Source organism: Martes martes (assembly GCF_963455335.1).
Source record: "Martes martes genome assembly, chromosome: 5".
Classification (NCBI taxonomy): Eukaryota; Metazoa; Chordata; class Mammalia; order Carnivora; family Mustelidae; genus Martes; species Martes martes.
In genome coordinates this window covers 87,856,984-88,080,417 of record NC_137892.1, presented here as the reverse complement: position 1 = coordinate 88,080,417, position 223,434 = coordinate 87,856,984, and the positions used below count along the sequence as shown (strand labels likewise).

Below are 223,434 nucleotides of genomic sequence, written 5' to 3'. Positions count from 1 at the left end.
AGAGGTCACAAAGTTATTCTTTTTTATTGCTTATCCAGTCATGTACTCAACTGTCCTTACAAAGAGCTCTGGTTTCTTTCCATTGAATAAAGGTGTTAGAGGACAAAATCTTGGGGTCCTGAAAAGTTGGAAGATTGAGTATAAGGAGCTCTGAGTTAGAGGCATGTTGATGGACATATAGGAGTGAAGATAAAGTGTGAAAATCTATATGTGCTAAATTAATGATCACCAAAGGGCATCCCTTTAATTTCAATTAAACATTGAAATAGACAAAATTACATATCTGTTTAACTTTAGACAGCCTCTTTCATTAGCCAGGACACTGCTAGCATGATGAGCATAGGAACAAAGAGGCCACAGTGGCAAAGATTGAAGTGTCTCTGCCTCACTTACCAAGGCTCATCCAGCTGCTTCCATAGCCAAATGTCTAACCTGCCAGTAACTGAGATAACACTAAACAATTTATATGGCAGGAATGGCTTCAGTTACCATTGCTTTCAACAACCCACTTGGGGAATTTGTGCTTCCCCTTTTCTGAAATCTGGGCTCTGCAGAGTTAGCAGCCTTTATCCCTAAAGGGAAAACATTCCTCCAGGGAACATAGCAAGATCCCCAATATAATATAGGCTAAAGCAGTAAGCTCAGTCTTCTGGGTTCCAGCAGACAAGAGAAGTGATCTAGCTTGACTCTGATCATCAGGAGGAAATAGGGCTGCTATTATACCCTGGGGGCAAGGAAAATGTGTTTGGTACCCAGAGGACCTACTTGAGTGCTTCCTGGTACACATTTGCCTAATTACTTCAGGAATTGGGTATATGCAACAATCCCAGATGGAGAAGAGCATGATGACCAGGCTCAGATCTCTCAGGGAAAAAAGTCTGGTTTACACCACCAGGTAAGTTGGTGACACAAGCAGACGTTCTAGTGGAGGGTTAGAAGAAACCTAAAGTGGGCAGTGTGGGAGGGAGATAATTACCAGTTTTAGCCCTGAGACCAGTTTCACTAGTAGGGGCTGTAGGTCATCCTATTAAACTTTCTCTTCCAAGTTTTCCCTCAGGAAGAGGCCCAGAAGAACCTCCTAAATATATATGAAGAGGATCTGAGTGGCACAGCAGGTGGGTTGTAGGGACATGGGGATGCACCACCCAGGTTCTCTTCCAATGAAGGACTTGTTTCTGGGCATGCCAGAAGAGTGATCAGTGGCCATCCTGCAGCTGTCACACCAGTAACAGGGTGAGCCATGTCCAATTACTGATCAAGGTGGAAATATATAGACCTGGCTATTTCAATCTAACACAGCACACCTCTAAAGGGTCATTTTATCTCCAGACCTCCCCACTTCTCTGTCTGCTGAATCCTGCTTCCATCACCTCATTTCCACAGCTGTTAATCCCAAAGAACTCCTTAGGAAACACCCTACACTCTTAAGTCTCAATGTCTCCTTCCTAGAGATCCCAACTTAGTAACACAGCTCCCAGCTTGCTATTGGACCATGGTAGAGACTGAAGCCTGACTGTGGAATACCAAATGAACATGTGATCTGAGATACCTATAACTTACTAGATATTAGCTCATTCATCAAACCATAAAATTGGTATCATGTGTAGCAGTTCTCCATCTTCAGATGGAAGTAATAATACAAGATCATACATGACAAGGTCTAGAGAATATAAATACATTTCATGAGTGGATGGTTTAGACTGGCAGGGGTCCTGCTGTTCCTGCATTTATAACCTCTCTTTTAACCCTCATCTATGGCCTCAGTGGGAGTTCCCTGGGATCAAATTACTGAAGATGGGAAATTTGAGCCTAACCTAGCAATATTTCCACACAGAAATCTGGCACAAGTCAGAAGAAGACTCCTAGAGAATTGCATCCTTCAGGACTGGCCTAGGAAGGAAGGGAACTCCTGATGAGAAAGAACTTCAAATGGTACACCTGATTGTTCATTTTCATGGAAAGAAGGATGGCCAGAGGTATAGATTTGCATTTGTTTTAGTTTTCTAGGGGCTGCTATGCTGAAAGTACCGTAAACAGGTTAACAGGTTGGCTTAAATAATGGAAATTTATCATCTCACAGTTTTGGAAGTTAGAGGTCTAAAATCAAGCTGTTAGCAGAGTTGGTTCCTTGTGAAGGCTGGGGGGGAAGAATCTGTTCCAGGTCTCTTTCCTGGGATTGTAGGTATCATTCTTCTCCCTGTGTCTCTTCACATAGTCTTCACTCCAGTGTGTGCCTGTGTCCAAATTTCACCTTTTCAGGAGGACATCAGCCATACTGGATTAGGGCCCATCCTAACGACCTCAGTTTAACTTGATTACCTTTGTATTCTGAGGTACTGCATGAAGCAGGGGAAGAAAAGGTGAGGTGATTTGGGGAAGAAAGTACACCAGCAAATTCCGCACTTCCTCTTCCCCAGACCCACCAGAGAAGCAAGAGAAATCAATCCAGTGGGGACACTCCTCTAGCCTTCCTCTTTTTGCGTGTGAGCACAGACTCATGAAGGCATGTAAGCCAGGCCTTCCTGCTTTATTTATTTATTTTAGAGAGATAGAGAGATTGAGAATGTGGGAGTGGGGAGACAGAGGGAGAGAGAGAATCCTGAAGCAGACTTCCTGCTGAGCTCAGAGCCCAATATAGGGCTAAACCTCAGGATCCCAAGATCATGAGCTGAACCAAAATCAAGAGTCTGCTGCTCAACCGATGGGGCCCCCCAGGCACACCAATTAGAACACTTTGTATTGGCATTTTGTGCCTCACTGGGTGCAAGAGGACTATGTCCAGATTCAGCCCATCTCTCAACTGCCCCAATGTTTATTTATTTCATGGACTTAGGTGACTCCCTTCCATTGGGGTGGTAGCCTTCCAAACAGGATATGGTCCATTCACCTCATCCATAAACCAAGCAGCTCTTTTTTAGTCAGTTAAGAGCTCTTTATAGGGCACTGCCCATGTGACAATAGAATCCAGCAAGACCTTATGCAATTCCAAAGTCAGTCCTATGGGAAAAGAGGATCCTCCTTGTATTTCCTTGCACTCCCCAGGCGGCAGGATCCCAAGTAAACCATTTCCATTTCCATCCTCATTAGAGTATTTCACCAATATCGCTCTAGACGTTATGGGTATTTCGGCTTTCAGCATCATTTTATGTCCTTCAATCACCAGGATAGCTTCAATTAACATCTAATAACAAAGTATAAAATTTTACCATAATTCATCAACTCATATGTTCCTAACTATAGTCTCTATTAGGATTTAACCACAGGTTTTGATTTTACAATACGAGGTAGGGAAGTGTTCCCCACCCATACAGAATGTCAATTCACATGTAAAACATTCAGTCAGGTTGACAGAACTTCTTTACATAATACCCGCTTAAACATTCTATCTTTCATAATCCTATCAGCCATTACAGTTTTAGGTAATCTCAACCTAATTGTAGCCCAAATCAGGGCTTCACCCGTGGTCTTTGGTATCACATTATGTGGGACTCCCATATTGAGGAATCCTGGAAACTTCTCTTCCCCAACCCCTGGCCATTTTAACTACTCTTGTGCAAAAGGCTTTGAGCCCCCAGCAAGAGGTCAAGCCATGGGACCCTGGCCCTTTGGCCAATTTTTGTCTCAATTAATCTAACCACAGTTCCCAAGCTATTGCTGGTTAGGCTTCTCATGTAATCTTTATCTTCTGACTTTTTACGTTTTTTCAAATAGGGTTAAAATAGAGCAGGACTTGTTTGGGGATCCTTTAATGTTTGGGGGCCAGTGAGGGGGTCCCTTTGGACTCCCCAACCTTAGGTAGTACTGTATTAAAACCTTTGTTTAACCCCATTAATATCTGTCTTATTAATCCCATTTTTAAGTAACCATGTAAAGATTTCCACCCTGTTGAGACAAATCCTTTCCCTCTCCCTTTCCCCCTCTTTATTTTGTTCCTATCAATATCCATTCTATTAACTTTATCCCCTAAAAACCATTTAAAAATGTCTACTTTTTGCAAAGAATACTTTGTCTCTCCCTTTCGCCTCTCCCCAATCTCCTGTTAATTAACTTTATGCTTTTATTAGCATCTGCAAGACTCATGGGGAAAGTTGAGAGAGAAAATTAGAGGAGGCTTCCCAAACTGTTTTTTGCTTTTGCAACAATTTAAGGTTATATGGAAGGCCCATGTGAAAGCGCACGCCCTAAACACAGTATTTACTGTGACCTAGGTGATGGGCATATTCAGTGGGTGAATCTTATGGTCATCATAAAGCCAGTCCTACACAACTTGCATATGAAGCATATCAGCGGCCTCACCTTGGGTGTTCCACTTGACATATCTAAAGGGAAATGGATAATCCGTCTTTCTAGGGTAAACAGACCTTATAGTGGCTTTTACCCAGTCCACCAGGCTAACTGTTCCCTCAAGAGTAATCCCCAGTACATCTCGATCATTTGCCATCTGTAATTGTTCCATAGTGAGCTGTAGGTCCTGTATCAACCCAAACGTGCTCTTCCAGTCTGCAGCATTCAAAATGAAAAATGTAGCCCCTAGAGGAGTTATTCTCACAATCCATTCAAGTAAAAGGTTTTTAAGGAAGCTGATGATACCAATCTACAAGATTAAACAGTTCCTTCACACTATGTCCCCTGGTTCCAATGGTTTCCTGGTTTTTCTGACACCAACTTTGACTATTTTGTTGATGATTAGAGGTCCTAAAGGGACTTTTCTTTTGTTCCTTAACAATTTTTTTGTCCTGGGGTAGGTGTAGTTGGGCAGCTCTGAAGCTGGTGGCCCAAACTCAGACTCAATGAAATGACTTTGGTCTAGCATCAAGGTCTGACCCAGAATTGCTATCTTCTCTTTTCAGTTTAGCAGTTACAAATAACAATAACCAAGTGTTAAAAAACAAAATTCAACTGAGTAAATTTTAGGATCTAATTGGCTTTATGCAATGATTCATTATCTAGCAGCATCCTATCTAGCAAATAGAAAGGAGCTCTGAAAAGCTGTATAAAATGGAAGGATTTTATAGGAAGAAATGGGGAGGGCCAATCAGCAAAAAAAAAAAAAAAAAAAAAAAAAAAAAAGGCTTGTTTCAGGCAAAGTCACCTTCTCTTAGGGGAAAGAGCAAGAGATCTTTTTATTTTTTTCCCAAAACTTGCTGATACTGTTCTCTTGCCCCTCTGCCTGCTTCTTACTCTTATTCACTACTCATAACATTTTCTTTGGTTGTTATTTTTAAAAGATTTTATTTATTTATTTGAGAGAGAGAGAACAAGCAGAGGCAGAGGGAGAAGCAGACTCCCCACTGAGCAGGGAGCCAGATATGGAACTCCATCCCAGGACTCTGGGATCATGACTCTAGCCAAAGGCAGACACTTAACCAACTGAGACACCCAAGCAACTCAGAGTAGGGGATCTTAATAGGTAGATTACCTCATCTTCCTTTGGAGGATGGAGAGGCCTGTGTGATAGATTACCTCATTGGTACTGACCAAAAAATTCTGACTGACTGTTAAGGCTACATATCAGGGAGAGGTTGAAACTGTAATTAGGTTAGGTATTAAACCCCGTTCGTTTGGTGACTTGACTTAGCATAAGTGACTCTATTTTGGGTCTCTGGTTTTCCTTTAATCCAAGGGATTGAATATTTTGCCTTTTTCTTTATCAGTTTGCATTTCGTTGTGCATTCAGTGAACCAGCTCCTCAGAAGTTGGATCCATCACTAAATTCCATTGACATCTTGTACCTTTAGCAGCTGACTATAGCGCAACTGCTGCTCTAGACCATAGGTGACTGTGTGGCCACACAGAAATCAAAGGTTCTTCATCCCTCACCTTTTCATCCTTTCTCTTCTAAAACCACATGTTTCTGCGAGCCAGGACCAATCTAGCAAATCCCACTTCACTGACACCAGCTCTTTTAAGGTTCTGAATAACCAGTTTCAACATGGGGAGAAAGATAAGTTAATTAAGCTGATTCATCAAGATTAGAAAAAACTGGAGAGTATGTTAACTATTAAATAAGTTGAATATTTCAGCATCAGCTGGCCATGAGTACTACCAAAAATTCAAGGAAAAAATAATTACAGTCTTAAACAACACTTCTAAAGACTAGAAAGGAAAGAACACTCCATTAAAATGTCATATGTTTAGCATGACTCCGATATCAAGAAAGGAAAATTAAAAGGCAATATCACTCATTGATGTAAATTAGAGGGAGAAAAATCTCACCATTGTCTTTATAGATACAGAAAAAAACATGTTAAATTTTTTTTATTATGGAGTAAAAATCTCCTTAAACTAGGAATAAAAGGAAATTTTCTTAATCTTTAAATGATATAGGGCGGCTGGGTAGCTCAGTCTGTTAAGCCTCTGACTCCTGATTTTGGCTCAAGTCATAATCTCAGGTTGGGGAGATCAAGCCCCATATTAGGCTCTGTGCTGGGCATGGAGCCTGCTTACGATTCTCTCTCTCCCTCTCCCCCTTCCCCACCTCCCCAGCCCTGCTCACATGTGCAAGTGCATGTGCACACACCCACGCACACATGTTCTCTCTCAGTAAATAAACAAAAATAATAAAAAGCTTTAAATGATATGAAAACATTTACAACAAAACACTTACTTGTAAGATGTTAAAATCTTTCCTCTAAGATTAGAAACAAGACAAATGCCCACTATAGTATCTACTTAATATTGTACTGTAGGTTTTGGCTAGCATTATAAGTCAAAGAAATACAAGTCATGTGGATAGCAGAGGAAGAAGCAAAGTTGTTATTATTTGCATATGATATTAAGGAGTACACAGAGAATCCAAAGTACCTGCAGATAAAATGTTATAGTTAAAAATAGTTTAGTAGGGTTGCAGAATTTGAAAAATCAGTATCAAATTAGTGTATTTTACAAATGGAACAAAAAGAAATTGACATTTTAAATCGAGATGTGATTTACAATCATAAAAAAATCAAGTAGCTAGAAATAAGTATAACTGATGAAGTGTAAGACCTATGTTGGGGAAATTACATGATTTTATAAAGAGATATTAAGATGACTTACATAAATGGAAAAATATATAATATTTGTGATCTCCCCCAAGGCATTACTTTATTTATTTATTTTTAAAATTAATTTATTTATTTGACAGAGATCACAAGTAGGCAGAGAGGCAGGCAGAAAGAGAGGGGGAAGCAGGCTCCCTGCTGAGCAGAGAGCCGGATGTGGGGCTCGATCCCAAGACCCCGAGATCATGACCTGAACCGAAGGCAGAGGCTTTAACCCACTGAGCCACCCAGGTGCCCCCAAGGCATTACTTTAAACATTATAACATTACTGTGACATTACTTAGAAATTTGTATGAAAGAATAAAAATCAATAATAGCTAGGAAGCTATTAAAAAGAAAAAAGAACAGGAAGAAGAAACCTGCCCTGGGGAGTTGCATTTTTGGTTTAGGCTCTTGTATTGATCTCAGGGTTGTGAGATCAAGCCCTACATTGGGCTCTAAGCTCAGAGTGGAGTCTGCTTAAGACTCTCTCTGCCCCTATGCTAGTGAGCTCTCTCTCTCTAATAAATAAATAAAGCTTAAAAAAAGAAAAAGGGGGGTACCTGGGTGGCTCAATCTGTTTAGTGTCTGCCTTTGGCTCAGGTCATGATCTCGGGGTCCTGGGATTGAGCCCTGTCTCAGGCTCCCGGCTCAGTGGGGAGTCTGTTTCTCCCTCTCCCTCTGCTGCTCCCCCTGCTCATGCGCTCCCTCTCTTTCTCTAATAAATAAATAAAATCTTTATTTATTTATTTTTTTAAAAGATTTTATTTATTTATTTGACAGAAAGAGAGATCACAAGTAGGCGGAGAGGCAGGCACAGAGAGAGGGGAGAAAGCAGGCCCCCCGCTGAGCAGAGAGCTGGATGCAGGGCTCCATCCCAGGACCCTGGGATCAAAACCCGAGCCAAAGGCAGAGGCTTTAACCCACTGGGCCACCCAGGCACCCCAAATAAAATCTTTTTTAAAAAAACAGGAAAAGAAAAAATTTGTCCTACTAATAATTATTAAGACTTGTTATAAAGGTATATTAAACAAGGTAATCTGGTACTAATGCACAGACAGAAAATTTGACGAATACAGTATAATATTTCAAAAATAGACATACATATATGGAACATTGGAATATTAAAGAGATGGCAAGTCCAATTGTCCTGGTCTGCTACTCTAACAAAATTCCATAGACCGCTGTCTTAAACAACAGTCATTTATTTCTCACAATTCTTGAGCCTGAGAAGCCCAAGATCAAGAGGCCAGCAGATTAGGTTCTTGGTAAGGGCCTTCTTCCTGGCTTGCAGACAGGAAGGTTCTCAGTGTATCCTCACCTGGCAGAGATAAGATACCCTCAACTCTCCTCTTCTTCTTATAAAGGCACTAATCCCATCATGGGAGCCCCACCCTTATGACCTCTTCTAAACCTGATTACTGGCAAAGGCTCCATCTCCTAACACCATCACACTGGGAGTCAGGGCTTCAGTGTCTAAGCCCTTCAGTGTATAAGGGCACAAACATTCAGTTCATAACACAGATCAATGGAGAAAAGATGAAATGTTCAAGTTAAAATGGTTATCCACGCAGAAAATATTAAATTGGGTCTTAATTTAAAGACTCCAAATTGATCTATGATTTAACTGTCCAAAATAAGCATAACAAACAACTTAAAAGCTTCTAATGAAAAATGTAAGTAAATATATTGTAGGCCTCAGGGATAGAAATAGAAATAATTTCTTTAAAAAGATACTGACCATAGAATAAAAGATTAAAAAGGGACGCCTGGGTGGCTCAGTTGGTTAAGCGGCTGCCTTCGGCTCAGGTCATGATCCCAGCGTCCTGGGATCAGTCCCGCATCGGGCTCCTTGCTCCGCAGGGAGCCTGCTTCTCCCTCTGCCACTGTGTCTGCCTGTGCTCTCTCTCTCTCTCTCTGACAAATAAATAAATAAAATCTTTAAAAAATAATAAAAGATTAAAAAAATTTGACTGTATTAAAATCAAGGACTCTGACTCATCAATAGACATCTTAAAGATGTAAAAAGGACAAGTCCTGAGAATGTAATGTACAGCATGGTGACTATAGTTAATAATTCTGTATGGTATATTTAAATGTTGCTAAGAGAGTAGATCTTAAACTTTCTTTTTTTTTTATTAAGATTTTTAAAATTTATTTGACAGACAGAGAGAGAGAGAGAGAGAGAGAGAGCACAAGTAGGCAGAGAGGCAGGCAGAGAGAGAGGAGGAAGCGGGTTCCCCGCTGAGCAGAGAGCCCGATGAGGGGCTCCATCCCAGGACCCTGAGATCGTGACTTGAGCTGAATGAAGGCAGAAGCTTAACCCACTGAGCCACCCAGGAGCCCCAATCTTAAAATTTCTTATCACAAGAAAAAATTTATAACTATGTGTGATGGTGGATAATAACTAGACTTACGGTGGTGATCATTTCATTATATATACAAATTTTGAATCATTATGTTGTATACCTGAAACTAAAATGTTATATATCACTTAAATCTTAATAAAAATAAAAGATATGAAAAGGTACAAACCAGGAGAAGATATTCACAATACACATGGTGAAAAAGAATTAATCAGGAATATATAAAAAACTTCTACAAATGAATATAACAAAAATGATAATAGAAAAATGGTAAAAAAAAAAACACAACAACATGAAAAGACATTTCATAGGAAAAAAACGCATATGACCAGAAGATATAGGAAGAGATATTCCTTTGCTATAATCAGAGAAATGTAGATTAAAACCAGGATAAGACAGATTTCTTTTTTTTACACACAATTGTTTAAAATTTTAAAAGCCTGGGGCGCCTGGGTGGCTCAGTGGATTAAAACCTCTGCCTTCAGCTCAGGTCATGATCTCAGGGTCCTGGGATGGAGCCCTGCATCCACCTCTCTGCTCAGCGGGGGGCCTGCTTCCCCCCTCTCTCTTTGCCTGCCTCTCTGCCTACTTGTGATCTATCTGTCAAATAAATAAATAAATAAATAAAATCTTTAAAATATTGAAAGCCTGACAATACCAAATGTTGGAAAGGAAGTGAACACAAGAGATCCATTGGGGTTTATATATTGCAAGTGTGTATGAAAATCAGTGCAACTACTTTGCAAAATAGTCAAGCACTCATAATTACTCCTAGATAAATATTTGAGTTCCAGAATTTCTACACAGACTTGGATGAGAGTTAAAACACCGAAATAATTAACTTTCTTTTTTTAAAAGATTTTGCTTATTTATTTGACAGACAGAGATCACAAGTAGGCAGACAGGCAGGCAGAGAGAGAGGAGGAAGCAGGCTCCCTGCTGAGCAGAGAGCCCGATGCAGGGCTCCATCCCAGCACCCTGGGACCATGACCTGAGCTGAAGGCAGAGGTTTAACCCACTGAGCCACCCAAGCGCTACAAAACACTGAAATAATTAACTTTCTTTCTTTTTTTTTTTTTAAAGATTTTATTTATTTATTTGACAGGCAGAGAAGCAGGCAGAGTGAGAGGGGGGAAGCAGGCTCGCCGCCAAGCAGAGAGCCCAATGTGGGGCTCGATCCCAGGACCCTGAGATCATGACCAGAACCAAAGGCAGAGGCCCAACCCACTGAGCCACCCAGGTGCCCTCTTTCTTTTTAAGATTTTATTTATTTATTTGACAGAGAGCGAGAGAGGGAACACAAGCAGGGGGAGTGGGAGAGAGAGAAGCAGGCTTCCCACAGAGCAGGGAGCCAGCCCTATGTGGGGCTCGATCCCAGGACCCTGGGATCATGACCTGAGCCAAAGGCAAATGTTAACAACTCAGCCACCAGGCTCCCCCAAATATGTTTCTTCTGAGGTATCACATATACTTACAACTATTACAGCTTGGTATCCCGTGAAAGCTAGACAAAGAATGACTTTCTGGCTACAATATCCCTGTAGCATTGCAAGATACAGACCATCTGGCCCTGAAAGGAGACCAAAAGGTATATTAAATATCAGAAAGGATTCTTCAAAGTTGAGGATTAAATTATGCTGAGTGAAAGTGAAGTTTAAAATAAGGCTAGGTATCAGAAAAATGGGTTTGACCAATTTATATATTAGAGTTAAATAACCATCTCCTCTCTCACACACAAATAAATGGTAACTCTGTGAAATGATAGATGTGTTAACTAACCTAGTCATGGTGATCATTTTACAAGATACACAAATGTCAAATCATCACATTGTATGTCTTAACTTACACAGTGTTATTTGTCAATTACACCTCCGTAAAAGTAGGGGAAAAAGAAAGAAACACCATGGAGCAATTAAAAGAATACAAAAAAACCCACAGTACAAAAACAAAACACAATTAAGGAAAAAGAGGCAGTTCTTTAAATTCAAAGATCCCATCATTGATTTTACACACACGTACAATTTGGATTTCATTTAAAACTTTATTCTAGAATATACCTCTTCTCACTGTATAGATTCTTTGCCTCTTTGGTTAAATTTATTCCTAGGTATCTTATGGTTTTGGGTGCGATTGTAAACAGGACTGACTCCTCAATTTCTCTTTCTTCTGTCTTGTTGTTAGTGTAAAGAAATGCGACTGATTTCTGTGCATTGACTTTATATCCTGACACTTTACTGAATTCCTGTACAAGTTCTAGCAGTTTTGGAGTGGAGCCTTTTGGGTTTTCCACATATAGTATCATATCATCTGCAAAGAGTGATAGTTTGACTTCTTCTTTTCCAATTTGGATGCCTTTAATTTCTTTTTGTTGTCTGATTGCTGAGGCTAGGACTTTTAGTACTATGTTGAACAGCAGAGTAACGGACATCCTTGCCGTGTTCCTGACCTTAGCGGAAAAGCTTTCAGTTTTTCTCCATTGAGAATGATATTTGCGGTGGGTTTTTCATAGATGGCTTTGATAATATTGAGGTATGTGCCCTCTATCCCTACACTTTGAAGAGTTTTAATCAGGAAGGAATGCTGCACTTTGTCAAATGCTTTTTCAGCATCTATTGAGAGTATCATATGGTTCTTATTCTTTCTTTTATTAATGTATTGTATCACACTGATGGATTTGCGGATGTTGAACCAACCTTGCAGCCCTGGAATAAATCCCACTTGGTCGTGGTGAATAATCCTTTTAATGTACTGTTGGATCCTATTGGACAGTATTTTGGTGAGAATTTTCACATCTGTGTTCATCAAGGATATTGGTCTGTAATTCTCTTTTTTGGTGGGATCCTTGTCTGGTTTTGGGATCAAGGTGATGCTGGCCTCATAAAATGAGTTTGGAAGTTTTCCTTCCATTTCTATTTTTTGGAACAGTTTCAGGAGAATAGGAATTAATTCTTCTTTAAATGTTTGGTAGAATTCCCCTGGGAAGCTGTCTGGTCCTGGACTTTTGTTTGTTTGGAGATTTTTGATGACTGTTTCAATCTCCTTACTGGTTATGGGTCTGTTCGGGTTACCTCTTCTCACTGTAAAACAAACATCTAAACCATGAGATCCTTGAGGACAGAAGCCAGATGTCATTGTCTGAATACCCATTTACATTGTAAGTAGTGTGGATTAAATATTTTTATTTAGGTAAATAATTTAATGATATAAAACTCAAATTTATTTAATATAAAACTCAAATTTCTTTAAACACATTATTTCAATTTACTGTATATATTTTTAAGATTTTATTTATCTGACACAGAGAGAGATCACAAGTAGGCAGAGAGGCAGGCAGAGAGAGAGGGAGAAGCAGGCTCCCTGCCGAGCAGAGAGCCAGATGTGGTGCTTGATCCCAGGACCCTGGGATCATGACCTGAGGCTAAGGCAGAGGCTTTAACACACTGAGCCACCCAGGCACCCCCAATTTATTATATTTTTGTCTGGAGTACAGGTCTGAAATGATACAAATTGTACCCAGATAGCAAACCGTAAGTTAAGCAAATTGAGTGGAAAAAAATTCTCCTGACTTAGATTTCCCTCTCTCTTATCTGCCGCAAACTATTTCTATTGAAGATATTTAGTTAAACCTTTGATGGATAACATGTAGAAAGGTCTGCCCACAACAGGACTGAGGCAAGCTCACCAGCGCTGGGCAGGGGGCCTGTGGACTCTGAAGAGGTCCATTTCCTGCTGGAACCCAGTTCTGTTCTCTATTCTGCCTTAATCCAAGTCTGCTTGGATGAAGACCCACTACGTAGCTATTGATTATTTAAGTATTAAATTTATAGAACAGAGGTGCCTGGGTAGTTCAGTTGGCTGGGCGGCCAGCTCTTGATTTTGGCTTGGGTCATGATCTCAGTGTCCTGGGATCGAGCCCTGTGTCAGGCTCCTTGCTCAATGAAGTGTCTGCTTGAGGATTCTCTATTCTCTCTCCCCTCTACCTCTCCCCCTACTTGTGCACCTGCATGCTCTTTCTAAATTTTACAAAAAGAACATAAATGTGTAAATAACTTAAAAGTAAAGTCAAAAAATGATTTTCTTTTAAAGAAAAAGCAAATGGAAGACCAGCAATTGCTCTTGAGCACACAAAGCGCAACACTGAGCCTCCTTTCCCCAGATGTCAGCCACAATCCCCATTTGTCAACATCTCATTTCTCTAACCCTCTTGTTTCTGGCACTATGTCTAGAGTTAGCACATAAGCTTCATGGATAAAAAAAAGCTAAAGGAAACTGGAGATTCCACACAAGATTTCCAATGGAGATGGACACACATGATATAGACTGTTATTAAGACTCGTAGCCTGGTTGCTTTCAGCTTTATAGGATTCTAAAGAACAACATTTTATTGAGAGAAATTCTGCCAGTCTTGGAGCAACAAGGAATAATGAGGCTTACTTTAGTTGTAACCAGAATGACCCTCTATTCCAGATGGCTGAAGAATAGGTATTCAACTCCAAGTGTGTGGGGATCAGATAAACTATGTTTTTTTGTTTGTTTGTTTTTGTTTTCTGGGTTTTTTCTTCAGTGCTTAACATATACACATGATATGGTTTAATAAAATTTCTTTTCTTATGTTTCATTGCTTTATACAGTCACACCTCATACACAGTCATCAATAAAATTCCCTGATGACCAATACCAAATTTAGAAGTTTCAAACATTGTAAAAGACTGACAAGGAGTTATAGACCCTGAGGTAAATTTCAGGATGGGTCATCCCTATTCACTGTGGAGTGCAAGTACTAAGTTCTGTTGAATTCAGCCTGAGAGGAGAGCACTTTATGTCTGAGTACTGTCATTAACCACCAAACAATGAACAAAAGTTCTCTTGGCTTTGGCACTTTCTGTTGCCCTGAAAGGGTTTCTGACTGGTGGGTGGCAGAGAAGACATGAATAATCCAAAATGCATCAACAGCCCCATCCCATTCATCCATTCCTCAATCTAAAACCCAGTAGATGGCATACCTGGGTGGCTCAGTCTGTTGAGCATCTGCCTTTGGCTCAGGTCACGACCCTTGCATCCTGAGATCGAGTCCCCATGTCAGGTTCCCTGCTCTGTGAGGAGTCTGCTTCTCCCTCTCCCAATGACCCTCACCCCTGCTTCTGTCCTCACTCTTGCTCTCTCTCTCTCTTAAATGAATAAATAAAATCTTAAAAAAAATAAAGCCCAGTAGAGGGGAAGCTCTTTGGGAGGGAAGAAGAAGATGAAGGCTGTGCTACTTCCCAAAGGCCTGATGCTTTAGGCCACACCTAACAGTGCAGAATATGGTCCCACTTTGAAAATGAATTCCAGAAAGAGTAGAGCATCTTGAACTGATGAATCTATCCTGAAATTAATAATACACAATATGTCAGCTGAGTTTAAATAAAACCCAAAAAGATGCTTTCTAAATATATCTAAAGATATATATGAACATATATATAGCTATCAGAAAGGATGAATACAATTTGCATCAACATAGATGGAACTGGAGGGGATTATGCTGAAATAAGTCAAGCAGAGAAAGACAATTATCATACAGTTTCACTCATATATGGAACATAAGGAACAGCACGGACCACAAGGGAAGGGAGAGAAAACTGAATGGGAAGGAATCAGAGAGGGAGATAAACCATGAGAGATTCTGGACTCTGGGAAACAAACAGGGTTACAGAAGGGAGAGGAGTGGGGGGGACAGGGTAACCGGGTGACGGGTATTAAGGAGGGTATGTGTTGTGATGAGCACTGGGAGCTGTACACAGCCAATGAATCACTGAACACTACATTAAAAACTAATGATGTACTATATGTTGGCTAACTGAACATAAAAAATAAAAACACAATTCTAAAAAAAACCAAAGACATATGTATAAATGTATAATACATAAGTATGTATATATATATGTGTGTGTGTGTGTATATATATATATATATATATAGAGAGAGAGAGAGAGAGAGGCGGGGGAGGGAAAACATCTTGGGAATGCAGGATGCTTATTCTGAAATTTTAACTCAAGAATGTGGAAGCCACACCAGTACGCAGGTATAGTGTCCTCTTAAAAATCTAGATGGGTATTTCAGGTTTCAAGTACCACACGAAACCTTTTTAAAAACTTTAATTGCCTAGTATAGTGAACATGTTAAGCAGAGTTTTAGAGACCCTACATCTCAAATGGGTTAAGCCATCATTTATGACCATCTTCATGAAACATGGTTAACTCCGTCTTTCTGGTGATACGGATTAAACATGAAAGCAAACTGTTTTACTCACAACAGATAACCGACTAAACTGCATGTACCTGTACAGGTTTATACAAGAACCATGATGGAACTATATTTGTCATTTCAGATCAGGATCATTGGCCACCTGCTCACTATGTCTATCCCACCAAACACAAGAGCAGCCATCTTTCTTTTTAATACAATTATGGGTGGAAATCATATGATGTAAAATAGTTCTTCTGTAAAGTTTAGAAGAAGGGAAGACAAAAAATTCCCATGAAGTAAAAAATAATTCCACACTGGTCCAGGGCTCCATGAAACCCGAGATAAACTAGTCCTCTAAGGCATTTATGTGGATCCAGTTCACCAAGACCCTTCAGTATGCTTCAAACTGGCTCATCATCATTCTCCTGCTATATTCATAAGCCAGAAATAGTGACCCATTGGCAGGGAGCGCTCGAATCATAGTAGCGGTCAGTCCAGAATATAATGCTGATATTCCTTCATTTTTCACAATACTTATAAGAGTTCCCAGAAATCCAGCCTGCTTTCCAGACATGGAAAGAACCTGAATTCTGGATTTGATACAATCCACTGGGTAGATGACAAGCCAAAGACAAATGCCAGCAATTCCACCACTTAACATCAAGGGGACAGGGCCTAGCTCATCTTTTGATCTGCCTGAGGCAAAAAACGATCTACTCAGTTCATAGCCCCCGAAGAAGAAGAAATAGCCTGGAACTTCTTGAAGGAGAGTGCTGGAGAGTCCTTGGTAGAAGCCCAAGGGGCCTTCCTTTCTGAGGATACCTTTCACGACGGAGCAGATTGTATTGTGGCTTTTTGCTATTTTCCCCGACCTCTCCATTTCGTACATGGTCTGTAGTCGGCACTTTACAAGCTCAGTGGGGCACAGGGCCAGCGCAGCAAAGGCGGAGGCGAAGGACCCCGCAGTGGCCGTCTGCAGATCACTCAGCTTCGCCTGCCTGTCCAGTCCAACCACTTTCCTCACGAGCTCTTGGCAGAAGCCGTAGCACATGAAGAGGACAGAGTTCTCGGCGACGTAGGCCATCAGCGCAGGGCCGGTTCCCTTGTAGAAGCCCCGCAGGCCCACCTGGGAGTACGTTTGCAGGCAGCAGTCGGCGAGACCCTTGTATAGGCCGGGGAACGTCTGCATCTTCACTTTCACTGTGTCGAAAGGCTGCCCGGTCAGGACACAGGCCGTGCCCCCTACTGCGCCCGCTGTCAGGTCGATGGCGGCCTGGATGGCAGGACTGGACTTCATGTTCCCTCACACTCTCCAGCCGGTCTCTGGGGGAGGCAGCTCTCTGGAGCCCCGGGCAGGTGTCTCACCCCAGCCGCCCGTTCTCGACTCTCCCTCCTCGGCGGGAGAAGCCGCTTAACCCCACGCTAGGTCTCGGGCCGCTCTCCCCGCGCACTGAAATAACCTCCAGCTGGCGGGCTCACGCGGGGCTTCCAGCGCGCCCTGCCGCCCGCCGCCGCTGCCGCTACCGCCACCCGGCCCTCCCGGCCCGGGGCACCCGCTGAATACACACTTTTTTTTTTTTCTTTCTTTCTTTTTGTTTAAAATTAAGTTGACTCCACGCTGGAGCCCAACGCCGGTTTGAACCCTTGAACTCACGACAGTGAGATGGAGATCAGAGCTGAGCTCCACAAGTCAATTGCTGAACCGACTGAGCCACCCAGGCGCCACGTAAGTACACACTTTTAATGAATTATAATACAGCTGTTCGCTAAATTCTTGCAATTACAGCCAGAGATTCGAGACGCCCTGTTAACAGGCCGGGACAGAAACGAGTTCTTTTTCGGCTAGCCCCGCCCTCTCCCCAGGTTTCTCACTCGGCAAAACAAAAGGGGATAAGCAGCTAGTGGAGCCAGCCTGGGGTCAAAGGTCAAATATACAGAAACAGATTTAAGACGAAAAACAGATTTCAGAAGAAAAACTACTGGGCGGGGGGGTGATATTTACATAACAATTGGGGATGCTTTTGATCAGAAAACGCTTAAAGTCTCTAGGACTGGAATGTCAGCTCTGCCTCGGCTCTCTCGCCCAGCGACGCTGCGGGGTTGGGGGAGGTGAGGGAGAAGGGTGGAGCCCGAGACCCTCAGATCCGCTCCGCTCTCCCTGTGGTGCTGGGAGAATGGCTACTTTCGCGGCCACATCGCCAAGGATCTGGGGTTGGAGCCCTGGGAGCTGATGGCTCCGAGCTCTCATCATTTCTAGAGTTAGGACACGGCGTTTTACAATTGGCATGGAAAACAGGTTATTTTTTCAGTCTCTAAGAAAAGAGCTGTGTGGCTCCAGCGCCCTCTACTGGCGGAAGTTTTGAGGTTCTTGAGGAGTCATAGAGCCTGAGGCAGCAGCGGAAGATGGGGATATAAATGACAGGCCCAGCTTCCAAGGCAAGTTGGGGTTTTGGATATTAGCTTGAGGATACCCCTGTCAGGACACGCTTTTCCCTTCCAGATATATGCTCATAATCCCAGCGTTAGAACGAATTCTCTTAAGGTTTTCCATTCTAAAGCTGCGTCGGTGTTTTACTTTGAGGGTAAAAATAAAACGGAGGGGGCAGGAGGTAAGCTGAATTGATTCTCCCTTAGGAAAGCTTTCCTTGTTTGATTATCTTTGGCTGTCAATTGATATATAAAAGTGAGGCACTGAAAAGCAGATGGTGCGTGGATAATTTGCCAACAGGTAGACTTCATTGTAGTAGACAGTTACCTGGCCTTTTCCTTGAAGAATGCCCAAATGTCAGTATTTGATTTCTTTTCTCTGCAACACATGGTTTCTTCATAGAATAATCCTGAAATCTTAACTCTTTGTGTGTGATGTAAGGCCTAGATACTAATTTAATGAGATCGAGAATGGGGGAAGAGGGGTGAGATTACTACAGTAAAGTGTATAGATTTTCACATAATTTTCTTGTTTGATGCCATACATTCCTTTATCTGTGCCTGCTTTCTCTTAGTTTGAGCCTTTGGTTTAATTTACCTAGAAAATAAACATCTGTGGAATGGGGAAGGCAGAGTCATCCCTTGGAGGGCTAGGGATCCTGGACATCCAACAGCTCTGCATGTACTTCAATGAACCCCATATGTCCAGCCAGGTACCTTTCTCCCTTCCTTGGAAACTTCTGCATGCAAACATTGAGTTTTTCACAGGTTCTATATCAAGTGGGTTTTTCTTTCTTTGGTATACTGCTTTTCAGACATTTAGCACGTAACTTTCTCTGATCCCTGAGTTAATTTGTCAGTCATTCCTCTGCTTTGGCCTTCTGAAAATAGGATGACATTCTTCATTCACTGGGTCGTCTCTTATTCTTTTTAACCTTGGGATTTTTTGTTATCTTGGTAAACTTTTTGACAGAAAAAAAGAGCTGTGTGGGAACACTGCCATTTTACACTAGAAAATGATTTTAAAATTCTTCATGTTGAGGAATAGTTCATAGTTGAGGGATTTTAAAAAAATTTATTATACTTTTTTTAAGTAAACTTTACTTCCAACTGGGGTTAGACCTCACCAGCCCAAGATCAAGGGTTGCATGCTCTATGACTGAGCCAGCCAGGTTCCCTGAGGGATTTTGTTTTGATATTACCCTCAGGAAAGTCAAGAAGAAAAAAAAAGTATTTTAATATTTATTGTGGAGGCCCTATCAAGTTATCTAGAAGTGTTTTCAATAGTTCAACAACCACTGATTGTCAATTAGTTACATCTGGTTCATTGTTTATTTAAAAAAACACATACTGAGTTTTTACAAACACAAGACATATAGGAAACTACGATAAATCATAAACTGCTTTTGCATTAAGTTCACACATATGTTTTGGAGAAGCCAAATTAGTGATCCAGGCCAGGGATCACAAGGGCATTAATAGGGAAATGGTCTGTACCTTAAATTGCCAGACATAATTGCATAAATAGTAGAGACTAAGATCAAGTTCTATGATTTTAACTAAACTGCTGGACTTGGAGAGAACAAATTCCAGCATGTATTATATCACTGCCCTAGGTAATAGGTAAGCAACTGAAATCAATTTTTTTATTCTAACCAAAATGATAATGCTTCTTGTTTTAAATTGAAGCACTTCTTCTCAAGGCCAGAAAACAATGGCAAAGAATTTCCAGATTTTTAAAAATATTTTATTTATTTATTCGACAGAGAGAGACACAGTGAGAGAGGGAACACAAGCAGGGGGAATGGGAGAGAGAGAAGCAGGGTTCCTGCTGAGCAGGGAGCCTGATGTGGGGCTCGATGAGGGGGGATCCATTGTGGGGGCACCATGCGGTGGGGGGGGGCTCTACGCGGGTCTTGATCCCAGGACCCTGGAATCATGACCTCAGCAGAAGGCAGAGGCTTAATGACTGAGCCACCCAAGCCCCTGGAATTTCCAGCTTTTCATTGAAGACAACTACCCTTGACAAGATGAATGCCCAAATCACATGCTCCCTAGCTGTTAGACTGAACCGCCAGATAGGATTACCAGAGAAGTAGGGTGTGAGCTAAGGCCTGAATGACAAAAAAGACAAACAGGAGAATATCTGGAGAGTGTTCCAGAAAAAGGGAACTGTACATGCGAAATAAAGCTCTGAGTTGAGAAAGATCGGCATTTGAGGTACAGAAAAAAAGTCCAGTATGACTGCTGTGTAGTGAGAAGTCTTCCTAGTCTATATTTTCACATAGAATTCTTACTGGGTAATAAAAGATAACCAGAGTTTAAGACACAGTCCTTCAAAGACATGAATTGTCACAATTTGTCCAAATTTTCATCTCAAATAAAAATTTTATCTGCAAATTAAAAACGTCAGGCCTTGTGACACTTAGAACTGAACATAAAGATCCCATTTACCTAATCTGTAGATATAACAAATATTGGATGTTGATAGGGATGTTATTGCAATATTTGCTATAATAAAATTTTAAAGGGAACAACCTGAGTGATCAGCAATAGGGGAGTGGATAAAATGTTTTTTATATCATGGGGGTGCCTGGGTGGCTCAGTGGGTTAAGCCTCTGCCTTAGGCTCAGGTCATGATCTCAGGGTCCTGGGATCGAGTCCCACATCAGCCTCTCTGCTCAGCAGGGAGCCTGCTTCCCCCCCCCCCCCTCTGCCTGCTGCTCTGCCTAGTTTTGATCTCTCTCTCTTTGTGTGTCAAATAAATAAATAAAATCTAAAAAAAAATCTGTATCATGGGATGCCTGGGTGGCTCAGTCAGTTAAGTGTCTGCCTTTGCCTCAGGTCATGATCCAGGGTCCTGGGATGGAGTCCCAGCGTCTGGCTTCTTGCTCAGCAGGGAGCCAGCTTCTCCCTTTGCTTGCCGCTCTCCAGCTGCTTGTGCTCTCTGACAAATAAAGAAATAAAACCTAAAAAGAATAAAAATAAAAAAATTAAAATCTGTATCTTGAACAGAAGCAGTAAATCTATATATCCTAATAGGGAAGGATCCTTACATTTTTGAGTCATAAAATTTTTTATTTGTGGGCGCTTGGGTGGCTCAGTGGGTTAAGCCTCTGCCTTCGGCTCAGGTCATGATCCCAGAGTCCTGGGATCAAGTCCCGCATCAGGCTCTTTGCTCGTCAGGGAGCCTGCTTCCACCCCCCCCCACCTCCTTGTGATCTCTGTCAGATGAGTAAATAAAATCTTAAAAAAAATTTTATTTGTGCCTACAACAAAATCATATATATTTTTTGCTTTTCAAAACTGCATAAACATATATAATTAAATGTATACCAAAGAAAGGCCTGGAATGATAGATCTCAAAATGTTAACAGATTACTTTAGGAAGTTGGTGTGAAAGGGACTTTACTTTTTGTCTTTTTAAGATCTCTGCACTGTTTAACATTAAAAACTAGCCCAACTACACACCGTACTCATTAGCCAAGGGACCCGTGAGAAAAATGAGTCCTTTTGTTAACACAGGACTTACTTTAAGGAAAATGGATCCCAATCTTCTTTTTCTCTTTTGAAGTTTACATAAGAGATTAATTACTCTTACGGAGTTCTTAGTATTAATACAAAGCCAAATTATTACTAAATCAAGTAAAAAAGTAGTTGTAGTTAACTGGGTCAGTTTGTTTATACTGTAGGTATATTTGAAGAAACTGTTTCAGTTATAATTAGATTCTTTCATTTGAAATCAGCCACTTAAAATGGCTTTATTTATACTTCTCTTTTTGATCACTTTTGAATTCAAGTAATTATTTCATCCCACTTATATTCAGACAGTAGTAGTTTGCTTTTATTGTTAATAACACAGGTGCCTGCTTTTATTAACTTACTAAATTTCAGGCATTGTTCTAAGTCCTTTCTTTGTACCAACTCAAGAGCCAAGAGCCAACAACTCAACAGTCCTCTGAGGTATGTAGTGTTATCACCTTCATTTTAGTGATGAGAACAGTAAGAAAAACAGATTAAGTTACTTGGGCACACAACCAAAGGTCACTAAGCTAGCATACAAACCCACGCACTGCACCTCTTGACCTTGAGATCTTCATCTCTTTACTATTCTTTAGTAAGTGACTAACAAGCCAAATTGCCTACTTTCGGTGAATTTGCAGCCTAGTGGGGGATGAGCTGTAGGTAGTTTATACTCTAGTATGATAAATGCATAAGACTATTTATCCCAGCAGGGGAACCTAGTGACTCAGTCGGTTAAGCACCTGCCTTCAGCTCAGGTCATGATCCCAGGATCCAGCCTGGCATCGGGTTCCCTGCTCACTGGGAATCCTGCTTCTCCCTCTGCCCCTGCTGTGTTCTCTAAGACATAAATAAAATCTAAAAAACAAAAAAACTATCCCTAGCACCACAAGAGTCCATGAGATTATAACAGACACTAAATGTTTAGTTCAGTACGTCATATCCAGTGTTTGGTACTGTATAGCACAGTAAGTATTTGTGGAATAAAAGGGAAACACAGAGTAGAGGTAAATCTGAAACTGAATTGCTCTAGATGGAGATCAAGAAAGCCTCGCTGGAGTTAGTGATATTTAGTTTGAGGTCTGAGGGTTAGTAGAATTTTGCCAAATAAAGAGGAAAGTCTTCTAGATGTGGATTGAAATTAAGCGAGAGGTTGTGGTGAGATGAGGCTGAAAAGGTTAACTGGAGCACTCCTAATCTTGTGTCTTTTTAAAATTATAAAGTTGGTCCTGAAAGCAATGGTGTACCATTCAAGGGTTTTAAGCATGGGAGTTACATGATCAAATATATCTTATGAAGATCACTTTGATGACCAAGTCAAAAAACTAAATTACATGGTAAGGAAAAAAATGTTTATACACACACACACACACACACACACAACCGGTTAGAAAGTTATTGCCATTTGCTAGGCAAGAGATAATAATGACTTGAACTAGGGCAGTGGCAAGAGGATGAAGTAGTGATTGAAGAGCTTTTTAGGAAGTAGACTCAGTAGTTCAAGGGTGAGCAGTCAAAGGTTATGGCTTAAGCTTCTAGCTTCATTAATGAGGATGGGTGGTAGGGCCATTTAGTTCACTTAGTTTTAAAAAGAGGAAGACCAGGTTTTCAAGGAAAAGGAGGAAGTGAGAGTTCCATTTTTAACATTTGGAGTTGCGTTGCTGAGGGATACTTACAAGGGTTTCCAGTACACAGGTGAATATACTAAATCTGAACTCTGAAAGGATCAGGCTTAGAAATAAGGATTTGAGCATCAGCATCCTGCTAGTAACTAAAACTGGTCACACAATCACTAGATCATTCTGTTACTGTATGCAGCATCTTTCCTTCCTATCATAGATGGAACTCAGCCATCACTGGTGTTGACACCTTTGTAAGAATAAAGTATTTTGTTAAATGACTCACTGTAAAAGGCAAATTTGTGGAGCTTTTCAGGTATCAAAGCTGTAAGTGTAGCAAAATACTGAATGTACTAAAACATAACTTATTATCTACCATACTAATGCACTAAGAAAACTTGCTTATTATTTGCAAACATCAAGAAATAATCCAAAGTTTGACACTGAGAGAAAACTTAAGCCTGTACTGTACTGAAATCTTAACAGTCTAACATTTTGGTAAAAATGATTAGATAATGTGAGAAAAATTAGTTTTGTGAGATGTCCAAACATTAGCATATATGATTTTAGACTTAAGAGGTCTGGACAATTTTAACATCTCACCACTGCTGTTTTCTGTGAAATACAAAATTAAGGTGGGCTTTAAATGTTTCATGAGGCCAATTTTCAAACCAACCTTTAATCCCAAACTGTCCAAAGTGAATTGCATGCAACTGCATTTTGTAAATTTTTTGTTTTCAAAAACAGCTCAAGTGTAAAGCCATTAGATTAGAATCCTAAGAACACACAAAAATTGTTTAAGAAAATTTGAAATATTCCACTCTAGTGATGACTTCCTTTTGAACAATTTTGACTCAATATGGACATATCAACTTGAGTTCTGAGAATAGTATTAAATAATTGCAGTAATTGAAGTTGAAAGTATTTAGAAATGCAGCTAATCCAAACCAATGGGTTGATCCAGTGAACAGTACTTGATATGATAGCCTTTGTTTCTACTGTATTAACCAGATGAGCATAGTGCTTAAAAAAAAAAAAGACCTTCATGTACAAAACTTAAGGATCGTTTAGGTAGGTTCTGTACCTAGTGCTTTTTAACCTGCAAATGGAACAGGTGGTTTGGAAACTTAATGTAAGGCACAAAGATGACATTTCCCAATTTCTTTGACCCTACTGTGTTTTCTTAAAACCCAACATAACTGCTTCTTTCCCTACAAAACAGGATCAAATCACTCAGTCATTAAACTCCACCAACAAACCACCTCGCAGGAGGACCTGATATCCCCACTACTCATAAAAAAGCAACAAGACACATAGTGAGGTGAAATTAGTTGCATTTATTGTGTTAAAACAGCTTTATGAAATGATTTCCAACCCTACATATGTTAAGAATGCTTTGAATAGCTGGGAAAATAGCTATCACTTCATGGGAAAACACACAAACTAGCTTCACTGCCCACAGACTAGACTCTGCTTACTGATCTCGCATGGCATCACACAGAAGCAACAGCCATTCATGGCAAATGGAGAAATAGCAGCGAAGTCCTGCCGTGAAGCTGTGATTACTAAGGTTGAACTGTTTATTCCACTAATCCTGCAATTTTCCTACAATCTTTATCTGTCTATACATTACTACTTCCTACAGGATAAACAGCAAAGTGGTTCTGACAGAAAATGAGATAGCAATTCACATGTGTATTTGTCTGTAAGACAAATTCAGTAGAAGACAGTGGAGAAAATGAGAACTACTGCACAGTTCTATCTAGTCCAGGTGATGAAGCCAAGATTCTTCTTTCAATGCTGAGCACTCTAAGGAATGAAACTAAGTATGAGAGCTCTTTTCACTTCTCTAGGAGTGATTCTAGCTCTTCTTGCAAAGAGCTGAGCTGCTCCTTTTCTCGGTCTTCCTTTTGTTTGAGTTCATCCAGCACAGCCTGAAATCTGTTCTTGAGAGCCAGGTTTTCCACTTTCATGATGAGATCCTCCTGTCGTTTTGCCCTATCCTGTGTCTCTTGGAGTTTGCCTTTCATATTATCAATCTGTTTCTGAATTCCCATAACCAGCTGGTTGGTTCCCTCATTTTCTTGGTGCTGTTCATCTGATTCATTCAGCTTGTCCTGTAGCTGTCTTTCCAGATCTTCCTCAGTGTCGATGATGTTTATATCCTCTTCATCTTGATGCTGCGTCTCATCTTCATCTTCACTGCTGCTGCTGAGGTCGTTGAATATCTCCCGAAGCTCATCATGTTCTAAAGAGTCGTGGCCCTGCCTGTGACCAGACATACCTGGGGAAGAGATATCAAGGCCCTGATTTTCTGTTTCTTTTGTTTCATCTTCAGCAATTATCTCCCAACGAGTACTCACAGCTTCAGCATCTGTACTTAGCAACCTCTTCACTTCCTTCTCCACATCTGGAGATTCAATATACTTCTTTTTTGCTGTCTTCCGGAACCTTCTCTTTCTCACATTTTTTAGAGGCAGAGTAATTCCATGGTTCCATATAAACTTTTTCTCTTTGTCCTTATCCTTTTTCTTGCTTGCTTTGGGATCAGTAGTAGCAACTGGTTCCTCCACAGGAGGATAGAGATCACCATCAACTGTGGAGACAAGCATCTGACATATATCAGCTGTCTTGTAAAAAGTTTTTTTATCAATGGTCTTCAAACTTTCCATAACACAGGGCAGATCTACCAATTTTGAGGCCAGTGGGACCCGGTCCACTCTGACGATTCCGTGACGTCCATCAGGGTGTAACTCAATTGTCAGTCTGTCCTTCAGGTTGACATGACCGGACTGTACCGCCCGCCTCACAGTAGAGGCGTATTCCGGAGGCAGCCGTAAGATAAACTGGCTCTCTAGCTCGTGAGGAGCATCATCTTTGCTCTTACTCATCTTTACTTCTTTGAGGCTCACTTTTCTAACAACCACTTGTTGCACTAAAAGTTGCAGCTACTGCAAGCAGTTAGAAAGACCAGTTTGTTACGATCTGAAATCCTTAATTATAAAAAGTTTTAAGCAGAATAGGGGCAAGGCGTCTATTTTGTCTTATTTTTGAATTAAGCTCCAAGTCTTTAGAAATATGTTGTGCCTGAATACCAGTCGTTAGAGACACGGATCAGTTCGGTCCACTTAAATCTACTGGCTGCAATGCAAGTTCCGACCTCTAGATGTCGCTGCCGGACAATGCAGACCGAGCTAGCTAGCAGGAAAGCAAATGGCGGCTTCCGCGGAATGATTTTCGACACAAAATGTAAGGCCCAGTAGACTCTCCCAATCCACAATCTCTCCCGGAACAAAGGTATTCAAAAAGCAGGACGCAGTGCGCTTTCTCCGCCTTAGGTACTTACAATCCGGTGACGATTATAAACCCAGCTTCTCCGAACAGGAGCAAGCGGAAAAGGAAACCAAGCAACGCGGCCGGGAGCCGAGCGTCTCCCTTACTCCTTTGTTCCGCCCGGATCTCAGGAAAGTGATCCGCTTATCAACGAAACGCCGAGGACGGGCAGTGCGAAATCTCGCCGAGATCCGCAGCTCGCAGCGCCCGACTCGGCAGCTCAGCAACACAGCCACTCTCACTCTGGAGCTGCAGACCCAGCAAAGAAAGCGCTACGTAACACCGCCGGGCGAGAGAAACGCTGTGACTGACAGCACGCCTAAAGCGGAAGTGCGGGCTGCTCCAGCGCGCGCAGGCGCAATTACGCTATCCGGGGATTTGTCCTCTCGCGAGAATTTGACTTAACGCGAGAAAAAGCTAATGTTTCTTAAAGAGCTATCGGTTTTGAAAATATTTAAAGGCAATGTTTGCAGGAAAAACACAGACCCTCAAGCTCACCTTTCCTGCTCTGTTAAGCCAGAACCTTTACCGGTCGCCGTGGGTCCGGATGGCTCCTAGGCTTCTGTGTGATTGCTGGAGATAGGGCATCCGTGCGGAAAGCGTCTTTGCCTTTGGAAACATCTCGGATGCTCCACACGGTATATCCAAATCTGGAGCAGATACAAAAAATTATACTTAACCATATAGTGGATTGTAAAGTACTCAAATCAGTGGAGTGAGAAGGACATGCTGACCACTATATAATTCTATGCTTTGTTGATGATGAAAATGCCCTGAGGGGACCCATGACTTAGGGACTGTTACTGTTTTGAAGGACCCCAAGGAAACGTGGTGATTCCTCTTTTTAATATGTTTGATGTAGATATAAATGTCAACAGGGAAGTAAGTGTTCTTCTGGAGGCACATATTCGTTTAGGACAGAGCTGTCTAACGAATGTTCTGATTGAAGTAGAATAAAATTGGAAGTATTACTCCCTATCATGATTTTGCCTGTAATTTTTAAGTTGGGAATTTTTTTTGTTCCACGTCTACTATTTTAAAACTGTTTATGCTTGTTTCTTCTATAGGTAATGAGGTATTCATTTGCATGTTTTGTAGTATTTAGGCCTAAATATGTAAGAGTTTCCACTTGCACCTATTCATTTCCATTCATTTTTTAGTAGGATCAGTTTGGTAAAGCATCAAGCTCATTAAAATCTTATTTCTATCTTCTTAAATACGAACTGCATATAAATTTGAGAGAGCTCACCTGAAACGTGATTAATACTTTAAAAATTCGCTTTATTTGTTTAGGCACTTACTATTTCTCTTGCCCCAAATTGGAAGCTCTGTGATAGTCAGGAGTTTGTGGTTTCCCGTGTTCATTATGTCCCAGTGCCTAGTACCAAAACATGGGAGACACACAAGAAATACTGCTAATTGAAGGAAATAATTGATCCATGACATAAGAGAAAATGGCATGAATATAGTCTAATTCCCATAATGATTTGTGAGAGAAAATACTTTTTATGTTACCTTAGAATGAGATAGATCCATTTTCTCTCTAGCCAAGAACAGTGCCAATTGTGAGTGGAGAGGTTTGGTAAAAGTGTGTGTGAATGTGTCTTCTTTGGTTTAGGTCGACTCTGATACTGTGTGTTATGGGAGGAAATTAAAATGGCCTGACACCAGTTTGTTTTGTTGTTGTTGTTAAGTTTGAAGGAGAAATTACATTCTTCCAGATAACTACATTAGTTCTTCTTGTTCTATAATGTGTTGAAGAATGTTAGCGAATTTAACAATAATTTCCAAGATCATCTATTTTCTATTTGAAGGTTTACTTTTTTCACTGTGCTGTCCCTTAATTATACCTGGTTTTACTTATTTTATACATATAACAGGATATCTGCTGGCCTCTGCATAGTACTTTATTTAACCATATAAGATGTAAGGATATGCCTATAAATGAAAATACTCCAAGTATTTCTTTGCATTTTAATTGCCAGAGTTTTATGATGCTCAAATATCCTTGTCACAGAAAATAGCTTAAGATAAATTCTATGTAATTCTGACCTGCCAAAATTATGATATATTTTGGTTACTAACCTTTAAATGGAATATTGTCAGAGATAATTAAAAGGATTAACTGAAGTTTCCTCTAAAGTAAATACCTCCTTCAATCCTGAAACATATTTTCTGCTCATGAGCTTAACATATTTTGCAAATGCTGTTTTTTTGAGGGAAAATTATACTGATCCTAAAACTAAGGGCTCTGCCACATCACCCATTACCTGGGTTTTTAATTTTTTAAATTCTTTTAAAGATTTTATTTATTTATTTGACAGACAGAGATCACAAGCAGGCAGAGAGTTGGGGGTGGAGCAGTCTCCCTGCTGAACAGAGAGCCTAATTCGGGACTTGATCCCAGGACCCTGAGATCATGACCTGAGCTGAAGGCAGAGGTTTAACCCACTGAGCCACCAAGGTGCCCCAATCCAGGTTTTTTTTTTAAATCAAGCCCATTAGGCCTACAGAAACACTATAAATTGATGAAGGAATTACACTTCTATGATTGTTCCATGAAATACCTGGGATACTAGCAAACCAAAGATTTGGGGAGAGGAAAAAATTCCCCAGTGAGGTAACAAGTCCTCCAAAGACTTCCTTCCTATAATAAAGGAGTAGCACAATCAGGCTTATGCTGTGTGTTTGGAAATTCCCTTTAATAAACTTTTAAGTTCCTTATATTGTGGAGATTAAAAAATTATGAGTTATGGGGGTGCCTGGGTGGCTCAGTGGGTTAAAGCCTCTGCCTTCGGCTCAGGTCATGATCCCGGGGTCCTCGGATCCAGCCCCGCATGGGGCTCAGTGCTCGGCGGTGAGCCTGCTTCCCCCTCCCTCTGTCTCTGCCTGCCTCTCTGCCTACTTGTGATCTCTGTCTGTCAAATTAAAAAAAAATCTAAAAAATCATGAGTGATGGAAGTATCCCTGCTTATATTTTAGAGATCAAAAATTATAGGGGTGAGGAAATTGCAGACACCCCAAAAAAGTACACTTATATATTGGTGTATCATTATATAAACAGTAAAAAAAAACAACAGGTTATCAGGGGTGCCTGCCTGGCTTAGTATGTAAAGCATGTGACTCTTGATCTTGGGGTTGTAAGTTTGAGTCCCACATTGTGTGGGGAGATTACTTAAATATGAAAATCTTAGAGGGGCTCCTGGCTGGTTCAGTTGGAGGAGCATCCAACTCTTGATCTTGGGGTCATGATTTTGAGCCCCACATTAGGTATAGAGAGATATTACTTAAATAAGTAAAACAAACAATAAAATGAAATCTTGGGAAAAAAACCAGGTTAACTAAAATGTAGCAGTCTCCTGTATCAAGTAGAATGTTTTTTAAAGATTTCATTTATTTGAGAGAGAGATAAGAGGGCAAGCTTAGGTAAAATATAGCAGTATCCTGTATCAAGTAGAATGTTATTTTAGGATCTTATTTATTTATTTGAGAGAGATAGAGAGAGAGCAAGCATGAGCTGGGGGAGGGTTTGGGAGCCTGATGTGGGGCTTGATTTCAGAGTCCCAGGATCATGACCTGAACCAGAAGCAGACGCTTAACCAACTGAGCCACCGGGGCACCCCAATTAGGATGTTTTCCATAGAAAAAAAGATCAACCTAAATTGATACTGACTTAAACAATTAGAAAATCTGTTATCTTAAAAACCAGATAGTCTAGAGCAGCTCTGTACAGTTAGAAATATACTCTGAGCTACAGATTAAAGCCACTGATGTGATCTTAAATTATCTAGTAAGCACATTAAAGTGGTAAAAAGAAACATAAAATTTAAAAAAAAGAAAGAAACATAAAATCGATTTCAATAATTTTATTTGCCTTAATCCAAACTATCATTTATTTCCACATGTAATCAATATAGTAATTATTAATGATATATTTTACATTCTTACTTTGTACTAAATCTTCAAAACCTTGTGCGTATTTTACACTTACAGCACATCTCAATTTGGACTAGCCATATTTCAAATGCTCAGGGGCCACATATAGCTGGTGGTTACTGTATTGAACAGTGCCATTCAAGTATGGCTCCCTCTGGGCATGACAGAATCATGACCTGGCACAAATTGTTTTCCTCTTCCTCATTTTGGAGAACAATTATTTATTTATACTTTTTCTGTTATTCTTTTAGCTTTGCCCTCATCTTGAGACTTCTAAAGTCTGTGGTCACAAGAAATCTGCCAGCAGTAACCAGGGGAGTTCCCTCCTTGTCTGTGGTAAGTTCAAAGAGTGGCTCCCCCAACCAAAGTTCATCTTTCAATCTGATTGGACCAATTTAGGTCATGTACCTATGCCTATAATAATAGGCATAGTAATAATAATAATCACCAGAATACCCTGAGCTATACCATTTTTAGTATGGTGGGGAGGTTACATTTGATAATATCTGGAGATTTTTTTTGGAGATATTTTGATAGTCACAACTATGGGAGTGGGTCTACTGGTATCTAGTGAGTAGAGGCCAGGAATGCCACTAAATATCAGAACAGCCTTCTTCCCCACAACAAAGAGTTATCTGGCTCAAAATAGTGCCATGGTTAGTCATCATATTAAGTCTATATTCCTAAGTAAACAATGACAAGAATAATGAGACTATCATTATTGGCTTAGATCTATCAGAACCTATTACAACTATGAATAGGTTTAGCTTCCTGTGTCAGAGGATGGGCCTCTAAACTAAAAAAGGAAATGTCAGAAGAGGGCAAAGGGCATGGATAACGTCTTCATCCATTTGAACTACTATAACAAAATACCATAAACTGAGTGGCTTGTAAACAACAGAAATTTATTTCTTAGTTCTGAGGCTTGAGAAGTTGGAGATAAAGGTGCCAGCAGATTTGGTGTCTGGGTGAGGGCAAGCTTCTGGCTCCATAAACAGCGGCCTTTTTACTGTAACCTCACATGGTGGAAGGGGTAAGGGAGTTCTCTGCAGCCTCTTTTACAAAGCACTAATGCCATTCATGAGACTGCACCCTCCTGAGCTAATCACCTCCCAAAGCCCTACCTCCAAATACCATCACACTGGGAATTGAGTTTCAACATAAGAATTTTGAGGGAACACAAATACCAGTCTATATAAGCTACCAGTAGTATCAGTGAAAGAGCTGATTATTTGGGGGTTATAATGGTATATGTGTCATTCCAAAAAAGATACAAGTGGACAGTAAGCCCGTGAAAAGATGCTCAGCATCACTAATGGTTAGGGAAATGCCAATCAAAACAATAAGATACCACCTTACACCCATTATGGTGGCAACTATAAAAAAACCAAAATACATAAATGTTAGCAAGCATTAAAATATTTGAATTAAATATTAATGCTTATAAATTAATATAATTATATTAATCAATACTAATTAATATTTAATATTATTAATTAATATATTAATTAATATATAATATAAATCTATTATAAATATTAATATTTATAATGTGCTTAATATATTATAATATATTATAATATACTTAATATACTTATTAAATACTTATTACTTATTAAATACATATTTATATAATATGTAATAAGTAATAAGTAATACATAAGTATTAAATACTTATTAAATATTAATATTTATAATATACTTATTTATATTTATATAAATATAATAAATATATATTTATAATATTTATTATATTTATAAAATATATATTTATATATTATATATTATAAATATATATTTATATATTTATAATATAATAAATAAATATTAAAATATTTGAAACCTTTGTGCATTGTTGGTGGGAATGTAAAATGACACAGCCACTGTGAAAAACTGTATAATTTCCTCAAAAAATTAAAAATAGAATTACCATGTGATCCAGCAATTCTACTTCTCGGTATATACCCAAGAGAACTGAAAGCAGAGACTCAAAGGGACGCTTGAGATTTTTTTTTATTTGACAGAGAGAGAGATCACAAGTATGCAGAGAGGCAAGCAGAGGCTGTGGGCGGGCTGGGGAGGGGGGAAGCAGGCTCCCTGCTGAGCATAGAGCCTGATGCGGGTGTCCATCCCAGGATCCTGAGATCATGATTCAAGCTGAAAGCAGAGGGCTAACCCACTGAGCCACCCAGATGCCCCTCAAAGGGACATTTGCACACCCATCCTCATAGCAATATTATTCACAGCAGCTGAAATTTGGAAGTAACGTAAGTGTCTATCAACAGATGAATGGATAAGCAAAATGTGGTCTGTACATACAGAGGAATATTGTTCAGCCTTAAAAAGGAAGGAAATTTTGACAGTTGCTACATCACAGATGAACTTCAAGGATATTATGCTATGGAAATATACTCATCATAAGACAATAAATACTGCTCGATCCCACTTGTATGAGGTATTTAGAGTAGCCAAAATCATGGAAAATAGATGGTGTTTGCCAGGGGCTGGAGAGAAGGGAGAATGAAGAGTTATTAGGTAATGGGTATGGGTTTCAGTTTTACAAGATGAAAAGTGTTCTGGAGATGGATGGTGGTAATGGTTGCACAACATTATGAATGTATTTTAATACCACTGAACTGTGTACTTAAAATTGTTTGAAAAATTGTTAAAATGTTAAGTTTTATATTATGTGTATATTACCACAAAACAAAGAAAAAGTATTATATACTTAATGAAGTATGAGTAGTCATCAAATATGATATAATAATTATATAATTACTGGTGATTTTAAGTTTTTATCAGTATTTTCTATTTTTGTATAGTAAAAATTTTTTATTGTGGAATTTACAGTGAGAATGTCTTTTTTAATGAAAAATTCTTTTTACAGTGGATAATTTCTTGAGCAAAAATTTTTTTAAGGAAAAGAAGCTTCAGTAGTGTATCGTCCTCATAAGGAAATACCAAGAGGGAAAATTCTATATGAATTATTTTAAGCTGATGAATTTTAATAAAAGTGCTTGGTTTAAGTTTTGTGAAAATTCCATTTTTTAATACTTTGTCAAAAATAAATAATGACTTACAGCCTTTGTCTAAAATAAGCCCTGGAAATAAAGCAAATACAGTCACCTGACTGAGAAATTACATGCGGTAGATATAGTACCAGGCCTCTGGGTGCCGCTGTCTCCTAATCCGTGGATAGAGTGAAACAAAGCAATCCATCGGCGTTCTGACCCAGTGATCCCCGGTGACTTGTGAAATGCGTCTGGAGTGGATTCCAAATGCCTTCTCTCCCACCATCTTTTCCAAATATCTGGATTAGAAATGCCAGGATGTTTAATGAACCAGAGTGAAGTGCTGCCTTTTCTCTCCAGCTCACCTTTGTAATCTGGAAGCCACCATGGCAAGGTGTATTAAGATCTGAGAAGGAGCATCAAGAAGAGATAAGAAGACCCCTGCAGGGAAGACGCTTGGCGGGCAGGAAGCGGTTTCCCTTACTGGCGTCTTTGTTCTGTCTAGTGAACTACACATCAGGTGCTCTGTGAGATTCCAGAAGAAAAGCCAGTGGTTTAAAAGTGGAGAATCTTGGCAAAGATATGCATCTTGGTGACTGGAACTGCCGGTGAGTGCTGGGAAGCCTCTTTTTACCGCCAGCACCAGCGAGGACAGCAGGGAAGAACTGGAGAATGACAGGCTAGATCTAGCAGATATGCTAAAGGAAGTCTTTGGGATCTTGAATCTGAAACCCTCCCCTGGAAACCCCATAAATGCTTTTCATATAAATATATTCTCCCTGGATATAAATAATTTGTGGCTTTCAATACATTTTGTTTTGAAAATTGTAGGAAACATCTTAATAGCATATTCACTCTTAAACCCTGGTATGTCTGGATCCTGCAAGTAATTCTCTATGAATTTATCACATTAATTTCAATACCCATCTCCGTAGTCCCCACAAGTAAAAGAGATGAGTAGGGCAGGAATGGACCAAAGGAGCGGAGCTGCCACCACTTCGTGGTGGGGAGCAGTAGAAGCAGCTCTTGGCAAGATATAAGAGATGGAGGCTAATGCCAGTCCTCCCATACTGAGCCACAAGAAGTACAGCAGAGTTCACCTGCCCTCTACCACATCCTCTGCATTCGTCAGGTGGTTCCCCACTGACCTAGGTGACACCCTTAAGGTAGAGTTCCCCTACACTTACTACATAGTCTCTCAGGGCATATAGCAAATATCTGTCATCCAGTAATAACAGTGCCATCTTTGATTTTGGAACATGACAGTTGCAACATTTAGTAGAAGAGAAAATTGGAGGCAGTTTAAGGGCCCATTTCAGAATCCTGATTGAAGTGGAGGTTGAGAACTATAATGCTGTGCAGATGACTTTCAGCTGGCTGTCTAGGCAAGGCAAGAACTCTGGTTGCCCAAGCCAAAACAGTGCAGAGATAAAAGATATTGTAGGAAGTAATAAACAAGCAATTCACCTATAAGTATTACTTTGTAATTCTTTTCAGATACAGGCAGAAGGAATTCTAAACTGGGAGCTGTACGTGAAGTACAGTGTCACCACCAGAGCCACCAAGGATAAGCTGTTCTCTCCTCCAGCACAAACATCACCCTGCAAATCACCCCCATCAACAAAAATGCTTTTGTTCTCCAGCAGGCCTCTTATATGGCCCAAGAGAATGGGAATGCCTGCTCAAAGCCTCCGTTGCACGCTTTAGCGCTTCTTACCCAGATGTGGGGCCCTATGTGCCTATTTCTTCCTGAACAGCAACCCAGTACCGTGTGCATCGTCATCCAATGTGTCCTAGTGTCCAATGATGTTCACTGCAGGCTCCTTGTGATGGTGGACCACCACAACGAAAATGCACAGGCAGCACTGTGCCAGGAGCTGCAGCCAGAAATCATGCCCTCTTGGATATGGCACCATGTACAGTGCAACTGGCTTACCTGCTCACCAAGGTGGACGTCAAATGAAGAGCTTTGCCTGGCTATCCTATTACATGCTTCAGACCAGCTAATATGATTCTTCAACCTGGGGAGGCACAAGAGTGAGATTAGCACTGTGGTCCTGTGAGCAGCAGATACGCTGCTCTACAGGGCTTGCTGGTCACTGCACACAATACCAAGAGTCATCATCCTATAGCTGGTCTTTGCTTACAGTTTAGAGGAATTGCTGCCAGAACCCAGCAATGGGATGGTACCTGCTGGCAGGCAGACAGAGCCACAGTTTTACCTGGTTGTGGCCTTGTCCTTTGTATCCATGCTCTTCTCCTCGCAGTGACTCTGGCTATCACCCTGGTCCTGTGAGGCTCCTCCAGCCCTACTTTCAGTCCGGTCTTTGCTCCAAGCCTAGATTTGAAGTGCTTTTACTTCAGCAAGTGAGATTTGCCCTATTTCTGCAGTCCTTTTGTGGCTTCGGATATTTTGCAAATTTTTAATTTTATTTCGTTGACTCAAGAAACATCTTTTAACTGGATGTTCTCTTTGGTGCCTGCACTGCAACCTTCAGTATTACGTTGGATTCAAATATTTACCTGTGAGTTCTAACACTTTTATTTTGTAAATATCCTATTCTAAATCAACTCTACTTGGTTTTTGCTGTTGTTGGAGGAAGAGAAGCTCTACAAATTCACTTTCTAGTTGCTGTGTGTTTTTAAATTTCTTTCATTTGTCCAGACAGTCCCATTGGTGAAAAGTTTGTGCCTATTAGTGCACATTCTAAAAACTTATATTTTCTGGTAAAAAGTCCTCTCCTTGCAATATTTAAAGAGGTTCACTGAATATTTAAGTTTCTGCCTTTGGACTCCATATGCTTGTTTTGAGAAGCTGAGAAACCATAGATTTGGTTATACAGGAATGGATATTCTCTTTCCAAGAACTATTCTTGTGACCTTTGTTTCCTTTATTGCTTTATTTTCTCTACTCTTCTCAGTCATATCCATAGGTTGACTGCCAGTATCTGGCCCAATTTATTCCTAAAATTTTAACCTCTGGAATGCAGAGAACATTCTTCCCTAACTTTTGGGTAAAGATAAATCACTCAAAGCCTCAAGGCATTTTACTTAGTAAACTTTTACTAATTTTGCAATGAGTAAAAGAAGGAAAGCAATCTAGTTTAAAAATTTTGCTATTAATAAAACCAGTTTCTCTTGGAGAAAATATTAAGTGTGATTTTAGGAGAACACATATTATTTTAAGGGCTTGTCTAGAAATAAAGATGTGGCCATTTCCTTCTCATGCAGAATAATATCACTACCTCTTGTGTCTCTTAAATTTGAAGTCTAAATTAGATACTCATATGACATTTTCCAGTGAAATTCCAAGAGCCCAGTGTTATTCTATTCAAAATATATTGCCTTTGAGTGAATTAAAGGTCTTTTAAAATCCACATAATACATAGACACTTCAGAAACGAGTTTTGAAAAAATAAGAAATGGTTAAAGCACATCCTTCAAAATTCAAAGGTTTCTGATAAATATTCAAAGCACAATGGAAAGAAAATGGACAATCCAATTTTTAAAAGTCTAGCTTACATTTTTAAAAGTTTATTCATCCTCTAGTTTTTATTTGATTCACCAGTCAAAGGGTAGTTGCTCTTCGGTGTGGCCTGAGAAACTGTCAAGTGGTCAAGATATACTAGAGAAGTGGAGGTATGATTTTTGTCTCTTGTGATGATATTACCTGAATAGCAAACAGAGAAAGCAGATAGCTTAGGTATACTGAGATTCTACTGTATATTGCAATTTAGTAACAGTTAGATATGATTAATTAAATAAACACAATAGTTTCTCATTTTCATGCATATATTATATTATATTATAGAATCAATAGCTTCTTTCTTGACAATAAACCAAGACTTAAGGAAAGATCGATGAGGTTAACAAAGGTAAGTTTCGGTATTATCTACGAGTGTAGTAACTAGTGAGGACTGTGGGCGCCGCTGTTCACCAGTCTGGAAGATACAGGCTGCGCGTGCGCACTCTCACCCCCAAAGAAAAAAGAAAAAAAATAGCTTCTTAGAACCTCCATCACCGCCAGATTGAAAACAGTCTCCCTGAAGCTTCCCAGACCCTACTTCAGGACCACATTCCGCTCTGAAATCTCCTGAAAATTCGGTTAATTTAGGCTTAGAAGAACAGAGAAACAATACTCTTCGTACCAGACTGGGAGTAAACTACAAAGCGAGAGAGCAATGGTGATTCGGAGGAAGCAGCCCAGCTGCAGCGAACTGTTCCTGCTATGCCTTTTTCTGGGGCTGTCGTGGGAAGCTTGGGCCGGGAAGATCCGATACATGGTGCCAGAAGAGACAGATAAAGCTTTCTTCGTGGGCAACATCGCTGAAGACCTGGGGCTGCAACCTCAGGAGCTCACGGAGCGCAGAGTTCGCATCATCTCTAGAGGTAGGACGCAGCTTTTTGCTCTGAACCCTCGAAGTGGCAGCTTGGTCACAGCGGGCAGGATAGACCGGGAGGAGCTCTGTGCTCAGAGTGTGCAGTGTCTGGTGAGCTTTAACATCTTGGTAGAGGATAAAATGAAGCTTTTCCCTGTTGAAGTGGAAATAATTGATATTAATGACAACACTCCCCAGTTTCAGTTAGAGGACGTGGAATTTAAAATGAATGAAATAACTACTCCAGGTACCAGGATCCCTCTACCTTTGGGGCAAGATCTTGATGTGGGTATGAATTCACTGCAGAGCTACCAGCTCAGCTCCAATCCTCATTTCTCCCTGGATGTGCAACAGGGAGCTGATGGATCCCAACTCCCAGAGATGGTGCTGCGGAGTCCCCTGGATAGGGAAGAAGAAGCTGTGCACCACCTCCTCCTCACGGCCTCTGATGGGGGCAACCCAGTCCTTTCAGGAACCCTCCGCATTCATGTTCAGGTGGTAGATGCAAATGACAACCCTCCAGCATTTACTCAAGCACAGTACCACACAAGTGTCCCAGAGAATGTGCGACTGGGCACTCGGCTGCTTACAGTAAAAGCTACTGACCCAGATGAAGGAGTCAATGGGGAAGTAACATACTCATTTCACAATATAGACCACAAAATAGCCCAGATATTTCAGCTGGATTCTTACACGGGAGAAATATCAAATAAGGAAGCGCTGGATTTCGAAGAATACAAAATTTATTCAATGGAAATTCAGGCTCAGGATGGGGCAGGCCTCATGGCCAGAGCTAAGGTGCTGGTCAAAGTTCTGGACATAAATGATAATGCCCCAGAGGTGACCATGACCTCTGTCACCACTTCAGTTCCAGAAAACTTTCCTCCTGGAGCTATAATTGCTCTTATCAGTGTGCATGACCAGGACTCTGGAGACAATGGTGATACTACCTGTTCCATTCCTGGAAATCTCCCCTTTAAATTAGAAAAGTTGGATGATAATTATTACCACTTAGTGACAGAAAGAACACTGGACAGAGAACTTACCTCTAGGTACAACATCACAGTAACAGCAACAGATCAGGGAACTCCAGCTCTATCTACTGAAACTCACATTTCACTGCAAGTGACAGATATCAATGACAACCCCCCTGTTTTTCCCCAGGACTCCTACTCTACCTTCATTCTGGAAAACAACCCCCGAGGTGCCTCCCTCTTTTCTGCAACAGCCCATGATGCCGACAGCAATGAGAATGCACTAATCACTTACTCCTTGGTGGAGGACACCATCCAGGGGGTGCCTCTGTCCTCGTATGTTTCCATCAACTCAGACACTGGAGTCTTATATGCCCTGAGATCCTTCGACTATGAACAGTTCCAGGACTTTCAGCTGAGAGTGGTAGCATGTGACAGTGGGGTCCCGCCGCTCAGCAGCAATGTGTCGCTGAGCCTGTTCGTGCTGGACCAGAATGACAACACGCCGGAAATCCTGTACCCCGCTCTCCCCACTGACAGTTCCACAGGCGTGGAGCTGGCGCCCCGCTCCGCAGAGCCCGGCTACCTGGTCACCAAGGTGGTGGCAGTGGACAGAGACTCTGGCCAGAACGCCTGGCTGTCCTACCGCCTGCTCAAGGCCAGCGAGCCAGGGCTCTTCGCGGTGGGGCTGCACACGGGCGAGGTGCGCACAGCGCGGGCCCTGCTGGACAGAGACGCGCTCAAGCAGAGCCTGGTGGTGGCGGTGCAGGATCACGGGCAGCCCCCTCTGTCGGCCACCGTCACGCTCACCGTGGCCGTGGCCGACAGCATCCCGGACGTCCTGGCGGACCTGGGCAGCATCGGGACCCCCGCCGACCCAGACGATGCGGACCTCACGCTCTATCTGGTGGTGGCGGTGGCGGCAGTCTCCTGCGTCTTCCTCGCCTTCGTCATCGTGCTGCTGGCGCTCAGGCTGAGGCGCTGGCACGCGTCGCGTCTGCTCCAGGCTTCAGGAGGCGGGCTGGTGGGCGTGCCGGCCTCGCACTTCGTGGGCGTGGACGGGGTGCGGACTTTCCTGCAGACCTATTCGCACGAGGTCTCCCTCACCGCGGACTCGCGCAAGAGTCACCTCATCTTCCCCCAGCCCAACTATGCGGACACGCTCATCAGTCAGGAAAGCTGTGGGAAAAGCGAGCCTCTTCTGATATCTCAGGATTTACTTGAAGACAAAAAGGAAATATTTTCTCAGGTAAACTTTTACTAAATTTATCTATGTAAAAATAATTACTGAGTTTATTTACTGTCACTCTTTACTATTAACAGTTCTATTTCCCACATATTTTTGTAGATTTCTATTTACAGATTCTGGGAAATTATTATTAAATATTTATATCCAGGGGCACCTGAGTGGGTTAAGTGGGTTAAGCCTCTGCCTTTGGCTCAGGTCATGATCCCAGCGTCCTGGGATCGAGCCCCACCTCGGGTTCTCCACTTAGCGGGAGGCCTGCTTCCCCCCTCTCTCTCTGCCTACTTGTGATCTCTCTTTCAAATACATAAATAAAATATTTTAAAAATGAAGAGCTTTGCATCAGAAACAAGAAAATATGACTTCTAATATTTTCTTGCATTCCTCTGGTCAAATAATTTTATTTTTCTTGTTCTACCATTCTCTTATCTGGCAAGGATAGGGTTTGACTAGAAAAGACCCACCAATATTTATGTGACTAACAATGTTTTAAATTTCTCTCAGTTAAAAATACTAATTTATCCCTAAACTTAAAATAAATGTCATCTGGCAAGGCCTCTTTTACTTGGGGACATTTGAAGAGGTAAAGGTTGTCTAAAATATTATTTTTAGTTGTGTTAGGATTAAATTATAGGAATGAATATATATATATATATATATAGTCAATTTTTGTGGAATATCTTAGCCCTTTGTTTCATCTTTTATTTTGAGATAATTCATGCATTCTGAGGAATACATTAGATGTTTAAGAACTTATGAGATGAGGTAATAAAGTGAATGACAGGAAATTTACTATGCAACTTGAGAAGTTGTTTTGAAGCCTCCTGACTTGTATATTATACCTATAATGGAAGCGACTAACAAAAACCAAGTATATATTCTATCTTAATGTGTGTTAACTCTTCTCAAGAAATGTATCATGGGGGGCGCCTGGGTGTCTCGGTGGGTCAAGCCTCTGCCTTTGGCTCAGGTCATGGTCCCAGGGTCCTGGGATTGAGCCCTGGGTCCGGCTCTCTGCTCGGCGGGGAGCCTGCTTCCTCCCTCTCCCTCTGCCTGCCTCTCTGCCTACTTGTGATCTCTGTCTGTCAAATAAATAAATAAATAAATCTTAAAAATAAATAAATAAATAAATCTTTTTAAAATCTAAAAAAAAAAAAATGTATCATAGGGGAGTAAGTCCATGCTTTTTTTACTCTGCTCCAATAAATTAAAGAGCTATACAAACTATAAAAATAAGAAATCAAAAGCTTGGTAAGGCATAAATAAAAGATAAATATATATATGGGTCAGAGATGGAACAGAAAGTGGTGAGCCACATTAAAGCTATGGGAATTCTCGTCTTGGCATAGATACAGGCATAAGATCAGGAGGTCGTTCCAGCACTGTGACAGGGACAGAGTGCTTCAGGCTAAACAAGGAACCCGAGCCAGACTTACTACAGACTTACTACTAGAATCCAAAATAAGCACTTCGGCCCCTCAACTACCTAAAACAGGGAGAAATTGCATGAAAATGCTGCCTACCAATTCCTGTGGTCATGACTTTTTGCAACCTGCAGACCAAAGGCGAAAAGTGGATACAGGTGCTAGCTTCAGAAAATGAACACCAAGTTTCTTAGACATGAGCTGTAATATTCACACTACTACTGCTGCACACCATTAAAAGACCTACTTATGGCCTGGGACCTGGAATAAAAACAATTTCAAAACTATAAGAGACAAAACCCTGAACCCAGGAGGGAGGGAGAGTGGGAGAGAAAATAGAAGAGAGAGAGCAATTAAGAAACTCTTCCACTTAAATCTGCAAACCAAAATGCTGAAACATTGTCTTCTGGAGTTATTGTTGCTAGTGAGATACTTTCAACAAATTGTCATTATCTTTAAGGTATCTCTGTTTTCTGTATGATGGCTTTTTAAAAAATTCTCTCATCCTTCTATATGTCTAAGTGTTGATTTTTATTTTTATTTTCTGTTTGGAGTACACTCTCAATAACGTAAGTTATTTCATGGGGCAGCTAGGTGGCTCAATTGGTTAAGCATCTTATTCTTGGTTTCAGCTCAGGTCATGACCTCAGGGTCCTGGGATGGATCCCTCCAGTGGGCTCCATGCTCAGCGGGGAGTCGGCTTGACTCTGCTCCTCTGGCCCTCCCCATGTGCATGCACTTTTTTTTCTCTCTCTTTCTCATATAAATAAATCTTTTTTTAAAGTGACATTTAAAAAAAGTTACATTAGTTATTTCAATTCTAGATTTTCTCAGCTCCTGTTAATTTAAAATTTTTGATTTTATGTGTATATAAATTAGCTAAGTTTACCTATTAAAATACAGAGATTACCAAGCCAGATGATTTTTAAAACCCATCTATATTCTGCCAACAAGATACATGCTTAAAACAAATTCTACTAAAATAGTGAAAATAAAAATATATATGTGGACACACAAAAGAAAGCAGTCATGTCAGTTTTAATATAACAGCAAGTAGTGTTTAAGACAACAAACATTAATGGTGATTTTTTAAAAGATTTTATTTATTTATTTGACAGAGAGAGACACAGCAAGAAAGGGAACACAAGCAGGTGGAGTGGGAGAGGGAGAAACAGGCTTCCCGCTGAGAAGGAAATCCGATGTGGGGCTTGATCCTAGGACCCTGGAATCATGACTGGAGGCGAAGGCAGACGCTTAAGAACCGAGCCACCCAGGTGCCCCAGTGGTGATTTTTTTTTTAATGAACTGCTCATAATTATGAAAAACCAGACAAACAGAAAGATATAAAAAATATAAGCCCCCATCACTGAACAATATAGCTTTGAAAAGAATACCAGTAGATTTAAACTCGGTGTCATAAGAAATAATATACCCCACAGGGACAAAATTACTAAGCATACAGAAAATTTGAACAATAGAATCTATAAACTTGATCTAATAAATCTGTATAGAATCCTATGTACAACAAGTACAGAATAGCCATTCTTTACATGAACATATGGAATCTACAGCAATTTACTACATAGTCATAAAAAGGAGTAAATTTCAAAGTATCAATAATATATGTGCCTTATAACATGTACTTAATCCATAAAGCTGGGGTGGGGAAAATAGAGACAGATAGGTAACAGGGTACAAACGTAGTTTTTTTAAAAATTTTTTTAAAGATTTTATTTATTTATTTGACAGACAGATCACAAGCAGGCAGAGAGGCAGGCAGAGAGAGAAGGGAGGAAGCAGGGTCCCCGCCGAGCAGAGAGCCCGACGTGGGGCTGGATCCCAGGACGCCTGGACCACGACCGGAGCCGAAGGCAGCGGCCCCATCCCACTGAGCCACCCAGGCGCCCCACAAACTTACAGTTTTAAGATGAATAAGGCCTGGGACTCCTGGGTGGCTCAGTCCTTAAGCGTCTGCCTTCGGCTCAGGTCATGATCCCATGGTGCTGGGATGGAGTCCTGCTTTGGTCTTCCTGCTTGGTGAGCCTGCTTCTTCCTCTCCTTTGCCTGCCGCTCCCCCTGCTTGTGCTCGCATACTCGGCTCTCGCGCTCTCTCTCTCTGTCAAATAGACAAATAAAATCTTTAAAAGAAAAGAATAGGGCGCCTGGGTGGCTCAGTGGGTTAAGCCGCTGCCTTCGGCTCGGGTCATGATCTCAGGGTCCTGGGATCGAGTCCCGCATCGGGCTCTCTGCTCGGCAGGGAGCCTGCTTCCCTCTCTCTCCGCCTGCCTCTCTGTCTACTTGTGATCTCTGTCTGTCAAATAAATAAATAAAATCTTTAAAAAAAAAAAAAAAAGAAAAGAATAAGGCCTGAGTATCTATTGTATAACATGGAGACTACAATTGATAATATTAAATTGTGTTGTATAATAGAAATTTCTTCAGAGAGAACTTAAATGTTCTTACACATATAAGGAAGTAAATATTTGAGGTGATGGATGTGTTAATTAAATCAATAAGGGGAATCCTTTCATGATGTATACATAAATGATATCATTACGTTGCACAGTTTAAATATCTTACAATTTTATGGGGCACCTCGGTGGCTCAGTGGGTTAAAGCCGCTGCCTTCGGCTCAGGTCATGATTCCAGGGTCCTGGCATCGAGCCCCGCATCGGGCTCTCTGCTTGGCAGGGAGCCTGCTTCCTCCTCTCTCGATGCCTGCCTCTCTGCCTACTTGTGATCTCTGTCTGTCAAATAAATAAATAAAATCTTTAAAAAAATATTATACTTTTATTTATTAATTATACCTCAATAAAACTGGAAAATTACAAAGCAAATATTTAACAATAATATAAGGAAACAAAAAAAGTTTGGACACTTAAATCTATACCCCTAAATTACTCTTGGATTTAAAAAAATCACAATGGAAATAAGAACTATTTAGAAAGGAACAAAAATTAGGGGCGCCTGGGTGGTTCAGATGGTTAAGCGTCTGCCTCCAGCTTAGGTCATCATCCCAGGGTCCTGGTATGAGCCCCGCATGGGGCTTCCCACTCAGCAGGGTGCCTGCTCCCCGCCCCCACCCCCGCCTCTCTGCCTACTTGTGATCCCTGTCTGTAAATAAATAAATAAAATCTTTTAAAAAAAGGAACAAAAATTAAAATATTATTTAAAACTGTGGAATACAGGGACACCTGGTTGGCTCAATCAGTTGAACATGCAACTCTTGATCTCAGGGTCATGAGTTTGCGCCCCATGTTGGATGTGGAGCCTATTTAAAATTAAATTAAATTGTGGAATACAGCTGAAAGAGTACCTAGGGGTAAATTTATAGACAAAATAACTAAAAGCAAAACAAATTATTTTACTTTATTTTTTTAAAGATTTTATTTATTTATTTGACAGAGAAAGAGATCACAAGGAGGCAGAGAGGCAGGCAGAGAGAGAGGAGGAAGCAGGCTCCCTGCTGAGCAGAGAGCCCGATGCAGGGCTCGATCCCAGGACTCGATCCCAGGACTCTGGGATCATGGCTTGATCCGAAGGCAGAGGCTTTAACCCACTGAGCCACCCAGGCGCCCCCAAAACAAATTATTTTTAAATAAGTGAGTTTAGCAAGACACTCAAGAAACAAGGCAAACCAGAAACATCGTATCAGCATGAACTTTAAGAAAATAATAGGGAAAAAACAAAGCTTGGAGTATAACTTATTAATATACAAACAAGGAAGAATTCTGATGATGAAGCAATAGAAGCAGACAATAAAAGTCATACTGAGACCAGTGGGGAGAAATTAAAATTCTGTGAAGTCCAGTGCTGGGACTAATATAGAGTAGGCAGGTGGCCAACTAAAAAAATTCTTTTTAAGGATTCTAAAAGAAAACCCCAAATTCTGATTAAAAACAAAGACTTGGAAAAGGAGAAAGAAAAGCAAGAGAGACTGGGAGAAAATAAAACAATTTGATTCAAAGCAAGAAGCATGCGTGGGAAATAATATCAGAGTAAAACCAGCTATTGCCAAAGACAAAGAACAGATAATTCTTTTTTTTAAGATTGTTAAAAATTTATTTATCTGAGAGAGAGAGAGTGAGAGAGGAGAGGGTCAGAGGGAGAAGCAGACTCCCTGTAGAGCAGGGAGCCTGGTGTGGGACTCCATCCAAGGACTCCAGGATCATGACCTGAGCCGAAGGCAGTTGATTAACCAACTGAGCCACCAAGGCACCAAATAACAGTAATTCTTTAGAGAGCTGCAGTAAGGGATGTTGAACAGTTATTCAATGAGTATTGAAAACATCAAAACGATGTTGATGAAAAGATTTTAAAAATCTAAAAAAGTAGAGGCCCTACTACAAAACCAGGTGAGTCAATATCACTGGTTTCCATTTTTTTCCATTCTTAGAGGAATAGATAAAAATAAAAATGAAAAAAGCTCAACAAAGAAGAAACCAAAAGATAGAGACTGACGTGAGATCAGAAGTGGGCAGTCTCATTTAAGAAGTTGATTCAAAATTTTAATTAAGATATTATCAAACCCAATCTATATATTAAAAAATTTATAATTATGACTAAGTAGAGTTTATTTTAAGGATGCAAGGATATCATAATATAAGAAAATCTAATAATGCAAAACTCCGTATTAAGAGATTAAAGATAAAAAGCAACATATTCATTTAAATAGAGGCATAATAAAGCTCTTGAGAATACTCAACACATGATTAAAATTGTTTAGCAAAATAGTAATTGAAGGAAACATCCTTAACCTGATAGAGTACTTATCAAAAACTTAGAGGACTACCCAAAGCAATCTACAGATTCAGTGTAATCCCTATCAAAATCCCAATGATTTTTTTTTTGCAGAAATAGAAAAAAAATTCTAAAATTCATATGAAGTAGCAAGGAACCTCAAATAGCCAAAACAATCTTGAAAAAGAAGAACAGGGGCACCTGGGTGGCTCAGTGAGTTAAGCGTCTCCCTTCGGCTCAGGTTGTGTTCTCAGGGTCCTAGGATCCCCAGGCCAGGCTCTCTGCTCAGTGGGGAGTCTAATTGCCTTCTCCCTCTGACTTTCCCCTTTATTTGTGCTCTCTCAAAGAAATAAACAAAATCTTTAAAAAGAAAAAGGAGAACATAGAAAAATCCCCTTCACTTTCCTTAACATTCCATGTGGCCTTCCACCTCCAAGCATTTGTACTGAGGGTCTAGAACACTATTCCAGCCTCTTCATCCATTCCTACCCTTTGTTCCTACCCTTTATGACATCTTTAGTAATGCCTTGGAAAATTTTTGACCCCCAGATCTAGGTTGGATACCCTTCTTATGTACCCCTTTCCATTGCTCAGTGTTTCCCACCTTTGTAGCAGTTAACATATTCTATTAAAATATTCTATTTAGTTTTCTCTGTCCTCCCCTATACTGTAAGCTTTCTGAGAGCAAGGACTGTGTTCATCAGGTTCATCATTTCTTATGAACAAATAGGCAACAAACAGGCAAATTGCCGGGTATACAATAGTCACCCAATTAAGTGTTGGATAATTCACTTTTTAAAATACAGATGTTGCAGTTTAATTCTAAGGCATCAAGCACAGAAATCCAAAATATATGACCTTAGAAGATAATGTAGCTAATGTTCTAAAGTTGATCTTACTGTCTTTGAATATAAAATAAGAAGTTAGAGATGTTTGGAGCAAGGGCAGAAGCAGCCTTGATGGATGCCTTGAGTGTTCAGTAGTAACACTTCCCTAGCAACTACTATCAAGGTCACATTTGTTTACACATTCTTATTAATTCTGAGAAAAAGACTCCTGACTTGAAAGAGCTACTTCTAAGGTATCTTAAAACTAAGATTCTTCAAAGCAACTTGAAAGTCACAAAGCTAACAAGCAAGAAGTAACTTTGGGTTTGCCTTAGAGGGTGCAGAAATTACTTAGGCCTCTGAGCGTCGCTGTTGACCACCTTAGAAGTAAAATCCTGCAAGACACCCAGTCCAACATTACCGCTCCCACAACAAAAAGGGCTGGGCGCTTGGCCCCCAAGCTTCCGGACGGGGGAAAAAAATCAGTCCAGCAGCTGAAAGTTCTCTCTACGGTGACCTGGGTCCTGTGAATCCTGGTCCCCTCAGACCCTGAGGAATAAAGACTTTCAGAATCTCACACTGGGTGCTGGAAGTTTCATGGGAGAAAAGATTGCAGCAGAAGAAATGGCGGCTCTGCGAAAATTGCCGCAACGTGGAAGACTTACCCTGCTCTGCTTTCTTTTGGCCATCTTGTGGGAAGTCGGAGCTGGGCAGATGCACTATTCTGTGCCAGAAGAGACCGCCAAAGGCTCCTTTGTGGGTGACATCGCCAAGGACCTGGGGCTGGAGCCCTTGGCACTGGCAGAGCGTGGAGTCCGCATCATCTCCAGAGGTAGGACGCAGCTTTTTGCTCTGAACCCGCGAAGTGGCAGTTTGGTCACCAAGGACAGGATAGACCGAGAGGAGCTCTGTGCTCAGAGCGTGCAGTGCCTGGTGAATTTTAACATACTCCTGGAAGACAAATTAAACATTTATTCAGTAGAAGTGGAAATAACAGATATTAATGATAATGCCCCTCGCTTTGGAGTAGAGGAACTAGAGCTAAAAATAAGTGAAACGACTGCGCCGGGATTCCGAATTCCCCTAAAGAGTGCGCATGATGCAGACGTAGGAGAAAACACACTTCAGAAGTACGAACTGAACCCAAATGACCACTTCTCCCTGGATGTGCGAAGCGGAGTGGATGGGAACAAGCACCCTGAGTTGGTGCTGGAGCTTGCCCTGGACCGCGAAGAAAAGGCCGTTCACCACCTCGTCCTTGTGGCTTTGGATGGGGGCAGCCCGGTCAGATCGGGCACCTCCCGCATCCGCGTTACCGTCCTGGATGTGAATGACAACGCGCCCGTATTTACACAGCCCGAGTACCGTGTAAGTGTTCCTGAGAATATGCCCATAGGCACCCGGATACTCACAGTGACTGCCACTGACACAGATGAGGGATACAATGCCCAAGTGGCATATTTTCAAGAGAAAAACCCAGGAGAAACCTCAGAGGTATTTGAGCTTGAGTCAATGTCTGGAGAGATAACAATCACAAAGAGTCTAGATTTTGAGGATGCCAAAGTCCATGAAATTGATATTGAAGCTCAGGATGGTCCCGGCCTTCTGACCAGGACAAAGGTTATTGTGACAGTTCTGGATGTGAATGACAATGCCCCAGAATTTTATATGACATCTGCTACTAGCTCAATTCCTGAAGACTCTCCCCCAGGAACCATAATTGCACTTTTCAATGTACATGACAGAGACTCTGGGCTGAATGCATATATCACATGTTCACTCCCTGAGAACCTTCCTTTCAAGTTAGAAAGATCAGTGGACAATTACCACCGACTGGTTACAACCAGAGTCCTTGACAGGGAACAGTTTTCCTTTTACAACATCACTGTGACTGCTAAAGATGGAGGGAAACCATTTCTGTCCACAGATGCTTACATTTTGCTGCAGGTGGCAGACATCAATGACAACCCACCCACCTTCCCTCACGGGTCCTACTCTGCCTACATTCCTGAAAACAATCCCAGAGGTGCCTCTATCATTTCTCTGTCGGCCCATGACCCTGACAGTGACGACAATGCCCATGTAACTTATTCTTTGACCGAAGACACTCTTCAGGGTGCACCCCTGTCCTCTTACATCTCCATCAACTCTGACACCGGCATCGTGTATGCGTTGCGCTCCTTTGACTATGAGCAGTTCCAGGATTTGCAACTGTGGTTGACTGCGTCGGACAATGGGAACCCACCCCTCAGCAGCAATGTGTCATTGAGCATATTCGTGCTGGACCAGAATGACAACACGCCGGAAATCCTGTACCCCGCTCTCCCCACTGACGGTTCCACAGGCGTGGAGCTGGCGCCCCGCTCCGCAGAGCCCGGCTACCTGGTCACCAAGGTGGTGGCAGTGGACAGAGACTCTGGCCAGAACGCCTGGCTGTCCTACCGCCTGCTCAAGGCCAGCGAGCCAGGGCTCTTCGCGGTGGGGCTGCACACGGGCGAGGTGCGCACAGCGCGGGCCCTGCTGGACAGAGACGCGCTCAAGCAGAGCCTGGTGGTGGCGGTGCAGGATCACGGGCAGCCCCCTCTGTCGGCCACCGTCACGCTCACCGTGGCCGTGGCCGACAGCATCCCGGACGTCCTGGCGGACCTGGGCAGCATCGGGACCCCCGCCGACCCAGACGATGCGGACCTCACGCTCTATCTGGTGGTGGCGGTGGCGGCAGTCTCCTGCGTCTTCCTCGCCTTCGTCATCGTGCTGCTGGCGCTCAGGCTGAGGCGCTGGCACGCGTCGCGTCTGCTCCAGGCTTCAGGAGGCGGGCTGGTGGGCGTGCCGGCCTCGCACTTCGTGGGCGTGGACGGGGTGCGGGCTTTCCTGCAGACCTATTCGCACGAGGTCTCCCTCACCGCGGACTCGCGCAAGAGTCACCTCATCTTCCCCCAGCCCAACTACGCGGACACGCTCATTAGTCAGGAGAGCTGTGAGAAAAAGGATTTTCTATCAGCACCTCAGGCTTTACTTGAAGATAAAGGAGAAGAAACAGTTCCCCAGGTAAATTCCCTTCACAACATACTTACAAGCTATTGCTAAAATAAACATGTATTTATTTACTTAGCTGCCTCCTTTGTTTACCACATCTTTTCTATTTTTCATATTTCCTTGTGAATATATCAGTTCTTATGAAATTAGTCTTGGCGAATTATTTCTCAGAATTTCTAAGTGTTTACACCCTGTAAGGGGAAGGGGGGCTAGAATCATTTATCATGAATATAAATCAGGAGTTAGTATCAGGTGAATATTATATTTAGGTTATCAAAGAGCATTCCATTAAGAACTGGTATATCTGCTTTCTCATACTTTCTTTCCCATCCCTGGACAAATCATCTCATCTGCCTGGGTCAATAATTCTTTCTCTCTTAGAAATATGAAGGTTGAAATGCCCCTGGCTGGCTCAGTTGGTGAACCATGTGAGTCTTGACCTGGTGGTGGTTAGTTTGAGCCCTATGTTGGGGGTAGAGTTTACTTTTTAAAAAATAAAATAAAAAGAAAATTTTTAAAAATGAAAGTTGAATTTTATGTTTATGCAAGTGCATTAAAAGTCATGGTTTTTGTTTTATATTTTGATCTATGAGTAATGAAATGCTGTAGTTTCTTCTCACGGAATTTTATTTCATTTTTTTAAAGATTTTATTTATTTATTTGACAGAGATCACAAGCAGGCAGAGAGGCAGGCAGAGAGAGAGAGGGAAATAGGCTCCCTGCTGAGCAGAGAGCCAGATGCAAGGCTTGATCCCAGGACCCTGGGATCATGACCCGAGCCGAAAGCAGAGGCTTCAACCCACTGAGCCACCCAGGTGCCCCTCTTCTCACGGAATTTTAATAATTTTCCTTCAGTTTGGCAGTGAGGTTCTTCATTTTATTTGATTTGTATGACCTTCCCTTTTTAAAAAATGGAAATTTAGAAATATATATGCTTCACTGTATTTTAGGAAGGTATGTCATGGTATCTCAGCTTAGTTAAAAATCCTACTGATTTCTAAAGTAGTTGTTGGGGGCGCCTGGGTGGCTCAGTCATTAAGCATCTGTGTTTGGCTCAGATCGTGATCCTGGAATCCTGGGATTGAGCCCCACATTGGGGCTCTGTGCTCTGTGGGGCACCTGCATCTCCCTCTCCTACTCCCCCTGCTTGTAATCCCTCTCAAATAAATAAATAAATAAAATCTTTTTAAAGATAAAGTAATTGTTGCTTAACAAAATGATTGAATTATTGTTTGCTCTATAATAAATGGGTAGTGTAAGAGTAAATGTGTTTCTCTTCGATGTTTTTATTTTCTCATATCTGGAAACCACATTTAATTTCTATCATTAAAAATGATATATATCCTCAAGGGATTCAAAGGCCAGATAAAATAATTGCCCCTAAAAAATCCTCCTTATACATTTCTCCTCTCAAAGATTCCTACTCACAGCAGTGTTAAAAATATTTCCAGTCCCTCACCTAACCTTAGTCTCCCTCACAACCACTGTCTTTCTTCCTCATTCTTCTTTCCATGTTGGCGTTTAGTATGTTCGTTTTGCTTTTAATAATGGAGAACAAAGACCACAGTAATATTCTCTGTAACTGAGATCATTTTAAATTTTGATTTGGAAGTAATCATGTACTAACCGAATCTTGTGTTTAATGGTATCATCATCTTTCAAGGTACTGTGATTTTTAATTATACTTAAATGCATTTGAGGAGAGCTGATCTAAGCCAATGTGCCTCTTGTGTTTTATTACTATTATGTAATTCTCTAGGAGATAAAACTGAAACTTATTGTGGAATAATACATCATAACACCTTTACTTCTAGGTAATAAATAAAGTATAAACTGAGAAAAATTAAAGACAGTTCCTTATAGTGTTTATATTATCTCTTCACAAGAATAAATGCCTTATGGATAAATTTATAACAGTACATGCTTGAAATGACAAATGGATTTCTATTTCTGTGCTTGGAGAGGAAAACAAATACAGAGAGAGCATTTCTGGAACATAACACAAAAGTTTATTTCTACTAGTTTTAGTTTGGGTCTTTAAAAAACACCCTCACTCTAGATTTAGACAAAGTGAATTACTTCCGGTACCCTGAAGTTCTTTGATTTCTCTCTCACATCTAGACATTGCCATACTGTTCTCTCTCACATCCAGACCTTTTCCCTGATCCATTCCTGTTATGTTTTGTTTTGTTTTGTTTGTTTGTTTTTGGCAGAGAGTTAGCACAAGTAGGCAGAGCAGGAGGCAGAGGGAGAGGGAGAAGCAGGCTGTCCGCTGAGCAGGGCGCCCGATGCGGGTCTTGATCCCAGGACCCAAGGATCATGACCTGATCTGAAGGCAGTCGCTTATCTGACAGAGCCACCTGGGCACCCCTCCTATTATGTTTCTTGAGAGAGTCTTTGCTCATCTCCATGCCAGGTTGGAGGCCCTCCCATCATCTTTGGCTTCTTCCATTTTGGTAGTTTTCTCAATGCACTGGAATTCCTTGTTTGATTTTATCTTCATAGCTTTTCAGGGAAGGGAAGTGGTTATGTTCATATCATTTACCTTAAATCCCCACATATCATCTAACATCCAATTTTATGTTTGTTTAATGAATTTGTTAAATTACAAATATTGAAACTAAGATGTCATGCTATCAAGGACAAACTTCAGTAAGTATAATTATAAATATGGCTTATTTTTCTTGTGGTTTTTAAACTTTGAACATTTCAAAATAGTAACTCCAGCGTGTTTGAAGCAATATTGGTGGTGTTAAGGTTAGAGCATGGCTTCCCAAGGAACTTGAAGTTACATACTTTAATTTATAGCAATTCAAGTGTGTGAAATAGACACCAATCCCATGACCTCTGATAAAGACGAATGCAGGTGTTGGGAAACTTAAAAATCACTTACTTGGGGGGCGCCTGGGTGGCTCAGTGGGTTAAGCCTCTGCCTTCGGCTCAGGTCATGATCTCAGGGTCCTGGGATCGAGCCCCGCATCGGGCTCTCTGCTCAGCAGGGAGCCTGCTTCCCTTCCTCTCTCTCTCTGCCTGCCTCTCTGCCTACTTGCGATCTCTGTCAAATGGATAAAATCTTAAAAAAAAAAACAAAACAAAACTTACTTGGGTTTGTCTGAGAGGGTGCAGTAAACCAATAGGCCTCTGAGTGTCGCTGTTGACCACTCAAGAAGGAAAACGGAGCTGGAGAGCTAGTCCACCATTTCCTTGTTCCTAAAAAGCAAAGAACGAGTCAATCAGACTGCAGAAGATCGGAGGCTGCTACAAAGCTCACCTTGTCAGTCAACCAGCTCTGTGACTCCTAAATTAGGACCATAAAAGGCTTAGTTCCTTGAGAAAAAATGATATTTGAGTCCGTCGTGGGCAGCTGGAACCTATTTCACAGAAAATAATTCACCAAAGAGAAAATGACCAAATACCTGACATTCAAGCACTGCAAAGGACTGACCCTGCTGAGCGTGCTTCTGGGGACGCTGTGCAAGACTGGATCCGGGCAGATCCACTACTCAGTGCAGGAGGAGCTGGACAAAGGCTCCTTTGTGGGCAACATCTCCGAGAACCTCGGACTCGAGCCCTGGGAGCTGGCGGAGCATGGAGTCCGCATCATCTCCAGAGGTAGGACGCAGCTCTTTGCTCTGAACCTGCGAAACGGCAGCTTGGTCACAGCAGGTAGGATAGACCGGGAGGAGCTCTGCGCTCAGAGCACGTTGTGTCTGGTGAAATTTAACATCCTGGTTGAAGACAAATTGAAAATTTTTGAAGTAGAAATAGAAATTAAAGACATTAATGATAATGCTCCTGATTTTCTAACAGAGGAATTGGAAATAAAAATTGGTGAACTAACAGTTTCTGGAACTCGATTTCCACTTAAGACTGCATTTGACCCAGATGTGGGCATGAACTCCCTTCAGAACTACCACCTCAGCCCCAGTGACTACTTCTCCCTGGCTATGAAGCATGTCTCTGATGGGGCCAAGTACCCAGAGCTGGTACTAGAGAGGGCTCTGGACCGTGAGCAAAAGAAAGTTCACCAGCTTGTCCTCACTGCTTCTGATGGTGGAAACCCTGTCCGCTCTGGCACCTTGTACATCCAAGTGGTAGTTCTGGATGCAAATGACAACCCACCAGTATTTACTCAATCTGAGTATCAAGTAAGTGTTCCAGAGAACTTGCCATTGGGTACCACGCTGCTCACAGTGAATGCCACTGACCCTGATGAAGGATTCAATGCTCAAGTGTCCTATATTCTAGATAAAATGCCTGGGAAAGTCGCTCAGATGTTTGATCTCAATTCAGTGACTGGAGATATATCAATTTTAAAAAGTCTAGATTATGAGGATGCTACATTCTATGAAATTAAAATTGAAGCACAAGATGGACCTGGTCTCCTTTCAAGAGCTAAGATTTTAGTCACAGTTCTGGATGTGAATGACAATGCCCCAGAAGTTGCAATCACTTCTCTTACTGGATCAGTCCCAGAAGAGGCTCCTGCTGGAAGAGAAATTGCCCTTATCAATGTGCACGATCAGGATTCTGGGCAAAATGGGCAAGTCACAGTTTCTGTCCTGGGAAATATGCCATTTAATTTAGAAAAATCAATAGACCAATATTACCGCTTAGTGACAGCCAGATCTCTAGACCGTGAACAGGTGTCTGAATATAACATCACTCTCAGAGCCACAGATGGGGGAAATCCCCCACTGTCCACGAGCACTCATATCCCTCTGCATGTTGAAGACATCAATGACAACCCACCTGCCTTCAGTCAGTCCTCCTACTCTGCCTACATTCCTGAAAACAACCCCAGAGGAGCTTCCATCTTCTGTGTGATCGCCCAGGATCCCGACAGCATCCACAATGCCCACATCACTTATGCACTGACTGAGGATACTATCCAGGGATCGCCTCTCTCCACCTATGTCTCCATCAATTCTGACACTGGTGTCCTGTATGCGCTCCGTTCCTTTGACTATGAGCAGGTTAGAGACCTACAGCTATGGGTGACAGCCAGCGACAGTGGGAACCCTCCACTCAGCAGCAATGTGACGCTTAGCATATTTGTGCTGGACCAGAACGACAATGTCCCCGAAATTCTGTACCCCGCTCTCCCCACTGATGGTTCCACAGGCGTGGAGCTGGCGCCCCGCTCCGCAGAGCCTGGCTACCTGGTCACCAAGGTGGTGGCAGTGGACAGAGACTCTGGCCAGAACGCCTGGCTGTCCTACCGCCTGCTCAAGGCCAGCGAGCCAGGGCTCTTCGCGGTGGGGCTGCACACGGGCGAAGTGCGCACAGCGCGGGCCCTGCTGGACAGAGACGCGCTCAAGCAGAGCCTGGTGGTGGCGGTGCAGGATCACGGGCAGCCCCCTCTGTCGGCCACCGTCACGCTCACCGTGGCCGTGGCCGACAGCATCCCGGACGTCCTGGCGGACCTGGGCAGCATCGGGACCCCCGCCGACCCAGACGATGCGGACCTCACGCTCTATCTGGTGGTGGCGGTGGCGGCAGTCTCCTGCGTCTTCCTCGCCTTCGTCATCGTGCTGCTGGCGCTCAGGCTGAGGCGCTGGCACGCGTCGCGTCTGCTCCAGGCTTCAGGAGGCGGGCTGGTGGGTGTGCCGGCCTCGCACTTCGTGGGCGTGGACGGGGTGCGGGCTTTCCTGCAGACCTATTCGCACGAGGTCTCCCTCACCGCGGACTCGCGCAAGAGTCACCTCATCTTCCCCCAGCCCAACTATGCGGACACGCTCATCAGCCAGGAGAGCTGTGGGAAAAGCGAGTCCTTCCTGGTATCTCAAGATTTACTAGAAACGAAAGGAGACCCCAGCCTACTTCAGGTAAGTTTATTTCTTTCTTGGAACACTATGAAGAACAATTTTGGCTGTGTAGCTAATATAAAGATTTAAAACACATTTATTTGAAAATAAAACAATGTGATAGTCCTTAGTTCTGTTGCATAAGTATCTGATCTTCCTGACCTGGTTATGACTGAGTGACCCTGGGTATCAAATTCTGGCCAATATACTGTAAATGGAAGTAATATGTGCCTCTCTCTGGAGGAAGCTCCTGTTGGCATTGTAAGAATTTCTAGATCTCTGTGTTACTTTTTGAAATTGTGACTGTTTCTTCGACCTGAGTGCTTGAATACCAAGAGAAGAGCTCTGTGGTTGTCATACATTGATGTGTATACCTGTGATAAATAGACTTTTTTTCATTTTAACTTCCTGTGATTTGAAGTTTGTCACTCCAACTTACTTAGCTTATCCTGACTGATACAAACAAAAATATAAGTACTAGATACCTTAGGTGCCTGTAAAATGCTTGCTCTTTCCACACCAGGCCACACTCTTCATCTCAATGACATAGAAACTGTTGAGTAAAAAAAAAATGTACAGCTTGGTCAAGTGGTTTTACCTGGCCATATTCCTCACTGTGTATACCTAAAGTATGTGTGGGTGTATGTGTGCATTCATATTGATTTCAGCCTTTTGTCTGAAGGTGGGGAGGTCAATTGCCTAAACCGTTATGAGTCTTGGAGGGACATTTCTTGTCCTTGAGAAGGATCTTTAAAAATGCAAGGAGATATGTCTCATCTCAGCAGGACATTTCCAGACCAGCTATTCCAACAATAGAATAGAGTCCTACAACTTTCTTGAGTCAGAAATTTATGAAATTATTTTCACCCATGAAATCACCTCAGAGAGTCATCCAAAATGAGACCAAAATATATTTCTTTAGATTTCAAATAAAGGAACATCTCTCTCCCTCAATATATTAGAAAGAGATATATTCAAGAGTGTGAGATGCAGGGCCTGAACAAAATAACAGAGCAGGGAAAAAGTGTATTTTCACTCAAACATGCAAATACATCTCAGGAAAAAAGGCACATGATCTTCAAAATGTCTTCTTTAAGGGAAAATCTTTATAGTGTGATAAAGTGATATTAGTATGACTTTCCTCATAATGAGAAAAATTACTAAATAGGTAATACCAAGGGAACTTTAGATGCTCAAAGCGAATTTTCTAAGAATCTTGTATAAAACAAAGCCTACATAAATGTTGTGAAAGTGTACAGAGAGTACAATTTTCATCTATTTTTGTAGGTAATGAAAGGTCTCAGACATTCCATTTCACTAAAAAGGATTTTCTTAAGGAGGGGGAAGAATTCATTATAATAGAAAAGGGAACAGCAAAGGGAACAGAAAATATAAAGTCATGAAGTAGGGAAAACAATGAAAATAATGTCCTAGAAAAATAGATAATAGTCTGTTCTGACTGGAGTGTAATGTGAGTGTGTATTAACACTGCAAGACAGTAGAATAAATCACTATATTGGTATCTAATTTGGTAGTTTATTTGAAATAAAGGTATTTGTATTAGTCACCCAAGATGAGTTCAAGGATTACAGGGTAAGTTTCAAAATGGAGTGTCTAAGGGCTCTCAACACCTCTCCAAGATTTACCAGTGATCAGGGTAAATTCATTATACTTATTAATGGTATAAATCAGCTGGAGCTGATTTACCATGGAGTATTGCATTTACATTCATATAGTAAAAATCATTGATTTCATAAAAATAAATATGGCATTCACAAGATTGTGCTGTATAAAAGCATGTGTACTAAATTGGTCACTTAAAATATCAGGCTGTGCTGTACTTAATGTGAAGATTGCCTATGCTTTAAAAAAATGAGCAGTACATTAAAATAAGTCTGGGGGGGGGTGCCTGGGTGGCTCAGTGGGTTAAAGCCTCTGCCTTCAGCTCAGGTCATGATCCCTGTGTCCTGGGACCGAGCCCCACATCGGGCTCTCTGCTCAGCGGGGAGCCTGCTTCCTCCTCTCTGCCTGCCTCTCCACTTACTTGTGATCTCTGTCTGTCAAATAAATAAATAAAATCTTTAAAAATAAAATAAAATAAGTCTAGGGCTTGACTCACTCTTTTTTGCAAAAACTATATCTTTGGAAAGTATTACTGAATGGTAAAGTATTTATGGAGAGAGTTAAAACACTATGTAAAAGATATTATGGATTTTACAAAAACGTAAGGATCATAGTTCACTAAAATGTGGATAAAAAGTCAGTAACTTAGGGGCGCCTGGCTGGCTCAGTAGGTTAAAGCCTCTGCCTTCGGCTCTGGTCATGATCCCAGGGTCCTGGGATCGAGCCACATCAGGCTCTCTGCTCAGCAGGAAGCCTGATTCCTCCTCTTTCTCTGCCTGCTTCTCTGCGTACTTGTGATCTCTGTCTGTCAAATAAATAAAAAGTCAGTAACTTATTTGGTTAAATCCATACTACTCATGCCAGTGTTCGTGAATACAGTGAAATAAATAAGTGAAGATATTTTTGCCCCCAAAACCGAAAAAAATGAGTGTAAGCCTTGTGAAATTTTTTTAATGCAAAAAAGAATGTAAAATTATAGCATTGCTTATGAAGTGGTGAAAACTAGAACATATCAAATTTAGAGGGAAAATATGAATACTTGGTTTTTCCAACAAATAGACAAGGTACATAGATTCAAGAGCTTACACGTTGAGGGTAAATAGCTGGACAATATGCAGTTCTTCCAGACAACCTCCGGGCGCCGCTGTTGACCAAAGGGAAGAAAGGTTCTCAGTTCTGCCGGAGAGTTAGGCGGTGTTTTCTAGCTTTGTCCTGCGCACATCCGAACGCCGAGGCAGTGCCCGTGCACCCACCAGCTGAAGTCCTACCCTCAAATTACAAAAGTCCAGGTGCTGTCACTGCTTTTTTTTTTTTTAAACATCCCAGAGACATTCTGAAAAGAAGCTTCCCAGGGAGTTCAAAAAATGCAAAGAAGCTCCAGAAAAGCTGAACCAATGAAAATTCAGGTACTGTTTCTCTTCCTGCTGTCTTTGTTGTGGGGGGCTATCTCCCAGCAGATCCAGTACGTTATTCCGGAGGAGCTGGCCAAGGGCTTGCGGGTGGGGAATCTTGCCAAGGACCTGAAGCTCAATGTCCAGGAACTGCCAGCTCGAAAACTGCGGGTTAGTGCAGAGAATTTATTCAGTGTGAATGCAGAGAGTGGGGATTTGTTAGTGCACGGTAGGATAGATCGAGAGGAAATCTGCGGAAGGAAATCTGAGTGTGCACTGGAATTTGAAATGGTTGCTGAAAATCCAATGAATGTTTTCCATGTGATTGTTGCAATCCAAGATATTAACGACAATGCACCACGTTTCACTGCAAAAGGCATTGACTTGGAAATCTGTGAGTCAGCCTTACCAGGTGTAAAATTCCCTCTGGATTCTGCACAAGATGCAGATGTAGAAAGTAACTCACTGAAGATATACACTATCAACTCCAACGAGCGCTTCTCTGTGACAACGAAGGAAAATCCTGATGGAAGTAAATACCCAGAATTACTTCTGGAAAAACCTCTGGACAGAGAACAGCAGAGCTCCCACCAGTTAATCCTGACCGCCATGGACGGTGGAGACCCTCCACTAAGCGGCACCACCCAGATCCGGATTCAGGTCACTGATGCCAATGATAATGCTCCAGTGTTCAGCCAGGACACATACAGAGTTAGCCTCCAAGAAAATGTGCCCGCGGGGACCTCTGTGCTCCAAGTGATGGCTGCCGACCAGGACGAGGGTGATAATGCAGAGATCACCTATGCCTTCCTCAGTGCCCCAACAAGTACCAGCCTCCTCTTCAATCTCAATCCAAATACTGGTGACATTACAACCAATGGTACATTGGACTTTGAAAAGACAAGTAGATATATGTTGGTTGTAGAAGCCAAGGATGGAGGGGTACACACGGCTCACTGTAATGTTCAGATTGAAATTGTTGATGAGAATGACAATGCCCCAGAAGTCACACTGATGTCCTATTCTAGCCAGATTCCCGAGAACTCAGACCTTGGAACTGTAGTAGCCCTCTTTAAAGTGAGAGACCGTGACTCTGGGCAAAACGGTCTGGTGACCTGCTATATTCGGGAAGATGTTCCTTTCAAATTAGAATCCACCTCCAAGAATTATTACAAGCTGGTGATTGACAGTGCCCTAGATAGGGAGCAGATGGCCGAGTACAATGTCACTATCACCGCCACTGACAAGGGCAAGCCCTCCCTATTCTCCAGTACAAGCGTCACCCTACATATCAGCGATATCAACGACAACGCGCCCATTTTCCACCAGGCTTCCTACGTGGTCCACGTGGCCGAGAACAATCCTCCTGGCGCCTCTATTGCGCAAGTCAGCGCCTTTGACCCCGACCTGGGGCCCAACGGTCGCGTCTCCTACTCCATCGTCGCCAGCGACCTGGAGCCACGGGCGCTGGAATCCTACGTGTCCGTGGGCGCGCAGAGCGGGGTGGTGTTCGCGCAGCGCGCCTTCGACCACGAGCAGCTGCGCGCCTTCGAGCTGACCCTGCAGGCGCGCGACCAGGGCTCGCCCGCGCTCAGCGCCAACGTGAGCCTGCGCGTGCTGGTGGGCGACCGCAACGACAACGCGCCGCGGGTGCTGTATCCGGCGCTGGGGCCCGACGGCTCGGCGCTGTTCGACACGGTGCCGCGCGCCGCGCAGCCCGGCTACCTGGTCACCAAGGTGGTGGCGGTGGACGCCGACTCGGGACACAATGCCTGGCTGTCGTACCACGTGCTGCAGGCCAGGGAGCCGGGACTCTTCAGCCTGGGGCTGCGCACGGGCGAGGTGCGCACGGCGCGTGCTTTGGGCGACCGGGACGCGGCCCGCCAGCGCCTGCTGGTCGCTGTGCGGGATGGGGGACAGCCGCCGCTCTCGGCCACGGCCACGCTGCTCCTGGTTTTCGCCGACAGCTTGCAGGAGGTGCTGCCAGATGTCAGCGACCGCCCTAAGCCCTCTGACCCTCAGGCTGAGTTGCAGTTTTACCTGGTGGTGGCTTTGGCCTTGATCTCGGTGCTGTTCCTCCTCGCGGTGATTCTGGCGGTTGCTCTGCGCCTACGCCGCTCCTCCAGCCCCGCTGTCTGGAGCTGCTTTCGGCAGGATCTCAGTTCCAAGTCCGGACCTGGGGTTCTCCCCAGTTACAGTGAAGGGACTTTGCCTTATTCCTACAATCTGTGCGTGGCCTCACGATTAGCTAAGACAGAGTTTACTTTTTCCAACCTGAAACCAGACATGGTTCCTCCTCAGGATCTCCTTTGTGACGATACTTCTATGGATGTATGTGTCAGCAGTGAAGACCCCCAAATCGTTTCTGATTCGTCTTTTGCGTCTCCCGTGAGTTTCTGCAAACCTGCTTTTATTCTCAGTCGTGCATAATTATTTTTATTGTTCATTTTCCTAGTGATGTTAGTAGTAGGAGAGGTGTATTGGGTGGGTGGAGATTGGTGTCTAGATTGCTCAGTAGTCTTGGTAGCTGATTAGAACTTCTCAGTCTGTACTGTTGACGATTTTGTATGTTCAGAAAATATTGCTAAAGAGAGCTTGTTCGTGGATGCCACTACCTTTAGTAATAACACTGCCTGTGTTAGCTGATGTGTGATACTATTTTTTTCAAGCTTTATTCTTAGTATAGGTGCTACCAAAGGGAGCACTTCAAGCTTTATTCTCTATGAATTTACTGACAGTTCTTTCTGCTTAAGTTAATGTTCATCTTCATCAAATATAGTTTTTTTTATCTTTTTGCTGCAATATGTATTTTTAATTGAGCCTTCAGGAATTAAGTCTCAGCATTTCTTTGCTTATCACATGTAGCAAAGACTGATTTGGATCACTAACTTTGGGTCAGTTTTATTCGCACTCTATTATCTCATTCAAAAATAACTTTCTGGGCATCTGGCTGGCTCCATCAGTAGAACATGTGAGTCTTGATCTCCAGGTTGTGGGTTCAAACCCCACGTTGGGTATGAAGATTGCTTAAAAATAAGATCTCTAGGGACACCTGGGTGACTCAGTTGGTTTAGCGTCTGCCTTCTGCTCAGGTCATGATCCCAGAATCCAGGGATCGAGCACCGAGTCCAGCTCTCTGCTGGGGTTGGGGGGGGGGGCACCTGCTTCTCCCTCTCCTTCTGTCTACTGCTCCATCTGCTTGTGCTCTTTCTCTCTGTCGAATAAATACAATCTTTACAAAAAATAAGATCTTTAAACAAATAATCTTAACCATTCTGAAATAATTTTTATACTCTTCCTACTTTTTGACTGTCATAATACGGAATGTATTGAAACTTTTTGTATATAAAGCCTCTTCCATGTTTCTTTCTTTTTTTTTTTTTAGTATAGGTTTCTGAGAAGTGAATCAAAGTTTTTCACGACATCTCATTTAACCTCTCAGTCCCCAGCAATTTGTGACTCCTTTGAGGATTGTGAAAATTACCTTTACTCTGCTCTCCAAAGTCTGATGATTTTACAATTCTGAATAAATAGTGGGCCTTCTTGTCTGATTAAAATTTATAAGTAACTTCTAGAAGCTAATTATTATGTGAGGAGTAATCTAAAGAACTGGCTACTTCCTGCTTTATATTAAATTTTCTAAGATTAGTTAATCACTCAAAGTACTCATGTGTAAGAAAGCTTAAACATGCAGTTACAATAAATATACAACTACTGAAAATTTTCCTTTTAGTAGTTCTTTCTAAAATCACACCTTAAGTAAACTAATAAATGATAGTAAAATAATACATTCAGGATGTATCCTTATATGAAAAGATACTGAATATTGTCTCCTTTTTACAGACAAAGCTTCAGTTTAACTCTTCTGTCTTCTTTATTATTTATTTTAAACATCAGAGTTATTTACCCATTGATTTAGGGCTTTGCAGTTATATTAGTAATGCACTCATTAAACACTGAAAAACTGTTTGAATATCTACTCTATGAAAGATGCTGTTCTAAAGTTTGAGGATACATTGTGAACATAATAATCACAAACATAGCCTGTGACCTAAAATCTTGTGTATACAAAATTAATGAACAAATTAGCTTCCCAAAATTATTATCATATTTGCTAAGCTCATTTGCACAGGAGAAAGACTAGCTCTTGAACAGTAGATATTTTCTTACAAGAAAATTGAAAAGTTGTCCCAGATTCTAAAGGGTCAACTCATGTGAGGAAACTTGTTTCCGCATAGGTAAGGACCTAGACCTCAGACCTCCAACCTCCCTGACCTGACACTGTTTTTTCACCTATTCTTTCATTCTTCAAGTTCATCCTTGTTTCTGGGAAGGATAAATGTGCCCCTCACACAATGCACTGCACTGAAAATGGACTAGGAACAAAAATAATGGAAAAACTTAAAAAGAGTTTTAAAAGAGAAAAAATTCTTAGAAAATTCACCATATTTTATTTGAAAATAAATAAATTGGTTTGGAAGATTTATTGTACAGTAAGCTTTGGATCATGCCTGGATTTTCATTGCAAATAAAATAACAGGAGCTTGAATTTTATTTTGGGGGGGGAAATAGGTTATGGAAAAGAAATGGTATAAACAGGTAGTGCTTTTCTTCACCAAGAATGGGTTGTAGTAACAGGTTAGGACTCTGAGTGTCGCTGTTCACCAATCAGGGGAAACAGATAACCAGGAATTTAATCCAAACCAAAAGATCTCTGCATCACAAAGCATTAGCCCTGCGGCTTAAGGAAACCTAAGACTGGACCCCCGAACTCCAACGTTCAACGGTGAAAGCACAAAATCTTGGACCTTGAAGATTCTGGGGCTTCTCCGGTCTCCACTGAGGAAACGCCCAAGCGGAAGCTGCTCTGAGGCGGGGCGATAATGGCGGCTCCTCCTTATCGCCCAAAATGCAGCCGGCTGGTCGGGATCTGCGTTCTCCTGGGGGCCCTGTGGAAAATCCAGGCCGAACAGATCCGCTACTCAGTGCTTGAGGAGTTGGAGGAAGGCTCTTACGTGGGCAATATCGCCAAGGACCTGGGACTGGAGCCTCTGGAACTGTCAGAGCGAGGAGTCCGCATCATCTCCAGAGGTAAGACACAGCTCTTTGCTCTGAACCCGCGAAGCGGCAGCTTGGTCACCGCGGGTAAGATAGACCGGGAAGAGCTGTGTGATAGATCTCCAAAGTGTGTAGTAAGCCTGGAGATTCTTCTGGAGGACAAAGTAAAGATTTTTGGAGTAGAAGTGGAGATCATCGATGTTAATGATAACGCGCCCAACTTTGGGACAGAGCAAAGGGAAATAAAAGTTGCTGAAAATGAAAGTCCTGGGACAAGATTTCCTCTTCCTGAAGCTTTTGATCCAGATGTTGGGGTAAACTCCCTGCAGGGTTACCAGCTCAGCTCCAATGTTCACTTCTCTCTAGACGTGCAAAGTGGAGCGGATGGCATTAAGTACCCTGAGCTAGTGCTGGAGCTTGCTCTAGACAGAGAAGAGGAGGCTGTTCACCACCTCCTTCTCACCGCCTTTGACGGGGGTGACCTGGCTCACTCTGGTACTGTCAAGATTCATGTAACGCTTGTGGATACCAATGACAATGCTCCCGTATTCACTCAGCCAGAATACCACGTGAAGGTTCCAGAGAACGTGCCAGTGGGCTACCGGCTACTCACTGTAAAAGCCACTGATCCAGATGAAGGAGCCAATGGAGAAGTAACCTATTCATTCCGTAAAGTGAGAGATAAAATGTCCCAACTATTCCAGTTGAATTCTTTGACTGGGGACATAACAGTATTGGGGGATCTAGATTATGAAGACTCTGGATTCTATGATATAGATGTAGAAGCCCATGATGGACCTGGTCTCCGAGCCAGAAGTAAGGTACTGGTCACAGTTTTGGATGTAAATGACAATGCTCCAGAAGTCACTGTTACATCTCTCACCAGCTCTGTCCAAGAAACTTCTCCCCCAGGTACAGTAATTGCACTTTTCAATGTGCACGACAGTGATTCAGGAGAGAATGGCCTTGTCACATGTTCTATTCTGGATAATCTGCCATTCACACTTGAAAAGACCTATGGAAATTATCATCAGCTATTGACATGCAGAACACTGGATAGGGAAGAAGTTTCAGAATATAATATCACAGTAACTGCCACTGATCATGGAATGCCACCACTTTCTACAGAAACTCACATCTCACTGCAGGTGGCAGACGTCAATGACAACCCACCTGCTTTCCCTCATGCTTCCTACTCTGCCTACATTCCTGAAAACAACCCCCGAGGAGCCTCCATTTTATCCATGTCTGCCCAAGACCCTGACAGCGTTGAGAATGCCAGAGTCACATACTCCTTGGCTGAAGACACACTCCATGGGCTGTCTCTGTCTTCCTATGTTTCCATCAACTCTGATACTGGTGTCCTGTATGCACTGTGCTCCTTCGACTTTGAGCAGGTTAGAGACCTGCAACTATTGGTGAGAGCCAGCGACAGTGGGAACCCTCCACTCAGCAGCAATGTGTCCTTGAATATTTTCATTGTGGACCAGAATGACAATGCCCCTGAAATCCTGTACCCCGCTCTCCCCACTGACGGTTCCACAGGCGTGGAGCTGGCGCCCCGCTCCGCAGAGCCCGGCTACCTGGTCACCAAGGTGGTGGCAGTGGACAGAGACTCTGGCCAGAACGCCTGGCTGTCCTACCGCCTGCTCAAGGCCAGCGAGCCAGGGCTCTTCGCGGTGGGGCTGCACACGGGCGAGGTGCGCACAGCGCGGGCCCTGCTGGACAGAGACGCGCTCAAGCAGAGCCTGGTGGTGGCGGTGCAGGATCACGGGCAGCCCCCTCTGTCGGCCACCGTCACGCTCACCGTGGCCGTGGCCGACAGCATCCCGGACGTCCTGGCGGACCTGGGCAGCATCGGGACCCCCGCCGACCCAGACGATGCGGACCTCACGCTCTATCTGGTGGTGGCGGTGGCGGCAGTCTCCTGCGTCTTCCTCGCCTTCGTCATCGTGCTGCTGGCGCTCAGGCTGAGGCGCTGGCACGCGTCGCGTCTGCTCCAGGCTTCAGGAGGCGGGCTGGTGGGCGTGCCGGCCTCGCACTTCGTGGGCGTGGACGGGGTGCGGGCTTTCCTGCAGACCTATTCGCACGAGGTCTCCCTCACCGCGGACTCGCGCAAGAGTCACCTCATTTTCCCCCAGCCCAACTATGCGGACACGCTCATCAGTCAGGAAAGCTGTGGGAAAAGCGAGCCTCTTCTGGTAACTCAGGATTTACTTGAAACTAAAGGAGGTCCTAGTCTTCAACTGGTGAGTCAATCTTGCCACACAAAACACAGGCAGAGAGCTATATAAACGTCTCCAGTTGTATAAGGTAATAGACATATTAGGTAATATGTGAAGTAAAGACACTTCTTTTTTAGTATTCTATTACTTTAAAGGGGAGGGGCATGGGGCGCCTGGGTGTCTTAGTTGGTTAAGAGTCTGCCTTTGACTCAGGTCATGATCCCAGGGTCTGGGAGGGAGCCCCACCTCAGGCTCTCAACTCCACTGTGAGCCTGCTGCTCCCTCTGCTTGTGCATGCTCTCTTTCATCTATAAAAATGAATAAATAAAAATAAAAGGGAGGGGCAGATGATCCCTCAAGAATAATCAATAGTAGTTACTACTTAAAGTTCATTACTTAACATTTGTAGTCTTCATTTAGTTACAATTTCAGGAACAGTATCTTAATTGTATACCGCAGCCTCTCTTCTTTAAGTGCCATTTTTCATTTAGGCATTAGGGAAAGGATAGAATAGAACTGTGAAATGCAGGGCATTTGCTCAGTAGGTAGAGCATGGGACTCTTGATCTTCGGGTCATGAGTTTGAGCCCCCTTGTTGGACGGTGAGATTGCTTTTATTTTTTATTTTTTTAAGTAGGTGCCAAACCTAGCGTGAAGCCCAAGGCAGGGCTAGAACTCACAATCCTGAGGACAAGACCAGAGCTGAAGTCAAGAGTCAGATGCTTAACCAACTGAGCCACCCAGGCACCCTAGAGAATGACCTTTAAAAAAGAAAAAAAGAAGAGGGGCGCCTGGGTGGCTCAGTGGGTTAAGCCTCTGCCTTTGGCTCAGGTCATGATCTCAGGGTCCTGGGATCAACCACCCCCCCATTGGGCTCTCTGCTCAGCAGGGAACCTGCTTCCCCCCCTCACACCCCCCCCCCGCCTACTTGTGATCTCTCTGTCAAATAAATGAATAAAATCTTTTAAAAAGAGAAGAACAGAAATGAAAGGCAATTGTGTAAAAGCATAGTGAAATATTCTATGAAGCTGTTATTGATTCTAGATTATTTTTAAATTTACTCTTCTTTACACTTGGCTTTAAGTTTTCTTTTTTTCCTTGAAAGGGTATTTTCCAATACAATTAAACAGTGGCAGGGGCGCCTGGGTGGCTCAGTAGGTTAAGCCTCTGCCTTCGGCTGGGGTTGTGGGCTCCAGGCCCTGGGATTGAGCCCTACATCAGGCTCTCTGCTCAGCAGGGAGCCTGCTTCCTCCTCTCTCTCTGCCTGCCTCTCTGCCTACTTGTGATCTCTCTTTCTGTCAAATAAATAAGTAAAATCTTAAAAACATATATAATTAAACAGTGGCAACTTATAAATACTGGAGAAAGTATTAACTTTTAGATATAATTTTAATGGAGATAGCTGCTCAATTGAAGTATTTCAAGTATTTTGTTGCAGTTTCTGAGATGCATTAGCAGTCACTATGTATGATTCCTTTGTGCATTTCTGTGATTATCAAAAATATTGCCCATTTTATTTCATTCATCTTCAAGTAGACTGAAGGAGTAATTTTAATAATTTCTAAATAATTTTCTATTATGGCATCACTGTGAGATCCTTCTCGATTTCTAAGGAAAACATAACTTTCAAAACTTTCCTTTATCATCATGAGAGTCACTTATAAAGGTTAGGTAACTTGGATTCTGAATTGATATGATTTATCCTACTTATTAAGTAGGCCTCATCCCTGTTCCTGAAAATTACTCTCGGTTAGCTCTGAGATAGCTCTGGGATGATCTGATATGGGAGAAATATTTTGTGTGGGAGGGATATGCAACACTTTTGTTCCTTGTGCCTTCCTTAAGTTCTGTGAATTAACTAAGAATTCATGAATGTCTAGGGCCACACAAATTAGTGCTCTTTAGATAGCAGGGAGTTGTAACAGTAGATTGTGTTAGATAGCAGGGAATTGTAGCAGTAGATTGTGGGCAATGCCTCAATTCATTCAAAAGGAGCATTTTAGTTTCTAAATGCTTTTGTCTTTGTAGGAAACTGTGTTGTGATACATAGAAAAACAGATCATCATGTGATGCAGTTAGCTGGCATGGGGAAAGGAGAGAGGAAATAATATTGAGAAAGATTCTGGGGAGATTATTTAAAATACTGAAGCTTTAAAATAAAATTTGGAAATATTGATTGACCTGAAACTGTGTCAAGCATATTTGGATGCTGGCATTAGGAATACATTCCAGAATCAGAGTGAAACATACTTTAAATGTCTAAGAGAGCAGTAGATAATTTTTACTCTAATGTCACACTGAAAATGTATTTTTGTTTGAATGGGCACTGGGTTTCTTTTAGAAAATAGTTATTTCTGGTTATGTGACTTATTGTACAACAATATAATGGAAGAAATAAATGGAAAAGCTCTTTATCTACTGACACAAAATAATTTCAAGATATAACGAGTGAAAAAAGCAAGATGCAAGACATATTATATTGTATACTTACATGTTAAAGTGAGGATAACATTTGTAAAAATCTGCACTGTATAAAACATCTCTGTAATGGTACACACAAATAAACGTAACACTTATTTCTCCTGGGAGAAATGTATTGTTGAAAGCAGAGAGGAGGACAGTATGTTGTAAGTACCTTTTCAGTTTGGAGCTATGTGAATATATACCATTTTAAAAACAAATAGTCTCTCTAAATTCAGAAAAGAAATATATTTGCAAAACGTTTACAAGCAATTGGTACGGTTCCACGGAAAACCTCTGGGTGTCGCTGTAGGTCAAAAAAGTGAGAGAAGAAGCTCTTGGGAGCCTCTTAGAGGGTAACTTCCTGCTCTAACCAACCACTTAGAGGAGCCAGTAAAGATTCAGATACAGAAAACAAAAGCAGGAAGAGAGACCCTATTTGGGCTTTGCCATCCAAGGAGGACTTATTTCTCCTCCCGACCAAAAAGCAGAGCCACCGTGGAGAGAGACAGGATGAGGCAGAGCACAGAGAGGAGCAGCCCAGCACTGTGGCGGCAGGTATTGTTGGCTTTTCTGCTGTCTTTGTTCCGCGGGGCTCTCCCGAATCAAATCCGGTATTCAATTCCAGAAGAGCTGGCCCAAAACTCAGTGGTAGGAAACCTCGCCAAGGATCTGGGGCTCAGTGTCCAGGACTTGCCAGCCCGGAAGCTGCGGGTTAGCGCGGAGAAAGAATATTTCACTGTAAACCCTAAGAGTGGGGACTTACTTGTGAGTAACAGAATAGACCGAGAGCAGATATGCGGAAAGAAGCCTCTGTGTATTCTGGATTTCGATACTGTTGCTGAGAACCCACTAAATATTTTCCATGTAGCAGTAATAGTGCAGGATATAAATGACAACACCCCGCTATTCAAACAGAATAAGATTGAATTAAAAATTGTAGAATCCACCAAGCCAGGTAAAACGTTTCCACTGGACCCGGCCCTGGATTCAGATGTTGGTCCAAATTCACTGCAAAGATACCATCTTAATGACAATGAGCACTTTGATCTCACAGAGAAACAGACTGCAGATGGACGTAAATATCCTGAGTTGGTTCTGAAACATTCTTTAGACAGAGAAGAACAGAATATCCATCAATTGGTTCTAACAGCTGTGGACGGTGGGGACCCACCCCAAAGCGGAACCGCTCAGATCCAAATCCAAGTGACTGATGCTAACGATAACCCCCCAGTGTTCATCCAGGACATATACAAGGTCAGCTTGCAGGAAGGTGTGCCCCGAGGCTTTTCCGTGCTTCAAGTAACAGCTACTGACCAGGACGAGGGTGTCAATGCAGAGGTCACCTACTCCTTTCATAATGTGGATGAACTAGTGGAACAGTTCTTTAACTTAGATAAAATAACAGGAGAAATCACGACAAAGGATGATTTTGATTTTGAAATTGCTAATAGTTACACTTTCAGTGTAGAAGCAAAAGATCCTGGAGATCTAGCGGCGCACTGCAGTATCCAAGTTGAAATTGTCGATGAGAATGATTGTGCACCTGAAGTGATTATCACTTCAGTGTTTACTCCCCTGCCAGAAGATTCACCACCAGGAACAGTGATTGCCTTAATAAAAACAAGGGATAGAGACTCTGGAGAAAATGGAGAAGTTTACTGCCAAATCTTGGGAAAGGCCGACTTTATGCTGAAATCTTACTCGAAGAACTATTACAAACTAGTGACAGATGGGCCTCTGGACCGGGAGGAGATTCCAGAATACAACATCATTGTATTGGCCACGGACAGGGGAAAGCCGCCCCTCTCCTCCAGGACTAACATCACTCTGCACATCGCAGATGTCAACGACAACGCGCCAGTTTTCCAACAGCCTTTCTATTTGGTCCACATTGCGGAGAACAACCCTCCTGGAGCCTCCATCGCCCAAGTCAGCGCCTCCGACCCCGACCTGGGGCCCAACGGTCGCGTCTCCTACTCCATCGTCGCCAGCGACCTGGAGCCACGGGCGCTGGCGTCCTACGTGTCCGTGAGCGCGCAGAGCGGGGTGGTGGTCGCGCAGCGCGCCTTCGACCACGAGCAGCTGCGCGCCTTCGAGCTGACCCTGCAGGCGCGCGACCAGGGCTCGCCCGCGCTCAGCGCCAACGTGAGCCTGCGCGTGCTGGTGGGCGACCGCAACGACAACGCGCCGCGGGTGCTGTACCCGGCGCTGGGGCCCGACGGCTCGGCGCTGTTCGACACGGTGCCGCGCGCCGCGCAGCCCGGCTACCTGGTCACCAAGGTGGTGGCGGTGGACGCCGACTCGGGACACAATGCCTGGCTGTCGTACCACGTGCTGCAGGCCAGCGAGCCGGGACTCTTCAGCCTGGGGCTGCGCACGGGCGAGGTGCGCACGGCGCGTGCTTTGGGCGACCGGGACGCGGCCCGCCAGCGCCTGCTGGTCGCTGTGCGGGATGGGGGACAGCCGCCGCTCTCGGCCACGGCCACGCTGCTCCTGGTTTTCGCCGACAGCTTGCAGGAGGTGCTGCCAGATGTCAGCGACCGCCCTGAGCCCTCTGATCCCCAGGCTGAGTTGCAGTTTTACCTGGTGGTGGCTTTGGCCTTGATTTCTGTGTTGTTCCTCCTCGCGGTGATTCTGGCGGTTGCTCTGCGCCTACGCCGCTCCTCCAGCCCCGCTGTCTGGAGCTGCTTTCGGCAGGATCTCAGTTCCAAGTCCGGACCTGGGGTTCTCCCCAGTTACAGTGAAGGGACTTTGCCTTATTCCTACAATCTGTGCGTGGCCTCACAATCAGCTAAGACAGAGTTTAATTTTCTTACTGTCACCCCAGAAGTGACTCCCTCTCAGGATCTCCTCTGTGAAGATGCCTCTTGGGAACCAAACACAAATCATGAAGGCGCTGGGGTCCCGTTTGCATCAGATGTTATTTTAAAGGTGAGCTTTAATTTACTTGACTTATTTTCACTTTGGGTGTCAGTGTTTGTTAACAAACCACTGAACTGGGGTTTAAGTCTCAACTTCATATTTTGTCTTGTGGATTAAATTTAAGCAGTTTTCTGCCTTAATTATCTTAGTTGTATCTAACCAAATCCCTAACATATGTTTTTGTCTGATACAGGAGATTAATCTGTCCATAACTACAGGCCTGTATTACATGAAATACTTATCTTTCTTCCTCATCTTTATATTCCTTTCCTCTGAAATGTTATTACTGTAGGAACTAAGCTATTCCTTTCACCTTCAGGGTCTTTATTACTCCAGTTTTAGTTTTACTTCCTCTTAGAATTATGGCACTTCATAGTAAAGAGATCTGTGTTGCTAGTTTGGGAAAACTGGGAACCAAAAAAAGAAAAAAAATTACTCAATGTCATGGCTTGCCATCATCAGGGCATGGGTAGAAATGAATTGTAGACAGCATTCTAAGTGTCTTTTCAAGCTAAGTGTCTTGATATCTCAGATCTGTTTTTAAAGGAAGGGCAACTTTTGAGGTCTGCAGTGTCTGTTTTATGAGTGTATTTATTAAATGGGAGAAATCTTTCTCATTCATAGTAACAGATTGCTTTTATGAAAAATTGTACATTGAAAAAATTTTGCAAACTGTACTCACATTGTTTACTTAAAACCTTTTTTGAATTTTCTAATTATAGATATAAAATGTCTTCATTTTCTTCCTTTTCCTATGAAGATGTCATTAGGTAAAAATTGCTTTTCTCACTTAATTGACTCTCTGTAATGTCCTCTTTTCCCAATCATGAGACATTTTTCCCCCTGGTACCATTTGAAGGTGATAATATTAAATATCTCTCTCAATATAGGAAGGCCACTCAGTGCCTTCTCACTAAGTATCTGGACATGTTTTTCGGCATAGGTGATGAACTAAAGCCTTTTCCTTCAGTCACTATACTGATTTCCCCAAGAGTCTGTCACTGTAAAATGCCTAACTCCAATTTAGACATGGTAATTGAAAAATGTAGATAATGTGTAGTTAACCCAGCTCAAACTCTTAGTCTGATATAGTGTAGCTGCCAAATACTTGGTGTGAAAATCTGGGAACTTTCTCAAAGTCCTCACAAGTAACAAAATGCCCCTTTATTTTTTCTTTTATGACATCTAATACAATTTGCTTGAATCAGTAGGCATTTTTGCAAAAGTGCAATGGGAGCTAGGTTTGTTTCTTGACATTCTTCTGCACAGTGGACACATTTTAATAAATATATCCTAATAAAAAGATGACATTTTAAAACCTACAAAATTAAGAATTCCAATATCCAGATTTAATGGACTTAATATAGGTAAGAGGTAAGTAAAGGACATAGGCTCAGTGGCACTTAATTAAAACTTTCCTAAGGAAAAAAAAATCTAATAATTATGTTGATCTCAAGGTTTGTTGAAGACTTGCTATTTCAGAATTAAATATAAACAATGTCACTTGATAATGGGTTAAAGATACAGCAAAATTATTAGAAATAAAAAATAAACATTTATGAAATAAAACAGAATTGGTGTAGTAACTGGTTAGGACTCTGGGCGTCGCTGTTCACCAAAGTGGAAAAGCTGGTTGCGTTACGACCTCCCTGCTCCTTCCGCACCAAACAGACCGGAGAAGTTTTAGGAAATAGGCTTGCATTTCTGTCAAGTAACATGTTCCCTTTGGCTTGAAAGAAGTAAGGAAACAGCAGGCTGGAATTAGGACTAAGAAAACTGGTCGGAGAGAAAGCAATGGCGGATCCACTGAGGGGTTGGGGCTGCATAGAGCCGCTCTTGCTCTTTCTGCTCCTGGAGACGCTATGGGGAGCCAGAGCTGAGCAGATCCGCTACTCCGTGCAGGAGGAGCTGGACAAAGGCTCCTTCGTGGGAAACATCGCCAAGGACCTGGGACTGGAGCCCCGGGAGCTGGTGGAGCGCAGAGTCCGCATCGTCTCCAGAGGTAGGACGCAGCTTTTTGCTCTGAACCCGAGAAGCGGCAGCTTGGTTACCGCGGACAGGATAGACCGAGAGGAGCTCTGCGCTCAGCGCACGCCGTGTCTGGTGAGTTTTAATATCTTAGTTGAGAATAACATGAAGATGTACGGAGTAGAAATAGAAATAATAGATATTAATGATAATTTTCCGCGTTTCCGGGATGAGGAAATAAAAGTAAAAGTTAATGAAAATGCAGCTCCTGGAACGCGATTAGTGCTTCCCTTCGCTCGAGATGCTGATGTGAGTGTGAACTCCCTCCAGAGTTATCAGCTTAGCCGCAATATGCATTTCTCTCTGGAGGAGAAAAGTGGAGCTGAAGGACAAAAATATCCGGAGCTTGTACTGGAACGGCCCTTAGACCGAGAGAAAGTAGCTGTCCACGACCTCCTCCTCACAGCTTTAGATGGAGGAGACCCCATACTCTCTAGTACTATGCACATACGTGTGATGGTCCTTGACGCAAACGATAACGTGCCCTTGTTCACTCGATCCGAGTACACAGTGAGTGTACCAGAGAACATACCGGTAGGCACTCGACTGCTTACGCTAACCGCCACGGATCCAGATGAGGGAATAAATGGGGAATTAACATACTCTTTTCGCAATGAGGAAGACAAAATTTCAGAGACTTTCAAACTTGACTCAAACCTGGGTGAAATCTCAACTCTGCAATCACTGGATCATGAAGAATCCAGGTTCTACCTCATGGAAGTGGTAGCTCAGGATGGGGGTGCTCTTCTGGCAAGCGCTAAGGTGCTGATCACAGTACAGGATGTGAATGACAATGCCCCAGAAGTGATCCTCACCTCTCTTGCTAGTTCCATCTCTGAAGACTGTCCTCCTGGAACCGTAATTGCACTGTTTAGCGTACACGATGCTGATTCTGGAGAGAATGGCGAGATTCTATGTTCTATCCCCAGGAATTTGCCTTTTAAATTGGAAAAGTCCGTTGATAATTACTATCACTTATTGACAACAAAAGTCTTGGACAGAGAAGAGATCTCAGATTATAACATCACAGTCACTGTCATTGACCTTGGAAACCCACCCTTGTCTACAGAAACCCAGATCTCCCTGACTGTGGCAGACATCAATGACAACCCTCCCATCTTCCCTCACACCTCATACTCCACCTATATCCTGGAAAACAATCCCAGAGGTATCTCAATCTTATCTGTGACTGCGCATGACCCTGATAGTGGCAACAATGCCAAGGTCACTTACTCTCTGACTGAGGACACCTTTCAAGGAATGCCTGTATCCTCCTATGTCTCCATTAATTCCAACACAGGAATCCTGTATGCTCTTGGCTCCTTTGACTATGAGCAGGTTAAAGACCTGCAGCTGCGGGTAATGGCCAGTGACAGTGGAGACCCTCCACTTAGTAGCAACATGTCACTGAGATTGCTCGTCCTGGATCAGAATGACAATGCCCCCGAAATCTTGTACCCCAGCATTCCCACCGATGGCTCCACAGGTGTGGAGCTGGCGCCCCGCTCTGCAGAGCCCGGCTACCTGGTCACCAAGGTGGTGGCAGTGGACAGAGACTCTGGCCAGAACGCCTGGCTGTCCTACCGACTGCTCAAGGCCAGCGAGCCAGGGCTCTTCGCGGTGGGGCTGCACACGGGCGAGGTGCGCACAGCGCGGGCCCTGCTGGACAGAGACGCGCTCAAGCAGAGCCTGGTGGTGGCGGTGCAGGATCACGGGCAGCCCCCTCTGTCGGCCACCGTCACGCTCACCGTGGCCGTGGCCGACAGCATCCCGGACGTCCTGGCGGACCTGGGCAGCATCGGGACCCCCGCCGACCCAGACGATGCGGACCTCATGCTCTATCTGGTGGTGGCGGTGGCGGCAGTCTCCTGCGTCTTCCTCGCCTTCGTCATCGTGCTGCTGGCGCTCAGGCTGAGGCGCTGGCACGCGTCGCGTCTGCTCCAGGCTTCAGGAGGTGGGCTGGTGGGCGTGCGGGCCTCGCACTTCGTGGGCGTGGACGGGGTGCGGGCTTTCCTGCAGACCTATTCGCACGAGGTCTCCCTCACCGCGGACTCGCGCAAGAGTCACCTCATCTTCTCCCAGCCCAACTACGCGGACACGCTCATCAGCCAGGAGAGCTGTGGGAAAAGCGAGCCTCTTCTGGTATCTGAGAAGATAAATGTAAATGAAGAACTAGGAGTTGTTCCGGTGAGATTTCTTTTTCAGTAAGGTTGCTTGTAGCTTTTTTTCATTTGTTTCCTTAATCGTTTATCTGCCACATTCAAAATCGGTTAATTATGTAAATACTGAATCATTGTACGTTTCATTTAGAGATCGACTTAATTGAATGATGCTGTCTCCATTTGTTTTCAAGTTATATTTTGTGTTTAATATCTTTTTTCAATACGTGGATTTTAAGACAGTCTAGTTGATATCCATAGGCTTAAAAGAAAGTAATCACAATCACTTTAGTCAAAACTTTCTTATACTAGAACTGTTACTGTGTTAATAGAAGAGTTGTTTGATTAGTCCAAGTTGTTAGATATAATGTTCTCTTTTGGATATTTGTGTGAACACCAATAGTGAATATGTTTTGGAAAGGATGGTATACAGCACTGATATTTTAGTATACCTGCTGTTTGCAAAAGGAAATAATTTGGACTATTTTAATAAGTCAATGGAAGAATATAGAAAACTTCAACATGGTAAAAAAAAATCATAAAAACAGATTAAATTTATAGTCTGTGGCATTCTCAAGTCAGGGAATTTGGGGTTAACCCGTGTAATTACTATAATTACATGTATATTTGTTGAGATAAGAAATCAGTGAGAAGGAACCTTAAAACTGTACTTTATTTGGGGCACCCGGGTGGTTCAGTCAGTTAAGTGTGGGAGTTTTGATTTGCGCTCAGGTCATGGACCTTGGGGTCATGGGATCGAGTCCTGCTTGGGTCTCCTGGCTTAACAGGGAGTCTGCTTGAGATTTCTCTATCCTTCTGCTCCTCACACCCTCACCCCCACAAGCTCTCTCTAAAAATAAAGAAATCTTAAAAACTCCACTTTATTCTGTGATAGTTTAAAATCTCCAAAGAATTAGATTCTGCTACATTCATTAAATGCCCTACACCTGGCACTTCTGGTTAGAGATAACCTCTTCATTTTTCAGAATCAGTATCTACTTGAATGTTTGCATCTATGCATATGTCGGTACAATTCTGCTTTATTAGTAGAGTCTTAAGATTTGTACTTGGAAAATCAATTCAACATAAAAAATTGAAATTTTAAAATTCATTTCTCAGGGATATGCTCTTCTTAAATAATTTTTCTTAATGAAATGCAGGTCTATGGGTCTCAAATTCTTGAGTGTTTGTTGTGTAATGGAAGAACTGCCCTCTTCATTTTCACATCTGATTTACTGAAGTTGATTTTCAGATTCTTCTCCTTAAGATTTTTAATCTTTCAAATATTGTACTTTCAACAACCTCATCAGCTGCAAAGTGGACTAAATGGAAGAAATAGCAATAAAATACTATGGTGGGATGGTAGGCTACATTACCTGACCAAACAAGGGTTTGTTGTTAGATGTGGAAACCTACGACCACCTGATTTTTGTTTTTTAAATAATTACTTCAAGGAGATCTGATATTTATATACTGAAGGAGATCCAGTTATATTTATATGTGGATATATCTGATTGCAGTGTAAAATGTGCAGTTTCGCTGAATAGTGAATGCATCCAAAGAGTAATGAGAATCTGTTTGATGGAGACTGAGATCATTCCTTCCTACATGAAAACTCACTTTTCCATTATATTTTATAACAAATATTTTTTTCATTACAGTTTAAAGAAAAGGTTATACATTTTAGATATGTGTCCTATGTTAACTTTTTCATGCAATGGAAAATACCTCTTAAACCTCTATAAACTTCAATAGACTTTAGGTAATAAAATGCTTGATATAATACTCTGAGCATATATGCTATATATACTATATAATTGTTTACATATTTGAATCTTTAGTTTCTTATGTGCTCTGAAAAGATAACTCTCCTTCAAGTGTTCATAACATGCTGGAAAGGCACTTCTTCAGTCATGTTTTGGAGCGAAGTCTTGAGTCTATGTTTTTTATGTTTGTATGAAGTAGATATGTGGGTGAGTTTCTGTCTAGAATCCTGAATACAATGAGTAGTTTAAGATGTCTAATGCTATTCCACTATGAGTTCAACATTGCTACCTACCTGCTAAGTTGTAGAATTACAATGTATTGTATAGGTTTAAAAATTTTCTTTATGAAGATTCTAGTTTAGAAATTGAGTTAAAACAGTAAGGCCCCAGGACACCTGGGTGGCTCAGTCGGTTAAGCATCTGCCTTCAGCTCCGGTCATGATCCCAGTCCTGTATCTGGTTCCATGCTCAGTGGGGCTTCTGCTTCTCCTTCTCCCTGCTGCTCCCCCTGTTTGTGTGCTCTCTGTCTGTCTCTCTCTGAAAAATCAAATCTTAAAAAAAAAAAACCCTATAAGACACCTATCAGAAACATGAACATTGACATGGAAAGAATGTCAGTACAAAGAGTTAGGATGATCTGATCGTGATCTGGGGACAACATAGATTCTTTCTTTAGAATATATAATTATAAGGACTCATACTTCATTCCCAAATTTCAAATAGCTCACCATTGCTAAGTGACTTGAGAAGAAACAATACAGTTAAAGACAATGGTAGTGTAGTGTGGAAAAAATAAAATCAGTGGATAGTTTTAAAATCATGGTCAGTTAAACATAGACGCTTGGAAACTAAGGAAAAGAGAGTTTCTTGCTTCTTTTTTTTTTTTGAGAGTTTCTTGATTCTTACCATACTTTTATTTTGTACGGACAACCAATCTCTGCTTACCTGTCTAGTTTGGGGTAACAGGGTAATGATAATATAGAAGGAAGTGAAACATAGGCTAAAACTAAAAGCTATGAGATTTGTAACGTTTGTAAGTTAGAAGAAAAGAAACAAGTGGAATAATCATACTATCAAGCTGACATTTCAAGAATTTTCATATTACACTTTCTGCCCTCACCACCACCAGTACTTTGATTTGTGTCATTTTCTGCATATCATTTCATCTGGTCTTCAGTTTTACTAAGGAGCACAGGGAAGAAGTTATCATGATCATTTTATGAAAATGGAAACAAAAACCATGACGATGTCAGTAAACATCTTCAAGCAAGTTACCGCTGCTCTTTGGGGAGTAAAACTCACTTGATTTAGATGGGTAAAGTTCAAATTCAAATAAAATGACCGCCAGATCGGAGATATAGTAAATATTTAAGATGTTAAAAATCCTTGTAAAATTGGAAGAATGAGTATCTGTATAAGGATACAGTAGAATTTTCTTTTAACCTACTCCTGATTTGGAGCTCATTTAGTAACCACTACTGCAGTTCTGCAGCCGGGACGCGGGGTGCCGCTGTTGGCTAGTACTGAGCGTAGTATCAGCTTCTCCCAACTCAAAGCAATCGCCTCCCCACGGCGGAACCGCGGTAACTGGACACTCTCTCTCCGGTTCTCTGCCGCCGAGATACCTGTCAGAGAATCTGCCTGCCAAGACAAATCAAGGAGTTACTCCTGCTCAGAGAGTTCTTGGGATCATTTAGCGATCATACCTCTTTGGAATCAGAAAGGCAACGTCGCAGAAATTGGAATGGGAGACCGCTTGGGACAGAAGGGCCCGGCTGGGCAGAGACAAATGCCATTTCTCTTTTTGCTGTCTTTGTTCTGTCCGGTGCTCCCAGAGCAGGTCCGCTACACTATTCCCGAGGAGCTGGCCATGGGCTCACTGGTAGGCAACCTCGCCAAGGATCTGGGGCTTGGCATGCAAGATTTGCCTACCCGAAACCTGCGGATTAGTGCACAGAAGAAATTCTTTACAGTGAGTACTGAGAACGGGGACTTACTTGTGAGCGACCGTATAGACCGAGAGCAGATTTGTGGCAAGAAGTCAACGTGTGTTCTAGAATTTGAAATGGTCGCGGAAAAGCCTTTGAACTTCTTTCATATAAGTGTGGTAATTCAGGATGTCAATGATAACCCACCGACCTTTAACCAAAATATCACTGAACTGGAAATCAGTGAACTGGCCCTAACTGGAGCCACTTTTTCCCTGGAATCCGCTCAAGATTTAGATGTAGGTGTCAATTCCCTGCAGCAGTACTACCTCAGCCCCAATCCACACTTCTCTTTGATTCAGAAGGAGAACCCAGATGGCAGTAGGTACCCAGAACTGGTAGTGAAGACTCCCCTGGACAGGGAAGAGCAGTCCTGCCACCACCTGGTCCTCATCGCTGTGGATGGGGGGGACCCAGCAAGAAGCTGCACTACCCAGGTAAGGGTGGTTGTGGCAGATGCAAATGACAACCCACCAGTGTTCACCCAGGATGTGTATAGGGCCACTGTTCAAGAGAACCTGCCCACGGGCTCCTCTGTACTAAGTGTGATGGCCACTGACTTGGATGAGGGGGTCAATGCTGAGATCACATATGCTTTCATCAACACTGGCAATGTAGTGAGACAGCTGTTCAAGCTGGACAGTAAAACAGGGGAACTCACCACTGGTGGAGAACTGGACTTTGAAGAGAGAGAGAGCTACACAATTGGGGTGGAAGCAAAGGATGGTGGACGACACACTGCCCACTGTAAAATACAAATAGATATTTTGGATGAAAATGACAATGCTCCTGAGGTAACCTTGGATTCTGAATCTAAACATATTCAAGAAGATGCTGAGCTGGGGACTGTTGTTGCCCTGATCAAAACACATGACCTGGATTCTGGATTTAATGGTGAAGTTTTCTGCCAACTAAAAGGAAAGTTCCCATTTAAGATAGTTCAAGATACACAAAATACATACAAGTTGGTCACAGATGGAGCCCTAGATCGAGAACAGACTCCAGAATACAATATCACCATCACAGTCACAGACAGGGGAAAGCCACCTCTCTCCTCCAACAGAAGTGTCACCTTGAACATAATCGATGTCAACGACAACGCGCCAGTTTTCAAACATCCTTTATATTTGGTTCACATTGCCGAGAACAACCCTCCTGGAGCCTCCATCGCCCAAGTCAGCGCCTCCGACCCCGACCTGGGGCCCAACGGTCGCGTCTCCTACTCCATCGTCGCCAGCGACCTGGAGCCACGGGCGCTGGAATCCTACGTGTCCGTGGGCGCGCAGAGCGGGGTGGTGGTCGCGCAGCGCGCCTTCGACCACGAGCAGCTGCGCGCCTTCGAGCTGACCCTGCAGGCGCGCGACCAGGGCTCGCCCGCGCTCAGCGCCAACGTGAGCCTGCGCGTGCTGGTGGGCGACCGCAACGACAACGCGCCGCGGGTGCTGTACCCGGCGCTGGGGCCCGACGGCTCGGCGCTGTTCGACACGGTGCCGCGCGCCGCGCAGCCCGGCTACCTGGTCACCAAGGTGGTGGCGGTGGACGCCGACTCGGGACACAATGCCTGGCTGTCGTACCACGTGCTGCAGGCCAGCGAGCCGGGACTCTTCAGCCTGGGGCTGCGCACGGGCGAGGTGCGCACGGCGCGTGCTTTGGGCGACCGGGACGCGGCCCGCCAGCGCCTGCTGATCGCTGTGCGGGATGGGGGACAGCCGCCGCTCTCGGCCACGGCCACGCTGCTCCTGGTTTTCGCCGACAGCTTGCAGGAGGTGCTGCCAGATGTCAGCGACCGCCCTGAGCCCTCTGATCCCCAGGCTGAGCTGCAGTTTTACCTGGTGGTGGCTTTGGCCTTGATTTCTGTGTTGTTCCTCCTCGCGGTGATTCTGGCGGTTGCCCTGAGCCTGCGCCGCTCCTCCAGCCCTGCCTCCTGGAGTTGCTTTCAGACTAATGTCTGCTCCAAGACCGAATCTGGGGTTCTCCCCAACTTCAGCGAAGGGACTTTGCCTTATTCTTACAATTTATGTGCTGCCTCACATTCCTCAAAGACTGAGTTTAAATTTCTCAATATAAAGCCTGAAAATATTCCACCACAAGATCTTCTGTGTAATGAAGCCTCTTGGTTTGAAAGTACCAGTAATGCAGATCCCCAAATGACTTCTAATTCAGTCAGTTTGCAACAGGTGAGTTGCTTCAAAACCCTTTCTTTCCATAATTGTAACTAAAGGTCAATAATTATGATAGAAGTAAAACGTATACAGGTTAAGTATGCCCTGATTTTATTGTGTTTTATTGATTTTTCTGGGCATCACATGGGGGGATTGTTAGAATTTTTTGTTCATTTATCTGTGTTGCAGTCTTTCCCGGGAAGTGGCCTTGTGATGGTCTTGAAATTTTTATTAAATATAAAGCCATATATCCTGAAACACTTTTGATACACTAGTATCATACTGTCATTGGGAAACATATTATAAATATATAATTAAACACAAATGTAGGCAATTAAGTGGTTTACTTAGTCTCAATGCAGTTAATCCTAAACTGTTTTGTATATAATATATAAATATAAATTTTTGTCATTATAGTCAATATATTTTCACTTTCTTTTCATGTTTTTATTTTTTAAAACTTTTAAAAATTCATTTAAGTCCTCTCTACACCCAGCAGGAAGCTCAAACTCAAAACCCCAAGATCAAGAGTTGCAGTCTCTGGGGCACCTGGGTGAATCAGTTGGTTAAGCATCTGCCTTCGGCTCAACTCATGATCTCTGGGTCCTGGGATTGAGCCCTGGGTTATGCTCCCTGCTCAGTGAGGAGTCTGTTTCTCCCTCTGCCCTTCCCCTCTTTCATGCTCTCTCTCAAGTGAATAAATAATATATTTAGAAAAAAATAAGATTAGTTGCAGTCTCCTCCAACTGAGCTAGCCAAGCACCCCCTTTCATTTTTTAAAAGGTATACAGAAATATTGCCTAAGGTTATTTATTCTACGTGTTAATAAAATAGCGACATCTAAAAATGGCAATACTTGTAACTGGCAGTAGGTGGATTGGTTCTAAATGTGTTTTTGTTGGTGCCCTTATTGGAAATGGGACAAATAAGAAAGACTTTTAACTATAGAGGGCAAATTGAGGGTTGCTGGAGGGGAGGTGGACAGGGGGATGGACTAAATGGTTGATGGGTATTAAGGAGGGCACTTGTGATGAGCACTGGGTGTTATATGTAAGTGATGAGTCACTGAATTTTATTCCTGAAACTAATATTACACAATATGTTTACTAATTAGAATTTAAATAAGAACTTAAATCATAAAAAATGCAAATGGGGCAAATATAAATGATGGTGGAATGTGAAAATTCAAGATTTACATAAAAGTGTAATCTTATTTCTGTTCTCCAAGGCCCTAAGAGCTATAACACAAAAATGAGTGGCAAATTCCAGGGAACATCTAAAATTATTCAAAATATTCTCTTTTATTCTTTTGGGGAGAGAAATATTACCAGTGACACCTAAGCAAGATTTAGCCAAAATAAGATTCTCTGTATGATGGTTTCACAAAGATGGTGCAGTATTAAGTTAGGACTCTAAGTGTCGCTGTTCACTAACCCCGGGCAAGGAAAACAATGAGAACTGGGGTTATATCCCCATCAAAAAAGCAGATCAGACAGGATAGCTCTCCAGCTGCGCAGAAATTTTAATTTAAAATGCTTCTCAACTGATCTACTTGTTTACGGAGCTTGACTTCCAATTCTGAGAAGCACAAAAGTGATTGCAAACCTGTTCCCGCTACTCGTAACCCCAAGGAAGTCCTTAAGGAGCCAGTAATGGCCGCTCTGCAAAAGCGCTGGCACCGCAGCAGGATGGTGGTGCTCTTCATTCTTCTGGGGACTCTGCGGGAGGCCGGGGCCAGGCAGATCCATTATTCCATTCCTGAGGAGCTGGACAAAGGTTCCTTCGTGGGAAACATAGCCCACGATCTGGGGCTGGAGCCCCAGGAGCTGGCGGAGCGCGGGGTCCGCATCGTCTCCAGAGGTAGGTCGCAGCTTTTCGCTCTGAACCCGCCAAGCGGCAGCTTGGTCACCGCGGGCAGGATAGACCGGGAGGAGCTCTGTGCCCAGACTGCACCGTGTCTGGTGAGTTTTAACGTCCTTATTGAGGATAAACTGAACCTTTATCCCATAGAAGTGGAAATAGTGGATATTAATGACAATACACCCCGATTCTTCAGGGAAGAATTAGAAGTGAAAATTCTGGAAAATGCAGTCCCATCCTCTCGTTTTCCACTAATGGAGGTCTATGACCTGGATGTGGGAATGAACTCTCTTCAGGGATTCAGACTCAGTGAGAACAGTCACTTCTCAGTGGACGTGCGGAGCGAAGCCAATAGGCCCAAATACCCAGAGCTGGTGCTGGAACATGCCCTGGATCGGGAGGGAGAGGCCATTCACCACCTGGTCCTTACTGCTGTGGATGGCGGTGACCCCGTCCGCTCAGGCACTGCTCGAATTCTGGTGATTGTCCTAGATGCGAATGACAATGCCCCAGTGTTTACTCAGCCTGTCTACCGTGTGAGTGTTCCTGAAAATCTGCCAGTGGGTACACCAGTATTGTCGGTAAATGCTACTGACCAGGATGAAGGAGTCCACGCAGAAGTAACGTATTCCTTCCTAAGAGGAACAGAAAAGATCTCAAAGATTTTCTGCTTGAATGTTTCCACTGGAGAAATAGCAACTTCTGCAAATCTAGACTATGAGGACTCAAGCTTTTATGAGCTGGATGTTGAAGCCAGGGATCGGCCAGGTCTAGTCGACAGAGCAAAAGTCTTAATAACTATCTTGGATGTAAATGATAATGTACCAGAAGTGGTAGTTACATCTGGAAGTAGATCAGTTGCTGAAAGTACGCCTCCAGGAACAGTAATTGCTCTTTTTCAAATATATGATAGAGACTCTGGCCTGAATGGCCTGGTAAGCTGTTCCATCTCAAGAAGTCTGCCATTTGAACTGGAAAAATCAGTAGACAATTATTATCAATTAGTGACCAATACAGTACTAGATCGAGAACAGATATCCTTGTACAACATCACTATAACAGCTACAGACAAAGGAATTCCACCTTTGTCTACAGAAACACTTATCTACCTAAATGTGGCAGATATCAACGACAATCCGCCTGCCTTCCCTCAGTCCTCCTATTCTGTCTACGTCCCTGAAAACAACCCCAGAGGTGCCTCCATCTTCTCTGTGACTGCACATGACGCGGACAGCCAGGAGAATGCTCGAGTCACTTACTCCCTGTCTGAAGACACTCTCCGGGGGGCTTCCCTCTCCTCCTATGTGTCCATCAACTCTGACACAGGCATCCTGTATGCCTTGCACTCCTTCGACTATGAGCAATTCCGTGACCTGCAGTTGAGAGTGACTGCGCAGGACAGCGGAGACCCCCCACTAAGCAGCAATGTGTCATTGAGTATATTCATTGTGGACCAGAATGACAACACACCAGAAATCCTGTACCCCTCCCTCCCCACTGACGGTTCCACAGGTGTGGAGCTGGCACCCCGCTCTGCCGAGCCCGGCTACCTGGTCACCAAGGTGGTGGCAGTGGACAGAGACTCTGGCCAGAACGCCTGGCTGTCCTACCGCCTGCTCAAGGCCAGCGAGCCAGGGCTCTTCGCGGTGGGGCTGCACACGGGCGAGGTGCGCACAGCGCGGGCCCTGCTGGACAGAGACGCGCTCAAGCAGAGCCTGGTGGTGGCGGTGCAGGATCACGGGCAGCCCCCTCTGTCGGCCACCGTCACGCTCACCGTGGCCGTGGCCGACAGCATCCCGGACGTCCTGGCGGACCTGGGCAGCATCGGGACCCCCGCCGACCCAGACGATGCGGACCTCACGCTCTATCTGGTGGTGGCGGTGGCGGCAGTCTCCTGCGTCTTCCTCGCCTTCGTCATCGTGCTGCTGGCGCTCAGGCTGAGGCGCTGGCACGCGTCGCGTCTGCTCCAGGCTTCAGGAGGCGGGCTGGTGGGCGTGCCGGCCTCGCACTTCGTGGGCGTGGACGGGGTGCGGGCTTTCCTGCAGACCTATTCGCACGAGGTCTCCCTCACCGCGGACTCGCGCAAGAGTCACCTCATCTTCCCCCAGCCCAACTACGCGGACACGCTCATCAGCCAGGAGAGCTGTGGGAAAAGCGAGCCTCTTTTGATTCAGGAAGATTCAGGTTTTTGTAAAGAGGAAGACTCCCTTGTTCAGGTGAGATTGTTCCTTTTATTAGTTTTATTTGAACAGGAAAGTTAAAAATTTTCTTTGGTAACTGCTTAGTTTTCTTAGTCTTTGCATTGAGCCAATTTTCAGAAGTTTCTTTTTTTTAACCAATAGAGCTCTATTAAATCTTAGTACTCTTAGTACTCTAATTTCATGAAAAAAATTCTTAATAATGTATACTGTAGATTTTCCTTACCTTTCTCCTGCTGGCAAGATCTTCATGCTTTGGGTTACATATATCTCTTTTGTTGTTGTTGTTGTTGTTGTTGTTTTCCCCTGAATTGTGACAGCTGTAAGATTCTTTTCCTAATGGGGGTACCTGGTGGCCCAGTGGGTTAAACTCTGATATTAGGCTCAGGTCATAATCTCAGGACCCTCATCTCAGGGTCCTGAGAATGAGCCCCGGGTTCTGCACTCTGCTCAGAGTCTGCTTAAGATTCTCACTCTCTCTCCCCCTGCCAGTTACTGATCCCTGTGCTCTGTCTCTTCTCTCTCTCCAAAATAAATAAACTCTTTTTTAAAAAAGGATACTCTTTCCAATGTAAAAAAAAAAATTGCAGCCTCTGTTAAAGGTCGAGGTCTCAGTTTTTCACCAATGTTAACTAAAAGCAAGTGTTTTCTAAAATAATGGAGATCTGTGATCTTTACTACTTAGGAATCAAAAATTATTTTTATGGAAGATAAAAGTAATTGATGTCTGTAGCAGAGAAGACCTAATCTTTGGTGTTAGAAAACCTGAATAATATTCCTGGAATTATCTGTTATTCATCTTGGGGAGTCACAGTTTTTAAATTAACATGTAAATTAAAAAGCCTTGTCTTACCTACCTCACACAAATTCTGAGAAAATATAATAAAATAATTTTATTAATGTTTTTTTCAACTAAGCAGTAAACAAGTATTTGTTGATATCACCAGGATTATAATTTTGACTTTTAACAAATATAAGCACCTGATGCTGCTTGCCTACTACAATGTCTTCTGCAATCTATGTGCTTGATAATATTTAAAAATGAAAGTGAAGGGGCGCCTGGGTTGAAGCCTCTGCCTTCGGCTCAGGTCATGATCCCAGGGTCCTGGGATCGAGCCCCACATCGGGCTCTCTGCTCAGCGGGAAGCCTGCTTCCTCCTCTCTCTGCCTGCCTCTCTGCCTACTTGTAATCTCTATCAAATAAATAAATAAAATCTTTAAAAAAATGAAAGTGAATTTTTAAATATGCTTATTAGTGTCCACTTACAAGGCCATACCCCTAAAAAATAGAGGACTGAATAGTGAATGGGAGAATGCAGGATTCACAGTGTTCAAATGAGAATTTAAATAATTTAGCATATTTAACCCAGATAAAATAAGGCTTCTGTCATGTAGAAACTCTATTCAAATATTTAAGGAAAGGAGGGTGTCATTAGAAGAATAATTAGTTTAATTAATCATGGCCCAAAGGTGTGGATGAAACTTGCTTGGTGAGTAGAAAAAAAAAAAAACAAAATTTTGAGTTGTTCTTGTTTTGTAGTTGTTGCTGAAGATGTTCTAATGGAAAATGGATTGCCTAGGAGGTGGGAGGTTCTATTATTAGCTCTTCCCAAAAGTAAGTTGATGGCCCTGGAGTTAACAGAATACAGAGGATAATAGAATTTGATGAGTTGTTGAAGTACACGATAGCCAAGGTCTTGGCCAATCCTGAAGTGGAGGATTCTATGACCTGATAATGCAATAGATTAGCCACTTATGCTTCTAAATTTGCTATGCACATTTAACATAAATAGCTGAAAAAGATCTCTTGAAAATAAATGAGAACCTCCTTTGTAACCTGAAATTGTCAGTCTTCTTTAAGATAATATTGAGTTGATGTGCTTAAATTAGTTACTAAAGGTAATATATATTTCTCTAAATCAATATTAGGATATTTACATAAGCAGTTATTGTAGAATTATTTATTTCAAGATTCCAAATGTATATGACTAAGAGGTTCCAGTCACAGACATTTTCAAATCTGATTTGTTTGTATGTTTGTGATACTATCCTTTGATGGTTTTAATCAAAATTTAATAGTGAACAAGGTGACTGAGTGTCACAGGTGCAGTCAGTTAAGCATCTGACTCTTGGTTTCAGCTCAGGTAGTGATCTCAGGGTCTTGAGGCCAATCCCCAAGTTGAACCCCACACTTAGTGCATAGTCTGCTGAAGACTCTCTCCCCCCCATCCCTTTGTCCCTTAGCCCTATGTGTGCAGCCATGCTCTCAAATAAATAAATAAATAAATAAATCTTTTCAAAAAAGAACTTAATAGTAAATAATTTGCAAGAACTTGAATCTTGAATATTAGTCATGGGAGTCAGATTTTCTCATACACGTATTAAGCTTTGTTTCATATGATCTGAGAATGTAAATGCTATTTTTTTATATCACCAATTCTGGATGATTTAAAACATCTTGAAAAAGGAAACAAAACATCTTGAAAAAGGAAACAAAACATTTATAAGCAAAGCTCACTGACTGTTTTATGGATAGTAGGCTGGTTTATTTTATTCTCTTAACTGCCACATCACTAACTGGGGTAGTATAGGATGGTTTATTTTATTCTTTTATCTGAATTACCTATGATCATTTCATTTAAATAAATAAAATATTTTATTGGGAAAGCTATCAGATTTTACTCTCAGTAATAATCATTCATTCATGCAGACTGACCAAGTGTTAAATCCTAGCAGTCATGGAATTTGCTAAATTCTGGCTAACTGAGGCTCTCTGACTTACATACCATATAGATCATTGTTAATAAGATAAACAGTCTGAGATTTTGAGTATATACTGAATTTTGAAGCATCAGGGGGAAAAGCCTACCAAATTATTGGGCTAGTTTATCGTTGTGAAAACAACCCATCTGATCAAACTTCTGTTGAGGTAGCAGCTGTCAAAGGGAAGGAGTAAAATTTAAGAGAGAAATAGAAAATAATACCTGCATATTTGCCTGGGAATGGAAACCCAAACAGAACTCTAAACAAATGTTTTCTCATTAGTAAAAAGTTCCATAAAGAAAGGAGAGAAGATTGGGGCACCTGGGTGGGTCATTCGGTTAAGCAGTTAAGCAGCTGCCTTTAGCTCAGGATCCTGGGATAGAGCCCCTTGTCTGACTCCCTGCTCAGCAGGGGAGTCTACTTCTTCCTCTCCCTCTGCCTCCCACTCCCCCTGCTTGTGCTCTCTCTCTCTCTTTCAAATAAATAAAATCTTAAAAAAAAAAAAGAAAGAAAAAGAGGGGCGGCTCTGGGTGGCTCAGTCGTTAAGCGTCTGCCTTCGGCTCAGGTCATGCTCCCAGGGTCCTGGGATCAAGCCCCACATCAGGCTCCCCACTCTGCCAGAAGCCTGCTTCTCCTTCTCTCTCTCCCCGTGCTTGTTTTCCCTCTCTCGCTGTGTCTCTCTGTCAAATAAATAACTAAAATCTTTAAAAAGAAAAAGAAAGGGAAGATGAATAACTTAATGTCTGAGAAGTGAATTACTTTCCACAGAATTTTTTCCATAGAATTTTTTTATGCAAGTACAAAAATGAAGGTCGATTCTTAAGGTCAATTCTTCCCAATAACTCAATCAGTAATAACATACTTCCTTTAAAACTGTAAACTTACTTCCATTGTATATAGTAGGCTTATGTTATATTTAATGTACCTTAGTGGTCTAGCAGAATCTTTAATATTTAAATTTATGTTGTAGAATAACTTAAGGAAATTTGATTACTAGAGATAATACAGCCAAGGTACTTCCTGAAGTATGCTTTATGTTCAGAGCATGTTCATAAACTTGTTTATCTAGATCTCAGTTAATTAGCTCCAAAAAAGTTATCCAGAGGTAATAAGTTAACTGAGACTTTTTAAAAAAATAGTAGAATAGGAAAAAAATGTGAGATGACCCTATGAATTTTGAAGTGTTAGGTAGAAAAAGATCAGAACATTGGGAACCATAACATCTAGACTCCAGATTTTGTTGGAAAATGTCTGCAAGTACTCATGATCTTTAATGACTTTGTTTATGTCAACACAAAGTTCAAGATTACTACTAAACAAATAGTGTGTTTAACTTCTACTTATGGAATTAATCAGTAATGCTCATATTGGCTCCTTTGAACAAAAAGTTATCTACTTGGTGAAAGCAAATATGGCTATAAATTGATTGATAGATTGAAACAGCTGTTCATTCAAAGTATTGCCTATATCTTGGAACAGTGCCATCAAAGAGCAGAAATAGATTACTTACTTAGGAAATCTCCAGCAACTAAGCTAGGAAGCATTTTCTCTCTTTTTAAGATTATTTATTTATTTATTTATTTGACAGACAAAGATCACAAGTAGTCGGTGAGGCAGGCAGACTGAGAGAGAAGAGGAAGCAGGCTCCCTGCTGAGTGGAGATCCCAATGTGGGGCTTGATCCCAAGACCCTGGGATCATGACCTGAGCCAAAGGGTAGAAGCTTTAACCCACTGAACCACCCAGCTGCCTGCTAAGAAGCATTTTCAAAGTTATTTCTGATTTCTCCTCCTTGTACTGCTATCTATTCCCCTAGGGGTTAAATAATTTACAAAGCAAGGTTATTTCTTTCTTTTAAAGTTTATTTATTTATTTACATAAGTAATCTCTACACCAAACGTGGGGCCTGAACTTACAACCCTGAACTCAAGAGCTATGTGCTCTTCTGACTAAGTCAGCCAGGCACCCCATAAGGTAAATTTATTTTTTGCCAGCTCGTCATTTCAGGACTGGTAACTCTTTTCTCCTGAACTCTGTGGAAAGAATTTTATTTTTGTCAGCTAAGAGTAGCCTCAGATCTATCAACAATTCAGTTTTACTTAATTAACATCATTGGAACAATTGGTACCTCTAAGGAGCTTCTCAGGACAGTGTATGCTCAAAGGCTATCTGGAGGCCCACCTTTTTTCAGTTATTCTAGAATTGGGTAGGATGGTTATTTGAACTGCACAATGAAAGAAGTAGTCAACGCCCACTTTCTTATGGGTCCATGGGCAGTAGAATCTGCAAATTCCTGCCTTCTATGCAAAATGAGTTGCTTCTATAGCTGATCGTTGCTGCTAGGGTTCTTACCTCCTCTCTAATCGTACTTTCTGAGCGTAAAGCATCAGCCAAGGCAAATGATTTTCCTTTTTCTTCTTAGAACACTGGAAGTGAGAATATTTGTATTCCAACAATGGTTTTACTATTATATAGTCAAGGACAAGGCAATTCTCTCTCATTTTTAAAATTACTAAAATGAAGGCAATGGACTAAATCATCTCTAAGAGTCCCTCCAATCAAAAACTTTATTAAATTACCTCTCTGTATTCTAAAGAAAATTTTGACTCTCTGAGTCTTACATGATGGTGTGTAGAACATAGTTGGCGTTCAATATTATTGAGTTAATTTATTACACTCTGATGTAAACTGTTTCTATATAACATCTTTCTTATGTATATATACACATACCTTTTCAAAATAAATCACACTTTTTTACCTGTAAACACTGATTTCACTGGGTTCTATGAAGTCTGAGGCAGTACCCGACATCATTTCAAAGTTGAAATGCAAAACAAAAAACTTAAAAAATTATCTGGAATTAGTGATCATCATGAACATTGTTGCATTAATTCATCTTCTTGAAATATATTTTAAATAATATCAAAGATATATAGATCAAAGAAATATAAATGGAAGGATTTTGAAGGATAGAACAACTTTCTGAAAAATCAGTTATTTTGCTTCAATATGGTGCAGTAACTTAGTAAGGACTCTGAGCGCCGCTGTTCACCAACCAGGGGGAAAATGGTGCGAGAAATCTGCCAGAACCACTGAGCTTTATCATACAAAGAAACACCAGATTGAGACAAACTCTCTTCCAAGCTTCATCAAACTCAGGTCTCTTATACTAAATTCTGCGCTTCTTTTACGAATACAAAAGATTCCACGCTGACACACTGGCATCCAGAATTACAACAGGAGATACCCCAGCGTCTAAACAAGATCTGCACAACAATGGCGGCTCCGCAGAGGGGTGGGGAATACAGAAAATTCGTCCTGCTCTCCATCCTCCTGGGAACCCAGAGGGAAGCTTGGGCAGGACATATTCTCTATTCGGTGCCAGAGGAGACAGACAAAGGATCTTTTGTGGGTAATATCGCTAAGGATCTGGGTCTGGAGCCCGGGGAACTAGAGGAGCATGGAGTCCGCATCATCTCCAGAGGTAGGACGCAGCTTTTCGCTCTGAATCCGCGAAGTGGCAGCTTGGTCACTGCGGGCAGAATAGACCGGGAGGAGCTCTGCGCTCAGAGCGCGAGGTGCCTAGTGAACTTTAACATCCTGATGGATAAAATGAACCTTCACCCAGTAGAAGTGGAAATAATAGATGTTAATGACAATGCTCCTAGATTCTTGACAGAAGAAATGACTGTGAAAATAACGGAGAACACAGCTCCTGGGGTGCGGTTTCCATTAAATGAGGCTCGGGATCCAGATGTGGGCACAAACTCTCTCCAGAGCTACCAGCTCAACCCCAATCATCACTTCTCCCTGGTAGTGCAGACTGGAGATGATGGAGGTAAATATCCAGAATTAGTGCTGGAAAGGGTGCTGGATCGAGAGGAAGAGGCAGTTCACCACCTACTTCTTACAGCCTCTGACGGTGGCGACCCACCCCGATCCCAGACTGCCCACATCCAAGTAACAGTGGTAGATGTGAACGATCACGCACCAGTCTTCTCTTTGCCTCAGTACCAAGCAACTGTCCCTGAGAATGTGCCGGTGGGTACAAGATTGCTAATGGTGCATGCTGTTGACCTGGATGAGGGAGTCAATGGGGAAGTGACATATTCTTTCCGGAAAATAACTCAGAAGATTCTGCAGATATTCCAGCTGAACCCTCATACAGGAGAATTATCAACTTTAGAAGGCCTAGATTATGAAGAGTCCAGCTACTATGAAATGGAAGTTCAGGCTCAGGACGGTCCTGGTAGTATAACAAGGGCTAAAGTAATGATCACAATTTTAGATGTGAATGACAATGCCCCAGAAGTGACTGTAACATCTGTAAGCAACTCAGTCCCTGAGGACACTCCTACTGGAACTGTAGTTGCTCTTTTCTACCTTCAAGATAGAGATTCCGACAAGAATGGTGAGGTAACCTGCACTATTTCAGAAAATCTGCCTTTTAAATTAGAAAGATCAATAGACAATTACTATAGGTTGATGACAGCGAAAAACCTAGACCGGGAAAAATGCTCTGTGTATAACATCACACTGATAGCCACAGATGGTGGAACCCCACCCTTGTCCTCAGAAACTCACATCTCCATGAACGTGGCAGATACCAACGACAATCCACCTGCCTTCCCTCAGTCCTCCTATTCTGTCTACATCCCTGAAAACAACCCCAGAGGTGCCTCCATCTTCTCTGTGACTGCACATGACGCGGACAGCCAGGAGAATGCTCGAGTCACTTACTCCCTGTCTGAAGACACTCTCCAGGGGGCTTCCCTCTCCTCCTATGTGTCCATCAACTCTGACACAGGCATCCTGTATGCCTTGCACTCCTTCGACTATGAGCAATTCCGTGACCTGCAGTTGAGAGTGACTGCGCAGGACAGCGGAGACCCCCCACTAAGCAGCAATGTGTCATTGAGTATATTCATTGTGGACCAGAATGACAACACACCAGAAATCCTGTACCCCTCCCTCCCCACTGACGGTTCCACAGGTGTGGAGCTGGCACCCCGCTCTGCCGAGCCCGGCTACCTGGTCACCAAGGTGGTGGCAGTGGACAGAGACTCTGGCCAGAACGCCTGGCTGTCCTACCGCCTGCTCAAGGCCAGCGAGCCAGGGCTCTTCGCGGTGGGGCTGCACACGGGCGAGGTGCGCACAGCGCGGGCCCTGCTGGACAGAGACGCGCTCAAGCAGAGCCTGGTGGTGGCGGTGCAGGATCACGGGCAGCCCCCTCTGTCGGCCACCGTCACGCTCACCGTGGCCGTGGCCGACAGCATCCCGGACGTCCTGGCGGACCTGGGCAGCATCGGGACCCCCGCCGACCCAGACGATGCGGACCTCACGCTCTATCTGGTGGTGGCGGTGGCGGCAGTCTCCTGCGTCTTCCTCGCCTTCGTCATCGTGCTGCTGGCGCTCAGGCTGAGGCGCTGGCACGCGTCGCGTCTGCTCCAGGCTTCAGGAGGCGGGCTGGTGGGCGTGCCGGCCTCGCACTTCGTGGGCGTGGACGGGGTGCGGGCTTTCCTGCAGACCTATTCGCACGAGGTCTCCCTCACCGCGGACTCGCGCAAGAGTCACCTCATCTTCCCCCAGCCCAACTATGCGGATATGCTCCTCAGTTTGGAGAGCTGTGAGAAAAAAGATCCCTTATTAACTTCCACAGATTTTCGTGAATGTAAGGATGAAGCCGAAAATATTCAGGTGAGTTCACTAATTACTTTATATCCTCAAGAAATTATTTTGTGTAATTTTTTTGATTGTTTTGTGAAACAAGTGTTTTGAAGGTGTAGTGAAAAACCTTTAAAGAGGTAAACCAAGTTCAACGATTTATTTCAGTGGTGATACTTTAATACAGAATACCTGTTGGTATAGATCTTGGTGTCCTTTCCATAGTAAAAACCTGTGGACAAGATTGTGAATAAGTGGACTATCACATTTTTATACCTTCCATCTATTTTCCATTCAGTGTTCTTAATTCATGTGTTCTATAAATGAGAATGAATTGTTACATCTTTCCCATTGCCCTAGGTTATCAAGAGGTTACCCACTAGGTTATCCACCTCCCCTCTGGTAACCACCAGTTTGTTCTTAATAGTTAAGAGTCTGTTTCTTGGAAGTACTTGGGTACCTCAGTGGGTAAAGCAACCAACTGTTGGTCTCAACTCAGCTTCTTGATCTCAAGGTGGTTAGTTGAAGTCCTGCCGTGAGGTGGGCTCCATGTGGGCATGGAGCCAACTTAAAAAAGAAAAAAGAGTCCATTTCTTGGCTTGTTTCTCTCTTTATCCTTGCTCATTTGTTCATTTCTTAAATTCACATGTGAGTGATATCATATGGAATTTGTCTTTCTCTGATTTATTTCACCTAGTATTAGAAACTCTAGCTCCATCCATGTCATTGCAAATGGCAAGATTTCATTCTTTTTTATGGGTGAATAATATTCCATTGTATATGTTCACACATTTTCTTTATCCGTTCATTAGTCAATGGATACTTAGGCTGTTTCCATAATTTTGCTAGTTTAAATAATGGTGCTATAAACATAGGGGTGGGTGTATTCCTTTGAATTAGTGTTTTTGTATCTTGGTAAATACCCATTAGCACCATTACTGGACCATAGGATGGTTCCATTTTTAACTTTTTGAGGAGCCTCCATACTGTTTTCCACAGTGACTGCACCAGTTTGCTTTCCCACCAATAGTGTAAGAGGGCTGCTTTTTCTCCACATCCTCACCAACATTTGTCATTTCTTATGTTTTTTATTTTAGCCATTCTGACAGGTGGGAAGTGATATTTCACTTCCTGGTGTATTTAAAGCATAATAGTCTATTAAAGTTGGTTTCTGCTAGAAGACTAGACTAATGCCTAAAGAATGAAATGTGTGGGGCACCTGGGTGGCTCAGTCCCTTTGGCTCAGGTCATGATTTCAGAATCCTGGGATGGAGCCCTGAGTGGGGCCTCATGTTTTGCAGGGAGTCTGCTTTTCCCTCTCCCTCTGCCCCTGCCCTTCCACCCCCCTCCCATGCTTTATTTCTCTCTTGCTTTTTCAAATAAATAAACAAAATCTTAAAAGAATGAAATGTATGCATCAAGCTTTGCTGAGATCTACATCAATGATATGGATCTAATGCAACAATAAAGGTTATTGTCTGAAACCAAAAAATATGACATAAAATGTCATTTCAAGTGACACTTGTGAAGTAAGCAGTTAGATGTTTTAAAACAAAACTCTATTGCACTATTTTAGTGGTACAGCCATGTGAAGTGTGTTTGTCTCTCCTAGTGGGAGATTGGGGGTGCTTGCTTTATGAAACAACCAAATACTCAGGTCCTAGACCAGAAATTGGTTCAATTTATTGGATCTGCTGAAAAATTCAGTTACTAATAACCCAGTCTGGGGTTAACTACTTTTATATTTGTTATATGACATTTCAGTGAAGGCCAGCATTTCAGTTGACTAGCAGCAGCTAGAAGGGGTTGATGACAAGTAATCTTGTTTATGTGGATTTACTTCTTTACTAGGAACTATGCAAAATATTATTCCCCTTGTAACTTTGAAGATTGATGTTACATTTTGCAACTGGGAAAATAATTGTGCAATAGGAAGGAGGATGATAGGCTGTTTTCCTGGCTATGTTTACACTTTCCAGTATTAAATAGAAGGAATTTTTTTTGGAACATAGCATTGGTGGTATTTTGGATAAAAGAGGATGTGCAATAGTGTGGAAGTGGGCTTCATATATTTTATAGGGTTCAGATGTATAAAAAGCTTAGGGAGAAGACAATATTACTGATACTTTGTGGGGCAGAAATATGATTATCAGGTATTTTGAAAAGGAGACTCCCCCAGCCAGATTCATTGGATACTTAAAAGCATTTTTAAACAAAGGAGAGAAGCAACTGTTAAACCCAGTATGCTATTGCAAATGAATATTCTAAGGACTATTTCATCAATTGAGGTCATCATGGGATATTGTATTTAAGCACAAAAGTGAGAACCAGTACCTCATTGCGGTAGACCAAGGTTAGCAACTTTGTGTTTGAAGGCAAAATATATCTCTCTGGTAACTTTGAAGGTTGATGTTATATTTTATGACCAGGAAAATAATTGTGCAATGCAAAGGAGGGGGAATAGGCTAAAGTTTTTTCCGGCTATCATTTCCTTCACTGATAGAAGTGTACATCAGATAATATTACTATAAAGAAATTATTGAAACTATTTTGAAATAAAGAAAGGTTTAGAGGTAAGTATAAATTGTGCCCTTTTAAAGACAATTTCAGCATTACTGATGCTTTCTGAAAAGTTGAAATGAATCAACATAGAGATACCCAAAAAGGAAAGAAATCAAGAAAAACAGAAACAAGGAAAGAAGAACAAAACTTTATTCATATACTGCTAATTGATAAGTATTCAAAATTACTGTACTCTGAAATCCTTTAGGCCTAGTCTGTGTGATAGTCATCTATTAAAGTGTGGATTTGCAGATGGAGGAATAATTATGTCAACATATGGATTACCCTGAAAACCTAGAAATTTGGTATGTTTCTGTAGCTAAGGATATGAATCAATCGTCATTAAATATATAGATATATAAAAATAATTTGTTCAGTTATGCTCAGGGTTGTACTTATTGTAGCTGGTTAAACTGAAGCATTAGAGGCTGCAGTGTCCTAGTGCGGACTGTGGGCGCCGCTGTTGGCCAAAATGGAGAGCTTGGGCACTGGCGATCGGTTCGCGCAGCCGCAGCGCACTTTCCCTATCCGACTCGCTAGCCCGAGCCTTTACACCACTTCCTCCTGTGGAAAAGCGGAAACCCTGACCCTCACACAGGACTTACAGGCCGTTCGGAGCTCTGGACATCTGCAGCCCAGAGATTATTTGTGATCCGGCGTCTCCAGGCCGGTGAGCAACCTGAAGGGAGCAAGAGGGATGGGGAGCGGCGCTGCGGAGAGGGGCTGGGCTGAGAGGCGGCCGGTGCTCTTTCCCTTCCTGCTGTCTTTGTTCTGGCCGGCGCTGTCTGAGCAGATCCGCTACGGGATTCCCGAGGAAATGCCCGAGGGCTCGGTGGTGGGGAACCTCGCCAAGGATTTGGGACTGAGCGTGCATGAGTTACCGACTCGACAACTGCGCATCAGTTCGGAGAAGGCTTACTTCACCGTGAGCGCCAAGAGCGGGGAGTTACTTGTGGGCAGCAGGCTAGACCGGGAGCAGATATGTGGGAAGAAGACAGCCTGTACTCTGGAATTTGAGGCTGTTGCTGAAAATCCGTTGAACTTTTATCACGTGAGTGTGGACATCGAAGATGTTAATGACCATACCCCCAAGTTCACCCAAACTTCCTTTGACCTGCAAATAAGTGAGTCTACAAAGCCCGGGGCTCGATTTATTTTAGGATCTGCCCATGATGCAGATGTTGGTACCAACTCACTACAGAATTACCGGCTCAGCCCCAATGATCATTTCTCACTCGTGAATAAAGAGAAATTAGATGGCAGTAAATACCCTGAGCTGGTACTAAAGGTGCCTTTAGACCGGGAAGAGCAGAAATCCTACCAGTTGATCTTGACGGCATTGGACGGCGGGGATCCACCCCTTAGTAGTACTGCCCAGATACAGGTCCTAGTGACTGATGCCAATGATAACCCTCCAGTGTTTAGCCAAGAGCTATACAGGGTGGCTGTTCCGGAAAACGTTCTTCCCGGCACCCTTGTGCTTCGAGTGATGGCCACTGACCAGGATGAGGGTGTCAATGCCCAGATCACTTTTTCTTTCACGGAAGCAGGCCAGATCACCCAGTTTGACCTGAATTCTATTACGGGGGAAATTACTATTCTACATACGTTAGATTTTGAGGAGGTCAAAGAATATTCCATAGTTTTGGAAGCAAAGGATGGTGGAGGAATGATTGCCCAATGTACCGTGGAGATAGAGGTCCAAGACATAAATGACAATTTCCCAGAAGTGGTATTCCAGTCTCTGCGGGATATCGTTATGGAGGACACCAAGCTGGGAACACACGTTGCTTTGCTTAAAATCCGTGACAAGGATTCTGGACACAACGGAGAAGTTGTTTGTAAATTAGAAGGTGATGTTCCATTTAAAATAGTCTCTTCTTCGATAAACACCTATAAATTAGTGACAGATGGAGTTCTAGACCGTGAGCAGACTCCTGAGTACAATGTTACTATCACAGCCACCGACAGGGGCAAGCCCCCCCTTTCCTCTAGCTCAAGCATCACCCTACACATTGGCGATGTCAACGACAACGCGCCAGTTTTCAAACAGCCTTCGTATGTCGTTCATGTGGCAGAGAACAATCCTCCAGGCGCCTCGATTGCCCAAGTCAGCGCCTCCGACCCCGACCTGGGGCCCAACGGTCGCGTCTCCTACTCCATCGTCGCCAGCGACCTGGAGCCACGGGCGCTGGCGTCCTACGTGTCCGTGAGCGCGCAGAGCGGGGGGGTGTTCGCGCAGCGCGCCTTCGACCACGAGCAGCTGCGCGCCTTCGAGCTGACCCTGCAGGCGCGCGACCAGGGCTCGCCCGCGCTCAGCGCCAACGTGAGCCTGCGCGTGCTGGTGGGCGACCGCAACGACAACGCGCCGCGGGTGCTGTACCCGGCGCTGGGGCCCGACGGCTCGGCGCTGTTCGACACGGTGCCGCGCGCCGCGCAGCCCGGCTACCTGGTCACCAAGGTGGTGGCGGTGGACGCCGACTCGGGACACAATGCCTGGCTGTCGTACCACGTGCTGCAGGCCAGCGAGCCGGGACTCTTCAGCCTGGGGCTGCGCACGGGCGAGGTGCGCACGGCGCGTGCTTTGGGCGACCGGGACGCGGCCCGCCAGCGCCTGCTGGTCGCTGTGCGGGATGGGGGACAGCCGCCGCTCTCGGCCACGGCCACGCTGCTCCTGGTTTTCGCCGACAGCTTGCAGGAGGTGCTGCCGGATGTCAGCGAACGTCCTACACTCTCTGACCCCCAGGCTGAGCTGCAGTTCTACCTGGTCGTAGCGTTGGCCTTGATCTCAGTACTTTTCCTCCTGGCTGTGACTCTGGCCATAGCCTTACACCTTCGTCGCTCCTCCAGCCTCACCACCTGGAGCTGTTTTCAGCCTGGTCTGTGTGTCAAGTCAGGACCTGTGGTTCCCCCCACCTACAGTGAAGGAACTTTGCCTTATTCCTACAATTTGTGCGTTGCCCACACTGGAAGGACGGAATTTAATTTTCCAAAGTGCAACGAGCAGTTGAGTTCAGAACAAGACATACTTTGCGGGGATTCATCTGGGGCCTTATTTCCACTTTGCAAATCCAGTGAGTCAACATCCCATCTGGTGAGTTTCTTTTAAGCATAACCTGCTTCGTATGATCTACCCAATTATTTATTTTTCATGGAAAAATATACACTTTGTAGATCTAAAAGTTTCTCTAAAAAGTAAAACTATCATACCATTCTTCAAGGGAAGTTAAAGTAGGAGCAGTTATGTCTCTTTTAGGGATGCCTTGACAGGCTCAGATCTATGGAGCAGTGAGATTGTGGTTTTATCTAGGAAGGGAATCAGTGTTATAGGCCATCTCCTAAAAGCTAATGAGATTTTTTCCTAAGTTTTTCTTCCTATTACCTAATATACTTTTTTAGCTGGATGTAGTATAAATGTTAAAGTGGGCAATCATTTTAAAAACCTTTAAAACAAAAAAAGCTAAAATTAGATATTTTTCATAACTGATTTTACCATTTTGTTTCTTCTATTTACTTTGTTTTAAAGCCTCCTAGAATAAAGTATCTTAACCTGGATTTTAATGTAGATGGGCACATTCCAGTTATATGCAATGAACTGTGTGGGTGTTTAAAAGCATTTTACTTACCAGTAAGACCAGTATGCTCACCAGAAGACAAAAGCATTTTCTTTATCTTGCAGCATAGGTTTTTCACACATACCTGTATAATTTTAAATTGTCTTTTTTTGCAGCCCACATATAGCCAGAAGACTTCTAGTCATTCTGTTATCTCTAGGAGAAAAATGGAGTCTTGAATTCTTCAAATTTTAGACAAAATTGCCAATCTGATGTACATACTAGCATATATGTATATGATATCTATATAGATATGATAATACATTTTTCATCTTTAGCTAGATTTGTTAGCAGATGCTCAGTCACTGACCACTTTACAAACTGAAGAAAAGAGACATAATTTTTTTGGTAGTGACACTTTTCGATTGCTTGATGATAATTATGTGTTCCCTCTTTGTGGTTCTCTTGATCAAAATACTACTTAAGGGGGCGCCTGGGTGGCTCAGTCAGTTAAGCGTCTGACTCTTGATTTTGACTCAGGTTATGATCTCAGGATCCTGAGATCCAGCTCCACACTCAGCAGAGATTCTCTATAGGAAAAAAAATACTAATTAAAGCAAAATTAACTTTAGAATACATGTCTTTTTCACAAAGTTAATTGAGTCTGCTTTAAAATGTAATCATCTCTCATTTGTGGAAGAGTAGGATGGAGATTTGCTTTTCATTTTGTATTCATTTGTATTGTTAAAAATATTTTCTATTCAAATAGAAAAAATACAGAATTTAAATAAAGTAACAAATCAAGGTTGCCTGGGACACCTGGGTGACTCAGTTGGTTAAGAGTCTGCCTTCAACTTGGGTTGTGATCTCAGGGTCTTGGGATCAAACTGCACATTGGTCTCCATGCATATCAGGGAGTCTGCTTGTCCCTCTCCCTCCTCTGTTCCTCCAGCCACTCGCATTCTCTCTCAAATAAAATAAAATAAAATAAAATAAAATAAAATCTTAGAACAAAACAAAACAAGAGTGCCTGGCTGTCTCAGTTGGTAAAACATAGAATTCTGGATCTTGGGGTTGTGAGTTTAAGCCCCACCTGGGTGTAGAGATTACTTAAAAATAAATAAATAAGTGAAATAGCAAAATAATATAATCTCTGAGGAAACTTAAAAGTGAAAGCATGTATCCTGTTAACATTTAACAATATTTGAAAACATATCAATATGTAATTAAAATCGCATTTTAAAAAGAAAATTTAAAAAGCAACAACTCTGCTGAAGGCTTACTATAATGATAATTGGTTTACATCAAATACAACACCTTCTGAGTGAATCATGTTCAATAGTTCTACTTTAGTCTAAAAATGAATTTATTGCCAGTGACAACTAGAGACCTTACTTATTCGATAACAGATTTACAATAAAGCTCAGTGCATAGTAAGAAATGAAATGTTAATGATTTACATTTTAAGAGTAAACATATTCCAGAAATTTGAGTAATGTGAGACAATCCCATAAATCCTTGGGGATCATTTAATAATTCTTTGTAAAACTTTAACCCTACTTAATCCCATGCTTCTTGGCAACAACTTTTAACATATGAATTCAGAGACAAATAAATTCAAAACATGCTGTAAAAGGCAAGTATTTTTTTTCCTCCCTCAATAATCTAACATACACTAGTGCACATCTAAGTGGATGCAGTAACTGCTTAGGACTCTAAGCGCCGCTGTTCACCTATTTGGAGATAAATGTAACCAAATGCCATCCGGTTACTAAAGGCTCAGATCTCGGAAAGACCGGCAGATCCCACAAACCAGCTGCAGGGCTGCAGCGGAACTCTGTCCTTACATCTGAGACACTCCAGTTTTCTATAAGATGATTCCCACAGCTGCAGCAAAAAGGTAAACAAGACGCATATGCCCAATGAAGATGAGTGGATTCAGTAGTGAAAGAACAATGGCCGCTCCAAAGAATTACTGGAAACGCGGCAAGCTGGTCCTGCTGTGCATGTTCATGGGCACGCTGTGGGAAATCGGGAGAGGACAGATCCACTATTCGGTGCCAGAAGAGAGCGACAAAGGATCCTTTGTGGGTAATATCTCCAAGGACCTGAATCTGGAGTCACAAGAGCTGGCGAAGCACGGAGTCCGCATCGTCTCCAGAGGTAGGACGCAGCTTTTTGCTCTGAACCGGAAAACTGGCAGCTTGCTCACCGCGGGCAGGATAGATCGGGAGGAGCTTTGTGCTCAGAGCACACAGTGTCTAGTAAATATCAACATCCTGGCTGAGGGCAGAGGAAAACTTTTTGGGATAGAAATAGAAATCACCGATATCAATGATAATAACCCAAAATTCCAGACTGAGAATCTGGAAATGAAAATTAATGAAATCGCTGCGCCTGGAACACGTTATCCGCTCCCAGAGGCTGTTGACCCCGACGTGGGCATGAATTCCCTACAGAGCTACCAGCTCAGCCCCAGTCACCACTTCTCCCTGGACGTGCAAACTGGAGACGACGGAACTCTACACCCAGAGCTGGTGCTGGAGCAGGCCCTGGACCGCGAGGAAGAGGCTGCTCACCACCTGGTCCTCATCGCCTCAGACGGCGGTGATCCTCGTCGCTCCAGCACAGTGCACGTCCACGTGACAGTGCTGGATACAAACGACAATGCCCCGGTTTTTGCTCTACCGATTTACCGAGTGCAAGTCCCAGAGAATGTGCCCCTGGGCACCCGGCTGCTTACTGTAAGTGCTAGCGACCCAGATGAGGGAGCCAATGGAGAGGTAACCTATAGATTCTGGAAAATTAGTGAAAAACAATCTCCATTATTCCAGCTTAATGAAAATACTGGGGAAATATTGACAGCAGAGAGTCTAGACTATGAAGAATGTGCATTTTATGAAATGGAAATACAAGCTGAAGATGTGGGGGCACTTTTGGGGAGGACCAAAGTGCTCATTTCAGTGGAAGATGTGAATGACAATAGACCGGAAGTGATCATTACCTCTTTGTTTAGCCCAGTCTTGGAAAATACTCTTCCTGGAACAGTAGTTGCCTTCTTGAATGTGCATGACCGAGACTCTGGGAAGAATGGTCAAGTTGTCTGTAACACACCTCATAATTTACCTTTTCAACTAGAAAAATCAATAGATAATTATTATAGATTGGTGACATGGAACTATCTGGACCGAGAAAACATCTCTATGTACAATATCACAGTGATGGCCTCAGATCTGGGAACTCCTTCTTTATCTACTGAAACTCATATCACCCTGTATGTGGCCGATATCAATGACAATCCACCCACTTTCCCTCAAGTCTCCTATTCAGCCTATATTCCAGAGAACAACCCTAGAGGTGCCTCTGTCTTCACTGTGATGGCTCATGACCCTGACAGTGGCAAAAATGCCCAGGTGACTTACTCTGTGACCGAGGACATCATCATGGGGAGCCCTCTCTCCTCCTACATCTCCATCAACTCAGACACAGGCCTCCTATATGCTCTGTGCTCCTTTGACTATGAGCATATACGAGACTTGCAGTTACTGGTGACTGCTAGCGATGGCGGGGACCCTCCACTCAGCAGTAACGTGTCACTGATCTTGTTTGTGCTGGATCAGAACGACAACACACCAGAGATTCTGTACCCCACCCTCCCCACTGATGGTTCCACAGGCGTGGAGCTGGCACCCCGCTCTGCAGAGCCCGGCTACCTGGTCACCAAGGTGGTGGCAGTGGACAGAGACTCTGGCCAGAACGCCTGGCTGTCCTACCGCCTGCTCAAGGCCAGCGAGCCAGGGCTCTTCGCGGTGGGGCTGCACACGGGCGAGGTGCGCACAGCGCGGGCCCTGCTGGACAGAGACGCGCTCAAGCAGAGCCTGGTGGTGGCGGTGCAGGATCACGGGCAGCCCCCTCTGTCGGCCACCGTCACGCTCACCGTGGCCGTGGCCGTGGCCGACAGCATCCCGGACGTCCTGGCGGACCTGGGCAGCATCGGGACCCCCGCCGACCCAGACGATGCGGACCTCACGCTCTATCTGGTGGTGGCGGTGGCGGCAGTCTCCTGCGTCTTCCTCGCCTTCGTCATCGTGCTGCTGGCGCTCAGGCTGAGGCGCTGGCACGCGTCGCGTCTGCTCCAGGCTTCAGGAGGCGGGCTGGTGGGCGTGCCGGCCTCGCACTTCGTGGGCGTGGACGGGGTGCGGACTTTCCTGCAGACCTATTCGCACGAGGTCTCCCTCACCGCGGACTCGCGCAAGAGTCACCTCATCTTCCCCCAGCCCAACTACGTGGACACGCTAATCAGTCTGGAGAGCTGTGAGAAAAATGATTCCTTGTTAACATCGGTAGATTTTTGTCAATATAAGGATGAAGCTGCTTCTGTTCAGGTGAGTTCAGTTCTTTGTTCACGTTTAATTCTGAGAGGAATTATATTTTTTTATAAATTTATGTTTTAAAACACACATTGTGGAGATAGTTTTAAAAGGTTTTTAAAAGTGAAACACAAAGTTTTTTTATTTTAGTGCTGGTACTATAAAATTGAACTCTAATCGTGATCATTTGCTTCATTTGCTTTCCAAAGACTTGGACAAGATTGTTTAAATGTCAATTCTCAGTCTTTTAACAATTTTCCATATGTGGAGCACCTGGCTGGCTCAGTCAATAAAGCATGAGATTTTTGATCTCAGGGTAGTGAATTCCAGCCCCACTTTGGGTGTAGAGATTACTTTAAAATATATATATATATATATATATATATATATATATATATATATATATACACACATACACATACATACATACATACACACACACACACACATACCCAAGTGCCTCAGTCCATTAAGTGTCTGCCTTCAGCTTGGTCGTGATCCCAGGTTCCTGGAATCAAGCTTGGTTGGAGTTCCTTGCTCAGTAGGGAGCCTGATTTTCCCTCTGCCTGCTCTGCCTGCAGTTCCCCCTGCTTGCGTTCTCTCTCTCTCTCTCTTTCTGACAAATAAATAAAATCTTTAAAAAAAATATACAAAAAATTAGGGTACCTGGGTGGCTTGGTTGGTTGTCCTCTGACTCTTGGTTTCTTGCTTGGGTAGTGATCTCAGGGGTTGTGAGATCAAGCAGGGTTGGGGCTCTTGGCTCAGTGGAGACTCTGCTTGATGATTCTCTCCCTGTGCACCTCTCTCCGCTCATGCTCACACTCTCTCTCTCAAATAAATAATCTTTTTTTAAAAGAAGAAAAACATAATAATAATTTTTTATTTTCCATATGTTACTATAATTATCACTTATTCACTCATTCACTTAAGAATTAGTTACCCTGGGGCACCTGGGTGGCTCAGTGGGTTAAAGCCTCTGCCTTTGGCTCAGGGCATGATCTCAAGGTCCTGTGATAGAGCCTCGCATCAGGCTCTCTGCTCAGCGGGGAGCCTGCTTCCCTTCCTCTCTCTCTGCCTGCCTCTCTGCCTACTTGTGATCTCTGTCTGTCAAATAAATAAAAATCTTTTAAAAAAAGAATTAGTTACTCAACCACATATGGTAAGTTTGTTTTCTATTTGGAAAATATATATTCCTAATTAGAGTTGAGAAAAAAATAACTGAGACTTTTAAATCCTTGTATTAGCTTAGTAAACGTAAAATACATCTTACAATTTTGGGATTCTTTTAGGGTTAGGATCTTGAAGATCTGAAGTTTTCTAGGCTTTTGGAGATTTTTCACTTTAAACCCCTTTTATGAGCTTTGTATTTGCATCAGTACCCTTCAAAACTGTGATACTTCTTATTATATTTCAGAACGTAAATACGGGGGCAGCTGGGTGGCTCAGTGGGTTAAAGCCTCTGCCTTCGGCTTAGGTCATGATCCCAGGGTCCTGGGATTGAGCTCCGCATCGGGCTCTCTGTTCAGCAGGGAGCCTGCTTCCTCTCTCTCTCTCTGCCTGCCTCTCTGCCTACTCGTAATCTCTGTCTGTCAAATAAATAAAATCTTTTTTAAAAAAAGAACATAAATACATTTGAAAGGGTGGAACTTGGTAGTAGGTGAAACTGGTTCCCTTATATGTCAGTTGTCTCCAAGAGCTCATACTAAAGAAGACATAGAATCTAAAATCTAAAATTTCCATTACCCCCACCAAAAATAAAGACAACAAGATTATGTTTGAAATAAAATGTCATTTTGTAAAATACAAAAGATGTTTTCAGTAAGTTCCAATGAGTTCTTTGAACAGCCGTGTGAAATGTGCTGTGTTCACATGGTGAGAGAGTTTGAGAATGTTGATTTTAAGAAGTTTCATTTATAAATAGATTCTAAACAAGCTGATCAGTTCAATAAAAAATGATTCCATCTGAATTATATATCTTCTGTATTCCTTGTTATAGCATTTTAACAGTGCTAACTCTTGATTTGTCATTACATGAGAATTAGGAACAGAATAAAGCATTTGTTAGTTATAAAATGGGCATTTCCCAAGGGCTCTGTAGTGTTTCCTCCTATTTTGTACATACTGTGGGTGGGATTTAACTTCATATTTTCTGTAGCGTTTGGGTGCACAGACATTTGAGGGGAGAACTATATTATTCATACTTCACAATTTTTAAAAGTGTTTGGAAACTTGTCCTGACAAAAGTACTTATTCTTATTCGAAACATTCACTGATTATTTAAAAAACTTCAACACATGGGGGCGCCTGGGTGGCTCAGTGAGTTAAAGCCTCTGCCTTCGACTCAGGTCATGATCTCAGGGTCCTGGGGTCGAGCCCCACATGGGGCTCTCTGCTCAGCGGGGAGCCTGCTTCCCTTCCTCTCTCTCTGCCTGCCTCTCTCCTTACTCGTGATCTCTGTCTGTCAAATAAATAAATTTAAAAAAAAAACTTCAACACATGGAGTAAAATAGAACAAATGTCATTTCCCCAGGAAATTTATATGAATAAACTTACCGTAAGTTCAATTCTAAAGTCATTACTTCAGTATAACATAGATACATAGATAAGAAAGTAATGTGATCTACTGAAATATCCTTTTGTGATTGTGTATTGAAGAATAGAAAAACATTTCCCCAGTGACTTTTAAGAATGAATTAATGTACTATATTGGGTATGACATAATCCAAGTAATTTTTAGACATGAAGAAGAAGGTAGAGTAAATAATCTCTTGGCTACATCATAGGGAGAGAGTTTTTTTTTCTTTGAATGAATACTTCCTTAGATAGTCAAAAGAGTAAAGAGAAATTATTTCTTAATACTTTTTTTAAAAAGATTTTTATTTATTTATTTAACAGAGAGAGAGAGAGAGAGAGAGAGAGAGATCACAAGTAGGCAGAGAGGCAGGCAGAGAGAGAGGAGGAAGCAGACTCCCTGCTAAGCAGAGAGCCCGATGCGGGGTCTCCCAGGACCCTGATTTCACGACCCAAGCCGAAGGCAGAGGCTCAAGCCACTGAGCCACCCAGGTGCCCCAAGAAATTATTTCTAAAAGAGAGTGTTAATATTATCAGAAGATGTTTGAGGTTGTATGAAATTGCACAACTTTACAAAATAATTTCCAACAGTGTTAGTATTCTCTAATATATGTAACATGAAACAGCATTAATAATGTACAAATGTTGGGGGAAACATTTAGGTATCAATGAAAGAAGATTAAAATTGTTTCACATATTATACCTAATAAAATAATTCTGTGAAGTCAGTAGGTGATAAGCTCTCTGAAGTCAAGACGTCTGTTTTACTCATTTTTATATTGCTACTGACAAGGGCAGTACTTAGCACAAGGCAACAGTTCAATGTATGTATGTAGTAGGGTGAAATGGACCAGTATATGTAGGTTTCTATAAAAACTCAACATATTTCTAATAAATTGGAAACAAGAGAAAAAATACCTTTAAAAGGCTTTGTAATTTAAGATATTAAATATATTAACATAAAAACGTGGCTTGTTCAGTTATGCTCAGGGTTGTACTTATTGTAGCTGGTTAAACTGAAGCATTAGAGGCTGCAGTGTCCTAGTGCGGACTGTGGGCGCCGCTGTTGGCCAAAATGGAGAGCTTGGGCACTGGCGATCGGTTCGCGCAGCCGCAGCGCACTTTCCCTATCCGACTCGCTAGCCCGAGCCTTTACACCACTTCCTCCTGTGGAAAAGCGGAAACCCTGACCCTCACACAGGACTTACAGGCCGTTCGGAGCTCTGGACATCTGCAGCCCAGAGATTATTTGTGATCCGGCGTCTCCAGGCCGGTGAGCAACCTGAAGGGAGCAAGAGGGATGGGGAGCGGCGCTGCGGAGAGGGGCTGGGCTGAGAGGCGGCCGGTGCTCTTTCCCTTCCTGCTGTCTTTGTTCTGGCCGGCGCTGTCTGAGCAGATCCGCTACGGGATTCCCGAGGAAATGCCCGAGGGCTCGGTGGTGGGGAACCTCGCCAAGGATTTGGGACTGAGCGTGCATGAGTTACCGACTCGACAACTGCGCATCAGTTCGGAGAAGGCTTACTTCACCGTGAGCGCCAAGAGCGGGGAGTTACTTGTGGGCAGCAGGCTAGACCGGGAGCAGATATGTGGGAAGAAGACAGCCTGTACTCTGGAATTTGAGGCTGTTGCTGAAAATCCGTTGAACTTTTATCACGTGAGTGTGGACATCGAAGATGTTAATGACCATACCCCCAAGTTCACCCAAACTTCCTTTGACCTGCAAATAAGTGAGTCTACTGTGCCAGGCACTCGGTTTATATTAGAAACAGCAGAAGATGCAGATATTGGCTTAAATGCCCTTCAGATTTATAAACTCTCTCATAGCCCTATTTTCTCATTGATAAGTAAAGAGAAACAAGATGGTAGTAAATACCCAGAACTGGCATTGGAGAAACGTTTAGACCGAGAACAACAGAGTTACCATCGTTTAGTTCTGACTGCCTTGGATGGTGGAGATCCGCCACTCAGCGGTACCACTGAGCTCCGGATCCAGGTCACTGATGCCAATGATAACTCCCCTGTATTCAAGCAGGACATATACAGAGTAAGTCTTCGAGAAAACGTGCCCCCAGGCACCGCAGTGGTACAGGTGTCAGCCACTGACCAAGACGAGGGCATCAACTCTGAAATCACTTATTCGTTCTACAGGACGGGGCAAGTCTTCGGTCTGAATTCAAAGAGTGGGGAAATTACAACTCTAAAGATGCTGGATTTCGAAGAAGTCAAAGAATATTCTATAGTGGTGGAAGGGAGGGATGGTGGAGGACTGGCTGCGCAATGTACAGTTGAAATTAACATTCAAGATGAAAATGATAACAGTCCAGAAATTACATTCCATTCTCTAGCGGAAATGATTCTGGAAAACGCACCGCCAGGAACACTAATTGCTTTGATCAAAATATATGACCGAGATTCCGGGGAAAATGGGGAGGTTAATTGTCGATTAGAGGGTGAAGTTCCTTTTCAGATAATCTCTTCATCCAGAAATTCATATAAGTTAGTAATAGATGGGGCTCTGGACCGAGAACAGACCCCAGAATACAATGTCACCATAACAGCCACTGACAGGGGCAGGCCGCCCCTCTCAGCGACCACTACTGTCACTTTGATCATCACTGACGTCAATGACAACGCTCCAGTTTTCCACCAGGCCTCCTACGTGGTTCACGTGATGGAGAACAACTCTCCTGGAGCCTCTATTGCCCAAGTCAGCGCCTCCGACCCCGACCTGGGGCCCAACGGTCGCGTCTCCTACTCCATCGTCGCCAGCGACCTGGAGCCACGGGCGCTGGCGTCCTACGTGTCCGTGAGCGCGCAGAGCGGGGGGGTGTTCGCGCAGCGCGCCTTCGACCACGAGCAGCTGCGCGCCTTCGAGCTGACCCTGCAGGCGCGCGACCAGGGCTCGCCCGCGCTCAGCGCCAACGTGAGCCTGCGCGTGCTGGTGGGCGACCGCAACGACAACGCGCCGCGGGTGCTGTACCCGGCGCTGGGGCCCGACGGCTCGGCGCTGTTCGACACGGTGCCGCGCGCCGCGCAGCCCGGCTACCTGGTCACCAAGGTGGTGGCGGTGGACGCCGACTCGGGACACAATGCCTGGCTGTCGTACCACGTGCTGCAGGCCAGCGAGCCGGGACTCTTCAGCCTGGGGCTGCGCACGGGCGAGGTGCGCACGGCGCGTGCTTTGGGCGACCGGGACGCGGCCCGCCAGCGCCTGCTGGTCGCTGTGCGGGATGGGGGACAGCCGCCGCTCTCGGCCACGGCCACGCTGCTCCTGGTTTTCGCCGACAGCTTGCAGGAGGTGCTGCCGGATGTCAGCGACCACCCGGAGCCCTCTGACCCTCAGGCTGAGTTGCAGTTTTACCTGGTGGTGGCTTTGGCCCTGATTTCGGTGCTATTCCTCCTCGCGGTGATTCTGGCGGTTGCTCTGCGCCTGCGAAGCTCCTCCAGCTCTGCCTCCTGGGGCTGTTTTCAGCCTGGTCTCTGTGTCAAGTCAGGACCTGTGGTTCCTCCCAACTACAGTGAAGGGACTTTGCCTTATTCCTACAATTTGTGCGTTGCCCATACTGGAAAGACAGAGTTTAATTTTCTAAAGTGCAATGAGCAGTTGAGTTCAGGACAAGATATACTACTTTGCGGTGATTCATCCGGGGCCTTATTTCCACTTTGTAATTCCAGTGAGTCGACTTCCCATCCTGAAACTCTAAAGCCGGTGAGTTCTATTTAAGTATCTACTCCTTTTCATCGTCTATCCAATTTTTCGTATTTATATGAAAATATATTACATTTCTAAGAGTAATAAGTTGTCTTAAGGACATCATAGCCCATCAGAAAGCTGTACTTCCATTTTTTAAGTAGAATGGTGAGCCAGGAGTAGTTATGTCACATATAATAGCATTATCACACCAAGTTCAGGTTTATGAAGTAGTGAGTTTCCTCCTTGCTTCACATAAAAAGTATTATATCCGTTTCTTATATCTTTTTTCATAGGTAATGAAATTTACCCAGTTTGCCTCATTTATTTTGAGTTTTTTTTACATGTAAGTAAACATTAAATTTAACGTAGACAATTGTCATCCTTTAAAACAAAGAAACTGCTACTAGCCTTCTTTCTTCACTGATTTCAGTAGTAGAGTTTCCATCCTTTTAAATGTTTATTCCTCATGTCTAATTCCTTGTATGTACTTAGTCATGACTATTTGCATACTTGAAAATTGTAAGAAAAATAGTGTGGAGGGGAGGTGAGGGGAAGAGAGACTCATTGAATTCATCAGAAGTTCCAATCATTATCTAAATTCCTTCAAATTTTTTGAATGCAAAATCCTCCTCTTCCTCCCATAGTTAATAGAAGACACAAGAAAAAGAAATGCTATTGTCTCTCTCACTCGCTGTCATTCCTTACCTATATTTTTTGAAGAAAGAGGGGAAAGTCACTGGATTTTCTTATTATTTGGAACTCTAAACATTAGTGATTAGAGGTTTTCTGATCATCCTTGTATCTGTAGGAGGAAAGGCGAATCCTGAATTTTCCATTTTATGGAAAAAATTACTAATTTTATGCTCAAAAGTTTGCCATTTCTTTTTTTTTAAGATTTTATTTATTTATTTGACAGACAGAGGTCACAAGCAGGCAGAGAGGCAAGCAGAGAGAGAGGAGGAAGCAGGCTCCCTGCTGAGCAGAGAGCCCAATTAGGGGCTCCATCCCAGGACCCTGGGATCATGACCTGAGCTGAAGGCAGAGGCTTTAAAAAGGTTGCCATTTCTTAAGAATCAGCCTTTTGCTTGGTCTTCCTTGGTAACTGCTTCAGTAAATGGTATCTTTTCAAATTGCTGAAAGAATTTTTTTTAACATAAGTTTGTCCAGTGTGGGGCTTGAACTCATCACCCTGAGATCTAGAGTCACATGCTCACCTGATGGAGTCAGCCAGGTTCCCCTGAAAGAATTTATTGTAATGGTACTTTTTGTTTTTTAATGATAATAATTTGTTCTACATCTTGTATTCTTTTTCTGTAATTATCACAGAGGTTTAAGTGACCTTTACAATATGAAGTTTGACTACTTTAAAACTGCATAATTTCTTTGTGGAAGGATTGAAATGGAAACTTGCTTTTCATTGTGTGTTTATTTCAATATTCCAAATGCCATAATCAGTGTATGCATTATATAGTCACATAGAAAATTTTAAAGAATTGAAATAACATTAAAGTGTAACATTCAGGGGCACCTGGGTGGCTCAGTGGGTTCAAGCCTCTGCCTTCGGCTCCGGTCGTGATCTCAAGGTCCTGGGATCGGCCTCCAGTCGGGCTCTCTGCTCAGCAGGGAGCCTGCTTCCCTTCCTCTCTCTCTGCCTGCCTCTCTGTCTACTTGTGATCTCTGTCAAATAAATAAATAAATCTTTTTTAAAAAAAGTGTAACATTCACAAATATGCAACTTTATGAAACCAATCCTTTCAAAATTAGCGATATTAGGTGAGAAAATCTTTTACTGTTGCCTAATTAAAATTATTTTTGTGAATGAAATTTTAAGGACATCTTACTCCAGCAAATTTACTATCTGCATAAATTAACCTTATAAAATAATTTCAAAATGAATAATCCATATATTCACTCAATGTAATTATGTAATATATATATAATGTATAAAACTAAGAAAAATATGAATGTATTTCCAAAGAGGATTATATGTTGTAGTTACATCAGAAAATAATATAGGAAATTTTTGAAACATTATAAAAAGGGAACTAGAATAATTTACATATGTAAACGGAGAGCAAAATTTTACCAAGAATAAGTTAATTTTATTAAGAAAAAATGGTGAGGGACAGGCAGGTGGCTCAGTCAGTTAAGCATCTGACTCTTGATCTTAGCTCATTTCTTGATCTCAGGGTGGTAAGTTCAAGCCCCACATTGAGCTCTGTGCTGGGTGTGGAGCCTACTTAAAAAAAAGAAAAAGGGGGTGCCTGGGTGGCTCAGTGGGTTTAAAGCCTCTGCCTTCAGCTTGGGTCACGATCCCAGGGTCCTGGGATTGAGCCCTGCATTGGGCTCTCTGCTCGGCGGGGAGCCTGCTTCTCCCTTTCTCTCTTTGCCTGGCCCTCTCCCTACTTGTGATCTCTGTCTGTCAAATAAATAAAATCTTAAAAAGAAAAAGAAAAAAATTTTTTAAATGTCAATTTAACAGTACGCTTAATAGAAGTTTCATTCCACTTCATTTTCAACTAACACATCCAGCAATGGTTATTGCTTTTTGAAATGAGAATGCAAGAAGCAGTGAGACAAGTCTTCATAAGTCATGGTTCAAAGAGTGTTTTCTTTTTTAACCATCTGTAATCAAGTATTATCTCAGTGGGTGTGGTGACAGATTAGGACTCTAAGGGCACTGTTCGCCAGCTCTGAGAAAAGCTCAGTCAGCTCTCTATCCCATCCCAACATTAGGATCTGCAACTACACAAAGCCTCACAGATCCCACAAACTGCAGCAAAAGCTGCAACAAAACTCACCCTCTTAACCTGAGGCACCTCAGTTTCTCCTAAGGAAAAAGATCATTATAATTTGCAGGAGGAAAAAAGAACCTAAGGAGTCAATTTGCATAGAAAGCATCCTGAAAAAAAAAATAAGTATCCGCAGCAAAGCAATGATAGCCATTCCACGGAACCTCGCACTGCGAAGGACTGGTTCTGCTGTGCCTTTTCCTGGGCAGGCTGTGCGAGCCCTGGGCCAGCCAGATACGCTGTTCACTATTTGGTGCCTGAAGAGACAGAAAAGGACTGTATGTGGGAGAGTATCTCCAAGGACCTGTGGCTGGAGCCCAGGGAGCTGGCAGAGGGCAGAGGCCGCATCGTCTCCAGAGGTAAGATGCAGCTTTTTGCTCTAAATCTGCTAAGTGGTAGTTTGGTCACAAAGGACAGGATAGACCGAGAGGAGCTCTGTGCTCAGAGCACACAGTGTCTATTTAAATTTGAAGTCCTGTTGAATGGAAGTAGAAGTAACATATAAAAGACAGTGCTCCAGAATTCCACACTGAGAATCTGGAAATTAAAATTAATGAAATTGCTGCTCCTGGAACACGTTATCCGCTCCCAGAGGCTATTGACCCCAACGTGGGCATGAATTCCCTGCAGAGCTACCAGCTCAGCCCCAGTCACCACTTCTGTCTGGATGTGCAAACTGGAGACGATGTGCAAACTGGAACTCTACACCAAGAGCTGGTGCTGGAGCAGGCCCTGGACCGCGAGGAAGAGGCTGCTCACCACCTGGTCCTCATCGCCTCAGACGGCGGTGATCTGCGTCGCTCCAGCACAGTGCACGTCCACGTGACAGTGCTGGATACAAATGACAGTGCCCTGGTTTTTGCTCTACCGATTTACAGAGTGTAAGTCCCAGAGAACATGCCCCCGGCAGCTGCTTACTGTGAGCGCTAGCGACCCGGATGAGGGAGCCAATGGAGAAGTAGCCTATAGATTCTGGAAAATTAATGAAAAGCAATCTCCATTATTCCAGCTTAATGAAAATAACTGGGGAAATATCGACAGCAAAGAGTCTAGACTATGAAGAATGTGCATTTTATGAAATGGAAATACAAGCTGAAGATGTGGGGACACTTTTGGGGAGGACCAAAGTGCTCATTTCAGTGGAAGATGTGAATGACAATAGACTGGAAGTGATCATTACATCTCTGTTTTACCCAGTCTTGGAAAATACTCTTCCTGGAACAGTAGTTGCCTTCTTGAATGTGCATGACCAAGACTCCGGGAAGAATGATCAAATTGTCTGTAACACACCTCATAATTTACCTTTACAATTAGAAAAATCAGTAGGTAATTATTAGAGTTGTTAACAGTCCAAATTCTTGACAGAGAAAAAAACCTCTGAATATAACATCACAGTGACAGCAACAGAGGAATGCCACCCCTGTCCACAGAAATTTACATCAACCTACACCCGAGACATCTATGATAACCCAGCTTCTCTGGAAAAGTCCTACTCAGTCTACCTCCCTGAGAACAACCACAGAGGCATCTCCATCTTCTTGGTGTCAGTCCATGACCCCAACAGCGACTAGAACACCCAGGTGTTATTTACACCTTGGTTGAGGACACTGTCCAAGGGTTGCCTCTTTCCTCCTTTGTCTCCATCAGCTTTGACACTGGCGTGATATACATGCTGTGCTCTTTCAACTTTGAGCAGTTTCATGATCTTCATATGCAAGTTAGGGCTAGTGGCAGTGGGAACCAACCATTGCAGCAACAACATGTCACTGAACTTGTTTGGGCTGGACCAGAAGGACAGTGCATCAGAAATCCTGTACACCACTCTCCCCCACTAATGTTTCCATTGGTGTGCAGTCCACAGAGCCTGGCTACTTGGTAACCAAGCTGGTGGCTATAGACACTCAGGTCAGAATGCCTGGCTGTCCTACCGCCTGCTCAAGGCCAGTGAGCCTGGGCCCTTCTCAGTCAGGCCCTGCTGGACACAGACATGCTCCAGCAGAGCCTGGTGATTGTGGTGGTCCAGGACCACAGCCAGTCATCTCTCTTATCCACTGTCACACTCACCATGGCCTTGGCTGACAGCATTCCAGATGTGCTGGCTGACCTCAACCGTCTGGAGGTTCCCGCATACCCAGAGACCTCAGACCTCATCGTAGACTTAGTGGCAGCAGTGACTACAGTCTTTTGCATCTTCCTCACCTTTGTCATTGTGTTGCTGGTGCTCATGTTATGGCGCTGGCACACCTCACATCTACTCCAGGCTGTGGGCGTTGGATTAGCTGGTGTGCCCACTTCTCACTCTGTGGGCATTGATGGGGTGTCAGCTTTTCTGCAGACTTCTTCCCAGGAAACCTCACTCATGATTGACTCCTGGGAGAGTCATCTGATCTTTCCCCAGCCCAACTATGACAACATGCTGATTAGCCAGGAGTGCTGTCAGAAAAATGACCCTTTGTGTGTTTAAGATGATTCTAGGTTTCCTATAGAAAACACCTCTTTGGTTCTGGTGAGTTCCATTTTTCCTTTATTTTCTATTATAATTGTTTTTTTTTCTTTAAGGTTGCACTTAAGGTATGATACACTGATGGTAACATATTTCACACCATTCAAGTTTTCACTTGGCCTAATTTTTGCTCTGACATATATAGGAGGCATTTATTGGTTACACAACTGATACAATTTTCACTTTCTCTTAATTAAATTAACCTAGGGTCAATGGAAATCATGGGGCTGGTCTCATTATTGATCATTGACATGGACTATTTGGATGTGTTTGCTTGGTTGGTTATCAGTTCACTACTAATTCTTAGGGGTGGTTTTCCATTCCTGAAATTTATTATTGTTGTTATCCTCTATGACCCCATTGTGAATTTCTTACATATCTTTGAACTTCTTACGTACTGCTGAAACATAACTACATCTGATACAGATTTTGTAACGTAAATTAATGACAAAACACATCTGTTCTTCCTGAAGAAACTAAAAGCCCAGACTTTTCTGCTTCTGCTTTCCTGTTTCTATGATAGGACAATACCCATTTGAAGTTATGGTTTTCAGATCACATGTTTGTAGAGATTGTTTGAATTTAAAGATCACTTTTGAGGAAGAATGACACTTCACTTAGAGGGGTTTCTGAGAATGAATACTGAGAGAGGACAAAACAAGGGAGATAAAAATTATTCCTCAACTGTCTGTTATTTATGGCTCAATTCTCCAATCTACAGGCTCAAAATAAATCTGGGTAAAGGAGACAAGTTAGGAAAATATTCTCAGGAACTGCTGGAGAAGTCTCTAAAAATATTTTACTGGCTTTTAGCTATAAGAAACTATTTTATTTTATTTTTAACAAAGCATCTTTTCAAGTAAAAATGACATTCTGGGAGACTTTATTTTTTTATTATTTAGTTTTTGAGAGAGAGAGTGAAGGGGGAAGGGCAAAGAGGGGGTAGAGAATCTTAAGCAGACTCTGTGCTCAGTGCAGAGCCTGCAGGGGAGCTGGATATTATGATGCTGAGATCATGACCTGAGTCTGGAGGCTTAACTGACTAAGTCACCCAGGCACCCCTCTAGGAGACTTTAAAAATGAGCTTTGAAGTCGATTCAAAATTCTATTCTAATGCGCTGGCCATAGGGTTAACAGGTCTGGAAAGCCATTATGACATACAGACATTATAATTATTTCAAATTCTCTATTTCTAAGCTACTAAGAAAAAATTAAAGCATCCTTCAGGGTCATATTTTTAACTGTGCAACAGGGAAACTGTTACTTGAAGTTTCTGTCCTGGGGAGTAACCATTGGTACTTAGTATTCAAAAATATTAAATATGCGTTAATTTGGGAAAAAATAGCATAGATATTGATGAAGGTTAGTATATCATGATAGCTTACTACTGTTCTCTACCATTAATAATATCACTTGCAAGCTCACTGCGTGGATAACTGGGCAGAGTGGGGAAAATGTTGAATTCTACTTTTCTCAAACAAGATAGGACTTCTACATTGGTAACATTTTATTATAACAAAGTAGGCTAAAATCTTCGTTTATCTTAGTGTTTCATCTTAAAAGAAGAGTTAAAATATCTTGGATATGCTTCAAAATAATGAGGGAGTACAATATATATTGAATGAAGATGGCCTTGTGTTGATCATTATTGCCATTGGGTGATGATTATATGATGATTCAATAATAATATTCTCTGCTTTTGTCTAAGTTTTAAATTTTTCCATAATAAATTTCTTTAAACACTAAGTACATACAACTGTAATACTTTAGAAAAACTAAAATTTTGGGCTCTTATATAAGTGCATTTTCAAATTGGGGTTCCTGGGTGGCTTAGTGGTTTAAGCCTCTGCCTTTGGCTCAGGTCATGATCTCAGGATCCTGGGATGAGTCTCCCATCGGGCTTTCTGCTCAGCAGGGAGCCTGCTTCCTCCTCTTTCTCTACCTACTTGTGATCTCTCTCTGTCAAATAAATAAATAAAATCTTTTTAAAAAAATTTAAAAGTCAAAGAGCAGTGTATACATATTCTATGTATATAGAGAAAATATATTTTTTCTCTATATATTTCCCTTATACATATTTCTCTCTCTATATATTTTTCTCTATATACAATTGACACCAGGTCCTCTCTGTTGCCTAGGACGAGGGGGTCAATGCAGAAGTAAACTAACTACTACTTCAGGAGCACTTCTCAGAGTACAGGGAATTTATAGAAATATGTACAGGAGTTTCGAAGAGCATATTTATTATATTCTAGAGATACTCTAGAGAAAAAGTGGATTGAAGAAGAAAATGTCAGGCTGCGGTACCACACGGGGCCTCTGGGCGCCGCTGTCGGCCAGTACAGGGCAAGCGCAGTCGCCCGGGATTCCTTAGCCTCCAGTCTGGGCTTTCCTGTGCAGTCACCAACACAAACGGAAGGAAACCCTGTTCACACATTGAGGCTCCTGGCCGCGCAGACTTTGCCAACAGACACGGATTCCCAGCTCCGCCTGTCATGGTCGGAATGTTCTTCCAGTGACCCCGTAGATTGCAGTTTCTTCAGCTTTCCGGAAAGACTAGGACCCCGCGAGAACTAGAGAGAGCGATGGGAGGGAGCTGTTTTCAGAGGCGCCCAGCCGGCAGGCTGCAGGTACTGTTTCCCTTTCTGCTACCTTTGCTCTACCCCGCGCTCTGCGAGCCGATCCGCTACTCCATTCCCGAGGAACTGGCCAAGGGCTCGGTGGTGGGGAACCTCGCCAAGGATCTCGGGCTCAGCGTCTTGGACGTGTCGGCTCGGAAGCTGCGAGTTAGCACGGAGAAGCTGCTTTTCAGTGTAGACGCAGAGAGCGGGGACTTACTCGTGAACGACCGAATAGACCGTGAGCAGATATGCAAAGAGAGAAGAAGATGTGAGTTGCAGGTGGAAGCCGTGGTGGAAAATCCTCTAAATATTTTTCATATCATTGTGGGTATTGAGGATATTAACGACCATGCCCCTCAGTTCCATAAGGATGAAATAAATTTGGAAATCAGTGAATCTGTATCCGAAGGTGCACGAATATCCCTTGACCCTGCCACTGACCCTGATATAAATATGAACTCAGTTAAGGATTATCAAATAAATCCAAACCCTTATTTCTCATTAATGATGAGAATTAATTCTGATGGTGGTAAATATCCAGAGTTATCTTTGGAGAAACTCCTAGACCGGGAAGAGCAACGTTCTCATCGCTTGATATTAACTGCCTTGGACGGGGGAGACCCACCACGAAGTGCCACCGCTCGAATAAAAATATTTGTCAGGGATGCCAATGACAACTTCCCAGTGTTCAGCAAAGAGGAATATAGAGTCAGTGTTAGTGAAAATCTGCCCGCCGGATCCTCCATGCTGCTGGTGACAGCCACTGACAAAGATGAGGGGGTCAATGCAGAAGTAAACTACTACTTCAGGAGCACTGCTCAGAGTACAAGACACATGTTCTCGCTAGATGAGAAAACAGGTATGATTAAGAATAACCGGTCACTGGATTTTGAGGATACGGAAAGATACACCATGGAAGTGGAAGCAAGGGATGGAGGTGGTCTCTCTACTCAATGTAAAGTCATCATAGAAATCCTAGATGAAAACGATAACAATCCTGAAATAACCATCACTTCTCTCTCTGATGAAATTTTGGAGGACACTCTTCCAGGAATGGTGGTGGCACTCTTCAAAACACGGGACAAAGATTCTGGAGAAAATGGAGAAGTTGTGTGTAACATAGGGAGGGATATTCCTTTCAAGATTTATTCCTCTTCTAAGAATTACTACAAGCTGGTGACAGATGGAGCCCTAGACCGAGAACGGACTCCGGAATACAACGTCACCATAACAGCCACTGACAGGGGAAAGCCGCCCCTCTCCTCCAGTACTACTATCACTCTGCACATCACCGATGTCAACGACAACGCGCCGGTTTTCCACCAGGCCTCCTACGTGGTCCACGTGGCCGAGAACAATCCTCCTGGAGCCTCCATCGCCCAAGTCAGCGCCTCCGACCCCGACCTGGGGCCCAACGGTCGCGTCTCCTACTCCATCGTCGCCAGCGACCTGGAGCCACGGGCGCTGGAATCCTACGTGTCCGTGGGCGCGCAGAGCGGGGTGGTGGTCGCGCAGCGCGCCTTCGACCACGAGCAGCTGCGCGCCTTCGAGCTGACCCTGCAGGCGCGCGACCAGGGCTCGCCCGCGCTCAGCGCCAACGTGAGCCTGCGCGTGCTGGTGGGCGACCGCAACGACAACGCGCCGCGGGTGCTGTACCCGGCGCTGGGGCCCGACGGCTCGGCGCTGTTCGACACGGTGCCGCGCGCCGCGCAGCCCGGCTACCTGGTCACCAAGGTGGTGGCGGTGGACGCCGACTCGGGACACAATGCCTGGCTGTCGTACCACGTGCTGCAGGCCAGCGAGCCGGGACTCTTCAGCCTGGGGCTGCGCACGGGCGAGGTGCGCACGGCGCGTGCTTTGGGCGACCGGGACGCGGCCCGCCAGCGCCTGCTGGTCGCTGTGCGGGATGGGGGACAGCCGCCGCTCTCGGCCACGGCCACGCTGCTCCTGGTTTTCGCCGACAGCTTGCAGGAGGTGCTGCCGGATGTCAGCGACCACCCGGAGCCCTCTGACCCTCAGGCTGAGTTGCAGTTTTACCTGGTGGTGGCTTTGGCCCTGATTTCGGTGCTATTCCTCCTCGCGGTGATTCTGGCGGTTGCTCTGCGCCTGCGAAGCTCCTCCAGCTCTGCCTCCTGGGGCTGTTTTCAGCCTGGTCTCTGTGTTAAGTCAGGACCTGTGGTTCCTCCCAACTACAGTGAAGGGACTTTGCCTTATTCCTACAATTTGTGCGTTGCCCATACTGGAAAGACAGAGTTTAATTTTCTAAAGTGCAATGAGCAGTTGAGTTCAGGACAAGATATACTACTTTGCGGTGATTCATCTGGGGCCTTAATTCCACTTCAGGTTGGGCATGATTTGACTGCACATCCTGAGACTCTCACACCGGTGAGTTCCACTTTTGTATCTTCTGAAGTATTCTACTAGTTTCTCTTTCAGGCATACTATTGTATTTTTATATAAAGAATCGTATTTAGAAAATCCATAACTAATAACCTTTTTGTCTTCTCAATGTTTAGTTTTTGCTGATTATATTTTTCAAGATTTAGTTGGTTCATAAGTTGCTCTATAATTCAGAAATAATGTCACTAAATTGGAGAAATCTAGTCAAGTTCAGATTAGCAAAACAGGCAGTGTTTTCTTGACAGATAAATTAATAGGTAATTATTCAAATCTGATAAGATTTAAGATGCATTTTCCATATCCTTATATGTTTTGAGTTTAATAATATTAAGCTGTGCATTAAGTATCAAGGCAAGTGCTTGTTTCAATGAAACATTTATTGCAAATAATATCCCGGGTACACTTAGGTATTTTTCTTCATTTATTTTAATAGTTTAAAAAACTAAACATTTGAGTGGATCTGGTGAGCAGATCCACAAGTCTCTGAAATTCTATGGAAGTTATAGATATATGTATTTTCCTTGGATAATGAGTCAGAACTTGTTTTCCATTGCCAGGGTTTCTACAGTCCCCAGAACTTAATACTAACTACCTTAGAAGAAATTTTCTCTTCTACTTTTGGTTTTTCTGGTTGTTTTCTTATATTTATCTTTTCTTGGAGTTTAAATTGCACTCTTTCCTAATTTTTTTTCTTCTACATTGCAAGATAACAAATTTCCAAGAAAGCAAATGAAACGTCATTGCCTTTTGTACTCAGTCTCTATCTCTGATTGTCTGATATAAAACCTTCGAAGACAAAATATAAAATCTTTGAAGAGTAGTGACATAAACAGTTCTGAACGCGTTCTCTAAATAAAAGATGTGAGTCTGCAGGCACCTGGGTGGCTCAGTCAGTTAAGCATCTGCCTTCAGCTCGGGTCATGATCTCAGTATCCTGGGATTGAGCAGGGAGTCAGGTTCCCTTCTCATCAGGGAGTCTGCTAGTCTTCCTCTCCCTCTGCTCCTCCCCCTGCTCATGTTTTCGCTTGCTTGCTCATTCACTCTCTCTCAAATAAGTAAATAAAATCTTTTAAAAAAGAAGATGTGAATCTCTCATCTCCTCACCATTGAGGAGAGAACTGCTGCTGGGTTGATAGGCATATACCATTGAAGATGCATGAACCACTTTACTTTGGGCTTCCATACAAAATGCTGAAAGAAGAGATTTTTTATGTTGGCATCAATGCTCTGGGGAAAACAGGTCATATGAATAAATATTTATTTTTTAAAAAAACATACATCACAATTCCAACTTTGTCTTTGTAATTGTAGCTTGAAATTCTTAAAGATATTTTTCTTTGAATTACAACACAGGCATGTTATGTTTTTTTTTTTTAGTTTGTGGTTACTTGCTCTGTTGGGGTCCCTTATCAAAGGAAGGAGTCTGAAACAAAGTTAAAGTTATGCAAAGCTTCATTCTATGCTAAGCATTAGAAGTCAGACTGACCTGTCAGGGTTGCCTCTGAAGAGAGCGACTCCTCCCAGTCTCACAGACTAACTTTTGTAGAGCAAAAGCCTGGCCACACATAGGTGGCCAATGAGATTGTAACATTGTATAGTCATGTTAGTCCACACGCAGGTGGCCAATTGAATTACAATTTACCCTATAGTAGCTGTTTGAACTAACCTATTACTCCGGTCAGAATTGGCGCTCAAGTTTGGTGCCCAAAAGGCAGAGTTTACATTCTTTGGTGGTTAGGGAGATAGTATATGTGCTTTTTACTGATTGGATGTCTCCACCTGGCCTGACTCGTCCTTGTATTCTGGGCTCTGTTATCAGGAACTGGCCGACATGGCCTTGTATTCTGGGCTCTGTTATTAGGAACTGGCCGACTATATTTTACTGGTTTTCCCCACTTGCTTCTAAGTAAGTTCCTCGATGGGGGCGGGGGGGGTAGGGTCAGTTTAAGTTTTACTGCACAAACAACAAAATTTAACCGAGATGGAGTCGCTCTGACTAGATAGGTCCTTACAGCTCAATTCATTTAAATAGGTCAAACTGACTTCTAATTATATATGCCTACAATAGACGTTTTTCAGAAAAATTCACGAAGGCTCAATAAAACTATTTTAGAAAGAATATTTTAGAAGACTATTTTGAAAACCTTTTCCACAATATTATTGCTAAATGAATTTAATTAGTTGATTAGTTAAAACTAAAATAAAAATTATAAGTGAGTTATAAAGGATGTTATCTCATACAGTCTCTAAATGAATGCCTATTAAACATAATGGGACCATTTCAATCAAAATTTCAAATAAGATAGTAAGACTTTTGTGAATTTAGTTAGAAGCTTATGTGAAATAGAAGAGGTATTGCTTAACCTTTTAAAGTGGGTACATTTCTGCTGAGAAAATAAGTGTTACAAGTGTACACTTGACCAGTTATTTTCATTTACTATTTTATAGTACTTTCATGCCATTTATCCTACTCAGTAAGAAACCTACAAAGAGTAGTTGGCTTAAGGAATATCACTTGAGAAACCAAAGAAGTATGGTAAAATAAAATAAAATATCCAACAAAGAATATCTTTCGTTGTCCACTGCATACATTGCGGGTGCAGTAACTTCTGAGGACTCTGAGCGCCGCTGTTCACCTATTGGGAGAGAAACGCAGCCCGCGCTCAATCCGGATTCTTAGGGCTCCGGCCATACAAAGCTCCTCAGTTCCTACCAACCGGCTGCAGAGCTGCAGCAAAACTCATTCCAGAATTTAAGGTGCCTAGGCTGCAGAGGTCCCTGAAGCCAGAGAAATAAAAAGGAATCGGCCCAAACACACAACGTGCGCAGTGAGTACTTGGCGAGAATTCCTTGATTAGACAACAATGGCTGCTAAAAGGAACCGCTCCCACCACACAGCGCTGGTTCTGCTCAGTCTTTTTCTCGGTCTATCATGGGAGGCTGAAGCCCGGCAGATCCGCTACTCCGTTCCTGAGGAGCTGGAGAAAGGCTCCTTCGTGGGCAACATTTCCAAGGACCTGGGGCTGGAGCCCCGGGAGCTGGCGGAGCGCGGAGTCCGCATCGTCTCAAGAGGTAGGTCGCAGCTTTTCGCTCTGAACCCGCGAAGCGGCAGTTTGGTCACTGCAGGCAGAATAGACCGGGAGGAGCTCTGTGCTCAGAGTGCGCGGTGTCTGGTGAATTTTAACATTCTTGTAGAAGATAGGGTGAAACTTTTTGGGGTAGAAATAGAAGTAACTGATATCAACGATAATGCCCCAAAATTCCAAGCAGAAAATGTAGACGTAAAAATTAATGAAAATGTCGCTCCGGGAATGCGATTTCCTCTCCTGGAGGCGGTTGATCCGGATGTGGGTGTGAACTCCCTCCAAAGCTACCAGCTTAGCTCCAATAAGCACTTCTCCTTAGCGGTTCAGAGTCATGGCAATGGAGTCAAATACCCGGAGCTGGTGCTGGAGCACGCCCTGGATAGGGAGGAAGAGGCAGTGCACCACCTTGTCCTCACTGCCTGGGATGGGGGCGACCCCCTCCTATCTGGTACGGTTCTCATCAGTGTGACTGTCTTCGATGCAAATGACAACGCACCAGTCTTCACATTGCCAGAATACCAAGTGAGTGTTCTGGAGAACTTGCCTGTGGGCACACAGCTGCTGACAGTCACTGCCACAGACAAGGATGAAGGAGCCAATGGAGAAGTAACATATTCATTCCGAAAATCACCTGACGCGCAATTGTTGAAATTCCAACTAAACAAAAATACTGGGGAAATAAAATTATCAGAAAATCTAGATTATGAAGAAACAGATTTCTATGAATTAGAAATACAAGCAGAAGATGGAGGAGCATATCTTGCAATGGCAAAAGTATTGATTGCAGTAGAAGATGTAAATGACAACAGTCCAGAGGTGACCATAACATCTCTGTTTAGTCCCCTGATGGAAGACTCGCCTCTGGGAACTGTTATAGCCCTTTTAAACGTTCACGATCCAGACTCTGGGCAGAATGGACAGGTCACCTGTTCCATATCAGAGAATCTACCATTTAAGTTAGAAAAATCCATCGATGGTTATTATAGGCTGGTGACACACAGAACCCTTGACAGGGAACAGGTATCCTCTTACAATATTACAGTGACGGCCACAGATGGAGGAAATCCACCCCTGTTAACAGAAACTCACTTTACCCTGCAAGTGGCAGATATTAATGATAACCCACCCACCTTTCCCCACATCTCCTACTTCACCTATATCCTGGAGAACAATCCTAGAGGTGCTTCCATCTTCTCTGTGACTGCACTAGACCCAGACAGCAAAGAGAATGCTCAGATTATTTACTCCTTAGCTGAAGACACTTTCCAGGAAGCACCTCTATCCTCCTACATCTCCATAAACTCTGACACAGGAGTCCTATATGCACTTCGATCCTTTGACTATGAACAGTTTCGTCATTTACAGATTCAGGTGATTGCCACTGACAGTGGAGACCCACCACTCAGCAGCAATGTGTCACTGAGTATATTTGTGCTGGACCAGAATGACAATGCACCGGAGATCCTGTACCCCACCCTCCCCACTGATGGCTCAACAGGCGTGGAACTGGCCCCTCGTTCTGCGGAGCCCGGCTACCTGGTCACCAAGGTGGTGGCGGTGGACAGAGACTCTGGCCAGAACGCCTGGCTGTCCTACCGCCTGCTCAAGGCCAGCGAGCCAGGGCTCTTCGCGGTGGGGCTGCACACGGGCGAGGTGCGCACAGCGCGGGCCCTGCTGGACAGAGACGCGCTCAAGCAGAGTCTAGTGGTGACCATCCAGGACCATGGCCAGCCCCCGCTCTCGGCCACCGTCACACTCACTGTAGCCATTGCTGATAGCATTCCAGATGTATTGGCCGACCTGGGCAGCCTGGAAGTCCCCCTTGACTCCCAAGCTTCAAGCCTCACGCTCTATCTGGTGGTGGCGGTGGCGGCAGTCTCCTGCGTCTTCCTCGCCTTCGTCATCGTGCTGCTGGCGCTCAGGCTGAGGCGCTGGCACGCGTCGCGTCTGCTCCAGGCTTCAGGAGGCGGGCTGGTGGGCGTGCCGGCCTCGCACTTCGTGGGCGTGGACGGGGTGCGGGCTTTCCTGCAGACCTATTCGCACGAGGTCTCCCTCACCGCGGACTCGCGCAAGAGTCACCTCATCTTCCCCCAGCCCAACTACGCGGACACACTCATCAGTCAAGAGAGCTGTGAGAAAAAGGATCCTTTGTCTTTGTTAGATGATTCCAAGTTTCCTGTAGAAGATACCCCTTTGGTTCCAGTGAGTTCTAGTTTTACTCTCCTTCTTTCAAGAATTATAATTGGCATTACTTTTAGGTTTACAGCATAATGATAGAAATTTCCGATCTTTATTTTTTCACTTTTTTCCTCCGGTTTAATGATATTTGTCTCTTGCTAAAATAACGAGGAGTAGAACTTAGTGGTTATTGAGGTTGGTGTGTTTTTACTTTCTGGTCAGTATTCACCTAATCCCAGTGAAGGCCTGTGGTCATAGGCTATTATGATTTGCCTTGGAGAACCTTCTATTTTACATATTTGTTGAATACAATATGACAGTTCCTGAGAGTACTTCTATACAGAAGTGTCTCTCAATTTATGTGCACTTCTCTTGGCCACATGCTGAAACCCTGGCCCCTTAGGCAACTCTAGTTCTTGTTTTGAAGGCGGGTCTGGTAATAGGTGCATATCAGAAACAAATGCATTAGCTTCACTGGAAACAATGCCAAAACAAGGCTCCTCAATGTTGTTCTTCCCAAGGAGAAGAGCAACACCACTTCTCAGTACTTTTGTGGTTATATTTTTCAAACTATACCCTGTAGCGACAGTAACAGTTGAATATGCTTCCTAGAGAAACTTGAATTTTTCATTAATATTTTCTTAACAATTGATAACAATGTGTGCTTAAATTTTTCCAAGTGTAATCATAACTGGTAACAATGAAGCATCCTTTTTGCTTGTGATTCTAATTTCATACTGTTATGTGGAAGACATAGCATTTTAATTTGACTTTCCTTGCCTGGTAGGCATTCTATAGAACCTAGAGAAGGTTAAATGAAGCAAATTTTGGATACTGCTGTCAGCATTTTTTTGTTAAATTCCCCGATCTCTAAGGCTGAAAAAAAAATATAGCCTGGGGAGACAAATTTGTACATGTTCCCAAGAACAGCAGCAAAAGATGTGTGCCAACAGTATTTCAGTGGCTCTTTAATGTAGAAGAAAGGAGACCCACATGAATATCTGAAAACTCTGAAATTAAGAGTCACAATAAATTTAAAGTCAAGAAAGAAATATCGCTTCTGTGGGAGATCTGAAATAAGCAGAGAAATACACAAAACTATTCTAGAAGTCCAATATGCCATCCATTGCGCAACAGAGCCATCTGTCACAGAATTATTCTAAACAAGTGATCAGTAGAGTTACTGATGAGCCTATTTACTTTAGTGAAGATGGTGATGTATTTGGTTTGGTACTAACATTCTTCTAAACTAATATGGTAGAGGAAAGTCCAAGAATGCCCTAATGTGTCTCAAAATACTTATAAGACCATGATTTTTCTCATGTCATTCAACAGTTGTTGAACAGTAGGTCTGTGGAAGGAGACAACATCCTTTTGGGTCATAGTTATTAGCTTAAATCATGGAAAGAGACATTTTAAATTTCTGACTTTGGGAGTAAAAATTATTATGCATCTATCTGAAATAACTGTTCTGAAAAATACAGATTTTTAAAACAAAGTCTTTAGACATGGCAGTTATTGTAACCAAGTGTTTTAAAATACTATTATTTAAAAGCAGTACAGAACACTCTAGATGATTGTAATGAGTAAGGGAATGACTGCCTTCTAGTTCCTAAATATGGGGAATGGGTTAATACTTTCTAGCTAAATATAAGCTAGGATTGAAGATGAAAAAGGTTTTTTGCTTATCTTCAGTACTTGCCTTTGTGGATAAATACTTTTAAAAGGAACAACAGTGATTACCTCTGGATGGAAGAGTTGGAGAGCAATGAGCCATGAGATAGAAGACCTACTTTCCACTCTATATTCCTCTGTGCTTTTTGTTTTTGAATTTTGAAAAATCCTTTTACCTGTTCAAAGTTTATGTAAATTTTTAACATATAAAACATATGGTAGTTTTGACCATGTGAAACATGTTTCATGATGAAAATGAAATCAATGAGAAATAAGATTCAATATTTTTAGCTATCACCTTACATTTTAAAAAGATTTCCTGGGGCGCCTGGCTGGCTCAGTCGGTAGACCATGCAACTTTTGACTTTGGGGTTGTGGGTTCGGGTGAACCCACGTCGGGTGAAGAGATTACTTAAAATAAAATATTTTTTAAAATTAAAAAATGAAAAATAAAAAGATTTCTGAAATACCGAAAAACTAGTTTGCGGTTCCACACAAAGCCTCTGGGCGCCGCTGTCGGCCAGTACAGGGCAAGCGCAGTCGCCCGGGATTCCTCAGATTGTAGCCAGGGTTTTCCTGTACAGGCAACAACATAAAGAAAAAGAACCCGCTTCCACAACGGGTTAAGTACTGCGCAGACTCTCTCCAGTACACAAAAATTCCCAAACTGGAAGCTCTGTATGTTCTAGGGCCGAAAGCTACCAGTGCGATAGCGTGCACTCTCTCCAGCTGGAGAGACTGGGACCCCGCAAGAACTAGAGAGAGCGATGGGAGGGAGCTGTTTTCAGAGGCGCCCAGCCGGCAGGCTGCAGGTACTGTTTCCCTTTCTGCTACCTTTGCTCTACCCCGCGCTCTGCGAGCCGATCCGCTACTCCATTCCCGAGGAACTGGCCAAGGGCTCAGTGGTGGGGAACCTCGCCAAGGATCTCGGGCTCAGCGTCTTGGACGTGTCGGCTCGGAAGCTGCGAGTTAGCACGGAGAAGCTGCTTTTCAGTGTAGACGCAGAGAGCGGGGACTTACTCGTGAACGACCGAATAGACCGTGAGCAGATATGCAAAGAGAGAAGAAGATGTGAGTTGCAGGTGGAAGCCGTGGTGGAAAATCCTCTAAATATTTTTCATATCATTGTGGGTATTGAGGATATTAATGACCATGCCCCTCAGTTCCATAAGGATGAAATAAATTTGGAAATCAGTGAATCTGTTCCCCTGGGGACCGGAGCAATTCTTGAGTCTGCAGAAGATCCTGATATTGGTATGAATTCACTGAGCAAATACCAGTTAAGTCCTAATGAGTATTTCTCCTTGGTGGTGAAAGACAGTCCTGATGGTGGCAAATATCCAGAATTAGTACTGAAGAAGACCCTGGACCGAGAAACACAAAGCTCTCATGATCTGGTGCTGACAGCCTTCGACAGCGGAGATCCACCACGATTCAGTACGGCTCAAATCCAAATCCTGGTGGTGGACGCCAATGATAACCCCCCAGTGTTCAGCCAAGATATATACAGGATCGGTCTTCCTGAAGGTGTACCCCCAGGCACTTTGGTGGTGAAGGTGAGCGCCACTGACCAAGATGAAGGCTTCAATGCTGAGATCACGTACTCATTCCTTGGTGTAGCTAATAAAGCCCAGCATGTGTTCTCTCTGGATTCTGCTACAGGAAACATTATAACTCACCAACCCTTGGATTTTGAAGAAGTAGAAAGATATACCATGGATGTAGAAGCCAAGGACCGAGGATCCCTCTCTACGCGGTGTAAAGTAATTGTAGAAGTTCTGGACAAAAATGACAACAACCCTGAAATAATCATTACTTCTTTCTCTGATCAGATTTTGGAGGATTCCCTTCCAGGAATGGTTGTGGCTCTCTTCAAAACACAGGACCAGGATTCTGGGGAAAATGGAGAAGTTACATGTAGTTTAAGTAGAGATAATCCATTTAAGATTCATTCTTCATCTAATAATTACTACAAGCTGGTGACAGATGGAGCCCTAGACCGAGAACGGACTCCGGAATACAACGTCACCATAACAGCCACTGACAGGGGAAAGCCGCCCCTCTCCTCCAGTACTACTATCACTCTGCACATCACCGATGTCAACGACAACGCGCCGGTTTTCCACCAGGCCTCCTACGTGGTCCACGTGGCCGAGAACAATCCTCCAGGCGCCTCGATTGCACAAGTCAGCGCCTCCGACCCCGACCTGGGGCCCAACGGTCGCGTCTCCTACTCCATCGTCGCCAGCGACCTGGAGCCACGGGCGCTGGAATCCTACGTGTCCGTGGGCGCGCAGAGCGGGGGGGTGTTCGCGCAGCGCGCCTTCGACCACGAGCAGCTGCGCGCCTTCGAGCTGACCCTGCAGGCGCGCGACCAGGGCTCGCCCGCGCTCAGCGCCAACGTGAGCCTGCGCGTGCTGGTGGGCGACCGCAACGACAACGCGCCGCGGGTGCTGTACCCGGCGCTGGGGCCCGACGGCTCGGCGCTGTTCGACACGGTGCCGCGCGCCGCGCAGCCCGGCTACCTGGTCACCAAGGTGGTGGCGGTGGACGCCGACTCGGGACACAATGCCTGGCTGTCGTACCACGTGCTGCAGGCCAGCGAGCCGGGACTCTTCAGCCTGGGGCTGCGCACGGGCGAGGTGCGCACGGCGCGTGCTTTGGGCGACCGGGACGCGGCCCGCCAGCGCCTGCTGGTCGCTGTGCGGGATGGGGGACAGCCGCCGCTCTCGGCCACGGCCACGCTGCTCCTGGTTTTCGCCGACAGCTTGCAGGAGGTGCTGCCGGATGTCAGCGACCACCCGGAGCCCTCTGACCCCCAGGCTGAGTTGCAGTTTTATCTGGTGGTGGCTTTAGCCTTGATCTCGGTGCTCTTCCTTCTCGCATTGACTCTGGCCATTGCCCTTCGCCTTCGAAGCTCCTCCAGCCCCGCCGCAAGAGGTTGCTTTGGGTCTGCTCTCTGCTCCAACTCTGGCGCCGAGATTACCCCCAACTACAGTGAGGGAACATTGCCCTATGCCTATAATTTATGTGTGCCAGGGGATCAGACTAATCCAGAATTTAATTTTCTCACATCTGCTGATCATTTTCCAGCCACACAAGATACTCTTAACAAAGATAGCCCTGCAGGGCTGTTGGCTAGCATTTTAATTCCTAACGTTGAAGCAGATAAGAAGACTTTTGAACAGGTAAGTATTTAAAATAATGCTTTTTATATTATAATATGCCAAAATATTCCAATGTAGTATTGGTATTTTTAAAATATTTTATTCATTTATTTATTAGAGAGACCGCTAGTGAGAGAGTGAGAGCATATGAGCAGGGGGAGGGGCAGAGGGAGAAGCAGACTTCCTGCTGAGCAGGGAAGCACAGATTCGGGGGCTTCATCTCAGGACCCCCAGCTAACGACCAGAGTGGAAGGCAGACACTTAACCGCATTAGTGCGGTAGGGGACTAAGCCACCCAGGCGCCCCTATAGCATTGTTGTTTAAGGATTTCTAGATTCAGGGGCACCTGGGTGGCTCAGTTGATGGAGCATGTGACTCTTGATCTCAGGATTATGATTCAAGCCCACTTGGGCATAGAGCTTACTTAAAAATAAATATATAAAAATAATGATTCTAGAGTCAATCTATTGATAAAGTTCCTTAAAGTAAACCTAAGTTAAACCTAATGATATACTGTTTAGACTGAAGTTTACAATGCTGCAGTCCTTCTGCTATGCAATTTAAAGTAAAATATATATAGAAATCTCTGGAAAATTTTTCATGAAATAGAATAATTCTTTTTTTAAAAGATTTTATTTATTTGACAGAGAGAGATCACAGGTAGGCAGAGAGAGGGGGAAGCAGGCTCCCTGCTGAGAGGAGAGAGCCTGAGAGAGAGCCTGATGTGGGCTTCGATCCCAGGAGCCCACGGTCCTGGGATCATGACCTGAGCGGAAGGCAGAGGTTTAACCCACTGAGCCACCCAGGAGCCCCGAAATAGAATGCTTCTTAACCTAAGAATATGGAACACAATTATAGTTCTATATCATGGTATTTTAAATAACAACCTTAATCCCATCCAAATTTTCTCAAATGTCTCATCTTTATATTATTCAATAAATATTGGTGGGAATTATAGTCATGAGCTCTCGTATTTTTTTCGAACCATGCTAGTTCCACATCCACAAATGCTATTCCCTTCAGTCAGTAAAAATCAATAGGAAGCAAATCTAACCTGCAAGTTTTCAGTTCCAGTAGTATTTGAAAATATTTTTTTAAATTAAACAAGCCCTTTTAATAAGTAATCCTTTTACTAAGTGATCTTGGTAAGCCTTTAATATCACATTATACAGTTCTTTATTGTGTGCAATTTTCAGTGTTACAAATATATGTAGTTCTTGAAGTGTGTAATAACGTCTGGAAAAAACACATCAGTTGGGTTTCTTACTCGTTGCATTAATAAGATTCGGCTCTAGGCGCCGCTCTTCACCAATCGGGGAATGGGAAGCTGCAAGCGGCAGTCCCTCCCTCCCCCATCTCTACAACACAAAGCCGAGTAATACGGATACTCACAGATCCTGATGCTGGAAACTTAAGTAGTTCGCTCTCTAATATATATTGGATGCAGTCATTCCGGAACTTCGTAGATACATAAGCTGATTCAGAACAAAACAGTTCAAGAAATCAGGGAATATAGGCTCAGCTTACTGCTATGGGGAATCCGCCACTGCGCCTGGACCGCAGCGGGCTGGTCCTCCTATACATTTTCCTGAGGACGCTACAGGAGTCTGGGGCAGGACATATCCAATACTCGGTGCCCGAAGAGACAGACAAAGGCTTCTTCGTGGGCAATATTTCCAAGGACCTGGGGCTGGAACCCTGGGAGCTGTCAGAGCGTGGAGTCCGCATCATCTCCAGAGATAGGATGCAGCTTTTCGCTCTGAATCCGAGAAGTGGCAGCTTGATCACTGCAGGTAGGTTAGACCGGGAGGAGCTCTGTGAGACACTGTCTTCCTGTTTTTTAAATATAGAGATACTTGTGGAAGATACCCTGAAGATTTACGGAGTGGAGGTGGAAATAATGGATGTTAATGATAATGCTCCCAGCTTCCAGGAGGCGGAAATAGAGATAAAAGTCAGTGAGTACGCAACTCCGGGATCCAGATTTCCCCTTCCTAGTGCTAGGGATCCAGATGTGGGAATGAACTCCCTCCAGCACTATCAGCTCAATCCTAATAGTTACTTTTCATTACAAATGCGAGGCGGAACCGATGGGGCCAAGAATCCTGAACTAGTGCTGGAGGGGAGTCTGGACCGAGAGAAAGAGTCTGCTCACCACCTCCTCCTCACAGCCTTCGATGGAGGAGATCCCATCCACCAGGGTGCTGTTGCCATTCGTGTGGTGGTCCTCGATGTAAATGACCATGTACCAAAGTTTACACAGTCTGTATATCGAGTGAGTATTCCTGAGAATCTCAGGTCTGGAACTCGGGTGCTCATAGTTAATGCAACTGATCCAGATGAGGGAATCAACGGGGAAGTGGTCTATTCATTCCGGAATACAGAAAGCAAAACTTCTGAAATATTCCAGTTGGATTCTCAAACTGGAGAAGTCTTAATACGAGGGTCTCTGGATTTTGAGAAATATAGATTCTATGAGATGGAAATTCAAGCCCAAGATGGTGGTGGTCTCTCCACCACTGCTAAGATTTTGATCACTGTTGTGGATGTGAATGATAATGCTCCAGAAATAACTATCACATCTTCCACTAATTCAGTTCTGGAAAACTCTCCCCCAGGTACGGTTATTGCTCTTCTAAATGTGCAAGATCAAGATTCTGGGGAAAATGGTCGAGTTTCATGTTTTGTTCCTAACAGTCTGCCTTTTAAGTTGGAAAAAACTTATGGAAATTATTACAAGTTGATAACAACCAGAATGCTGGACAGGGAGCAGGTCCACAGCTATAACATAACCCTGATAGCCACAGATCAGGGATTTCCACCCTTGTCTACAGAAACTCACATTTCACTAAATGTAGCAGATGACAATGATAATCCGCCCACATTTGCTGACTCATCTTATTCCATCTACATTCCTGAAAACAATGCCAGAGGAGCCTCCTTCTTCTCAGTGATGGCAGTGGATCTGGACAGCACTGAGAACTCCCAGATCACTTATTCCTTGGTGGAAGATACCCTCCAGGGAGCACCTTTATCCACCTACATCTCCATCAACTCCAACACTGGCACCTTATATGCACTGCGCTCCTTTGACTACGAACAGTTCCGTGACCTGCAACTGTGGGTGACAGCTCAGGACAGTGGAAAGCCGCCACTCAGCAGCAATGTGTCTGTTAACATATTTGTTCTGGACCAGAATGACAACGTGCCAGAAATCCTGTACCCCTCTCCCCCCACTGATGGCTCCACAGGTGTGGAGCTGGCGCCCCGCTCTGCAGAGCCCGGCTACCTGGTCACCAAGGTGGTGGCGGTGGACAGAGACTCTGGCCAGAACGCCTGGCTGTCCTACCTCCTGCTCAAGGCCAGCGAGCCAGGGCTCTTCGCAGTGGGGCTGCACACGGGCGAGGTGCGCACAGCGCGGGCCCTGCTGGACAGAGACGCGCTCAAGCAGAGCCTGGTGGTGGCGGTGCAGGATCACGGGCAGCCCCCTCTGTCGGCCACCGTCACGCTCACCGTGGCCGTGGCCGACAGCATCCCGGACGTCCTGGCGGACCTGGGCAGCATCGGGACCCCCGCCGACCCAGACGATGCGGACCTCACGCTCTATCTGGTGGTGGCGGTGGCGGCAGTCTCCTGCGTCTTCCTCGCCTTCGTCATCGTGCTGCTGGCGCTCAGGCTGAGGCGCTGGCACGCGTCGCGTCTGCTCCAGGCTTCAGGAGGCGGGCTGGTGGGCGTGCCGGCCTCGCACTTCGTGGGCGTGGACGGGGTGCGGGCTTTCCTGCAGACCTATTCGCACGAGGTCTCCCTCACCGCGGACTCGAGCAAGAGTCACCTCATCTTCCCCCAGCCCAACTACGCGGACACGCTCATCAGCCAGGAGAGCTGTGGGAAAAGCGAGCCACTCTTGATAACTGAAGATTCAGCTGCTGGTTTAGGCAATCTTGACTCCACGAATAATCAGGTGAGATTTATTACCTGCCTCCGAGTTGCTAGTATCTCTGCACAAGTCTTTTAAGTGGCTTTTTCAAAACAAAACCAAAAACCAAAATCAATACTTTTTTGGAGGGGGACATATTCATTGCATATATATTTAGAGCAATACATGTGAGTTCCTGTACTTTATCTTTCAACAAATTAACATCATTTTTCAGGAAAGTTTTCTTTTCTCTCCGCCCTGGCATATTCTCTTTTGATTCTAAAGGTCTAGTTCAGCTATTATGGCTTGCTTTATAATAAGTTAAATTTTAGTAATATTTTTCTATCATCAGTGTCTGTGACTATCAGTGTAAACTGGTTAGGATTCAAATTATGATTCACAGTTTTTATTTTCCTATTACAACTTCACATTGCCTCCCCTAATTTATAATTATATTCTCCCATTATTTGCTTCATTTCTAATGTTTAAATTTGACCCTCTTGGTTCAGTGGGATACACTCTGTAGCTCTTTTCCTTATCTATACACACATACACACACACTTACATGTAGGGGTTTACAAATATAAGCTTTTCTCTAAGCATGAAACAATTCTATTTTGGTCTTTGATGGGTGATGATGTGTTTAAATTATGTTAATTATTTCAAGTTTCCTTCTTTTATTTTTACTACCAAAACAGATATATTGACTGCCTTTTTACTACTAGAATCTCTTGGGAGAGAAAATGTAGAGTACACTTTTTTCCTCTCAAGTTCTAGATACAGTGGAGTCATTTGAATGTTCTGAGTAGTTGAATTGGTTTTTTTTTTAAGATTTTATTTATTTATTTGACAGAGATCACAGGTAGGCAGAGAGGCAGGCAGAGAGAGAGGAAGGGAAACAGGCTCCCTCCTGAGCAGAGAACCCACTGCGGGGCTCGATCCCAGGACCCTGGGATCATGACCTGAGTGGAAGGCAGAGGCTTTAACCCACTGAGCCACCCAGGCGCCCCAGTAGTTGAATTGTTGAACGGGTATTATTTCCTTTTATTCTTTTACTTGTACTTTAGTGTGTGTGTGTTCGAGATTTTTTGATGTAGTCATTTCATCTGCAGAAATAATTTTGATCCAGTGCTTCTCAAAGTTACTTACAAATTGGCTAAACATGCTTACATTTTTCAGATTTACTGATGTGGACCAGTTTGTAAATATAAGAGATGCAGTAGTTATTTGGACCTTATAAGACTGATTTAGCTGGTATTACTATTTGGTATTTCCTTTTTGTTTTTGTTGTGTTTTTTTTTTCCATATGCCCATGAGCCATGGATTCCTTTATTTCCCTTGAAAATTCATTTTGTATCATATGTAAGTATATTCAATCCTTATATTCAGAACCAACTTGTTATTGAAGCCCTGGTAGTTACCTAATGACCTCTATGTTACCTGAAACAATGTCAAAGAAAGTCAAGTGAGGAAAGGAGACTTTTTGAGGATATTTGATCACAGGAATCATCTCCACAATCAGTTCAGCTTAGCACTCTTCATAGCTCTTTGAAATGTTTGGCCCAGATTGTTTACATATTCAGGTTCCCTTCAAGTTTTTCTCTCTCATTTAGGAACTGACCTTAATATATTTAGCTATAATTGAGTGTCTGATGTTTGGGCAAAAATAATTTCAACTGTAGGAAAGGGAAATCCTGCAATAGGTGCCTAAATTTGTCCTGATATCAAGAAAAATGTCAGAGTGTCTTGACCATGTAGGGATAAATTTTATGCCTATGGAATTCCAAACAGAAAAAAAAAGGCATTTTACTTGAATTGAAATTATATGAATAAAAAGGATATGAGGTTTTGCTGGGAGAAGGAGGTCATTCCATATATATTTGAATATATATATATTTATATTATATCTTATATATATCATAATATATATTACATATATATATATATTTAAAACATCATCTGAACATTTAGCTGGCAACCAAAATCTTGGAGAACAAAAACCGAAAGATTAACTTTTAAAAAAAAAAGATTTTATTTATTTATCTATTTGACAGACAGAGATCACAAGTGGGGGGGATGGGATGTTTGGGAAGCAGGCTCCCTGCTGAGCAGAGAGCCTGATGTGGGGCTCCATCCCGGGACCCTGGGATCATGACCTGAGCTCAAGGCACAGGCTTTAACTGAAGGCAGAGGCTTTAACCCACTGAGCCACTGAAAGATTAGCTCTGAAACTTGAGGTTCAGGTAGTTATTTTTGACTCAGAGGTAGTGATAAAGTTCTGTTATGGTACAACATGTGGTCCAGTTAAAGAGAAGGATAGAGGCACCTGGGTGGCTCAGTCGTTAAGCATCTGCCTTCCGCTCAGGTCACAATCCCAGGTCCTGGGATTGAGCCCCACATCCAACTCCCTGCTCAGCAGGAAGCCTGCTTTTCCCTCTCCCACTCCCCCTGCTTGTGTTACTTCTCTCTGTGTCTGTCAAATAAATAAAATCTTTAAAAAGAGAGAAGAATAAAAATAAAACACCCTCACATTTTTGCATGTCATTAAATTCCTATGGTAACCTACTAGGGTATTGTTTGTGGTGAAAGTGTACAATAGTTGATAATCCTTTTCATAAATTTTTCATAAATTTAATAAATCTCTTTAAGAGATTTTACTTGATCTTAGACAAAAGACTGAGAACTGATCTTTTTTTAAAAGATTTTATGTCAGAGAGAGAGCGCGCGCACAAGCAGGGGAAGTGGCAGTCATAGGAAGAAGCAGGCTCCCCCACTGAGCTAGGAGCCCGATGTGGGACTAGTTCCCAAAACCCTGTGATCGGGGCCTAAGCCAAAGGCAGCTGCTTTAACCCACTGAGCCACCCAGGCACCCCCAAAGGCAGCTGTTTAACTGACTGAGCCACCAGGTATCCCATAAATCTCTTTCATAAGTAGCAAGGAAGACTATATGCCATTGGTCATCTTTATCCTGAGTATGCATCTGAGCTCTTCCTCAGTGTGCTCTGGAAAAAGGAGAAGGAAAGTTACCTGCACATAAGATTGAAGATAATACTGGCTATTATTTCATGGCTGTAAAAATTTCCCCATATCACTTGGTGAGGCTACTTTACCATGTGGTCTTTGTTCTAAGTCTGGAGAGAAGTTTGCTTTGTTCCTTCAGTAGGTGCACTGCCTCTCATTAGAAAAAGATAAACTTTTCTCATATTGGGTTAATGACTCTTCTGTGGAATCAGATCTCTAAAGAACTTCCTTTGGTAGTAAACACTAGAAAATAGACACATCCAAAACTTATTTATTGCCTCATTCCTATACCTCAATCCAACAAATCTGTCAGAATAGCTGATGTCATTATTTGCAAGGTTTCCGACTGCAGTTTTCTGAGTAGACTCCGAGTGCCGCTGTTGGCCAATGCGCTCGCTGGAAGAGCTGGAGTCCAACGTCTACCTAAGTGACTTTCTGCGCAGTCACGGAAGCTATTCTGAAAGGAGATAAAGCCCAGATACAGGCTCTCTTCTCAGCAAATGATTCTGGAATACGGAATGGAATACCTTGAAACAGCGTTGAGTTTTCTACGCATTAGCAGTAAATATTTAAAACACAATTTGTAAAGCATCTTCTCATAACATCTGAAGCTGCAGCAGCGAAGAAAGGATGGGAACTAGGGCAAAGCAGAGGAGCCTTACCGGGCAGCAGCGGCAAGTACTCTTTTCCTTCTTGCTGCCTTTGTTCTGTGGGGGGCTCTCTGAGCAGATCCACTACTCTATTCCTGAAGAAATGGCCAGGGGCTCAGTGGTAGGGAATCTTGCTGAAGACTTGGGGCTGCATGTACAGGATTTTCTGAACCGCAACCTGAGAGTTAGTGCAGAGAAACAATACTTTACAATAAACACGGAGAATGGCAACATACTTGTCAGTGACAGAATAGATAGGGAGTCCCTCTGTTCCCAAAGCACCCTGTGTGTGGTGCCCCTAGAGATTGTGGCAGAGAATCCTCTAAATGTTTTTCACATAACAGTGAAGATAGAAGATATAAATGATAATCCACCGTATTTCCCCCAAAATAGCATTGTTTTACAAATCAATGAACTTGCAATTCTAGGAACTCGGTTTGGTCTGGAATCCGCTATAGATGCAGATGTAGGACCTAATTCTCTCCAGAGTTACCAACTCAGCTATAATGAGTATTTCTCTCTGATGGTGAAGGATAAGACTGAAGGCAAGAATGCCCCAGAATTAATATTGGAGAAGCCCCTGGACCGGGAACACCAGAGCTCCCATCTTCTGGTTCTGACTGCACTGGATGGGGGTGACCCAGTCCGAAGTGGCACCATTCAAATCAGGATTGAGATCACTGATGCCAACGATAATCCCCCAGTGTTCAGTCAGGATGTGTACAAAGTTAGCCTTCCAGAGAACTTGCCCTTGGGCACCTCTGTGCTAAAGGTGACAGCCATGGACCAGGATGAGGGCATCAATGCAGAGATCACCTACTCCTTCAAAACACTAAGAGATATTGGAAATATGTTTATGCTAGACCATCAAAATGGAGAAATTAAATCCAAAGGTCCTATAGACTTCGAAATCAGTAGTAGCTATACCATGAGCATAGAAGCCAAGGATGGTGGAGGCATGGCCACTGAATGTAAAATTATAGTAGAAATTTTAGATGAGAATGACAATGCCCCAGAGGTTATTTTCACTTCAGTGTCTAATTCCATAACCGAGGACGCAGAACACGGCATGGTGATTGCTCTGTTCAAAACACATGACAAAGATTCAGGCGAAAATGGAGAAGTCACATGCCTCATAAAAGAAAAAGTTCCTTTCAGAATTGAATCTTCTGCCAGTAATTACTACAAGCTTGTAACAGATGGGTCTCTGGACCGGGAGAAGACTCCTTCATACAATGTCACCATCACAGCCACAGACAAGGGAAAGCCACCTCTTTCTTCCAGTTCTAGTATCATTCTGCACATCGCAGATGTCAACGACAATGCACCAGTTTTCGAACAGGCTTTCTATTTGGTCCACATTGCCGAGAACAATCCTCCTGGAGCCTCCATCGCCCAAGTCAGCGCCTCCGACCCCGACCTGGGGCCCAACGGTCGCGTCTCCTACTCCATCGTCGCCAGCGACCTGGAGCCACGGGCGCTGGAATCCTACGTATCCGTGGGCGCGCAGAGCGGGGTGGTGTTCGCGCAGCGCGCCTTCGACCACGAGCAGCTGCGCGCCTTCGAGCTGACCCTGCAGGCGCGCGACCAGGGCTCGCCCGCGCTCAGCGCCAACGTGAGCCTGCGCGTGCTGGTGGGCGACCGCAACGACAACGCGCCGCGGGTGCTGTACCCGGCGCTGGGGCCCGACGGCTCGGCGCTGTTCGACACGGTGCCGCGCGCCGCGCAGCCCGGCTACCTGGTCACCAAGGTGGTGGCGGTGGACGCCGACTCGGGACACAATGCCTGGCTGTCGTACCACGTGCTGCAGGCCAGCGAGCCGGGACTCTTCAGCCTGGGGCTGCGCACGGGCGAGGTGCGCACGGCGCGTGCTTTGGGCGACCGGGACGCGGCCCGCCAGCGCCTGCTGGTCGCTGTGCGGGATGGGGGACAGCCGCCGCTCTCGGCCACGGCCACGCTGCTCCTGGTTTTCGCCGACAGCTTGCAGGAGGTGCTGCCGGATGTCAGCGACCACCCGGAGCCCTCTGACCCTCAGGCTGAGTTGCAGTTTTACCTGGTGGTGGCTTTGGCCCTGATTTCGGTGCTATTCCTCCTCGCGGTGATTCTGGCGGTTGCTCTGCGCCTGCGAAGCTCCTCCAGCTCTGCCTCCTGGGGCTGTTTTCAGCCTGGTCTGTGTGTCAAGTCAGGACCTATGGTTCCTGCCAACTACAGTGAAGGGACTTTGCCTTATTCCTACAATATGTACGTTGCCTCGGATTCCCAGAAAGCAAGGCTTAATTTACTCACTATGACGTCAGAAATGGGACCCTTACAAGATCTCTCTACTGAAGCTTCGTTTGTAATAAGTGCCACTGAAGAGAATAACAAATTAAACTCTTATACTGATGCTTCTGCTCACGTGAGTGTCAATAAACAGGTTTGGTTTAATTTTCAAACAATATTTTGGCAAAAAAATCTTAAACAGATCATATCTACTATCACTTTGTTTGCTTACCCACTCTCAATATTTTCTTTTCCTTTCTGTGTGAGCCAGTGACTTCATTATTAGCCCTCAAGTATTTTGAAATACTTTGACAATTTCACCTGAGATAGTCTTTATCCACCTACACTCACTATCTCCTTTACTGTGACAGGTGGATATTATGATGCCATTGCCACAGAAATATTTGTAACTGAAGCATAAATGTTTTCTTTCTGTGGGTGTTTCTCTTTCTCAGAACATCAATATTTTGAGTATATAAGCCTTTTTCTTTATAATCACAAAGTGAGGAAAATGCACAAGAAAAATTTTTTTTAATCTTTTAAAGATTTTATTTATTCAAGAGACAGAGCACTAGCTAGGGAGAGGCAGAAGCAGAGGGAGAAACAGACTCCCCGCTGATCAGGGAGCCAGACCCAGGCCTCCATCTCAGAACTCTGGGATAATGACCTAAGCTGAAGGCAGAGGCTTAACAGACAGCAGAGGCTTAACTGGCTGAGCCACCCAGGCACCACGAAAGGCTTTTTTTTCTAAAAGACAGAGTAGTATTTTGATAATAGTCCATTACATTTGCTAAGGATTCTTTGAATCCCCACTGAATAGGCCAATTTTATTCCCAGTCTTTTCTCAGAACTATCTGTAGATTTCCTTCCAGCTTTAAAGATATGTTGTGGTAGGCCTGCCAAATATGCTTATCCTCAGAATCCAAACATTTACATTCATGAAAGCAGAATAATGGGAATTTTTTCCTTAATTTTGATGGGCTTTCAAATGTATTACCAGTCATTTTCAGTAAATGGAATTGGGTTTGTTACTCAGAAAAAGGTAAGTTTTTACTATTCTTTGGATTGCTAATTTTCTCAAACATGGTTTTGAAATAAAATATGTTAGTTCGTTGTAAAGTACTACCCTTACTTCCAGTAAATGCAAGTTGAAGTGCTTCCATTCTGTCCTAAAAATGTTAATGTGTCTTATTCACTTGACTTCTTGTCCATGTGCTTCTGATAATATATACAATTGCATTTCCTATTTTTAGGTTTCCATATTGTGCAATTTTGATTTCTAAATATTAAATATTGGCAATATTAATAATAGCTCCTCTAAGTATATTTAAAACCTGTAAAAGTCTGCCCCTTATTACAGCCAAGTGAGAAAGTTTAATTTATTCTATGATTTCTCAAAACAGGAAACACCTAGGAAGATGTCCCATAATAGGTGTTTTTTGGGAGTGGTGATATCAAACTAGGTGCACTAAAGTTATACGGTTAAAATTACTTAGTATAGAAACTTCAAATTCATTTGAAAGGTTATTGGAAAAACAATACAACTACAGAAAATAATCTCAAGAAAGTGGCTCTATATGAAAAATTTTAGAGAAATACAAAGAAGTTGACTGAAATTCCTATTAAAAGGAGCACTGTAATTTTTTAGTTGGCTCCACTTACATCCCTATTTGAGGAACAGTAGGTGGAGCTATGTGAGGTACAAAAACCAAAGATCCTTCCTGGAGTTGAAGATTGTGCATTAATTGGTTAGGACTCTGAGCACCACTGTTCACCAATCAGGGAGAGAAAAACAGAGATCCTCCTTGCCTCCTGCTTGCCCTGCAGGCACCTGTAGCACAAAGCCCAGATAGAAACTAATCATCTCTGGGACTATGAAGAAAATGTTGGATTCTGAAGATGGGAAAAACTGGTCCTGACTTGGGTGGTCTAGGGACGAATTGGAACTAATATCCTCCAGGAAAGCGACAATGATTCCTGAGCGACTGCATCAGGACTGAAAAGGGCTTGTCCTGCTGGGAGTTCTCCTGGGGAATCTATGGGAAACTGGGTGCGCCCAAATTCACTATTCAGTTCCTGAGGAGCTGGAGAAAGGCTCTAGGGTGGGAAACATCGCCAAGGACCTGGGGTTGGAGCCCCAGGAACTAGAGGAGCGCGGAGTCGGTATAGCCTCCAGAGGTATGACTCAACTTTTCACTCCAAACCTTCAAAGCGGCAGCCTTATCTTCGCAGGCAGGGTAGACTGGGAAGAACTCTGTATGGGGGTCTTAAAGTGTCAATTAAATCTGGAGATTTTGCTGGAGGATAAAGTAAAAATATACGGGGTTGTGGTAGAAGTGAGAGACATTAACAACAATGCCCCCTATTGGGGTGCCTGGGTGGCTCAGTGGGTTAAAGCCTGTGCCTTCCGCTCAGGTCATGATCCCAGGATCCTGGGATTGAGCCCCGCATTGGGCTCTCTGCTCAGCGGGGAGCCTGCTTCCCTTCCTCTCTCTCTGCCTGCCTCTCTGCCTACTTGTGATCTCTGTCTGTCCAATGGATAAATAAAATCTTTTTAAAAAATTAAAAAAATATATATATATAAAAGTAATGCCCCCTATTTCCGGGAAGATGAATTAGAAATAAAAGTGAGTGAAAACACAGCCACTGGGTTGTGGTTCCCTCTTCCCCACGCTTGGGATCTGGATATCGGAAAGAACTGTCTCCAGAGCCACAGACTCAGTAGTAATACTGACTTCTTTCTGGACGTGCAAAGTGGAGCGGATGGTAACTCGTACCCAGAATTGGTTTTGGAGCGTGCCTTGGACCGGGAGCAGAAGGCTATTCATTACCTTGTTCTCATGGCCTCTGGTGGGGGTCTCCCAGTCCGCACAGGCACTGTGCGCATCCGTGTGATGGTAGTTGATGTGAATGACAACGCACCAGTATTTGCACAGTCTGAGTACCACATGAGTGTTCCAGAGAATGTGGTCATAGGCACTAAGCTGATTCGGGTAAGCACCACTGACCCTGACGGAGGAGCCAATGCGGAAGTGATGTATTCCTTCCATTATGTGGACAACAAGGCAGCGCAAGTTTTCAAACTAGATGCTAATTTAGGGAAAATTTCAACAATAGGGGAGCTGAACCACAAGGAATCGAGGATTCTATGAGCTGGAAGTGCAAGCTGTGGATAATGCAGGATATTCTGCACAAGCCAGAGTCTTGATCACAGTATTGGACGTGAATGATAACGCCCCTGAAGTAGTTGTCACCTCTTTCTCCAGCTCTATTCTGGAAAACTCTCCCAGAGGGGCATTAATTGCCCTTTTAAATGTAAATGATCAAGACTCTGGGGAAAAAGGACAAGTGATCTGGTTCATCTGAGAGAATCTGCCATTTAAATTAGAAAAGTCTTATGGAAATTACTACAGTTTAGTGACAGACACACTCCTAGACCAGGAACAGGTTCCTAGCTACATCATCACCATGACTGCCAGTGACAGAGGAAGTCTGTCCCTGTCCACGGAAACTCACATCTCACTGAAAGTAGCAGACACCAATGACAACCCGCCCGCCTTCTCTGATGCTTTCTACTCTGCCTATATCATGAAGAACAACCCTAGAGGAGCCTCCATAGTGTCTGTGACAGCCTATGACTCCGACTATGGAGAGAACGCCCAGGTCACTTACTCACCGGCAGAGGACACCATACTCGGAACACCCATATCCTCCTACATCTCCATCAACTCCGACACTGGCATTCTACATGCCCTGTGTTCCTTCGACTGTGAACAATTCCAAGACTTGCATCTACAAGTGATGGCGCACAACAGCGGTGACCCTCTGCTCAGCAGCAACGTATCTCTGAGCCTGTTCGTGCTGGACCAAAACGACAACGTGCCAGAGATTCTGTACCGCACCCTCCCCACCGATGGCTCCACAGGTGTGGAGCTGACGTCCCGCTCTGCAGAGCCCGGCTACCTGGTCACCAAGGTGGTGGCAGTGGACAGAGACTCTGGCCAGAACGCCTGGCTGTCCTACCGCCTGCTCAAGGCCAGCGAGCCAGGGCTCTTCGCGGTGGGGCTGCACACGGGGAGGTGCGCACAGCGCGGGCCCTGCTGGACAGAGACGCGCTCAAGCAGAGCCTGGTGGTGGCGGTGCAGGATCACGGGCAGCCCCCTCTGTCGGCCACCGTCACGCTCACCGTGGCCGTGGCCGACAGCATCCCGGACGTCCTGGCGGACCTGGGCAGCATCGGGACCCCCGCCGACCCAGACGATGCGGACCTCACGCTCTATCTGGTGGTGGCGGTGGCGGCAGTCTCCTGCGTCTTCCTCGCCTTCGTCATCGTGCTGCTGGCGCTCAGGCTGAGGCGCTGGCACGCGTCGCGTCTGCTCCAGGCTTCAGGAGGCGGGCTGGTGGGCGTGCCGGCCTCGCACTTCGTGGGCGTGGACGGGGTGCGGACTTTCCTGCAGACCTATTCGCACGAGGTCTCCCTCACCGCGGACTCGCGCAAGAGTCACCTCATCTTCCCCCAGCCCAACTCTGCGGACACGCTCATCAGTCAGGAAAGCTGTGGGAAAAGCGAGCCTCTTTTGCTGTCAGGTAGTTCAGCGTTTTCTAAAGACAGTCATGCATTAATTCAGGTGAGTACTTATCAAATATTCTGTGGGTTCTGAACAAAATATCTCTTAGTGTGGGTAGTGTGTATTTCGAATTTAGAAAGTGGATACCAAGAAATTTATATATGCGTGGTGGATACCAAGGACAACTTGGAGGCTTTCTCTGAGGCCTTCCTTCACGCCTTCTCTCATGGCTTATTTATAACAGTGTTCATGTATTATTTATCTATATATGTCTAAATTTGTAACCACTTTGGTACATTTTAAATACTCAAATTTTTTCTAATTTAATTAACCAGCTGTACCTTCTTTTAACTGGTCTTTTTATTTACCTTTGGACGCGCAGCATTTTTATGTTGAACATCTCATGCCAATTTATCCGTTAAAAACCCAAATTCTTGTAGAGGGATTCACTCTAATTTGTGAAAAGTATAAATGCAATTTGAAATAAACTTTTTTGATTAGAGGGGTTTCTAAGTACACATGAAGTTGCTAACAAATTCATAAACTGCATTTAGTTTCTTTTAAAGTGAAGTAATTCTGGTCATTAGGGATGCATGCGTTTATACTTTCTTAGGTGCTAAGTCATTTCATGGTTTCACACAATTCTTGAGCTTCCAGATATACCCAGTTTATTTCCTACATACTTAAAACTTTGTCATTGTATTATCCAAACAGAGGTAGCCACTGGCTTAGTAGAGCATGCTACTCTTGATCTGGGGGTGTGAGTTCAAGCCCCATTTTGGGTGTAGAGATTACCTAAAAGTAAAATCTTTAAAAAAATATGCAAACAGTGTAAGTGTTGTCCTGAAGAAAAACTGAAGAGATTATTTTTCATCCCAATTGTAGATTTTTTTGAAAGATTTTATTTATTTATTTGACAGACAGAGATCACAAGTAGGCAGACAGGCAGGCAGGCAGAGAGAGGGGGAAGCAGGCTCCCTGCTGAGCAGAGAGCCCGATGCGGGACTCGATCCCAGGACCCTTAGATCATGACCTGAGCCGAAGACAGACGTTTAACCAACTGAGCCACCCAGGCACCCCTCTTTTTCTCTTTCTGAACCATAGTGAAACCTAAACAAGGGTCCTATGAAATTTCTTATTTAAAGGACCTATTTACTCCATTAGGGTTGCTAGAATGATTTAACTGGAGAATGGAGCATCAAAAGCTGAAAGCTGGAGTTACTTAGTTTTGGCCACATGAGAGTTTAAGCTAACATCATGTATTATTTTTAAGATATTTATTTATTAGAGAGAGAGAGTGCACAAGCAGGGGGAGAGGAAGAAGAAGACACCCCATTGAGCAGGGAGACCAAAGCAGGTCTCAACCCAGGACCCCAGGATCATTACCTGAGCCACCCAGGCACCCCTAACATAATGTATTTAATGATATTTGTTGATAACTTAGGATTGATAATTAGGATCTTTGTTGATTTTTTTAGAGTAGGCAGTGGTTTTGGTTGTTTATTTTTGTGCTGGTTCCAGTAATGAAATTACATTGAGAACTTGGCTTATCTCCGTATATGTTAAGAATGGTGGGTTTGCGTTCACTTAATCTAATAAGTTAAAGTGTTCAGGTATAATTTAAAAGTTGCAGCTTCGGGGCACCTGGGTGGCTCAGTGGGTTAAGGCCTCTGCCTTCGGCTCAGGTCATGATCCCAGGGTCCTGGGATCGAGCCCCGCGTCGGGCTCTCTGCTCAGCGGGGAGCCTGCTTCCTCCTCTCTCTCTCTCTGCCTACTTGTAATCTCTGTCTGTCAAATAGATAAATAAAAAATCTTAAAAAAAAAAAAAGTTGCAGCTTCACTATTTCATAGCATCTAAAGTTGAAATGTAATCTTTCAACAGATACTCTTCCCCCATATTCATTCTAGAAGAGATATTGTGCTGTTTGAAGCAGAAATAGGCTAGGATCCTTGGTGAGACTGCACAACTTGTTGAGACTGTGCAACCCATAGATCATTTTAAAATGAATTAGAAGGCTAAAGATAAATGAGGGGACTGTATCAGTTTTCTCAGTTACATGTAACAGTATAGCTGTGATCATGAATTGAATTTTTCTGGTGAAAAACCTGCTTTTTTTCATGCAAGATACCGAGTTCTAAAAATTAAACACCTCCACATTAAATACGTGTAGTTCTTTGTGTATCAGCTATACCTCAATAAAGCTACTTTAAAAAATTTTTAAGCAAACTGTGAAGGAATATTGATCAAAGTAGTGAGTGTATATATTAGGAAAGAGATTGACTCTCCAGAGTTTAACGTAAGAGTTCATTTTTAGGAAACCATGTATAATGAAAAGTTATCAATAAAAGAATATATTGTTTAAGGGGTGCCTGGGTGGCTCAGTGGGTTAAGTCTCTGCCTTCGGCTCAGGTCATGATCTCAGGGTCCTGGGATCCACCCCTGCATCAGGCTCTCTGCCTGCTTCCCCCTCTCTCTGCCTGCTGCTCTGCCTACTTGTGATCTCTCTCTCTCTGTCCAATAATTAAGTTAAAAAATCTTTTAAGGGGCGCCTGGGTGGCTCAGTGGGTTGAAGCCTCTGCCTTCGGCTCAGGTCATGATCTCAGGGTCCTGGGATCGAGCCCCGCATCGGGCTCTCTGCTCGGCGGGGAGCCTGCTTCCCTCTCTCTCTCTCTCTCTGCCTGCCTCTCTGCCTACTTGTGATCTCTGCCTGTCAAATAAATAAATAAAATCTTTAAAAAAATCTTTTAAAAAAGAATATATTGTTTGGGATTCTTAAAATATTAATAGGAAGAGATAGCCTATGGCAAAGGTGATTGAAAAATATCTTTGATAGAGGATGAGTTTCCTTAATACAAAATGGGAAGAATTCTGGTTCATGAAGGTGTGAAGAAATTGTCATCAGATAAACCACTGACTCAGTACTTCTGCAATTTCTGTTAGAGAAGCCATAAAAAGATCTATGTATGTCATTAATGACAAATATAATTTCTTTGTTCATCTTTTTTCATTTAATTTTTTATTTTTTATTAACATAAAATGTATTATTAGCCCCAGGGGTACAGGTCTGTGAATCGTCAGGCTTACACACTTCACAGCACTCACCATAGCATATACTCTCCCCATTGTCCTTAACCCATCTTAGTTCATGTTTAAGTCTCTGAAGCATTTCACACAATGATTTATACCTCTTCTAAATATTCAGTAAAAGGCTTCAGTTCAGTGATTAGAAAGTGGTCTCTAACATAGATCAGTGGAATGGAATAGCAAACCCAGAAATGGACCCACAACCAAATGATCATCTTTGACAAAGCAGGAAAGAATATCCAATGGAAAAAAGACAAGTCTCTTCAACAAATGGTATTGGGAAAACTGGACAACAACATGCAAGAGAATGAAACTGGACCACTTTCTTACACCATACACAAAAATAAATTCAAAGTGGACGAAAGACCTAAATTTGACAGGAAACCATCAAAATCCTAGAGGAGAACACAGGCAGCAACCTCTTTGACCTAAGCTGCAGCAGCTTCTTACTAGACATGTTGCCAGAGGCAAGGGAAATAAAAGCAAATGAACTATTGGGGCTCCATCAAGATAAAAAGCTTCTGCACAGTGAAGGAAACCACTTATGAAACTAAAAGACAACCAATGTAATGGGAGAAGATATTTGCAACTGACATATCAGATCAAGGGCTAGTATCCAGGGGCGCCTAGGTGGCTCAGTTGGTTAAGCCCCTGCCTTCAGCTCAGGTCATGATCCCGGAGTCCTGGGATCGAGTCTTGCATCCAGCTCCCATCTCTGCGGGGAGTCTGCTTCTCCCTCTGACCTTCTCCCGTCTCATGTTCTCTCTCTCTCTCTCTCAAATAAATAAATAAAATCTTAAAAAATATAAATAAATAAATATTCTTAAAAGGGGGGGTATCCAAAATCTATAAAGAACTTATCAAGTTCTTTGCCCCCAAAACAAATAATCCAGTTAAGAAATGGGCAGAAGACATGAACAGACATCCAGAAAGAAGACATCCGGATGTGCTAACAGGCACATGAAAAGATGTTCGTTACTCATCATCAGGGAAATACAAATCAAAACCACAATGAGATATCATCTCACACCTGGCAGAATGGCTAAAATTAGTACAGGAAACAACAGATGTTGGTGAGGATGCAGAGAAAGGGGAACCCTTTTATATTGTTGGTGGGAATGCAAACTGGTGCAGCCATTCTGGAAAACAGTATGGAGGGTCCTCAAAAAGTTAAAAATAGAACTTCTCTATGGTCCAGCAATGGCAGTACTAGGTATTTACAAAGAATACAAAAATAAATAATTGCCTTAATACATAAGCTTTTCATATTGTGTAACTTCTTTTTCTATTGTGTAACTTCTTAGAAGCTTCCTATATATTTGCAGCTGAAGATCCAGCCAGTGGTTCATCCTGAATCTGTGTTATATGAAAAAAATAAAACTTCTGTACAAAAAAAATTTTTTAAAGGGATAGCGTAAAAATTATCTTAAGTATCAAGAAAATATAAAAAGCAGTCATAACTTTGACCTCATATGGTGGAGTCACTGAGAATATGAATTCCCAGGAATATTTAATTGGAAGAATAAGGCTGTACACTATACTACCTTTCAGTCTGCAGATTCCATTGAGAAACATCTTTCTCTTCATTTCAACTCTCCAAAACACTGAGCTCTCATTACTTCAGGTTGCAGTCCTAAAGCAGGGACTCCGAGCACTACTGTGAGTCAATATGAAAATAGGGATTAACAAGGAGATCTATAAAGGTTCTTGCTGGATGACTTTCCTCATGGGACCTTGTCAAAGATATGGGGCCTAGGTGTCCAGGACATGCTTGTTCAGAAGCTGTGGATTAATGTGGAAAAGGAATAGTTCACTCTGAGTGAAGAAAGTAGACACTTGTAACAGGATAGACTTGGAACATATAAAGCCATATACCATAGTTTGTATCAAATGTTTGGAAGTGGTAGTTGAAAAGCCTTTAAATGTTGTCCACTTAATATAGATGTGCAAGGTGCCAATGATAATACTCCCTGGTTCATCAGGAGTGTTATCGATTCAAATATCTGAATTGACCCAGCTTGGGGCAAGATTTATAATAGAACCTACAGAAGATACTGATGTTGGAAGCAATTACTTTACAAAATTGCCAGCTTAGCAGCAACACTTTGTCTTTGAAGTAACAGAGACCAAAGTGGAAACAAATATGTTAAGCCTGTGTTAGAGAAGCCACTAGACTAGGAAAAGCGAAACTCATGCAGTTTAGTCCTGATAGCCTTAGATGGCAAAGATGGCCCCGAAGCAGTACTGCTCAGATCCCCACCCTTGTAGTCGATGCAGCTGTACATGCCTCCTGGACATCTCCATGGTGAGGATGAAGGTCACTGACCCATATGAAAGTAGCAGTGTGAATATCAGATATGTCTTTATAGCCCAGAGTACCTGTGTCCAGTTTAATCTTGATCACAGTTGTGGTAAGATGAAAACTTAAAGTACAGTGGACTTTGATGAGATTAAAAAATGTTCTGTGGTTTGGTAAGGAAGGAATGATGGAAGTGGGGGAGGACTGGTTGCCTAGTATAGTTGAGGTCAAAATTCTGGATGATAATGACAAAGTCCCAGAGCTGATTTTTACTTCTTTTTTATTTTTAAGATTTTATTTATTTATTTGACAGAGATCCCAAGTAGGCAGAGAGGCAGGCAGAGAGAGAGAGGAGGAAGCAGGCTCCCTGCCAAGCAGAGAGTGTGATGAGGGACTCCATCCCAGGACCCTGAGATCATGACCTGAGCCGAAGGCAGAGGCTTAACCCACTGAGCCACCCAGGCACCCCTGATATTTACTTCTTTTTCCACAATGATTCCTGAAGATTCTGCACCTTCATCGGTAATGACTCTGTTTAAAACACAGGAACCAGATCTGGCAGAAAAAGGAAGGTCTCATGTCTGGTATAGATTCAGAATTGAATCTTCTATTGATAATAATTACATGCTTGCAACAGATGGGGCCCTGGACTGGGAGCCTACCAATGTTACCATCATGGCCACAGAAAAAAACAAGTCACTTCTCTCCTCCAGCAGAAATGCCACCCTGTGTTTTGGTGACATCAACAAGCCAGTTTTCCACCAGGCCTCCTGGGGATCCAAATGGCCAAGAGTAGCCCTCACAGAACCTCCATTGCCCAAGTCTGCACCTCAGATCCTGACCTGGACCCAAGAGCAGTATCTCTTACTCCCGTGTGGCCAATTTGGGTACTTTAAGTGAATTTGAGCTGGAGCAGAATGCTGGATAGGGACAGTTGGATCTGAATAATGTTAGCATGGCTTTCACTCAACTTATAGTTTACAAACACTTGAAAAATTATAGAATAACATTTGCATATAAAATTCCTTATTACATATCACTGTCAGTGGCTTGGAAGTTTGCAGTCTAAAATATAACAAGGAAATATAAATATATAAAGTTATATAAATAAATATAAAAGGAAAAGGAAATATCTGTTGGAAACTACATATAGGAAAAGTGGGTAATGAGGAAGCTGAAAAGAGTGAAAAGAAAATTACTGGTAAGTCAAGATAAAGAAAACTAGTAAGATATATAAAATTGTGTCTAATTGGTTAGTTGTGGTAGGATTCCTTATTGGTGTGGATTCTGTTGTCTAAGCTATGTTAACTTTATTGTAAATGCTACCTGGCTGTTGGTCTCTAAAAGGAATTCAAGAAATTAGATAATTGGGCATCTTCAACCCAGATTCCATTGCTTACCTGAAGACTTTGCTAAGTCTTGGAAACCAAGAAAAGTCAAGCATCTCAACAACCATGTGTCACCTGCATATACAGGTTTTATCTTGTGTAGTATTTTCTCTACCAGTTGTGTTAGGGAAGGCCCTGAATTTTCCTGGTGAGCAAAGGGCACTTATTTGATAACTGTTGACTCTTCTATTTGCCTTGTTTTGAACTGATTTTTGGATGTGGTATTAGGTAGCAATTCAGTGAGGTAGGAATCAAGGTTTTTTCCCATATGATGCCCCATTTTTCCAGTATCATTTGTTGAAAGGATGTCATTTTCCTATTGAATTGCTTTGGCACCCTTGTTGAAAATCATTTGATACAAATGGGTCTATTTCTCAGCTCCTTGTCCTGTGCCATGGATCTCTTTGTTCTTTTGCCACAACCACACTGTCTAGATTATTGTAGCTTTATAGTATGTCTTGAAGTCAGGTAGATAAGTCCATCTTTTTGTTGTTGTTTTTCCATGTTGTTTTGACTACTCGTGATCCTTTCTCTTTCCAAATAAAAGTCATTTTCTTACTTTCTGGAGAAAGAAAAAGCCTGCAAGTGGTTCATATGGGATTGCACTGAATCTATAGATCTTTTGGGAGAGAGGTCATCTGAACAACATTGAGACTTGGAACCTATGAGAATGGTATTGTATTTCCATTTATTTAGATCTTTACCTTCTCTTAGCAGTGTTTCCGAGTTTTAAGTATAGAGGTCTTGTATATCTTTAATTAGATTATTCCTGTGTATTTTATGGTTTTGGATGTTATTATAAAATATATTTTCATTTCATTTTCTGATTGTTGATGGCTTACAGAAAAACTTGAATTTTGTATACTTCCTATGGTTTTGAAAAACAAGAAGTGCAACGTACTCTATTCTCATACTGTGTGAGAATATAATGTAAAGGAGTATAATATAATCTTAAGCCACCTCCGCTTAAGCTCAGGCATCCATTCTCTGAAATATATAGGATGGAAGAGCCCATCCAAAAACAAAGTAAACACTAGTGTCTTCCCCAAGTCTAGCAGTGGTTGAATCATTCATTCATTTATTAACAGATATTTATTAAGTGCCTGCTACATGCAAAACACTGTCCTAGGTTCCAAGGATGCACCAATGAACAAGGCAAATGAGATTCCTGACTTAATGGGTTCCTTTCTAAGGTATGGTCTTTAATAAGTCTGATAAATGCCTCCAAAGAGAAAAATAAGGATGCTAAAAGAGCATGTAATAGGGATCTTCCCCTAGTCTGGGAGGATCAGGGAGAGGTTCTTTCAGGAAGTTATAAAGTTAGCATGAAATGTGAAAGATGAGTAGAAGGTAGGTAACAAAGAGATTAAAGGAGAAATTGGCAGAGCAAATCATCGGTGTAAAGATCCTTTAAAAAAAGGTGAGCAATTGGAAAAGTCTAGGGAGGCTGAAAACGTTAAATAAGTAGACACGAGGTACATTGTAAGGCAGAGTCCTGTAAACCATGTTAAAGATTCTGCATTTTATTCTAAGTACTTTCATACTTAGGAGCTTTTGAATGGTTTTTAAACAAGGCAGTGACAAGATATGATTTGAATTTTTAGAAAGATTCTTTGGTTTGCTGTGTGGCAGATTGATTTATGAGGGTAATAAATGGAAGTAGGGAGAATAGATGGGAGACTATGGCAATGTTCTGTTAAGAAATGGTGCCGAATTGGATTAAAGGAAGGCAGTGGATGTAGAAACAAATGGATGGATTGGAGATATATTTAGGAAATAGATACAACAAGACAGTAGTAGAATGGTGGAATGTAAACTCCTTAAGGTCAGGGACTATTTTCTTTATTACTCAAAATCTGGAAAGATCATTGCCTGGCCACTGGTAGATTCACAATTAGATATTGTTGACTGCATAAATACAGTGATGAAAGGGGGGATTAAGAATCATTTCCAGATTTGTGAACTAAGGAACTGGATGGACAAAGGTACCATTTGTGAGTTGTGGAAGACTAGTGAAGGGCAGATTACAGAGAAATTAGGAGTTGTAAACAAGTTATTTGAGATTATGTGAAATATCCAAGTACAGATATTAAAAGTGTGGTTGGACATACGGTAACCATTCTTTTACATTGATTCCTTCCATTGTAATCATCCATTCAGGGGAGTAGATCCTTACCAGGCTGAGCATGATAAGATTCCTGATAGCTCTACACTGGTATGTTTTGGGGCTCATCACAATGTTAGCCCTGTGCTTTATTTTTCTTCCTGATCACTTTTTCATTATTAGAGACTTCTGTTACCCAGAGAACCTCTGTATTTAATTCATGCTCACCCTACTTTTCAGACTAGTTCTGGTGCCCAGTTCTTTTCTGCCTCTGGAATTGTGTATGGATTATAATTTACCAGGCTGTTTTCATTTGTTATTGCTTAATTTTTTTTTCACTTGATTGTATATTTTTCATGCAAATTTTTAAGCCTAATATTTTTTCACCATCTATTGCTGGCTTACAAACAGCAAAATTTTGTATAAGGAACGTTTGGGAAAAGGATACATAGCAATAATAATAGAATTGTTGGATTTTAATATTACTAATACACTTGGAAGATATATCCGCACATACCTTAGGCACTCTTTATAGTCCTTAGTAACCATGATTGAAAGATAATTTTTGTTCTGTTACTTTCATCTGACATATATTTGCTTCTTCCTCACTGCGTTCTCTTTCTCTCTCTAACAAGAATATAAGCTCCTACATGGCAAGGATTTATTTTTTTTTCATGCCATATTTTTAAGGCCTGTAACAGTGCTTGACATTGTTAAACTCTAAAGGAATATTTCATGAATAAATTAACGGTAATTTATCATTTTAAGTTGAAACCAACAGTCTTAATGATGGTAGAACAACTTCTTCCCCTAAGGGGATAGAAATTTTCTATTTTGATAGAGGTGTGGATTATATGGGTGTATACATTTGCCCAAATTCACTGAACTCAAGATCCTTGCTCTTCATTGTATATAAACCGTACTTCAATTTAAAAAGAGATAAATAAAACATCACATTCCCCCCACCCACTTTTGCTTCCAGACTCACCCCTAAGAGGTCACTGCTGTTAATATTTGATTATGTGTACTTCCAGGCATTTTTTAGATATATGTAGGTATGTGTGTGTGTTCATAACAGGGATCATTTTATACTAAGTATACTGTTCTGCAACTTGCTTTTCCCAATGAACAATATTTCCAACACCTTTTCATTTGAGTCCTTTTAGGTTTGCCATCTACCTCAATCTGAGCAATTTTCGTTTATTTTGTGATAAGAAACACATTTACATGGTTCAAAAATTGAAAGGATGTGTAATAGGTATATATTGTCTTATTCTGATTCTGGACTACTACTTCTACTGCTGTTTCCTCTTGCTCCCATGTATTTTATTAGTTTCTTAAGTATCCTTTCAGCATTTCTTTATACAGATAGGGGCAAGTATGGATATATATTTTTTCTGGGTTTCTTGCAAAAAAGTTATACTGTTTTCTATTTTGAGTTCATGACTCCATGATGTATCCTTTAAAAATCTTTCCGTATTAATATATAGGAAAGGTTTTTTAATTTTTTTTAATTTTTTAATTTTTTTATAAACATATAATGTATTTTTATCCCCAGGGGTACAGGTCTGTGAATCGCCAGGTTTACACACTTCACAGCACTCACCATAGCACATGCCCTCCCCAGTGTCCATAACCCCACCCCCCTCTCCCAACCCCCCTCCCTGGCAACCCTCAGTTTGTTTTGTGAGATTAAGAGTCACTTACGGTTTGTCTCCCTCCTGATCCCATCTTGTTTCATTTATTCTTCTAGGAGAGGTTTTTTTAAAAAACAGTTGCTTGGTATTCCATTGTGCTATTTATCATTATCCTGGTAAATAAATTAATACTTGGGATGTTTCTAGTCTTTGAGTATCACAGACAACTTGCATTGAATAGTCTTGTGCTTATATTATTTTGTGCGTGTGCAGTATATATGTGGGATGAATTCCCAAAGGTAGAATTGCTGAGTCAAAGAGTAAATAGGTTTATAACGTTGATAGGTGCCTTCAGAGCAAGTTTTCTTTTCTTTTCTTTTCTTTTTGTATTTTTTTAAATTAAATTTTTTATTTATTTTCAGCATAACAGTATTCATTGTTTTTTCACCACACCCAGTGCTCCATGCAATCTGTGCCCTCCCTAATACCCACCACCTGGTTCCCCCACCCTCCCACCCTGCCCCTTCAAAACCCTCAGGTTGTTTTTCAGAGTCCATAGTCTCTCATGGTTCACCTCCCCTTCCAATTTCCCTCAACTCCCTTCTCCTCTCCATCTACCCTTGTCCTCTATATTATTTGTTATGCTCCACCAATAAGTGAAACCATATGATACTTGACTTTCTCTGTTTGACTTATTTCACTCAGCATAATCTCTTCTAGTCCTGTCCATGTTGCTACAAAAGTTGGGTATTCGTCCTTTCTGATGGAGGCATAATACTCCATAGTGTATATGGACCACATCTTCCTTATCCATTCATCCGTTGAAGGGCATCTTGGTTCTTTCCACAGTTTGGCGACCGTGGCCATTGCTGCTATAAACATTGGGGTACAGATGGCCCTTCTTTTCACTCCATCTGTATCTTTGGGGTAAATACCCAGCAGTACAATTGCAGGGTCATAGGGAAGATCTATTTTTAATTTCCTGAGGAATCTCCACACTGTTCTCCAAAGTGGCTGCACCAGTTTGCATTCCCACCAACAGTGTAAGAGGGTTCCCCTTTCTCCACATCCTCTCCAACACATGTTGTTTCCTGTCTTGCTAATTTTGGCCATTCTAACTGGTGTAAGGTGGTATCTCAGTGTGGTTTTGATTTGAATCTCCCTGATGGCTAGTGATGATGAACATGTTTTCGTGTGTCTGGTAGCCATTTGTATGTCTTCATTGGAGAAGTGTCTGTTCGTATCTTCTGCCCATTTTTTAATATGATTATCTGTTTTGTGTGTGTTGAGTTTGAGGAGTTCTTTATAGATCCTGGATATCAACCTTTTATCTGTAGTGTCATTTGCAAATATCTTCTCCCATTCCATGGGTTGCCTCTTTGTTTTGATGACTGTTTCTTTTGCTATGCAGAAGCTTTTGATCTTGATGAAGTCCCAAAAGTTCATCTTTGCCTTTGTTTCCTTTGCCTTTGGAGACATATCTTGAAAGAAGTTGCTGTGGCTGATATCAAAGAGGTTACTCCCTATGTTCTCCTCGAGGATTCTGATGGATTCCTGTCTCACGTTGAGGTCTTTTATCCATTTCGAGTTTAAAGCTTTTATTTATTTATTTGACAGACAGATCACAAGTAGGCAGAGAGGCAGGCAGAGAGAGAAGGGAGGAAGCAGGCTCCCCGCTGAGCAGAGAGCCTGACGCGGGGCTTGATCCCAGGACGCCGGGATCATGACCTGAGCCGAAGGCAGCGGCTTTCATGACCTGAGCCGAAGGCAGTGGCTTTAACCAACTGAGCCACCCAGGCGCCCCTGTATTTTTTATTATTAACATATAATGTATTGTTTTAAGGGTACAGGTCTGTGATTTATCAGTCTTACACAATTCACAGCACTCATCATAACACATACCCTCCCCAATGCCCATCACCCAGCCACCCCATCCCTCCCACTCCCCTCCACTCCAGCAACTGAGGAATTTGTTTCCTGAGATTAAGAGTATCTTTTTTTAAAAAAATATTTTATTTATTCATTTGACAGATAGAGATCACAAGTAGGCAGAGAGGCAGGCAGAGAGAGAGGAGGAAGCAGGCTTCCCGCTAAGCAGAGAGCCCGATGTGGGGCTTGATCCCAGGACGCTGGGATCATGACCTGAGTTGAAGGCAGAGGCTTAACCCACTGAGCCACCCAGGCACCCCGATTAAGAGTATCTTATGATTTGTCTCCCTCTCTGGTTTCATCTTGTTTCATTTTTTCCTCTCTTCCCCTGTGATTCTCTGCCTTGTTTCTCAAATTCCACATATCAATGAGATCATATGATAATTGTCTTTCTCTAATTGACTTATTTCGCTTAGCATAATACCCCCTAGTTCCGTCCATGTCATTGCAATGGCAAGATATCATTTTTTGATGGCCGCATGATATTCCTGTGTGCGTGTGTGTGTGTGCGCACGTGCACACACACACATACATACATACATACATACTGCATCTTCTTTATCCATTCATCTGTTGATGGACATCTGGGCTCTTTCCAGTTTGGCTGCTGTGGGCATTGCTGCTATAAACATTGGGGTGCAGGTGCCCCTTCGGATTACTATATTTGTATATTTGGGGTAAATACCCAGTTGTATAATTGCTGGGTTGTAGGGTAGCTCTATTTTTGACTTCTTGAGGAACCTACATATTTTCTAGAGTGGCTTCACCAGCTTGCATTCCCACCAACAGTGTAGGAGGGTTTCCCTTTATCTGCATCCTCGCCAACACCTGTCATTTCCTGACTTGTTAATTTTAGCCATTCTGACTGGTGTGAGGTGGTATCTCACCGGGGTTTTGATTTGTATTTCCCTGATGCTGAGTGATGTGGAGCACTTTTTCATGTATCTGTTAGTCATTTGGATGTCTTCTTTGCTGAAATGTCTGTTCATTTCTTCTGCCCATTTCTTGATCGGATTGTTTGTTCTTTGGGTATTGAGTTTGATAAGTTCTTTATCAATTTTAGATACTAGCCCTTTATCTGATATGTCGTTTGCAAATATCTTCTCCCATTCTGTCGGTGGTCTTTTGGTTTTGTTGACTATTTCCTTTGCTGTGCAAAAGCTTTTTATCTTGCGGAAGTCCCAATAGTTCATTTTTGCCCTTGCTTCCCTTGCCATTGGCAGTGTTTCTAGGAAGAAGTTGCTGCAGCTGAGGTCGAAGAGGTTGCTGCCTATGTTCTCCTCAGGGATTTTGATGGATTCCTGTCTCATATTGAGGTCTTTCATCCATTTTGAGTCTATTTTTGTGTGTGGTATAAGGAAATGGTCCAGTTTCATTCTTCTGTGTATGGCTGTCCAACACCATTTGTTGAAGAGACTGTCTTTTTTTCCATTGGACATTGTTTCCTGCTTTGTCAAAGATTACTTGACCATAGAGTTGATGGTCCATTTTTGGGCTCTCTGTTCTGTTCCATTGATCTATGTGTCTGTTTTTGTGCAAGAACCATACTGTCTTATGATTACAGCTTTGTAATAGAGCTTAAAGCCCGGAATTGTGATGATGCCAGCTTTGGTTTTCTTTTTCAACGTTCCTCTGGCTATTTGGGGTCTTTTCTGGTTCCATATAAATTTTAGGATTATTTGTTCCATTTATTTGAAAAAAATTGTTATTGATAAGGATTGCATTGGATGTGTAGATTGCTCTAGGTAACATAGACATTTTCACAATATTTGTTCTTCCAATCCATGAGCATGGAACGTCTTTCCATTTCTTTGTGTCTTCTTCAGTTTCTTGCATGAGTATTCTGTAGTTTTCTGAGTACAGATTCTTTGTCTCTTTGGTTAGGTTTATTCCTAGATATCTTATGGTTTTGGGTGCAGTCGTAAATGGGATTGACTCCTTGATTTCTCTTTCTTCTGTCTCATTGTTGGTGTATAGAAATGCAACTGATTTCTGTGCTTTGATCTTATATCCTGACACTTTACTGAATTCCTGTATGAGTTCAGTTTTGGAATGGAGTCTTTTGGGTTTTCAACATAAAGCATTATATCTGCAAAGAGTGAGAGTTTGATGTCTTCTTTGCTGATTTGGATGCCTTTTATTTCTTTTTGTTGTCTGATTGCTAGGACTTCTAGTGCTGTGTAGAATAGCACTAGTGATAGGGGACTTCCCTGCCATGTTCCTGACCTTAGGGGAAAAGCTCTCAGTTTTTCACCATTGAGAATAATACTCACTGTGTCTCTTTCATAGATGGCTTCTATGGTATTGAGGTATGTACCCTTTATCCCTACACTGCGAAGAGTTTTATTCAAAAAAGGATTCTGTACTTTGTCAAATGCTTTTTCTGCATCTATTGAGAGGATCATATGGTTGTTCTTTATTTCATTAATGTAGTGTATCACATTGATAGATTTGCAGATGTTGAACCAACCTTGCAATCCAGGAATAAATCCCACTTGGTTGTGGTGAATGCTCCTTTTAATGTACTGTTGGATCCTATTAGCTAATATTTTGGTGAGAATTTTTGCATCCATGTTCACCAGGGATATTTGTCTGTAATTCTCCTTTTTGATGGGGTCTTTGTCTACTTTCAGGAACAAGGTAATGCTGGCCTCGTAAAGTGAGTTAGGAAGTTTTCCTTCCATTTCTATTTTTTGGAACAGTTTCAGAAGAATAGATATTAGTTCTTCTTTAAATGTTTGGTAGTATTCCCCTGTGAAGCCACCTGGCCCTGGGCTCTTGTTTGTTGGGAGATTTTTGATTACTGCGTCAATTTCCTTGCTGGTTATGGGTCTATTCATGTTTTTAAAAATTTCTTCCTGATTCAGTTTTGGTAGTTCCCTAGGAACATATCCATTTCTTCCAGATTGTCTAATTTGCTGGTGTGTAGTGCTCATAATATGTTCTTGTAATTGCTTGCATTTCTTCCATTTTCGTTGTGATCTTTCCTCTTTCATTCATGATTTTATTAATTTGGGTCCTTTCTCTTTTCTTTTTGATAAGTCTGGTCAGGGATTTATAAATCTTACTAATTTTTTCAAAGAACTAGGTCCTAGTTTCATTGATCTGTTTTACTGTTCTTTTGGTTTCTATTTCATTGATTTCTGCTCTGATCTTTATTATTTCTCTTCTCCTACTGGGTTTAGGCTTTATTTGGTGTTCTTTCTCCAGCTCCTTTAGGTGTAGGGTTAGGTTGTGTATTTGAGACCTTCCTTGTTTCTTGAGAAAAGCTTGTCTTGCTATATACTTTCCTCTTAGGACCACCTTTGCTGCATCCCCGATTCTGAGAAGTTGTGTTTTGATTTTCATTTGTTCCCATGAATTTTTTCAATTCAATTCTTCTTTAATTCCCTGGTTGACCCATTCATCCTTTAGTAGGATGCTCTTTAGCCTCCATGTATTTGAGTTCTTTCTAACTTTCCTCTTGTGGTTGAGTTCCAGTTTCAAAGCACTGTGGTCCAAAAATGGTTGAGACCTCATTTGTGACCCAGGATGTGATCTATCCTGGAGAATGTTCCATGTGTGTTAGAGAAGAATGTGTATTCTGTGGCTTTGGGATGGAATATCCTGAATATATCTGTGAAGTCCATCTGGTCCAGTGTGTCATTTAAAGCCCTTATTTCCTTGTCGATCTTTTGCTTAGATGATCTGTCCATTTCAGTGAGGGGAATGTTAAAGTCCCCTACTATTACTGTATTAGTGTCAATGTGTTTCTTTGATTTTGTTAATTGGTTTATATGATTGGCTGCTCCCATGTTAGGGGTATAAATATTTACAATTGTTAGATCTTCTTGTTGTACAGACCCTTTAAGTTGCTATAGAGTCCTTCCTCATCTCTTATTATAGTCTTTTTTAAAGATTTTATTTATTTGAGAGAGAGAGAGAGCATGAGAGGGGAGAAGGTCAGAGGGAGAAGCAGACTCCCTGTGGAGTTTGGAGCCCGATGTGGGACTCGATTTGGGGACTCTGGGATTATGACCTGAGCCGAAGGCAGTCGCTCAACCAACTGAGCCACCCAGGCACCCTCTTATTATAGTCTTTGGCTTAAATTCTGATTTGTCTGATATAAGGATTATCACCCCAACTTTCTTTTGATGTCCCTTAACATGGTAAATTGTTTTCCACCCCCTCACTTTAAATCTGGAGGTGTCTTTGGGTCTAAAATGAGTTTCCTGCAGACAGCATATCAATGAATCTTGCTTTTTTATCCAAAATGATACCCTTTGTCTTTTGATTGGGTCATTTAACCCATTTACATTCAGGGTAACTATTGAAAGATAGGAATTTAGTGCCATTGTATTGCCTGTGACTGTTATTGTATGTTGTCTCTTTTCCTTTCTGGTCTGTGGTTACCTTTGGGCTCTCTTTTTGCTTAGAGGACCACTTTCAGTATTTCCTGTAGGGTTGGTTTGGTGTTTGCAAATTCTTTTAGTTTCTGTATGTCCTGGAAGCTTTTTTATCACTCCTTCTATTTTCAGTGACAGCCTAGCTGGATATGGTATTCTTGGCTCTGTATCTTTCTCGTTTAGTGCTCTGAATATATCATGCCAGTCTTTTCTGTCCTGCCAGGTCTCTGTGGGTAGGTCTGCTACCAGTCTAATGCTTCTGCTATTGTATGTTATAGTCCTCTGTCCCAGGCTGCTTTCAGTATTTTCTCTTTGTCTCTGAGACTTGTAAGTTTTACTATATATGTCGGGGTGTTCACCTATTTTAATTGATTTTGTGGGGGTATTTTCTGTGCCTTCTGGGTTTTGATGCCTGTTTCCTTCCCCAAATTAAGGAAGTTCTCCCCTATAATTTGCTCCAATGTACCTTCTGCCCCGCCTCTCTTCTCCAGGGTTCCCAATTATTCTAATATTGTTTCATTTTATGGTATCACTTATCTCTTGAATTCTCCCCCTCATTATCCAGTAGTTGTTTATCTCTTTTTTCTCAGCTTCTTTATTCTCCATCATTTGGTCTTCTATATCACTAATTCTCTCTTCTGCCTCATTTATCCTAGCAGTTAGAGCCTCCTTTTTTTAGTGCACCTCACTAATAGCCTTTTTTATTTCAACTTGGTTAGATTTTGTTTCTCCATAAAGGGATTCTCTGGTGTCTTCTATGCTTTTTTCTGTGCATTGATTTTATATATTTTTTCAAGCCCAGCTAGTATCTTTTTTTTTTTAAAGATTTTATTTATTTATTTGACACAGAGAGAGAGAGATCACAAGTAGGCAGAGAGGCAGGCAGAGAGAGAGGGGGAAGCAGCCTCCCCACTGAGCAGAGAGCCCGATGTGGAGCTTGATCCCAGGACCCTGGGATCATGACCTGAGCCGAAGGCAGAGGCTTTAACCCACTGAGCCGCCCAGGCACCCCTAGCCCAGCTAGTATCTTATAATCATTATTGTGAACTCTAGTTCTGACATCTTACTAATGTCATATTGATTAGGTGCCTGGCTACCAGTACTGCCTCTTGTTCTTTTTTTCGAAGTGAGTTTTTCTGTTTTGTCGTTTTGTTCAGAGAGAAATAGATGAACAAGGGAACAGAATGCTAAAAGGTAACAATGACCCCAGAGAAATATACACTAAACAAATCAGAATAGACATGATCAGACTTGTGAATAGAACAGAATATATATATTAAGATTAAATACAATGAAGGGATAGAATATGACTATAAAAATGAAAATTAAAAAAGATTTTAAAAAAGGAATTGATATAAAAAAAGGAATTGATAAGAAGTTGGTTGAAAAAAGAAAGGGAAAAAAAAAAGAGTGCGATCAGGCAGGTGAATAGAATAGAGCCATTCACTAGATTTTGGATATATTTTGGTCTGTTAGAAGAAACTTCATCCCAGGATTTTAAAGAAAGAAGGAAATATATATACATACAGAAAATAAGATTAGAGGCAATGAATGGATAGACTATAACTGTAAAAATTAAAATTAAAAAAGATTTTTTTAAAAGATTTTATTTATTTAACAGAGAGAGAGAGATCACAAGTAGGCAGAGAGACAGGCAGAGGGAAAGGGGGAAGCAGGCTCCCCGCCAAACAGAGACTCGATTGCAGGACCCTGAGATCATGACCTGAGCTGAAGGCAGAGCCTTAACCCACTGAGCCACCCAGGTGCCCCAAAATTAAAAAAGATTTTAAGAAAGGAGTTGGTAAGATGTTTGAAAAAGAAAAGAAGAAAAATTAAAAGGAAAAGAAATAAGAAAGAAAATTTAAAAATTAAAGTTGAAAGACTAAATCATGGGAAAAAACCCATGAATTCTGTGTGTTGCATTTCCCTAGTGCTAGAGTTTTGCAGTTCTTGCAAGTTTTCTTTTTAACTATAGTGAAATAACTTCAGATTTTCGAAGTGTTTCAAGAATTGCACAAAGAACTGTATACCCTTTACCCAGACTCACCTATTAATTTATATTTTGCTACATTTCCTTTATTCTTTCTTTTTTATTCTGTCATTCTCCCATATATTTTTATGTTTGTACACATAGGTGTGTATGTATTTTATATGTGTGTACACACTATACACAAACTATTTTTTACGAACCATTTGAGAGTAAGTTGTAGACATCATGTTTATTCCTAAATACTTCATTGTGTATTTCCTAAAAATAAAGACATTCTTCTGTATAACTGCATCTTAATATGAAAATAAGAGTTCAACAGTGATGATGAAAGTTTATCTATAGTCTACAGTCAAACTTTACCAATACTTAACAGTAATTTTTCATTTAGTTTTCGTGTCTCCTTGGCTTATTTTTTTTTTAAGATTTTATTATATGATAAAGAGATAGAGAGCACAAGCAGGTGGCAGGTAGAGGGAGAAGCAGGCACCCCGCTGACCAGGGAGCCCGATGTTGGGCTCCATCCCAGGACTCTTGGGATCATAACCTGAGCCCAAGGCAGACGCTTAACAAACTGAGCCATCCAGGCACCTCTCCTTAGTTCACTTTAACCTGGAAGGGTAAAGTTCAGCCTTGGTTTCTCTTTTTTTTTTTTAAGATTTTATTTATTTATTTGACAGAGAGAGACTCAGTGAGAGGGGGAATACAAGCAGAGGGAGTGTGAGAGGGAGAAGGAGGCTTCCTGCCGAGCATGGAACCCAGTGTGGGGCTCCATCCCAGGACCCTGGAATCATGACCTGAGCCGAAGGGAGACACCCAATGACTAAGCCACCCAGGTGCCCCTTGCTTTGTCTTCTTATAACACTGATACATTTAAGAGTCTGTAAGTCATTTATTTTGTAGAATACCCTTAATTTTGGTTTGTCTTATGGTTCCTCATGATTATATTTAAAACATTTTTTGTAATTTTCCTTTGCTGTGTCAAAAATTAACTCAAGATTTAGTGGCTTAACACAACAGGCTTTTATTATCTCTGTTGTGTAGATCTGGATTCTGGGTGTGGCTTTGTTGGGTGCTTCTGTTCAAAGTTTCTCAAAAGGCTACACAAGTAAGGTGTCAGCCTTCTTATCTGAAGGTTCAGCGATGGGAGGATCCACTTCTAATCTCTCTTAGATAGTTATTAGAGAGCATTCTGTTCCTCATGGATCATTGGACTGAGGGCCCCATTGTTTTGCTTGCTATCTGCTAGAGTCCTACCTCTGCTACTTGCCATGGGGAGCTCACCATAGGGCAGCTTAAAATAAAACATCTGGCTTCTGTCAGAGCAAGTAATGGAGAGAGCCAGAGAGGGCAAACATGATAGAGGTCACAACGTTTTTATAAACCTAATTTTGAAAATGACATACCGTAACTTTTGCTATATTCACTTCATTAGATGCAGGTCTCTTGGGGTGCCTGGGTGGCTCTGTTGGGTAAGCATCTGACTGTTGATTTTGGCTTAGGTCATGCTCTCATGTTTGGGAGATTGAGCCCCTCATGGGGTCTGCACTGGGCATGGAGGCTGCTTAAGATTCTCTCCCTCTCCTTCTGCGCCTCCCCCCTCTAAAAAAAAAAAAAACAAAAAACAAGTGTGTCGGTAAGTGCAGCCCACACTGAAGGGGTATAATTTTCTAACTGCATTTATAATAATTTCTTCTACATTTATTAGTTGGCATTAGACTGTAAGGAAGAGCTTTCCCTTCTGTTTTATTTTTCAAGTTATGGTTCATGGTTACTTTTTAAGTGAGTTATATTGCATTATTACCATTGTTGATTTTGATCCCAAATCGTTCTGGATTTATTTTATTATTTTTTTTAAGATTTTATTTATTTTTTTGACAGACAGAGATCACACGTAGGCAGAGAGGCAGGCAGAGAGAGAGGAGGGGAAGCAGGTTCCCCGCTGAACAGAGAGCCTGATGTGGGGCTCAATCCCAGGACCCTGGGATCATGACCTGAGCCAAAGGCAGAGGCTTTAACCCACTGAGCTACCCAGGCGCCCCTATTTTATTTTAGATTGTGATTTATTTTGATCCCAGATTATTTTGCCAGTGACGACCTTTTCAAGCTGGATTTTGTGTCCTTTCACCATACCCCTATCATTTTTTTAAAAGATTTTATTTATTTGACAGAGATCACAAGTAGGCAGAAAGGCAGGCAGAGAGAGAGGGGGAAGCAGGCTCCCTGCTGAGCAGAGACTCTGATGTGGGGCTCATCCCAGGACTCTGGGATCATGACCTGAGCTGAAAGCAGAGGCTTTAACCCACTGATCCATCCAGGCACCCCACCCCTATCATTTTCTTAAGCACTTTCTTACTTTCTGACACAAGAAGATGTTACAGAATTATTTTGCACACTTTCTCTTGTTGGGTCCATGGTCAAAGGAGTGAGACTGATAAAAAGCAAAGGTCAAGCAAAGCTTTATTTCGCGCCAAGCATTGAGAATCGAACTGACCAGCCTGGGCTGTCTCTTGCAAAGAGGTGGCCCCTCCCAGCCTCACAGACTAACTTTTATAGAGTAAAGGCCATGTGGTTGAGCCTGGCCACACACAGGTGGCCAATTGAATTATAATTTACCCTATAGTAGCTGTTTGAACTAGCCTATCACTCTGGTGAGAATTGGCGCCCAGAAGGCGCCCAAAAGGCAGGGCCCACATTCTTGGGTGGTTAGGGAGGTGCTTTCCTGATTGGATGTCTCCACCTCATCCTTGTCTTCTGGGCTCTGTTACCTCCCCCTGACCTGACATGTCCTGGTATATGGGCTCTGTTATCAGGGGCTGGTCAGTCATATTTTACTGGTTTCCCAGACTTGTTTCTAAGTAAGTTCCTCTGGGGGAGGGGGGTGCAGGGTCAATCTAAGTTTACTGCATAAACAACAAAATTGCTCGCTCTGGCTAAGTAGGCCCTTACACTCTGTTCCAGTCACGAGATGAACCATTTATCCCTGCTTCTTTTTTTTTTAAGATTTTATTTATTTATTTGAGAGAGAGAGAGAGCGCGTGCGCGTGCAAGCATGAGAGGAGAGAGGTCAGCAGGAGAAGCAGACTCCCTGCCGAGCAGGGAGCCTGATGTGGGACTCGATCCCAGGACTCCAGGATCATGACCTGAGCTGAAGGTAGTTGCTTAACCAACTGAGCCACCCAGGCGCCCCCCCTGCTTCTTTTTATTAGAAAGTATTAATTAAAAATTAAGATCTAGTGGTAGGTGTGCTTATTGCTAATGGGCTGTCTATTTCTAAACTTTTTTAGCAGGTAGAGAAAGGAAACACACATATGCCACACATGCAAACATACAGCTATATACACATACCTTCAAAATCATGAGTTCTTATTAATTCCTGCAGTTCAGAGTCTTCTTAGCCTTCCCCCTTTCTACTTTCATGTTTTTCTTTTCCAAAAGTGAGAACTCTGGTTCTCAAAATTATGAATATATTTAATTAATTCTAAAGTGCACAAAAAGTAGCATCAGAATTATTACACCCGTACCAAAGAGAAAACCCTGTGGAGTTCAAGATTTGCCTGGCTTATTAAACTCAGGTTATATACTCAAAAGTATTGTGTTCAGGGGTGCCTGGGTGGCTCAGTGGGTTAAGGCCTCTGCCTTCGGCTCAGGTCATGATCCTGGAGTCCTGGGATCGAGCCCTGAATCGGACTCTCTGCTTAGTGGGGAGCCTGCTTCTCCTGCTCTCTCTCTGCCAACTTGTGATCTCTGGCTGTCAAATAAATAAATAAAATCTTAAAAAGTATTGTGTTCAAAGCTACTTTTAGTATAGTTAAGTTTATTCATTTCTTTTGTATGTAATTTTGGAGTTTTTCCACACTCTGAAATTGATTAGTGTTTATAGTATTCTTTCTTTAAAAGGTATATTTATTTGAGAGTGAGAGCAAGAGTGGGGAAGGGGGTGGGCAATGGGGAGGGGCAGAAGGACAAGCATGCTCTCCGCTGAGCAGGGAGTCCGACATGGGGCTCAGTCCCAGGACCCTGAGATCATGACTTGAGCCTTAGTCAGACACTTAACCGACTGAGCTAGGCGGGTGCCCCAAGTGTTGATGGTACTCTTTTTGAATGTATAAAACATTAACATAATTAAAGTTAAAACCACTTTTAAGAAGTATACGCAGAAAATAGTCACTCCTTGCCTATCCCTTTTGTCTTATTCACCCCACCCACTGTAGCTAATCAATTTTATCAGTTTCTAGTTTATCCTTCCTGTGTTTTCTTTTGCAAAAAGTAACTACATATATTTATATTATCTTACTTGCTCTTTCTTACACATGGAAGCAGTCTTACTATGGAGACAGTCCTTTCTTTGAAAGGTTACAGTATACATGCATTTAGTTACCACAGTTTAAATAATACCAGTCCCCTAAAAACAGTTCAGAATTCAGTTATGATAGCATTTTCATTGAGTAATTGCTTAAAGTATAAATGTCGCTGTTAGCCCTTTAGTCCACAAACTGTTTTGCATATGACAGATATGTGCCATGATTGGTAACCAATCACATGACCTCTTTCCATCTGTTAGAGGTTGGTTACTGTACAGTTACTTAGTTATGCACAGATACAGAGCATGTAGTTGTGTTCCCTTCTTATCTCCCCGAGAAACCCACATATCATTTTACAAAAATTTATAGAGGGAGCTGACCAACAAAGATGTAAGTGCAGCAAAGAAAAGTGATAATGCAGTCAGTGAAATTCAGGTGAAATAAAAGTGGAATTAGAGGGATAGGTGGGCAGTTCAGACAACAGAGCATATGCGACTCTTGATCTGAGTTGTGAATTTGAGCTCTACATTGGGTATAGAGGTTACTTAAAAATAAAATCTCTTTTAAAATGGAATTATGGGGGCATCTTGGTGGCTCAGTGGGTTAAGCCTCTGCCTTTGGCTCAGGTCATGATCTCAAGGTCCTGGGATTGAGCCCCACATCGCATCGGGCTTTCTGCTCAGCAGGAAGCCTGCTTCCCCTTCTTTCTCTGCCTGCCTTTCTGCCTACTTGTGATCTCTGTCAAATAAATAAATAAAATCTTTTAAAAATTTTTTAAAAAATTTTAAAAATGGAATTATGTACTGTATGTTGACTAAAAAAATAAAATAAATAAAAGAGATAATGGATTTTAAAAAATAATGGAATTATAGGAAAGATAGCTGACACTAGGAATGTTAACACTGCTGCCTTCGAGAGTCTCTAGACATGTAGCCAAAGGAGCTTTGTGAAGGAAAACTTACTGGTGTAAGTTAGGAAAGTTGTGGTGAAAAGGATAAAGATGTCCCAGTAAAATATGACATCAGCAGAAACACTTCACATTAGAGGAACTCTCAGAGATACCTCGTGATGTTGAAAGTCAAAGGGTACATAATAGATTGGAAGTTGATCCAAACTTACAAAAGGGTGTGACAATTTTCCAAGGCACAGAAAAGATGTTTGCTCTGTATTGTAAGTTACAGGATAAGAAGAAGCCAATCCTTTAATTCTCAGCTGTTCTAATTTCTCACATTATAGTTTTACTATTTTTGTACTTCCATGTAAGAATGCTTAATGTTTGGGGCGCCTGGGTGGCTCAGTGGGTTAAATCCTCTGCCTTCGGCTCAGGTCATGATCCCAGGGTCCTGGGATCGAGCCCCACATCGGGCTCTCTGCTCAGCAGGGAGCCTGCTTCCTCCTCTCTCTTTCTGCCTGCCTCTCTGCCTACTTGTAATCTCTGTCTGTCAAATAAATAAATAAATAAATAAATCTTTAAAAAAAAAAAGGTAGACTTGAAATTCTATTTAAAAAAAAAGAATGCTTAATGTTTTCATAAACTCTTTTAAAGGTCGCAGAACAATTCTAATTTACCCCATTGATTGTTAAGATCACTGTGCACAGCTTCAGTTTGCATAGTCGTTTTTACAGTTCTGCACTACTGTGCTAAGTAAGGAGTGCCTGTATATGCTTTTTTGCATTTAAAAAAATAATTTTAATCAGTTTTGCTATGGTAAAATTTATATGCAATAAGATGCACCTTTAAATGTTAAACAATTAAAAAAATGACAAATATTTGCACCTTGTAACCATTTCTGCAGTCAAAATATAAAACAGTTTTGTAACTTTCAAAAGCTTTTTCATGCCCCTTTACAATCACTTCCTCACATCCCTGGCTCTAGGCAACCACAGTCTACTTCCTGTCACCATAAATTAGTTTTGTCTTTTCCAGAATTGTATGTAAACTGAATCCTACAACACTACTCTTTTGTGTGTGTTTTCTTTTGTTCTGCATGGTTTTCAACTTGATTCACCTTGTTGCACGTATTAGCTTGTTAAATTGTTGAGTGGTAATGCATTTTATAGGTATGTCCCAATTTTTTTATATGTTCAGCTGTTAATGGACAGTTGGGTTCCCAGTTTGGTGTTATTCTTCATTAAGATGATATGAACAGGGACTCCTGGGTGGCTTAGTCAGTTAAGCGTCTGCCTTTGGCTCAGGTCATGATTCCAGGGTCCTGGGATTGAGTCTCACATCAGCCTCCTTGCTCAGCGGGGAGCCTGTTTCTCTCTTTTCCTGCCGCTCCCCCTGCTTATGCTTGTACTTCCCCCCAACGAATAAATAAATCTTTAAAAAAAAAAGATGTGAACCTACATGTATGAATATTTTTGTGAGCATACTTTTAGTTTCTCAGGGAAATACTTAGAAAGCGTGATTGATGGATCATATAATATGGGAAGTGTATATTTAGCTTTATAAGAAGCTGCAGAACTGTTTTTCAAAGTGGTTTTTCAAAGTGGTGATGCCACTTTACATTCCCATCAGCATTGTATGATGATTCGATTCCATGTTCTCACCAGTGCTTCTTGTTGTTTACCTTTTTAATTTTAGCCGTTCTAGGGAGTATGTAGTACTATCTCATTGTGGTTTTAATTTGTGTCTTCCTGATTGAACATGTTTTCATGAGTGTATTGGCTGTCTGTGTGTCTTCTTGCAGTGTGCATTCAAGTCTTTTGTTCATCTTTAACTGAGTTATTTGCCTTCCTAAAATTGAGTTAGAGTTTAAAAAATATATTCTGGATGTGACTTTTCACATACATGTTTTGTGAAAATTATGACTTGTCTTAAAGACTGACTTGACTTTTCATTTTCTTGGTAGTTTCTTTAAAAAAACAGAAGCTGTAGTTTTGATAAGCCCAATTTATTCATTTTTTTCTTCTATAGTTTGTGTTTTTTTAACACAACTTAAGAGACAGTAAGGGTGGGGCGCCTTGGTGGCTCAGTCGTTAAGTGTCAGCCTTTGGCTCAGGTCATGATCCCAGGGTCCTGGGATCGAGCCCCACATTGGGCTCCTTGCTCAGTGAAGCCTGCTTCTCCCACTCCCACTCCCCCTGCTTCTGTTCCCTCTCTCTGTGTCTCTCTCTCTGTCAAAAAAATTAAATAAAATCTTAAAAAAAAAAAGAGTTGGTAAGGGTGCCTGGGTGGCTCAGTCAGTTAAGTGTTCAACTCTTGATTTTGGCTTGGGTCATGATCTCAGGGTCGTGAGATTGAGCCCTGTGTCAGGCACTGTGCTGGGTGTGGAGCCTGCTTAAGATTCGCTCTCTCTCTTTCTTGCTCTCAAAAGAAAAAAAAAAGATTCTGTTGCCTATTGCAAAGTTCTGATGATTTTATCCTTTATTTTATAGAAGTTTTGTTTTTTTTATTTCTTTGGTTTTGTATGGTTTTGGTAAGAGCTTTTGGTTTCATTGGTTTTTCTCTATTTGTCCATTTTTAAAAAAAGATTTTATTTATTCATTTGACAGAGATCACAAGTAGGCAGAGAGGCAAGCAGAGAGGGGGGAGGGGAGGCAAGCTCCCTGCCGAGCAGAGAGCCCAATGCGGGGCTCAATCCCAGGACCCTGGGATCATGACCAGAGCCAAAGGCAGAGGCTTTAACCCACTGAGCCACCCAGTTGCCCCTATTTGTCCATTTTTTAAAAAGATATACTTATTTTAGAGAGAGTGTGTGCACATGGGCATATGGCGGTGCTGGGGGCAAGAGGGTGCAGAGGGAGAGAGAATGTCAAGCAGACTCCCTGCTCAGTGGAGAGCCCCATATGGAGCTTAGTCCCAGGATCCTGAGATCATGACCTGAGCCAAAATCAAGATTTGGTTGCTTAACCACCTGAGCCACCTAGGCATTACTGTCCATTTTTCATCTCATTAGTTTCCACTCTTATCTCTATCATTTCCTTCCACCTACTCTGGGTTTTACTCTTCTTTTTCTAAATTTTCATGGTTATAGCTTAGATAATTGATTTTACACCTTTCTCTTATTTTCTGATATAAGTAGTTAAATCAATTTTTCTCTGAGCTTCAGGCACATTGTACTAATTTCTGATATTATGTTTCCATTAAAATTATTAAAATAAAATTAAAATAAAAACATTAAAAATAAAGACAGTACAAAATGTTTCCTTATATACCTTGAATTCCTATGAATTATGGATTATTTAAAAACTATGTTGGTTATTTTCCACATATTTGAGATTTACCCAAATTTCTTTAGTCATTGATTTTTAATTCAATTTTATTGCAGTACAAAAGCATACTTTGTATTGTTTCTTTTTCTTTTAAATTTGTTAAAATTTGTTTTATGGCACAGGATATGGTCTGTCTTGGCAAATGTTCCTTGCATACCTGAAAACAGTTTTTATTGTTAGTGATTGTTGTGTTTAATAATTGTAAACTAGGTCTTGTTGGTTGATAGTGTTGTTGAGGCCTTGGTATCTTAACTTATGCTTTGTCTACTAGTTCTTTCACTCACTGACAGAGCAGAGTTGAAATTTCTAACTACAAATATGGATTTTTCTTTCTACCTTTGGTTATATCAATTTTTGTATCATATATTTTTTCATATATTATTGTTTATAATATATATTGTTTCATGTATTAAGCTGTATTAGAAAGTACATATACTTCCTTTTTAAATTTTCATTTTAAAATCATTATAGATACACTGAAAGTTGTTAAAAACAAAACAGAAAGGTCCCATGTATCCATCACCAGCTTCTCCCCAATAATAACATCTTACATAAATGTAGTATAAGATCAAAACCAGGAAATTGACATTGCTACAATCCAAAGATCTCACCTTACTCAAATTTCAACAGTTTATACATGCACTCACTTGTGTGTATGAGTAGTGCTGTAAAACTTTATCATCTGCATAGATTTGTATAACCCTCACCACAGTCAAATATAGAACTATTTCATCACCACAAAAAACTTCCTCTTATGGCCCTAGACCCTGGCAACCACCCATCTGTCCACCATTGCTATAGTTTTGTCATTTTGGAAAAGTTGTATGTATGGTACCCTACACTTCATAATATTTCATTATGGCCGTTTTTTTTCATTCAGCATAATGCTCTTGAGATCCATCAAAGTTGTTGTTGGTATCAAGAATTTGTTCCTTTTTGGGGCCCCTGGCTGGCTCATTCGGTTAAGCATCTGTCTTCAGCTCAGGTCATGATCCTCAGGGTCGGGGGATTGAGCCCCGCATTGGGCTCCCTGCTCAGTGGGGAGTCTGCTTCTTCCTCTCCTGCTCCCCATGCTTATGTGAGGACTCTCTCACTCTCTGTCAAGTAAATAAAATCTTTTTTAAAAAGATTTAATTACTTATAAATAAATAAAATCTTTTAAAAAAGAGTTTTTTAAAAAATTATTGAGAGTAGTATTTTATTATATGAATATATAAGAGTTAGTTTAGCCATTCACCTCTTGGAAGACTTTTGGGTTGTTTCTGTTTTGGGACTATTATACATAAAGTTCTGTGAACATCATGTAGAAGTTTCTGTGATTTAAATTTACATTTTTCTGGCATATATATCCAGGAATGTAATTTCTGTATCATATGGCAAGTGTGTTTTTATTTTTATAAGAAACTACCAAACTTTTCCAGAGGACTCTACCATTTTGTATTCTCAGCAGCAGTTTATGAGAGATCCAGTTTTTCCATATTCTCACCAGTATTTGGTATTGTCATGATTTCTTATTTCACCTATTCTGATAGTTGTATGATAACTCGTTTTTGTTTTAATTTGCAGTTCTGTAATGACTAATGACGTTGAACGTGCTTTCACATGCTTATTTGCCATCTATATACCTTTTTCAGTGAGAGAAATTTAGTGTTTTGCCCATTTTCTAAATGGATTTTTAATTACTTTTGCATTTTGAGAGTTCTTTATATATTTTAGGTAGGTGTCCTTTGTCAAGACACGTAGTTTGGAAATACTGTCTTTAGTCTGCCGTTTGTCTTTTTTTTTTAAGATTTTATTTATTTATTTGACAGGGAGAGGTCACAAGTAGGCAGAGAGGCAGGCAGAGAGAGAGAGAGAGAGGAGGAAGCAGGCTCCCTGCCGAGCAGAGAGCCCGATGCGGGACTCGATCCCAGGACCCTGAGATCATGACCTGAGCCGAAGGCAGAGGCTTAACCCACTGAGCCACCCAGGCGCCCTACCGTTTTTCTTTTTATCCTCTGGACAGGATATTCTTAAAACAAAAGCTTTTAATTTTCAGTGAAGTACAATTTATGAATTTTTTCTTTTATGGATCATGGTTTGGCATCATATCTAAGAACTGTCCACATGCCTTAAGTCCTGAAGATTTTTCTCCTCTATCTTCTAAAAGTGTTTTTGCTTTAAGTTTTATGTTGGCACCTGTGGTTCATTTTGAGTTAATTTTTAGATAAGGTGTGGGGTTTAGGTTGAGAATCAATTTTTTGTCTATGGATGACCAGTGGTTTCAGTACCATTTGTTGAAAAAGGCTAACCTTCCTCTGCTGAATTACTTTTGTACCTTTGTCAAAAATCAGTTAGCAAACAAAGCTGTGGGAAAGGGTGTACTGGGGATTTGAGGAAAATGCTTTTTTATTTTACAGGGCATGGACATATGCAGGAGTTGTTGGCAGTTATGGTGAGACCATAAGAGGAGGAAGTTTGCCTTAGCGTGAAGTTATACCATGAAGAATACAATTTTTTTTGAGAGACGGGAAGAGTCGGAGAGAGAGAGTCTTAGGCATGCTCCGCATCTAGTTCAGAGCCCACAATGGGGCTTGATCTAACAACCCTAAGATCGTGACCAGAGCTGAGATCAAGAGTCAGACGCTTAACTGACTGAGCCATTGAGGTGCCCATGAAGAATACCATTGTATGTTAAATAAATAAAAGGAAAGAAATCAGGTCCTTGGTGACATATTTATGACCCCAGGTCAAACTAATGATGCCTACTTACTTCTGGACTTCAGTTATGTAAGCCAATAAATCTTCTTTATGGCTTTAAAAAATAAGGTGGCCATACTTGTGTGGGTCTACTTCTGGGTTCTTTATTCTGGTTTATTGAACTATGTGTGTATCTCTCTTCTAATAGCACATTCTGTAGATTACTGTAACTATATGGTGAAATTGGTTGAAGTAAGTCCTCCCACTTTATTCTTCATTTTCAAGATTGTTTTAGCTATTCTAGGGTCTGTGCCTTTACATGTATATGTTAGAATAAACTTGTGGGGCGCCTGGGTGGCTCAGTGGGTTAAAGCCTCTGCCTTTGCCTCAGGTCATGATCCCAGGGTCCTGGGATCAAGCCCCACATCGGGCTCTCTGCTCAGCAGGGAGCCTGCTTCCTCCTCTCTCTCTCTCTGCCTGCCTCTCTGCCTACTTGTGATCTCTGTCTGTCAAGTAAATAAATAAAATCTTAAAAAAAAAGAATAAACTTGTCAGTAGTACAAAAAAATACCTTGCATGATCATATTTTGAGGAATTGTGTTAAACCTAGAGATGAAAGTGGAAGTGGGAAGGAATTGACATCTTTACTATGTTGAGTCTTCCAAGCAATTGTGAATGGCATTGAGTCTTTTTTTTTTGGCATTGAGTTTTTAATTTCAGTTTCTACATGTTCAATCATAGTATATAGAAATAAAATAGATTTTCATTTGTTGTATCCTGTAACCTTGCTGAAGTCACTTAATAGTTCTACCAGTTTTCTTACAGATTCCTGTGGGATTTTCTTTGTACATAATTTGCAAATTTGCAAATAGGGACAGTAGTGTTTCTTCCTTTTAATCTCTATGCCTTTTCTTTCTTTTTCTGGCCTTATTGCACTGGCTAGAACTTCTAATCCTATGTTGACTAAGAATAGTGAGAATGGACATCTTTCCTTTGTTCTTGATCTAATGGGGGGGGTAATTTAGTCTTGCAGTCTGAAGTATCACGTTTACTGTAAGTTTGTGTGGATGCATTTTTTTTTAAGATTTTATTTTATTTATTTGACAGGCAGAGATCTCAAGTAGGCAGAGAGGTGGGCAGAGAGAGAGAGAGAGGAAGGGAAGCAGGCTCCCTGCCGAGCAGAGAGCCCGATGCGGGGCTCGATCCCAGGACCCTGGGATCATGACCCGAGCCAAAGGCAGAGGCTTTAACCCACTGAGCCACCCAGGCGCCCCCTGTGTGGATGCATTTTATCAAATTGAGAAAGATCTCCTCTGTTCTTAGTTTTCTAAGTTTCTTTTTTTTTAATCATGAATGGGTCTTGAATTTTGTCAAATGCTTTTTCTGCAGCATGGTATATGATTGTGTAATTTTTCTTCTTTAGCTTGTTGGTACTGTGAATTAATGCTAATTAATTTTCAAATATTGAACCAGCCTTGCACCCCTGGAATAAAGTCCACTAGTTTTGGTGTGTAATTATTTTTACATGTTGCTGAATTCCATTTACTCCTATTTTATTCAGGATTTTTATATTTATATTTATGAGGGATATTGGTTTGTAGTTTTTTGTGCTGCCTTTTTCTGCTTTGGTATCAGTAAAATTGGCTTCATAAAATGAATTAGGGAGTGTTTTCTCATGGTTCCTGAATGGCTTAGTCTGTTAGAGGTCCTACTCTTGGATTCAGTTTATGTCATGAACTCAGGGTTGTGAGATTGAGTCCTGTGTTGGGTTCTGTGCTCAGAGGAGTGTGCTTCTCTCCCTCTGCCCCTCCTCCACTTGTGCACTCTTTCTCTTTCAAATAAATCAATCTTTTTTTTAAAAAGCATTTTCTAGAAGAGATTGTGTATAATTGGTGTTAATTATTCTTTAAAAATTTGGAAGAAACAGTCTAGGCCTGGAAACTTCTTTTTGGGAATTTTTAAACTATGAATTCAATTTGTCTGCTAGCTATAGGACTATATAGATTTTCCATTTCATGTTGGGTCAGTATTGTAGTAATTGTTTTTCAGCAATTGGTCCAATTTATTTAAATTGTTGAGTTCAGGGTTCCTGGGTGGTTCAGTGGGTTAAGCCTCTGCCTTCGGCTCAGGTCATGATCTCAGGGTCCTGGGATTGAGTCCTGCATTGGGATCTCTGCTTGGCAGGGAGCCTGCTTCCTCCTCTCTCTCTGCCTGCCTCTCTGCCTACTTGTGATCTCTGTCTGTCAAATAAATAAATAAAATCTTTTAAAAAAAAAGAATTCTTCAAAAAAATTGTTGAGTTCACATGCATATAGTTGTTCATAATATCCCCTTATATTCCTTTTAATGCCATGGGAATCTGTAGTGATAGCCCATTTCACTGTGAATATCAGGTTGGCCATCTTTTTTTTAAAGAATTATTTATTTATTTTAGAGAGTGTGTGCATGAGTGGGGGAGAGGGGCAGAGGGAGAGATTCTCAAGCAGACCCCTCCGTGAGTGTGCAGCCCAATATGGGGCTCCATCCTACAAGCCTGAGATCATGACCCAAGCCAAAACCAAGAGTTGACCTCTTAACTGACTGAGCCACCCAGGAGTCCCTGGATTGTCCATCTTGATAGAGTTTGTCAGTTAATGAATTTACTAATTTTAGTAGTTTTCAAAGCACCAGCTTTTTGTGCCATTAATTTTTTTCTGTTTTTCTGTTTTGTTTTTATTGATTTATATATTTGTTTTAAAATAGATAAAATAGATAAATTGAGGTATAATTTACATGTCATGAACTTTACCTATTTTAAGATACAGATAGACAAATTTTAATAAATTCATTTACTTGTGCGACCATTCCCACTATCCAGTTTTAGAACGTTCTCTTCACCCCAAAGATTTCCTTTGTGTCTGTGGTCAGTTTCCAGCCCCAGCCCCAGGCAACCACTGAACAGCTTTCAGTTTGTATAGTTTTTTCGTTTTTTCTTTTGTAGAAATTTCATACTAATGGAGTCATACAATATGTAGTTTTTATGTTGGCTTCCTTCACTTGGCACAGCATTATTTAGATTCATCCTTACTGTAGCATTATCAGCCCTTCATTGGTTTTACTGTTGAATAGTATTTCATTGTAGAGCTATACCACATTTTGTTTCTCCATGTGTCCTTTGATAGCCATAAACTGGAATCAACCCATGTATCTATTATGAAAAATATAGCTATGAACATTTGCTGCAGTCTTTGTATGAACATGTGTTTTAATTTCCCCTGGGTATATACCTAGGAATTCAGTTTCATTGATTTATGACCTTGTATTTGTTTTAAGATTTTATTTATTCATTTATTCATGAGAGACAGAAAGAGAGAGAGAGAGAGGCAGAGGCAGATGGAGAAGCAAGCTCCCCAAGGAGCAGGGAGCCTGATGCAGGACTTGATCCCAAGCCTGGGATCATGACCTGAGCCGAAGGCAGAGGCTTTAACCCACTGAGCCACCCAGGTGCCCCTTTCTTCTAGTTTCTTGAGGTGGGAATGTAGTTGACTGATGGGAGAACTTTTACCTTTAGTGCTATATTTCCCTGTCAGAACTACTTCAGTTGCATCCCACAGATTTTTATAAGTGTATTTTCATTTTCATTCAGTTTATCATATTGTTAAATTTCCTTTGAGACTTACTCATTGACCAATGGATTACTTAGAACTGTGTTGTTTTATTTCCAAGTGTTTGAAGATTTTCCTGTTAACTTTTCTGTTACTGATTTTCAGTTTAATTCCAGTATGGTCAAAGCATATATTCTGTTTGTTTTTTTAAAATTTTCTGTGATTTATTTTTTTACCCTGGATAAGATCATAATGGTCCATGGGTGCTTGGGAAGAATATATATTCTTCTCTTGGGTGGAGTGTTCTGTAAGTGTCAGTTAGGTCCTGTTAGTTAATGGCATTGTTTACTTTTTCTGTATTCTAGTTAGTAATTTTGTCAATTGTTGAAAAAAAGTTTGATTGTTCACTTCTTCAGTGCCCTTGTTGTTAGTTCTGTCAGTTGTTGTCAGATTGTCGATGTCTCCAACTTTAATGATGGATCTGTCTATTTTATTTTTTTTTTTTAAGATTTTATTTATTTATTTGACAGACAGAGATCACAGATATGCAGGCAGGCAGAGAGAGAGAGAGAGAGGAGGAAGCAAGCTCCCCGCTGAGCAGAGAGCCCGATGCGGGGCTCGATCCCAGGACCCTGAGATCATGACCCGAGCCGAAGGCAGAGGCTTTAACCCACTGAGCCACCCAGGCGCCCCGGATCTGTCTATTTTACATTAAATTATGTCAGATTTTGCTTCATGTATTTTGAAGTGCTCTTGTTTGGTATGTACACATTTAAGATGGCTATGTCTTCCTAGAGAATTGACCCTTTTATCATTATACAAAGTCCTTTGTTGTCTCTTGTAATTTTCTTTGGGTAAATAGACATTTAAGATTGTTAAATATTGGGGTGCCTGGATGGCTCAATTGGTTAAGCAACTGCCTTCAGCTCAAGGCATGATCCTGGAGTCCTGGGATCGAGTCCCACATCAGGCTCCCTGCTCAGCGGGGAGTCTGCTTCTCCCTCTGACTTCTCCCCTCTCATGCTCTCTCTCTCTCTAATAAAATAAAATCTTTAAAAAAAGATTGTTAAATATTCTTACTGGATAAATTGACCTTTTTGTTGTTTTGAAATGTTTCTCTTTATCTCTCCTAGTCTATCTTCTTAAGGCCTACTTATTCTGATATTGATAGAGCCACAGCAGCTTTCTTATAATTAGTGCTTGCATGGTATATATTTTCTCATTCTTTGTATATAAAGTGCATTTTCTGTAGAAAGGATATTATTGGGTCTTGCTTTTTTTTATCCCTCTCTGTCTTTAATTAGAATTTTCAGATCACCTTACATTTAATGTAATATGTCTACCATCTTACTCTTTGTTTTCTTCTTATCCCAACCACTGTTTATTTCTTCATTCATCTTTTCATGCCTCCTTTTAGATTGAGTATTGTTTGGTATTCCATTTTATTTCTGATATTTATTACATATCCTCTTTAATTTTTAAGTGGTTCTGGGGTTTATACTATGCACCTTTAATTTATCAACATAAATATAATAAAAATAATAATATACCACTTTTCATATAATGCGGGTACCCTTTATACTTCCATTTTTCTCCTTTTGTGTGTTTGTACTATTGTTGCCTCACATTTTACTTCTGCAATATTTTTAGCCTCACATTATGTTGTTATTTTTGCTTTAAACAATCAATTATCTTTTAAAGAAACTAGAAAGTGAGAAGTTTTTCATATGTTACCTATGTATTTATCATTTCTGTAACTTTACATAGATCCAGGTTTCCATCTGGTGTCATTTTCCTTTAGACTGAAGAACTTCCTTTAATGTTTCTTGCAGTACAGATCTTCTGGTTACATTTTTTGTTATTGTTTTTGTTTGAAAAAAATATTATTTCACCTTCATTGTTCAAAGGTACTTTTGCTGGATATAGAATTCTAGACTGATACTTTTTTCCTTTCAGTTCTTTGAAGTTGTTACTCCTCTCTGTTCTGCCTTGTGTTGTTTCTAATGAGAATTTTTTAGTCTTTCTTTTTTGTTCCTCTGTATTTAATGTTTCTTTTCCTCTGACTGCTTCTAAATTTTTCTCTTTATCTATGAAACTTGATTATGATGGACCATAGTGCATTTTTCTTGATGTTTATCCTTCTTGGGACTTGTTGAGTGTCTTGAGTTTGTGGATCTAAAAGTATAGAAAGTTTTTAGAAAGTCTTTAGAAAGTTTTGAGCTGTATTCAAATATTATTACACACACATATGCAATTATGGAGCTCCAATTTTACTTATGTTAGACAAATTGATATTTTCCCACATTTCTTCTCTGTGTGTTTCTGGATAGTTTCTGTTACTATGTTTTCAAGTTGAGTGATCTTCTTTAGTGTCTAGGCTGCTGTTAATCCCATCTAGTGAAGTTTTCATTTCATATATGTTGTTTTTCATTTCTAGAAATTCCGTTTCATTCTTTCCTTTCTCTCATTGTCTCCATGTTTTCTTTTAAATCCTTGAGAGTATTTACAATAGCTGTTTTTTTAAAAGATTTTATTTATTTATTTGACACACAGAGAGAGATCACAAGTCGGCAGAGAAGCAGACAGAGAGAGAGAGGGGAAGCAGGCTCCCTGCTGAGCAGAGAGCCCGATGTGGGGCTCGATCCCAGGACCCTGAGATCATGACCTGAGCCGAAGGCAGAGGCTTAACCCACTGAGCCACCCAGGTGCCCTACAATAGCTGGTTTTTAAAAAGATTTTATTTATTCATTTAACAGAGAGAGATATATCACAAGTAGGCAGAGAGGCAGGCAGAGAGAGAGGGGAAGCAGGCTCCCCGCTGAGCAGATAGCCCAATGCGGGGCTTGATCCCAGGACCCTGAGATCATGACCTGAGCTGAAGGCAGAGGCCCAACCCACTGAGCCACCCAGGTGCCCCTACAATAGCTGTTTTAAAGTCATTGTCTGCTAATTTAATTACCTCTGTTATTTCTCACGATGATTTTCTCCCTGGTTTTAAGTCACAATTTGCTGATTATTTGCATGCCTAGTAATGTTTTCATTGGATGGTAGATATTGTAAATGCTACATTGTTGAATGTTTGGGTTTTGTTGTCTTTCTTTAAAAAGTATTGAAATTTGTTTGGGAAGGCAGTTATTTGCTGATCTGGTTGATCTTTTCACGACTTGTTTTTAAATTTTGTTAGGACAGGTCTATAGAAACCTTTGCATTGGACTAATTAGCGCTGCTACTAAGTTGTGATCTTTTTTTGGCTGTTCATCATGATTTTTATTTTCTGGCTGAATGGAACCCAAATATTTACCATCCCTGTGTGAGCTTCAGAATTTTTCAGCTTATAGCTCCCTTGTTCTTTGTTCAGCTTCTGGAGAGTTATCAGTCTGTATGTGCTCAACTATTGTTCATCCAGAGACTTGGGATCCTTCTGGAGTTCTTTACATAGCTCCATTCGCTGTTACACAAATTCTAGCTGCTTCAGTCTCCCCATACTCTTAATTTCTACTCCTGAATTCAGCAAGATCACTTTTTTATTCTTGGGTGTCTCCTTTTTTGCCCCATGGTCTGAAAATTACTTCCAGGCAAAATACTAGAGATCCTAGAACTCACCTTATTTGTTTCCCTTCTCTTGGTCTCAAACTCCTTTTAAACCAGTGTCTCAGAGCATTTTCCACATATTTTCATCAGTGTTCAAGGTTGCTTATAATGATATGGTTCCTTCCACATGAGCAGAAGTAAAAGTTATCCCTTTGCTTTTTGTACTAACATTGTGTCCTATAAATCATTGTATATTAATTTATAGAGATGTTTATTTTTATAGCTTTCTAAAACTCTATTATATCATAGTTTATTCAGTCAATCTATAGTTTGCCATTTAGGTAGTTTCTAATCTTTTTGCAATTATAAATGCTGTAATGAATAATCTGGTACATATGTATTTTCATAATTTTTGAGGTGTGTCTTAAGCGTATATTCCTAAAAATGCAGTTACTTACACCATACACAAAGATAAACTTGAAATGGATAAAAGACCTCAACGTGAGGCAGGAATCCTTCAGAATCCTAGAGGAGAACATAGGCAATAACCTCTTCGACATTGGCCACAACAACTTCTTTCAAGATATGTCTCCAAAGGCAAAGGAAACAAAAGTGAAAATGAATTTTTGGGACTTCATTAAGATGAAAGCTTCTGCACAGCAAAGGAAACAGTTAACAAAACAAAGAGGCAACCCACGGAATGGGAGAAGATATTCACAAATGACAGTACAGACAAAGGGCTGATATCCAGGATCTATAAAGAACTCATCAAACTCAACACACAGAAAACAGATAATCGTGTCAAAAAATGGGCAGAAGACATGAACAGACACTTCTCCATTGAAGACATACAAATGGCTAACAGACACATGAAAAAATGTTCATCATCATTAGCTATCAGGGAGATTCAAATCAAAACCACATTGAGATACCACCTGACACCAGTTAGAATGGCCAAAATTAACAAGACCGTAAACAACGTGTGTTGGAGTGAATGTGGAGAAAGGGGAACCCTCTTACGCTGTTGGTGGGAATGCAAGTTGGTGTAGCCACTTTGGAAAACAGTGTGGAGATTCCTTAAGAAATTAAAAATAGAGCTTCCCTATGACCCTGCAATTGCACTACTGGGTACTTACCCCAAAGATACAGATGGAGTGAAAAGAAGGGCCATCTGTACCCCAGTGTTCATAGCAGCAATGGCCACAGTCACCAAACTGTGGAAAGAACCAAAATGCCCTTCAACAGACGAATGGATAAGGAAGATGTGGTCCATATACCCGATCGAGTAGTATGCCTCCATCAGAAAGGATGAATATCCAACTTTTGTAGCAACATGGATGGGACTGGAGGAGACTATGCTGAGTGAAATAAGTCAAGGAGAGAGAGTCAATTATCATATGGTTTCACTTATTTGTGGAGCATAAGAAATAGCATGGAGGACATGGGGAGATGGAGAAGAGAAGGGAGTTGGGGAAACTGGAGCGGGAGACAAACCATGAGAGACTATGGACTCTGACAAACAATCTGAGGGTTTTGGAGGGATAGGGGGTGGGAGGTTGGGTGAGCCTGGTCGTGGATATTATGGAGGGCACATATTGCATGGAGCACTGGGTGTGGTGCATAAACAAATGAATTCTGGAACACTGAAAGGAAATTTTAAAAATAAATTAAAAATTTTTTAAAAGTGTAATTACTAAGTCATAGGGCAAATGCATATATAGGTTTGTTAGATAGAACTGTTTCCCTCCATATAAATTGTACTGTTTTGCATTCCTACCAGTAGATGAGAAAGCTTATTTTCCCATAGCCTCCTCTATAGAGTATGTTGTCAAGATTTTTAATTTTTGCTAATGTGATTATTTAAAAAATTTGAAAATAGTTTTTTTCAAAGATTTTATTTATTTATTTGACAGACAGATCACAAGCAGGCAGAGAGGCAGGCAGAGAGAGAGGGAGAAGCAGGCTCCCCACCGATCAGAGAGCCTGATGCAGGGCTTGATCCCAGGACCCTAGGATCATGACCCGAGCTAAAGGCAGAGGCTCTAACCCACTGAGCCACCCAGGTGCCCCTCAAAATAGTTTTGATGAGAGCTTCTCTCACTATGATTAAATTTAAAGATCTTTTCACATATTTGAGCCTGTTTATATCTTCTTAAAAATTGTTCATGTCTTATGTTCATTTTACTGTATGATTTTTTAGTGTCTTGACCTAAAATTTTAAAAAAGTTACTCATTTATTTAGAGATATTAGGTCATTGCCCAAGATGTAAGTTGCAAATATTTTTTCTCAGTATATCATTTGTCTTTTAGCTTTGTTTAGAGTGGTTTTTGCAGTTCAGTCTTTTTTACTTTATATTTTTATGTAATCAAATTAATCATTTTTTCTTATATTACATTTAGGTTTTGAGTCATGCTTAGAAAGCCTTGCCCCACACTGAGCTTACAGAAATATTCATCAGTTTTCTTCTAGTTCTTATATGATTTTTTGGTTTTTTTTTTCACATTTGGATCCTTAATCTGTATGGGTTTTATTCTTCTGTGTGCTGAGGTATGGATCTAATTTTATATTTTCCCCCCCAACTGACTGTCCAGTTGTCTCAGTACTATTCCTTAAAAACTTAATCTTTGCCTCAATGATTTGAGATAGCATCATTATATTGATAGAAGGCTTAAAGACCAGAAAGTTACACTTTCTTCTCACTCAAACTTATCAACATATTATGAAGGGCATTATTTGATTAAAAGATAAACTATTTAACCACACCTGGTTATTCATTTGGTGAGAACTGATAATTTAGATAAAAATATAATAGTATGCTGGGGGAAATTGAACAAATTTAATCTAAGGAGAATTTAGGTCTCTTGGAAGATTTTCAAATGGGCAATTAATATTTTTCAGGTAGTTTCCTGGCATATTTGAGTTTCTGATTTAATAAATAGTTAGTACTAATGTGATCAGGACTAGATGAGAATACCATTCAAATAGGTAAAGAGGTAAACATCTTTTTTCTTAAACTTTTGATCTTTATTTTTTTTTAAAGATTTTATTTGTTTATTTGACAGAGATGACAAGTAGGCAGAGCGGCAGGTGGTGGGGCGGGGGAAGCATGCTCACTGCCAAGCAGAGAGCCCGATGTGGGGCTCAGACCCCAGGATCATGACCAGAGCTGAAGGCAGAGGCTTAACCCACTGAGCCACCCAGGTGCCCCAAACTTTTGATCTTCAAAATCACTGATTTGTTTCAAAATATTTTTAAAAAATATTTATTTATTTTAGAGAGAGAGAGGACACACATATGCAAGAGCAGGAGGAAGGGGAGGGTTGGAGGGAGAGGGAGGGAGAAAGAATCTTAAACAGACTCTGCTGAACACAGAGCCCAACGCGGGGCTCAGTCTCACGACCCTGAGATTAAGACCTGATGCAAAACCAAGAGTCAGAGACGCTCAGCTCAACTGAGTGAGCCTTCCAGGTGCCCCTGTAGTTTCAAAATATTTTTTAAATTTAAAGTCAGTTAATTAGCATATATTGTATTAGTTTCAGAGGTGGAATTCAGTGATTCATCAGTTGTATAAAACACCCAGTGCTCATTCCATCAAGTGCCCTCCTAATGCCCATCACCCAGTTACCCATCCTCCTACCCACCTCTCCTCCAGCAACCCTCAGTTTCTTATAGTTAAGAATCTCTTATGTTTTGTCTCCCTCTCTGATTTCATCTTATTTAATTTTCCCCTATCTTCCCCTATAATCCTCTATTTTGTTTCTTATTGATGAGGTAATTTCTTCTGTTCTGAGGGGAGAGAGAATGGGTATAAAACTTATTTTTAAGATTCATAGGTCTTTTCAAATAGATCTTTTTCCCCAAAAAAGTATGCAAGATATTTTTTCATGTAAATACACGTCAGGTAAATATTAAGGCTAAACTCTTCAGGTTATTCACCAAATCCTTGAATCTCCCACCAGTGTAAAAATTGTGCTACATGTTTGATTAATCTCTTGGTTATCTGTTTTTATATTAGTTCTCCTCAAATGATCTCTTAATTTGACCTTGGAATATTTCTCAAATAGGCAAATTAGGTTAATTGGAAGATTAATAGATGATATTTTGGGTTTTAAAGGGGTAATACATATACTTTTTCCTTGAATGTAATAATTTAACAGTACCGTGAGCAGGATTTTCTGATATTACTGGATACCCTGAGAATAAATAATTTTATGATATAGTCACCTGATATATGAAAATGATATTAGGACATATTTTTTGAGAGGTTCCTCTGTGCCAGCAAGGACAGCTTCATGAGCATGTGATCTGTACAGTCACATGGGTCCCCTTTCTTAGAAGGGCCCTGAATTTGGGCTAATGCCCTGCTGTTATTATCTTAAAATTCTTAATTTTTAAACAAGAAGCCCCCTGTTTTCATTGGCCTTACAAATTGGGTAGCCAATCATAAGATAGCATTTGACTTGGGAAGTGGCAGTAGAGAGGGAAAGTAATTGATAGATTCGAAATACATATTGGAGGTAGTAAGCATTGGCATGTACTGGGAATTAATTGAATGTGGAAATGTAGAAAAAGATGTTAAGAATGATTTGGGAATTTTTTTTAAAGATTTTATATGTAAGTAACCTCTGAGCTCAGTGTGGGTGCTCGAACTCAAAACCTGGAGATCAAGAGTTGCATGTTCTACTGACAGAGCCAGCCAGGCACCATGGACTTGGGAGTTTGTTTTTTTTTTAAAGATTTTATTTATTTGACAGAGATCATAAGTAGACAGAGAGGCAGGCAGAGAGAGAGAGGAAGGGAAGCAGGCTCCCTGCCGAGCAGAGAGCCCGACGCGGGGCTCGATCCTAGGACCCTGAGATCACGACCTGAGCTGAAGGCAGAGGCTTAACCCACTGAGCCACCCAGGCGCCCCTGGACTTGGGAGTTTTAACTCAGTGGTTGCCTCAGGCTGGGGTTAGGAGCAAGGATTGACAGCAGACAGGATTAAGGGACTTTTGGGATGATGGGAATATAGTAAAACTGGATTATGGTGTTGGTTGCATAAATATAAATTTACTAAAAATGATTGTCTAGGTGAACTCTGTGGTGAGTATAAAGCTGTTAAAAAATAACAGATTGAGATGCTTGGTTAAATCAAGGGGTGCTGTAATTATTCCCATTTTAAAGATAAAGAAAATGAAAGAGAAGTTAAAAATAAACTTTATGGTTACATAGCTACTAAGTGTAATACTCAGTCTTTCTGAGAAAGAGCTCACGTCTTTCTGACCCTAAGGCTTCGCACTGGACACCTGTAACACATTTACTCTCTATGTCAAAATTGTCTTTGCTATATCTCATTGATTAGAGGCTCTCTTGAAATTACAGAACAGAAAGGAAAGAAGATAGAGACCAAAAAATTGTGCTGATCCCCTAACACTGGTGTTTCCATTTCCTCCCCCCTCCCAGTGTAAGTTGTATTACCACACCTTCTTTGCCTCTTTAGCAAACTGTATTTTTCAAATCATTAGGTTAAGGAATAGTTTCATTAGGTCCACTGGTAGCTTGAAAGAGTGACTGTATCTTCCAAAATTCTTACACCTAGGGAAAATGGATGCATATAACTGACTCTATATAATCCTTAGTGCATTTTATGATTACTAGGCCATTGGCATGAAGATTGCTATATTAATAATCATTAAATGTAGAGAGATGTTGGTCGAAGGCTACAAACTTACAGTTACAAAATGAATACATTTTAGGACTCTAATGTGCAGTATGTTGACTGTAGTTAACAGTACTGTAAGATATACTTGAAATTTGCTGAGAGACTGTATCTTAATTGTTCTCACCACACATACGTGCATGGGCACACACATACATGCATATTGGTAACTAACATGTGATGGATGTGTTAACTATGTTGTAATTATTTTATAGTATAGTAAATCATCATGTTTATACCTTGAATTTTTATAATTTTGTCAATTATACTTTTTAAAAAATTTTACTTATTTATTAGAGAGAGGAGAGAGAACATGAACGGGAGTGGGGCAGAGGGACAGGGAGAATCAGACTCCCCTGTTCATTAGGGAGCCCAACACAGAGCTCTGTCTCAGGACCCAGGGATCACGACCTGAGCCGAGGGCAGATGTTTAACGACTGAGCTACCCAGGCGCCCTGATCTAATTAAAATTTTAAGATGATCAAAGGTGCCTGGGTGGCTCAGTAGCTAGCTTAGTGTCCAACTCTTAGTTTCAGCTCAGGTCAGGACCTTGGGGTTGTGGGATAAAGCCCCGAGTTGGGCTCCATGTTCAGCACGGAATTTGCTTGAGATTCTCTCCCTTTGTACCTCCCCCTGCTTGTGCAGTGTCTCTCAAGTAAATAAAATCTTTAAAAAATTTTTTTAAGAAATCATTGTGGCTACTATGGAAAATGGATCCAAGAGGGTGCTGCTGGCTTATGAAGAGGTCTTAAGAAAACTATGGGCCCTACTACAAATGGGAAAACCATCTCAACTTTTAGAAGCTAGTTTTCAAAACCCATGTTGTAATTAAGTGATGGTGAATGGAAAATAAAAAGATTGATAAATCATTATTTCTGAATAAACCATGGATCAGTATTTCTCAAACCCTAATATTCATTCAAATCACACAGATATTTTGTTAAATCAGTATCTGGTCAGGAGGTACAAAGTAGAGGATTGCCGCATTTCTAACAAGCTCCTAGGTGATGCCTAATGCCATTGGTTCTTGGCTCACACTTTGAGTAGCAAGTGACTAGGCTATATTCTATATTCTAAATATACTCTATAGAATGTATTCAGTGTTTAAATACCCATCAGCCTTCTCGGTGGTCTGATCCGTTGTCAAACAGTATTTAAAACTAGGTGGTTTCAGGGCGCCTGGGTGGCTCAGTGGGTTAAAGCCTCTACCTTCGGCTCAGGTCCTGATGCCAGGGTCCTGCGATCAAGCCCCACATCAGGCTCTCTGCTCGGCGGGGAGCCTGCTTCCCTTCCTCTCCCTCTGCCTGTCTCTCTGCTTGCTTGTGATCTCTGTCTTTCAAATAAATAAATAAAATCTTTTAAAAAAATTAAAACTATGGGGTTTACATCCTCTCCAACATATGTTGTTCCCTGCCTTGTTAATTTTAGCCATTTTGACTGGTGTAAGGTGGTATCTCGTTGTGGTTTTGATTTGTATTTCCCTGATGGCAAGTGATGTAGAGCATTTTTTTCATGTGACTGTTGGCCATTTGGCTGTCTTCTTTGGAGAAATGTCTGCTCATGTCCAGTTCATGTGCAGCTCTCTCTTCAGGCTAACTGCTCTAACATCTGGACAGTATACTTGAGCTTTAATAAACTTTCCCACTTGTGTCACTCATAAGAAAAAAACCTAGGGGGTGTAAAATAAAGTATTGAGGACATGGTGAAACAGGTCCAAAAGGGATTTTCATCTCTTCAGTAAATATCCTCTTTATACTTACATACTTATCTACTTATTTAACCTGTTTGACTATCTCCCTGCTTCAGAGTTCATTTACACTTCAGAAAGTACTGTATGCCGTCAAAGTGATGTCCTAGACAAGTATACAGAAATAGTATGAGGCTCTGAAACTTTATGTCTCATATTTAATAGGGTGATTTGCATCAGTAATTGAGGCTTACTCTATGCCAAGCATTTTACCTGCCTGGCATTTTATAAGATAAGGAACCCAGAAACCCTGTGAAGGTAGTTTCTTGCCCAAGGTATATAACTTAGCCAGTTTATTTCATACCTCATTGTCTAATTCATTATCCTAATCATTACCATTTTATTTGTTTCTTGAATTATAATCTTAAATGCAGAAAACCTGATGATCTTTCTTCTATGGGTTAAAGGCTTTGTATTCTCTAAAGACTATGGGGCTTTGCTGCATATCTCAGTCATTTTATAAAGGTGATAAATAGGCCTGGATTTTTCTGTTTTTGGGGGGAGGGGGATATTATCCTTTTTTAGCAATGCATCTTCTCTTTGCGGCATATGAACACAAGATCTTGGGAAATGGATTGACGGTGTAAAAGGAAGTATTTGAGATTATGCCTTATGATTGAGATTGTGTTGGGAAAGATGGGGTAAGGAAATGTCACATTGCTCCCTGGTTCTTAAGAAATGAGAGCTAAAGAACAACACCAGTTTTAAAAGAAACCTGAATTTTAAATTTCCTAAAACACAGTTAAACCAAACAGAGAGTGGCTACTGTTGATTTACTCTACTGAGGAAGTAATAAAATTGTACACTCTCATTTGGTAAGAGATAAAGCTGAAATTATTCACATTTCCACGGAAATGCTAAATGGCCCCTTACATGTAGAGTCCAGCTGGATAGGATTTACTCAGCCCTCCAACAAACCAGTTTTGTGTTTTTCCAGACAGTGTTGTATGGTTCTCAGTTCGGTTTGATGCTCCCTTGTGATTACTAAAGACAGCGATTAAAATGTACAATAGGCTTTGGTTTGAAAACTTGCAGAACAGCCAGCTTCATCGCTCTGCAGTTGGCTTTCCAGGCTAAGGTGGGTTTCCGAGGTACAGATAACTGCCAAGGCGCTTTGGCCCTAAACTCTGGAAAGAAGCCAAAGGAAAGTGAAGTTCCTGTCCATAGCGTTTGTCCCGCTCAGAGAGCCCGGCGCTAGCGCATTCTTCGTGCAGTTATTGGCTGGGACTCTGCGTGCCGCTGTCGGCCAATGAAGACGCTGGAGATCGGGCCCGGCCCGTCCCCTCTCGGCGCCCCGGGATGAGGCAGAGACTGAACAGCCGGCGAGCAAATCAGCGGCATCCAGAAAGCCATGTCCGACTCTGCGCCCAGCGCTCAAGCGCTAACCCGCTGAAAGTTTCTCAGCGAAATAGCCGGAAAAATCTGGACCCCGCTAAGAGGAACTGCCTTTGAGTGAGATGCTCCCAGAGGCCTGGAGGAGCGGACTGGTAAGCACCGGGAGAGTGGTGGGAGTTTTGTTTCTGCTTGGTGCTTTGCACAAGGCTTCTGCCGTGGTTCGCTATGAGATCCTGGAGGAAAGAGAGAGAGGTTTTGCGGTGGGCAACGTGGTCACGGACCTTGGCTTGGATCTCGGCAGCCTATCAGCCCGAAGGCTGCGGGTGTTGTCCGGGACTAGCCGAAGGTTCTTTGAGGTGAACCGGGAGACAGGAGAGATGTTCGTGAATGACCGCCTGGATAGAGAGGAGCTTTGTGGGACACTGCCCTCCTGCACCGTAACTCTGGAGCTGGTAGTGGAAAGCCCACTAGAGCTGTTCAGCGCAGAGGTGGTGATCCAGGATATCAACGACAACAATCCCTCTTTCCCTACCGGGGAAATGAAATTGGAGATTAGCGAGGCCGTGGCGCCAGGCACGCGCTTTCCGCTGGAGAGCGCGCACGATCCTGATGTAGGAAGCAACTCTTTACAAACCTATGAGCTGAGCCTTAATGAGTACTTTGCGCTTCGAGTTCAGACGCGGGAGGACAGCACCAAGTACGCGGAGCTGGTGCTGGAGCGCGCCCTTGATTGGGAGCGAGAGCCAAGTCTCCAGTTGGTGCTGACGGCTTTGGATGGAGGAACTCCAGCTCGTTCGGCCACCCTTCCCATTCGCATCACCGTGCTGGACGCGAATGACAACGCACCCACCTTCAATCAGTCTTTGTACCGTGCGCGTGTCCTGGAGGATGCACCCCCTGGCACTCTTGTTGTGCAAGTTCATGCAACTGATCTGGATGAAGGCCCCAATGGTGAAATCATTTACTCTTTTGGCAGCCACAACCGTGCCAGTATGCGAGATCTCTTCTCCTTAGATCCTGTTACTGGGGTGCTGACAATCAAGGGTCGCCTGGACTTCGAAGACACAAAACTCCACGAGATTTACATACAGGCCAAAGACAAAGGCGCCACTCCAGAAGGAGCACATTGCAAAGTTTTGGTAGAGGTTCTGGACGTGAATGACAATGCCCCAGAGATCACAGTCACCTCCGTGTACAGCCCAGTCCCCGAGGATGCTCCTCTTGGAACTGTCATTGCTTTGCTTAGCGTGATCGATCTGGATGCTGGGGAGAATGGATTGGTGACTTGTGAGATTCCTCCAGGTCTCCCATTCAGCCTAACTTCTTCCCTCAAGAATTACTTTACTTTGAAAACCAGTGCAGCCCTGGATCGTGAGACTGTCTCAGAATACAACCTCAGCATCACTGCTCAAGACTCGGGAGTCCCTTCCCTCTCAGCTCTTACAGTTGTGCAGGTACAAGTCTCTGATATCAACGACAACCCTCCACAGTCTTCCCAATCCTCCTATGATGTTTATGTTGAGGAAAATAACATCCCTGGGGTTCCAATACTAAATCTAAGTGTCTGGGACCCAGATGCTCCACAAAATTCTCGCCTTTCCTTCTTCCTCTTGGAGCAAGGAGCTGAAACTGGGCTAGTGGGCCGCTATTTCACAATAAATCGTGATAATGGCATTGTGTCTTCCTTAGTGTCCCTGGATTATGAAGATCGGCGAGAGTTCGAAATAACAGCTCATGTCAGTGATGGGGGCATTCCGGTCCTGACCACCAACATCAGTGTGAATATATTTGTCACTGACCGTAATGACAATGCCCCACAAGTCTTATACCCTCAGCCTGGCCGGAGCTCGGTGGAGATGCTGCCCAGAGCTACCGCTCCTGGCCATGTGGTCACACGGGTGGTAGGCTGGGACCCTGATGCAGGGCACAATGCCTGGCTCTCCTACAGCCTTTTGGGAGCCTCCAACCAGAGCCTTTTTGCTGTGGGGCTTCACACAGGTCAAGTCAGCACTTCCCGCGCAGTCCAGGACACAGATGTGCCCAGGCAGACTCTTATGGTCTTGATCAAAGACAATGGGGAGCCATCACTGTCTACCACAGCAACCCTGACTGTGTCAGTAACCGAGGATTCTCCTGAAGCCCGGGCTGAGTTCCCCTCTGGCTCTGCCCCTCGGGAGCAGAATAAAAATCTCACCTTTTATCTACTCCTCTCTCTAATCCTGGTTTCTGTGGGGTTCGCAGTTACAGTACTGGGAGTGATTATATTCAAAGTTTACAAGTGGAAGCAGTCCAGGGACCTGTACCGAGCCCCACTGAGCTCCCTGTACCGAACACCAGGGCCCTCTCTGCACGCAGACGCTGTGCGGGGTGGCCTGATGCCACCGCACCTTTACCATCAGGTGTACCTCACCACCGACTCACGCCGCAGCGACCTGCTGCTGAAGAAAACTGGTGCTGCCAGCCCACTGGCCAGCCGCCAGAACACGCTGCGGAGCTGTGATCCAGTGTTCTATAGGCAAGTGTTGGGTGCAGAGAGCTCCCCTCCCGGACAGGTAAGGGTCAGCATCCCAGAACAATATTAATGCTTTTTGATGCCTGCACCAGGTTCAGGAAGGAATGGAGTGGTTTTTTTTAAATGATGAAGATGATTTCCTAATGATAAATCCACATTTTCACCTTGCCCTGCCTAGATCAAGCATCATGCCTTTGTGAAAGGGAAGGCCTGACTAGAGTGTGGTTTGTGAACCCACACAATGTGGATTTGATTGACTCATGTGTGGCCCCAATTCCCACACTCAGCACTCAATTGCTATCACAACTAACCAATCTTGCTAAGGGGGCATTAAATTATAAGCCAAGATCTCAGCACTCAGAACTTAGCTTGGTGTCATTTGCATTAAGAACAAGCTGCTAGATATCTCTAACCAGTGACAGATGCTTGGAATATAGCAAATATTCCATTTTTCCATCTTTCATTTGATTGCTGCATCTTCATTAAAACTAATGGTGTACTGATAATGTTCCTTTTTTAAAAAAGATTATTTATTTATTTGACAGAGATCACTAATAGGCAGAGAGGCAGGCAGAGAGAGATGGGGAAGCAGGCTCCCCGCTGAGCAGAGAGCCTGATGTGGGGCTCGATCCCAGGACCCTGGGATCATGACTTGAGCTGAAGGCAGATGCTTAACCCTCTGAGCCATTGAGGCACCCCTGATAATGTTCCTTTACCTACACGGATCCCAGACCTCGTTCTCAGCTGATTTTCTATGAAAGAAATAAAATTCTAGGCATCCTTCAAGTTTTAATTCAAGTACACTGCTGGAAATAATGTGTACATTACTTACAAAATATTTTAGTGGCACAGTAGTAATGCATGTGTATTATAGAAAATTTAGAAAATAGAGAAAAATATAGAGAAATAATTGTAACTAACATGAATCCCCAAATCTAAAGATGTAGCCACCATTAATTATAGAAATAAAAGTAATCATTTACTTTATAAATAAATCCAGACAATCCAAAAGAACATATGGACAAATTGAATGTTCTTTTGTACCCCCAGTGTTATTCCCTTCCAGCATTATTTTTCTTAACTATGCACACAATGTAAAAGGTAGGGAATTTGTAACTTGAGAAAGGTAAAGCTTTCATTTATTCAGGCTGGTGTGCAGGTAACTACGAGGCTTTTGTCTTGGAGTGAAGCCTATACACACTTCCAGTTGTAGGAGAACCACTGTTATTTTATGACCAATAAAGCATACTAGTATACTACTAAATATATTATTGTTACTAACCCTTGGATTTGTCAGTTAGATGAGGCTTCACTACTTATAAGCTGTGAGTCCTTGGCCAAGATAATCTCAGAGCCTGGTGTATCCTAAGTGTTAAAAAATTCTGTTATTACTATTATCATTTTTATTCTTTACCTACCCCAATCTTTTTTTTAAGATTTTATTTATTTCTTTGACAGAGAGAGAGAGAGATCACAAGTAGGCAGAGAGGCAGGCAGAGAGAGAGGGGGAAGCAGGCTCCCTGCTGAGCACAGAGCTATATGGGGGGGCTGGATGCGGGGCTCGATCCCAGGAGCCTGAGATCCTCATGACCAAGCCAAAGGCAGAGGCTTAACCCACTGAGCCACCCAGGTGCCCCTACCCACCCCCAATCTTAAACACACCTTGGAAATGAGAAAATCTGGAGGCAGCCAAAAATGACATAGTAGAGACATAAATGGAAAGGTGCTAAGGAAAGATGACAGCTGTCAGACTTGGTTGCATACTAGCATTACCTGGGGACCCCTTAAAAATTCTGAAGCTGAGCCACACCCAGACCAATTAAAGCACAATGTCTGGGGGTGAGACACAGGGATCAGTATTTTTTGAAGGTCCCCAAGTGATTCTAATATACAGACTAGTTTGAAAACTACTGCTCTAAAATCTATCAGTCTATCAATTAACGCATTTATGAAACCAGGTGTTATTTTGGTGTTCATAGAACCAGACTTACTGGGCCAGGCTGAACTTAGAAAATTCTGTTATTTCCAGCCTTAAAATATTCTATAGAATAGCTCTATAAACTTGTTGAATTGCTGTGTTGTACACATGAAACTAATCTAACACTCTGTGTCAACTATACCCAAATACAGAAATAATTGTGTTTTAAAAATACATATGTATTTGGAATAGCTCTAGAGGAGCAACGTAGGGAAGACATAAGAGGATGCTTTAGTCATCTAAAGAGAAAATCTTCCTAAACCACTAGCATCTGGCCAGCTGTTCTTAAAAAGTCTAGAGCTGGTCAGTATGGAACTGAGGTCTGGAACCTCTTTGAGGGATGACACAAATATTCTGTTATTAGATTGTGGTAATGGTTGTATCCTTTTAACATATGTGAATATACTAAAAACCATCTAATTGTGAATTTTATTTTTTTAAAGATTTTATTTATTTATTTGACAGATAGAGATCCCGAGTAGGCAGAGAGGCAGGCAGAGAGAGAGGAGGAAGCAGGCTCCCTGCTGAGCAGAGAGCCCGATGGATGCGATGGATGCGATGGATGCGTGGCTTGATCCCAGGACCCTGGGATCATGACCTGAGCCGAAGGCAGAGGCTTTAACCTACTGAGCCACCCAGGTGCCCCAAATTGTGGATTTTAAGTGAATGAATTGTATAAAATATTCATGGTGGGTTGTTGGTGGTGCCATTCACCTATGCTAGTGAATCCCGCGCCAAACACCTCATAGGTCAGACTGATTGAAACCTTCTGATTGATACCTCCATTACTCCTATGTGAGGAGGTTTAGCTGTTTTATGGTAAAAGAACACAGAAAGCCAGATCCCTCTGTTTGAGACCAGAATGTAGGTTGTTGGCTTCACCATAGTCAAAAGGATATTCCTGAGGATTTACAGGTTTGGTTAAAAATCTGGGAAGGATAAGAAATCTGGGTTTTGCTGGTGGTTTTTGTAGCCTGTGGTGACCTAGGAGAGGATTCAGATGAGTTAAGAAATCTTATGTCCAGATCAGGCTGGATTTGTCTCTCTGTTCTCTGATGTGTCACTAGGATTATAGTTTGCAGGTAACTACAGTGTGGGATGATCTGTGTTTCTGTGTGTGAGAGGTGGTAGCCAGGCTCCTGGGAGGGTCTAGATCAGGGTGGGAGTAGAGTGAATCCAGTCTCCAGCTCCAAGAGGCCCCATGGCACCAAGTGAAAACCTTGCTCATTTGAAACTGTCTCTCTTGGTAATTAACAAATCAAGCACACCATGGTGTCAAATAAAGGGGATTTGTGGGCACAGTGCTGTTAGTGGCTGATCTCAGTCATTCAAGGAAGCTATTAAATCTGTGAACATTAGCATTCTGCCAGGTAATGAGATCTAGTCCTTAGCGCCTCCCAGGCACACTGATTCTTTACTGATTTGGAACCTCTCCCTCTCCTGGCTCCCTCCACCTTGCTTCATCTCCTTCTATACTGTCCTTGAAATCAATGAATGGTAATTCTAGCTAGTGTCTGAATAAGAGAGATTCGGTTTCTGCTGCACCTCCTGTTACAACAAAAGCGTGCACTGCATAAATTTAATTGGCTACATTAATGTGTAAGTCTTTCTGCAAAGAGATGGATATGTTTCTGAATAATCTGCAGAGGGGCAGAGTTTTGAGTCTATGGCCCTGCTTCTAATTAGTTGTTGCTCTGATACATCAGACTGAGGCAGAAACTACCCATTTAGAATATTGGTGGATGACAACACAGGCTTGAACAAAGTGACCAGTCTCAAATGGCTACTTCTCTCTGGGCTGCAGGTTGCTAGGGCTCTGGCTCTCTGTCCCCCACTCCCCGCCTCCCCGCCGAAAAGGGGCGGGGGAAGTTGGTGTGTTGGAGGGGGGAAAGAGCATATATACATGTTGTCTGTCTCTCCCAGAGATAATAAACCTATAGAAAGAAATGCTGTTGAGTGGGAGGAAGGCGAAAAGATAGGTGGTTTTTGTTTTTTGGGTTTTTTTTTTCCTCCAGTGCTGCGACGCATTAACCCTGCTGCTATTGGGATGTTCTCTGCCCAGCCTATTGGCTGAGCCCAGGAGCTGCCGTCTGCCAATCGGGTGGCGGAAGGCAGACAAATCTACCCCGCCACCAGCAAAAAAACGGCGCGTAACCCTTGCGGCGCCGGCCCAGCCGCGCCAGAGCTGGCGCCACGAAAGAGAGATAGGTGTCTCCAGCTGCTGTTGCCGTTTGGGGCGGGTCGGCTTCTTCTGCTTCTCAGGACCAGGTAGAGGACTAGCGGGAAGCAGCAATGCTCCGCAAGGTGGGAAGCTGGGTAGAAATCTGCTGGGGGGCTACCCTTTTGTTCCTCATTTGCCACCTGGGTTACGTTTGTGGGCAGATCCGCTACCCGGTCCCAGAGGAGTCACAGGAGGGGACTTTTGTAGGGAATGTCGCCCAAGATTTCCTGCTGGATACAGAGAGTCTGTCAGCTCGTAGGCTGCAGGTTGCTGGAGAGGTGAACCAAAGACACTTCCGTGTGGATTTGGACAGCGGAGCCCTGCTCATCAAGAATCCAATTGATCGAGAGGCACTGTGTGGACTCAGTGCCAGCTGCATCGTGCCCCTGGAGTTTGTAACCGAAGGGCCTTTGGAAATGTACCGAGCGGAGGTAGAAATTGTGGATGTGAATGATCACGCCCCCCGATTTCCTCGGCAGCAGCTGGACTTGGAAATTGGGGAGGCAGCTCCTCCAGGACAGCGTTTCCCCTTGGAAAAGGCTCAGGACGCAGATGTGGGGAGCAATTCTATCAGCAGCTATAGACTAAGCTCCAATGAACACTTTGCACTTGATGTCAAGAAGCGCAGCGACGGCAGCCTGGTCCCAGAGCTGCTCCTGGAGAAGCCTTTGGATCGGGAGAAGCAATCAGACTACCGCCTGGTGCTGACTGCTGTGGATGGAGGGAACCCCCCGAGATCTGGCACCGCAGAGCTCCGAGTATCTGTGCTGGACGTGAATGACAACGCCCCAGCCTTCCAGCAATCCAGCTATAGGATTAGCGTGTTGGAGAGTGCCCCAGCCGGCATGCTGCTCATCCAGCTCAATGCCTCTGACCCAGACCTGGGTCCCAGTGGTAACGTCACCTTTTCTTTCAGTGGTCACACCCCTGATCGTGTGAGAAACCTCTTTAGCCTTCACCCGACTACTGGAAAGCTTACCCTTCAGGGGCCCCTAGACTTTGAGAGTGAGAATTACTATGAATTTGATATTCGGGCTCGCGATGGGGGTTCTCCAGCCATGGAGCAACATTGCAGCCTTCGGGTGGATCTCCTAGATGTAAATGACAATGCCCCACACATCACAGTGACCTCGGAGCTTGGGACTCTTCCAGAGAGCGCAGAACCTGGCACTGTAGTGGCACTCATCAGTGTGCAGGACCCTGACTCAGGGTCGAATGGAGATGTGAGCCTCCGTATTCCTGACCACCTGCCATTTGCCCTCAAGTCTGCCTTCAGGAACCAGTTCTCCCTGGTGACTGCTGGGCCCTTGGACCGAGAAGCCAAATCCAGCTATGACATCATGGTCACTGCTTCTGATGCTGGGAATCCTCCTCTGAGTACCCAGAGGACTATTTTCCTCAATATTTCAGATGTGAATGATAACCCACCCTCTTTCTTCCAGAGGTCACATGAGGTGTTTGTTCCTGAGAACAATCGCCCAGGGGACCTGCTTTGTTCCCTTGCAGCCTCTGATCCAGACTCTGGCTTGAATGCACTTATCTCCTACTCTCTCCTGGAGCCCAGAAATCGAGATGTTTCAGCTTCTTCCTTTATTTCTCTGAACCCCCAGACAGGAGCTGTTCATGCTACTCGATCCTTTGATTATGAGCAAACACAGACATTGCAGTTTGAGGTGCAGGCCCGGGATCGGGGCAACCCACCTCTCAGCAGTACTGTGACAGTTCGTCTGTTTGTGCTGGACCTCAATGACAATGCCCCAGCTGTGCTCCGCCCTAGGGCGCGGCCTGGTTCCTTGTGTCCTCAAGCACTGCCTCCATCAGTTGGTGCTGGCCACCTAGTCACAAAGGTGACTGCTGTGGACTTGGATTCAGGTTACAATGCTTGGGTTTCCTATCAGCTCCTGGAGGCCCCAGACCCCAGCCTGTTTGCAGTCTCTCGCTATGCTGGGGAGGTACGGACGGCAGTTCCCATCCCAGCTGATCTCCCACCACAGAAGCTGGTCATTGTGGTAAAGGATAGTGGTAGCCCCCCACTGTCTACCTCTGTCACTTTACTAGTGTCCTTGGAGGAAGATACTCATCCAGTTGTCCCTGATCTTCGAGAATCTTCAGCTCCAAGGGAAGGAGAATCCCGCCTGACCCTCTACTTGGCTGTATCGCTAGTGGCAATTTGCTTTGTGTCCTTTGGCTCATTCGTGGCACTGCTTTCAAAGTGTCTGCGTGGGGCTGCCTGTGGAGTGACCTGCTTTCCTGCTGGCACCTGTGCCTGTCTCACCCGATCTCGACGGAGGGAGGGGCTTCCTCCTTCCAATGGGATCCTACGAATCCAGCTAGGGTCAGATGATCCTATCAAGTTTGTTGATGTGGGCGGCCACTCTCATGGCTGTACACCTTTGGCTTCTGCACCCACTCGGAGTGATAGCTTCATGATGGTGAAGTCACCCAGTGCACCCATGGCAGGGGAGCCTGTTCGCCCAAGCTGCCCACCCTCTGATCTTCTGTATGGGCTAGAGGTGAGACCTTTGCAGGCTCAGCCAATGCTTGAGGGTTATGCTGATACAGGCGTATGGCTGGGTCACATCCCATCGACTGTTGGTCTCTCTGCAAGAGCCCATAGTGCGTGGTAACTCTGTGGTAGATGGTGTGCTTTAGAAGTGTTTTGTGAATAATGGATGAGTACTTGGGGTGGGTTATGCCCCTATCTGAGGGTAAGAAATGAAGGTAATGATCAAGAGTCAGGGTATTGTGGAAGCCTGCTGCCAGAATATGGGAGCATAGAAGTCTCTACTGCACAAGGGTAGGGTAGACCAGGCAGTTACCTAAACCCAAGAGGTTGCTTTCTCTTCTTGATTGGGGAGGCCAGGTTCTGGACTACCTTAATTCTAGGCTACCATTTCCCAGTGAATTGAGGGGGACTAATATATTTGCCCCATGGTATCGGGTACTCCGTAACCCACCATAGAGAGAACTCTCTGCTTGAAACAGCAGGAAGCACAGAGGAGAGAACTGAAGTGTCAGGGAGGCATCAAGGTGCACGCAGAGATCTTTCAGTCCAAGTCTTAAGGAATCCCAGTCAGGTCCCCACTGAGGTTTGAGCTGGTTGTAGGAGAATGGGGGCAGGGGAGCATCATTTATTTGGCGGGAAGAGCAGTGTAAGTGAAATCACTTAATGTCAGAAAACTGGTTTACAGCTGAGGAACTCAGAGACAGCCACTCTGGGAGTCTTTAAGTAGAGTTCTGAATTGGTGAAGCCATAAATCCTAGAAACCGTGCCTAGTTTCTAGTTTCTAGTCACTCTCCTGGGGGACGTGGATCAGTCGCAGGAACCTTCCCCCTACCACAAGCTGTTGTGCTCATTCCACAGCTCAAGTCAGGGATCTCAGAAAAGCAGAGCCCTAGAACCATCAGCTGACATTGAGATTCCTCAAAGCATTGATGGCTACTCAGAGCAAGGCTTTACAGGATCCTAACAGAACTTTTCTCTCACCTTAGCAGCCTTTGGCAGGATGGGGGAGGAGGGGTTCACAGGGGCTTTGCCTCCCCTGAAAGGACACAGTTTTGTTGGTTGAAGGAAAGTAATGGGAGCTTCTAAAGTCCTGAGGGAAGTTGCTGGGATAGAACCCTGAGAAGTTTTGTACCACTTTGTCTTCCCTGTTGAGCACCATCTGAGCTGTCAAACTTTGCTGCCAAGGGGGCTGAATCAACCTGCAGCCTGAAATGAGTGGGTAGGTAGGAGGCTTCATTGACACAGATTTGCCTGTTCCTAAGGTTTCCAGGACTGAGGAGACTTCATAATTGGTTGAGAGCAGACAGACTTTTTGGCCAATCAGACTCAGAGCAGAGGTGGGGGATCTGCTCTTCCTGCCCACCTCTCCTCCCCCTGTTCCCCAGCTCCACTCAGATTCACTTCCCATCCCCCCTCCACCCACCCCCGCCATTTGGTGACTAAGAAGAACTGCTGCAGGCAGACAGACCTCGGAGCAGTTTTTAAGAGGCTGGAAGGAGACAGAAGAGATTTCAGCTGCTACATTCCAAGACCCGGGTCTACCTTGAAGACAGGACAGCACAGAGTCAGTGTCCAGGAAGGGCCTTCTGGGTCATGGGGCCCGAGACACCCCCACAGCTCGCTGGGAAATGGCAGGTGCTCTGCATGTTGTCCTTGTGCTGCTGGGGCTGGGCGTCCGGGCAGCTTCGGTACTCAGTGGTGGAGGAGTCAGAGCCGGGGACGCTGGTGGGGAATGTTGCTCAGGATCTTGGCTTAAAGGTGACAGATCTGTTGAGCCGCCGACTGCGGTTGGGGTCTGAGGAGAATGGCCACTATTTTTCCCTGAGCTTGATGAGTGGTGCTCTGGCAGTGAATCAGAAGATTGACCGAGAGAGCCTGTGTGGAGCCAGTATGAGCTGCCTGCTGCCCGTGCAGGTGGTGACTGAACATCCCTTGGAATTAATGCGCGTAGAGGTAGAGATCCTGGATCTCAATGACAACTCTCCTAGCTTTGCCACCTCAGAGCGGGAGATACGCATCTCAGAATCAGCTGCACTTGGGGCACGATTCCCACTGGATAGTGCCCAGGATCCGGATGTGGGCACCAATACTGTGAACTTCTACACTTTAAGCCCCAGCGGCCACTTCTCTCTGAAGGTGAAGACCCTAAAAGATGGGAAGCTATTCCCAGAGCTGGTGCTAGAGCAGCAGCTGGACCGTGAAGCCCAGGCGAGACATCAGCTCGTGCTCACTGCTGTGGACGGTGGTGTCCCAGCCCGCTCAGGGACCACCCTTATCTCTGTCACTGTGCTGGACGTCAACGATAATGCTCCCACCTTCCAGTCCTCAGTTCTTCGCGTGGGGCTCCTTGAGAATGCACCTGTGGGTACACTGCTGCTTCGCCTCAATGCCACTGACCCAGATGAGGGCACCAATGGCCAACTAGACTATTCTTTCGGGGACCATACATCTGATGTAGTGCGTAATCTTTTTGGCCTAGACCCTAGCAGTGGAGCAATCCACGTGTTGGGTCCCATAGACTTTGAGGAGTCAAGTTTCTATGAAATTCATGCGAGAGCCCGTGACCAGGGACAGCCAGCCATGGAAGGCCACTGTATGATTCAAGTGGATGTGGGAGATGCCAATGACAATGCCCCAGAGGTACTCCTGGCCTCTTTGGTCAATCCTATCCTGGAGAGCACACCAGTGGGCACAGTAGTGGGCTTGTTCAATGTGCGGGACCGAGACTCAGGTAGAAATGGTGAAGTGAGCCTTGATATCTCCCCAGACCTGCCATTTCAGATTAAGCCTTCTGAGAACCACTACTCACTGCTGACCAGCCAGCCTTTGGACCGGGAGACCACATCCCACTATACCATTGAGCTTTTGGCCAGTGATGCAGGCTCACCTCCCCTGCACGCCCATCTCACCATCAGGCTCAACATTTCAGATGTTAACGACAACGCCCCCTACTTTACTCAGCAGCTCTATACGGCTTACATCCCAGAAAATCGGCCTCCAGGTTCCCTTCTCTGCATTGTGGCTGCTTTGGATCCAGATACTGGGGATAATGCTCACCTCACCTACTCCATCATAGGGAACCAGATTCAGGGAGCCCCAGCTTCCTCCTTCGTATATGTCAACCCTGAGGATGGGCGAGTCTTTGCCCAGCGCACCTTTGACTATGAATTGTTGCAAATGCTGCAGATCATGGTGGGGGTTCGAGACTCTGGCTCTCCCCCGTTGCATTCTAACACATCTCTGCATGTGTTTGTCCTGGACCAGAATGACAACGCACCGACTGTGCTGCACCCAAGACCCGGGTGGGAACTCTCAGTCCCCCAGCGCCTCCCTCGTTCTGCTCCTCCTGGCTCCTTGGTCACCAAAGTGACAGCTGTGGATGCTGATGCAGGCCACAATGCCTGGCTTTCCTATTCGCTGTTGCCACAGTCCACGGCTCCGGGACTGTTCCTGGTGTCTTCACATACTGGCGAGGTGCGCACGGCCCGGGCCTTACGGGAGGATGACTCTGACACCCAGCAGGTTGTGGTCCTGGTGAGGGACAACGGTGACCCTTCACTCTCCTCTACAGCTACGGTGCTGCTGGTTCTGGAGGATGAGGATCCCGAGGAGATGCCCAAGTCCAGCGATTTCCTCTCAAACCCTCCTGAGCATGCAGACCTTACCCTTTACCTCATTGTGGCTCTTGCAGCCGTCAGTCTCTTATCCTTAGTCACCTTCACCTTCCTGTCAGCTAAATGCCTTTGGGGGCACAGAGATGCAGATGGGGGTGGGAGCCAGTGCTGCAGGCGCCAGGACTCCCCCTCTCGGGACTTCTATAAGCAATCTAGTCCCAACCTGCAGGTGAGCTCAGACGGCACACTCAAGTACATGGAGGTGACGCTGCGGCCTTCGGACTCGCAGAGCCACTGCTACAGGACGTGCTTCTCACCAGCCTCGGATGGCAGTGACTTCACTTTTCTAAGGCCCCTCAGTGTCCACCAGCCCTCAGCTCTGGTGCTGGAGCCTGATGCCTACCGGTCCCGCTCTAATACACTGCGGGAACGGAGCCAGGTGAGGGGCTCCCCACCGCTCAGGGCGACCGACCCCCATGGGCTGCAGTGGAGAAGTAGCCCAGCCACAAAAGGGACTTTCTGCATCCACTCCTCTTGGGGAGAGGGTGGGGGCATGGGGGTGGAGGGGGGCATGGTGCCCAGCGTTGCCTGTACTCTGCCTGACTTTTGGGGCCATTTGGACTGATTGTATGGAACACTAAGTTGAGGATAGGACTCGGAGTACCAGGAGGTGGTGGTGGTTGTAGGTGAGGGGAAGTGGAACCAATCCCTGCCGCCCACATACAGGAAAGGCTGGGGTCCAGTCATCTTTTATGGCGGGGGTTGGGTGGGGCCTGCTCCTGGGTGGAGTCAGTCATGAATCTACACCGGCACCCAGCCTCCTTGAATCCTGAGCCAGCTTGCTCTGCCAGTCTTTAGGTTTCCACTTTCCACTCCCTTGGTGGGTGACTTCACTGTTAATCTCAACTCTCCCTATCCCCCCATCAAACAAACACACCTGTAGACAGGGTAGGTGTACAGCCAGGCTTCATGCATATCCTCCCTGCAGAACACAGCCACTGGCCACATGGACCAGTGGGCTTGCTTCACCTCATTTGCATGCACACATACACATGCACACACACCTACCTGCACTTGGTCTTACATGCACACTGCCTTTAACTGCCAGTGCTTGCTGTCAAGTTCACATGCACTGGCTGTCCCCAGGCCCCTCATAGCTTCCAAACCACCTGGCAGCTGGCCTCAGAGGTGCTCACTGCTGACTAATCATACACTGTTGAGGATCCCGTGGCGTGGTTTTCCAGGGCCTGCAAGGGCTCAGGAGCCTTTTCCTGCCTCCACCTGGGACTAGACCAGGTCACCTCTGTGCAAGAGGATATGAGTCTGGGAACTCTAGGGCCAGGGTGGGCTGCTCTGTCCTGCTGGGGCTCCAAGCAGAGGTCAGTGTTGCCTCCAGCCCAGAAGCCTCGGGGGCTGGCTGAGCTACCCTGTGGCCCAAGGGTAGGAAAAATAGGCAGCCTGGGACTTCAGTGACAGTCACTGCCTGCCCTAACGCAGGAAGTGGGAACATGGAGCACCTGGACCCTGGACACTCAGAGATAGGCTTTTGGCTCCGTCGTAATCTTGATGTGTTCCTGCAGTCTAGGGTCAGGGCTTCAGGAGTGACCAAAGTATCTTCTGTCACATCCTTCCTTCTTGGCCAGATAGAAATCCCAGCCTTTGCCAGATGCCAGGGAGCCCTCATATGTTTGGCAACTATAGTAGTAAAAGGCACAAGTTGGCACAATCTCAGGAGCTTTTATTTAAACTACAGTTATGTTCCTCCCCGCCCCTAACGAATCAGAATTCTAGTTTGAAACAACACCCCTATGTGATAGCTGATTGAGAGAGCCTTACTGTACCACATCATACTCATTCTTCCCAACATTCTTGTTGGACAGATACTAGCTTCCTCACCTATGACTGAATTTCACAGCGGTCATATGACTTGCTCAGGTTTGCAGGGGAAGTGGTAGGGAAAGCTCTAGCTCAGGTCTAACTCCAGAATTTGTACTTTGAGTCATTAGCACTTTTAAAGCCGGAGGACAGGAGGGTAGTCTGCATCTGCTGGGATGGGGCACAGATGCGATTCTTTTCTTTCATGGCTTTATATGTTGGAGAAAAGTCTTCTGGGGCTCCTTATCTCTGAGCAGCCCTCACTGAACATGCTTTGGACCCGCCATCCTTATGTAGGTTGTGAGTTTTGCCCAGCAACTCTCTTCCAGTCTGTCATGGTTCTTGTATCTCTGTGTAGATTCTCTGGTGTCTAAGGCTGAGGGGTAGGCATCCCAGTGCCTTTTCCCACAGCGGCCCAGGACTGGTGCTGGTGACTCGTAAATTTCTGGGTTCTCCTCGGATCACTGCCACCTGTGAGCCTCAGGGTGAGTCATTTGGCAGCCTTGGGTCTGTCTTCTCCCCAGTGTAATCAGAGATGCTCACATCTCACATGTCTCCTCTGCTTCTGGGAGTGAACGTGAGAGTTAATTACCAGCACACCTCAGAACCGGTAAGGAGACGGCTCTCAGAGTGCCCCGTGTGTGCGTATGTGTGTGTGCGCGCATGCACGCGTCTGTGTGTGACGGGGTACTGTACTCTCTGGACTCAGGAGTGAAGCATCTGGCCAAAGTCCCATCCCTTCCTCCAGGTGGGACATGGCTACAGATCAGCCCCTTAGGAGCCCTGGAGACTGAGCTGGCTCTGCTTGGAGGCTGTGGGAGCTTGATCTCTGCTGGGCTCCATCCCAGCAGCTTTCTCTATCCCAGACAGAGCAGCCTTGTTCTCTCCTCCTCAGTCACGGCCATTGTCTGGCAGAGTTCTGGGGGTGAGAGGTGTCCTGGGGCTTGGATGCCCTGCAAAGAATCAGTCTGGCATGACTCCTAAATTAATAATGTGTTTAGCTGTGGGAAGGGATCGTCGAGAGCCAAGGGCCTGGAGGAGGCGTCCCTCTGAATATGTTACAGCACAACCTGGCACAAAAAGGGTTACCAGGAGCAGCAGCCATCTTGCTGCAAGGATGCTTTGTTCCCAGCTGAGGAGCTGAATAAATTCTTTCTAGGGCTGGTGGAATTCTCATGAAAATCTCCTGCAGGGGAGTGATTCTTTGTGCCCTCCCTTGAGTTTCACAGAAGATACTTTCCACCCTTGAACCTCAGCTCAGCGGTTCTGAGTCAGTGGGCTTGGAGGAATGGGCTCTTTCTGGGTTTGCTCCTCGATATGGTCAGATCAGTATTATTTTATCTCTTTGCCTCTGGTACCTCAGACCTCTGAGACCTGGGGTATGCTTTGTCTTTGAAGATGAGTCTACCCCTCCCTCCTTTTATCCTCTTTTCTTCTCTGTGGCCATACCCCTCTTTCCTCCCTGCCCAGCCCCAGCTCTGGTGACACTCTGACTGCTTGTGAGTACTCAGCCCCTTTCCCTCTGTTTTCTCCACAGCAAGCCCCGCCCAACACGGACTGGCGATTCTCTCAGGCCCAGAGACCCGGCACCAGCGGGTAGGTGACTGCCTCTCCAGCCCACCCTCTTCTCTGCGGCATTTTCTCAGTGATGACGTAGGAGGAGGTGGGGGAGGGCTCAGCATTGGCTACAAATGGCTTCTCCCCTCAGTTCCAGATTTCAGGGAGGTTTTAGTGTATTGGGGGCTGGCACACAGACCCCAGAAGGAAGAGGCTTCTACTCTGGCTCTTTTGAAAGCTCATTCCACATACTCAGCCCCTGCCTTCTCCCCATGTGAACCTTTTCCTATCTCCTGGTCTTCAGGTGGTCTCTGGGGGGGAAGGAAGTGTTCTGTACCCATCTAATTCCTCTGTCCCCCTGCTCCAGGTTGGGCTGGGGTTCAGGCAGACTCGGGGGACAGGAGGAGGAGGGGAGATGCTGTCAGCAGTCAGAGCCTCCTCCAGAGCCAGCAGGAAAGAACAGGGCCAGAGGTGAGGGAGGCCAGGCAGCTGTGGAGGAGGGTGGAGGAAGGTGGAAACTGCGTGGCAGGAGGGAGGACTGAGGGGGCAGGAAGCTCAAGGGGCAGGTCTCTCTGGTCCTGGCTCCAGGCTGCCCTAGAGCCCACACCTGGTCCTGCCTCTCTACCTACAGGCCTGTTGTCTCTGCCGCTCTTTCTTACCTCTTTGCCCTGCCCTCAGTCTCAGTTTGTAGTCTCTGCCTCTCCCTCTCTTTCTGCCTCTGCTTCAGTTTCTGTCTTTATTTAGTTTAGTTTAGTTTAGTTTAGTTCAGTTTCTGTCTTTTAGAGCTACATCTTAGTCCCTACCATTTGTGTGTGTCTGCATGGAACTGTGCCTGTGTCCCCCGCTACCCCCCTCCCCCCGCCCCGCCCCTGCCATGCTGGGTGCTCAGGAAATGGTGCAGTTCATAAATAAATCGGACTCTCCGTTAGTCTAATCTCTGTTTCTGCTTCCGTTTTTCCTTGACCTCTTTTCTGTTTCTCCCTCTTGCTTAGTTTCCTTGTGTTCCTCTGTCTCCAGTCGCTTGGTTTCTTAATCTCTTGCTATTTCTGCTTTCCTCTCTGTTCTCAGCCTGTCTCTCTTTCCTTGTCTCTGCCCCTCTCTGTATGTCTCTCTAAGTGTGTAGTCTGTCTCTCTCTGCATCCCTGAGCCTCAGTCTGTTACTCTTTCTCTATCTCTCTGTGTCTTCCTTTTATCCTGTCTTATTTCTTTGTGCTTGTGGGCAAGCCAGCACACACGTGCCCCCCTCCCTCCTCCTCCTCCTCACATACAGAGTCTTTGATCAGTGCTTACCAACACACACCCTCCCATCTCGGCTGCCCCAGCTGCTCATTTCAATCCAGCATGAATTCCTGCTGAGACAGGAACCCCTGCGGGTGGTGGGGAAGGAAACTATAGAAAGACCTAAAGTTGGTCTGAGAGGAGTGGGATGGGCTTGGGGCCAGGTCTCCCTATTAGAAGTCAGGAGCCTGAGGAGTCCAAGGAACCCAGGAGAGAGTAGGGGGTGGGCAGAACTTAGGCGCCCTTCCCTGCCTCCTTGCTGGCCAGGTCCTTATGGCCCACATATCCCCGCATGCTGCAGATGGTGAGAGCGCACTGCCCCAGGACCCAGGAGACCTTGGTATACGGTGGAGCCTCCGCCTCCCACAGTCCTTCATGTGTATGGGGAGCCCAGGACACTTCCTAGGAGGCACCAAGCCAGATGGCTTGGACTGCCCTTGCCCCTCCCTTGACCCCATCTGTCTTGTTTTGTCCCAGTGGCCTTGCCAGCCTACCACTTACCTGTTAGGTCATTCATGTGCTCACTCAGGTGTTCATTCATTCATCACTTATTTATTGGGCTTCTACTATGAGGCAGTCCCTGTTCTAAACACTGTCCTGCAAGAATGAACAAGCAGTTCATCTTTGAACTGATAGACTTCCAAGCCAACAGGTGAGACAGAAAACTGACAACAAATCACACTAAACAAATGTCTAGTTACAAATCATAGCAAGTTCTGTGAAGAAGAGGGTCATGTGAGTATAGAGCAAGCCTCCAGGAGGAAACAAGCCAAAGTGGTGAGGAGCACTGGTCAGCTTGTGGCTGTGTACTGATCCTAAGGCAGAATTGCCTGCTGCACCTGGAGGGCCCACAGACTGCTTATGATATGCCCTCTGGGTTGAGCGCCTTACCCCTGCCTCAAGTCCCTTTTCATCGAATGAGACTTGGTAGCCTGAAATACACATAGAACCTCTTTGGGAGATGTAAGAGAAAGCTCCCTTCCTTTAGTTAACTTGAGGTGGATGGGGCACATATTCCTGATTGAGGTCCGAAATGCAGCTTTTCTCCTTCATTCATTCCATAGTTAGTAAGCATCTCCTGGAGGCCAGGTCGGAGTCTGAGTGTGGGAGGTAATACAATAGGCCTGCTCCCTGACCTCAAGGAGTTTACCATATGTTGAGTGAGACAGATATTAACCAAAAATAAAAAATAAATGTAAGATTGCAGTTATCCCAAGTGTTATGAAGAGAGTACCCGGTGGTGAGAGCATAAAATAGGGATTTGATCTGGTTGGGGAACTGGAGGTCATCTGAGAGGAGATGAGGTGTTGCTGAGATCTGAAGGCTAAGTAGGAATTAACCATCTGAAAGAGGGAGGGAAGAGCAAAGGCCTTGTGGTAAGGCCTCTCAGGATCAGCAGACTGATGAATTCTTTCTTTGCTCCCATTCTGGTGAGTAAATTGGAGTGAGAGGATGAAGAGGGGAGGTTTTTCTCATTCAGTTTAACCGTGGTTCCGGCCCTCCACTGCTTCTCTGCTCCATTCCCTCCCTACCATCTTGATTACTGGCACACCAGCTTCAGAGCAGGGCTGCTGTTGGTTCTCCAGGAAACCTAGTTCAAGTCAGCACTGGGTCACATTGCCTAGACCAAAGGGAAAAGGCCAAGTTGTGAAGTCCCTTCTTGCCAGGTGCCCCTCCTTTCAGCCAGTATCCCTTCTCAGGTCACCCTTCTGGCTTCTTACCTCAGCAACTGTTACCTCAGGCACTGAACCCAGCAAACCACTTGCCCCTTCTCAGGCTGTAACCCGAGCCCCACCCTGCAGCTGTTCCTAGTCTCTGCACAGAAGGGAGAGTCTCCATTTAGCTTCTCCTGCACTCCACTCTCTTCTCCCTTGATGGCTTCTCCCTACCCTTCCATTCCCTCTCCTTGGTGAGACACTCGCCCTGCTCCCCCTCAGTTTAGGCCGTCACTCAGCAGGCAAGTAGCATCTTATTTTTGACTGCTTATAAAAAAATACAGGCTCATTATAGAAGCATGAGAAATAGTGGAAAATTTTAAAAGAGAAAGCACTCAAATTTCACAACCCAGAGATCCCCCGCTACTGACATTTTTTGAATATGGAAATTTTCCAATCTGTACACAAGTAGTATGGTATGATGAACCTCTGTAATCCACTGTCCAGCTCCAGCTAATGCCCTGCTTTGTTTCAGTTGGGTCTCTTCCCTGTTACCCCCTTGAATTACTTTGAGACAGATCTCAGCCTTCCTATCGTTTCATCTGAGACTTCACTGTCTTTAACAGATAGTTCTTTTTTTTAACACATAAGCACTCAAAATAATGTTAATAAACTAATATATTAATACTAAGTAATACTAATAAACTAGTATCAGATATCCAGTCTATATTGACATTTCCCCAATTATATGTCTGTTAACTCATTTGTGCACTTACCCAAATTAAGGGCCCACATTTTGCATTTGGTTCAGTGTCTCAAATCTCTTAAGCTCTTTAACATTTTCATATGTGTATTTCTAAACCATTTTTTGTGTGTGTGCACTCAAACAACCTGCACAGGTGTCTTTTCTTTTCTTTCTTTTTTTTTTTAAGTCTGATTCACCTAAATTGTTCACAAACTTGTTCACAAAATAGTATGAACTCTTACTCCCAGTGAGGTGGTATATTTCTCACCATTTTTTCCCCTAGTAATTGAGTTCCATCAGCATTATCACCTCTTCGTGTTCTCTTTGCAGTATGCCACGAGAATTTCCCCATGGCAGGAACAAAATTTTCAGAAGTTAATTGTTGCCTAACAGCTCCTCATCTGGACATAGTGTATTTTTTTTTCAAGATTTTATTTATTTATTTGACAGAGATCACAAGTAGGCAGACGGAGAAGCAGGCTCCCTGCTGAGCAGAGAGCCTGTTGTGGGGCTCAGTCCCAGGACCCTGAGATCATGACCTGAGCCGAACGCAGAGGCTCAACCCACTGAGCCACCCAGGTGCCCCAGAATGTCTATTTTATTTTATTTTTTTTTTAAAGATTTTATTTATTTATTAGTCAGAGAGAGGGAGAGAGCGAGCACAGGCAGAGTGGCAGGCAGAGGCAGAGGGCGAAGCAGGCTCCCTGTCGAGCAAGGAGCCCGGTGTGGGACTCGATCCGAGGTCGCTGGGATCATGACCTGAGCCGAAGGCAGCTGCCTAACCAACTGAGCCACCCAGGCGTCCCCAGAATGTCTATTTTAAAAGGCTGACAGGCTTTTACTATGTCAAAAAATACATATGTGTTTATATTTTAACACAGTTAAATCCAGGCTGTTATCAGAGGTGACTTGCCAAGATTTCTCCCTTTTTGCCTCCTCCTGCGGGGAGCATTTTTTCACAGCCCAGCTTCTGGGCTGTTACCACCCCCCCCCCCCGCCACGTATCTAGCACACCGCAACCCAGACTCCTTAGGGCAAGAACTCCGTCCCTCAGCTCTTACGTCTTCTTGCCTGCCATGGGTGCTGACACATCGTGGATGCTTGGAAAATGGTCAACTAGAGATAGTCCATCTCCTCCATTTTTATTTTCCACCATCTCCTAATTCCTGGAAGAGCCCCCTATCCCTGCTTCCAGGACTCCAGGACCTCCGTGGGGAAGCCCAGTATGGTGTTGTGTAGAGGAGCATGGGCTAGAGTCCTAACAGGCCTTTTCCAGGTTGCAGCTCTGCCAGTTAGCAGCTGTGTGGCTTCAGGAGTCTCTCAACTCTCAAGCCCTCTGAGCCCTAGATTTATCTGCTGGAAAAGAGAGAATCATAGTAATACTTACCTGCAGGTGGTTCTGAGGCTCAAATAGGCGAGCTAACTGAGTGATAGCTACTATATAACAACTAAATATAAATATAAACTGTATATAAACTAAATACATATAACCACATTATATATATATATAAATATAACTAAATTCTATGTAATTTAGTCAGCCCAGAACCCAGAGAATAGGAAGTTCTCAGCAAATTGTTCAAAAAGAAATCTCTCCCCCTCTACTTACCTCGTGCCCAGCTTCACAGAGTTGGCAGCCTGCTCATCTTCTTAGCCTCCAGGATTCAACCATTGTCCAAGAATCCTCCCCATAGCCCAGCCCATCATGGTTCCAGACCCAGCCCTTCCCTCACCTTTATTCCCTCAACGGCATTATCCAGTTCCCACATGGTGTCCTCCTAACCTGGTGTCCGACCCTGTTGTTCACCCTGGAGCCCTTCTCCTGCTTCTCCTCCTTGACTTTTGTTCTCCCCACTCTATCCCAGTCAGTCTCTTCACCTAGGCATGAGCCCATCTGCCTCAGCCTTGTGCCCTCTAACAGGCCCAGTGACAGCTCAGCAGGGCTTCAAGTTAAGACCCCTGAATTTCCACAGAGACGGAGCTGGCCCCACCACTGGGCTCCTGTCCTCCCAGAGATACCCTTTAACCCTTGGTCCTTTCCCAGGAGCAAGAGGGATCTTTAAATACTTAAAACTCACCGTGACACCCCCCTACCCCACTTTAAACACCTGAGTGACTTGCCAGAGCTCTTAGAATGAGACCAAAAATCTTTAGTGTCCATTTTTCTACATCCTCAGCCCCTCACACCATCTCCCCTTGGGGCAGCCACACTGACTTCCCTTAGCCCATCGAACTGGCCAAGCTTCTTTGAGCCTCAGAGGCTTGGGACATGTTACTCTCTCTGGATGTGATGGTGTAGAGGTCACACACTGCACCTTTGCTCTGATCTAAGCCCAAGACTAAGTCCACCTTCCTGGGGATGGGGAATCCCAGATCAGGGGAAATCAAAAGCAGGGACAGAACTTGGAAAAATTGTAAAGCATTTCTTGGCTGTGCTCACCCACTGTGATGGAATGCACAGACTGTGATTGGCTCTGGCTTGCACTCAGTCTCTCGTGCTCCCTCCCTCCCTCTCTCTTCCTCTCTCCCTGCAGCTGGTCCCCTAGTGCCCCATCCCTCCCTCATAGTGACCTAACTCTCTCCATGGACTTTTTTTCCCATTCATCCAGGCAGTTTGTTGAGCTCTGGTGTGCCAGAGGGTGCCAAGGATCACCTGATAGACTGTGTCTGTGTCAGGGTGTCTCCCCCCCTCAAAAACAGAAAAAATGTCATACTTCCAGATTCTAACAAAGCAGGGAGATAGTCACGGTGGGAAAAATCCAAGTTGTGTTGGCATTCTTTTGGGTCCTTTATAGGTTAGCATTGTTAACGATTGTCAAGCACCTCATGTTTTCCTCAGCGCTCGGAGTGTCTCAAGGTGGTGACTGGGTGCTTCAGTGGGAGGCAGGCAGGCGCTGCCCCCTGCACACAGCCACGGCAGCAGGAACAGGGCCACTGGGGCTGCCCCAAGGAGGCGCCGGGCTGTCTGAGTGGGCTTCAGGCATCCCCTCTGACAAATTTTATTCATGTTACCAAAGCAGAGGTTGGGAACTGGCGGTCTAGAAAACACTGCTTGCACTGGATTTGCTGTGAGAGGGAGCTTGAGGAATTAGGGAAGTGCCTCAGAAAAGGATTGCTATGTATAGATGGTGCAAGACCAGCAAGTGTGCTCAGCCGAGGGATTTTTTTCCCAAAGGACTTGCAAACATTGCATGTTTTGATCCTATGGGCCCTCTTTTGGCGTGGGACTGGGACAGAGACACAGGGTGCTAGATCTGGGTTCCCTGGGAGAGGACAGGAGGGGCGTGGCCTGTGCTGGTCTGGGAGGCTGTCCTCACCATCCCACTCTCTCTTCCGCAGCTCCCAGAACGGGGATGAGACCGGCACATGGCCCAACAACCAGTTTGATACGGAAATGCTGCAGGCCATGATCCTGGCCTCTGCCAGTGGTGAGTTGCTCAGCTCTGCGTGTGGGGTTTGGGGCGGTCCTCGAGCGGTCAGGCCTTAAGACTGGCCATCCACCTGCATGGCGCCTCTGGATTGTTTAGCTGTTCTGAGGGGACTCCTCATTCCTGACAAAAAGCCAGAAAGAGAAAGAGCTAAGGCTCCCGAGATGCCTCGAGGGGAGCTGAAAAGGAAAGATTTCTTGAGGGGGTGTAGGCAGACGTATAAAGAGTCCAGCTTCAGCAGGGGACAGCATAGGTCAGAGCCTCATTCTGCCACTTACGCTCTTGGGGAATTTGATCTGTTGGCTTAATCTCCCTAACCCTTCTTCAGCCCAGAAAATGGAGGCTGTGGCCTCCACGGGTTGTCATGAGGATTAAATGAGAGCACAAAACCATGGGCCTGGCACACACAAGCCTTCCGTCCATGCAAGTGAGCGTGAGAGAACGCACATGGACCTGTGAGAGCCCTTCTCTTTTTTGTTGACCCCACCTGTAGCTGGGTTTTCCTAGAAGACTAACAAAGAACTTCCCATGCAATAGAGATTCTGCAGAGGGTTTTTGTCCCTGAAGAGTCAAAAAGGGTCCTGAGCTGGGGAAACAGAACAACAGAATGATATTAGTACTCAGGGGCACAGGCTTTGGAGGCAGGCCACCCTGGATTCAAATCCTGGCACCCACGTTTAGCTGTGAGTCCTCAAGGAAGGTACTCAGCCCCTGGGGGCCTCAGTTTCACTGACTGTAAATCAAGCACTTTGACAGATCTTACTGTGGTGTGGTGAGGGCCAAATGTCAGGCCTCAGCACAGGAATGACAGGGTAAGGGCACAATACTCAGTGGCTAAAGTTGATTAATTCTTATCCTTATTGACCCGTAGAAGACAGATTTGGAATAACGCCTATTAATAAGGACTCATTGCAGGAACCGCAAATCCTAGGCTTCCTTGGAGGCTGTCAGAGGATGAAGGCACTGGGCTTATGGTGGAGTGAAAGGCGTGTCCTGTAGCATGCGTGGAGGGCTGGTAGAGAACCAGGTAGAATCAGGACAGCATTCACTGAAAGCTCACCTACGTACTGTCCTGGGTGCATGCTTGGCAAGCTTGGTGGTCCTCACATCAGTTAATCTTCTTACCAGCTCTGCAGGACTGATCTGTGATTGCTTACTTATATCTGACAAATGAGAGAACTGAGAAATCCCAGGGTCCCTATTTAGAGCTGCAGTTGGGTGATTCTAACACAGTCCGACTCCCAGGTTCATGCTTTTTCTTCTTTAGTGACACATCTGCCTTTAGATGCAGCCTACGTTTTCCCTTTTAGCTGAGTTGGAGCAGAGGCTGAACTCCTCTTACTGTCCTGCTTTACTCCCAGACTAGAGGTGCCAGATAAAATGCAGGATGCCCAGTTAATTTTAAGTTCATGTAAACAACAAATAGTATTTTAGCATAAGTAGGCCCCCAACATTAGTATTGGGACGTACTGTATAAAAAAATGGCTCATTTTTTATCTGAAGTTGCAATTTAATCAAGCACATTGCGTTTTTTTGGTTAAAACTGACAAGCCTCTTCCAGATGTCTGTGAGGCTGAGTGAAGTCAGGCCCATGGTAGGTGCAGGGTTGCAGGGGTCGGAGGGAGGTGACAGGGGAGGCCAGTCTTCTGGGACAGAGTTGGCCCAGGCCTGGGGTGCTATACTCCTGGAGAGGCTCAATACTGAGTATGAAAGAGGCAGGCAGATGGGTCTGGGAGATGCCAAGTCAGGTTCTTGAGGAAAGTAAACAGGCATATTTAGCTGTTGTGGTTTTTAGCGTTAAGGCCAGGAAGCAGGCTTTTTGGCCTGAATCCAGATTTAAAAAACAGAAATGGAATCAGTATTTATGGCCCACAACTTTCCTGGGTCACTGCAGGCTGGCTCCCCTGCCAGGGCTCTGCCCTCCTGGGCCCACACAGCGGCTGACCCGATCCCACCGTGGGCCTTGGGGAATGATCCAGAGGGTTGAAGTGGCAGGGTCAGGCCCTACTCTCACTTTCACACCCGCTTCCCTGCCCTGAAGCCCGAGAGGCTTCTGGAGTCAAGCCCAGCCAGGCACTGCTGAGGGGGAGTAAGTAAGAAGGAAAGTAAGTACACTTGGGAGGCTTTTTAAATAAACATTTGGGGGGAAGTGTGTTTTCAAGGAGGCTCTGGTTTGTGGTTCAACTGGCCCTAGTCTAGCTTGATGAGGTGTCCCTGTCTGGAGTTGTCTCAGTCCTGGGTTGGGGTGGGAGGGGCAAAGCGGGGAGGGAGGTTGGGTGCCAGGAGCTGGAGATGAGGCCCACGCTGCTCCCACCTTCAGGCCTGAGCTGTTTTGTTTGAAGACTTTACCCTTAAGTAATCTCTACACCCAACACAGGGCTCGAACTCCCAACCCCAAGATCGGGAATCACTTGCTCCAGTGACTGAGCCCGCCAGACACCCCTTTGTTCCTGCCTTTTAAAGAATGTTTCTCTTGGGAATAGAAGAGATCTTGGTCCCTGCTCACTGTTTGTGTCGGAGAAGTAGAAGGAGGGGGCACTGAAGAATTGATTCTACAGAAGGTCAACGCCTTCTCTAGAATCTGTCCACAGTCTGCCTTCTCCCCTTCAGATTTATAGATGGGGAAACAGGCTTGAATCATGCAGGGCCTCTGCCAGGGTCACCTAGTTTTTTCAGTTGCACAGCTGACCAAAAGGAACTCCCGTGTCAGCCTTTTTGTCTTAGGCTCTGGGTTTGCACATCCTCTCCCTTCTCCTTCCAGCCCAACCTCAGTGCCCACCCCACCCCCCATGGGACCATGGGCCAATGTCAGGCCTTTGCTTCTGGTAAGAGGTAACAACAACTGGCTTTGTTATTTCCACCCGCTTGGGTGCTCCTCAGAGATCTAGGGTGTGTGCAGGATCTGGGTGGGCCTGGCCTTCAGTTACCCAGTCAAGCCCTTTGTGCCCCTCAGTTCCTGCCTCCCTTCTTCCTGTTTCTCCCCATTTATTTCCCTTTCTTGTGTGTTGCTTGTATGTGTGTGTGTGTGTGTATGTGTGTGTCCGTTCCTTACTCTCCCTCTCTGGCGCCTCCTCCTCCGAAGTCTTCCCTTTAGACCCTAAATCACTCCGGAATCCTAGCTCTTTGAAGCCCACTCTGCGCCCCTCCCTCTTCCCTCCAGTCCCAGGCTGGATGGGGGATGCTGGAGGGGAGGAGAGGGTGAGCTTGGCTCCCTCCTGGAGTTACTTAGGGAAACTGCGGAAAGTCAGTGGAATGAAAGGGCTGGGGGAGGGGACCAGCCTGGAGAAAGAAGGAAGTGGGGAGCTGCTCCCTCCCACCCAACCTTTCTTTCATACACACCCTCAAAGCCCTCACATCCTGAGATTTGGGACTTGAAATGGAGGTTGTAGAAACCTGAGCGCCCGGAGTGGGAGTGGGGAGGCAGAAAGGCTGGAGAAAGGCTGGGGCTCCTCTCTCCGGTCTCTGTTCACTTCTCCTCTCCCCTCCCCCTCTAGTGCTGGTCTAGAAAATAGTTCCGGTCTGTTTCTCAATCCCTGGTTAGTGTCCCAGGATTAGTCAGCCTCTCTGGCTTTAGTCACCCTCTCTACCCACTCCCAGGGTTGAGGGTAGAGTAAGGGGGGGGGAGTTCATCTGCCAGCTGGGCTGGGACTTCCTGGGGCTTTAACCCTCCCGCTGCCAGAGGAGTCCCGCAGAAGCCCTGGTGAACTCGGTCTGAGGTGTGGTAGCTCCTGGTTTTCCCTGCTGGCCTGGTCAGGGGGTGTGTAGAGTAGAAGTCGCTCACAAGGCTATGGCAGTGAGGGGGGTGTGGCTGCACCTCACACGGAGCACTGAGGCCTGGCCTGGGTACTGCACAAAGCATTGTCCTATTGAAGCCTCACAAAAACCCAGTGAGGTAAGTGATTCTGTGCTTCTCTACCTTTGTGTGCATCAAAATCACTTGGAAATCTTGTTAAGGTGCAGATTCTGAGTCTCCTTTCCAACAAACGCCCAGGGTGATGCAGAGCTGGGGCCCCCATCTGTACGTCCCTAGACCCCATTTCTTCTTTTGCCGGGTGGGAAGCTGGGCTTGAGGTGTTCTCCAATGTCACCCAGCTCTGATACTCTGAGCCTCTGTCTGCGTCGTCCCTCCCTCCACTGTCTGCTCCCTGGTCACCTTCTTAGCCTCCTAGAACCCTGCTCAGCCCTGTCTTCTCTCCAGCTCAGCTCCCTGCAGAGGGATGAGGGAGGGACCCTCCCACACTGCTGGGGGAGTGGGTGCTTAGATACACCCCGGCTTTAACCCATGCTGGCTGCTGTGGCTTTGAGTTAGCTTCTCTGGACCTTGTTTTCCTCATCTGTGAAGTAGGGTAAATCCCACATATCTCGATGGGTTGCTTTGTGGAAGTGAAGGCATTTGAGCCTGCGTGCTCTCTAGCAGAGTGCCTGGCCAGGAATAGGTGTTAGCTGCTGGTACTATTCCAGACTGAATGCCTGGGAACTGTCCCCTCCCCACACAAACAACCGAACTGCTCAATACTGGCGCTGTGGGCGCTGGCCCAAGGAGAGAAGGACAAACAGGGCCTGGCTGCAGTCCCCCAGGAGCTCATGATCCAGTGTGGCCATCAGAGAAGGCTTAGGGCAAGGATTTGAGAGCTTTTAACTCAGCCCTGAGAAGAGTAACAGCTAGTATGTTTTAAGTCCTTACCACATAATAGGCACTCTTCTAGGTGCTTTGTGTACATCATAATCTTGGTCAGCCTTAACCAAAACCTGAAAATGCCTTTTTTCTTTTTTAAGATTTTATTCATTTTTTTAAAAGATTTTATTTGTTTATTTGACAGAGAGAGATCACAAGTAGGCAGAGAGGCAGGCAGAGAGAGAGAGGAGGAAGCAGGCTCCCCGCTGAGCAGAGAGCCCCATGCAGGGACTCAATCCCAAGACCCTGAGATCATGACCTGAGCCCAAGGCAGAGGCTTAGCCCACTGAGCCACCCAGGCACCCCAAAATTTTATTCATTTCTTAGAAAGACAGATAGCAGCAGAGGTAGTGAGAGCACAAGTAGGGGAGGAGAGGGAGAAGCAGGTTCCCCACTGAGCAGGGACCCTGATGCAGGGCTCGATCCCAGGACCCCAAAACCATGACCTGAGCCAAAGACAGATGCCCAACCAACTGAGCCACCCAGGTGCTCTGATGGATGCTGTTTTTAAACAGTTTCACAGATCAGAAGACTGAGGAGACAGGGGAGTCCAGGTAGACTTGCCCTAAATCAGTAGGTACGAGAGCTGGGCATCTGATCTAGCGTGTCTCTCTTTCCTCTGCCCCTTGTGAATAGAGAGGACGTTCCCGGGACTCAGCAGGATCAGGGCCAGATGCTTTGCAGGCTTTCATTAACTGGTTGTGCTCTAACAGAGTGACTGTTGCGGACCCAGAGTTTAGCTCTTGACCTTCCTTTGTCTCTTGCAGAAGCCGCTGATGGGAGCTCCACCCTGGGAGGAGGTGCTGGCACCATGGGCTTAAGTGCCCGCTATGGGCCTCAGTTTACCCTGCAGCACGTGCCCGACTATCGACAGAATGTCTACATCCCGGGCAGTAATGCCACACTGACCAATGCAGCTGGCAAGCGAGATGGCAAGACTCCTGCAGGTGGCAACGGCAACAAGAAGAAGTCTGGCAAAAAGGAGAAGAAGTAATGTGGAGGCCAGGCTTGGAGCCACAGGGCAGCTTCCCGCCCCAACCAGCCCAGTCTCTCCTTACTTGTACCCAGGCCTCGGATTTTCAGGGCTCACCCCCAGGATACTGGTAGGGATCCAGGCCATGCTCCCCTTGGGAAACAGAAACAAGTGCCCAGTCAACACCCCCTCTCTGCCCCCAAGGGATTGAATATGCAAAGGGAGTTCTGCTGGGAACCCCCATCCAATCACTTGCTGTGCCCATGGGGGTAGTGGGGTTCGTGTAGACACCATTTATCACACCCCCTTTAGTTACAGCTGAACTTTGCCATCTTCCAAATTTAATCAGGCCCATCTACCATCCCCTGCCTTCCTCCTACCCATCCCACCCCACCCCACTCCCTCAGCAGCCCCTTTTTCTCGAGTAAGGTGGTTGGGTGTTGAGGTACCTGGTGACCTAAAAAGGCTCATAGTTCTAAAGAGTTGGAAGGGCATCATAACCTTTAGGCCTTTCCAATTCTCAGATTTCCCCCAAAGCATGGTTTGGTGCCAGTCCTTTCATCTCCTTCCAGAGCCCCAGGACCAAGCTCAAGTTTTGGGAGACATGGTCACCATTCCCATGGTACTGATGCTTGCTGGATTTAGGGAGGGCACTTTGCTACCATGCCTCTTCCCAAAGCCCTTGGGACCAGTCTTTTGTTCTTTCTCATTGTTTGGTGTTCCCACTGCATGCTGTTGACTTCCCCCTCCCCAAACAAGAGACTCCACTGCATGTTCCAAGACAGTATGGGGTGGTAAGATAAAGAAGGGAAGGGTGTGGGGATGGACAAAGCTTGACTTACTGGTTATCAGGGTCTTGTAGAAGGCTCTGTATGTCCCCAGGGTACTGGCCAGATCCCCAGTTCTAGCCATAAACCAAGTACCAGGCTGGACCCTCATTTACCACATAAAGGCAGTAAACTTTGGGCTGATCTTTTAGCATCAGTGGATTTCAAGTGGCATCAGGGAAGGTTTGAGGATGTTTAGGACCAGGTCCCCTAGAGAGGTCAGAGGGCCCTCTGTGGGTGCTGGGTACCCCAGAGGTGCCACTGTTAGAAGAGTCACTGTGGCCCCACAGCAAGGGAGGGTCAGCTGGGCCATTCTTGGTCCTTGGGTTGGGGAGGCATGGAGCTAGAGCTGGGACCAAGTGGACAGGAAGTCTCAGCCCCGGATCAGAGCTTCTCCACAGGGCCTCTGCACTCCCCAAGCCTCTCTTCCTTCATTTTGCCAGGTGCCATTTCTTTTCTGTGAAGGCCACTGCCCAGGCGCTCCCCCCACCCAGTCTGCCCTCTAGTGGCCAGAGCCTGGTTAAAGTCTCCCAGTGCCTCCTTGTGCATAGACCTTTCTCTGCTCACCCCCATTTGCCCCTCCCCAGTCCAGTCCCTCCAGCGGGGCTGTGCAAGAACCCCACCCCAGCCCTAACAGTAGTGTAGAGCCCCCTCCCTCTTTCGGCTGGTGTAGAATAGCCAATAGTGTAGTGCGGTGTGCTTTTCCGTGGTGGCGGGTGGGCGGAGGGCTCCGCACAGCCGTCTGTCCTTGAATCCGCCTGCGGCGGCCCGTGCTGTGTTTTGTGCTGTGTCCACGCGCTGCGGCGACCCCTCCCCTGTACTGACTCCTATAAGTGCTTTTCTTCGCATAGTCACGTAGCTTCCCTACCCCCTCCCTTTCCTGTGTCTCACGCAAGTTTTATACTCTAATATTTATATGGCTTTTTTTCTTTGAAAAAAAAAATTAAAAGGTTTCTTCTGCAAGGTTGAATGGTTCTGTGTAAGGGATGGAGGCTCCGGGCATGTGTGGATGAAGCGGCGAGCTAAGCGGCGTGTGCTGGGAGAGAGGTGGGCTCGCAGGGCGGTGATTGCGTTTGCGTCTTGGTTTTGTGTCCCTACCCGTGAGTCTGTCTCTGGCTGTCAGGTGTGGCTGTGTATGCTTGCAGTCCTGTTAGACGTCACAGTGTACAGCTGTGATTGTGTTCCATTGTGTGTAATCGGCTTCTGGGTCTGTGGCGGAGGCGGGGATTTCGGGGCACAGCCCGTCGGTGTGCGGTGTCAGTGTGCTTGCGCCGTCTCCGCTACGGTTCTGGGCGCCAGTCTCCAGGCAGAAGAGGACACTCCAGGGCGGGGGGCGGGGGCGGGAGTGCGTTGGAGTGGGCTGGAAATCTGGTGGTGGTGGTGGACGTTTCCTGAGTTCCCGCCTCTTCCCTGCTAAAATGAATACCCCAGAGTGCTGGGGGGGGGGGCTTCTCCGAAGGAGGGGGGATGCCCCTTTGCCCATTCCCCTCCACGCCCGCTGCCTAGTGAGTCTGGGAACACTGGAATTGGGAGGGCATGCTGGAGGCGGTTCTCTAGAGGCCCAGTCTATAATAGGCTGGGCCTCAGTTTACCCATTTGGAATTCATCTTCCCACTCGCTGCAGCAAAACCAAGGAAATTGGAAGTTTCATCCCTGTTGCTGGGGAGGCGGCAATGGTGTCGGGATTGAAAAGTGCAGGAAATGAGATTGCCCGCAGATTGTCTCCCCCTCCCCCCCCTTTTCCGTTCACTCTTCAGTTGGTAGTCCTCCCCTCCCTCCCTCCTCTGCCTGCTTCCTTGAAGCACAGTGGGATTCAAGGTTGCTGCAGTCAGAGGAGCTGCAGGAAGTTCAGAGGAGAGAAGGCAGAGCGGAAGGATGGGAACGCAGACCCACTGGGGTTATCTGGAGCGGAGGGCGGTGGGGTT

The 223,434-nt window shown here is 43.5% G+C and overlaps 9 protein-coding genes and 1 pseudogene across 25 annotated transcripts; 8 read left to right on the top strand and 2 right to left on the bottom strand.

Annotated features, from left to right (window-relative positions):
- Positions 1-16,004: 16,004 nt before the first annotated feature.
- LOC308343426 (mitochondrial ornithine transporter 2) lies at positions 16,005-16,910 on the bottom strand (the record flags this gene model as incomplete). The annotated part of the gene is made up of 1 exon (XM_080804443.1): positions 16,005-16,910. The coding sequence occupies one exon, from the start codon at positions 16,908-16,910 to the stop codon at positions 16,005-16,007; it is 906 nt and encodes a 301-aa protein (XP_080660569.1).
- Positions 16,911-24,505: 7,595 nt separating this feature from the next.
- Positions 24,506-26,846, bottom strand: TAF7 (TATA-box binding protein associated factor 7). The gene has a single exon (XM_080803735.1). The coding sequence runs from the start codon at positions 26,070-26,072 to the stop codon at positions 25,023-25,025; it is 1,050 nt and encodes a 349-aa protein (XP_080659861.1). The 5' UTR covers positions 26,073-26,846; the 3' UTR covers positions 24,506-25,022.
- Positions 26,847-37,642: 10,796 nt separating this feature from the next.
- LOC308343323 (protocadherin gamma-A1-like) lies at positions 37,643-40,078 on the top strand (the record flags this gene model as incomplete). The annotated part of the gene is made up of 1 exon (XM_080804341.1): positions 37,643-40,078. The coding sequence occupies one exon, from the start codon at positions 37,643-37,645 to the stop codon at positions 40,076-40,078; it is 2,436 nt and encodes an 811-aa protein (XP_080660467.1).
- Positions 40,079-47,675: 7,597 nt separating this feature from the next.
- On the top strand, positions 47,676-222,476 carry LOC308343026 (protocadherin gamma-C4; the record flags this gene model as incomplete). Of its 16 annotated transcripts, XM_080803831.1 has the most annotated exons (5): positions 102,234-104,631; positions 126,477-126,517; positions 207,909-207,967; positions 214,946-215,034; positions 220,477-222,465. In XM_080803831.1, the coding sequence occupies 5 exons, from the start codon at positions 102,234-102,236 to the stop codon at positions 220,701-220,703; spliced, it is 2,814 nt and encodes a 937-aa protein (XP_080659957.1). In that variant the 3' UTR covers positions 220,704-222,465. The 16 variants fall into 16 exon arrangements, with proteins under 16 accessions (XP_080659968.1, XP_080659958.1, XP_080659970.1 ...); XM_080803842.1 differs by lacking the exons at positions 102,234-104,631; positions 126,477-126,517 and adding an exon at positions 47,676-50,099; XM_080803832.1 differs by lacking the exons at positions 102,234-104,631; positions 126,477-126,517 and adding an exon at positions 58,882-61,296.
- LOC308342615 (protocadherin gamma-A3-like) lies at positions 53,492-55,971 on the top strand (the record flags this gene model as incomplete). The annotated part of the gene is given in 2 exon segments (XM_080803209.1): positions 53,492-55,930; positions 55,933-55,971. Coding segments are annotated over 2 exon segments (2,478 nt in total).
- Positions 63,792-66,283, top strand: LOC308342614 (protocadherin gamma-A4-like; the record flags this gene model as incomplete). The annotated part of the gene is given in 2 exon segments (XM_080803208.1): positions 63,792-66,222; positions 66,225-66,283. Coding segments are annotated over 2 exon segments (2,490 nt in total).
- Positions 69,164-72,993, top strand: LOC308342613 (protocadherin gamma-B2-like; the record flags this gene model as incomplete). Its single annotated transcript, XM_080803207.1, has 1 exon — positions 69,164-72,993. The coding sequence occupies one exon, from the start codon at positions 69,164-69,166 to the stop codon at positions 71,690-71,692; it is 2,529 nt and encodes an 842-aa protein (XP_080659333.1). The 3' UTR covers positions 71,693-72,993.
- LOC308342612 (protocadherin gamma-B3-like) lies at positions 79,273-81,725 on the top strand (the record flags this gene model as incomplete). Its single annotated transcript, XM_080803206.1, is given in 2 exon segments — positions 79,273-81,708; positions 81,711-81,725. Coding segments are annotated over 2 exon segments (2,451 nt in total).
- Positions 113,986-115,276, top strand: LOC308342611 (protocadherin gamma-A8-like; annotated as a pseudogene). Its single transcript has 2 exons — positions 113,986-115,027; positions 115,136-115,276. The product of its transcript is annotated as a protocadherin gamma-A8-like (transcript).
- Positions 143,154-145,844, top strand: LOC308342610 (protocadherin gamma-A12-like; the record flags this gene model as incomplete). The annotated part of the gene is given in 6 exon segments (XM_080803205.1): positions 143,154-143,180; positions 143,184-143,553; positions 143,770-144,323; positions 144,325-144,546; positions 144,550-145,252; positions 145,255-145,844. Coding segments are annotated over 6 exon segments (2,466 nt in total).
- Positions 222,477-223,434: the final 958 nt, after the last annotated feature.

Excerpts from the sequence above, each read along its gene's own strand:
- TAF7 (XM_080803735.1), bottom strand. The coding sequence starts at position 26,072 with ATGAGTAAGAGCAAAGATGATGCTCCTCACGAGCTAGAGAGCCAGTTT.